The sequence below is a fragment of the Apodemus sylvaticus genome, chromosome 9, assembly GCF_947179515.1.
Source record: "Apodemus sylvaticus chromosome 9, mApoSyl1.1, whole genome shotgun sequence".
Classification (NCBI taxonomy): domain Eukaryota; kingdom Metazoa; phylum Chordata; class Mammalia; order Rodentia; family Muridae; genus Apodemus; species Apodemus sylvaticus.
In genome coordinates, this window is record NC_067480.1 from 2,370,851 (window position 1) to 2,659,208 (window position 288,358).

Genomic DNA, 288,358 nt, shown 5'->3' on the forward strand with positions numbered 1-288,358 from the left:
AAAGATGGATACATTGGGACTGCTACCTGCTGCTACCCAGGAAAGGCTTAAGACGGGTGCGTTATTAAAGCTGAGTAGCTTTCCAGAAGACTCTGAGGGGCTGGTGTGGGAGCCAGAGTGTAGGGAAATGATGTATGGATGAATCACGTCTTGACAGAACCTACAAAGTGGACACAGTTCCTGTGGTTGGAGCTTCACTTCTGGAACCAGGGTTTGCAAGTGAGTAACAGGAAGAGGTCCCAGGTCCCTCCTTTAGACAAGCATGTCAGCAAAGACCAAGCAATGCTTATGTATAACTGGTAATTGTAATTATCAATCTCTAGCACTGATTTGGTCAAATGTCCCTGAAGGAAGGAGCCCAATGCACTCAGTTTATGTTAGTTTATTATTGTAACATATTTTTTTTTGTGAACATCAAACACCGCACCAAAATATGAGCCATTCATCTGAAGACAACATCTTTACCATACTGAAGGTACTGCACTGATGTTTACAATTACTGACAACTTAAAGCTGCTTAGTGGCACTGCTCTCTAATAATCAAATACTTCATCAGCTAAATGTAATTATTAAAAGGGAACTCTTTCCTCTGCCTTTAAGTCAAAATAAGAAATTTTCACCTAAAAAGAGCATTTACTGGGGTTTTAAATAAACCCCAGCATGCTCTCAAACAAGGTTTCCCAGGGCTATGTGGCAAACTTGCTTATGTCGCCTTAACCGTTTCTTCTCTCAGATGATGGCTTTGAAGAGCACTACAGAAGGCTGGACCAGCCCTATGGACAAGGGGCTGCAGAGGACAGGAGCTCCCTGCAGCTCAGCTCTGGTCCTGGTCCACTCTAAGTTGTTTTTAGCAGCTTTTGTTTTACGTTACTACAACAGCACATTTCTTTTTTGAACTGACTATGCAGATGGGTTAGACCATAGGAAATGTAGTACTGGTCATGCGGTTACGTGTGCACGCTCCAGGTCCACATGTACACCCTACACAGCCTGACGGAGAGCAGCCATCAGTTCCACAGCAGTGCAAGCTTCAACACTCGACACCAAACACTAAAATTAGACTGATCTGGAAAGACATGGGGCCACATTCACTGATGTAACAACTGACAGGAGGACTGGGTGGCCAGTCTGCCGTAGTGTCTCTTCAGCATCACCTGTCACTGAAGACAAGGTGACACTGCAACAAGCCATCTAGGGGTTTGTGTGCAAACACACTTAAGGGCATCTCTCTTTCACAGAAAGAACAAATGTCATTTGTAACAAATGGCAATGGATTTTCAGCACAAACTTAATACTTCATAACACTACAGTAATAGTAATCATCTTCTTTCAGCAAGGAGACTCCTTTAAATAAGGAAAGAGTTACATTCATTATCCTAAATACCCACTGATCAATGTGCAGTGACAAGTGTTGGGCTAACGGACACGTGGACAGAAGACCAGCCATCCTCTCTGCACAGGCCAGGAGACACAGAGCCTATGCTAGACCTTCTGAAAAGGCCCACGTGTCCAAAGAAAAAGTTTGTCAGGAAAAGGAAACAGACTAGCTAGGCAAAGACTCCCTAAAGGACAAACAGAAGTGGTCTGAGAGAAAACATAAGATTTTCTGTACCACGGAGATCCTACCAAGCTCAGGTTAAGTGCACAATTCTCACTGTTCCCATAAAGCTAAGATGTGCTAAAATCACCAGGGTGCTGATGGCTTAGGCATCAAATCCCATGTGGCTGCTTTAGTAGAATCTTATTTCACTAACTGGCAAGAATTTCACATAAACGTAACCGAGTTTCCCTACTACCTAACACAAATAACTCATGAAGGAGAAGTGAACTGCTTCTAGGAAACGTCAGCACTGTGGAAGCCTGTGCTGCCCCTTCTCTGGGAGCATGTACCTCCAGGTTTGGCCATGGAGAATTATGTTTCAAATGGTCTTTTTTTTTTTCTCTTTAATTAAACATTGTCACCATGGTCTCTGCATTCAACTGCAATACTGAAATAGGTAGGGACACCCAGCTCTCCAATCTGGAAAATAACCACCCCTTTCTAAGCCAACTCTAGTGAGCATTATTTTGAGTGAAGCAAACTAAAGCATGGTCAGGCCAGCCATCCAACTGCAGGGGCATGCAGAGTGGGAACCATCTTTAACGGCAGCTCTCTCTCTGCTCAGAAGCCTCCACTGCCATCTTGCCAGTGGAGGGCTGTCACTGAACCACCAAGGTCTCTGGAACACCTTCCTTCAATAACTCCCTTGATGTTAGCAATGCAGTGACTGTGGTCTGAGGACATAACTCCCTGGTGCCATCTGTTCAATATTTGACAAAAGCACTTAAGGAGGCCAGTGTCTGAGGCTGCCAGGGAGGTCCAGGGGTAGCCCCACATCCCCACGAGGCCTCATCTACACTATCAACTGCATGAGGGTGAGTCAGAGTAGTGGGCTGGGGCTACTGCTGAGGTGCTGGCTCTCCACAGGCACTTAGTAACCTCTCTCTCCCATGCCTCCATGGACTGACTACATTGTATGGTTGGAATCCAAATGACTGGTCAATACCACTAGCCAAAGGCTTTTTCCCTAGCAATTTTGAAGCCCAGACTTTCAAAAATCTTGTCCTGAAATATGTGCCCCAAGGGCCACCTAAGGCAGGTGACAGTGTCAGAGAACAGGACTCCCAGGACCCAAGGCCACTGCCCTTCTACACTTCTGAGGAGAAGCCACTGCCTTTCCTGTGATTTAAACGGAGGTCTCACCATCACTCCAGACATGAAATTAAGCATCTGTTCTTCTGCTAGGTCATAACAACTTAAATGACTTCCTTCTCACTGCAGAAGGGGCAGGTGAGGAGATGGTGATAATAGGGTGCTTCCCCCAACACTATAGCCCCGCTGGTGCAGCCAGGCTCACGGTGCTGGCACACACAGCAGCTGTCCTAGCTCAATGAGAGAGAGAGAGATGTCCCAAGGAGGACATACACATAGCTGCAGCACTAGCTGGACCTCTGGAGAAAACCCTGGTTACAGAGAGAAACGATCCCAACTGACCAGTGGAGATTTTAACTCTTTACTTCGTGTAGTAATGTGCTGGTCTATTCTTTTTCAGTTTTTGATTTCTTCCTTCTTAAATTATGCACCTGAGTGGTGCACAGCACACAACTCCACAAGACGCACGGCAGAGCCCACAAGTAATGGAGCACGGGCTTCAGAGCACAGACTTCTAATGCAGGCTGAGTGCCCCTTATTACTCTGTCTAGGTGCTGAATGGTGGCTTAGGAAGCTGAAAGAAGGTGGCAGTGCCAGCTTCGGGGACCTTGTCCCTGTTCTGGAAAGCAGGTTCCTGACTGTCAGCTCCTGGGTCTTCATCTGTAAGAGGGCCAGTGACAGTGCCCCCCACTTTGCCATACAGGTCTTGTTCAAACTAGGTCATCCAGATCCACATCAGGGATTGGGTCTCGCCAGTAGCAGAAGGAACTGAACTCTGGGCATGGAAAGGCAGAATTCTGTTCCTTATTGAGAAGTGGGAACACGTGTTCAACAAGCTCACTCAGCCTGTGATACCTGGAAGGGATTGGGCAAGAGACACAGCTGTTACTTTACAGTTGATATAAAACAAGACCAAGGGCGTAAATCTGGCTCTTCAGATTAAAAGACGGCTGCCTAACACTGAGAGCTAGCACTGCCTCAGGGTCCAGATGCACACACACAAATACTCCTTAAGCAGCTTCCACAAGGAAAAAACACTCAACAGATGTGTAGCTTTGCTCCTCAGGCTGTGCCCTGCCTTGGTTCTGATCTGTGTTCAGCTATCACCTGGCTGTAGGGTGCTGGCTGCAGGGTGCTTGGCTGCAGCCTGAATGTACTTACGATGACTTGTTTCCTTTCGTCCTTTCTTGTATTAATTCACCCTTTGGATTCACAGTGAATATTCTACAGTCTGGAACTCCAACTTGTGTGTAAGCATAGACATCCTGCAGGAGAAATGGAAACTTATCAGGCTCCTCATAAGCCAGAGCCACAACATCCACTGAACAGTGGGAGTCTTTAGAGAAACCCAGAGTACAAAGGAGGCCAGACAATGGCACCAGCACCGTTGTTAGTGAACCTGCGATGTGGAGGCTGCCCCCAGAGGATGCAGTACAAAAGGCACAGAAGAGAACTCACACCACAGCTCAGATGTGGGTCCAAGGGTGTGGCACAGAACCAGTCAAAGAACAGTGGTTCTCAAGCTCTTTGGGGAGTCAAATGACTCTTTCACAGGAGTTGTATACAAGGTGTTCTGCATGCCAGATATTTACATTTTGATTTATAACAGTATAAAAATTATAGTTATGAAGTAGCAATGAAAATAATTTCATGGTTGGGGGTCACCACAAAATGAGGAACTGTATTTAAGGGTCACACAGCATTAGGAAGGTTGAGAACAACTGAGTTAGGACTTAAGGCAGAGAACCAGTTAGAATGTAGGCAGAATTGCCTGAGAAAATGTTCAAACTGGGGTGGAGAGTGGGGGATAACATCCTTCTGTATACAGTCCTGGGGTCAACAGGGAATGCTGGACTTCCCCAACTGCTAGAGAATTTGAATAACCCTTGCCTCTAGTGCAGACCAATAAATCTTAGCTATTCAAGTGGCTAAGACAAGAAGGCTGCCTATGCAGAATGAGTTCAAGGCCAGCCTGGGTAAGTTTCTGAGATCTTGTCTCAACAAAAAATTTAAAACGGGACTGTAGAGATGGCTCATTGTTAAGAGCACTTGATGCTCTTGCAGAAGGACCTGGGTCCGATTTCCAGCACCCATATGGTGACTCAAAACCATCTTTAACTCCAGTTTCAGGAGATTGTATGCCTTCTTCTGGCATGCACCTGGTGCACATGTGTACACACACACACACACACACACACAAAGCATTTATATATATAACTTTTAAAAAATTTAAGAAAGGATAAAAGGGTTCGGGATAAACACAGATCAGTGGCAGAGTCAATGCCTAGAAGGTGCAAAGCTCCAGGCTCAGTGGCCAGCCCGGGGGGGGGGGGGGGGGTGAGGCATAGCCCAGGGAGACCCCATGTGCCGATCAGCCACTGTCCTCTGCTTGTGGAGCCACGCCGCGGCTGGGCCCTAACATGTACCTCCTGAATTCCGCTCACACAGGGTCCACACACAATGCCACAGACACTTACGTTGGGACGGTTTCCAAAGGCAGCATAGAAGGGCTGCTTGGATGGGGCAAACAAGTTCTTAATATCATTCAGACACTCAATTTTGAACTTCTCTGGTTTCTTTTCTATCACTTCCCTAAAGACAAAAAGATACAATTACCAAATTCAAAATGGTAATTTTTACTAGAGTATGTTCTTGGAAAGATTTTCATGCTCACAGCTACCCATTTTCTTAATCCTTGGGCACTGTGGCCTTCTTCCTTTTCTCTAGTCAGTCTCCTGACAGAGTATCTGAGTGTTAACACTAGTGGAAAGAGACACCCTGTACTTCATCATCTGACTGAGCACTTAGAGAGCCAATGAAGGAAGACAAACACTCTATAGCCTAGGGGACCCTGTCAGAGCCTGTTCACATGCTTGCTGGGCCCTGAGTTCCAGCACCCGTCCCCCAGGAGGCGCCCAGCAGACCCACTAGAAAGCTACCTGTGGAAGGCAGAGAACAAGCTGCTGGGAGACAGCATCAGGGGGCCTCGAGGCAAGATCGTGCCCTTGTCGTTGACCCAGTGCAGATAACCACGAGTCATGTCGGCCATGCCGATGGCACGTGCAGAGCAGTACAGAAACTTGTAACCGTTCCTAAGACAACAGACACACGCATACATGCAACCTGGTTAGGTTTATCTTTTGGATAAAGAAAAGACAATTTTCTTTTATCAGATCCAAATCAAGTTCTTTTCATTTACTTTGAAAATCAAATTACTGAACTTAGAAGGAAACCAGTTAGGATTACACACAAGAGGAAAACAGAGGAATGTGCAAAATGGATGTTAAACTGCAAAGCATTGACAGAGTGCAATGCTACACTTAGCTCAGAAAAAAGATCCAGAATGGACAAAACTGGACTATCTTTATGGTATTTGCTGTAAAATAATGATAGTTATTTTAGGGGTCTTATTTTAAGGACATTTTGTTGGACACACACCATTCTCTGGGACAGGGAGTAAAGTTACAGCCAAGGAACTGACTCATTCTGGTTTCCTATCATGGTATTATAAGATGGGTACTATATATCTCCAGATTCATGGACCGTGAACCTGCTAGGATCCCAAAAAGGACAGCTAGTGTTTCCTTAAGGAACTGTCTTCTACACGTCTGCTATCTGCCCAGTAAATAAACCAAGGTAAGAACCAGCCTTCCTGATAAATTCTAGCTAAAAATAATTAACATTCTGACTACACAGGTAAGTCAGCAGAGCCTAAGACTGAGCTGAGCTAATGCTCATAAAACCCATTAATAGGATACCAAGTACACGCTTGAAAACAAAGCTAAACTACGCAGGCCATAAATACACAATGCATACAAGGCTGATGATTTATTTTTCTCCAGTCCTTAAGTCAAAGCTGAGGCAGAAGGACACTAGAGAATGGGTACTTACTCATTGATGGAATGGTAGAGCCTAGCTATGCCCTGATGAGTCCAGTCTTTACCCAGCTGTGGGAGAATCTGTCCCAAAGCATCAGACCTGGCAAAAGGGTAGACATAGAAGCAGATAACAGAAATCCAACGCTTATATGCCAATCAGTTTCCACACTGGCTGCTAATAAGCACTAAGTGGGGGGAAAGCTGGGGACAATGTACCAGGATGGGTTTACTCTGATCTTGTCCAGGCACAAGGCAGGCTTTAGCCCTGTAATGATATACACTGAGGCACTCCGAAAAGAAGTGTTACAGGAGAGCCCAGTACTTATCTTCAGAGATAATTTACTAACACATCTCTTCCCTCTCATCCCTAAAATTTTAACAGCTTGTCTTCTCTGAACATTAGAATTTGCATACTGTATGGTTCCATACCCCTCCTCGTCAGCCATCAAATAACTTCACTTGGGCTGCTTTCAGGACATCTTAGGGCGTATGGTTTAAGGGACATTCTCCCTAGTGAGGACTGATGCCTCCCCAACTCATATCCTTCCCCTACCCTCAGGAGGCTTGAGCTTACTTGGTTATTGTCCCATCGATGTCAGAAATGATAATTTTGTCATTCCAGTTCCATAGGTAGATGGTGCCCGCACACCGACAGGTGCCCTGGTACTGGGTTGTAATGCTGAACACGACGTCGTTGGGGCCATCGTGGAGCTTCAATTTTGCCTTTTATGAAAAGCACTACATGAAAGACAGCTAAAAATATGCACTTTGGAACAGAGTTTAAAGCTTTACAACAGAACTCAGGGCATGTGGTTTCTTTGGTGTTAGCATGTAGTCTAGTCCAAACTCAAGCATGATCACATGGTTGAAGAAGCCACACTGCTTGACTACTGTTTTCTAATTTCAAGGATTTCCTGATGCCCCACCCAAAACAAAACCTTCCTATCCTCCATCGCACCTGAAATCACTGCCTGGCCATATCCTCATGCTCAGCCCAGTAAAGCCATTTCCTAGTGAAAATGTGTAGAAGTATGATGTAGGCATTGTATTGTAAATGTCACTGCTCTGCTGTTATGAGTCCTAAGAGGTAGCCCATGGTCCTGGGCTGAGTGTGAAATAAGATTCACCAAAGAAGCCAGCTACAAACAACATTCCTTGGTTCATTTCCAGACACAAGGCACAAGGTCTAGGTGGGGAGGAACCCATGTCACAAGCTCACCAGGTGTGGGGCGCTGCTCTCCTAGTGAGGAGCATTTATATAAACACAACTCTAGTGCTTACTACTTACTATCTGGTCCGAGGAGAGTCGGAGAGACTTCTTATATGAGGCTGTTCCACAGTGACTCAATGTCTCCACTGATATAGGGTCAACTTTGATGGTTTCTTCCAACTCCTGTGACCCCTCGTCACTGGAAGTGTCATTCTCTGCAGGTCTATCCAACATCAAACTAATTACAAGTAGGCAGTGTATCTGATTGATGAGCTTTTATAATTTAGGACAAGAAAATAAAGGGGTGCCACACGTCCATAATCCTAGTCCTGAGAGGGCTAAGGCAGAAGCAGAAGGAGCTGCTCAAGGCTGGGCTATATAGGAAGACTTGGTCTCAAAACAAAACCCTCAGGCCTTTCTAGGTTGGCAAGGACTGTTTCTACCACTACTTGTCCACATCCATTACTTATGCTATAACCACTGGGTCACAAACGTAAAGGCCCACCATCCTCCTCCCTGTAAGAAGCAGGCAGTTACTTCTCTGTTTTTTAAAACATTATTAGCAGGGCTGGAGAGGTGGCTCAGTGGTTAAGAACACTGACTGCTCTTCCAGAGGTCCTGAGTTCAATTCCCAGCAACCACATGGTGGTTCACAACCATCTGTAATGGGATCCAATGCACTCTTCTAGTGTGTGTCTGAAGACAGCTGCAGTGTACTCATATAAATAAAAAATAAATAAATCTTAAAAAAAAACATTATTAGCAAAGTGAGCAAGTAGACCCATGGCATTCTCTGGACACAGCAGCGAGTATTCTAAAGTTAGTAAATTCACTTAAGAAGACCAAGGAGATAAATTAACGCAGGGGTTGGGAATGCAAGCCCAGGAGTATACAACGTGCTCAACTTTCCTCAGGCTCAGCCAACTCTAATGCACCCAACCCGCCCTTCAGAAGCCTTTTCATGTCCCCCCTGACACCTGAAAAGCAGGGGAGCAGAGAGAGGACCAGAGCTCTGATTATGTCCAGGATGATCCCTTCCCCAAGCTCTGACTTTCCTAGCATCCTGGCCCTGTGACACGCAGAATAGTTATAGAATGGCAGAATAGAGTGCTGATGTGTGTATTTAGTCCTGTAAACTAGGAAAGGCAGCTCTGAACTACCAAGAGACATCATCAAGCCACTTAGTGTCATGTCTCTCTATAGAAAAAAGGTATTTCTGGCTACATATTCAGCAGACTTGCTTTAACAGTCAAGCAGGAATTGACCAAGTGTTGTGAGTTAGGAGAAAGGACAGGGTACTCACCTGGCACTGGTTGGCTCCTCAGCACTGGAAGGCAGGTCATTTGCTGGAGGGACCTCAGATTTTCCCTCCTTGGTCTCTGGCAACTGCAAAGAAAGATACTGTCGATGTAGAGTGTTTCTTCAGACTTTAGCTGCAGTCCTTACTAGGAAAACAAAATCTCAATATATGACTGGAAATGAGAATTTTTCTACTTGAAGCTTAAAGGGTAGAAATCATATTCTGCTTATAAAAAGCTGTCCTGGGGAGCTAGCAGGGAACTTAAAGAGTACTATGTAAACCACAACATATAACTGGCCCAATGGTCAAGTCACTAGTAAGACGACCTGGACTGCCCCGCAGAAGTGACTAGTCCTGCCTCCACCTGCCTGGTACCTGCAGGAGGGAGAACGGCAGCCAGGGACCACACTAATATATAGAGATGAATTTGGTAAAGCAGGACCAACCTTCTGCTATCTGAAAAGCAACAGGCAAAACTTCTAGAATCCTCTCCCTTTGAAGGCTTTGGAAAATGAAGACTCATTGAGTGTGGGTCTCTGAACAAGTCTTCTCTTCTGCTGCTCTGCTAAAGGGATATCCCTCATGTTTGCATGCAGGTTTGTATAGGATTATAACTGCTTACTCATGCCACAGATGTGACATAGGAAGTAGAAGGAGCAGAGCACTGGAGTCACATTCAAAGTTAGCCCCAGGTCCACCCAACTCTATCCCAAAAATGGCAGGTGAAACATCTCCATCGATCGCATCACTGTAGAAAGCACCAGCATAGTGCAGTGACCCCTCACAGACACTGAACGCTGTTATTGCAAACAGTGCCTCTGGTCTGCTTTCTTATGAGTGGCAGAAAGAGTTGCTTTAAAATAATCAGATTCATTACCTGTTTGGTCATGCTTTCTTTCTTTCGCCAAAACCACCATCGACCAGATTTCTTTGGCATCTTGTCTTTAACCCAGGACTCGACTGTGGCCTGTCAATAGTGAAGGTCAATCCATGAGATAGATCTAGGGTTGTAAATCACAGCATCCTCACTACATTACCCTGTAGACAGTGCCTTTCTATAGAATGGGACAAGGACCAGCCTCATCTAGGCCTGGTTCCTGAGACAGGTGTTTGGGAGTGGTGAAAAGAATCGTCTAGAAGCCAAATCATGGATCCATGCTGGTTCTCCTGAGATGGCTTTCTATTTCTAGACTGCTCGCTCTCTCGCTCGCGCACTCACTCTCCCCCCTCCCTCCCTTTCTCCCTCTCTCTCCCTCTGTCTCTGTGTTCTGCTCTAGACAGCCTTTCTTTGGGGGAGGGGGCTATTCTTAAAACTCTCTAGTTGAGACAGCCAGTTTTCTGCTTGAGACAGCTCTCTATGCTAGTAAAAATTCTAAAAGCTATCTGGATAGCTCCTGGGTTTTCTGACTAGAGTCAGAAAAATTGCTATAAAAGATTCTTGATCTTCTGACAAAGTCAGAAATCCTGATAGAAAAAAATTCTAAAAGTAATCTTTGGGTTTTCCAATCAAAATCAGAAGGCAGAAAACTTCTAAAAGAGCTATGTTTGTTTTCCATGGATTTTCTAACTAAAGTCAGAAATCCTGTTAAAAAAAATTCTTAAAAGAGCTGTTTTCACTCTCCAGATATCTTCAGATAGTTCAGCTTTCTAGAGAAAATTCTAAAAAAAATAAAAATAAAAATAAAATTCTATTGCTTTCTGCTAGCTCATCTCAAGCAGACCAAAAGTCCCATTTTTCTTATTTATGTATTAATTCAGTTATCTATTCCAGGTTCCCTTTTGATTATTCTATGGACAAGCCATACTGTGACCCTAGTCCCTTAATTCTTAGGAGACAGCAAGCACACATTTCCTTTTAATAGTGCAAAAGAATTCAGAAATCTGCCTGGTTCTGTTACTCACACATGCTAAGCTAGCTAGGTGGGACCCTGTCCTGAAATTACCATTTCTACTACACCTCAGCTTGGACTCCTTGTATTCCCAGACTGACCCTGAGCTCAGGAATCTGCCTGCCTTTGTATTTTTCTGACAACCTGGCTCATTAATGCAGCTGCCTCTGTTCCTTTAGATTCGTGAAGTCCCTCATACAGTTCATATCACATCCTTGGTTTCTGCATAGTTGAGAAATTATTTATTTGTGAACTCATGTTTTTAGAGTTCTTTTCCACAGCCTTAAGAGCTCTCCTGAAGGACCCAGTGTTTACCATTTTGCTGAAACATTAGACACACCTTCACCTCCCAGATTCATGCTGTTACAAATTAACATGGAGTCATTAATGTTAACAAAGAGCACATTCCTTGAAGGATGGGTGCAGAATATGTACATTATTATAACAAGCCTTTTGCTCATGGCAGCCACTGACACTCTTGGAGACCCACATCCACTGGCCTTGTTCCCATGCCAAGGCCCCACAGCACCCAACGGCCCTGGAGCTTTGTCATTTCCAAAGGAGCATATTGCCTTTCCTTCTGAGCTACTAAGAGCACCAGGTGGGTTAGGGGGTATGTACAGCATCACTCACTCTTGTTGGGTCTGGGATGGCCTTAGGGGGCAAATACAGCAATTTGGATCTCTGATATAAAATACTAAACTCAAAACCTTGAATAGAACCCCAAATCACAGAATATAAACTTTTTGACTGTTGTATGTTACAGATACTTTGAAGAAGGTTTCAAGTGCACATCACTCACCTTAGGCAAACTCTTCTGAAATACCTGTAAGCTAAGGATCATGGGAGCAGCCAACGCCCAGTTGTAGTAACTATAAGAAACAAATTGTGCAAAACCATTATACAGATGGTGTCAGAAGCAAAGCAGGGTTGGGACAGATGGTCAGAGGCAGAGGGAAGGTTGGAAGACAAGAGAAAAAAATAACTTATCAGATTGTTTATTCTTTCCAATAACAAGCATCTAAATTTTGAAGACTTGCTTTAAACCGAACTTCTCTGAGAAACCCATAGAAAAAATAAGTGTCTCAAGAACTTAGGCAGCAATAACCTGAAGCTCTGGCCTCACAAACCATTGTCTGTTGGCTCATTTACGGGATCACAAACTTTAAGGAAAACTTTGACAGTAAATACTGTAGAGTACTTAACAATGATCAAAGCATCAGTATTTACCGGTTATATATCCGTATTACGAGGTTTGGGTTGTCAATAAGGCCAGGGTTTTCTGCAAACTCATGGTAAGTGATGATATGCTCCATGAACTTCTCTGTAAAGCAAACAATGTTCAGGTCAGCGTGGCGGGAGTGTAAGAGTCCCTGTAGGATGCTTACAGTGCTCTGTGCTAATGGACCTAGGGGCCTAAAAAAGGCTTCTAAAAAAAAGCTATGTTTTCCATATTGGTCAAGACACTTTCATATTTTTAGGACTCAAACTAACTAACCCCCAAACCCATCTAAAATATGAAACCCCAACACTGGTGCTGACACCATTCTGTAACATGCACCCCTGGCCCCACTTTGAGGCAGGGCTAGGGCTGCACTCGCCCACTCTCTCTTCACATTTTTAGTTTTCTGAAGGGGAGGAGACAGAGGATAGCACTAAAGTGATGGTGTTAGTCATGGGAAAGAAATCTTGTTTCTTAGAAACAGCCATTATAGGCCAGTGGAAAACTGTGAAAAAATTAATTTAAAATGAATATAAAATTGCCAGAGGCAGGAAAACTGAGGGAACTATGTAGGGTCAACCTAAGCAACTTGGTTCAGGGTTATTTAAACTAAAATCAAGAGGGATCTGGCACAGCTAAAGTACATCGCTTAGTAGCTAATTGCTCTATATTTAATCTTTAGGACAGGGGGTGGGAGACCAAGAGGTATAAGAACGTGGGCCAGACATCTTTCAAGCAGGAGACAGGTAATCCCATTCTTTTGCTACTATCTACTTAGTAGACAGCCACTGTCCCACAGCTTTTGAGTCCTGGCGCTTCTTAGGAAGGCAACTGGGAATGTTTACACACAAGCAGGATCAATGCAATGTGAGCACACCTCGCTGCTCTGCAGAGAGCATAGCCTGTGAGTTAACAAATTCTGAATTTGAAATCAGAATCTTCAAAGTCGAGATCCTCACAAAACTTCTCCACTCAAAGGTACTCTAAGGCTAAGGTTGTGTCTTCATGGGAAAGTACCTATACTGATAAGGGCCAGTCAAGAATTTAGACAACGTTCAATGTTTCCAAGTACATTTCTCATTATAATTCTTTCTCTTGCCAGTAACTTATTGAATTGAATCTGTGCAGAAGGACAGACTTTAAATCAATAGATGACCAGGCATGGCTGTCCAGCATACCTTTAGAAATCTCTCCATTCTCACTGAGGCCTCCACAGAGGGAAAGAGTTACATCAGGCAAGTCCATGGCAGAGTCTGAGAGGCACTCGGTTCCACTGTCTGCAGCTGCACTTCCCACAGACTGTGGGGACTGAGAACCAGAGAATGTGTCAGACTCAGGCCACTGCCTGGAACCTGGATCCGTGTCACTGTGGCAAAGGGAAGGGAAGGAGAAAGAAGTGTTTATTCTATCATGACTTCTTATACTTTTGGCTTAGTGTATGGTCCTCTAGGATTTCAAATCAAACAGCTTATCCTAAGATGAATAGACAGAAAATCGAATATAACTTCTGAGATGTATGAGGGCATGATGCATGCATGTAAGTGTGGCATGGCATAACACACACACACCACCCACCACCACACGCACCCACACTCACACCCACACAGGGAGGTGCAGAGCATGATGTCAGGCAGGTGTCTTCCTCCATCTCTCAGGCTCACTGGCCCGCAAACACGTGCCTTCCTGAGTTGCAGGCTCGCCCTCTCGGCCAGGCTGGTCAACAAGAGAGCACCAGATCTCTCTACCTGTCTCCATCACCTTATGCTGGAGTTACAGGCAAATGAAGCAGCCACACCTTTCTTTGTGTGTGTACTGACAATTTGAACTCAGGGCTTATGTTATCACAGGTAAGCACTCTAACCTACACCAAGCTATATTCCCAGTAACCCCGTTTTACACATTTATAAAGTAGTGTCTAAAAATCGCATCATAAATGACATTAATACGAATCTGAATACAAAAAAATTAACTGTGAATGTAGAAAGCACTTCACAATGGTGCTGGACTTTCAACTGGGGCCTTCCTGACTGTAATTATAGGAGAAGTTTAAAGTACTAACTTAAATTGCCATTATGAAATAACAGGACAGTTAAGAAAAATCTGACATTTGGAAGTGCTTTGATCTTGCATTCCAGGAAAAAGTCATGGTAATATGCAGTCTGGAGAAAATTACTAGGTCAAGGCTGTATTCTTAAATCAAGCTGCTCCCCTCAACAACTTAATACACTCTAAAACTAAGCTAATTTAAAAGCAGGAATTACTCAAGAAAAAGTACACAGAAGGCTTGGCTATCAGGAAAATGCAGACTGTCATTGCAGCACTGACCTCACTATTATTTTCTAGACAAGGCACATAAAGTTTAGTGCTAGAGGGCCAGTGCATTAGAAACATTTTGGTTTGAACATAAATAAGGAAATGGAATATTGTAGCTCTTACTCACAGCCATTAACTATTTTAAACTTCAGTCAATATTTAGTATAATATTTGATATGTTCAGATTTTTCCTAGAAGTCAGGGGAAAATTTTTAATACTGGGAATTGAACTCAGGACTCTAAGCAGGCATTTGGCTACTAAATCATATCCCTAACACAAGAAGGCAGGATTCTTAAAAGTTTTATTAAAGCAAGACAAAGCATGACACATCTGGGTGAGAGCCATATGAACTTTGGAAAGAAACAAAAAAACAAACCTAATAGTGGAGTTGTAGGTGGCAGCAGTGCAGATATGCAGACAAGTTCAGACTAGGGAGGAGTTTTAGGTTTGGGGAAATTGTCTCTTAACTGTAATGTACACCTCCAAATGGACATGAAACGAATGGACAAATTGTCTCTTCATTAAAAAGGGTTGTTAGAGAGGCGTGCTCAGTGAGAGGGCAGAGCAGAAAACCCATGCAGGGAGGGGCAGAGAGGCAACACCACACTTAGAAGAGAACAGAAGATGGCTGTGCACTGTCTTTCCTGGGCTCCTGAGATAGAAGAACTCCTGTGTGGGGTGGGGACCCCACCAACTCCAGTGCTGGAACGCTCTCCCCAAGCTTTATCAGTTGCAGCAGCTGGAGTCATCCAACGGTAACATGTCAACACGGGGATGCCATCTGACTCAGCAAGCTACCAAACCCACAGGGATGATGGGACACGTGTAAGAGTTTGGCCGTATAAACTATGACAATTTAGTAACACAGAGGGTGACAAGCAAGACACAGCACAATTATGACATGCCTCAGTAGTCAGTCCTCAAGCTAAGTGTGGCTAGTGAACAGACAGTAACCTTAATCAGTAAAATTATTACCAAGTACAGTGATATTCCACTGTCTTAGTGATTATTCCCATCCTGCCCCATTTCTTTTTGAGACCAGGTTTCTCTCTCATATAGTTTTGTACGGCAATTCTGAAACTGGATTTGTAGACCAGGCTGGCCTCTAACTCAGTTACAGAGAGCTATCAATTTTTGCTTCCCAAGCACTGAATTAAAGGTATGTGCCACCATGCATGTCTGGCCTTAGTCATGGTCTATTCCTTATTGTGAAAGTAAAGTAAAAGGGTCAGGAAATATGAGACAAAGTCACAAATCTTTCTCTCTCCCCCTCTCCCCCTCCTGCCTTTCTGTTTTGTTTTTGAGACAGGGTTTCTATGTGTAGCCTTGGCTGTCCTGAGTTTGCTCTGTAGACCAGTCTGGCCTCAAACCCAGATATCCACCTGCCTCCACCTCCCAAGTGTCAGAATTAAAGCTGTGTGTCACTACTGGCAGGCTTGAGAAAGTCATAATTCTAATAGATTACATTTGATTTTTTTCCAACCTTAAAAAACTGGAGCAATTTTGATTCTTCCATCTTTTAAAAGCCATTTTTCAAATGAAGTATGTATTTTAAAATAAGGTATTAAGTTAGGAAGGAACTTTAAGAACCTCCCAAAAATACATGTTAAAAAATATATTTATGTATTCTGAGTAAAAATGAAGTATGTCTTCCCAATAACTTATTTAAAAAAATATAGTTGTGTATAAGGCTCAGTAGATTCTTCCTGAGAATAGTTTTATAACCAGTGTATGACAAAGTAATTCCTCTAAGGTTAAAAGAACCTGGGAAGACAATCAATGTATACTGCTTGAGGGTCATGGTCATGCTGCTTTAAAATAGTGAGGGATGGGTACAATGGTGCTGTGCCTGGGCAGAACTGTGTGCAACATGAGGGCGAGGACACAGGGTCCCCGGAATGAAGCCTTATATGACTAGGTTCACAAATGGCTTCACACTCTTCAAAAGAGTGGAGAAAGCCTTTGTATAATGCTTGCAAACAGAGATGTGCTATTTTAAAATACACAATTACATAAAACAAATGCCAAAAACTTCCCTCAAGCATAGTCAGTTTGTTATTAACAACTGCAAAGAGCACACTAAACTAGGGCTACAAGATGGCTGTCTGTGAGAGCCTAACAGCCTAAGTTTGATCCCTGGAACCCAAATGGTATAAAGAATCAACTGAGTTCTCTGTCCTCTGCACAGGGGCACAGGGATACACACACACACACACACACACACAGATGATGTGGGGGATTAAATTCTAAAGTCAAATATTTTTATATGTTTTCATAAAAAAGTAATACTTTGAAGTCACTATAGCTAAAACAGCACACACTATTTATGAACTTCTCCAAACCAGAAGCAATAAGCAGATTTGGCTAAAAGAAAATCACTCTGTTCCTCTTGCTCAGAGTATCTCAAGCTGTTCACTCCTCAACACACTAGGATACACCACCTTTTAGGGAAATAGAGAGCTGCCACTTCAGGCTCAAGAGCCTTTAAGTCATCAAGGTAAATGTCATCAGGCCCCTGGTGCTGGCTTCTTTTGTGAACACCTGTTAATTTAAAATAAAAAAAACAAAAAGAAAAACATACAGAGGTAAGAATTTATTCTCTACTTACAATTCTGTAAAATAAAGTTTTCTAAGCAAGATGGACCACTATTTGCCTAACACAAGGCCCCAGGATCAGACCCTATCCTGTTTTCTACCTTGTCCTGGACTGTGCTCACTGTGTGTGTGTGTGTGTATGTGTGTGTGTGTGTGTGTAACAGTACTGTAGCTATATGGAGAACATTCTTAGGTGGCATATCCTAGGGTACTTAAGAGTAAATGTCACAATGTCTAGAACTTGCTTTCTGTTTTTAAGTCAAGAGATGGCAGAGATACAGCTGTGCACTGTACCACATAATGACACTTTAGTGGATAAAAAGACAATGGTGGTCCCAAAATACTATAATGCACCTGGAAATGTCTGCCACCTAGTGACACTTGGCAACTATAGCATCTTAGGACGACATGTTTGTGATGGTGGTGGTGTAATAACAGCTATGGTACTGTTACTCCTATGTTAGTATGTATACCTAATTATGTACAGAATATCTTGATGATAACAGTGACTTATTTATATATTTATCACTTATAACTATTTTAGGGCATACTCCCATCTGCCTACCGATATAATGGTGTGCCATTCTATACTGGCAACAGCATCATTTCATGTTCCCTGTGTCTCCCAATTGCAACAAGAAGCCAGGTCAATTGATTTATATGGTATAAAAACACTATAATGTTCACACAATACTTAACTGCCCAAGGACATACTTCTTAGACAATATCCCTGCCATTAAGTGAACCACAGAATGTATAAAACTTCCATAATCACGTTTGGGGGGAAGTGGAAAAAATAAAACCAGAAATGGTAGGAACCGTTCTGAGCTTCCATGTCTATAAATTGCTACACTATGTCCTATATCAAAACCAAGCATCTACCAAACAAGAATTGGTTACACCCCTTAACAGTTCTTAGAACAGAACAAACACTATGTAGATTTTGGTGAAAGCCACTGTCAGCTATGTGTCAGATTTGGCCACAAAAACCCTGAACAGCCAACACTCTTAGTTTGAACAACTTATTACTGAATAAGCCTGTATTGGTTTGTGATAATGGAATGTTTGATTTTTTTTTCTTCCTTCAAAGTGAAGCAGTTATTCAGCTAAATATGACAGGGGGAGATCATATACATATATATAGACTCCAAGCTAGCATTCAGAGTGTGTAGTTTCTGGATCTCATTGGGTAACTGTATCTTTTAGCAACAAGTCTGATCTAACACAACTGATATAGAGTAAGTGGTTGTGACAAGAGCTGGACTGCTCAGTCTGCATACCAGTTTAGGAGGAAAATTACTGAAAGAAAGCACTAATAATTAGTGGACACTTAAATAGTATTTTTATTTTAGGTGTATGCATGTTTTGCTTGATATATGGCTGTGTGCCTGGTGCCCACAGAGGCCAGAAGAGGGCACTGGATCCCCCTGGAACTGGAATCATAGTCATGAGCTGTCAAGTGAATACTGGGAATCAAGCCTGGGTCCTCTAGAAACAAAGCCATTGCTCTTAACCATTAGATTCATCTCTCTATCCCCTAGTAGACATTTGTTCTTAAACCATACAAAACCTACAAAAGATTTAATTTTGCTTCAGTTAAGCAGATGTCTGAGAAAACAACTTTTCCTCTGTTCTATTTGTATTTCTATTTAAGCAAAAGGTCATTTAAGATTTCATTCACTACCATTCTTAGTTAATAATTCAAGACAGCACATGACTCTTGGTAGGACCTTAATGTAAAAGCACAGCACAAATACTTAGTATGCTTGGGGAAGACATGTATGGTTTCTTCATGTCGACAATGGTAGTCACTGTGCTCATCAATGGGTTGGAACTCATTCATTTACTTCTTACTAAATACTTCTTAAAAGTCTCCTGGGTGTTGATTTGGAAGACCAAAACAAAAGCATGGTAGTCTTTTTTTGGTGGAAATTTAGAGAGCAAGAGAAGCCACAATGGATAAGTCATGAAATTTGGGACAGGTTCTGACTGGAGAGCAAAACCACAAAGGGCTATCACATGGTACTTAAAACACTGAGACAAATACCATCTACACTGATGGGTTATCGCATAGTACTTAAAACATTGAAACAACATGCCATCTACACTGATGGTATGTGATGTCAGGCAATTACCTTTCTTCTTTGTTGGTGAGTCTATTTTAGCAGCTGGTTTGGGTTCTGAGGGAACCTCTGCTGATGGGCTGGGAGCAGGGTCTGCATCTAATAGAGATGAAATCTGAGGTGCTTCAAGAGGTGGATTGGGAAGTTCAGTAGAAGCTGCATCACTCAGTTGCTTACACAGGGCTCTAGGTTTGGGTTTCACTATGGTACAGCTAGTATCTTCAACAGTAGCATCCTTCTCAACTTCTCTTATGAGGCTGTCTTCACTGGGAATTACCCTAAAATGAGTGTTCTCTGATGGCATAATTGTAGCTGTCCTTGGATGATAGTCATATCGTTCTCTTTTGGTGACCTGCAAAGGTAAATTGTTTAAAAAAACTAACTTCAAATATATTTGTTATGGTTAATTTTATATATGGTAATAGATTCATTAGATTTCTGTGTGTGAAACAGGACACAATTTGGCAAAATAACTATATTTTGTTCAATGTCATAATGTTTATAAGAGTTACATTCAAAACTATAATCATCAGAGTCACACACTGGGGAAAACTGTATAGACGGTTTTCAGAGTCTAAGACAGAGAATGCTCATCTTGAGAGAAACAGCTCACAGTATGTGTACATGGGAACCTCGTCATACTACATGATCCCAGTGCTCCTTAAAGCAGTCAATCAAAACCAAGTACATTTATGTTTTAGCAAAACTGAATTCAACAGAAGATCTAAATCATTCCACAAAACGGATCCTTCAGTTGATTATTCTTTCAGTGTGAACAGCTGAAAAGTTTTATGAACTGTCTCCTGCTGGGGACAGAACCAATGTCTTGAGTACGGAAGGCAAACCTTTACCAACTAAGCTATGTCACACCACCCTACCTTTAGTTATTAAGATTTCAGTGTGGAAACTCTAATTTCCTTTAGGTATCTTTAAATTTTTTCTATGTTTATTTGTAATCAACATTATTTGTTAGGCAGAAACACAAAAGATACTGGATTACTTGAGTTACAAGTAAATGTACAGTGGGAATGTTATGAAAATATTAATTTTTATTTACTTTTTAAAATACTTTTTCAACCACAAGAGGGCAATGCCATCATAATCCTGAGTTCAGTAAGAACTGTCTTCCTTCATTTAATGGAGGAAAATACTCTTTACTAATATTTAGTCAGTCTTTCCCATGAGCCCCATACCTTGGTGGACTCTGGAAACCCACCCCACGTCCACTCCATGTGCGACTCAGATCTAAGGAGGCTCTCGGATGGCTTCACCTCTAGCTCCGAGTCACTCTTGGGGCACACCGCCTGTGGATAAGTACTGCAAACACAAGAACAATGGGAAGCCAGGCTTCAGTCTAGGTGAGCCTCACAGAGCACAGAAAAGCATGGTCGGCTTGAGTATGTCAGCTGCTAGCACGCACATTCCCCTGAGGGAAACATCAAGTACCAATTCCACTCGAGTTCTTTAATGAAATACAAATGCCAGTTAGGACTGTTAAGGGCTTCACAGGCCCTCTGTAGACTCTTCACGGTATGTATTATTAAATTCTCAGAGGAAACCAATGATACAGGCAATTTGGTAAGACAAAAAACACACAGGAAGGTGGTCTCAACAGTCAGTCAGTATGGGACCTTGTAAATGGCTCAGTGGTAAAGAGCTGGAGGACCCAGGTTCCCAGCAACCCCATGGCTGCTCACAGTTGTCTGCAACGTCTACAGTCACCTGCAATCACAATGTCCTAGGGGATCTGACTTTCTCTTCTATGGCTTCTGTGAGCACCAGGCATGCACATAGTATATAGACATATATGCAGACAAAATGTCCTTACACATAAAACACATAAATTAAAAAAATTTAAATCTAAAGGTTTGATCACAGATATAAAAGTATGGCCACACATTCTCTCACTGTGTTATGACACCAAAGGCCTAGAATTTAATGGTATGTATGCAAATTCTAGGTTGATTATTCAAATTTACAACTGGTAAGCGCCATTAGAATAAGATTAAATTTAGGAACAACATGGTTGTTGAAAATCAGTTTATATTCATGTTAAATTTTACCTAATGATTACTCTATTACACAAATAGAAAGTGGTATCACTATCAAACAACATAAAAGGTACTGATAAGCCTCCCCTTTCCCTTAAGGGAAATTTCAAGGGAAATTTTTTTTTAAGGGAAAACAGAAATTTCAAGGATACTCACGTTTCTAATGGGGACCAATCTCCATCAGATAAGGGGTAGTTATCCCCAGAATGGAATAGTGGAGGCTCCTTGTAGTCTTCTTCCTTTAAGGAAGCATTTGAAGATCCTCTACCAAAAAGGAAAACAAAGCAAAAACCAGTAAGGCAGGAATGATATGCACGCTTTAAATACTCTCCACTAAGTCGATGTAAAAAATATGGTTGTTCAGTCAGAATGGCTAAGGTCAAAAACTCAGAAGACAGCAGGTGTTGGCGAGGATGTGGAGAAAGAGGAACACTCCTCCACTGCTGGTGGGGCTGTAAGATGGTACAACCACTTTGGAAATCAGTCTGGCGGTTCCTCAGAAAACTGGACATGACACTTTCAGTGGACCCTGCTATACCTCTCCTGGACATATACACAAAGGATTCCCCGGCATGCAATAAAGACACATGCTCCATTATGTTCATAGCAGCCTTATTTATAATAGCTAGAAGCTGGAAAGAACCCAGATGTCCCTCAAAGGAGGAATAGATACAGAAAATGTGGTATATTTACACAATGGAATACTACTCAGCAATTAGAAACAATGAATTCACAAAATTTTTAGGCAAATGGTTTGATCTGGAAAATATCATCCTAAGTGAGGTAACCCATTCACAAAAGAATACACATGGAATGCAATCTCTGATAAGTGGATATTAATTAGCCCAGAAGCTCTGAATACCCAAGGCACAAATTGTATAACAAATGACTCCCATGAAAAAGTATGGAAAGGGTCCTGATCCTGGAAAGGATTGATCTAGCGTTGGAGGGGACAACATCAGGACAGAGAAAAAGGAGAGGGGTGATTGGAGAATGGGTGGAGAGAAGGTTTATGGGACATATGGGGAGGGGGGATCTGGGAAAGGGGAAATCATTTGGAATGTAAACAAAGAATATAGAAAATAAAAATATATTAAAAAAAATGGTTGTCACAACCTCAGCACAGTGTACTCAGTGGATGTCATTCATTCAGTTCTTCCAAATTTAAGGTAGCAAAATTTCACTGTAAATAGCAGGTAATCAAAGATCCAGAAGTTTAGTATAATAATTTGTTCAAGCTTTGGCTTCAGTTTTTATCTTTAGAGAATTAATTTAGCATGTGTCCGGTCTCCTTCAAAAGTCATGAGGAGGTTTACATGGAAGCATGTGGAAATTGCTGAAACCTCTGAACAGCACAAAGCACTGACTATACCGCAGGTTTAAGGGCTCTTCTAGGACGCTCAGCTCAATAGTGCATCGAATGTAAATCTTATAGAACACTAGTGTTCCGATAGTGTACTGAATATAATCAGAATCACATCACTTACTCTGTAGGGCTGAGAGCAGAGAGAGAAAACTGCTGCTTCTTTTTCAGCATTACTTCCCTTGTTGTAATATACTTTTTATTACTTTAACCATACAGATAAAATCATGTAAGATAAATATAAATGTATGTATCTTTTAAGATCTTCCTGTTACAAGTTCTTCCCTCAATGGAAACTTACATACAATCTCACTCAAGGGGGGGTGGGGGAGTGGGAAACATACCTAAGCAGACATTAGGAACCAATCATTATCTAATAAAAATGAATCAAACTAAACTTTCCCTAAAGAAAGGGAAAATTACATCTGGGGACACAACTTAGTACGTGGGTTCAATTCCCACTGCTCATATAAAGGACAGCTTACAACCACGTACAACTACAGCTTCAGGGACTCTGATGTCTTCTTCTGACCTCCATAGGCACCAGGCATGCATGTGGTGCAGAGACATACACAGAGGCAAAACACCCATACATATATACTAAAGAAGTAAAATTTAAAAAACAAAAGGGGTTAAATAAATCAAGTCAAATTTGGTGGCATATACCTTTAATCCCAGCACTTGGGAGATAGAAGGCAGATCTCTGTGAGTTCTAGGTCAGCATAGTCTTTATAGTGAATTCCAGACCAGATAGGGTTACATAATGAGGCCTTATCTCAAAATAAAATAAATCTGTGAACACAAATGCCTATAGATTGTATTTCAATTTAAAAAACAACTCAGCCCAAATTATAGGCACTTAAAGTTACTCCAAGCAAAACAAGGCTTCTCTGCTGTGTGAGAAGGAAGGAGAGCAAGGCAGGGACACTGTGACTCAGTGGTTCTTTGAATACTTACACTCGCCACAGAAACAAGCCCCAGGTAGTCTCCAGAGGTCTCTTACTGATGGGGCCTGACCCACGCAGCTTTCAGTTACAGCTATTCTTAGGGACAAGTCCTAGGCTCCCTGAACTCAGCTCCTACATTCCACTTCCAAAGGAAGACTGCTGTAGTGAATTAAATGTTCAGTTCTTTCTGGTGGCCTGTTCCTGGTTCTTTAGTTTTGCTGTTGGTTGGTGGGGTGCTAAAATACTTCCAGTAGTGGCATGGAAATGTGCTATGTATTTGGGGTATGTGGTAGTTAGAATAAAAATGGCCCTATAGGCCCATAGGGAGTCACACTATTAGGAGGTGTGACCTTGTCAGAAGTGTGTCACAGGGGGTAGGCTTGCTCAGTGGGTAACTCTTTTCCTGCTGTCTACTGATCTGGATACACAACTCTCAGCTACCTCTCCAGCACCATGTCTGGCTGCAGGCCACCATGCTTCCCACTATGACAAAAATGGACTAAACCTCTGAACTGTGAGACAGCCCCAATTAAATGTTTTTCTTTATAAGACTTGCCATGGCTGCAATGTCTCTTCACAGCAACAGAAACCCTAAGACAGGGTAAGTTTTGGAAATCTTTTATATGTACATATTCAAAACTGTACTAGAATATCATCCAATTTGAAAAGCTTCTTCCCTTAAAGGTTTGTACTAAATTCAATGTTCCAAATTTTTTTTAAAAAAGCACAATTATATATATTACAAAAGACTCCATAATGGTAGTAATTATGTTATTGGTTAATATATTTACTATACTCTTATTTATGTTTAAAGCACCCATACTTGTAAAAAGTATACTGTTTTATACACAGTATGCCATCTACCAGCAGCTACCTCATGTATCTTATATTTCTATGTCTCTTGACTCAAGAGACCATAGTGAAATATCAGACTCTATACTCAGTCTGTTCGGCTGGGTTGCCCAAAGGGCCTCTGGAGATGGTATTCTGGAAGATATTCATGTCTCTGATATCATGCTAACCTAGTCTAGACTACAAACAAGTATTTGGGGTACCTTTAGGAAGCCTCAAAAACACAGCTGCCCAGACTTCACACTGGCCAGGCCGTGATGTCCAGCCACATCAAGCTACAAGAACATGTGACTGAGGCTCTGTGCAGGGCCAGGAGTTCACACTCCCTGGCCACTGGAAGGTTCCCATTTAAATGAAGTCAAGCTTCAGCAGTTGAATTCGGAGGCTGTGGAGGGCATGGCCAGTGGCTGTGGACTGAGTACATCCCAACCGTGGTACTCTGAGCCTCCACTGTGGTCATCACCACTCACCATGTTCATGATGAAGGGCAGTTCTATAGCATTCAAGGCTGTGTCAGCCTCTCTGTTACTGCATTTCTCAGAACACATCCCATGGCCAAGCAGCATGTGGCTGCAGCTCAGTCTTTCTGGAGCTTCAGAAGAAGACTGTACAACACAACTCTCACAGACCAGGCACCACTGAGGTTATAATACTTCCTGAATTCACTCCGGCAGCTATCTAATTCTTACTGTCTGATTTCTGTTAGATGCATAATTAAACAGATTTTTGTTCTAAGGAAATTTCAGGGGGAAATCCTCCAAAGGGTGACATTCACAGCTCACTAGCAACCCAAATGAATGAGCAGACCACTTAGCCCTGACTGCTACCAGAGGCCCAAGCTTACATATTCCATGATGCCTTCTTATCAAGCCAGTAGGTGCTGGCAACTATAGTAGCTATCACCCCATCAGGACCCAACAGATCTATCTGGTCATATGACATGGACCGACTGACACCATCTGTTTACCGAATTCCCTTAGAGTTGCAGCTCTTGTGTGTTTAGTAGAGGCTTTGTGTATGTCTTAGAAATATTGTCACTTCCTAAGCTAAAGCTGCTCACTTTTAGGGAATTCTAAAATTTGCTAATTTTAGGCTCTGGGGGCAAAAGCATCACATCAGACCGGTTTTAGAGGATCAAAAATTTTAGCTGCGAAAACATTTTCAGGACAAGCATAGAACAAGAATTAAAACACACATGTGGGTAACTGACGCGTGTATTTCACAGTTTTATAAAAACACATTTCTTGTCCACTGAAACACTTGACTATATATAGAACTTTAAAAGAGCTGTTCCCAGCAGTGAGATCTGGAAGCCTCACAGGTTTTTATGCTGGATGTAAATGGTCTTTCAGAGACTAGAAGCAGGAAAGAGACAAATCTTGAATAAGCAATGCCACATTTCTAAGCAGGTTAAATTCTTTGGGAATCAGCCTGGTCAGTGTTTTAATACTAACTGAAAGAATTCTATTCAGGACTTAGAGTTGTTATCAGTATAATTTACCCTGCTCTGTGCCTGACATATTCTCATATTCATTCTCATTCTCTCATTCTCTCTCTCTCATTCTCTCTCTCTCTCTCTAATACAACAAAATGTTTAATGAGCAAATTTGTATTAGCAAATATGAAACTGCCACAGAGAGAAGGAGCAGGACAGAGACCACAGGAGGACCAGAAGCCAGAGGATGGGAGCTGTGGTCCTGCAAAGGGAGAGGGCAGGGTGCTGAGGGCCAGACAACAAAATTTAAAACAGTTTGACCATAAAATATAAACATGCTATGTTCCTACCATGTGGGAAGATAGGAGGAAACAGTGTGAGGGATAAGAAGAGGCTGTTTGGGGAAGGGCTGTGGGGTGCTGACCGCCCTGCTGCACATACAGTCCCCATCCCAGCCTGCTCCCTGGGTCTGTGTGCACCTGTGTGCACTTGTCCAGTCCCCTTCCTGCCCTAACCCCCCAATCCCCTCCCCATAACTGCTACCATTCTAGCTGCTGCTGGCTGTCAGGCTGTCACTCCTCTACCCATCTTCTTCAGAGAGGAAAAAGGCAGGGGGATGGTCCCCAGCCAGCCCTGGCCCCACCCTCCCCCAGCCACCTCTACCAGAGGTGCTGATGGTGGTGAGAGTCCAGGTCACAGTATTTTGTGACCACCACACTCTGTTGGCGAACTTGCAGCTGGTTAGACCCTGCATGGCTTTTTGGCAGTCAAACAGAGAGATGAACTCCACAAATCTTTCTGCAGCCAGGCTCCTTGACACCGCCCATGGGGTGGGAGATTTCAATGGATTTGACCAGCCCACACTTGCTATACTCGTCTTATATGTTCTCCACAATCTCCTCACACTCCTCATCATCCAGGAGCTCCTTGGGCAGCACCATGTTCACGAGGCACAGGACCCGAGTTGGGTGACCGTCCATCTGCTTCTGAGAGCTCATTGGGCCGGCGCTTGAAAGGTCACAGGTGTCTGATGGTGCTCAGGAGGGAGGTCGCCAGCATGGCATTCTTGGCTCCTACACTCACCCTCTGGACAAGCAGCCTCTTGTCCCCTAGCTGCATCCCATTCAACCCCTCAATGGCCTGATCTGTGACACTGATGTCCACGTATTCACAGAAGGCATAGCCCTAAGAGAGCCCTGTAGCTCTATCCTTGACCAAATTGAAGGCCCTGAGAGGCCCAAAGGAGGTCAGCAGCTCTTTTACCTGGTCATCATTCAGGCAATTGTGCAGACCCCAGATGAACAGCTTGTGGGCAGTCTGGGACTACAGTGGATACAACTCCAGGCACAAACAGAGGGCTCTCTGACAGGCCAGGCAGTGGCTGGTAGTCATGAGGCCTTCGAATCTTCAATGACTGGCCCTGGAAGATGATCTATCAAAGGCTACGGCTTGGGTCATCTCATCTACTGACCTGAACTCCAAAAACAGCAAAATTCTTGTCCTGATTTATCTGCACAGCCAAGATTGGGTTGCCAGGGGCCTGAGTCAATTCCCCCTCTCCCCAAGCGCATCTGGGCATTGAAGAAGTCCATCATTGCCTCCACAGTGATGCCGGAAGGGATGTTGCCCATGTAGAGAAACCTGGCCTGTCTAGTCATCTGGCTCCCAACCATAGGCACCGGCATGGTCATGGTTGAGAGAAGGGCAGTGGCTGGAATCTGATCCGCAGCTTGCATGGCCTTGTACTGTATTAGGGTGATATGCTCAAAGCCAGGCATGTATCAGTATTTACCCATCTTCTTCTTCTCACAGCAGGGGGAGGGGGCATGAATCAATCCACTGTGCTCCCCTTTAGCATCTGGTCAAAGGTTTGCTTCGTTGACTCCTATCCTGAGAAGCACTGCGTTGGTTCTGGTTATGCTGATCTCGGCTACGGCTCCTGCACTTTCATCCTGGCTTCAAGAGTGACTGTGACTATGCTTCCCATGCAGGTGCTCCTTGTCCCGTTCTTGTTTATTCTCCTTGAGCTGCCGCTGGAGCTCATCTACGTCCAACATGCTCAGGCGGCTGTGCAGTTCTCTCCTCGCTGCTTGCCCACTCCTGCCTGACATATTCTCACCATTTCCCTTTTTTCTTCCTTCCAAGACAGAGTTTCTCTGCATAGTCCTGGCTATCCTGGGACTCACTCTATAGACTATGCTGGACTTGACCTCAGAGATCTGAGTGCCTGTGCCTCTCAAGTGTTGGGATTAAGGGTGTTCTCCACCCCACCTGGCCCACTATTTCCACCTTTAACTGCCTATGTTTTACAAATGTGTATGAGTGTTTGGCCTGCATACATGCCACTGTACCATCTGTGTGCCTGGTATCTATAGAAGTCAAGAGAAGTCATAGGATCTCCTGGAACTAAGTTGCAGATGGTTGTGTACTACCATGTGGGTGTTAACCAGACCTAGGTCCTCTGTAAGAGCAGTCGGTGAGTGCTCTTAACACCCTCCCCAAGTCAGCTCTCTAGCATTTTAACTGCTTATTTCTAACAGGTATTCTGAATTCTATCTCAGGTGAAATAACAACCTAACATATCCAACAGTATGAAAAGTAACTGTTACAACAGTGAATGATGTAAGAGGGATAGAAACAAATTCTGTTTAAAAGTTAAGAGTACTACCATATGTAAACTTCCAGGATTTATAATCAAGATCTCAAAATCATTGAGTTAAAAAGTTTACTAAAAAAGGGTTACCATTCAGAAAATAGTATAATACACTAATCATTTATTAATAACAGGTTTTTCATGATTTGACAATTAAAAAAAACCCTAATAAGTAAAACACATCAAGGCAAAAGTTATTATGTATAGTTTCTGTAGCAACTTTCTCTTCTGACAGGAAGAACTTCACTTTTCTGTGAAAGCACGTTTCCAGATACAAGTGTACCATTTCCTTCCAGCAACTCAGCTGAAATATTCAAATGGGTCAACGTCCCTCTCATGAGTCTTCCCCAATTCCATAAAGGATACTACATGCAGGCCACCTATGGGCTGCAGCCTCTAAGAGCTGCCAGTGAGAGAACCAACCACTGATAATACTTGTAGTTGTCCTTCCAGTATTTGGGTAACAGGTGGAAGAAAAGTCTAAGTGAGAAAAACTGTACACTCCGCCTTTATCTATTAATTTTGGACAGTGCTGGCTTGAAAAGTGGTATAGGTTTTGAGATTTCTATTAACTGGTATTAAGTGGTGATCAAACGTCCCTACTCAAAAAGCCAAAAGTCTTCTTTAACTTAACAGGGTATTTGGCTCATAAATTCAAGACAAAATGAGAGGGAGAAAGAAGTAGGGAGAGAAGAAAGGGAAAGGGAAGGGTGAGGAACTAGGAGGGGAAAGACCTGTGGGTTGGAAAGCTCCCTGTTCACTCCAAGCCAATCCGAGCTGACAGTGGAAACCACCAGACTGTTCCAAGAAACATTTAGTAGCATAGCCAAAGGTCTAACAGTGAGGGTAGTGGGCTGCTGCTCCTACTTGGCCCCACAATAGTGCTGGGGGCCCTCTACTGGGTGCAAAGGGCATGGCAAGCACCTGCAGAAGCCCTTACCTTGCTGCCTGGGCTCTCTTCTCATCCTCAGAGCTCACACCCACATCACCCACATCTTCTGCAACAGGGGAAGCTGCTTGCTCCTCCTTCCTATTGTCCTGTTTGCACTTCTTTCTCCTTCTTTTTTTCTTTTTCACAGAACTCTGAGTGAAAACTGCCTCTGATTCCAAGGTGTGAGAAACGTCTGAACTCTGAGTTGGCCTTTCATTTTCACTTGATTTCACCAAAGGGGTTTCAATATGTTTAAAGAACTGGTCTTCAGTCGGAATTGGTGAGGTGGCAAGATAAGCAGGTAATTTTTCCTTAAAGAACAAAAGAAAAAATATCTATGACAAACTGGACGTTCCTCGAGTACACAACTTTTTACAGGGGTAGGGAGGCATATTCCTAAGGGCAGAATGTCACCTGTTAGACTCCAGTACTTGCTCATTTCAGCATGTGATTGAGTACAGGTGCAGGACCTACTTTTCCAACTCAGCATACAACAAGCAAAAGTTGTGGTTAAAACAAAGCCATTAAACTGTCCCAGAGGCAGCAGCTGAGTATTACTGACTGACACAATGTGATGAGCAGAGGCCAGGACTAAGGCTGCATCCTACAAGGGCAGCAGGCAGGCGAGTAAAAACAGGAAGCAGGCAGATTTAGAGCCATGTCAACAAATAAATGACAGATGAAGAAGGTGACTGTGACTTAGGGACACCTACAGTGAATGAGGTCAGTGAATGCCACTCCAAATATCCTCTGTCGAATTCAAAACAAACGTGATGCAATATTTAGAATAATTAAACTTTCAACTTAATACTGAATAAACTAATCTAGTGAACTTCTTGGCCATGTGTTTCAATCTTTTATATATTCAAAAGAAAGGAAATACACATAAGAAATTAAATCCATAACTTAAATCTATAACTTAAAATGGTCAAAATTTTACATAATAGTTCAAAAAAATGTGAGTTTTCATAACTGGTACCTACTAAAATTTTTAACTTGGATGTGGTAAATACCCTGAAGCTGAAAGGTTTGTTCACCAGGCTCACCACCAATATACAACTATCTACAGGAATTCCCTCAGTAGCTGAGGGAATCTCAGCTGAGGAACTGCCTGCATCAGCCTGGCCTTTGGGCAAGTCTGTGGGGCCTTTTCTTCATTAACAACTGGCGAGGGAGAGCCCAGCCCACTGTGGGCTGTATAAGGGAGCAAGCCATGAGGAAAAAGCTAGTGAGCAGTGATTCTCCATGGCCTCTGCTTTAGTTTCTGCCTCCAGGTTCCTGCCCCAACTTCCTTTCATATAGAAGCTGTAAGGTGAAATAAATTTATGATGTTGATCACAGCATTAGAAACCTAGCTAAGACATCTACCAACCAATAAGACAACGGTTAGATAAGCCAGTGGAACCTCAGCACGGTAACTATGCAGCTATGAAAGAGGTTGTTTCAGAATTGCTGACTAAAAAGGAATGTTGATGTGGACAGTTATGTGAGAAAAAGTCAGAGAAACAAGGACTAAACGAATAGTAGCTGATGGGGTTTTGTTACCTTCTAACTCATTTTAAAAGCAGGTCTTTATTTCATTATTATTTTATTCATAGCATATGTCATAGTATAGTATTTCTAATGTTTGTTAATTAACTTGGATATTTTTATTTGTATTGTATTTTTTTTGTTGTTGTTTTGCTTTTTCAAACAGCCTCAATATGTAGCTTGAGTTGAGGTCCCCCCCCCCCCCCAAACAGAGCTTCACTATTTAGCTCTGGCTGTCCTAGAACTTACTACAGTGCAGTGAAATCTGCTCAACTTAGTCATATGTGGAACAGCAGATTTTACATAGAAATGTTGGCAGTACCTGCAACCAGGCAAAGGACTCTCAAGAACCCAGACCCACTGGGCGATGCGATGATAACCAGCTAATATTTACTATGCTTCAGTCTGCTCTTTGCCTCCTCTTCTGAGGAGGTGACATGTTGTTTAGGTCATGTAAAGGCAGATGAGGTAGGAACACACCAGCAAGAGGTCCAGGAGGACAGCAGCCAGAGGAGGCTCCTTTCTAAGCTGCAGGACACACAGATCAGCACCTCATGCTCTCAAGCCAAACACCAACCAAAATAAAATAATGCTGTTTTGCTGTTGGTTATTCTTGGTGTCATCAGGTTAGAAGCTCACCTGCAAAAGCCTCAGTGTCTTAATAACTTGAAGCTTATTTTTGCTGTAAGATAATTTCTAATGGAAAATGATATAATGACGTTCTTATAGTTTTAGAAAAGAGTCACAATGACTGTGTCAAGAATAGTTTGTTCTTGTTTCAAGTGGATTACATGTACCTGGGAGTGCACAAGGACAGAATTTGTATAGATTTTTCCACCTTGTAGAAGAGGCCAAATAAATACTAATATATAAAAAGCCATAGCCAATCAATTTATATCTTTTGATATCACAGTTCAGTGGTTCTAAGTCATGGGTATAATGTTCCTGACCAAACAAAAGAATCATTCCTGAAAGCTTTATTATATGTGTATACGTGTGTGTGTGTGTGTGTGTGTGTGTGTTACAGCATCAGCCTGGCAACAGAGAACAACTTTGTGGAGGTCTCGCTATCTTTATGTGGCTCTAGAGACAAAACTCAGGTTTGTTAGGCCTATGTGGAATGTACCTTTAACACTGAGCTATCTCTGTGGCCCCATAAACTTATCTTATAAATGTAAAGGTCATATATATATACACATGCACACTTGGTCTAAAGAGATATGCCTCAAGGCAGAGCTGAATAACTTAAGTCAAACCATAAGCTAAGCAGGAAAGCCCTTTGATATTACAACAAGCCGTGTTCTGCTTGTTCTCTGTACACTGAAAGCTAGTATGAGCTCTTTTGAGAAGTTGACTTCACATATAACAAAAGCCTGTTTAGCCAAAAATAATTATTCACACAATCATGGCAATACGGACCAGGTGTTTTGTGACCTGCTGTAGACGTCTGACTCAACATGCAAGGGCTTTGAGAACTCACATATTCTTCTTCAGTTTCCTCTACAAAGAAGGCTTCTCCATTGTCACCCAGCTTCATGTGAAGATCCACAGCGCTGCCATTGATTTCTATGTCAATCTGAGGAGGGAACAAATGTGGCTTAGCAGAAAGCGTCATTTCCTTCAGTCGAGTCCAAATTCTGGACTCTCCAACCAAACTTGGCACTGTGTTTCTAGAGCTACAGCCCTGGAGAAACACTGTTACCAACCCCACAGGATCATCCCCCAATAAACTTGGGGAACACAGGTTGCCACAGGCTAAAAGAAGATGTTTTCACATTTATTTTCGCAGCATTTAAAAAGTTTATTTCTTATTCTCTCAGTTTTCTTTTCTTTTTTGGAGGACAAGGACTGGCTATGTAGCCTACCCTGATCTTGAACTCACAGTATTCTGCCTCAGTTTTCAAGTGTGGAGGTGACAGGTTGAGCCACCACACCCAGTGGAGAAACATTCTGTACTTGCCAGTTATAGCATAAGCAGGGTTCCTATTGCAGAACTCGAGACACTCACATGTTTCAGTGACTCTAGTGTTGAGTTGTGAGCATATTCCCTCCAAGTATTTTTATCCCAGGTCACTATGCAATGGCAGACACTGTCAAGACCAGTGAGTAGTCACTAGCCTGTGCTGGTAACTGGCCACAGAGTTTTGCTACTTAGTTCAGCCACAGAATGAAATGTGGTGGGCATATGTGTATGTGTGTATATGTATGTACATCATTGTGTATGCATGGGTACACAAGTATGTGTGTGATTGGGGTTCAGAGATCAACCTCGGATTCTAAGTCCTTAGGCATTATTCACCTTTACTAAGACAAGGCCTCTCACTAGGACTGGGGCTTGTCTGATCAGGGTAGGCTGGCTGGGCAGAAAGCCCTAGGATCCGCTTATCTATCTCCCCAGAGTGGATGCAACAGCACATGCTACCATGCCTAGCATTTACATGAGTTCGGAAAATCAAAGCTAGGTCCGCATACTTGTATAGCAAGCACATTACTGACTGAGCTCTCTCTCTAGACCTCATGTAACATTTTGTAAAATTAAACAACTCAAGGAGGCAATTATTGACCAAGATATGAAAATACAGAGAAAAGGAAAGAACTGATAGTGTTGTAAGGAAAATCCAGCTTTTCCAAGGTCATGTCCAGTAAGTCAGTGTACATTCTCATCAAGGATGTTGTTAACATCCTTGTAACAGATGGAGACCACTACAGAAAACCACAATCAGCCCAAATGCAGAGCTGTGGAGCTCAGTCCCAATGGATACACAAAATTCCTGCACATTGCTGGGACATTGCTGAAGAGGGGGGGCAGAAATACTGTAAGAGCCAGAGAGGTTCAGGAGTTTGCTATTGGATTGTGTTTCTTAGGAATGTTAGAGGTGTCACTTGTAAAGCCACATACATGGCCACCCAAACATGCGTGTCACAAGGACAACAAAAGCTTGCTAAAGTGGCCAAGGCCTCAGTTCTATAAAGACAACTACAGGTGACTATGGCATGCCGAGTGTGGGAGCATCCTCTGTAAGGAAAGCACACCTGCTACTTACCATGATCTGCCCTGAAAACGTATGTACAGGTGACTTTATACAGACCAAGTGGATCGTACTTATGTGTTTCAGAACACACACACACACAAACATATAGAACAACAATTAATGAAAATAGTCATGAATTTGAAGGAGAGCCAGGTGAGGTATCGGGAGGCTTTGGAGGAAGGAAAGGGAAGTAGAAAATGATATTATTTATATTATAATCTCAAAGATTAAAAACAAAAGAAAAATTAAAATCAAATTTGAGAGTTATATAAGCAGCAGCTCACCATAGGAACCATGAGCTTGGCGCTTTTGGACAGACCTAGACATACAACCAGAAGAATTATATATAGAAAAACTATTCTTGAAATGTCTTTTATATATGTATATGTATGTATTATTTATTTAATATATTTAAATACATATTTATATAAACATATTTAATATGTGTGTGCGTATGTATATGTGTGTGTGTATATATAAAACATATATATATATATATATATATATATATATATATATATATATATATATATATATATGCTTCCTGATCTGCCCAGCTGAGACAGCCTAGAATTAATGACACCACAGTAGTAATGAGAAAAACCTATGGCTAGATCTTTGCTTCTAAATAGAAGTCTTAAAAACAACTTGAGGGGCTGGAGAGATGGCTCAGTGGTTAAGAGCACTCACTGACTGCTCTTCCGAAGCTCCTGAGTTCTAATCCCAGCAACCACATGGTGGCTCATGACCATCTGTAATGAGAACTGCTGCCCTCTTCTGGGGTGTCCAAAGACAGCTACAGTGTGTTTACACATAATAAATAAATCTTTAAAAACAAACAAATGACTTAAGCTCTTTGGATAAGTAAAATGAGTGTTTCTAAAGTTGAAGCAGGCTCTTCGCCTTTCCTCCGCCATCGTGTGCGCTACCCCTGGTTCGGCTTCTCGCCATGTCTTCTCACAAGACTTTCAGAATCAAGCGATTCCTGGCCAAGAAACAAAAGCAAAACCATCCTATTCCTCAATGGATCCGGATGAAAACTGGTAACAAAATCAGGTTCAACTCTAAGAGAAGACACTGGAGGAGAACGAAGCTGGGTCTGTAAGGAGTCACGCCAGGGCAAGACTGAGCGTTTATACTGAATTGTGGCCATCGATCAGTCCTACCAGATGGAGTTCCACATTTTTAACCTAAAGATTTGCTTGTGTCTTAAATTAGTGTTTGTCCAGTAATAAAACTTAGAACCTTCAAAAAAAAAGTTGAAGCAGGTAAGGGGAAAACTCTATTGTAAAACTAATACCTATGAGTTCACATACAGAAACTGAATAACTGAAGAATTAGAGAGATGATAGAGCAAAGATAGCCTTTAGTATAGAATTTAAGAACAGGAATAAAAATGAAGATAAATTAGAGTAACACACATTAATAATTCTACAGATAAGCTTTATTAATGTATATTAAAATTTATGGGCAACAATATGGGAAACAGGATTCTTTCTATTTGCATAAACCTAATGAAGAGAAAAATTTATTTGCATAAACCTAACAAAGAGAAAAATCAAACATTGTCCTCCAAGTGTATCCTAGCAGACGCCATGAATCGAGGGACTCGGTATCAAGAGTCTGAAGGCACGCAGTGCAGATAACAGTACCAGGATGGGATGCCCTAAGGCAACAGTGACCATCACTCAAAGGACCAAGGGCAAACCTAACCTGATGGACCAGCTACACAGTAACTTCTGTGTTCCTTACCAGACAGGCACAGGGAAAGTACACTCAACATTAGGAAGGACCCTGGAACAGAAGAGCAGACGGTCCTAGAAACACTGATGACATCTGAGTAATGTCTCTAGTGGGCAGTGTGTGCCACTATAAATTCCTGGGTTTTGGCAACTCTACAATGGCAATCCAAAATGCTAATATTAAGGAGAAGAAACTGGGCAGCAGAATCTCTTAAAACTTATTTATGAACACTGGGAACTTGGAAGAGGGTAGAGGGCAGAGGCCACTGTGGCCATGTGAAGATTTAGAAATAATTTTCTGGAGTTGATTTTTTTTTCTGCCACCAAATTCTAGAGATTAAATTTAGGTTGTCACATATGAGTGACAAGCACTGTTACTGACTATTCTCACCTAAAAGCAGCTTTTCTGAATTACATCTGTGATTTGCCTGAAGGTAAAAAAATGAATATATTCCCCTTACTATTTAGAGGAAATGGCAACATATGCCCCCCCCCCTCTCTCTGTGTATGTGTGTATGTGTGTGTGTGTGTGTCTGTGTGAGAGAACTTGCTGGGAAGACCCTCAAAAGAAATTTTACAATGAGATCCTTGAACTCTATCGAGAAAGAGCTCTAATATGAAAGTACTAATAGTGTCACTACAAAAAACCACAAAGAAAACAAACACAAAAAGCACTGACTGCCAGGTCAGGGAGTAAAACTGTAGCTGCTGCTGCTGCTTTCTCATGAGATCAAGCAAAGGCTAGTCTGAAAAACCCAGTGGAAAATGATTTTATAACACCCAAAAAGATGTTTTTTTTTTTTTTTTTTTTTTTTTTAAGAACCCATTTTCTTTTACTTTCAAAAACCTAAAGGCTAAGCAGAGGGGGCGTATATCCAAAAAACACCAGCAAATCCTCTTCAACGCATGCATGCTGGTCCTTGAGCACACACGCTTCCACCTGTGATAGCTACCCAGTGGGAAAGTGCTCCCTCCGACAGCGCTCTAATGTCAGTTGCTGACATTATCTGGGTAGACAGATAATGTGGGAGGGAAAAGTTGCCAAATACGTGCTCTACAAAGTTTTATCATTAACTCGGTTTTAAAACTTACCACATACACAATTCAAAAACCTTTTTATTGCCCAATACTTGAGGGAGATGATAATTTAAAAACATCCAAGCACCGCCCCCCCATTAAAGCAAAAGAGGAAAAATACAAATATTCAATTGGGGCTTTTATCTTTTAAATAAATATATTCTAGACTTGATTACATGAGCTTAGTCTACCTACTCATAATTAGTACAACAATATTATCATATATGTGTATGAATATATCAATCAATCAACCAATCAATCAATAAAATAATAGGTTCTCATTATTATCAGGCTGGCCTCACATCTGCTATGTAGCTGAGCTGAGAATGACCTTATCCTTCTGTTTCTACCTCCTCAGTGCCTAGGTAGGCTTTGTACATGTTATGCAAATATTTTACTGACCAAGCTGTATCTCCAGACCTCATTATTTTATTTTTAGAGAACCTTTTCTTTTTTAAATTGAGGGTTTAAAGCGTGCACATGAGCCACAGGGTACATGTGACGGGTCACTGAATGACTTCTGAGTATGTTCTCTTGTTTCACCATGTGGGTCTCAGGGGTTAAAGTAGGGTCATCGGGATTGATGGCTAGAGCCTTTACTGACTGAATCATTTTGGTGGCCCTATACTATTTTAGAGTGCTGTATTAAGTAAAATCTCTTTTTAAAATAAGCCCAACTTCCTTGTTTGTAACTATCTTCAGTTTTCTGAGTTTCTTCATAATTTCAGTTTCTTTTTCATTTGGAGAAACTTTCTATAAGAGAGTCTTTTGAATTTAGAAGTCACTTCAAAAGCAGTACCTAAAAAGTTGGTTTCTTACCATGCTCTTCAATAGCATGCAAGTTTAAAAAAAAAAAAAAGTAAGAGGATGGGCCAGATCGCCATGGTGACCTGTGCACTCACCACTTTCTCCTTGGACCTCAGGACACCCAGCTTCCCGAAGCGCACATGAAAAGGTGAGCACTGATAGGAACCATCCTGCTGCCTCACCACGACCACATCGATGCACCCAGACAACGTGGCTTGGTTAATGCCCTTGTAGAGTTCCTTCACAGTGACGAGCACCTGCCCAGCCAGCTGGCCCACATAATTCATGGTTTGAGACTGTAAGAAAATAAATGATGTCAGCACTCAATTTGACAACTAATAGCAGTGACATAAAGAGTTTGACTAAACATACGCTCTCATCTGCTCCTGCTGCCCCAGCTACAATCTCTAAAAGAGGATAGAGGTCTCAGACTGGAAGTGCCTCTATGGGGCTTGAGGCTGCGGAAGTTCCATTTCCTTTCACACCCCAGGGTGGGGCCAACTGTCTTCAAGGACTCCACTGACTCCATCTCCCCCTCCACCACTAGCTCAGGACCTGCAGTACTATGTCCACTCTGACCACAGCAGCCAAGCCCAAAAGGCCCTGGGGACCATCAACTCCAGGAGAAACTTGAGATTCATCTTCCCAGAGAAACAAGGGATACAAGCAATAGTTGAGATGTTATGGTTCATATACATGCTGTGTCAAGCAAACTGTGGTGAGCTGCCCCAGGACTAAAACACGCTAATATTACTTCAGAACCTCAACAAAACACAATGAATGGGACATAATGCTTGTGTCCCACAATGTTCAGAGCACAAAAGAGGTTTTTGTTTCTCAACTTCAACTCACTATTCAAGATCACCAGAGCTTTTCAATTCAAAGGAGAGGAGGTACATCTAAACCTGGCTTCACCCCTTATCCCAACCAACTCTTCCACTGAAAAACCCAAAACACCAAAACAAACCCTTTGGTCCTCGGGCTGTCAGATCTCATGCCAGCGGTTGAACACATAATCAGCAGACACCTTAATGTTATGTTAAAGCCAAATCTACAGAGAGTCCTTCCCCTTGATGTAGGATCAGAGAAACCCTCCAGTTTTAGGCTAATCCAGAAGTCAATTTTTATTGGACTCTAGGAGTAATGAGTCCAAACTATTAACTGCGCCGAGTGGCCTCTAAACCAGCTCTGGTTGCCCTAAGCTCAAAGTTCCATCTCTGCAAAGTTCTAGAGAGACATTCTGTGTTGTCAGGTAAGTCCTAGGTGGAACAGGGACAAAGTGCTGATCCCCTAGAAAAATGAAGGGGACCTGCCATGTCCCTTCTGCACATACCTCAGCTTACCATCAGAGATGGGCAGTGTAAGGCAGGACAGGTTACACTCAACAGTCTATACAGTGATGACTGTAACCCGGGTCTATGTTTGGCAGCCTAAAGCAAATAACCCTGATTATTCCCTTGGGTATCACAAGGTCTCCAATTGCACTCACCAAAGAGCTTGCTTTAAGTAATTTACACAAGCAGCCAAATTTACTATGACCTCCTAAGCTGGAGAGATGTCATAATTATAAAGAAAATATGCTATAATTATGAAACAGGTAGCTTTGGTTTAGAATAAGATGGCTGCTTTAGCTTTGATAGCAAGGTCAGATTAAGCACACATCAAATACTTAATTTTTAAAATTTTTGGGTTTTTTTGAGACAGAGTCTCACTGTACAATCCTAGCTGGCCTGAAATTCAAGATGTAGACTAGGCTGCTTCTGAGCTCAGTGGGATCTGCCCGCCTCTACTTCCTAGATGCTGGGATTAAGGGTGCCACCACACCAACCAATCTTTCTCTCCAGGGTTTCTTTGTGGCCAAGATGGCCTAGAACTCAAGATAATTTTAGTCTCTCAAATGTTGGAATTACAGGTGTGTGCTACTATATTTGACAATAATTATTTCTTGAATAAAGAAAGAATTATCAAATGTACTACCAATAAACAAGCTAAAACCAATAAACAGCTAAGAATCATTATTATACTGTGTGCAGTAGAAATACTATTCCATCAGAATATTCATGGATTATCTCATTGTATTTTTTCTCTTTGAGTGGTCTTACTATGTAGCCTTGGCTGGCCTGGAATTCCCTATGAGGACCCAATTGGCTTTGACTCACAGAGATCCACTTGCCTCTGCCTCCTGACCTGAGTGTCATTATACCTGGCTCATTGTGTTTTTAAAAATTAACATTTCTGGATCACAAGTTCAGAGACAGCCTGGGCTGCATGAGATCCCACCTCTAAAACACCAAATAAAAGTAAACTACTGTGAAATCAGTGTAGACCTTCAGAGCTCTAAGAAAGAATATGACTGCCCCCAAATCCTCTAGTGATTGTCCTCTCAACTGAGTGTCCTGCATTTGGTGTTAATTGGAATACACCAGCAAAATATCACAACCAGGATGTCAACAATCTCAGATAAGGACCAGAACATGCCAGGCACTATTAATGCACACCTTTAATCCCAGCACTTGGGAAGCAGAGGCAGGTGGATCTGAGTTTGAAGCCAGCATGGCCTACAAAGTGAGTTCCAGGACAGCCAGGGCTACACAGAGAAACCCTGTCTAGGATGGGGTTGGGTTGTAAAGAACCAAAATACCACCATCAGCACAAGGCTCCTGTTGCCTCATACAGTCTCACACACTTTTCTCTTGCCTTCTCCTCCCCAGTCCCTGGGAACATTAATATGTTCTCTATTTCTGAAATGCCTGCCATTTAGAAAGGAAGTCACAAAAACAGCACCATGAAGTATGTAGCCTTTTAGGACTGCCTTCTTTCCCTCATATTTTTCTAGAGACTTATCCAGCTGGCTTTATCAATGAATTCATTCTATTCTATTGCTGCACAGTATCTCATGGTATATTTTTCTGGCTATTACAGATAAAGCCACAGTTGTAAGTATCCGCACACCATATGTGTACAACTGAGTGCAGCTTGTCAGTTGCAAACAACTACAGGTATGGCTGTTTTAGAACAGTCATACTACTTTCCAGAATTGCTCTACCATTTTATCTTCCCACCAGCAATGTCTACAAGGTGAAATTATCTGGCATCCCCACACAGTAAGACAGGCATTACTGTTTAGCCATGGCATCTCACAAAGATTTGCATTTCTTTAATACCTAACAATCCTGACCATCTCTTCATGCACTGCTCTGCCCCACAAGTGTCTGTCTATGGCACTGAAGAGTCCTCATCTCACAAGAATGACCTAGTTCTGTGGTCATTGTATACAGCCATTTTATGTTACAGACAGATTATCTCCAAAACCAGAACTGAGGTGAAATTCATTTAGAAGTACTTCAACTCATCACCTCTTTTACCAGAAATGTTTCTTTGCCACCTACCACACCTGAATATTCCTGTTCTTTTAAGGTACACACACTTACAATATGCTGTTTTATTTGTTGCACCACACTAAGCACACAAAGTCAGTATTACGTGACTGACCAATGGTGGTAATGATAAAATGAATACTGTTATGAATTTGTAAAAAAATCATAATAGTAGAGACCTTAAAAAAGAAACAGAAAAATGGCTACTTTTAAAGATCTATATTCAGCCATAAACAACCACGTTCTAAATGTGTAACAAGCTTACAGAAACTAGAGCATACAATCCATAATTAAGTATAACAACATCTATTCCGGAAGATTTTAATTACTGTGGTTAAGAGATATGCTGTTATATATGAAAATCTATTGTGTAAAGTTAGTTGCTAAATGTAGAAAAATACAGACTGTTAAACTTGTTTACTCTTGGGAGGTATGAAGCCCTTTGGGTTTGAATTTTGTAGAATACAAAAACAAAAGTATATGGAGGCCTGGACCAAAACAGGTTCTAACCCCAGAAACAGCCAGAACAACCTGCTGACTACACAAGAAACCTAGTAGCAGTAACTCGCAGAAAGCCCACTCTTATTTTGAGAAGGGATTTCACAATATGATCTTGGTTGTCTAGGATGGAAGTTACTTTGTACACAAAACTAGTCTCAAACTCACAGATACACTTCAAAGGTGTGCATCACCATGTCTGGCCTCCAAGTATTTTAAGAAATTAAGAAATTGAAACTTCAGATACATTGAGTGATGTTATAGGGTGGATGTTTCTATTTGCCTCCTACCTCCACTCCATGCACTGAAGCCCTAATGCTAAAGTGAAGGTATTTGGAGATGGGCCTTTAGACGTAATCAAGTTAATATGAGGCCATGAGAGTGAACAGAAGCGCCCATCCTCACTGGTATTCTATAGAAAGCCAAAGTTAAAAGCCAACAGCATCCTTTTACCTTGCCATGCAAGGACATAGCAAGACAGCTGCAAGCCTGTGAAAGTGCTCGTGTGTGTGTGTGTGTGTGTGTGTGTGTGTGTGTGTGAGCAGGTGCGCGTGCGCGCGCGCGCGCACACACACACACACACACACACACACACACTTTTTAGATACCAGTACAGTCAACTCAAAGTCCTAAAAGGGATGCATCCACAATAAAAACCAAACACTTTTCTCCAAACACTAGCAACAGCCTCCCTGGGGAAAACCTGCATAGATCTAACTTAAGTATCAAGACACTCACCTCATAATGTTAAGTCTCAAAATATACCCGTGAGAGCAAATAACATCCATAAAGATCATTCTGAAGAACCTTTAAGTGGCCCAGCAGAAAACTGCAGACAAGACAGCCTGCTGGTCTGAAAGCAGTTTCCTGTGGAAGTCATTGTGGGTAGTTAGGTGACAAGTGATCATCCCAGACTACAGACAGCTACACAATGAAAGGTGGGCCAGGTTTATCTCAACACACAACATTGCTTCTGGAATCTTAAAGCTATAAACAGTCAACAACGTACCAGGGTATTTTCTTCAGTAGCCATATTTAGAATAAAGTAGGAAAAGCTACATGCTTATTCTTGTATACATCTTCAGATTTCAAAATAACGAGCAGATTCTAACATGGCAAGCAGCATATAGGAGAGGGAGTATCAATTTCTTTCCTCAATCCCCCACCACAACACTGACATGTCCTATCCTTATTGAGGCTTCCATAGCACCATATAATGAAATCATGTCCCTACCTATATTTTCACCTCATTTCTTTCATTTCTAGCTGCAGGATAATGACTTATAATGAAGTTTCCCAATAATTTAGTTCTTATCTCAAATAAAATATGCCTAGTCTTCACGTATAATAAATGAGTTGACTTGTGCACAGAGAATACCTAACTTGGCTAACAAATAAGGAGAAATATAAAAAGCAAAATTACTAGGAAATTTAATGAATTTTAAGATTTTGAAAGCTATCAAACTATTATTATATCAACCTATAGAATGTTTATCTATATAGGAAAAGTTTTAGCTAAATGTTTATATTTCTTCTAAAATACAATTTTAAGATTTCAAATAGCTATACTTTCGACTATTCAAAATAGACTTTACTAACAATAAAATTCATTCTTTCATTGTGTGTGTATGTATGTATGTGTATATATATGCATATATATATATATACATACATACATATATATGTACATGTCTGCATGGAGGTGGCACAGAGGCCAGGAGAGTGTGTCAAGTGTTATGCGGGTGTTAGGATCGTGTGTATTTTAAGTAAGCATGTATATAATCATAGTAATCAAGATACAGAACAATCAGATCAACCCTCTTCCAGTCCCCTAATTCCCCTAATTTCTCTGTCCTTAGTCTCCTGAGTTTATATAAACAGAATCATACAATATGCAAGGATTTCTTGTATTTATCACAACTCATCTAAGATTTTTTTTTTAAAAAAGTATTGTATGTATTAGTGCATTTTTTGTTTGTTTTCTGTTGTGGTGGTGGGATTTTGTTTGGTTTTTAGAGATAAGATCACTCACTATATCATCTTAGCCTCAAATTTACTATGTAGAAGAGATATATCTGCCTGCCTCTGCCTCTTGCATGCTGGGATTAAAGGTAAGCACTACCATACCCAGCTAGTAGTTGGTCTGTGATATAAATGTACTCTAGTTTACCCTTTCACCCTGGGTGTTCCTAGTTCTTGACAATTATAAGGCAAAGCTTTAGGATTTTATTTGGTTAAATACTTAGGAGTAGGAACTGCACTGTTATTTAGATAGAGTTGTAAAATTTGTTTTTGCAACTACTGTTTCCAAGATATCTTCAGTGTGCTCAGGGGAATTTCCTGTTAAAAAGAAATCACTTCTCAGATTATTTTCAATATGACAGTTTTACAGTACTTATGTACTGTGAGAGATATGCATTGATGGTCAAAGCACACTTCTTTATTTCCTTAGACATCCTTAACAAAGCACATGTGACCCATAGCACTTTAATCTCACCTTTCTAGGTGAGTATTTAACCCTCAGCATTAGACAGGGCATATAGTATGGACTGTGCTAGGAAGGAGTCTACAGGCCTCCCTGAAGCTCAAGCAGCTTCACAGAAAAAGGCCCAGTCACATCTCCTAATATGCCATTGTCTTTTAGGAACTTTCAGAGACACGTGTACAAAAAAATCTCAAGGGCTGAGGAGAGATGGCTCAGCAGTTAAGAGCACTAACTACTCTTCTAGAGGACCTGAGTTCAATTCCCAGCAACCGCATAGTGGCTCACAACTATCTGTAATGGTATCTGGTGCCCTCTTCTGGTGTGTCTGAAGAAAGCAACTGTGTACTCATATAAATAAAATAAATCAAGAAAAAGGAGAAGAGGAAGAAGAGGAGGAGGAAGAAGAGGAGGAAGAAGAGGAGGAAGAGGAGGAAGAAGAGGAGGAGGAAGAAGAAATTTCAAAGGGTTTTAGAAGGCCATGATGGGTCATGGCAGCATACACCTTTAGCCCCAGCATTTGGGAGGCAGAGGCAAAAGGATCTCTCTGTATTTGAGGCTAGCCTAGTCTACAAAATGAGTTCCAGGATAGCCAGGGCTACACAGAGAAACCCTGTCTTAAACCCCACTCCCCACCCCCAAATAAAACAAAACCCACAAAAGGCCACAACGAGCCTCCACATGCTAGCATACATTAAAGACAGGCCTTTTATTACCAGTAAATTTAGATACAATGTTATGATCAGATATATATGTTTAAAGGGTCAAGTTCTCAACATTTTCTCCTCCACACTCCCAGTCTTAAACTTTCTACTTACAATGTGATAATTATACAACTAGTCTACTTTGGTAGCGATCATTAATAACTTCAAGGTCTCTAAAATAAACATGGAAGTCTGGTCCTTTGGCTTCCACATAAAGTCATCCAGATTCAGTAAGTTGCTATGGAAAACATACTTTCTACTCCAGGGATGACTATTAAATCTACTGGTAGTACAATATACAATTTCCTTTGAAGCATCCCTCTTTACTGGAGGTTCTTTTTATTTACACACTGACCACTAAGTCAAGAATTAATACGACTCCTCTAGAATCAACACTTCCCCTGGGCTTACAACCTACATGAACATAGACTGTACCCAGGCTGGAGCTGTACTTTGACTATCAAAGAGTCTAATATGCATATAGTTGTAGCCCCAGGGAAAGATATGTTAAACCTCATTTATCTTTTCCTCTTCCATTTTCTTGCCCTCTCTCACCCCTGTTAAAACAGTCTTAGTTAAATCCTACAGCCAAGTGACGCTGGTGCTGAGAAACTATTCAACTGTGTGAATTCTCTAGGCTGAAGGTCTTTTCCCTGCATCTGATGGCAACCTGGTAAAGCACAGGTAGCAATGAGTCATATGAATTACCACTGAGGTTTACAGAGTATTATAGCACATCCATTAACAAAGCATCTATTAACACTTGCAGGCCCAAAGTTCAGTGACATTCTGAACAACTCAAGGCTAAGAACTTTGTTATCAATAATAAGTCTGATATAACAATATCTTCTTTAGAAAGAAAGCTATACTTAAGAGTTAAAATAGAATTAGTTTTAGTAAAATTCTGAGTTTTTTATTTGTTTATCTGGCACAGTTGTATTTAAAAGCACAGTTCAAGGGAAACAGAACCATCTAAATATTCTCTGGTGACTACAAATTAGCCAAGTCACACTTTTATACAAAAGGGAAAACAGTTTTACAGTGTGGGACCTTCAGACACTACCATAATCAAGAGGTGACTCATTAAATCAGATTCATTGCTTCTGTGGTATTTTGTCAGAAACACAAAACCCCAATCTAATTGTGAGATATGAGACAATCCAAAATTAAGAACACAGCCTGTCTGGATCAGTATTCACTAAAATGTGAAGACCATGAAAACAGGGAAGAATAAGAAGTCTGGGAGGGACTGACTGAGGACACAGGGCAACCAGAGAGGGAGATTCTGAAATAAAATGTGTGTGTGTGTGTGTGTGTGTGTGTGTGTGTGTGTGTGTATGTATGTGTGGGCTCCCTACTGCTTCAGTCTGGTACTATACAAATATGTGAGGGAAAAGTACAGCAGGGCTTAGCAGGGATTATATCTCCTGTGTTCTCTCTCTGGCTCACATCAGAGGCCCTCCAGGCATCCCTAGGCCCAGCATACAACCTCACAACAGGTACAATATTTCCAAAGTCCTCAAGTGACTGACTCCAAAATGTCACTTTATTTCAAATTGACGACCAGAGGCAAGCTTTCAGTTCCTTTTTTTCTTTTCTGCTTCATTGTCCTCGAAGGAATTGTTTTTTTTTTCCAGTATAGATTCAATATAGCTCATGAGTGGATGTCAGCCTATATGAGCCATGGTACTGCCCTTTGTGCTTTGTTAGCAAGTAAAGAATATAAAGTGACAGATGACTGCTTCAATCCCAGCTCTTGTATCCCTTGACCCAGATGGAGATCCAATTGTTTGCTGGTCAATCTGTGCATGTAATAACATTTCTGAGATTACACAACTCTCTTCAGGTTTGCCCCACCCAGGGTTCACTTTAAGTGGATTCATTTTTTTCTTTCCCTCTATTTTGTTTTTCATTTTAAGACAGTTTTAACATATAGCCCAGGCTGGCCTCAAACTCACCAGTCTTCTGCTTCTGCCTCTTGAGCCTAGGAGCCACCATACTTAACATAAGCACGCTCCCTTCCAGATGGACAGCAGCTAATGCTAAGATGGTCTACTAAAGGCACCCAGTAACAAATAGGATTTCATCACAGCTAAGATGCTACTCTTACAAAATACCATCAAGCAGGACTGATGGCTAACATAAGACATTTAGATAAGTTCTCTGGAGCATAAATAGGATTTGAGAAGAGGGGAAAATGTTCTACAATAAGGCATGAAACCAATGAAAACTAACAAATTTTGCCCTATTCTCAATTAGTCAAAAAACATCATCACACGCAAAAACTACTTATTTTAGAATGTGAGCCTATCTATAGTTTTCTTTTCTTACTGTGTGAATTTTGTAACCCAGTAGTAGAATTGGGTTAGAAAATATAAATGCTATAAAATACTTTCCCAAGAAGGGTGAGATTTTAGACATTTTAGAGAGTTGAGTCCAATTCCTTTAAGACCAAGTCAGCAGTCTGAGGTTCTATCAGAGCACACTTCGTCCAAGTACTTTAGAACACTCTCTCAGATGCAAGAGTCTCTGCAGGGCTAGCAAACACCAGTGCTACTCCTTCCTCAATACAAAGAGTGAGTTAGAGGAGGAAACCCATGGAGGAAACTCATCATGGGCACTGGCAGGGGAGAGGACGGGGGAGTGAAGACATTAAACAGGACTCCAAACATACTTTCCTCAACAAGTTTGGTAGTCAGGAAAACTGGGAACTTCTTGCCTTATTATCCTTCTGTCTGCCTGCTTGAGTCAACACTTAGTTTAAAAGCCAGGACTCTTTACTGCACACACCCATGTTTGTTCGAAAGTCAAACTCCTAGATAATTATTATAGCTTATTAAGACAGATATCAAATCTAGTATGCTAGTCACTAGCCATTCAGAAAATTCTCTTGGGGTGGGGTGGTGACTCACGGCACATCAATGACTAAGAGGGAACTGTTAACAAAATGCAGTCTAAGCAAGCGTCTCTGACTTCCTTGAAAAACATCAGTAGCAAGACATCAAAGAAATTCTCTTGCAATGGGCAGTCTGGTCTGTATGTGGTACCATTAAGTAGACTTTAGAAATATTCCATAGAGAAATAAGCATGTCCATCTCCTTTCCTCTGACCTTCAAGACAAATGTGCATAAGTGCTTATGGACATACCCTTTAGATTACAATAGACCTGGAAATAAAACTGCCTCCCACAGAAGCTTAGGACTTGTATTCATATTCGACTAATGCTGCCACTAGTAAGTGAAAAGTCTGGATGTAGACACTGGTGACATCAGACCTAGAAGCAAATATCAGACAGAATATGGCAAAACTTCTAAGGCAGCATAAGCACACTCATACCTTTAAAACCAAAATGATCTAGGTTAATAGATTTCAGAAATTACTTATTTTTTATTTTGTTGACTACATGCTGGTTTTCAAAAAATATTCAACCTATTTTGCTTTAAAAGAAAAAAAGTAACCAAGGCAATTTAATGAGAAGATAACAACATCAGTACTTTCATTTGGGGTTCCAGATTATCTGAATGTAGTTATTTAGCCTCTGCCTTTAAAAATGAGCATTTAAACCAACCCTCGTAGCACAGGACTGTTAACCCAACAGTCAGGAGTGCTGAGGCAGTGGGATATAGTAAGTTCAAGGCCAACCTATAGAAACAGTCATCATGAACAACACACCAAGTCCCTCATGCAAAACAAAACCAACGTAATTAAAGTAAGAAGTACTCGAACACATTATTTTTTAAGGTTCCACCAGCTGAGTTAAATGATATTATCTTTACATCATCTGACTTTGTTTCCCTAACAGACTTCTAGAACTCAAACTTAGAAGCCATGTTTGACTTTGTACCTTATAGCAAGAGAAAACTAGACTAAAAAGTTCAAACTCCACCCCATACATATTTCAGGCATATTTTCGTTTGTTTGTAGTCATAAAAGGGACAGCCTACAGTCATTCTTTTGTATCACATATCCAAACAAACTGCCAGTTTCAAAATATTTGCTTAGCCTTACAGGAGATTTGGCCAGGACAATAAAAACCATAAAACTTAAGCGGAACCTCAACTACCACGCTGAGATGCAAGAACAGAGCTCAAGACAAGTTGTAGACAAGTTCTCAGGTTAGAGCAAACACATTTTTTTCTAGGCATAAAGTTATTAAATAATAACAAACAGAATAAGGATACCATAAAGGCAAGGAGGGAGAGCAGGCAGCCAAAAATTTTTGGTCTATGTAACATTTTAAAAATTAGAACTTACCACAACAATACATCTTCCAAACAAGGGGCATTCACCACTTTCACTTAGCAGCTGCTGTCCCTTGTCAGTGCTACCCAGACTGAGCCTCAAGCAAAGAGTGAGAAACATGGGTGGATGAAACTCACCAGAATACCAGGAGGGGCCTTGCCATGGTAAACACCTGCAGTTTTACTCAATGAGCTTTCCTGAACCTTCTTCTCATCTTCACTGTTATCTTCTAGGTAAAACATCTTAAAACTGAAGAAACTTATCAAGCATGACTCTACAGAGGTGAAGACACCAACCAACCGAAAGTTATTCTGTGGACAACTAAGTGCTAACTGCCGCTGAAAGGGACATAGTTAAAACTGAAAGCAAACAGGTCTTTAAAAAAAAAAAAAAGCAACGCACACGCCACTTTACCAATGAGATTTGCTCAAAATGCCTCAGCCCCATCTCTCCACCGATGATAAGCAGGGGCATGGGGCAGGCTGCACCATGTGTTTACACTGATAGGTACCAAGTCCTGCCCAATCACAAGACGGTCAACTACAGTTTCCATCACACTGAACAGGGATTGAGTTAATGATTCCTTAAGCCAATCACATCTTCATATGTAGAAATAAAAACAGCTATACACAGGGGGTAAAAAAAAAACCTCCTGTAGTCAAGTGAGGGAAAAGCTTTTCATATGCTTAGAGCGCATCTTTGTGTTCCTATAGTCTAACCACTAAATATTTTTACTTCATTATACTGGCATAGCCTAGCATTTCTCACAAACCTGGGAGATACCCTGGCTCAGCACTCTATAAATGACAAAACTAGACTAGTTCACGAGTATGACAAGGCAACATTTAGTTCCTGGTGTTTACTTGCCAGCTCTCAGAATGCCTACATAGTAACCTCAAACTTTTCTAGAACCCTAAAGCACATAATACACATAGGTAAGACACACATATATATATATACTTGATTTTTTTTTAAAGATTTATTTATTATTATATGTAAGTACACTGTAGCTGTCTTCAGACACTCCAGAAGAGGGCATCAGATCTCATTACGGATGGTTGTGAGCCATCATGTGGTTGCTGAGATTTGAACTCAGGACCTTGGGAAGAGCAGTCAATGCTCTCAACCACTGAGCCATTTCTCTAGCCCTATATACTTGATTTTTAAGTTAAAACATTTTATTGAAGTCATTTTCTAAGACTCTGGAGTTTATTACAAATAGCCTCCAGTATACATGCCTATTGAATTTGCAAGCAGGCTAGTACTAAATGCTATTTAATAAGATGAGTGAAGATAGCACTTGATTTGGAAGGCTTAGTATGAAAAAAGAAAGTGAAGAAATCGTTATGTATATGTTTGTTGAAATGATATTCTATATTCTGAATTAAATACATTAATTGATATTTGTGGAATTCTCTACATCTTGTGTGTTAATGGTACAGGTGCACATGCTGAGACAGATATGCACATGTTCAAAGGACAGACTAAGTCAGGTCTCCTGCTGTACTGCTCTGCTCTTCCTTATTTCAGACAGGGTCTCTCACTGAACCTAGAGCTTGTGTGACAGACAAACCCCAGTGAGCCTATCGCTTCAGTCCTCGGCAGTGCCAAAGATGTGCACATAAGCTTTCCTGTGTGTGCTGGGATCCAAGTCAGATCCTTGTGCTTGCAAAACAGGCACCTCTTACCCACAGAGCTCCTTTTTATGTGACAGGTAGGGAATCTGAAGTCACACATACAGCTCACATTCAATTTCTGCTGTATGCCACTGTTTTAACACCAAAGACAATCTGGAGAGGCAAAATGTTCTCCTAACGAGGAATGGAAGATAACAGGGTTTTAATCGTTCTATACAAGTATTTAATTCATCAACCCTCTGATCCACTTACATTCAATGAGCCACACACTATCAAACCTTTCCTTTTACCTTCAGACTTCACAAGGGCAAATATTTTGGCCAAGAGGGAATGGAAATGCTAACTGCAGCAACACTCCATCAGGACTCAAACAATCAAACTGAGGGGAGATAGAGGTATCTCAGCGGGTAAAGCATTTCCCAGGCCCAACAACGTGAGTGCTGTCCCCAAAATTGTTATGGTGGAAGAAATGACCTCTGACCTTCACACGAATGCTGTGGCACTCTACCCACAAAAGAAAATGTAGAAAATAAGGGGGACGGTTGCAAAATCAATCTCCCCAACATTAAAAATAGTAAACTCATTATACTCAAGTCATTTTCTGAGCTGCTGTCAGAGACTAACAAAGCATCCACACTCACTTGCCACTTAATTACATCACATACACAACTCTCCCTTTCACAGGGGAACTGAAGAGTTCTGACAGCTGAAATGTTATGCCATGAACAAAAATTCCAGTCTCTTCCTCCATGACCTGCAGTAGCTGCAGGCCCCGGCATTAGACAGGAGTAATGAAACTTCACTCTGTGGTGAGGGCAACATGAAAGGTCAGGAGAGAAGAATGGGAGAAAAGTGAACAGGAGATTAAGGAGAAATGACCTAAGATGAAAAGTCAGAGGCAGAGGAAACAAAATGTAGGTAAGAAAATAGAGAACTCACAGAAGGCAGAACTGAACAGGAGGGTATATGGAGATGGGAAATAGAAAAAAAATCATTTATTTTAAATGTGAGGAAGCTAAGGCCCACAAAGAGGTAAAGCAACTGACTAGAGGTCACTTGCTAAAGAAGGCACAAGTACAGGACAAGACTCCCTCCAGCTTCTCTAGTTCTTTCTGTGGTTTGTTTGTTTCACTTGCCAAGCTGAGACCCAGAGAGAATGTCCTAGTGGAGGGGAAGCAATGGACAGACTCAGAGGTGAAGGCTCAACAAGTGAAGAGTGTGGAACTCATCAGGGCAGTGATTGCTGTAACAAACTCCGTGGGCAAGGTTCACTCCAAAGGCCTCTTACATAACACACTAGCCACTGGCTTTCCTGCTACCTCAGTATTATGTCACTGTTTTGAGGAATAAACTCACAAAATGTCCTGCCTGCAAAGGAGCATGCACCTTGGACCCATCAGAAATGAGCTCATCTTCACACCCAGGTCACCCGCCACCTATTGGTTCCTGAAGGCCGATCAGGTGGCACTTCTCATCACGTCCAACACACAGTAAAATCACAAGCAACTATTTTCAGTCAGCCCCATAAATTTTCAAAGAAAAGCATCAATCTCTTCTGTCCAGGTTAAGGGTAAAAGTAAAACCCAAGAGCTTTGGAAGTAGCACAGTTTAGAAGGAGCACACACCTAACCTTCAGGAAGCCCTGGGTCCAGTTCCTAGCGAGCAGTCAAGTAAAGCAGGTTCGATGGTGCACAACTGTAGTCTCAACACTCAGAAGGAAAGGTGACCAGGAAGTCCAGCATCATCCTCAAGTATATGGGGAGTTAACAAAGCCAGCCCGGGCTGAATGAGGTTTTTTGTTTTGATTTGTTTTATTTTTTATACAAATAGCTGAATCCTGAGAAAAATCTCTTTACTTTTGCATGGCATTTTTTTTTTAAATATTTATCTGCCCACTGTGACACAGACAAGACCCTCAGAGGCAGCACAGGCTTCATCATGGCCTTAAGTGGCAATGTAAGCTACTCACATCAGGCTGTTCCCTACCTCCCCAGAGTCTCCAGTTCTGCCTGTCTTTCTGTTTCTCTGTCTCTCCCATCTCCCTACCACATACTTGTACATTATAGTGACACCTGTTGTGGGTGGCCTATGAGTGTCTTCATCATGCCAGCTCTCCAGGGAAGCAGGCAAATTTCTCCAGGATGTATTTTTAATAGCTAATACTGTATAGTTTTGTGCTCAATATACAAATTTAGCAAATAATAAGTACACTGGGAATGCATCAATTACTCAGTATTTCAAGACTTCCAGAACATCAATGGATTTTCAATTATTTGGATTATTGGTTGAAAGCCTTGGGTGTAGATTTTCCATTAAAAGCAACAGAACATGGGGCCCTGTGATCCCCAAATGTGATGATGCTCCTTTAAGGCAGAGTTGATGGTAAACTGTGGACTCTCAGGTGGAAAAGTCAAAAAAAGTCTTAGTCCTTTGTAAGTGCTCATCTCTGATCCTTAGAATTTGGCTGAAAGATACATTTGCTTATTCCTTTCCCTCACAGATTACAGACAAGAGATTCAATGAGATGTTAGAGGAGCTGGACTAATGGTTCAATGGTTAAGAGCACTGACTGCTCTTCCAGAGAGCCAGATTTGGTTTCTAATACCCACATGGCAGCTCACAAATGCAGTAGCTTCAGTTCTGGGAAGATCCGATGCCCTCTTCTGGCCTCTCCTGCCAAATCATCTTTGCAATGACATGAATAAAATAAGCAGATAGTCCTTTTTTTTTTTTTTAATTGAAAGCATATTTTATATCAAGGGGCATTATGAAAAGACAACCTAAGAATATAACAAAACATTTATAAATCATCTTTGATGAGAGTTTAATATCCAGAATATATAAAGAATTACAAGTGATCAGAAGAACAATTTATTTATGCCTGGGGAGATAGTTTAGCAAGTTAGCGAGCTTGTGCTGCAAACCTGACAACTAGAGTTAGAGTCCCAGAACCCATGAAAAGTAAAAACTAACTCCTCAAAGCTGTCTGATCTGCATTCATGAATGTCTTCCCCTGAAAAAAATAATTAAAGAAAATTTAAAGTACAGGTAAAGGATTTGAATAAATCTTTAAAGAAGGTATACCAACAGCCAGTAAGGAGATCAGAAGACTCATCAGTGAAATACAAGTCAAACCACAGTGACCTATTATGTCACTGCTCACTACAACTACCAAAGTTTTTGAATGACAAGTACCAGCAAAATAGAAAAACTTTGTGCACTCTTAATGGGAATGCAAAATGGTAAAGCCACTGCGGAAATAGTCTGACAGTTCTTCAGAAAGCTAAATAGTGAATAATTATAAAATCCTGTCATTCTATATTCAGGTATATACATAAAAATTTGAAGAGAGACTCCCAACAGATCCTTGTGTAAGTAAAATTGTTAATGGAAGCATTTAATACTGAATAAGTTAGTTGGAAAACCATTTGTTCCATTAATAGATGGAGAAAAAAATTAGAATACATAAAAAGATGTATACTCTTTAGCTATAAAAACAAATGAGGTTCTGATACATGCTAGTCAGTCCCTGAAGCATGCTAAAAGAAACAAGGAAGACATAAAAGGCCATCATATGATTTCAGTAAAAACAAAAACAAAAACACCTAGAAAAGGCACATTAGTAAGTCAGACTAAACCTGGGTGTGGACACATGTCTGCAGTCCCGGCCACTCAATGGTAAGGCAGGACGAGGAGTCAGGGGCCGAGGAATTACCTGGGTAGCACGGGGGAAGTGACAGAGCAGTACCGACTGCATCAGGATAGGGGAGCTGCTGCTTCTCTGAGCTTCTGTTGGGGTCACAGAAATGTTTACAAACAGGAGCAAAGGCTGCAAAAGCATTTTCAACGTAATTACTACTACTAAATGGCGCACTTGAAGGCAGGTGGGAAGGCAGCAAGTGCAATGAAGTTAACTGAAACTTCAAACAACATCACAGAGCTTTGATGGCTCATCCTGACCTAAAAGTGAGACCCTGGAAGGAGAGGCCCAGTAATTAGTTAATACGACCCGGAATTAAAATCAATCACAGGCAAGGCATAGTGGAGCACACCTATAATCCCAGCTCCAGCTGAGGTAGGATACAAGTTGAGGCCACAAGGAGACTTTGTTTCAAAACAAAAAGAATATCTTAGTTCTTGATTATATTCTCTCTTAGTTACTTCTATTTCTGTTAAAAGATATCATGACCAAGATAACTTATTTTTTAAAAAAGCATTTAATTGGAAGCTTGCTTGCAGTTTCAGAAGGTGAGTCCATACCATCACAATGGGAAGGGTGGAGGCAGGCAGGCAGGCAGGCAGGCAGGGTGCTGGAGCAGAAGCTGAGAGCTTACATCTGATCCACAAGGACAAAGTAAATCAAGAGAAACTGGGAATGGCATGAGCTTTTGAAATCCCAAAGCCCACCCCAAGTGTCACATCTCCTCAAAAAAGGTTACCACCTTTCCTAATCCTTTCCAAACAGTTCCAGGAACTAAGGACCAAACATTCATATACACAAGCCTGTGGGAGGCCACTGTCATTCAAACCATCACACACAATGAGACCCTGTCTCCAAACAACAAAAAGAAAATATTAGTTCTTGACTGGAAGTATCATCCTCAGGGGTTTGCATAGTGACATACCCCAGTAATCCCAGCACTCAGGAGGCTGTTCAAGGCCAACCTGAGTCTCAAACAAAGTATCACCTATTCCTACATAACTGCCATTTTATTAGGTCGTTTGAGCCAGTCATTGAACCTTCAGGTTCCTTGCTTAGAAAATGAACTTCTGGGTAATTGCTATGACCCTTTCAAGCTTAAAAATATAAAAAAAATGACACTGTAAAGAATGTTTCCTAAGCATTAAACCTCACTGAGCAGAAAATGTTTGAGCACTTCCTACAACATTTACTAGCATCATGGTGAGTCTACAGTACAACCTCTGTTTTGTACTTAAACACAATTTCTTCCTCCAGTCAAAACACACTGGCCAGATGTGGTAGCCCAGTGCCAGGGAGGCAGCAGCAGGCAGAACTCTGTGAGTTTGAGGTCAGCCTGGTCTACAGAGTGAGTTCCAGGACAGCCAGAGAGCTACTTAGCAAAACCCTGTCTCAAAAAACAACACACAAAAAGTTACACTATACCATACAAATCCACTTTGGATATCAAATTTGTAAACTAGGCTTTAAAAAAAGTGTGTGTGTGTGTGTGTGTGTGTGTGTCTGCCTTCCACAGATATGGGTGCCTGTGAAGGCCAGAAAAGGTCATTAGATCCATGTGGAGCTAGAGTTACAGGTAGCTGTGAACCCTCACCCCCATCCCACTATGGAAATCAAACTTCTGTCCTCTGGAAGAACAATAAAGTGCTCTTAGCCATCTTTCCAGCCTTAGATGAGGCTTCTAAGCCTGGGAGAATAGAGTTAAATGGTAGTTTATGCCAATCACATTTTTCAAAGCCTAATCAAGTGCTGGAATGTGGTTCTATCCAGTGTGCTTGCTGACAGACAGCATAATATGTATACTCACACAACTACAATGTTTTGTGGCCAAAGCTTTCCTAGCCCCTCTTTAACTTATATAAAGATTCTAAGAAAGAATATGGATATGTGTGCTACATGTGCACTTGCATAGTCATGTGTGTAAATATGGAGGTCAGAGGACAATCTTTGGTCCTTGCCTTCCACCTTGTGTGTCACAGTTTCTGCTGTTAGCTGCTGCATGGACCAGCTAATGTGGACAGGAACAATTCTGTCTCAGCCTCCCATGTTGCCATTGAAGCACTGGATTCAGACAATTGCTAATTTGTCTAGCTGTATGGTTCTAGAGATTCAAACTCAGGTGCTGTGCTTGCAGAATAAATATTTTTCTCACTGAGTCACTGCCCCCAGCCCAAAAACCTCTGATTCTAAGTTAACTACTATTTGTGAAACAAGAACATTCAGGTGTAGAAAAATTTTCAATTATTCCTCAAAGTAGTTAAAATATGCTTTATCAGTCAGGGTTTTCTAAAGGAACAAAATTTATAGAATAAATCTATGTATGTATAGAAAGGGGATTTATTACAATGGTTTACAGGTAATACAACAAAGACTATTTACCAAAAAAAGGTCTAAGAATCCAGTAGCTGTTCAGCACACAAGGCTGGATGTCTCAGCTGGTCTTCAGTATAAGCCAGAACTCCAGAGAAGTAGACTCTAATGCCATTGAAGGAGTGGGGAGAGGGAGAGGGAGAGGCAGGTAGAAAGAACAAGCTTCCTTCTTCCAAGTCCTTTATATAGACTGCCAGCAGAAGGTGTGGCCCAGATTAAAAGTGGATGTTCTCACCTCCAAAGGTCTGGATTGTAGGTGGGTCTTCCCTATCACAGATTAAAGATCCAGATTAAAAGTGGGTCTGACTACTTCCGGTGACTTCAATAAGAAAAAACATCCCTCACTGCTACACCCAGCTGCTTGGGTTTTAGTCAATTCCAGATGTAATCAAGGTTGACAACCAAGAATAGCCACCACATGTGTTCAGTCTGGCTTTACTATATATATATGACAACAGCTCTTAAAGTAGCACAGGATGTACACACATGCAAACCAATCCCTCAAAGATGTGAATATGGAAATACAATATTCACTAACCAAATATTTCCTCTTACAGGCCAGGAACCATGCCATTGCCTCTAACTCTGTTCCCTGTACTCTAGAAAGACTAACATTAGAACACTCCAAACATAAAGCTGACTTTTTCTCTTTGCAGACTTCTAAGTTTTTAAACATAGAATCAATTTGCCCAAGAGAATTGGTGGTTAGCATCAGTCAGATTGCCTCACACCATGTCCTGCAGGTCCCCAGCTGCACAAAGAAACACCTGGAGAAAGGCAGTGCAGTGAGGTGGGGGTGGAGTTAATGAGGGTCAGCATCCAGGCCACAGGAATGCTGGTTGGCTTTCTAACTTTTAATATATTTCTAAGTCTGGGTTTTCCAGTCTTAGCATACTTCATTTGGGGTCAGATAATTCTTTGGGAATGAACTGGACATGAGACTTCCAGAGGACCCTGCTATACCTCTCCTGGGCATATACCCAAAGCATTCCCCAGCATGCAATAAAGACACATGCTCCATTATGTTCATAGCAGCCTTATTTATAATAGCCAGAAGCTGGAAAGAACCCAGATGCCCCTCAAAGGAGGAATGGATACAGAAAATGTGGTATATTTACACAATGGAATACTACTCAGCAATTAGAAACAATGAATTCACAAAATTTTTAGGCAAATGGTTTGATCTGGAAAATATCATTCTAAGTGAGGTAACCCAATCACAAAAGAATACACATGGAATGCAATCTCTGATAAGTGGATATTAATTAGCCCAGAAGCCCTGAATACCCAAGGCACAAATTGCATAACAAATGACCCCCATGTAGAAGTATGGAGAGGGTCCTGATACTGGAAAGGATTGATCTAGCATGGGAAGGGAATATAAGGACAGAGAAAAAAAGGAGGGAGGTGATTGGAGAAGGGATGGAGAGAAGAAGGTTTAAGGGACATATGGGGAGGGGGGATCCGGGAAAGGGGAAATCATTTGGAATGTAAACAAAGAATATAGAAAATAAAAATATTAAAAAAAAGAAAGAAAGAAAAAGCAAAAGCAAAAGCAAAAGCAAAAGCAAAAGCAAAAGCAAAAGGAAAAGGAAAAGGAAAAGGAAAAGGAAAAGGAAAAGGAAAAGGAAAAAGAAAAAGAAAAAGAAAAAGAAAAAGAAAAAGAAAAAGAAAAAGACATTCAGTGTCCCTGGCCTCCAACCACTAGATGTCAGCAGCACCCTCTCCTAAGTTGTTACAATTTAAAAAAAAAAAAAAAAAAACCTGGTTACTTTTGAAAGTCTTCTAGCAGCAAAGCTACCTCTAGGTGGGAATCACCATTATCTTCATTTGTGCATTTAGTTAGTCCTGTTTGTTCTGATTGTTAGTTAGGTCTAAGGCAGGCTTTCATGTTCCAGCCTTGGCTGAATTCACTACCTAGGCTGGCCTCAAACTCATGATGTTTCATCCAGTGTACTCAGTGCTGGGTTTATGCCCTCATGAGCAACACAAGAAGCACCAAGTTACACAAGTGGTATTTACCTTATTTATGACTGTTCTGTTAGGTGCTTAGAAATGTTGGCAGTGGGCCAGCAGGTACGTAAGATGGGTCTTACAGCATAGCTCTCTCACTTGTATGGACCTGGAGCACGTAATCATTCTTAGTCTCAGCTTGACCTGAGCTTCATTAGGGCTCCTCTGTAGAACCATGGGCAGGAGCACCTATCAGGTAGGACTGTGGTCAGGACACCATGAAGTGGTATCCAGAAACTACTAGAAGACAAAAACTAACCCGTGCATAGTCCATGCTCAATCAGTAACTATGGGGTAGGGTCCCTGCCAGGAAGGAGGTCACTATTTAGAGAGAGGCATAGGAAAACACAAATGACTTCATCTAAATTTTCACCGCTATCACCAGTTGAGTCTTTTTAGCTTTGCAAATAATTTTCCCTTCCTAACGAGCTCAACCAACTGAACCCCAGTCTTCAGTTCACTGTTCGACAAGATAGGTCTAATTCACAGTCCAGCCTCAAACTGGCAGAACAAGACTGAAATGGGTCAGAAGAGTCTACAGCTATATGAAATGGCGGCTGTAAAGGGGAAGCTAACAGCCTGATCTCTCCCAGGCCTGTGCTCAGGCAGGTGGGAGCACCTCCCCACAGTGTTCCTTTATTCCAACTTGTCACGCAACACTTTCTAACTACACTCACATCTTTGCAAAATCTATTTAACATGAAGGCTATGTGTGAGTCACCTCTTAAGGCCCTGAAAATCAACATATCATCACCTAGCACATTATCTGTTCCTCTTTCCTATTTATTTCCTATTTATTTTTATTATTTTTAACAGGTACTTGTTGGAGGCTAGAGGCATTAGATTCCTCTACAGCTGGAGATATAGGTACTTGTAAGCCATCTGTCTTACTGGGAATACTGGGAACCCAATGTGGCTCTAAAAAGGCAGGTGAGCACTCTAAACTTCGAGCCATCTAGCTCCTAAGAGGCTCTTTCAATAGCCATAATACTCATAAGCCAAAAAAAAAAATCAGTTCATTTCTCTTATATGCATAATTCATCATCAGATACTGCAGTGAGTAACTTTTTAGGCTATTTGTAAAACCTTAATCTACCTTGAAGGGTGAAAAATACTTTACCTCTAATGGTGTTTTCCAGTATGACAGAATAATTGAAATGTATATATTGCTGATAACATGGGCAAAGGAGGGGCTAAATGTGTCACTCTGTAGAGTGCTTGCCTGGCATCCCCAAGGCACTAGGTTACACACACACACAAACCACAACAGTCTTTGTACCTTTGGTTGTGTTCTTAATCATCCTCCTTCATAGCTACATTATCATTAGTAGAACCAACAGTTTCCTTACACTACACATATAATAAAGGGTAATACTAAAAACTACTAAAACTATAAGTAATTTGGTATATAGGTGAGGCTTACATTAATAGTGTTACATGTCATCTGTAATGGGCTATCAATACTCCATTTTCTTTCTTTTTTTCTTGGATTTGGTTTTTCGAAACAGGGTTTTCTCTGTATAGCCCTGGCTGTCCTGGAACTCACTCTGTAGACCAGGCTGGCCTCAAACTCAAAATCCTCCTGCTTCTGCCTCCCTGAGTGCTGGGATTACAGGTGTGTGCCACCACTGCCCAGCTAATACTCCATTTTCAATAGGCAGAGAAGATGCAGAAAGAACTGATACTTCCTTACACCCTAAGACAGCATTTCCCCACATACATATTTACATATATATCCCCAAACAGAACAATGTCCCTACACCAAGTATGACTTGGTTCCTCCAAAGACCTTCTTTCAGCCACCCAAGTCTCTGTACTTGCTGTTAACCACAAAGATAATTGCCAACCTTTGCATAGCAGGTGTCAGTGGCAACACTGCATGCCTATGCACATTTCACTTTTGGAGGCTTGTATTTCTTTAAACCTAATGAAAATGCAGAGGAACACTAGTGAGGTCAAGACTCCAGCAGACCCCTCTGAGACAATATCATAATGCCCACCCACTGAGCCAGTCATCTTGCAGTGTGCATCATAAAATCTAGATGTTTGGAGCTCTAGTTAAACGGTGGCCAGACATGGAATCAGTCATCATTTAATGATCACCACAGGTGGGAGAGGCTCTTCCATGATGGTTGGAGGCACTGTAATTTTTTTAAAGCACAAATAAGCATCAAGTCACCCCTTTGCTTTGTTGATAGCAACCGCTAATATATATTCTTTTTCCAAATATCTCCAACTTCTTCTGTCTTTTGGTCCAAAACATATCCTCCAGCTTCCAAGAGAAAGTCTGCTACCCCTACTCAGATGGAGCTGCAAGAGCAAGTTGTCAAAGGTGGGTTCACAATCAAGCGACTTCAACAGGGAGCAGCAGGGCCAAGAGCAACCAAGTCACTGAAGCACCAGGGACGGAGGGATGGAAAGCTTTACTCCCTGATTGGTTCCACACGCTCTGCTCTGCTTAGGGTCAAGCAGTAATCTTGGCTAAGAAGTCACCTGAACTCACTGAGCTTTTATGCTAATAGAAGGGAAGCCAACCAGATCTTATACTAGGATAGCTAGAAAAGGGAAATGAGGGAGGGAGGGAGGTGTGGAGAGAGGAAAGTAAGAGGGGGGGGATGGGGAGGAGCAGAGGCTATTTTACCTGTTAAGTACCTTAACAGTGAAAGACCAGAATAAGAAAACTAAGGAGAATTCCAGGAAGGTTGCAACTGAAAATGGAGTATGAAGACCCTAGAAAGCACCAAAATGGGCAGCCTATGATCACATGACTATCCTATAAGAGACCAGACTAATTTTGTTGCACCCAGGCCCCACTGTTGGGTTCTTCATTCTTGCCAACCTCTGAATTACTTTAGAAAGCAAGAATGAAGCACGCTAAACTATTAAACATCTGAGAATCAGCAGAAATTTTAGCGGTTACACAAAACTGAACAAAAACTTCCTGTTATAATCTGAGAATTATTTCCTAAGAACTTTCTGATCTTCTGTGAAAATAGCAGACAGTACCTAAAGGCATCTTTTAAAATATTACTGTACCTAGACATCCTGCTAAGCCCACACAATGACATATCTATTGATGCTACTGGGGATGGAGTGTGTCCTCCCAAACAGGAAATCTAAGTTCTGGTTCTAGTTCTTCAGAACGTGACCTTAACTCAGTAATAATAATAATATTACCTTTTACTTTTTTCTTTTGTAAAAGAAAAACCTTTTACAAAATATTCAAAATAAATTTATGTTGCCAGGTATGGTGGCACATGGCCTGTAACCCCAGTACTCAATAAGCAGAGGCAGGCAGATCTTGAGTTTTAGGATGGCAAGGGCTACAGAGAGAGGCCATGCCCCACCTCCAAAAACAAGTGGGCCCTGATCCAATGTAAAACAGGCCCTAGTAAGTGGGAGATTTGGAATGGATCATACCCCACAGTATCAGAGACTATGAGTCTATTCCAACACAAGCAAATAATCTGAACTATCAACTGGAATGAGATACTTATTTTGCATATAAAATTCCAAATGCACAGTGATTATACTCTTAAAAATGACATGATAATTCCCACCCTTTAGATGTCAGCTGGGAGAGTAATTCTAGAAGACATACAGTAGGGCTGGCTGGATGATTGAGGAGATAGAAGGTAGGGAGCAGAGAACTAGGATGGGGTGTAAGGCTTTCATACCCAGCACAGCAGCAAAAACAAGGGAGACAGACCCTGCCTTAACAATGTGTAAACAAAGAACCAATTCCTGGAGAGTTGTCTTCTGACCTCCACACACTGAGCTGGATCCTCCCCAGTAAGTAAATAAATAAATGATAAATAGGGGCCAGAGAGCTGGCTCAGCAGTTAGGAGAATTTGTTGCTCTTGCAAAGGACCTAGGTTCAGTTCCCAGCACCACACGGTATCTTACATCATTCATAACTCCAGTTCCAGGGAATCCAGCACTCTCTTCTGACTTCCACAGGTACCAGGCACACATATGATGCACACATATACATACAGACAAAACATATATACACATAAACATTTTTTATTAAATGTATTTATTCACTTTACAACCTAATATATCAGCCCTTCCTTTCATCCCAGTACCCACTTCATGTAAGTCTTCCCCCATTCCCCTTAGAAAGGTAAGTCCCCCCCACCAGCTGCCAACCCCCCACCGGCTGCCAACCCCCCACACCACCATCTACCCCCTACCTCCCCCCTACAAACTTCTTATACATAAAAAAATATACAGATTAGCTTCTCTGTGGAGAAAAATCTCAAACACACAACCTTACCCTGTTGATCAAAGCCATGGCCACCATTAAGTCATATGGTACTTTACCCTCTGTGGTCTTCCTTAGTCATAACCCAGTCTTATCATGAGAAAACAATAAGGAAAACTTACAGTGAGGCATCCCACAGAACACTAATTCTCCAAAAGCTGGTGAGGTCTTGAACACAGTGGTGTCCCCCTGTCCTCATCTCAACAGAAGTGACAATAAACTGAAACTGTGGAAGTCCTTGAAAATGGACTCAAAGGATGAAGCCCATACCTGCACCACCGAGGGTTCCACCAACGGCAATCCTAATAATAGACAAAATGCCAAGAGTCTCTGGACCCATGCAGACAGAGCCACACCAAGAAAGACAGAAACATTCCCACTCAGAGGAACAGAACGCAGGGCCAGCCAGCCAGCCACCTCCTCAACTTCACAAGGACAGAGGTGCAGATGACTCTTCTTGTAGGGAGCCACTCCCTCGGAGCATTCCAGGCACCAGGGTTCTCTGGTGCTCTCACGCCCTCTGCCTGCAGAATCTGGTAACATATCCGCTTCCTACTCAGGTGTGAGGAACAAGACAAGGTCAGGAGTGAGGCTGGTATTTCCCAGGTGAGGATACAGAAACACAGTCATAAACCAAAGTAAGATGAAAGAGAGATGGAGGAGGAGAAAGAACCACAAATAATAATAATAATAATAATAATAAAAAAGAGTAAATGCTTCAAAGGTAACAAGTCCAAATAAGTGGGAAAATGAGTAAAGAATCAGGACAAGGGACCCAACAGAGGTGAGATGACTGATATTCAAGACAGGACACAGACCTCACTGACAGGTAATGTGAGCCTGGAGTCATGACTGGTGTTCAGAAATGAAAGTCAGCACACCATTTCTCACCACAAAGAAAGAAATGTGTAGGGAAAAGTAAAATCACTGCACATGCTTAATTCTGAACACTATTTAGCGATGCAAACATAAGCAGTGAAAATTGCTTATACTAGTTAAGTATTAAATATGAGGTAAACATTAGTTACACTGAGAAGTTATCCCAGGCAACTTCGAAGTCCACTTTAGGTTGTGTCTTCCTACATTAGTTAAAGTAATCTAGACAATCCCCACAGCTGTGCCCACAGGCTAAACTAATGCACACAACCCTTCACGGAGGTGTTCTTCCCAGGCTAAGTCCTGAGCTGTATCAACTTGACAATTAAAACTATCACAGAGGATGACTAGTATTTTCCAATACAAAGAATAAAATATTTCAAATGCTTCACAATTTTTATTAACATGAACTAGAATTTATACAAAAATATTCATTCCTAACATTCTCAACAATCAACAACAAAACTGCTCATATTGTCACTAGAAAGGTAAGAGTCAAGGAAGAAAATCTATGCAAGCACACAAAATGGTTTCTTTGAAATATAAAAAACAATCCTTCAACTAAACATTTGCATACTAAAAATATAAACACAGAAGCTCTCTCCAAGATACTTCTTTGCCTCTCATTTTCCTTATCTAAGCTAAATTCCATTCCTAACCCTCAGTGCCTCGGTTTAGAAAACCCCATTCTATATGTAAGATGGCTAGTTAACTTCCCCAGTTACTTCCAAGTTTCCCTTCACCCTGCGACTCGCCCTCAGCTGGCTCTTGACTTCCAAGTAGGTAAGCTTTAACACACGCCCTCATCTAATATCGGACATAGCCAAGCGGGCAGGCATGCAGGTCTCCAACAAAAGACAACTGAGTCAACCATGTACCAAAAGTATCATGAGAAAATGCAGCCATAAAAATCAGTTATCATGCACAATTAACATATTCTAATACATTTTAAGTGTATTCATGGTTCTAAATATATTTCTTTTAATGAAAGCTTCTTAGCTACTTATTTACTCTATTTCATAAAGTAAAAGATCCCATCACAGGGGCCTTATCTGCACATGTAGGTACTGAGTGAGTCAAGTGACATGTGAGGAAAGCCTTGAAGGACAAACATGATCCATCCACTGTACTGAGGTCTCAGCCGGTACCGATGTGATAGAACCCAGACTCTGGACACAGAAAGGGATAGGCACTCCTGCTTCCACTGCTGGCAGGTTAATGATCCTGCTGCTCAGTACTATACTGAGGGGATCTGGTGTATACTCTCAAGTCAGGAACAGTCAAAATTACTGAAGGAAATCCTTCAAGGCAGCAGCACAGTGGCTACTGACAGAGTGTGTATCAATCAGTCCAACAACTATGTTTCCTCCTTCCCAAGAGTGACACAGAACCAACTTCCATATTTGAAAAACAATTTTTAAACATTTCCTCTGACCTAGTCTCAGCCTAATGATAGGTACCCAGGGAACAAAAGCTGGATGATGCCCAATTCATCCTTGAACTGGTACCTAACAGGTAATGGTGGGACCTCCTCAATGCCATTATTTTCCCAGATGTTTTTCTCTCCCTGGCTCAATTGGCCTTGTACACATAAATGCTTCAAGTGAACTCTATGGCCGGTTTATACATGCTGACATTAAAAGTAGTTTCTTTATTCTATCAAATGCAAGTAAAAATAGATTCCTATAGTTGATTTAGGGATATCAAGTAAAAACATATAAATTGTAAATCCTTGGACAGAAAGGCTCAAGGGGCAATGGAGGGTGGCTATTTGCTAGAGGGAATTGTCTGGCTTTCCCTACATCTCTTAGCTTCAAATTCCCACAAAGAAAACATGGCCACTATCTCTACCTACATAGCAGTATTATGGTCACTCTTAAGACATAGTGTGAAGCTCTCAGCACATGCTTGCCCAAGGAAGGTGTCAAGCAAGTGACGATGGCAGCAACAAGCTTTTAAAAAGCTGAGACACATCCTTAATGAGTCTATAGGCATCACACCATGTGATAGACTAAGCTTAGTACATAGACTGTATTGAAGCCTCAGATTCTGAAGTTCGACCTTTCACATCACACTGGTTAGGTAGGCTACTTTGAGCTAGGTAAGCCATTAGAAAATCTTATGACTGAAAAACAACCCTTTCTATTAGGCATTTGTCCAATACAGGTTGCAAATCACAGTTTCTCTTTTTTTAAAGTCATCCTTCATATTTAATTGGATGCTATGGCTGTCAGATTGTTGCCTCTTACTCACCAAAAACAAGGGCAAGGAAACAGTATGTGGATAGATGTTTTGGCATGTTTAAAAAGGAAAACAAGGATGAGTACCTAATTTTAATGAGGGTTTTTTCCCCATAGATGCTTCATGGAAGTCCAGACATTCCTGACTTAGTCTCTTCTACGAGAAGCACCTCCTTTCCTAAAGACAGACTCATACCCTGGGGAAAATTACCACACAATCCAAGCAACACCAATCCAGGCTTCGAACTCATATTCACTACTGACATAGGGGTAACAGTTCAAAACCAAATCATCAGATACCACTCTTCCATTTCAGTCCTAACCAATGAGGTTTTTGTTTAAAATTTGGTAACTTTTTATTTAAATTTTTTTTTTAGTCAGGCATGGTAGACCTTAGGGGGTGAAGTAGGAAGACCAGGGATCCAAGGCCTGTCTGTTGCATAAGAAAGTTTTCGAAAAAGAAACCATTGTATTATATAGATTTACAAATAGGTGTTTAAATATTCTTGTGTCCACTATCCCTTCCATTACATTTCAAGAATTAACATTTCAGAATATAAAAGCAAAAGTTGAACCAGCAACTAAAGAAACTACTTGATACAGCATACCTATCTTCTCTTCCTGGTCCAATCTTGGCACTTCTGAAGGATGCTTTTCCTGACTGTAGTTCCTCCTCTTTACCTGATAAAAAGAGTGATGTAACCATGAAGATCAAATCTAGAATTTTCTCATTGAAATACTTGTCTCTAATCATGTTTCCTAAACTTTACAACTCTGGTTTCTTTAAGCTACTTAAATTTCAACTATTACTCCAAAAATAATGAGAGAACACTCCAAACCTTAAAACACACCCCAATGCACTGAGCTCACAGGTCTCTGCATTGCCTCTGCCCCCACTCCCAATCTGGTGCACGTCTGCTCCTAGGTCTCCTCTTCTCCCTACAGAAGCACGTGCAGTTGACAGATCCTACCTCGCTGCACCTACTCCACGGTGTCAGACCAACTTGCCACCAATCCTCAAGGCCGACTTTCTCACTAGACTTTGCTGTACCCCAAGCACTAACTTCCCAAGGACTCAAGGTTACCTCTCCCTTTAGTTCAGCACCTACACTAAAGAAATATCAAAGGAGCTCTGCCTACATAGAATGTCAGAAAGTTTAAGAAGACCAAGTTATTCACCCTGATAATGACCACTTCAAGGACTCCACCCTGATTCCAGAGAAATCCCCAAGCAGCACAGAGCACAAAGCGGCAGCATGCTGCCACATGTAAGGGTCTGATGTCTAAAGCAGAAGTTAATCACGATGCAGGGAGGTGGGGGTACAACACCTGTCTGAGGAGAAAAAAGCCAAAAACTCTGAGAACGAAGATGAAAATGAAGAATGGATCACCGCATATTCTAGAGCAGGAGAAACAAGAATTGAAGACAACTTAGAATTTATAAACCACCACTTAACATTTTATGTTTCTGGCTGATAAAAATGAAGAGTTGAGACAATGCACACACTACTCAGCAATATATGGAGGGAATACAAGAAGCAAATGAAGATACGAAATGGGATAGTCAAGTGACATTTAATTTAGTGTTCAGTTACAGCTAATAAAGTTAATTCCATTACAGCTAATAAAGTTAATAGAGAAGTGAGAGCCCTCTGAGAAACTGGATAAAGGCTGGGTGAGGAGAGTAATCCAAGGCTGACAACCGCCACTAGGTCTGCTCTTTGGAAACCAGTGTCTACATATCAAAGTTACAAAACTTACACTGGCCAGCAGTTCAAATTCAAAGTGTGTGCCACCACACATAAGAAAAAGCACCAAATTACAAATTCTAAGCCCAAAGAGTAAGAAAAAGCCCATGTTCCCATAATGGTTTTCCCACCAGACCACCTTTCTCTAATAATCTGAAAAAATTCTAAAATTATTAGCAGTGACACTGCCTTGGCTTTGCACAAAGGTGAAGTGGAGGTGACTGCTTTTGACATGATATACAAGTTAGGGTTTTACCTTCTTTTCCTATTTCTTAGTAATAACATCACTAACAGCTATCTAAATCCACCAGTTTAAAAACAATCACTGAATGTTAATATTCAAAGGCTTTCGAGGCAAAGGAGTCTAAAGTCCATGAGATGGTTCAACAGGCACTTGTCAGGAAGCCTGACCACCTGAGATTGATTCCTGGAACCCACATGGTAGAAGAACACTGGCTCTAGAATTACACATGTACAGGTTCACAAATCAGTAAATGTGAAAAAAATGTTTTAAAAAGACTCAACTGCAGTCAAGGAATCAAATTAGAAGTGTTCATGTTGTTCTAAGTCACATCGCACAGTATAGATCTCACAATGTAACAAAGTCTCCTCACACATGCTTGGGTTTTGTTTTGGAGTTTTGTGGGGGTTTTTTGTTTGTTTTGCTTTTTCTTTTTGCTTGGTTTTGAGATAAGGTCTCACTCTGTACCCCAGGCTAGCTAATGGTGAAACTGGTGATCTCCTTCTGCCTCTGGATCCTGAAGTGCTAGGATTACAACTGGGGCAACCTCTCTCTTCTTTTTCTTCCTCTTATCTCTTTCCAGAAGGGAACAACAGTAGGAGATGATCAACTCAAGCTTCCTGCCAAAAACAACAGGGGTGGAAGTGAGGAAGACAGACTAGAATGACGTACTAGGGTAGAAGTACTCTGGCCATCCTTCCACCACATATGGGTTGCTACCGATAGTTAGGGTCCCTACTTACTTCATTTGGTCCCCAAGAGTGAGTGATTTTCCCTCGTATGTTCATCTTGAAAAATATAGGACTAAAACATGTGAAGTGTTTAATTCTTAAATACACTGCTGTGGCTGGAGAGATCAATCACTGGCTAAAAAACGTTTGCTGTACAACCATGAAGACCACCTGGGTTCGGATTCCAGCACCACTACCCTAGGTTTGGACAACTGGAGGCAGACTTGCTGGCTTAGTAGCAGAGTAACCAAATATACGACCTCTAGGTTCAGGGAGAGACCCTGTCCCAAAAGAATATGCTATAAGGGAAAAAAGGAGGAAACCTGATTCCCTTCTTTGTTTACATGAACACAAGCACATACATTCACCTATGACATGGTAGGGGAAGTAGATCCCCACATTGGATAACTGTTAGCAAAGTAAGTAAGAAAATTTATTCAAATACTTTATTACAGAGGGCTTAAGATATATCTCAGTTGGCAGAGTACTTGTCTAGCATGCACAAATCCCTGAGTTCAAGTTTCAGAACCTCCTAAATCAATTATGGTGGCACACAATGCACAGTTAAGTTCAAGACCTGAACTATCTGTATGAGACTGTCTCAAAAACATATAAACTTTATTATCAAGACATTACCAGAGTGTTACCACCCTCTAGTGTATCTTCCAGCTATTCCAATGTTTTGATTTTTTTAAGAATTATTTATTTTATGTATTTGAGTACACTGTAGCTGTCTTCAGACACACCAGAAGAGGACGTCAGATTCCATTACTGATGGTTGTGAGCCACCATGTGGTTGCTGGGAATTGAACTCAGGACCTCCGGAAGAATAGTCAGTGCTCTTAACCACTGAGCCATCTCTCTAGACCCTATTTAATGAGACATAATTTACACAGAATTCTCAGCCAACTGAAGCCCCGACCTCAAAGCTATGAGCTATTTTGCCATGAAGGTGCTTAGGGCCTTGCACCTAAGCCAAAAGTATTAACCTACTTAGCAATGAAGGGAATCAGACACAGCTAAAGCAGTTCCAAATAAACTCCTGAAACAGCCTACCAACTGACAGAGCAGATACGTATCCTCCAGCCCCACCTCTAAACAAAGTGACAGGCCCTCGAGTCAGACAGAGGGTTTCAATGAAAAGTCACAAAGACTTAGACTCAAAAACTTGCTCACAGGCTACTAGGCACCTAAGGGAGGCAGCCCAGTGTACCTCCCAGCAAAAATGATTCCAACTCCATGTTCCATTTCTGAAGTATATTATGCATGCCATCAGAGAGAATAGCTGCAGTGACCCATACTATATTTAAATTGAATATTAATATTTAAACACAACAAAATGTCCACCAGCCTAACCTTTGACCACTTCTGACCTGTGGTAGCACCAAGATTATCCATCCATGGCATACAAGAAAATGTGATGATTTAATTTCAGGAAGATCCACTGGCTCCCAGTGACCTACAAGGACAAACTGCTTGCAGCTTCTTCCGTTCATTCAAGAAGCCCTAACCAAAGCTCTTCTAAAAGCCAGCCTCTGTCTCAGTAATGAACAGCTACTGGAGTCTTGCCTGCGGGGATTCTGTGCCCAGTGCAGAGGTTAGTTCAGTCAGTAAACCAAGATGCACACTGCTAAGTGCTGACAACAAGCATACAGCAATTCAAGAAACAAAGCCCCAACCTTTATCCTTTTAACAGCTTAACCGCACTTGGCGGTCAAGGGTTTTCAGATGCTCGCTCCCATTTCCAGAGCCTCTTAAATATAGAGCTTCTCTGTTGAGCCTCAATTTTGCCAAATATGAAAGTAGAACCAGCCGTTTCCATTTCTAGCATTCTACAGTTATTCTGCTACTTCTTCAAACGTGAAGATCCTTAGGTTCGATAAAACACAATCAAGAACACATTTAACTAGGAGGAAGCCTGTAGGTGGCTAACCACAGGCAATGTGAGAGGGCACACAGGGCAGGGCAGCTCAAAACACCTGTTTCCTCCTACACCTGGTCGCTGGACGTGTTGCTAACCCAGTCAGTCTAGCATCACCTGCCATGGTTCTTAGTCTGAAGCAGTGAAAACAACCAACGTTCAGATCAACACATAAACTAACTGGCAAATGATTCCAAAATAGATTTCAAAATTGAACTTGTGTTATCATAACGTTTTAAATCAGCGAGGCGAGGTCCAGTAACAACTTAACCGGCATCCCTACTGCTGGGCAAATGAGCTTCAGCGTCAAGCAAGAGACTGAGTTTCCATTTTCATTTTTTTAAGACTCAAAGATGCATTAAAAATAAGTGTGGCCGCTTGTTCAGCAGTCCCTCAGAGCCTCTCCAAGTATCCAGCGTTCCAGTACTTTCTGAAAGCGAGGGCGATCTTCCTAGTCTTGTTTTGCATAATTATGTCTCCGAAACGCCATCCTAAATTTGAATGAAAATAATTTTCTTATGCTGGGGTGGATCCGCGGCGCTCAAAACTGGGCCGTAGAGCTCCGGCTCCCACAGCAACCAGGACCTTCTAGGGCCCCGGGGGTCGCCGGCAGCAGGCTACTCACATCTGAACCCGGTCCACGGCCTGCAGGAGGCGGCGGCGGGGAAGCCAACGGCCTGAGGGAATAACTGCACCTCGCCAGCCCCGGCCGGGGGATGACCGCAACCGCGCGCCGGCGCCCCCTCCCCCAGGCCCGAGGCTGCGGTCCCTGGCCGCAGTCGGAGGACCGCTGTCGACGTGGGGGTCTCCAAAGACGCCCGCGCGTCCTCAGGCTGCGCGACCGCGGCTACGTGGCCCACGCGAGGCGAGGCCGCGAGCGGGGACGCGTCCCCCGGGAACCCCCGGAGCTATCTCCCGCCCGCTTACCTGCGGTACCGCGCGCGGCTCTCACTCGGTGGACAGTCGTGCGGCCCGGGCAGGCTGCGGCGAGAAGCGGACGAGCAGGGGGCGGGGCCGCCGCCTCCGGAGCCGCGGGCCACAGCCAAGCCCGCCAGGCCTCATGAATGGGACGCAGTGGCGGCAGCGGCGGCGGCGGCCGAGCTGGCGGTAGACTGCGCGCACGCCCCGCCCCTGCCACGTGACGCAAGCTCCGCCCCCCCCCCCCCCCCCCCCCGCCGCCGGCCGCGCGCTGCGAGCCCTACTCCCCGCAGGGAGAGAGCGGCTCGACGCCGGCGCGGGTCTCCAGAGAGCGCTGTAAAAAGTTTCCTCCGGTCCCCATGGCAACCTTGTGGCACTGCGCGGGGCTTCAGAGCCCAGCTGCTAAAACGAATGCAAACGGTCTGCTGTATAGTGGTGTGAAAACGTTATCCCCGCATAATGCGAGTGCACCATCATGGGATCACTGCAAAACCCGTATCTTTCCTTATTTACCCTTGGAGCTCAATGATAACACCGCCTACTTAAAAATGCATTTTTTAACGGCTGCAGCTGCGAGTATTAGTGGCGTCTGCTGCTTTTTTGTCTTGTTTTTTTGCAACCGGTCCTTTCAATGGAAGTAGAGGTGGAAGCCCGTGGCATCACTTTTAAATGCTTGTTAATTTCTTCGTGTGCACGCGAGCATGAACATACAGTCTCAGGGCCGCTGAGCGGTGCATTTACACAAACTCTCTCCGGGATGGGGCTGGGCACAGCGTTTCTTTGCAACAATGAAGCTCAGTGGGCAAAGGCCATGCTGGGACCGAGAAAACCTTTCATTTCTCTGTCCAAGTACCGTCGTGTAGAATTCAACCAGGTTGTCTCAGTAGTAACTAAGACCCCACAGAGACACCCAAGCCTACTGGGGTTTTTCACTTCAGTGTGGCTTTTCATTTGATTTACCACTGAAAGAAAAATTTTCAAGGTTGAAACTTTCCCGTAAATGTTCGAGGAATATTACTCTGCTGTGGGGAAGTGCAATTAAACCCAAGGAACCCAGTCCTCAATCCCCAAGTCGATGCACTGGAAACAGCAACACCTTCCTGATAGGGCGCTTTGAGTATTACACGTGATTTTCACAGAGAGCCCAATGTAGCCTGGACTGTAGAACACGATGTTACTGTTTGTTTTCTAGCTTTTCATTCTCCATCTTGACTTTTCCTGTTTCTCTCGAGATAGTTTCATTACCTCCTACCTTGGGAGGGAAGTATTCTCAAGCTTCCTTCCTTTCATCATGCAGGAAGCACCAGACAACCCGCCCTTCCTCTGTCACCGCCCCCTCTGGGGTTTGACACCTTACTCAGAAGGATTGGTTCATGTTTCTAGTATTTTCCTCATTCTCTGGTGGCTGCCTCATGTATACTACTACTGAGGCAGAGTGAGAACTAATTAAATATTTGCTTACTGTCCCTCGACTTCCCCTACCTGATAAAGTAAAGTTGTAGCACACCCAACTCCCATCTGCTTCGCTGCCAAATCTCTCCTCACCTTCTGACCCTACCACCTTCCAGTTTCATGGCCAGGAATCTTCCCTCACCAATCATCTGCCTTCTAGTCTAGATGTATCTTGTACTGCAGCCTCCTGTTACAAGCCATGGAATGGCATATTCTTATTTATTGACAAAGCTGTCTCTGTTTATCTGGTATCTGTTTCTTATTTGCCCTAGTAACATTCTTCACAGTTAAGGAGTGAAATAGGCATGCTTTTCTGAACTATTATTAAAATGTTTTTAGGTAGTACCTGAACTCATCTTGTTGAGTAATGTAAAAAAATAAAATAAAAGTCAGTATATCAAGAAAACCAAAATTCCAGTTGCTAAGGTTTTACATGATATCTTATTACAGTGGTTCCCGATTTAAATCTTGAAAAATGGGTGTTTTGAATATTAATATGATACAATTTTCAATATAAGCATGAACGTTATTTCAGCTAGTATTTAATAAGGTGTTTTCTGTGTCAAAGCCTGGTTCCTGACAAAGTTTAAAAAAACAATGGTTGGCATCTTCTCTAATCTGATCTTCAACGAGCTGAGCTCTCTCTTACCCATAACTGTACTCCTAAACTGCTCTGTGTCCCATATGTGAGTTTGTAATCTCAAATAGTGGACTTCAAAATACATGTAAACCACTCATAAAGAGCACCTCAAACTTTTAATTAAGTTTAATTTCCACAAAGGTGTGTTTCATCCTAACCAAACACCTGGAGCTCACTAATGTGTGTCCTCCATGTGAGGTTAATTTGTCTTTATTCTTTCCCTGTTTAAGTTCAGTAAATCTTAGAAGGATTTAATGAGCTGTGAGATCTGTAAAGATGGACCTCCACCACCTTGCTTCTGTCTAACTTAGGCAATACTCCCATTCAAGCTATCTGCTTTCCCCACTGAGGCTGCATTACCAGGCCCAGCTTCCTGGAACAGCATGAAGCTTCTCCCCTGAAAGCCTTCCCTCCTCTACCCATGATACTGCCCAGGCTAGAGTCACCAAGAGCCCTCTCCAAGCCAAACATGGCAGACTCCTTTTGGGAGCTGCATCTCCAGAGATGCTCGACCACCATTTCCTTGAAGCTCCTTCCTACTGTCGTCTGCTGAAAACCTCGGAAACCTTTGTGCATGTGCTAGGTGGCTTTCACAATGATGTCAGATTCTAGTCCACCCTTTTTGCCCTCCCCTTTGATCCTGGTCCAGAATCTCATATCCCAGTCAATGGCACTACCAAACATTTAGTCATCCTTGTCAGAAGCCTAGGGAAGTGTCCCAGTTCCAGCACTGTCATCACACACCCATCCCACCTCAGCATCTCTACAGTCTAAAGTTCTCTGCAGAATAGCCACAACCTCCACATGTCACATCCTCTTCAGTTGACCAATATGTGACCTCTCCCTGATTGCAGTAAATCTCTCCATTCCTCTGAAAGTTCAGAAGGACAAGAGAGCTTTCTTTCCATTCCTCCAGCCAGTAATACTAACCACCTACCCTGGTTTGGGCAGATCTGTCCTTGCCAGTACTTTGCCTTCAATTACAAAAAGATTCAATGTGAAGTGCCACAGCCTCCACTCCAAATGGCTGCTGTAACTATGTACCAGTTCATTGAGCCTTACAGTTTTTGGGTCTGTATCATTATGTGATTTCTTTCTTTCTTTTTTTACTTGTAACATGTTTTTATAATAAAATTTGAATTTTGTTTTAAAAGTTAAAAAAAAAAAAGTCTGACATCCCTAGGAGCACATCTGGAGTGCTCCAGTTTGCTCCAGTTTTCTCTCCTGTTCTATGTGCTTCAGCCGGTCCTTCTGTAGTGAGATAACTTTTTAAATATTAACTTCCCTATTTCTCCCTGCACTCTCCTTTTTAGAAGAATTCATCAGGCACGCCTTGTGGAGTCTTGGGGAAGTCTGCTGGGGAGATGAAAAGCAGAAGTTGTCTGCAAGTTGTTTCCTTACTGCCTTTTATTTCCCAAACTCTAAAATCACCAAAGAACCCAAGTTAAGAGGGAGAAAAATGTGTCTTTCAATCCTGAAAGAGAGCTTTCTCTGGGGTTAGGAGGAAAGCCCCTCCACCCTCCTGCCTGGAAGCTCCCAGGACAGGGTGAGGTAGGGATTGAAACTTTAGAAAAGCAGCTTTTCTGTTCCTGGCTTTGACATTCCCTGGGTCAAATGACAGCCCGGATTTCCTGTGCTGCCACGGTAAGCCCAGCTCTTTTTGTAATTATATTCAACTGAGACAGAGACAGGAGTGACTCAAGTCAGTTACCACAGCTTGTAATGAGTGGTACTGAAAATTGTCCTCAGGACTCCATGACTCTAAAAGCTGTTTTTGGAAAGATAAACATGTAAATTTTTAGGTGACGTGGCATGACATTTCCATACATCTCTAAGAAGTGTAATGATAATTAAGAAAACTGGCTAATGTTAAGTTTCTTTGTCTTAGGAACATTCATAATCTTGTCTACAAGTAATTCTAAGTATGCAATTAATTGATATCAACCATAGCCGGAACTCTAGAAGTTCTTTCTCCTATCTACCTACACTCCTGTCTGTTAGCCTCCTTTCTCCATTCCCACCTCCCACACACCCTTTATGGGTTCTATAAACACTGTGTCCACTTACTCTCCATCCTAGAGAGATTGGCTGATCTCTCTCTCTCTCTCTCTCTTTTTTTTTTTTTCTGAGACAGGGTTTCTCTGTATAGCCCTGGTTGTCCTGGAACTCACTTTGTAGACCAGGCTGGCCTCGAACTCAGAAATACGCCTGCCTCTGCCTCCCAGAGTGCTGGGATTACAGGCATGCGCCACCACCGCCCGTCTCTCTCTCTCTTTTTTTTTTTTAGTCTTGTAGTTGACCACATAGAGGTAACAATCTTAGCTCTTCTTCTGGGCATACTTTATTGTTCAATAAAGTTGGGCTTATCTTTCTAGGAATATGCTTGTCTAGATATCCAGACCACCTCTCCTTCTAAAAGCAAAAACATACAAGGTCACACTACATGGCTCTAGGGGCAGACCTTCTTCTGGTGGCAAGAAAATGAAAGAAACAAACACAGATAGAAATCTAGTACTGAGTGATCTGGACTCTCAGTAAGAGAAACTATAGCACCCAGGAAATGAAGCATGTTTTCATTCTCTGAGTTTGGCAGAGCTTGCCCATGTCTTTCATTTTTACCCCTGGTACCTATAACCTCTGTAATACAGACACAGAAATATAAACTGCACATACACATTATCATGTCCTTTGGTCTTTCTCATAATCATAAGTTTTAGAATGATCATTATAAAGGTCAGACATGTTCTGTCAGATTTGTCCCTAAGTATCTTGGTTATTTTGATATCTTTCTAAGAAGATCTGTTGCTAAAGTTTCTTTCCCTGGGGAAGATGCAAAAATGTCTGCCCCCTTGTCCTAAGCTCCCAACTACAAGCTAAGGTACGGTCCCACCTGTACTCAGGAGGCACCAAGGACATTCTTAGGATGATTTACAGAGCTATGAGTGAGGGAGTCTAGACAGGAATGTGGGTGGTTTTTAAGCAGCCATACCAGAAGGTCTCCATACCATTGAAGATGATTTCCCAATGGCTTCTAAGATAGAGACCCTCCTCTAGTCCTTCCTATTTATTCCAGCCCCTTACTAAGGCCATGTTTACTTAGAGTAGAATATCAAAACAACTGGTTGACAGGCATGGCTGGATCCTTGGGTCAGGGTCCTGTGACCTCCTCTGCCTTTCCTCCTGATATTTTTGGGGGAATGTCATAGTCAACAAAAATGACAATGATGGCCTTGTTACAAGCAGGCACAGCTGATCTGATAAAGATGGTAGCAGTTTGTCTCAGAGATCATGACACACAACAGGATCTTTAAAATAAACAAACAAACAAACGAAAACTATACCCAAGCTGGTCTCAGTCCTTTCCTTCCCAAGAGAACCCAAGAGATTACAACCACACAACCCCAGTGTAGTCACGTGTGTCAGTTGTTTTAATGGTCAAAGACTCCTGTTGGTGTGATCCAAATTTTTCAAAATGCTTATAGGCTTGCTTTATGGCATACAAGTGTCAACTTTAGTGAGGTTTTGGAGTGGGCTTGTGAAAAACTGATATTTTTTTCTCATTCTTTTATTTTGTTTCTGGGTCTGTTTTTAGTGGTCATCTGTTAAGAATGGGGTGTTTTCAATAGCGTATGCTCTAAGAGCAAGAATTGACAAATGGGACCTCATAAGGTTACAGAGTTTCTGTAAGGCAAAGGACACCATCAAGAGGACAGATCGACAACCAACAAATTGGGAAAAGATCTTCACCAATCCTACATCAGATAGAGGGCTAATATCCAATATATATAAAGAACTCAAGAAGTTAGACTCCAGAAAACTGAACAACCCTATTAAAAAATGGGGTACAGAGTTAAACAAAGAATTCTCACCTGAAGAACTTCGGATGGCGGAGAAGCATCTTAAAAAATGCTCGACTTCATTAGTCATTAGGGAAATGCAAATCAAAACAACCCTAAGATTTCATCTTACACCAGTCAGAATGGCTAAGATTAAAAATTCAGGAGACAGCAGGTGTTGGAGAGGATGTGGAGAAAGAGGAACACTCCTCCACTGCTGGTGGGGTTGCAAATTGGTACAACCACTCTGGAAATCAGTCTGGCAGTTCCTCCGAAAACTGGGCACCTCACTTCCAGAAGATCCTGCTATACTACTCCTGGGCATATACCCAGAGGATTCCCCACCATGTAATAAGGATACATGCTCTACTATGTTCATAGCAGCCCTATTTATAATTGCCAGATGCTGGAAAGAACCCAGGTATCCCTCAACAGAAGAGTGGATGCAAAAAATGTGGTATATCTACACAATGGAGTACTATTCAGCCATTAGAAACAATGAATTCATGAAATTCTTAGGCAAATGGATGGAGCTAGAGAACATCATACTAAGTGAGGTAACCCAGACTCAAAAGGTGAATCATGGTATGCCCTCACTAATAAGTGGTTATTAACCTAGAAAACTGGAATACCCAAAACATAATCCACACATCAAATGAGATACAAGAAGAAAGGAGGAGTGGTCCCTGGTTCTGGAAAGACTCAGTGAAACAGTATTCGGCAAAACCAGAACAGGGAACTGGGAAGGGGTGGGAGGGAGGACAGGGGAAGAGAAGGGGGCTTATGGGACTTTCGGGGAGTGGGGGGGGGCTAGAAAAGGGGAAATCATTTGAAATGTAAATAAATTATATCGAATAAAAAAAATTAAAAAAAAAAAGAATGGGGTGTTTTTTTCCTTTTGCCATTTAAGACACTGGGGCTGCAGGAAGCAGTGTTCAAATTCAGGTTTAGTAAATGCCATTTAGGCCAATGCTGACTTTTTGCCTTCTGGCTTCTGGCTTCCATCCTGTCTTGCTGTCTTAGTTTCTTGCCAACTTGTAGACTTTTCTGGAATATATTTTATACATTTCACCTTGTGTAAGGAATGGGGGAAGCCTTGAACATGTGGGGTCCTGAGTGAATGTGTGCTATTGTTATGGGATCGGACATATAAAGGACCCTAGCTGTAGGGAAATAGCAAAGTGTCCCCTTTTGGTCTGTGTGTGGATGTTAACAGTTTGTGCAGAACACGTCTGCTGCGATTTTCTCTGCTGGGATGCACAGGGCCCTGAAGACTGCTCCTCTATAGAAGCTGCTTCTACCAAGGCTAGAACCTTTCTCCTTTATCTAGTTACAAACCATAGCCCCTGCCTCCTTGTTTATCTGTATGTAATAGCCTCACTTGTTTGTTTGGTTGTATGCAATAACCCTGTCTCTGTGTTCAGCTGTATACACTCTGCTGCTGAGCTAACACTCCCTGCCCTTGATTTTATGAAACAGAGTTTTTCTTTGTATCTCAGGCTGACCTTGAAGCATTATTTTTCTGCTTCTGCCTCTCGAGTGCTTGGGGTTATAGGTGTGTAGCATTAGACCCAGCTAGAAATAAAAGGCTGAAAGATCTCAATAATTACCCTATGGAGTCAACGCAATTACACAGAGGCCCATTTTTTTTTCCAAGAAAGCCCTAAAGAACATAAAAGTAAGAATTACCTTTTAGCTATCAAAACTTTAATAAGGAGGCAGGATGGTGTTGGTCCAGGATAGACAAAAAGACTAATTAAACACTTTAGAGTCAGGGAAGGGGAGTGAGAAAGGGTAATGGAGACTGAATTTGATCAACATATATGGAATGTCCTAATGAAATCTATACTTTTGTACAATGATTATACACTAATAAACACAATAGAAATTCTCATTGCAAGCATATAAGCAGGCATTAGGAATACAGCTTAGCTGGTAGAGTGTTTGACTTGTATGCATGAAACTTTGGATTCCATTGCCAGAATTTCAATAGTAGATGGGGGACTGGAACATGCCTGTAATCCTTTCACTTGCAAACTAGAAGTTAGAGGATCAGAAATTTAAGGTCATCCTCAGCTACTTAGTGAGTTTGAGGTCAGTAAGTTACTTGAGACAGTGAGACAGTGAGACTGTGTGTGTGTGTGTGTGTGTGTGTGTGTGTGTGCGCGCGCTCGTGAGGGAGGTCATAGGTTGGAGGGTGGGGGTTGGACAGAGACATAGAAACAGACAAAGGCTGCATTTTTAAGAAGACATGTGCATGGCTGTGTTAATTAGCTTGATTTGGTACGGGGAACAGAAAAAAATCCTGAGTCAATGTGTATTGCTTGATATCACACGGCCATGTCAAGAAACTCAGCATTAGACCTATGGGAAAATGGCAAAGCCTTCCTTTTAGGTGAGGCTCAGAGGGGGCAGCAAGGCCTTCTATGTGTGGATGTTGATAGTGTATGTAGAAAAGGTCCACTCTAGCTTTCTTCCTACTTGCTGCCATATTTATGGCCCGAAAACTGTTCATACCAAGATTAGCTAAACTTGCCTCCTTGGTCCAGCTGTATACAGTTGTATACCACAAACACTGCCTCCTTCCTTATTTATATGCAATAACCCTGTTCAACTGTATATAAAACACACTCTGAGCTTCTCAGGGCTTCTTCATCAGCCCAGTGTGCCCAACTGCAGCTTTCTGTGTGCCTTTTTTTCCTTCCCTCACTGCCTGAGGAGGTGAATAAGAATGGCCTCCGTAGGCCCTTTTGTTTGAATACTTGGTTGCCGGTTGATGGAACAATTTGGGAAGGATTAGCAGGTGTGGATTAGCCTTGTTCAAGGAGAGGCACTAGAGGCAGGATATGAGGTCTCAGAAGACTGGTCTGGTTCTCAGTTGATTCTCTGCCTTGTGCTTGCCTATCCAGATATGAACTCTAAGCTGTTCCTACCACCATGCCTTTACTTAGCTATCATGGAAAAACATAAGTTGAAAATATAATATAACACTACCAGATGTCCATTAGCGGGGTAAAATGTCAACTATCCAATGCCAAGATAATGATGTGGCCAATCAAATCTCAGATAACACTACTGGCTCCCACTCACATTGTAATGATTTCAGAAAACAGTTTGGTATTTCCTAGAGGGCATGAGAGCCGCTGGAACTGGAGTTACAGAGGATTGTAAGCTACTATGTGTATGCTGGGAATTGAACCCAGGTCCTCTGGAAGAGGAACAAATGCTCTTTACAATTGCATTGAGTTATCACTCTCATCCTACTAATTTATTTTCAAGATAGGGTTTCCTATGTATCCCAGGCTAGCCATGAAGTCACTATACTCAAGACCTAGAACTCATGATCCTCCTGCCTCAGTTGTCAACTGATGGGATTAGCCTTTGCCTTATCTGCTTTTTATCAGATGATGGTTATAATTCTTTGTCCCCAGAACATCTACCCTTCTAGCTATTCTGTGAGCTTTCTTATTTTTGCTGCCATCTTCCTCTAGCTCATAAAATTGGAGCCCTCAGAGACCAGTGCATTGGAATCATTGCTGAGGTTGAAATCCCTGTAGACTGTCTGGCAGAATTCCTTGGGGCATGTCTGGGGGAACTTATGCCATAGCCAGCACTTAGGACTATTGCTCTGCCCAGCAGACAGATTTATCTGTGGAAGGCTGGGTGGAATCTCTCAAAAAACTATTAGCTATTTGGAGTGCCTGCTACCTCCAGTTTTCAACTAGCCAGTTTAGAGAAAAATGTGTGCTGCCAATTCTGCAAAAGAAGGAGCATCAGAGCTGTAGTGACCTGTTTGGCCCCTGTTCTGAATTATTTCATACCACATAGAACCATGTCTTTCAAGCTGTCCCCTGCCCTGGGTGACTCCATTTTGGGTGTAAATGCTGAGGCAGAATGATTCTGCAAGTAACCAGCCACTATCTGTCCAGAACAGACTGTTAAGTTCAGACTGATAACTTATTTATGTAAATAAACTATTATTGACAATGAACTTATGAAACTAAGTTAGGAAGACATGGGTACACGGACTTATCAAAATCATATCATGGAATCCAGGCCCATGAGCTTATCAAGGATACCAGATGTAACTCCTTTGTTTAGGACTATAAAAGAAGGAGTACCCCAAAGCTGAATCATGGCAGCATCCTGACCCATCACCCAGTTTCCCATCATAAACCTTGCCCAGGGGAATTGCTGCAACTAAGGACCTCTGCCTTAGTTCCTGGGCTCCAGCTTAAGTTCAGTTTTTCCTGCACAAGATATTTAGCCCACTTCACACTGCCTGCTATCCAAACTTCCCAACCTGTGCCCTGAACACTATATCTCTGTCTGTGGTTCTTCAAGCTTCCTATCTGGTCCTATTTAGAGGCTTTTCCTGGTTGGTGTTAGCTCATCCTCTCTCTCTCTCTCTCTCTCTCTCTCTCTCTCTCTCTGTGTGTGTGTGTGTGTGTGTGTGTATGTATGTGTGTAAATGTGTGTGTAATTGTGTGTGTACGTATGTGTGTATATGTCTGTGTGTAAGTGTATAAGTGTGTAAGTGTATGTGCACATGCTCCCCTCCAAGATACAACTCATGATTCCCAGACTTAACTGAGAATAGATAAGATAAAAGAAAAGGTACAAACAGAAAGGAACAAGGAGAAACAAGCTTAAAAAGCCACTCAGAGCAACCGCCATGTAAATTAGAAAAACAAAACAAAACATTGTGGTCATTCTGCAACTAACTATGTATGCATGTGCATATTCCTGATACATTATTAGCAATTAAGAGTGAACTAAAGAACCCCTGTTTGCCAATAGCCTTGAATACCTTGGTGAATGTGCTGGCTGGTTTTTGTCAGATTGAAACAAACCTAGACATACACAGAAGAAGGAATCTTAGTTAAGAAAATGCCTCCATAAGAAGGCCATTTTCTTAATTAGTGATTAATGTGGGAAGGCCCAGCCTGAGGTGGTGCTCTACCTTATGCAGGTGGTCTTGGCATCTCTAAGAAAGCAGGGTGAGCAAGCCATGGAAAGCAACTCAGTAAGCAGTATCCCTCCATGGCCTCTGCTTCACTTCTTACCTGCAGGTTTCTTCCTTGAGTTCCTGTCTGGATTTCCTTCGTGATAAACTGTAAAATGAGAGTTACAGGCTGTAATAAAACATTTCATTCTCAAGTTACTTTTGGTCATAGTGTTTTAGCAAGTCAATAGAAACCTGGATTAAGATAGTGATTTAGGTCAGGCTGTGGTGGCACGCATCTTTAATCCTAGCACTTGGGAGGCAGGGGCAGGGGGATTTCTGAGTTCGAGACCAGCCTGGTCTACAGAGTGAGTCCCAGGACAGCCGGGGCTACAAAGAGGAACCTTGTCTCTAAAAACAAAAACAAAACAAAACAAAACAAAAAGGTAGTGAATTAGGCAAAACATAAAATTAAAATGAAAATGACCCCAGCTTGTGAAGCTATTGTTACTCAATAAATTACGCCAATGTGGAAAGATACAAATGTGTTTCTTTCGTAGCTTACTTCAATCAACAGCCTCAAAAAGGTCCCACCCATTCAAAAATGTATCCAGGGCCACAGAGGTATAGCACAAAGCACATTATGTCCAAAACACAGCGGGAATGGGAGAAAATGATTATACTAAGATGAATATACTGATCACAGGAAAAATAATTAGAAATCTGTATTTTTTCAGATAGATTAACCACATGGAGCTATAGATGATATTTAGTCCTTGTTAAAAGAAACTAAAGGTTTTTCATGAGAAGCACTGTGTGATTTTTCTTCTCCTTGGCAGTAAACGTTTGTGTTTATATAATCCAACAACTAATGATAAAATCATTCTATCCACTAAGAGGGATAGGAACTCTGAGTGTCACTCACCTCAGAAGGAATGTGCCCACAGCAAGTGTGGAGGCTTTCAGGGAGCCAGCTGTAATGCAGCCACAATTCTTAGCTTGTCCTAGAAACCTCTGACACGTGGGTCTTAACTGTCCCTCTCTTCCAGACTGCTTGTGTCAGTGGCTAATATCTAAATTTCTTTTCAAAACAGTTCTTAATTTGAACGGAATGCCTGGACTGTTGCAAATTGTTTTAAAGAATGTGCTGTGGGAAGATGGGCATCTGGTCTCTGAAATTCTTCGTAAGAAGCTTCCAGACCCTCCCTTTCTTCCTCGGCAGAGCTGAGGTGCACTCTCATCAGGACAGGGCCGTGTTTTAGGTGATTTGTCTTTGGCAGCTGCGTGGTTTCCTCATCTTCCTCCTGTCTTACCCTTCCCATCTCTCTCATGAAAGGTCTTCTCGCCCATGTTTCTCCTGTCTCCTTATATTTCTCTAAATAGCTTATTCATGTTAGGCAGATGACACAGACAGAGGAGGGGCAGACAGCTTTGAAGACCGTTCTCTACTCTGCCAACTTTATCCTTTCTTACTAAGAGATTCTTTGGTCAATATTCCCCAGACTTTGCAAGATAAATACACAGCCACTTTATAGTGTACATACATCTCAACTGGTTGGTTAGTTAATTGTTTACCACCCACAAACTTTGATAAGAAAAGAGAGTACTCCTCAGCCCAGGGATGGCCCACCTTGTTAATTAGCATCAATGTCTAGGCAGAGAATTAGTCAAGACTTGTCTCAAAGAGCATGTAAAGAAGGAACAGGGACAGCTGGGTGGGGATAGTGCAAGTGTGTCCTTGTTGAACAGCTGCTGTCTCCAGCTCTTTGCTGGCAAACAACATATCCTGCTCCCACGGCATCCTCCCCTCCAAGACACAGCCCACAAGATACTCAGGCTTTGTACTCATCTAGAAAGGAAATGTACAAACAGGGGAGGAACAAGGAGGACCAGGATAAGAAAGCCCAGTGTGGATGCCTCCAATCAAGAAAAACAGTTTTATATTTGGAGAGAGGGAGAGAGATGGGAGGAGGAGGAGGAATAGGAGAAGGAGGGGGAGGAGGAGGAGAAAGAGGAAGGATAGGAGAAAGAGGAGGAGGAGGAGGAGGAGGAGGAAGAGGACCTTCCTGAAGGCTGAAAGTATTGATACCCAGTAACCACCTTCTTTCCCAAACTTTATGTGTCTTCAATTTTTGAAGAAGTCTGGAATTTTTGTATGATCTGGTGCCAGAGAACACAGCTCTGTATAATCAACAACAGTTAAGAAACAGAGGAAGCCTGGGAAGAAAGACTCAGGAATAACTGTACACAAGACTCCAAGGGGATGTGGAATTTGCAGAAAAGGGGCTCCTCATTTGTTCTCAAATTGGAGTCTAAATGTAGGTCCCATATAAACAAGTGTGCACATGACTGAAAAGCTGTTCATGCTGGGCCAGCATCTTTTCCCTCACCCATTTTTAGTCTCCTGGAGGACATTTTATGTTGCTTCTGTTAGAGGTTTGGAGATAAGAGAGCTCCTGAGAAGACAGGCTTCAGAGTGGCTTGTCAACTGATCTCTGTGCTATACGCAGTGAAAACTACTAACAATGTCTGCTAAAATGCTTCCATTCCATGTTATGAAATGGAACTTGAAAGCATTTAGGATAACAGTGTTAGGAGCCAAGCATTCAAACCAAAACTTAAAATCTCAATTGCTATTAATCTGTCCTACTTTACAACTTCTAGAACATAGAATGTTAGCATCATCAATTTGGTACCAAACCTATGCAAATTTTCAGTTTCATTTATTTTTCCATATACATGGCTGCTTTATACAAGTTATTTGCAGCTTCCTCAAGGACCAAAATATGCCCTTCAATTATTTACAGTTCTGTTATTGGTTTAGGAAATAATGACAATGGTGATTATAAGTGTCTGTTCCTTTTCCTGCTACGGCATTTGTCACAAATACCCACTGTACTCCTGGAATGTTATCAGTCATGGAAGTGTTACTACTAACACACACACACACACACCCCTCACATGCACATACATGCGTGCCAGTCTCTACCCTCTTACCTGTGTGTACCTGACAAGCCCAGGACCAACAGAAGCCCTCCAAGGCCCTTACTCAGATCTGAACAATGTTCCCAGTTCTGCTCGTGCTGCTTCATGCTCAGCCTTCATGCTGCCTTTGCTCAAGAAGCTGCCCGTTCCCATCATTTCCTCCTGTGGCCACCACTCAAGCCCACATAGATCATTAAACAGCAGTTTGTCTCTGTTCCTCCCACTGTACCTCCAGTGTATAAGGCAATGTGTGACATCTACTCAATGAACACTTATTAGTCCAATAACTCAAAACCTAAAGTCTCAGTGTGCTTTTCACTTCTAGGCTAAAATCTATGTTGATTATATAGAATAAATCAGTAGATTGATGCTAAATGCTTCATGTATTACAAAGAGATTCAAGACAGATGTCAAAAAGAGGTTTCCCTTTCAAAAATTTCTTTTGTATCTCAAACGTTATTCAGGAGCATGGCAACAGTATCACCTGAGTTGAAGAGTATCTTCCTTACCAACACACACAGTATTTAATTTGCAGCAACTACTAATGATAGTACTGTGTCTTCTGAACTGCTGGCACTTCTAATTAAAGCTTTTCTTGTCTCATTTCATTGAAATTAGCCATAAAACAGCAAGGCAGATCAATAAACAACAGTGGTCCTTTTCTTAAGCCTAGATTTGTTGGGACTTTAGACTGCTGTGGTTAGTGACTGTGAGTTACTGTTTACAACAATCTGATAAAAGAGGCAGGGAATGAGCTGAGGCGCTCAGGAGCTCAGGTGCCTGTGTTGAATGGGTATGTGCTCACGTATGCAAGAGGAAAACTGACTTACTCAGCCTTACATCATTTAGGAGAGCTGGAAGGAAGCATTTAGAGGAGACAGAATTAGTACTCACAGGAGTAATTACTACTACAGAGGTAATGGGGGAATTCCAATCCACATTTCTCAAGGGGTAGACACACATCACACACATACACCACACACATATACATATACCACATACACATACATACCACATGCACACCACATACCACACATACACCATAAGGGTGCATGCGCACACATATATCACACACATACACATACACATACACATACACATACACATACACATACATATACATCACACACATATACTACACATATATCATATGAACACACACATACCACGCATACACACCACACTCATCTATTACAGAAACGAGAACTACAAAAACCAGCATGAAGGATTCTAAAAAACAAACAAAACCCAGCAAGAAACAAAGTTGCCCTATGACCCACCTGGGCATATATACCCAGTGGTTCCACATTCTAGCACAGAGATTCATACACATCCTTTGCCGCCCTACTCAGAATGGCCAGGGAATGAACTCAGCTTGGATGGTCATCAATACGTGAATGGGTAATGAATACGTGGTACATATACAAAACAGAATTTTACTAATCTGTAAGAAAAAAGGAATTTACAAAGCTTGAAAGATCAAAATCCTCCTATTCTCCCATGTATATAAATATATTTAGAGCCTAAAAAGCTAAAAGAGATAGTGAGACCAAGAGAAATGAAGAGAGAGGCAGGGGACCTGGAGAGATGGCTAGCTACCCTTCCAGGACTGCAGGGCTCTATTCCCAGCACCTATACGCCAGCTCAATTGTCAGTAACTCCACTTCCAGGGGATAGGGCTCTCTTTTAGCTTCATAGGGAACCAGGCATGCACGTGGTCCCTAGAACATCCATGCAGGCGTAACAGCAATATACATAAAATAAAATAATAAATTAAAATAAAGAGATGCTGAGGAAGAGGCAGTAGAATTTGGGGTAGGAGAGGGCAAAAGGACACAAAAATCAGGAAAAAGATGAGGGTAGAGGTGGGGGACATGGTGACAGGGAAGATGAAGGAGGAGAAGCAAGTGGAACAGAATATGTTTGAAAATGATGTAATGTTCCTTACAACGTTGTATACTAATACAACGGGAATGGATTTAGTAGAAGCTCCTAAAAGAAAAAAAAAAAAACGGTACCTAGCACAGAATGGTAGAATAGGAACTATGCAGTTTTTTAAAAAGATTTATATTTATTATTTTAAGTTGTATCTCTGTGTGGGTGTGTGCACATGAGGACAGTGCTAGGGAGGCCAGAGCATTGGATCCCAAAGCTTGAGTTACAGGGGCCAGTGAGCCATCTGCGGTGGGTCCTGGTGAGCTCAGGACTTCTGCAAAAGAAATATGTGCTCTTTACTCCCAAGCTTGGAACTACAGGGTATGATTAAATTAAAATAGTGGCAATTATTCCATAAATTCCAGTTAAATAAAAGATGTTTGAGGATGTTTACCTAATCCTTAAAAAAAAAACTGAAATTTTGAAATTTGGGCACATGGCAAAAATTTTATTTTACTTTATAATTATGCTAAGGATAAAATCAATTAATAGTTATAACAACATAGTATAGAAATTTCTAGGAATGCACCTAACCCAATCTAAAAGTACTTATTTGTAAGGTAAACATTTTTTTATTTCAGTCTGTAATGTAAATAACGTTTATTTCCTGTTATTTTTCACTCACTCATTAATCTTTATAGGGATCTCGTTAAGTCACCGAGTTTGTTTCCTTTTGATACATGCTGCTGCGGCAGACAACAGCAACTGAGCGTGTGCCATGACTTGTTCAAATTACCCAGCTAACCATGCATAGCCAGTTGGGGATGGAGCAGAAAGGCCTGACTCACTATACTGTCTTTTCAAGTTGTGAAATCTTCCTTCTTCCTATTGACAAATCTGGCTTACTCACAGATAAGACCTAGTAGAGTGCTAAATATGACGGAGACAGAAGTGCAGCATACGGTCCTATCAGCTTCCCCTACAAAACTCGTAGAGTATGGTCTTCCCTGAACACAAGGAAGCTGAGCCCTCACCAAAAGGCAGGCACTACTGTAGGACTGAAACTCTTAGTAGATGTTAAAAGGTGAAAAAAAAAACTTTCTTAAAAATGCTATTTATTAGTAATATATATGTGCAAATAACTTGCAAAAGAAATCCATTTTTCTTGTTTCTGGCATGTGTATGTGTATGCTGTGGTACATATATGTGCATGTTTGCTCACACATCTGTGCATGAATTCCTGTGCATGTAACTGATTTGCATTTCATATATTGAGGCAGGGCCTCTCACTCAAACCAAGAATTCACCCATCCAACTAGTCTGGCTGGCCGGGATCCTGGTCTCTGTGATTACAAGAAGACCACCACATCTACCTGGCACTATGTGGGCTCTGGGGATCCAAACTCTGTATTTAACATCTAACAATATACTTCAGTAAGAAACAAACTAGCTGGGTACGGCGGCTCATGCCGGTGACAGAAGCTCTTGGGAGGCTGAGGCAAGAGGCTGTACAAGTTCTAGGCCAAACTAGACCTTGTCTAAATAGCAAATAAATCAATAAACAAGAAAGAAGAAAAAGCTGACACATCAAAAAAGAATTCTCTTTGCATTGCCTTTCCAAACCTAAGTCAAAATAACAACAAAAGAGGGGGAGAAAGAAAAAAGAGAAAAAAACAAGAAAAGAAGCATAGATTTTTTTTTTCTCTCAAAGGTTAGACCCTAGTTAGATTAAACTTGAATATCTGTTTCTGCCTTGGTTAAATCAGAAAAGCCAAAGGGGCTGATCAGGCCAACTTATGCTGATCATCCCATAGAGAAACCCCCCGAATAATTAATTTGCTTCCTTTTTGCTTTTGACCATTACTGCCTGAAACCTGCCACTAGGTATATTAAATATGTTGTATATATGTACCATATATGTGTGCTATGTAAAAGTATATTATTCTATACAATATATAATACAGATAATATAATACATAGTGTTTTCTTTATGTTTTCTCATTTATATAATAGATAACATGTATTATATATACATAATTACATAACATATATTTGCATAGCCTCTCTTGCTACTTGATCTTGAATTTCATGTCTTTCTATCAATCTTTTACTGATTTTTTTTTTTGTGTGTGTGTGTGTGTGTGTGTGTGTGTGCTTGCCTGGCTGAATTCCATCCATTTGTCATGTGTGTCCCATTGGACCTGGAGGTTAAGATCCCAAGATCTAAAACAATGATCTTTTTTGAGAGCTGCCACCAAAGTGATGTTTATGTCATATTATTTGCAGATCAGAGTGACTGGAATTCTGAAATGTCCTGCTCCTCTAAGATGTGGTCCCTACTGGGGATTCTAGGTTTGAACGTAAGACCCTTTGCTAAATTTGTGTGTTTTCATGGTTTGGAGGGCAAATATGAAGACCTGAGCTTTATTCCTCACACCCTTATACAAGATTTGGTGTGGCAGTGCACATCTGTAATCCCAGTACTGGGGGTGGGGATGGGCAGTGCACACCTGTAATCCCACCACTGAGGAGGTAGGGACAGGCAACTTCTTGGCACTTGCTAACCAGCCAACCTAGCATAATCAGCAAGTTTCAGGTTCAGTGAGAGATTCTGTTTTAAAAAAAAAACTAACATGGAAGTGGCTCTGACCTCCACACATACCTATACATATGTGCACGTACATGCATAGACACAAACATATATACACACAAAATAAAGTGTGAATTTTCAAAGGATATTATTATTCAATTTTATTTTTGTTTTGTTTCTTTTTCTTGAGATAGAGCCTCACTATGATAGTCCTTGCTTGCCCGGAACTCTCCATGTAAACCAGGCTGGCCTCAAGCTTACAGAGATCCTTCTGCCTCTGGCTCCTGAATCCTGTGACTCACCTGCCACCACGCCTATTTGGAAGTATTATTTTACTCTAGTGACCCACAGCACAGTTTGTCTGGAGCCGGGCCTGGTTTTAGGTCAGGAGGACTGTTGTGACAGAGAAGCCCCAAGCGTGTCTGAAGGCAGTCAAAGCCACAGGACAGAGGTTTGGTCAGCTAGACTCTGCCTCAGGCTTGTGGGCCACAGGTAAACCAACCACACTCAAAGAAGGTATGTGATATAAAGTGGGAGAAGAGTAAAATAATTCCTCTGCTTCATGACCTGCTCTGGGCTCATTCTGGCTCTACCCTTAGAAGATGCTATGACTGTTACACACGGTATATAGAATATATAGTATAGTATATAGTATACAGTATAGTATATAGTATAGAGTGTATAGTATAAATATGCAGTATAGTATATAGTATATAGTATAGTATATAGCAGGCAATATATAGTATAAGTGTATGGTATATAATATACAGTGTAGTATATAGTATATAGTATACAGTATAGAATTTAGAATATAGTACATGGTGTACAGTATATAGTATACAGTGTAGTGTTTAGTGTACAGTATAGTATTTAGTGTATAGTATACACTGTACAGTATAAAGTATACAGTGTAGTATAGAGTATACAGTGTAGTATATACTATACAGTGTATCATATACAGCACACAGCATATGACATATATTATGTAGCGAGTTATTATACAATGTACAAATATTATGTTTCAATTTTAAAAAGCAGCCCAGAAAGCCAAGTAAACTTCATGTCACAGAGATGCTTCTTACATAAAATGAATGCAGAAACTCACTGCTTTAATTATCCCAATACTAAGGGTAAATTATGATCCACTATATTTATTTGCCTAAAACTCAACTCCACTTGTCAAAACAAGTCAAAATGAAGGAAAAAAATGGGCCTTGGAAACATCTTTTTGCAGACAGCTGCCATCTGTGTCCATGGGACCATGAAAAGCCTGCTCATGGAATCACTCATCCTGATTCTAGTCTTCAGCTTCATCCCCCCCACTTGTAATTTGTATTTTGGGGGGGCAAAACTTTCTCTTAGCAAGTGATAATACCTTTTGAAATTCAGGGAAGGGTCATGGGATCCTGAGGTTTTTCAAGGCAGTAAAATAGAGGAAGTTATGTGTTAATGAGAGTTGTCTAAGCCCTCTAAGCCATGTAATTAAAATGTGTGTTTGTGTGTGATGAGTGTGTGTGTATATGTGTGTGCACATGTGGTATGAGTGTATATATATGTATGTGTGTGTATGTGGTGTATGATGTGTATGGTATAGTTTTGTGTATGTGTGTATATTTATGGTATGTGTAGGTTGTGTATGGTGTGTGTGTATATGTGTGTGTGTTATGGTTTGTGTACACGTGTGCTTGTGTGTATGCCTGTTGTGCTCCAGCTCAGGATTTATGCATTTCAGGCAAGCATTCTACCACTGAGCTACGTCCACAGCCTACATCTGCTCCTTTACACTCACAGAGAAAGCCAGAAACCATCTAATACAGCCAGGTGCCCACCTTCCAGCCCAGGGCTTTAACAGGCCAGTATCTTAGCACTGTCAGGAGAGGAAACAGCTTGTGTGGGGGTACAGAGAGGCATCCCCTTCTTCCCTCATGACCACTGCCTCTACTTCCACAGTCCTCCTCTGTTCATCCACATTCTATCAATGCTTCATGTATAAGAAATTCTGGCCCCATTACAAAGCACTAAAAACGTGTTTGATTCAACAATAATAAAATGGTTGCCATAGAATTCTGGGGTGATGTAAGTAAAAATGTTGTATATAATTTTCTGATTTCACATGCTTAAAAGACTTTGGGGGGTGGGGTGGGGAACAGAAGCTCTCTCTAGGTCTTTAATATGTTTTGTTGTCTTTTGAAAAGGGACTGTCTTAGGACTTTATTGCTGTGAAGAGACACCATGACCACAACCAACTCATTTAAAACAAACAAAAACCTTTAATTGGACTAGCTTCCAGTTCAGAGGTTTAGTTCACTGTCATCAAGGAGTGTGGCACGCAGCCAGACACAGGGCTGGAGAGTTAGGTAGCTCAAAGTTCTACATCTGGATTGGCAGGCAGCAGGAACAAAGAGGGCAACTAGGTTTGAGTTTCTGAAACCTCAAAGCCCACCCCAGAGGCCAACTTCCTCCACCAAGGCCACACCCACTCTACCAAGGCCACACCCACTCCACCAAGGCCACACCTCCTAATGGTACCACTCCCTATGAGCCTATGGAGGCCATTTTCTTTCACACCACCACAGGGACCCTGGAGAAAATGAGACAGGAAGTTAAGGGCAGCAAAATGAGAAAAGAACCCCCTTACTATTCAACTAAGTTACATAACATTCTATCGGGCACATTTTCCTGCTTCTTCAACTTCATTCAATTCACTCACCATTTCTTACTATAAAAATCATGCTGGCCTGGAAATGGCAGCGACCCTCTTGTGTCTATTTCCTCAGGTGACAAGCACGAATCACCTTGCCTGCTGAGTAAACATTTTTTACCTGACCCACAACAGCATGAAAACCTTATATACATTTATGGGATATCATGTAATTTTAATACATATGCGTATTATATGCACAGGTCACAGTACATATGTGATGTCAGAAGACAACTTGCAGAAGTCAACTTTTCCCTTCCACTGTGTGCATTCCAGGAATCAAACTGAGGTTGTGAGCTGTTTTGTTTTTTGTTTTTTGATTTATTATTATTATTATTATTTAATGGATTAAGCTTGGAAATTTTATTAGTGTCACTGTATAGTTACATTTTACATTTTCCTCAGCTGAATAACAATATGAAAATACCAATTCAACCATGTACTTTCTTTTTCTGGGGGCACTGGGGAGGAAAGGGTTTATTCAGTTTACACTTTCCGCATTGCTGTTTATCACTAAAGGAAGTCAGGACTGGAACTCAAGCAGGTCAGGAAGCAGGAGTTGATGTAGAGACCATGGAGGGATGTTTCTTACTGGCTTGCTTCCCCTAGCTTGCTCAGTTTGCTTTCTTATAAAACACAAGACTACAAGCCCAGGGATGGCACCACCCACAAGGGGCCCTCCCCATTTGATCACCAATTGAGAAAATGCCTTACAGCTGGATCTCATGGAGGCATTTCCTTAGCTGAGACTCCTTTCTCTGTGATAACTCCAGCTTGTGTCAAGCTCACACACACACACACACACACAAAACAGCCAGTACAACTGACCCCTTGTCAACTTGACACACAAACACATTACTAATAAGCCCCAACCCTTACTTTCTTATTCATCCCCAAGATCTAAATAACTTTAAAAGTCCCACAGTCTTTGCAAATTCTTACACACTAAAATTTCAATCTTTTTAAAATATCCAATCTCCTTTAGAATTCAAATCTCTTTTTCTTTCTTTCTTTCTTTCATTCTTTCTTTCTTTCTTTCTTTCTTTCTTTCTTTCTTTCTTTCTTTCTTTCTTTTTCTTTTTTTTGGAGGTTGCGAGTTTTAATGGCAAATGGCTTTAATGGCTGAGCCATTCCAGCCCCAGAACTTCTTCTCTCCATTACTTAGCAGGTGGTAATTACCTATCTCTTCCTCTCTCTCCCCCGTAGATATTTGTAAAATGAATGGTCTCATTTGATCCTTGCTCAGTCTCCATGTGGGGAACAGAACAGTGTCCTTATTTCCATTTGCAGGTGGCTCAGGGTCAGACAGAAGTAGTGTACAGAGTCCATCTCCCTAGCTCTGTTATTTGCTATGGAACAGCGTCGAGCATGATCCTTGACAGGCAAAAGAAAATCAGTAACAGACTGATACTGAGCAAAGCTGACTCTCACCAAAGACTTGTGTTTGTCCCAAATGACTGTTAATCAGCCGTGCAGTTAGCACTAGATAGAGAGCTTTTGATGGTATGTAGCAAGACTCGTGCATGGGCTCAGTTCCTGGATGTGCATAAGTTTCTGCCTACATTGCAATGATCAATACGATAGGAACGGTCTAATGCAAGAGGTCGAGGGTCACCTCTTGTCACAGTTGGGAGCTCTGGGTCTGGTTCTTCCGTCCAGTCAAGTGACTACACTGCAAATTGTCCATTGTGCTAACTTCTTGTTTGAAAGCTGGGACCCCTGCATAGGAAACAAAGGGAATTGTGGCACTGTTTATTCTTGTTCAAGAGTTCTGCAATGTTCCTGTGGCATAGAGGCCAACATGTCTGTCCTTGCTGCTTTTGCTGCACTAACAGATTTGCCTGGAGTTGCTCAAGCCCCCAAACTAGCCCCTTAACAAGGCCTCTATTGTGGAAATGTAGTCGATAAATTCCAGAGCAACAGATTTCAAAGGTTTGAGGATTAGTAGCAGGTCTGGTCTGGTTTCTGCTTGCTGAATGGGCAAACTGTGCAGATGGGCCACCCACTGACTGCCTGAGGTTGGATTCGGCAGGGATAAGTTAAGTATTTATTCTAGGTTGTCTGAGCAAGGACCCTATCCTGTGGAATGCAGCCAAGATCTAAATGGGGCTACACTAAGCATCCTAGGAGAGTGTTTTAAGGAGAACAGTCTATGAATAGATAGGTAGGAAATGCCGACCCAGGTGGACCTGGGCTGCAAGCGTAGGCATGCCTTTAAAGGTGCTCATTACAAGGCCCAGCAAGAGTGGAAGGAACAGAGGCTAATAGGCAGTAAACGGCAGTAACTCAGGGAACTAGAAAATGACCAAAGCAGATTGTGTGATGAAGTTCAGCTGGGGGAGGGAGAGAACAGAAAGTGGAAGGCAATGTTTCTGTATTAGAAGACGTTACCCAATGCATGAAAGACGTTACCCAATGCATGAACAGTCGAACAAAAAGCCAGACTTCTACCAGTCATTCTATGGCTGAACTTAGGGATGGAATGTCTGCTTTTTGCAAAGAGGGGGGTCTCAAATAAATCTAATAAAATAAGCAAAAAAGGTACAGGAAAGCAGCACTCTTGCAGGAAATAAACCAAGAGGAAGTCTCTGCACAGTGTGTCTTCTCAGCTGACCCGACAGCCAAGCCTGAAGCAACCTCTCTGCACCCGTGATGGCTAGCTTTGCTTCTCAAGCAGACACAACCGAGAATCACCTGGGAACTGGTATGGGAAGACTCAGCCTACTGCCAGCAGTACCATTCCCCAGGCATGGGGTTCTGAACTATATAAGAGTGGAAAAATGAAGCAAGCTTACATGTTATTTCTTTGTTTTGACTGTGGGTGTAATGTGACTATCTGCTATAAGCTTCTGTCATTGTGATTTCCAGCAGGGATGGTCTAGGATGAACCAGTTCTAAAAGTTGCCTTTTGCCAGAATATTTTATCACAGCAACAGGAATGAAACTGGAACAGAACTCCAACTTTTTCTAACAAAAATTCAGTTTTACAATAACATCTCTTTTTTGTATTACATTTAAACATAAATATTATACTTGATAAGCAGTGTATGTATATATGGAGGTGTTTTCTCTGCTTCTGCCTCTCTGGACTTGCAGACATTAACAATCTGAGCAGGAGAGAGGTTTGTTAGCTGTGCAGACTGTCCCATCTGAAGACCATGAATGGCCTATTCCAGTAGATAGTTCTAATGCTCTGGCACAAAAAAAGCAGGGACAGAGTCTGTAGAAGAGGACAGAGGACAGAGATAGAATAATCAAGAAAGAAGAGACATGGGAGGGAGACTAGAAATTGAAGGAACTGATAGACATTGCGGTAAACCTCTGATTGCCATGGACTCCGGGCTGTGTGAGAACTTCAAAGTAGCTGACAGCAACTCAAAACTCACCTGTATATTCTCTAGACCAGGTGAGTTCAAGTTGAGATCCTGCTTACACCGTGCTCCCTCAGGCTGTGATATCTCTGAAGAGTTCCAGATACTCGCCTTCCTCTATTGCTCTCCACCTTATTTTTATTTTATTTTATTTTTTGAGGCATAGTCTCTTAACTGAATTGGGAACTTGCTGATTTAGCTAGCCAGGACGGCCAGCGAGCCCCCAGGGTCTCTGCTGCCACAGCACTTGGTTACAAGTGTGTGCCACTGTGCATTTTCTTATTGTTGCTTGCTTGTCTTTGTTGTTGTTATTGAATATTTATTGAACTCTAACAATGTGATAGGTACCACACAAAACATTAGACACAGTATCTGCCCAGTGGGCTTACAGTCTAATCTAAGGACACAGCCATTTTTTGGATGTTGCCATGAGCTTGCTTACTGTTCATGAGAATGAGGTAGTAACTACACTGTTCAGTGCAGGAAAGGGCTCTCAGAATCACTGGCCTTTCAGGCAGGTTTGCAGACACAAGTGCACCCAACTGCTCATGCTTCTTGTTCTTGGAAATTATAGATACTATTTTTCTCAGTCATTTTATGATAAGCACAATAATCTATAAGGATAGAATCACCAAACTCACAAATCTGACAGAACCAGGGTTCAAAACTGGCCTCTAGTTCAAAAGAAAATCATTATATATGTTCATAAAAACAGCTAAAATAGGACCCAGAGAAAAAGTGTGAGGAGCCAAGTTTTTGTTCAGAGTTCCCAGACTGTCCACAACAGTGTCTCCTCAAGGCAGCTTCCAAAGTGCCCTTTATTCTCAAGGTCTTTGTCTGTGTAGCTCTTCACAGACATTTGCTGGGCCTTTGGCTATCTGCCCTAGAGGTGTGTCTGAGGGCAGAACCTTCTCGGTGCCCACGGACCCATTTGTTGGTCCTTGTCAACATACCACAGGAATTTAATTTTCATTTCCAGAGTAGTAAAACATAGTAGAGGTATCCAGAATATATCAGTAATTTATAAATTGTAGCCCACTAAAATATCTGCCATTGATACAAATCCCTAAACATGCTGCTTATAAAAGCTTGCCCTTTTCTTGTCAAGGTCAAATCAAATGCTTAAGTAGCACTTTCATCTGTTTGTTAGCCACTTGGCACTATCAATTGATTTCAAGTGTAAGGTAACAAACACATTAAAAACAAATTCTCTAGTGATTCATTGTTACTTCTTCTGTCTCTTTAGATAGCGGATTTTTATCTTTTCACTTAGCATACCAATAGTTTACTATTTAACTACACTTAAATCCTTAGTCTTTTTTTTTTTTGTTTGTTTGTTTTGTTTTGTTTTTCTGATACAGGGTTTCTCTGTATAGCCCTGGTTGTCCTGGAACTCATTCCGTAGACCAGGCTGGCCTAGAACTCAGAAATGCACCTGCCTCTGCCTCCCAAATGCTGAAATTACAGGCATATGCCACCACTGCCTGGCTTAAATCCTTAGTCTTTATTCATGTGTATCTTGAATTTCAGCCAAGATAAAAATGCAGATTCGGGTTTGCATTTTATAATAACATAAGTTTCCTGAGTAAATACTCTCTCAGTTTTTTATCCTGCTATGGCCTGCGTTACTTTTCTAAAAGTTTTCCTCTGTGCTCATGAAAAGTAAGAAAAACAGATGAGCCAGGCAAAATTCAACCTGCACACCCTGAATAGCTTACGTCCATATAAACAGAGGGAGCCCTTGCTGTTCTGTTCTTTTTTTTTTTTTTTTTTTTTGCATTTTTTTTTATTCGATATAATTTATTTACATTTCAAATGATTTAACCTCAATTATGCTGGCCAGTCGCAGTTCTAAGTAGATTTCAGTCTGATTTGGAAAGGCTACTTGTGTGTATATTTGTCATTTTATAATCATATTGCTATCCACAGCCAAGCTATTAACAAGCTTATCTTATAAGCAAGCATAGTGTTATTAAGTTACATAAAACCAAATACACGAACGAATAAGCAGTACAGGCTGGCCGGCTCTGAGCTCTGGCTTCTAGTGGTTGGTGGGAGGCCCTCAATGCTTCTCTCTCAAGTAGCTCATTATACTAACTACAGCTTAAAGGTTAAAACTCAACTTCATTTGTAATTCAATCCCAACTTGTGAGACACCCCCCCCCCCACAAGTGTCTACCTAGTTAATGTTCCTAAAATTCAAATTAGAAAAAAAAGTGAGGGGGGATTTTTTTTAAAACTTTTTGTTGTTGAATTGAACCAGTAATGTTTGGCATTGGATAGGTTAAAAGACATAACTGGAATAATAAAACCACAATTTAGAACGGACACATTATTTGATTAGTTATAGCAAGAACGACCTTGAATTTAGCGACCGGAGGATTATCTAAAGATATTTTGCCTTTAAGACAAGTTTTGAGGGCACATGGTCTGAATGAGACACTCAGAATTCAGCATTAATCCAAATGAACAGGTCTCATCCTTTGTTTTTTGGTTTGTTTTATTTTAAACAGGCTCAGTTTTCTCACATGGTTGCATCCCTTCATGCTAGAACTGCTGATGTCTACAGAGTCCCCGAAGAACCAACCCCCCCCCCTTTTTTTTTGCATTAAACATAGCATATGGAGTTCTTCCTCAGCTCTTGGCCTACTGTTTGTACCTGCAATGCCAAATTCTTCATAGGAACAAAGGCAGATGAAAAGACATACCTCATGTATGGAATAAAGATACCTCATGTTCTTTCTGTGTGTCTGTGTTTACATGTAAATTGGGGAATCAGAACTCAGGTCCTCCTAAACCATCTTCCCAGTTTAGTGAAGAATTAAGGCAGAATTTTGAGACTGGTTGATGGATACATTTTGCACAGATAGGAAACAAAATGAAATTGGATATTTTCCTGATAGCTATGTATACTCAGGGTAGCAAACTCACGCTAGCCTTGGACTCTGTATGAACCCTAGATGGTCCTCAGGCATATAATCTTCCTGACTGTGCTTCTGGACTCCTGGGATTACAGGCATGAAACATGTTCATTTAAAAACAAAATCCCTAACACCGAAAAGCCCAAAATATCAAAGTAAACAAAAACAAAAACAAAAACAAAAACACCTCCCATAATTTCATTCTTCAACAGTTGACTATTACACAGCCCCTTCTTCTTTTGTCACCTACATTTATTTGTGTACTTCTGAGTTAAAAACAAAGCAAAGGGCGCGGATATGTGGCTCACCACTAAAATCTCAGCACTTAGAAGTCCAGGCAAGAGGTTCAGGAGTTCAAGGTCACCTTAACTTCACAGTAGATTAGAAACTTGGCTTTAGAAAACCAAACCAAACCAAACAGCATTAATAGTAGCAGCTGCAGAACCCACAACAGAAACAAGCAAAGCAAGGGCTTCACTTACCAGGTAAGATCTCAGACATATTAGCAGGACTGAATAGCATTTCCTTAGCAGGTTACTAAGGTTGTTTGTTTTTCTCAATAATCTCCTATTCTTTAATATCAAAATAGACTTTTGTGTGGTAGTAGTGTAAATAAAATTGTGAGGAACATAATTATTAAACCACCTTCTACTATATTAGGCTAAACTGTTTAATGTAAAATCTTCTGTGTCTGAGGGTACAGTCATATGATTTTATTTTTTTGATACAAATTTTTATTTCCCTTTTACAAAATTGTTTTATTCTACCAGTAGGCTTATTTATTTTTAAAAGGGTGACAATAAATATTTGAACCTGTTTCCTTAGGGGGAGAATCTAACATTCTATTTCAACAGGAAGCTCTGAAGAATTACATTTGCTTCAGTGGAGGGCTGTGTGCCACAGAAGTTGAGGCAAAAATGGGGCAAGTAAAAAAGTTAAAATTAGTGATGAACAGCTATCCACATGCATTTGGTTGAAACAAATCAATTTTTATTTTGGAAAACCAAAATTGTTTTTATCACATTCTCTTGTTTGAGTTTTAATTCCTTCTCTTTCTTCTTTTTTGAGACAGGTCCCACTGTGTAGTCTACCTGACCTAGAATTCCCTCTGTAGATTAGGCCAGCCTTGAACTCAGAGATCTGTCTGCCTGTCTCTCCAGTGCTGGATAACAGGCTTGCCACCCCACTAACTCCTGCAGAGATTTTAATAGAAAATAACTAGATGGTGGAACAGTGAGATTTCATCCAACCATGCAGAAGTGCAGGCCTATATTCTGGGTGTGATGATGCCCCACTCTTGACATTTCTTTTAAAGCATTTATTTGGGTTCTGAGGAAGAAGCTCAGGTTATCGAGGTTTTGCATCAAGCACCTGAGCCCGTAGAGATATTCTGCTGTCTTCTTTCTTGCCATTTCTGAATCTCATCCCATGAATTGCCGTTGTTTTCTACACAGAGTTACACTTTGTAACCCTGGCTGGTCTGGAGCTCACCATGTAGATCAGGCTGGTCTCAAACTTGCCTCCCAAGAGCTGGGATTACAGGTGGGTGCCACCATGTCCTGCTTCATCCTATAAATTATCGCCTATTCTGCAGATATGTACATAGAGGTGAGGGAGGAAGATGACTCTGAAATTTCAAATCCAGGTATTCCACACTCTGATCAGGATGCTACCCTCTGGCCTACTCACATACCTGCAAAAATTCAAATTGTTTCTATTTCCTCCAGACTTCAGGTTCACCCAACATAATTTTCTCTCTGTGCTACCCAGGGCCGTGGTTAAACACTGATTGTCAAATTGATGAGCATCAAATTCACAGTGGAAATAAATCTCTGGGCATGCCTGTGTTTGTGTGTGTGTTAGGGGACGGAGTATCATGACTAGGCAGAAGTGAGAAGATTCACTGTCTATGTGGGAGGTACCTACCGGTCTGTGTGCTAGAATCCTGAACTGAATAGAAAGCAAGTGAGCCGAGCATAGGCTTTCGGACTCTGCCTCTGACTGTGGACGCAGTGGCTGGCCCCTTCTTGTTCCTGCTGCCACGTCTTCCTGAATGATGGACTATCTTTCCTGGTGCTGTAAGCCAGACCGAATACTTCCTCCTTAAGTTGCTTTTGTTGGGCATTTGGTAGCAATACTCCCAATCTGAAATTGTGAGGCCCAGTACTATAATTATTTCTTTGCAGCTCTCCCCAGTTAAGTTTCCCCATTCTTTCTCTGTGTACTCACCTGCCAGAATCCGTCTTCGTCATAATAACACCTGTGCAGCTGGATATTTTGTAATTGCCCAGCTGTGCTGAGGATCCTCCTCTAAAACACAGGCCCTGGAGCTTCTCATGAGCCTTGCATGTCCTAGAAACCCTGCTATGTCTTCTTCTCTCCAAGGTCCTTACGCCAAACCCTTTTCTCTTTTTAATACCAAAAACTAAATCCTTGATCTCCCTTTGATCCCTCACTTTAGGCTGTTGGCTTAGCATCATGATTCCTAAGAAACCATCTAGTGGTATATGCCTATGATCTCAGCAGTCAGGCACTGGGACTGGAGGCCCTGGAGTTCAAGGCCAGTCTGCTTGAGTTTGAGGCCATGCTGGGCTACATAGTCAGATCCTATCTGAAACAAAAATACAGTTAAATTGAAACGTTCCACTTGTCTCAGTGTTAGCTCCCTGCCTTTCTGTCACATAGAGATAGAAGACCCTAGTCCCTGTCCAAGCACAGTATAATTGCCACCTGCTCCGTGACGGTTGCCTTTTCCTGTTTATGTTGCAAGATATTTCCTATCCTTTCACATAAGGCAGCGAGAGGCCAGTGATTGAAGGAGAGAGAGGAGGAGCTAAGGGGAGAGAGAGGCCCAGAGGACCACAGAGCAGAGTAAGGGCACTAGAGAAGCAGAGAGGGAGACAAGGATATACAGATGGCTTCAGATGTATTTCTGCTGTTTTGGAGAGGTTAGAAATATTGGGATAAGACTTTATCATTGTAAATTGGCATTATGAAATTGGGAGTTTCTTATACATAAATATATTTGGTTAACCTTTCAAGTTTAAGAGTCATGCTTTACTGGATACTTGGAAGGAGTGGGTGCTGGACAGAATCACAGTACTCCCACTGTTTACAGAGGGCATAGGTCTTATTAATACCTATGCCCCTAAAGAGATGCCTCCCCGCCCAGCCCCTGGCCCCTCAGCTCCCTCCTCATCTCTGCTCTCCATTCAGGCTATGAACTGACAATGGCCTTCAACTATGCATCTCTAGGGTTTCAACCTCCATGTTTGAAAACCTTCACCAAAGCTCCTGACAACTAAATTCAAGGACAGCGTCCTTCATTTGACCCAGCTGGCCACTCCATTTGGGGGTAAAGTGGGGACACAAACATTTTGCTCTTTTGCCTTTCTGAGACTTCCTTCCTCATCCTCTCTTTTAGCACCCTAAACACCAGTGTGTAATAAGGCTCTCTGTTTGCTTCCTTTTCTCTAAACATGGTCTTTTCTTAAAAGCCCGTAACTCTCAGGAGTATTTGTGCTGCAGTGTTTTGTTTTGTATTTTCTTTACGCTAGTTAATTAACCAGCTGTGTGTTGGGTGGAGGCATGTGTGTACCATGATACATATGTGGAGGTCAAAGGACAACTTGCAGAGTCTGTTCTCTTTCAAATGTGTGGGTTCCAGGACTTGAACTGAGGCTGTCGGGAATGTTGGCAAGCACCTCTCCATCTTACTGGCCCTCGATGACTTTGAGGAAAAATCTGAGACATGGTCTCTTTACGGCTAATGCTTGTGCTCCTCTTTGTCTCTGTCTCTAAAGCACTGGGATTACATGGTGCACCACACACAAGGACTATCTAACCATGTCTATCTAACGCCTCTTCTATCCTGTCCACATGTCCAATGAGCATCTCAAATTCAACACACTCAACAGAAGGTGTGAGTTCCTCCATCCCCAGATTATTTTCTCTTCCTTTTTTTTAACGCCTCAAGTCCTGGAGCCAACAGTAAGCAGATCAAATGACTTGAAGTCCACACAACACTTCCCTTTCCCTCATTCCTGTGTCCAGTTCATCATCAGATCTGTAAGTGTGTACACACTAGTGTGTGAGCGTGTGGAGGCCTGAGGATGACCTTGAGTGCTGTTCCTCAGGACTTGTCCGCCTTTTCTTTTTGATTCATGATCCCTCATTATCCTGAATTTCATTAAATACCTAGACTTGCTGGCCAAGCCTAGCTGGCTAGTCTCAGGCTTGCTAGTCTCAGGGATCCACCTGTCTCCACGTCCCCAAAGCTGTAGTACAAGTGTGTGCTACTACACATGCAATGTTAGCACTATCAGGACTGAGCTATCTCCCCAGCCCTGAACTAACAAATTTTTAACCTCAAATTCTATCTCAAATTCTTCTGTTTTTCTCTATCTCTACTGCTAACAATGGTCTAGATTGTCATCAAATCTCACCTGAATTTTTGATGCAAGACCAACCTTATGCCCTTTTTTCATTGGAATTACTTTCAATCCATTTTTCTCCACTAAGCACCCAGAATAGAGCTGTTATCTCTTGTTCTAACTGAAGCCGTGACTGGTAAAGAGTGAATCAAGAGGAAGATCTGGCCACACACCTGCTCCTCACATGAGCTTCAGTGTGCTCTCAAGGTTGCCTTATCCACACATGTAGTGCCAATACAGTGACTCACATCCTTCCTATCGCTGCGACCCTTTAATATACCTTCTCATGTTGTGATAACCCCCTCCCATAAAATTACTTTCATTGCTACTTCGTAGCTGAAATTTTGCTACTGTTATGAATTGTAATGTAAATATTTGGTATGCAGGATATATGATATGTGACCCCTGGGAAAGAGTCGTTCACCCCAAGGAGTTGCTACCCACAGGTTGAGAACCACTGAGCTGGTATTTTTTTCTCCTTTTTTATCCTGCTCATGAAACTGAATCATACTGTTGAATAAATAACTCCCTTCTCCCTGTTAATATGTGTGTGGTGCGTGCATGTGTGTGTGTGTGTGTGTCTGATGCTAATAAAGTCTAAAAGTCTAGAAAAGAGACCAAGCAAATCTAATATTAGGTGATAATGAAGAAAGAGGCTTTGAGAAGACGAGAGAGAATCAGAGACATACAAATTGACAGAATGTTGTAATGGGGCTGGAGAGATGGCTCAGCAATTAGGAGCATTCTCTGCTTTTCCAGAGGACTTCACTTTAGTTTCCAACACCCACGTCAGGTGGCCTACTTTGCTTTTGATTGCTGTGCAACTTGTGGAGGAAAAGGTCTACCTGACTCACAGGTAGACAGTCTGTCATCAAGAGAAGAAGCCAAGACTGCAGTTTGAGGCAGAACCAGAAGGCAGCTGAAAGCAGAGGCTCTGGAGGAATGCTGCTCCCTGGATTGCTGTCCACGACTTGCTTGGCCTACTTTCTTATCCATCTCAGGACCACTTTCTTAGTGGTGGCACCGCCCATGGTGGGCTGGGCTCTTTACATCAATCCTTAATTAAGAAAACGTCCCTCAGGCTTTCCTGCAAGATAATCTGATACAGGCATTTCCTCAATTGAAATTCTTTCTTCCCAGGTGGCAATGGCTTGTGACAAATTGACCAAAACCCAACAACACCCCCCCTCAACAAACTAAGCAGCATAGCCTGTGACTCCAACTCCAGAGAATCCAACACCCTCCTCAGACTTCCCCAGACACCTCTGTACACATGGCATTTACTCTCTCTCTCTCTCTCTCTCTCTCTCTCTCTTTAAAAGAAAGATATCAGAAACCAGAATATTCGCACGTGGAAAATATCATAAAAACATTCAACTATTACAATGGCACCTAACATGCGATTTAAAAAATTCAAAGATAAAATATTATATTGTATTCTTCTTATTCTCTTCTCTGAAATTCAGCTTGGGTTTATATTGATATGCTTTATCATTAATATTAAGGTATAAATAATATCAATTTTAATTATTTATATATTTATATATAGATATAACTATAATATTTAATTATTAAGGTATAAATACTATTAATAATTATTTTATCATAATTATTACTGGTGTTTTGGAGACAGGGTCCCACTATATGGCTTTGCCTGGCTTGGAACTTGCTGTATAGATCAAGCTGACTTCCAACTCATAGTAATCCACCTGCCTCTGCCTCCTGAGTGGTGGAATCAAAGGTGTGCACCACCATGCCCAGACTGATATGTCTCGTGTAAATGATTTATTACCTTTTGCTTTATATGTTTTGCCTGCATGCGTGTCTGTGCACTATGACTGTGCCTGGTACATGAGAAGCTCCCAAGAGAGCACCAGATCCCCCTGGAACTGGAGTTGCAGGAAATTGTGACTTGCCATGTAGGTGCGGAGAACTGATCCTTCTTCCTCTAGAAGAACAGCCAGTGCTGTTAACCCAGAGCCATCCCTCAAGACGTGATATGTCTCATTTTAGACTCCAGGTCTCTCAAATGATCTTCGATGGTTTTCTTTTTTTTTTATGTATCTAATCTGATTCATGAGCCATTTCCTTCCATTTACTTTCTAATTCACTAATTAGTTCTCTGGTCAACTCTGTATTAAGTTTTCTTCCATTTCAGTAAATATATTTCTGATGTTCCTTTCCAAATGCATTTGTTTGTTTCTATGGCAACTGGCTCCTGCTCACAGGCTCCATTTCTTTCTTCTTTCCATATTTAAACACAACTACCTTAAAAACGATTCTCTGTTATTCCATCAGTTCTTGTTCTTACCAGCAGAATCTCCTCTGATGTGCTTTTACATGAGACATCTTTTCCCAAGTGGTTTCTGAGTTTTTGCTCATGAAACTGTAGTATTTGGTTTTTGTCTCTATGACCCACAATTTTTGGATTGTGTAGACAGACTTCCAGGAGAGCAGGTAGTGGGTCTCAGAGCTAGCCGCTTGTCCAGTTAGAATGTTCAGATGAGGTGATTCCTTGGCTTTTACGGGGATCTCTTCTTACACAGTTTGCGTGTGTGTGCAGTGTGTGTGCATGGACATGTACGTGTGAATGCAGGAGCCCCAGGAGGCCAGTTATGTCAGATTGCACCCAAGCCACACTTGCAGGTGGTCGTGATCCACCTGACCTGGGTGCTAGGAATCAACCCGGAATCCTCTGCAACAGTAGTAACCACAGTGAACCCTTGTACATCTCCCAACCATCCAATGGTCCCTCTACTTTATTTCTTTAAAGAAATTAATCTGTAAACACTGTCGTGTTCTGAGGTGCTAGGGTTTGGGGCTTCAATATATGAATTTTTGAAGTAATTCATTCCATCATAATGACAGAATGACTTCTGTTGGACACCTTTTCTGGAAGTACCTATTAAACCACTTTTCTAGTACGCTTGCCTTCTCTGGGGTGCCCTCATGATGCTGATTGATTTCTGGTGGTAATACTTTTCCTTTTGGTTTCAAAATGAGCAAGACTCACTGGCTACGGAAGCCCAGAGAGAGCGCATCCAACCCCACAGAGCCTTTTCACAATCCTGGCTCCTACCTTTTTCTACATCCTCACCAACAGCAATGGCAGCGTCTCTGAGAGCACCCATCTGTCTTCCTGTACACATGTGGCTTCCGTTCACCGCACCGCTAAGTGTTTAAACCTCCTGAGGGCAAGTGTCCATGTGGCTCACCTTTCTATATCCTCACAGCTCCTGCTCAGCCAATATGTTCTGTAGGATAAGCGATTGGCATAGCAAACCTAGTGGCCTAGCCTGTGTATTAATATGTTCCAAAAGAATAAAAAATAAATCTTGGATCAACAATTGACTCATTTGAAGACACTGGGGCCTTTGTATAACTTTTTCTGGCTTCTTCAGGTAAAGGCTTGGGAAGCCTGCTCTGTGGCCAGAGGAAGCATGTAATAATTCTGTACCTTTCTACAGGTTAGATGGACACCCAGGAAGAGAGCGAGTGTCAAGATATTATTACAGCTCTCTGAGTCTCATGCATACATGGTCCACGGCACATGCAAAATGGGTCAGTGGTTTGCCCGATTACGTAAAGTATGTTTTAAAAGGTGTATTTATTGCTTCTCGGCCTTTTGGCTAAGATCAAGTGTAAAAGGTGTATTTATTGCTTATCTTATTTATGCTATGTGTGTTTATTTTCATGGGTTTATGTATATCGCATGCATGCAGGGGCCCTTGGGGGTCAGATCCCCTGGAACTAGAGTTACAGGCAGAGTAACAGAGTTACAGGCAGTTGTGAACTTTCGTCTGGGTGTGAGGAGACAAACTTGGGTCCTCTGTAAAAGCAGTAAGAGCTCTTAACCACTGCTACTTACCTATATAAAGTATTTAAAAACTCATTTATTATTGTGTGTGTATGCACCATGGGGTGAATGTGTGTGTGTGTGTGTGTGTGTGTGTGTGTGTGTGTACTATGGGGTGTATATGTGTGTGTATGTATGTATGTGTGTATACCATGGTGTGTGTGTGTATATATGTATGTATGTATGTATGTATGTATGTATGTACTATGGTGTGTGTGTGTGTGTGTGTATAAATGTATGTATGTGTGTGTGTGTATAAATGTATGTATGTGTGTGTGTACCATGTTGTGTATATGAGGGTGTATCATGGTGAGTGTGTGTGGGTAGGTGTGTGTGTGTGTGCACCATGGTGCATGTGTGTGTGTGTGTGTGTGTACCATGGTGTGTATATATGTATGCAAGTGTGTACCATGGTATGTTTATGGTTTGTGTGTGTGTGTATAACATGATGTATGTATGTCTGTATGTATGTGTGAATGTATGTGTGTGTACCATGGTACATGTGTACACCATGGTATGTATATGTATATGTGTGTGTATGTTTATGAGTGTACCATGGGGTGTGTGTGTGCACCATGGTGTATGTATGCACTATCGTGTATGTATATGTGTGTGAGGGTGTACCATGATGGATGTGTGTATGTGTACCATGGTGTGTATGTGTACACCATGGTGCATATGTGCATACCATGGAGTATGTGGTATGTATGTGTGTGTATGTGTGAGTGTGTACCATGGTGTGTGTGTGTGTGTGTGTGTGTAGACCATGGTAGGTATGTGAAAGTCAGAAGACAACTCTGTGGAATCAGGTCTCTCCTTCCACATTTACATGGGTTCTGGAAATGGAAGTCAGATTGTGGGGGATCAAAACTGGGTGATCAGGGTTACATGCTGTTGTGAACCAGCTTCCTCCTAAATTAAAACATCTCCTCTTTAAACTGGAAGGTAAATAACTCAAAGTATCTTCAGGAAGTCCCTGAAACTGATCAGATTCACTAGGCCCCTCCCTGCCAGAGTAACCTGCGAAGTAACTGAGCTTGGAAGAACACTCTGAGACAAGAGCAGCTTCCTGAAGAAGCAGAGACCAGCTGAGCTGCCTGGAAGAGGTCTAGAGCAACTGAGGCACCAGTTAAGGTCCCTCTCCATCCTGTCGTGTGTTGTGCTCCAGGTCCCCTGCATTGTGAGCTGTCACCCACACTGGGGTGTACTTTGCTGATACAGCTGTCTTTGAGTCATTTCTGCTCCTATAAGTAACTCTTCACTCATACTTTTATAAGTAATCAATAAAACTCATTGTTTCACCAAATTGGACTTAGGTGGTATCTACACTTTAATCTGTCCTGAGTTCCCTATCTAGGTCAGTAGATCAGTATGTTGCATCTCCCCCAGGAAATTTGGCACACAACACATGCCAAGTACTTTTATTTAACCAAACCATCTCAACAGTCCTTATATAGAGTATTTTAAAGCCAATGGAAGTAAATGCATTCTGGTCCACCCCTCCCCCACCCGTTTTACTTAAAGGGCGTTCCCAGAATTTGACTCTTGTTCTGAATGATGTCTTTATAACCAACTTCCTGTGTTGACAAGGGACACAGTGCATTTCTGCATCTGTGGCTACTGTAGAAGTGAAAAGCAGTTTCAAATGTTCTGTTTAAAGCATTTATGCAATATTTTTAAAATTCAAGGCCCCTAGTTTTATCTTACTTATAGCTCTATAGTAAACAACTATAATATAGTATTATAATAAAACAATATGCAATTATATCCCTATATTATCTCTATATAACAGAAAGCTCAGCTTTATATAATAAACAATACAGAAATAATAACAGATATACAGATATAATTGTATCTCTACAACATACCACTGTAGTAATTGTTTAACTAACACGTGGGATTTTGTTTACTTATTTTAACTTCTAGACTTTTGTCTTATTTTGCTTTAAGTGATCAGTTAACAAATGTCTGATCATTTACTGGATACTCTGGCCTTGGGGTGATGCATTTTCCTATTTTAGTTTTGAATTAACAAAGTGGAGTGGACAGACTGGCTGGCTCTGTGCCCCTGCTGAGCCCCTGCTGTGCTGGCAATCCAGCTAGTTCTGCTTAAATGTGGCATGTATGCTGCCCACCCAGTTCCTACCAGATGCCCCCAAAGTGTCCTCCAAAGGCTAAAATGACTCTTTGCATAATTGTATTTTCAAATGTTTTCATTATTTTTATTTTTAATGCGGTGGGTGTATGGGGCACATGTGTGTGCTGGTGCCTTCAGAGGTCAGAGAAGGTGTCCGATCCCCTGGAGCTGGAGTCCCAGGGTGCCAGGCAGTTGAAAGCCTCCTGACAGGGGTGCTGGGAACTTAAGATTAGTCCTCTGGCCAGGCGGTGGTGGCGGCGCATGCCTTTAATCCCAGCACTTGGGAGGCAGAGGCAGGCGGATTTCTGAGTTCAAGGCCAGCCTGGTCTACAGAATGAGTTCCAGGACAGCTGGAGCTACACAGAAAAACCCTGTCTCGAAAAACAAAACAAAACAAAACAAAACAAACAAACAAACAAAAAAAGATGAGTCCTCTGGAGAAGCAGTAAGCAAGGCTTCAACCAGTGAGCCATGGCTATAAAATGATTCCGTTCCTACAGACAAACGTGCTTATTATTACACCTTTGCTTACAGATTTTCTGACTTTGGACACTTATATTTAAAGACATAACCTTTATTAAAACATAGCTTTTAAAGTGCTCGGCAAGCCTTTAAAAATGCTAATGACCATAACATGGCCTTGACAAGAAACTATATTAAGTGTAATGAGCCTCAAGAAATATGAAATTAAGAAGTATTCTAATTGAATGATTAAATGCAGTAGACTAGATCTTCATAGGCATGATGCTCACGTGAGTAGGCCATGACTTTGTTCCGTCTTTTCTTTTATTTGTCACCACACAGTGCTGGACACTTGTGAGGAGCTCTGTCCGGATACACTAGAAGAAACAGTTCTGTACCCGGGGACACTTCCTTGGCTTTCAGCAGCATATGTACAGAGGTCAAAGCCATTAGTAACTTTCCACTTACATTGTACATAAGCCTTGCTGGGGTTTTCAGCTGCCATGCTGAGGGCTCAGTGAAGATAGCCAATATTAGCCAGGCAGTGGTGGTGCACGCCTTTAATCCCAGCACTTGGGAGGCAGAGGCAGGTGGATTTCTGAGTTCAAGACCAGCTTGGTCTACAGAGTGAGTTCCAGGACAGCCAGGGCTACACAGAGAAACCCTGTCTTGAAAAACAAAAAACCAAAACAAACAAAGATAGCCAATATTTGCTGTGAACTCTGTAAATACGAAATGAGAAAATAATGAAGACATATCTGACCTAGTAACATCGTGTAGAGCTAATTGCTTTTCTCTTCAGCTCTGAGGAAATCAGGAGTTGGATTTCATTTGCACCATTGTCTTCTCTTTATTTCATGGCTCACAACACTGGCAGCCTCTGAAGAGAAGGATTTCAGCTCTGCTGGTTCAGGTATAGCCAGGAGCCACTTTTCTCCCTCTGCAGATTTCTCTTCCATGAAGTAAAATAATGAGCCCTCCCCTTGGTATCCTGGTCTTTGGTTTGGATTGCGTAGAGGGACACTTCTTGTGTGACTTTCAGGTGAATGGAACTGTACTGTTCAGGAAGTAAAGGAACGGGGCCTGCCTGTGTTGGCAGATGGTCGTGATCGTGGATGCTTTCCAGGCCTGGTGAGCCAGCAAGGAATGCTAAGTTGTGGAGAACAGTGGCGAGTGGAAGGGCTACACGGATGGGCTACATGCATGGGCTGCATGCATGGGCTGGATGCATGGGCTGCATGCATGGCCTGCATGCACGGGCTGCATGGATGGGCTGCATGCATGGGTTGCAAGCATGGGCTGCATGCATGGGTTACACGGATGGGCAGCATGCATGGACTACATACATGAGCTACATACATAAGCTATAGCTGGCATGGAGAGCTGCTTGGGGAGGGCTTTCAATGGGCAGGACCCGAACGTTGTTTAGATAGCCAATATTAGCCCAGAGTCATCAGATAAAGGACACAAAACAATACAAGGGACACAGCTGGCTTCTGGAAGGAAATCCTTGAGTTCTGTTTGTCCCAGTGACATGGAACCTTTATTCTTGGCTTAGACACAGCAAGGCCTTTTAGATCCAGAGCTGGTTGATTTTGTTTTTCTGGGACTCAAATCTAGGGTCTGATACCTACGAAATAAATATATTACTATGTAGTGACACCCCAGGTCTTTTGAAACCTTTAAAAACCAATCCTTTTCTTCAAAATGCAAATATCTGCCCTCAGAGGCGGAGTCTGGGGACTGGAGAAATGCTCAGTGGGTAAGAACAATGGTTGCAAAAGCATGAGGGCCTGAGTTTGGATCCCTAGCATCAGGTAAATGGCCAAGCATGGTTGTGTGCACGAGTAACCCATCATGGGGTGAAGGATAGTGCAGTGTTATTAGCTATCAGCCTGATGTGCAAATGTCACATAGTACCTGAAGCATTATGATAACCAACAAAGCATCATAGAAAAATTCCACAGTCATGGTTGGGGGAACTGACCTTCAACCCAGCAACTACTGTAAAACCAAACAAAACAAAATTCTGCTTGCAGTTGCTGTGCAGAGCACAGCACAGGATGAGGGGCTTTGATTTGGGGGTGCACAGTAACAGAATTCAAGTTCCTGGTGTCTTCTCTTATTTGTTCTTAGACATCAACCTCTGCAGCCACAACACACTGTCCCCCATTGCCTTTGACTCACACATCACACATCACCTAGGTTAGCTTCTAAAACTTCTTTTTTCTGTTTTCATATGTGTGTATGCATGCATGTTTTCATATGTGTAGGCACATATGTATCATTGCACGTGTACATGCTTTAGCCAGCTGGTTTGGGGACTCCGTCGACTCTACCCTCTGAGGACAGATTTACAATCAGGCAGCTATGGCTACATGGCACTTATGTGAGTTCTGGAGATTTACGCTCTGGAGATTCATACCCCAGTCCTCAGGCACTGAGCTGTCTCTCCATGTTGCAGGAAATATTAAAAAAGAATCCCCGCCAACTCTCCATGGTGGCTCCACACTGCTGCGGACTCTCTGCATCTGGCTTGGCCACTCTCGCCAACTCTCCTGCCCCGCAAACCACAGTTGCTCTGGTATCGGCGTTGGTGGTACGTTGGTGGCTTGGAGAAACAGCAAGTTCTATGGGAACTCATTGATGGGAATAGAGTAGTGTAGTGGGAGATCTGCCCAATCTAGGCGTGTATTCCTATTAGTTGAGTTGTGATTTCTTTAACCGGGTCTTTTGGGTTGGAGATTTACCACAACATCTCCAGGCCCTACAAGCACAGTTTTTAGTAAATGTAACACTTTTTGCCATTATGCTGCCCTTCACACTCCCTCCAGAGATTCAAGTAGAGGGGTAGAGAAGCTGCCGGGGGCAGGCTGATACATTTCTCCATGCAACATCCTTGAAGGGACTGTCACTGAGGCTGGAGAAGCCTGGCGCCGCTATAGGTTGATGTGCTTGTGTGCTGGTCCTCGACACTGGGCCAGATGAGGTGCACCAGGAGCCGGAGAAGGGACATAGGAAGAACTGCTCTGTGGTTAGCCAGGTATTTACACTTCTGTAATGTCCACTCGGTGGGTCTGAACTCCCGCCTGGCACCGTCATCTGTCTCTGTTGAAGGACCGTTCTTTACCATTTACTGCAGCACAGATCTGTGGGTGGTAGATCTCTCAGCTTTCATTTGCCAGAGAAAGTCCATTTTACCCATGCTTGTGGCACCTGAAAATGTTGTGTGTTCTTTTCACAATACGATCTCTGTCCCCCACAGACATCAGGGACCACCCTCAACTAAGATTTTCATGACCATGTTTCAGCAGTGCTCTCTTTTATCAGCAACTTTCATTTTTTCTAGACTTTTCTTTTACATTTTAAGAGAATAACGTTTGCCTGTGAGATATTTAATTTTAAAAATATGCTTTATAATGTGTTAACTATTGCCTGTGTAAGTCTCTTTCTGAATGTATAATAAATACATGGTTGAAAACCAAAGTCCATTTTACTCTAATTTTTGTATAACATCTACAGCAAATGTGTGTGTGTGAGTGTGTGTGTGGTGTGTGTGTGTGTGTGTGTGTGTGTGTGGTGTGAATGAAAATGGCCCCCACAGACTCATAGGAAGTGGCACCATTAGGAGGTGTAGCCTTGTTGGAGTGGGAGTGGCCTTGTCTGATGAAGTATGTCACTGGGGGGTGGGCTGTGGGATTTCAGAAGCCCAAGTGCTGATGTAGAACTCTCAGTTTCTCCAGTACCATGTCTGGCTGTGTACAGCCATGCTTCCCTCCGTGATGATAGAGGACTAAGCCTCTGAAGCTGTAAGCCAGCCTCAATTAAATGTTTTCCTTTATAAGAGTTACAGTAGTCATGGTTTCACTTCACAGCAATAGAAACCCTAAATAAGACTGTGTGTGTGAGTGTGTGTGTGTGTGTGTGTGTGTGAGTGTGTGTGTGTATGTGTGTGTGTGAGAGAGTGTGTGTGTGTATGTGTTTGTCTGTGTGTGTGTGTGTGTGTGTGTGTGCATGCTGCAGCATGTGTGAGAAGGTCAGTGGACAATCCATGAAAGTTGGTCCTCTCCTTCACCATGTGAGCCCTGGGGACTGAACTCAGGTGTCAGGCTTGGTGGCAAGTGCCTTTACCCACTGAGCCATCTCTCCAGCTCGGCTCTTTGGCACTTCTTGAACCCCTGACCCCTGGTTTCTACAGCCTATCAGGGAGAATCTCATAATAGTTTTCTTTTGTTTCTCTACACTGTAACTTCTGCTCTTCCGACTGCTTTAAAGAGTTTTCTTTATGAGTATTTTTCTTTTGCAAATTCACTATGTTTTGGTAGACTTCCATTTCCTGCTAACCGTATTCATGCTCCCCTCTGGCTCCCTGGAGACATGGAAGATATTAAATCGTTTTGCAGTCAGTACTTGGGACTGAATTTAGCTCGCACATGCTCTGCACAAGTAATATACGAATGAGATACATTCACAGCTCTCTCATTTTTCATTTTGAGAAAAGGCCTCACAAGATTGCCCAGGCAGGCCTTGAACTAACGATCTGCCTGACAAAGCCTCCCTACTTGCTGGTATGACAGGCCTGTGCTACCAGGCTGTATTATAATTATAATGACTGCTTTGAATTACTTATTCACCTAACATGTGCTCTGTCATGAGCTCCATACTCTCATCATTTCTGGGGTTACTTTTATGACTATTTTCTTCTACACATCAGCTATAACCATCTTATGTCTTTGCAGGTATACTATTTATATTACTTGTCTGTCTGTATGTATATATATGTATGGATTATGTATGATGTGTGTATACATGTATGTATAGATGCATGTATGTATGTGTTATGCATACATGTATGTATTTGGGGTGCTGGAAACCGAATAAGGCCTTGTCCATGTAAGGCTAGTGCTCTCCCAGAAGCAACACACCCAGTGTAAAAGCCTGCTAAATTTGGATTGTGTACTTGCTATTGTAACTGTTACACCATTCAATACCACATTCCTTTGAAGTGCTTTGCACATGATTCTGACACAGTTTCCACTCTTACAGAAACTTCATCCTTTTTAGGCTTGTTTACATGTGTTTGTGTCAGTGTGTGTGTGTGTGTGTGTGTGTGTATACATTTGTCTGTGTGTGTGGTGCCTCTGTGCATGTGTGTGTCTGTACATACACATATACCTGTATGTACACATAGAGGGCAGAAATCAATGTGGACTTGTCTCTGACTTATTACATTGAGACAAGTCTCTCAAGGAACCAGAAGCTCACCATTTGGAATAGGATGGCTGGCTAGTGAGCTCTCCTGTCTCTACCCCCATGCTTGAATTATAGACACCAGGAGCCATACCTGGTTTTTATTTGGATGCTGAGGATTTGAACTCATTTCCGCATGCTTTCAGAGCAGGCACGCGAGCCATTGAGCCACCTCTCCATCTGCACACAGCTTCCTTTTCAAACTAGGACTACTGGCCTCCAGGGTGAAAGTGAGAAACTTCTGAGACCTCTGCCCAACACCAGTGTGTATCACACTTTTCATCTGCACTGGTGGCAATGAGAATTACTTCCAGCCCACGTGCGCTTTCAAGAGTCGTTTGACTGTTCCAGTGGCTCCTTCCAGAGCTCATCCAGGCCCCTGCAGCCCTCCAGGCCCCTGGCCTGTGCAGTTCTTCTCACTAATAAGCTTCCTAGATGCCGCCTCCTCTTCAGTTCAGCGAGGCTAACTGTAGCCTGAGCCCTTCATCCAAGCAAGCAGTGGGAGAAGTCACAGCTGTCGCTATAACCCATTCCCAGTCCCCTTAGGAATCGCAGTCCTGTGTGTGTGGGCTACTCCAGGCCCCAGACATTTTCTGCTTTATTTTTAGCCAGGTTTTCTAGCTGTTCCTGTGAGAACAAACCTCCTAACAGTAATCCTTTGTGGCTAGACACAAAAGTCCCCTGTAGTGAAATTTTACACTTGTTTCTCTGGACTCCAGACATCTTTTCCATTTTTATGGGTGTTCTTGTGGGACACCTATCACGCCATGCAGTAAATGTGGACCCCACATGCAGTCATTACTGACTTGAAGAGTCAGTTAATTTTTTTCTCCCCAGAACCACCTCCTAGCAGATGGCAAGATTGTACAGCTTTTCCGTGTCAGTTGGTGATATTCTTTACCATGACCACATTTGTTTTGTCTAAGCTGCCTTTGCACAGCCTACTTGGAACAACTGAGTCACATCTCTTATTCTGATGTTAGCATTAACTTCCACTCCTTGCTGTGAGGGCCTCTATCTATATGAAATCAGTATTATGGCTTTATAGAGTCTGTGTGTTTTGTGTGTGTGTGTGTGTGTGCATGTGTGTGTATGAGTATTATGTGAATGTATGTGCATGTGTGTGAGTGTGCATAGGGGTGTGTGTGAGTGTGTTCATATGTGAGTATGTTCTTGTATGTAAGGGTGTGTGAATGTGTATATAAGAGTATTGTGTGAGTGTATGTGTATGTGTGTGCATATGTGTGTAAGGGTGTATGAATTTGTGTGTGAGTGTTTGTGTAAGGGTGTGTTTGTATTTGTGTAAGGGTGTGTGTGTTCACATTGTGTGAGTATGTAATCAGCCTCAGGCAACATTCCTGAGGAGCCATCTACCTTGCTTTGTCGAGATTGGTTGGCCATAGGGCCCTGGGAATGCTTTGGCCTCTGTCTCCTCAGCACTGGGATCTTAAGTGCACACTGTGCCTGGCTTTTTATGGGTTAGCAGGGATCCAACTCTGGTCCTCACGCTTGTGTGAGAAGTGCCTTACTGACTGAGCCACCTTTCCAGTCCCTTTATTTTTATGTGCTTGGAATGTTTCAGATAATTTAGCCTAATTCTGATTCTAACTTAGAATGTTTGGCTATCATTTTATATCTAGGTTTATATATAATGAGAAATTTAAGAGAACTTGAATTTTCTGTTTTTTTCTGGTTTTATATACTTAAATAGGCAGTAAAGGTTAATTTCTTGGAAATATTGTTTAAGCCATGTTAAAAAGGAAAAAATCAATTGATAAATATAATTTAATCAAAGAGAATTTTTAACATTATAAACAGTAGTCCTAAAACTAATATTTTTCAGTGACTAAACTTTTAAATAGAGAAAATGTAAGGTTGTACTTTCAAGGACTTAGAAATGTTCAGAATTTGTCACTTGCCCATATATATTAATTTTATAAAAACAGACTTTTACTATATTCCAGTATGACCATATCAACAGCCTGCCTGCAGCAGGCCACAGATTCATGAATTATGGGTTACAAGGGAACTTCAGAATTGTTTTATCAGCATGTCTGTGGTTTTAGTTGTGGTCTTCTATTTAGAAATAGCTTCAAAAGCTACTGGATTATGATGTGGGTAATACAGTTTGGTCATTACAGTGGCTGGAATAGTTGTTAGAATCAGTTTGTTGAGGAATCTAGCATATATTTCCCTGAATATAAACCTTTCTTTCTCCCTCCTTGATACCCTGTCCCACCAGGTCCTTCTACCACATGGTGGGGTTCCCTGTGGGAGTACACATTGGTTTCATGTTCTCATACAATTTCAGAAATCAGAATGTGCTATCTCAGTGTGTGCTTTTGTGTGTGTGTGTGTGTGATATTTAGCATGCCTTCTTCTCCAGCCTGGGTGGGTCTAAGTGCACGGCAGTAAGGTCTATCCTCACACACCTCTGGTCCCCCAACACTGGGACCTGCTTGCTGGCTCTTAGGCGTGCTGTATTGTGGGTTCTGTGGAGGGCTCAGGAGCCTGTGTCTCAGCATGAGAGGCTGCCTCTGCAGGACTCTTCTCAGGCTTCCTGGCAGGTGTGTGTCTAGTGGCCCTTTCCTTCTGGATCTACTTGCCCACAAGTATCCTTTTGCTGAAGCAGGGAGAATTTGGACTGTGTCTGGACAGCGACCTTTAACTGGGGTTCACTTGGTTTCCAGGAAATCCATTTATTAACTATGCTAGAGTGTATATTTTTCTATACTAAAGGACTGGATGCCTGCTAGCTTTGCAAAGAAATGAAGTTAACTTAGTTTAGAAGCAGAGCAGCCAAGACCAGGCAATCTCACTGGCTTGGCTTTGGCGAGAGCCTCCTGACGGGGATCCATGTGGAAGTGAGGCCTGCCATTATCACCTGAGAGGAAGCTAAGATCCAAGAACAACCCTGCCTCATGATCTGAGCTCTGGGTTACAAGAACTCAGTGCCCTGCTCTTGCCTGGGTTCAGTGCTGTGGCAGCAGACACTCAGCTGCACAGTGAGGGAGCAGCAGGTAGATGAGAGCCAACTTCAGCCCTGACCTTTTAAAAGTTCTATATGCATAGGAGTCATTTCTGCAGCACAGGGAAGACTCTGCTTCGTTCTTGGTGTCACGGTTTGAATGTGCTCCAGTGTTCACAACCAGGACTCATCTCTGACGGTGTGGAGGAGGAGGAGGAGGAGGAGGAGGAGGAGGAGGAGGAGGAGGAGCAGGATCTTCAACAGGTATTTAACCAGTAAAGCGGGGATGAATGTTGTTAGTGTGCACAATAGACTGGTTTCATTGCCTCCAGAGAGGGCTCCCAGCAAAATTCTAAGTCTGGATGCAACCTCCTCTCCTCTGAGAGTTCACTCACTAGCTCACCTTCCTGGCATCACACAGGGCATCTAAAAAGTCCTTAAGATTCTGGCTCCTTCCTTTGCCAGATGCCAGGACAATCTTGGATTTTGGTGCCTCCAGAACATAAAAAAAAAAATATAATCTCTTTTCATTAGTTTTGGGTGTTCTGTCATAATAGTTGACACACTTTAATCTAAGACTATTCATTCCATCTTAGTGATGGAGTATTGGGTTAGTGGTCAGATGTGCAATGCCAGTGTGACTTTGAACTCTGAGCTCTGGTTGACTACAGATGACTTATCTGACCACATCTAGAAGGAACTGCTTTTGCCCTAAGGGTATAAGGATGAGCTACAGAAACGACTAGAAAGAGGTGGAAAGGCCCCAACATGGTGAGGATCAGAGAGACACAGGGGGAAGAGGAAAGGCAGGAGACTTTATTCATACTGCGGAGGCCAGTTCACAAGGCTGCCGTCAGAAAAGCACCACCACTACTAACAGTGACACACCACACTCAATCCCATAGCCACGTTCCTCTATATTGATAGAACACTGGGCGTGGACACCATCCCGAAGAACTTATAAGTAAAGCTTCATCTGCTTCAAACCCTGCCTCATCGCTGTTCATGTTCAGCTCCTCTCCAACATTCTCTGCCCTTCTTCTTGAAATCATTTCCTATGTTTTTTGTATAAGTTGTAGATTAAACCCCTTAATGTGTCCTTCATTGGTGCCTTATCTATAGGAATACGAGATTTGATGACTTCCTCCTAAGCCAGTGAAAAACAGGGAGACACCAGGAGGATTTCCTCATCTGTAAGCCAATCACTTCACAACAGCAGCATGGTGATCGACCAGCTGGTCCTGGCTCTCCTCAGAAACTCCCCAGTCTCTGCTCACTTGGACTTTTGGTTGCCCTTGGCGGGCTCCGACGCTCCCTTCCTTGCCTCCTCCTCCGGGATGAACACACTAACGGTGAAGTCACTGGTCTCAGAGCCATATTTGTTCTTCACCACCAGTCCGTACTTGCCGGAGTCTGCCGTGCTCACCCCCGAGATGGTGAAGAAGGCCGTCTTCCCGGCCTCAAACCTGAGGCTGCAGTGATCGTCGGAGGTCAGCGGCTTCTCGTTTTTCAGCCAGGACACCTCAGGGGCCGGGTCACCCCACACATTGCAAGTGAGATTAAGCGCCTGCAGAAAGGGTTATGGGAAAGAAGGTGATAAATCAGCTAATTCTGATCCAACTCCACATCACTGATAACTACGTTAGGCATGCATGGTTACGCTCTGCATAAGGTGCAAGGAGCATCTTTGGGGCCAGGCTTTGGGACTCTAGAATGCTTGTCTGGGTCAGCACACTGCGCTTTCTCTCCATTCTCCATCTCCACTTTCTCCTCCATAAACACCCAGACGCCTTTCGCTCCCTCTGATGTGGGCCTCTGGGCTGCATCAGCAGAAAAATCTCATTCCCTTCTCACCACCCGCTCAGTTATGCATTACATTTGCGTCACAGGGCCCAGCCTTGGAATGGCAGCAGCTGCTCTACATAATTTAAGTAATTTCCCCATTCCATCTTCCTCACTTTCTTCAGCTTCCTGGACCCCATCCAACCTGTGTTGTTGTAGAGGTGCTTGGCCCAAATGCATCCTAAGTAAAATATTTCCCATCGTGTTGAAACTTTTTTGAGATACTGGCATTTGTGGCTGCAGTTTTACTTTGCCTTATTAAGAAAATGTAAGACTCGGGCAACTCGAAGGAGTACCGTAGAGACTTGTGTTTAAGATTGTTCTATTCAATGGGTAGTATTTTGTACCCATCACTATGGCCGATATATTTTTGTCACCACAAGCTCCCTGTGTTGTGCTTTCAAAGATCTATGAGCCACCACAATCTCTCAACCCTTTTCCTTTATAAATATATGTCTTTTGTTTTTAAGATTATAATAATTGCTGAGCCGGGCAGTGGTGGGGCACACCTTTAATCCCAGCACTTAGGAGGTAGAGGCAGGTGGATTTCTGAGTTCAAGGCCAGCCTGGTCTACAGAGTGAGTTCCAGGACAGCCAGGGCTACATAGAAAAACCCTGTCTCCAAAAAAATACCCATTAATAATAATAATAATAATAAATAATAATAACTATTGAGATTATAACTTCATCCCCCCCTTTCCCTCCTCTGAACCCTCCCACATCCCCCTCCTTGCTCTATCAAATTCATGGTCTCTTTTTCTTCATTAATTGTTGTTATATACATATATTTACATATATATGTTTGTGTGTATGTATGTATACACACACACATTCCTACATACAACAAATACAATGTTACTTGTATGTGTGATTTCAGGACTGACCATTTGGCATTGGATAACCAATTGGTTTTATCTTCTCTGGGGAAGACTGTTTCTCTGGTTCTCAGCATTTCTAGCTGGGCCTCCTGGGCCTCTCCCTGTTTACTTTGGCAAGCCCATTGCTATCTTTCTTCAGCCCACATTGTGGCGGGGTCGTGTTGCTGAGACTCTCTAGATGCAGCTCCTGATGTTAGTAGAAGACGCAGTTGCACATAAACTGGCTCTTACTACCCATCCTTCTGCCCCTCTTCTGCAGTGATCCCTGGGCCTTGGGCGTGGGGTGGTTATAGATGTTTCCTTTGGGACTGGGATCCACAGCTTTACATTTTGATCATCAATCCTGCTCTCAACCTCCAGCAGCCGGTCCTCAGTTTTCCATTTATAAGACATTGTCATTTCAAAATGTTATATAAACCTGATCAACTGGATGTAAGCTCCCCAGACTGCTTCTTTGTCCACACACAATTCCCTGAAGATCCGCCTACGCTGCTGAATCAGACTCTTGGCCCTCTGTGGCTGACAAGTGCACCAGTGCATGCACATGTCCCTTAGGATCATAGGTACCATTTCCAGTTTGGGGCCATCATGAATGGAGTTGCTATAAATAGAGTACAGGCTTTTCCATTTCTCTGGGATAAATGCCCAGGGTTCAGTTGCTGGGCTGTATGATAAATATATGATTCATTTTCCTCTCTAGAATTTGCCAGGCTTTTTTGCTAAGAGCTGATGTAATTTCGGCTTACACCCCACCAACAATGCATAAATAATCCAGTCTCCCCATACCCTTCCTGAATTTACCACTGTGCATTTCTGTTGTATGTCGCTTATCAGTGCAGTTCAGGTAGGTGCATTATAGTTCACGGTGTCTTTACCCATACTCCATGGCTAGTGCTAAATGACATATTCTTGACTAGGAACGAAGTCGACATTACTCAGAAAGGAGTGTCCTTTTCAATCTCTTCCCAATAGATCCTAAGTGACCACTTATTACCTCTTCTGTTCTAATAAAGCTGGGTAGATTACAGAACCTCCTTACATCTCATCATTAGTTAGCAAATTTTTGAGACAGGCTGTGTAGCTCAGGCCTGACCTGTGATTCTCTTGCTTATGCCTCCCAAGTGCTGGGCTTATAAGCATGTGCTGCCACGCTAGTTTGAATTAGCATTTTTACTGAATTACTCCATGGGTACATTTAAGAAAGAAAAGTACAAGCTAGAGAAATGGCTCTGTGGGTAAAGACGCTTGGTGCCAAAGTGGGTGACGGGAGTTCAATTTCTGAGCAACACACTGTAGAAGGAGCAAACTGATCCCCGCAAGTGGTGCTCTGCCTTCCACACACGTCCTACAGCATATCCTCCAGTGAAGAAATACACACATATAATAATCTTTAAATCAGTCAAACCTTCATCATTAAATGTACCTGAACAGACCAGGTTCGGGCTTTGGAATCTGGTGATATAACTAAGTCAAACTAAAATCGCAAACATTGTAGGTAGGCATTGTGGAAGACTAGAGTTCGTACTTGAGATCTGAGTTGTGGATTCAAGTACTTTCACATACATTCTCTTGTAATTGTCACAACTGCCCAGTGAGTTCAACCTCATAAAGTGAGGAAAGTGGAGAAGACAGTTTAAGAACAGAAACTGCTCTCAAAAGTTGAGCTGAAAAGTTGACTATGGTATTTTCCACCTACAAAGAAATGTATGGCATGGAATTTACAGCCTTGCTTTGGTTCTACAAGTTCTGCATGGTCATCCTTCCCACTCCCACCGTTGCTGTCTCTGCTCATTTGGGTAGGAAAAGGTTTTATTTCACTACAGGTCTTTATGGACTTGCAAGATATATATAAACCTATTTTGATTGATATGGGGTCTGGCTATGTAGCCAAAGGTGGCCTTGAGCTCTAGATTTTCCCCACTGAGTTCTTAGATTATAGGCATATACCACTCTGCCTGGTTTACAGGTTAGAGATCACATTCATTGTCTCTCTTTACAGGTTAGAGATCACATTCGCTGCCCCTCGGATGGAAGAAGCCAGAAAATACCAGTTTAACATCAAACGGAGAGGTTGGATTTCATAGCAGATGGAGCTAATAAAAACTCACGGGGCAGCATGTTTTCCCGCAACCACAAAATAGCATGGCACCTTCCAGTGTGCTGGAATAATTTCTTTCTTCTATGGTTACAAGGTTAAGAGCTAATGCTTTCAGGTTCATTTTCATATAGCCTAATGGCTCCTGATAATTTAAAAACATGACTCTGGAGAAATGGCCTAAATCCAGGCTCACAAGACAAACTTTCGTCCTGATGCTGGCCTGACAAAATGCCTGGAATGCTGAACTTTTAACCCTCATTTGGTGACTGTGGTCATGCACACGTACCCAAGGAAATAAGACAGAGATGATGGTGTGCAAAAGGAAGGGCCACAGTGTAGGCTGTTGGGACCTTTCCCCATGTGGAGGCTGGGACAACAGTACTCACCTTGCCCTCTTGAATGGTGACAACATCGGGGAGACCGCCCAGCACCCGGGCCCGATCTGCAAGCACAGGAATTTCTGGTTACTCTCTGCCATGAGGAGAGCCAATGATCATGGCCTCAAAACGCTGAATTACACAAACCTCCCACGCTGTTCTTCCCTGTCCTGGTGGTTATTTCATACTGCTTTCCACATTTCAATGAGAAATGACTCAGTGGCTCTGATTTTAATTCTTCTTTACGTACACACACAGGTGCCCGAAGCTGTACCTACAGCACCAGCTTGGAATTATCTTGTCCTGTAAAGACCTGCTATATGATTTTAATGGCTATACCCAGCTCTAGCCCTTGTGTAGCACAGCAGGTGTAAGCTCAGGAAAGCACAACACATCTTAATGTAGAGGCTCTGAGCAGGCCATGGCCTTGTTATGGTTTCCCTATGATGAACACCAGCTGCATCGTAGGAGGGGTGTAGTCTGGGAGCTCTGGTGGCTTGTGCAGTTGTATGCCTCCTTTGAGGCTTTCCTTAAATAGCTCCCTTTTCTTGGTTCTTGGTAGTGCAGGGCCAGTCTATCTTGGTTGAGTATTTCAATAAACATATAAGAGAGGTGCTGAAATCTAGGGGTGCACATATGCATGCCCTGGGTATGTCCATCTCAGCAATGGAAGATGAACCCATTCTGTAACACACCTTGAGGCCTCCTTTCTGGCATAAACCCTACGGCTCCCAGCTCATTTCACTCAGTTGGTGACTCTTGAACCATGTTTGCCCAATGTAAAATAGACAGTGTTTCAGACTCTTACATTGTTCTTTGGGCCTAATTTTCTTCTGATACATTGTATCTACAAGTGACTAATACCTATCATATGGTTTGTAACCAAGGCATATTTTTTTATAGTGTCTGCAGGGGACAAGAGCCAGATGCCACAATTGAGGCCTTCCTACAGACAAAGACTAAAGTGAAAAACTTATGTAGACCATCTATAATTTATAAAAGAAAGAAGAAGAAGCACATTTCTTTTTTGAGATGGGATCTCGCTACACAACCTTGACTGTCCTGGATCTCCCTATACAAACTAAGTTGGTTAGAATTCACAGAGATCTGCCTGCCTCTGCCTCTCAAGCACTGGGATTAAAGGCTTACATATGAAGACCAGTAAGAAAAGAATCCATTATCATCTGAAGATATGCCAGGAAATAAATTTTGATGTGGCGTTTGCCCCCGTGCTAAGTGTAGAGGTAGTTACTCACTTTTTTCGGCAATGGCGGCTTGTCTGTGTTTGAGAGAGATAAAGAAGAGTTGTGTTAGTATCATTTCAAATAGTCTCTGTCTTTGTGTCTGTCTCTCTCCCTCCCTCCCTCGTTGCCTCCCTCTCTCCCTCTCCCTTTCCCTCTTCCCCTTCTGTGTCTGTCTGTCTGTCTGTCTGTCTGTCTGTCTCTCTCTCTCTCTCTCTCTCTCTCTCACACACACACACACACACAGAGGCATGCATCAGTGCAGGCTTGGAAAGCTGCCCTCCCAATTAGAAATCTGCTCTGAGTTCCACGAGGAGCTGCAACAAAGCCAGACTGCGTTTAATACACGAAGGGGAGGAGCGGCGCCTCTGCTTCAGAGATGCTTGGCAGCTCCACTAACAGTGTCAAGTGGGCTTTTCCTATGCTTGCTGAAACAAAAGACTTTCTGATACTCAGAAAGGCCAGTGGAACACAGGGTTCCAGGAATGTAACTTGAGTAGAAGTGGCCCTTGCCAGGAAGGGGAACTTACTTTAACCTCTGGAATTCAGCAAAGGCTTCATCAAATGCTTTAAAAGGAAAAAAGAAAGAAAGTTACAACTTTATCAGTCAGAACTGCTGACACACAGGGCTGGTTAAAGTCACAAGGTTAGGTTAGGTCGCTGATCACCTTTCCACGAGACTGCCTATGGCTTCACATTACAATGTAATGCTCTCAACAAGACAAATAAGTACTTTCTGTGTACAAACTATGAAGAAGTAGGTTTTAGATGCTTTCATCTTAGCCAGGAGCCTTCAACCTTAAACAAAAAAGTTAGCTAACAGTCCCAGTAAAAGTCTTTCAAATAAAGGTGTGTTATCTAAACACCCTTGAAAGAATTTTTTTTAAAAAAAGTTTTTTGTTAAATTGGCCCTCATAGGCTCACGGTTAGATGGTTCAAGTGTCTTCGTGTTAGGTTTTCTGCTCTATTTAGGCAGGAGAGCACACTGAGTCACCGTATGCCAAGACTGGCCTGAAGTCCAGCGCTCTATCCATTACAGAACAGAGACTGATTTTTATTTTATTTTTAAAATACAATTTTGTTAGCATAGAAAACAACAGGTGTCACTAAGGCACTGCTCACATGGGTATTGGTGGGCTTTGTATGGTCCTCCCTATCCTCTATCCCTCCTCCCTCCTCTCACTGAAGCAGTATTTCTCAAGCCACAATGGAGCAGAGATGGAGGCAACTGAGATAAGAAAAAGAGAGTCGAGGGCTGGAGAGATGGCTCAGCGGTTAAGAGCACTGACTGCTCTTCCAAAGGTCATGGGTTCAAATCCCAGCAACCACATGGTAGCTCACAACCATCCATAATGAGATCTGATGTCCTCTTCTGGGGTTTCTGAAGACAGCTACAGTGTACTTACATATAAATACAGAAAGAAAGAAAGGAAGGAAGGAAGGAAGGAAGGAAGGAAGGAAGGAAGGAAAGAAAGAAAGAAGGAAGGAAGGAAGGAAGGAAAGAAAGAAGGAAGGAAGGAAGGAAAGAAAGAAAGAAAGAAAGAAAGAAAGAAAGAAAGAAAGAAAGAAAGAAAGAAAGAAAGAAAGAAAGAAAGAAAGAAAGAAACCTTTGAAAGAAAAAGAAAGTCACAGGGTTCTAAAATAATCTTATCCCTGTGACCTCAGGATGAGACAGTTGACTGAAGTTCATGCAAAAAGGCAAGCTTGTTTAGAAATCCTTCTATTTTATCTCCCATTCCCTTTATGGCCCAAGATACATACACACACACACACATACACACACACACACACACACACACACACATATTGATACACATGCTCACACACATGCTCATGCACACACACACACATTCATGCACACAAACATGCACATGTTTACACATATTCATGTACACACATGCACATATACACATGCACACATGCACAAAAACATACACACATTCACACACACTCATGTATACACATGCACACATATACACTTATGCACACAAACACACACATGCACACACATGCTCATATACACACATAGATATGATTTATTTTCGTATGGATTGAGGGTATGCCTTGACTTGTGTGGTAGGATCAGAACACAACTCTCAGGAGCCAGTTCTCACCAGCTGCTTAGTGAGGCAGGGTCTCTTTTCTGCTGCTGCTCTGTTTACTCAGGATTTTCTTGATAATTCTCCTGTCTCCACCCCCATCCCTATCTCAGGGTAGAAATAGAGATTGCATATGTGTACCACCACATCCAGCTTTTCATATGGGTCCGAGGACCAGCCTCAGGTCATCAGACCCACGGTACCATCTCCCCAGCCAAGAATCTTATTCAAATCTAGACAGTATGGATCTTACACTGATCCACCCCCCCCACACATACACACACACATACACACTTTACCTATGGAAGAGAAAGGATAAAGTTAGGCCTTGTTTTTTCTCCTCTGAAAACTGACTGAGCTTCGGGTTGAACACAGGATAATAGCACAGAACATTTCCTGGTCCCCACACCACACTGAGAAAAAGAGGCGTGTGGTCAAGCTAATGTGTTTGGTGGCTATGGCAACCTGGTGAGGGGATCCACAGCCTTTGTATTATGAGGGGTTAAAGTGGGGTAGTTGCATAAGCTTTGTTGTTAAAAATAATCTTTGAAATGTTTTAAATCGACCCACCCACTTGCAGCTTCCCCTTTCTATTGTATTTCCCACAGTCAGAGGAACGGTGGGAGAGATCCAGAGCGCTGCTGGTGCAGTGTGGGTCAGAAGACCTCTGCCTGTTCGCTGCAGTCTCCTGTGACTGCAGATCCTTCAGCGAGTCTTTGTAGGCATATGGGTAGGGATTGGGTGAGAGTAGGGGTGTCAGAGAACACACACACATGCACACACGTGTGCACACACATGCACACACACAAACACACACATGCATATACACACGTGCACGCACATCCTCAAGGCATGCTTAGAAAGCTGTTGTCTAAATTGAGAATCTATTTTGAGGTTGAAAAACACAAAGAGTATGGTATACCAAGACTGCATCTTAGTACACCAAGGAGTGAGTCAGATCTAGCCTGCCTTCCTGTGGGGACTTTTATCTCTATAGTTTCATTCTTTCAGAAAGAATAGAGGGGAGGATGTTGCCAGTGGGTGGGGAGAAACTAGCTGTGCACTTCACTCTCTTTTGTGCTCCACCTTGGTCTCTGCTTGTTGCAAGTCATTTACTTGTTCTTCTTTTTACCCTCAATATCTCCAGAACCACACCCTCCCCCCCCCATCTCTCAGCGGGTAACTAAGACATCTGGGACCCTCAGCTCTCCAGCTTCCTCCTGTCCTGCTCAGCATTTCCTCATTTCCTGTGCTTCTTCTCCTTTGTTCCCCTCTAGTTTTGGACAGAGAAGCCCCTTTGTTCCCTTCCAGAGTTAACCCTTTCCCTTCTGTCCTTGCTCTCTCATTGTCCACTTTCAGGAACTATGGTAGGTCATTGATTCCCTTCACAGTCAGTATTATGGTCAAAGCAACTGCTTCAGGGACTGGATGAATATCCTCAGATCCCAGCCCCACATACAGCTGCCTTCCACTCTCTGCTTTTAAGGAGGTGATCATGAGTCAGGTGACCTCTTCTAAGATGGTCAGAAGACTGTCACGTCTTCCCATGAGAGTCGTCCTTTCTCTCCACGTTTGCTGTCTCCATCTGCTTTTTACGGTTCTCTGCCCACTAAATTCTCCACAATTAAGACTACCCTGCCAAAAATCACTATTAATAAAATGCACCAGAGGCCATTATTTTAGCCTAGCCCACACTAGTCCTCAGCTGACCAGATCTAAGTAGAATGGTATCACTCACATAAGGTGACATGTAATCAAATTGAACTTAAAAACAAGGCAGGCTTCCAAAAAGATTGGGACTCAAAGTAACCAATCAGAACAGGTCCATTCAATCCCAAGCATCACAAACACCAATTCCTTTGACATCCCCAGTATAGCAACCTCATTTCACTTCGGTTTGTTCTATAGTGAATTTGAGTGAGTACGTTTACCTTGTCCAGAGAGATCCACAGTCTTCTGGTGTCCAGTCTTTCCATCAAAGAGCTCCATTACATATTTCCCTTTATCATTCGGAGTGGGCTCATTGATCTGCAGCCAGATCTGCTCCCCAGTGACTCCACTCTTGACTCTGTCTGTGTACTTAATCCCGGCCCCACTGTGAAGGTGAAGGGAGTGTCATCAGCGCTTCCTTCTGTGACAGCTGATTTTTCCTCTGCTTTCATTAGGAGACATACCATAAACTTTCACAGGTTTTCAGAAAGCATGAGACCCACCTACACCATTCTGCTTCAGGGTCATTATAGGCCCAGAAGCCCAGTATTAGGATTTCAGGGACCAGGAACTGATAGCCGGAACATCTATTAACTCACTGCAGTAGGCTGAGTGTTGATGTCAAGACCAATCCTTCTCAGGGGTGCTAACTATCTTTGGGTTTACTTGGATTTGATTCCAGGATTAAGAGACTCTTTAAAGGTGAAAGACTAAACTAAATACTATCTTACTGCATGTTTAACACAAATGTTCTATGGCCAAACTGGATACATAAAAAAGCACACTGACAGGGACTATCCGTGGCTGACAGCTATTGACTCCAGAGCTATCACAGGGCACATAAATATGCACGTGGGCATAGAGTCAGACATGAATGAAAAGCACAGTGGCGCTCAACAAAGCGAGGCATGTGCCATGGCCCTGTGTGAAAACAGAAGGAAACACAGAAGGAAATACTGCGAGCCGGCTGTGACAAGACGTAAAAACGTTATAGAGAGAACAGGGCACAGAGAACAGTATCCTCACACTGTCCAAAGACGCTTCATGAAGATTTTGTGAGACTGTGAGGAAACTTAAAAAAGCAAGGCAAAGGACACCATCAAAAGGACAAATTGGCAGCCAGCAAATTGGGAAAAGATCTTCACCAACCCTACATCAGATAGAGGGCTAATATCCAATATATACAAAGAACTCAAGAAGTTAGACCCCAGAAAACCAAATAACCCCTATTTAAAAAAATAGGGTACAGAGTTATACAAAGAATTTTCACCTGAAGGACTTTGGATGGCTGAGAAGCATCTTAAAAAATGCTCAACTTCATTAGTCATTAGGGAAATGCAAATCAAAACAACCCTGAGATTTCACCTTACACCAGTCAGAATGGGTAAGATTAAAAATTCAGGAGACAGCAGGTATTGGCGAGGATGTGGAGAAAGAGGAACACTCCTCCACTGCTGGTGGGGTTGCAAATTGGTACAACCACTCTGGAAATCAGTCTGGCAGTTCCTCAGAAACCTGGGTACGTCACTTCCGGAAGATCCTGCTATACCACTCCTGGGCATATACCCAGAGGATTCCCCAGCATGTAATAAGGATATATGCTCCACTGTGTTCATAGCAGCCCTATTTATAATAGCCAGAAGCTGGAAAGAACCCAGGTACCCCTCAACAGAAGAATGGATGCAAAAAATGTGGTATATCTACACAATGGAGTACTATTCAGCCATTAGAAACAATGAATTCATGAAATTCTTAGGCAAATGGATGGAGCTGGAGAACATCATACTAAGTGAGGTAACCCAGTCTCAAAAGATCAATCATGGTATACACTCACTAATAAGTGGATATTAACCTAGAAAACTGGAATACCTAAAACATAATCCACACAACAAATGAGGTACAAGAAGAACGGAGGAGTGGCCCCTTGTTCTGGAAATACTCAGTGAAGCAGTATAGGACAAAACCAGAACAGGGAAGTGGGAAGGGGTGGATGGGAGGACAGGAAGAAGGAGGGGGCTTATGGGACTTTCGGGGAGTGAGGGGCTAGAAAAGGGAAAATCATTTGAAATGTAAATAAAAAATTTATCGAATAAAAAATAAAATAAAATAAAATAAAATAATAATTTTAAAAAACAGTATAGGGCCAGTGCATGGTGCAGGGGATAAAGGTGTTTGTTGCCAAGCCTGGCAACTGGAGTGAATCCCCAAAGCTCACGTGGAAGAAGGAAAGAACTGACACCTACCAACTGTCCTCTGACCTCCACGTGTGCTGTAGTGTGTGCTCATGCACACACATACATAAAGTAAATGTAATACATATTTAAAAGCAGTATACAAAATTGACATAGATATACACACACATATAAAGTAATAGTTATATAGAGAGAAAATTAAAAGAAAGTACTTTAAATGCACATAACGGGGCTAACTCAACTATTGATGATATCATATTATAAATGCTTCTAGTCACACGCCTTTAAACCCAATATTCAAAAGAGCGAGGCAGGCAGATTTCTGTGTTCAACGCCAGCCTTGTCCACAGAGTGAGTTTCAGGACAGCCAAGGAGTCAGAGCAACCCTGTTTTCAAACTCCCCACCAAAAAATTCTTTCCATTTCATAATATCTACATATGTATTTTCCAAAAAAGCATATAAAAAGTTTATAGCTTAAGTACAATTTCAAACTGAACTTTAGAAAACAAAACATTTTCATCTAAAAAAATTAGCTTCCAATTAATATTTAGTGTTTTCTTATAACACTACATGCTATGAGGTATTGCATATTTATTGACATATCTTTAAATATATTAGCAATTGAAATGCCATAAAACTAGGGTAAAGAAACACATCTGTATCCTGCAGTTTTTAGCTTGAATAATAGCTTTTTCTTTGGGACAGGAAGACAGATCTCCGCTTTGCTTGAATTATTTAGTCTCTGGCTGGCTCGCACAGTGGTGTCTTCTGTATGTTAAGTGCTTCTGACAGAATGGGTCATATTGCTCTTATCTCTATCCCTGGAATAAATGATTCTTTTATAATGGACATACTTAAAATATTACATTTCTGTAACTTAATTATTACTCTGTGTATGCATACACATGTGTGTACATGAGCATGTGCATGTGTGCAAACACATGTGTGCCTGCGTGGTATGCCACAGTGCACATGTGGAGGCCAGAGAACAATTTGTTATTCAGTTCTTTCCTTCCACTTCTATCCAGGGATAGAACTCAGGTCCGAGTGCCTTTACCCACTGAGCCATCTCACTGCTCTAAGGCACAGCACTGTGATGGATGATGCAGCTAATTCTGCTACCCTCATTCTTCAGACTGATGTATTATAGTGTCCTAGGTGACACCAAGGAATAGCCTAGGATTTGGACCGTTTTAAATTTTAATTACTTCTCGACAACATTTTCTGAAAAAGAAAAAAGAAGGAGGAGGAGGAGCAGGAGGAGGAGGAGGAGAAGAAGAACATGAAGAAGATGAAGAAGAAGAAGAAGAAGAAGAAGAAGAAGAAGAAGAAGAAGAAGAAGAAGAAGAAGAAGAAGAAGAAGAAGAAGAAGAAGAAGAAGAAGAAGAGAACAAAGGGCCGAAGCCACAGCAGTCCACACTGGCATTTTTATTTTGCTACTTCTTACTTCTAGAACCTAGCAGATGCCCAAGACCTCAGTCAAATGTCCAAGAGCTCAGTCAGATGCCAGTCTTCGTGTTAACAAACCCTAGCGAATGCTCTGTGGGACCTGGCTCTGGCTAACTGTTCAACTTACTTTGTTCTTCTTCTTTTTTTGTTTTTTCCTTTCTTCTTTGTGGTGCTGGGGATTGAACTCAGCCTTGCATATGCTAGGCAAGTGCTCAACCACTGAACTACACTGGCACACGTTTTAGTGGGGTAGTGTTGGGTTTGCTGTTTCAGTTTTGAGATGGGTCTTGCTCTGTAGTATGAGTTGTCATCAAATTTTCTTCTTCATCTTTTTTTTTTTTTTGTATAGAATAGAGTTTATTCAGGGCAGAGAATAGGAAAGAGGCAGAGAGTAGAGAAGTGGAGGCTGGCCATGGCCACAACCACGTGGAGAGAGGGGGAGGGGAGGAGAGCCCAAGGGGCAGAGAGGTGAGAGTGGGATGAAAGAGAGCGAAGAGAGAGTGTCATCAAACTTTCAATCCTCTTGTGGCCTTAGTACCAGAATTACATATGCACACCTGTAATCCACCATTTTTGGCATCACATGACTTCTGACATTGTTTTTTGAGGCAAGAGCTTGCTATGTAGCCTAGCTGGCAGGAAGTTCCCTATGTAGCCCATATCAGTCTTGAACTTGTAAATCTTCTGTGTCACCGTGCCTTATGTTATCATTAGATTCTCAAACTCAGGACAAATGGCAAACTGAAGTGTCCGATCAACATATCAAAGCAGTCACTGGCTACCAATCTCTCTCAGCATCACTAATACATGCTACAGTGTCCTGGATCCTCTTAGCCCTTCTCACCCTGCCCTGCACCCTAAACCCTGCAGTCTAAGGGCTTCCCTGCCCTGGCCTCCAACCCCTATATAATCCAGCCACCTGGCTATGTGGCCCCATCTTGCTCTCTTGGTCTCCTAGCTTGCTCCTGGCCTCTTGGCTCTTGCTTCCTCTCTGTTCCTGTCTAGCTCTGCCTTTGTCTCTCTCCTCTCCTGGCCTGGTTCAGTCTGGACACTTCCAATGCCTCTGGTTGCTTCCTCTCTCATATCTACAATAAACTTTCTCCTCCACCATACCTGGGAGCTGTCATGTCCTCATTTTTTCATTCAATCATAACATTTTATCATATATATATATATATATGTATGTATATATGTATATATGCATAACAAATATACATATATATGCATGCATTAATAATATATGCACAACAATCGTCAGTATGTGTTTATATCATAAAAAGACAGTATTCTATTTAAATCAGGTTAAAAATATCTTCCCAAACTTTCTTTTCTATGTGACCCTTGCTGGCCTAGAACTTACTATGTACACCAGGTCGGCCTCAGACTCAAAAAGAACTGTCTGCCTCTGTCTTCCAAGTACTGGGATCAAAGGTGAGCACCACCACACATGGCCTGCTTATAATTTCTTTACAGTGGAAACTTTCCAAATCTTTTTCTATAGCTTTTTTAAATATACGATGTGTTATAGCTAGTCACAGTCACAAGCAGAAAAATTGCTTTGTTACATTCTGTACATTAGTACCCAATGGTCAGCCTCTTCTCTCCCTCGCCACTGCATTTGAAACTTTCCATGCAATATGGAAGTGTGTGTGTGTGTGTGTGTGTGTGTGTGTGTGTGTGTGTGTGTGACAGAATGAGCTAGATTAGCTCTGGAGCCAGACTAACGAGGCACAGCCATCAGCTCACTTAGTTATGTGCCCACTCCGGAGTCACCTCCCAGAGCTAGAGCTTTCTCTCCCCTGAAGAGAAGAATGCCTACTTCACAGAGCTATGGCTATGAAAGAACCCACATTTTAACTGGTTGGCATCAATAGCCAGTGGACTGCTAGTGCCCATGGAAGGAATAATATAAACAGCCATTGTTGTCTGTTTCCTCAAAGGATGCTACAGGACTCTGTTAATGGTTTAGAATGAATGTCTAAACTAGATTGGACTAGAGGTAGCTGCATCCCTACGGATTATCTAGACCACTTTTGTTCTCTTTTTGCCAAGGATGTCTCAAGGAACCCAGAGGGTGAGTATACTGTCAGGATTAAGTTGGAAAGTCTGGTTTGATTCAGATATCTATGGAATTCAAGGTAAATATGAATGCTCACGAAGGAAGCCTAGGATGAGAGTAGACTTCCAGATTAATCCAGTTCAAGCACAGGTCCCCAAAGCCTTCTGGAGCTGGACAAGCAAGATACAAGATGCTAATGCCTAATTACACCAACTGTCTTAAGGGACAGTGACAAGCCAGGACTCTTCTAAGGATGAGACTTCCATGGTAAATGGCTCTGAGTGCAGATTATAGGAAAATCAGAGTCCTCCTAGTGCTCATTGCTTCAGTTTATTTTGGAGCACATGAGTTGACTGAACACAGAGAGGCTGCAAACACAGCTCTGGGTGCTTGGCAGCACAGAGGTAGCCTGTGTTTGGCTGGCCTAAGAGCATTACAGAGATATTGATGAATGACGATGGGGCCGTCACAAGCAAAGACATAATACTACCTGTCACTAGGATTTCACTGTGTGTGTGTTGAGAGAAACGGCTAAAAACATAAGGGTGGGGCCTCAATGTTCTGTCCTGTGCACTTCAGCATGATGCCTCTTTCTTGAAAGGGGTTGGATTTTGGTTTTCATTCCTCCTACTTGCCTGTTGGGGGAAATGTCTACCTGGCAAGTCAGTTCACATGTACTTACTTATGGGACCAGTTAACTTTCAAGTCATCCAGGTAATAACAGACAAAGGAGTACAGCCGGATGCCCTCCGCTGTGCTCTGGATTTTCAGGTCTGTGGCAGACAAAGCTGTGCAAGAAAGCAACACAGTTAATGTTGCAGGTTCCTCCTGGAAGGGGTGTACTGAAGCATTCGCTGTGGCAAGGAGATGGTAACTTACCTATCTTCCTGCATACTTCAGTCATCAAGTCTTGGAAGGCTGTAGACAGAGGGCCGTAGCCAAAACTTTAGCATAAGCATATTCCATATAAGGTCAAATTTCAAGCTGTTAGCTCTCAAAAAGTCCCTGTCTAGTAAAAGCCATTTGACAGAAGGTAAATTTGGTGACCCACAGTTAGTAAAATAGCTCAGTTTTTTAAGGCTTTAAAAAGATTTTTGCTTATTTTGTTCTATGCTTTCCCTGACTACTTTGTAACTAATACCATGCATACATTCTAGAACAGGCACAACGGCATTTCTAGAAAGCCTGATGGCTTGGGAATGCTCTTTCTTCTTAAGTCCCAGGAAGCCTTAATTTGAATTATGTGAGTCTTCTTTTCTGTGTCATCAATTCATAATAAATTAATTGTCTCTGTTAACTGTAGTCCCACCTCTACTGGTCTCTGCGGCTAACTGCAACCCTGCTGTATTGAAGAAAAAACTGGACATTTGGGGGGTATAGGTAGCTTTGTGTTATCATGATATATTTGCCCTTAGTAAAAGTCTGAAAAATGGAAATGGCTGCTTTGATCTGCTATTAATTGCAAGATCTCAGACTTCACACATAAATCTTTGTTACCACCCTAACAATGGTCTGTTTTTTGGCATTCTACAGAAGGTTTTGATCCTAGAACATTCTTGTAGAGTTGAAACAAAAATGATGATTTAAATTGAAAACAGACTTCTAGTGGCCTGCGGGCTATAAATTCTCTAAGGATCAAAAGTATATTTTTGATTTCTAGGAAGTCGAAAAGGGAAAATGTTTTTGAAAAAGAACAGTACTTTGCTCAGCTGGAATTTCAATTAAATTAAAATCAGTGGACACAAATCAGCATGACGCTCATGGCCAGCCCAGCCTCGGTCATAATTCTGGTAGCTGTAGAACCCATGAGACAGACCGCAGTAGTTGATAGATTCACCTTCATCCACGAGTTTCAATCTGCTCTTATCTTTTCCTCGGTCATCTTTCAGGATAACTTCATAAAATCCAGCATCTTTCTTGGAAAACTGGGGAGACAATAAAGATAAGAGTTTATCATAGTTCAGATTTGGTTGTTACATTTGTGTGTGTGTGTCTGTGTGTTTGTGTGTGCATGTGTGTGTGAGTATATGTTCATGTGCGACTGTATGTGTATTGTGTGGCTGTGTATGGATATGCATACAAGACGGGAGTGGAAGAAGAGATCAACCTTGGGCATCACTCTCCAGGGACTGTCTATCTTGTTTGTTTTTAACCTTTTACTTTTATTATATGTGTGTGAGTGTCTGCACATCTGTCTCTACACCACATTCATGCAGTAACTGTGTACAGTGACACAGGTTTCTAAAGAAATCAGTCCCAAACTATTTTAGTTGAAAAAGGGCTATAAAAGAATGAACAGAAGAAGGACATTGTGTTCTCTAAACTGGAGTTACAGACAGTTGTGAGCCACCATGTGGGTGCTGGAAATCAAATCTTGGTCCTCTGGAAGAGCAACTAGTGCTCTTAACCGCTGAGCCATCTCTCCAGCTATGACCTTGTGTTTTGAGGTAGGGTCTCTTACTAGGACCTGGAGCTCTCTGATTCAACTACACTAGCTGACTACAAGGCCCCAGGGATCCATCTACCTGTTTTTCTGTCTCCACCACTGGTTGTATAAGTGTGTTCCTGGAGCAGTTAGATGTAATCTGCTGTAACTCCTTTGGGCATGAAATGAATGATGAATCTGGTTTCTATTGAGCAAACCGTGATACAGAGCCGGCAGCTCCCATGTCTGGGGCCACTCACCTCTGTGATGAGCAGGGTACAAATACCATCCTTAAAGTCATGTTTCTCATCCACGGAGATCTCCCGTTCATCTTTGTACCATACAATGTGAGTCTCTTTTTTAATATTTGCCACCTGTAAGAATTTTTATGAAGGTAAGCAGTTCTTATGTATCTGAGTATTAAATTAAAAATACTGAATTTGGAGTCAGAGCACACAGGGTTGTAAAGAAATTGGTCCAAAATGATTTTAGAGTAGAAAGGGTACAATAAGGTACACACCAGACAATAAGCTTAAATCAATAGCATCTCTATTTCCAGTGGTAAAAATTGTCTTAACATCTGCTTTCCATGACAAATACAGAAATTCTGCATTGGGTGTAGAACTGCTTTCTGCATGGATATACTGGAACAATTGGAATGGATTGGACATTGTTCCCATTGCCAGGCTCACTTAGAAAGGAGCAGAGGGTTCGGTAGTCAGGCCAGCGTGTGTAATGCTACATTGTTTCAAAACCAGCTTAAAATTGATGCCAAGGAAAAGCACTATGTGCCCATTTAATCAAGGCATATCAAAGAAGTACTTTCCAACTTTAAAATTAAAAAATCACTGTATCCATGTGTTTTTCTCTCAAAAATCACTGTATCTGTGGGGTTTTCTCTCAGGTGTCTCAGCATGTAAGCATAATTATTTGAAAATCCAAAACAAAACAAAATCCACCCTAAACCCCACGCATTTTGGGGAAGGAACCTTCACACTGCCCTTCTGTCTATGCTCTTCTGGAGCTCAGGGGTGACTGCAGGAGCCATCACCTTTCCTCGTGTGGTTTTACTTTGTCTCTCACAAACCAAAGGGTCCATAATATTGAACAGAAAGGCTGTGCCTGCTGCTCGGGGAGTGGGAGGGTTGATCTTTGTTCCACGTTCAGTTTTATCTTTATTTCTCCTGAATCAAATATTAAAGATGTACCCATCTCTTACCTTGCATTTCAACAGCACATTACATTCACCAGTCACCTCCCAGCTCAAATACTCAGCGAAATGTGGGCCTGTGAAAATTTAATGACATAAACCACTGATTAACTAGTGACAAATGCAAGATCAAAGCTCATCTTCAAATCCTGAGGCAATTTATACTTAAAGTCAGATTTTCTTAAAATTAGGGATTTAGTTTTAAAACATGTCAATGCCTACATATTTAATATTTACTATTTTAAATTATTTCTCAGCAATCATGAAATGCTGCTCATTTAAATTTTCTATAGAAATAACTTTGGAATATTTTATTTTTTAAAAAAAATGTATCTATTTTTACCTTGTTTCCTGATCCATTCTTGTCGCTGGAATTCAGCTTCTTTCTGTAGCTTCTTATAAACTTGAAATTGAAAAACAAGGTAGTATGAAACTGAGTTGAACAGCACAGGCCTACATGACAGCCATGGTGCTGGTGACCCACTGACCTTTTTTCATTATAATGATATCATAGATTGTGATGACACTACTTGCTTTGATTTTTATAAAGAGATAGCTTTTGAAAACTATGTAACTTTGTCTGTGAGTGTATGTGTGTGAGTGTGTGTGTGAGTGTATGTGTATATTTTTGTATGTATGGGGAGTAGATGTGAGTATATGTGTGAGTGTATGTGTCTGTGTGAATGTCTATAATAAGTATGAGAATATGTGTGTGATTTTGAGTATGTATATGTGTGAGTGTCTGCGTGTGAGTGCATGTGTGTGTATGTGAATGTGTGTGAGTATGAAAGTGTATGTGTGTGTGAACATGAATGTATGTAGCAGAGTATGTGTATGTGTGCATGTGTGTCTATGTACATGTGAGTGTGTGTGTTTTTCTGTGTATATGAGTGTATATGTATAAGCTAGAAGTAGACATCGGATATCTTTGCTAATTGTTGGCTACCTACCACCCAAGACAGGGTCTCACTATATAGCTTGATTGTGCTGAAACTTATGTGTAGATAGGGCTGTCCTTGAACTCAGAGTCTGACTGCCTCTACTTCTCAAGTTCTGGGATTAAAATTTTATGCCACCACACCCAACTGTCTCATTTTTTGAGACTGAGTTTTGGGACTGGAAAGAGGGCTCAGTGATAAGAACATGAATTGCTTTTACTCAGGACTTGAGTTCAAGTCTTAGTACCCATACTGGGCACTTGGCAACCATCTGTAACTCCAATCTATAACTCCAGCTCAAAAACACTTCTGCAGATACCCACTCAGAAACATATATAATCATGCTTAAGAATAAAAAAAAAAAAAAATCTCTCTCTCTCTCTTTTAAAGATAGGATTTTAAACTAGACCTCGAGCTCACTGATTTAGCTAGCCTGGCTGCCAGCAAGCCCCGGGGAGTCTTCTGTCTCAGTATTCCCAGTACCAGGATGAGTTAGTGTCGCTTTGCTGGGCTTTTTATGTGGGTACTGGTGATCCAAACTCAGGTCTTATTGTTTGTACTGCCCACACGTTATTAACTAAGCCATCTCCCAAACCCCAAGACTAAATAACTTTTCCAAGTTCATAAAGCTAGGAAATGGTAAAAACCACACCAGCGATTACAAACATAGACATCTGGCAGACTTCGAAGCTTGTGAAGTGCCACATTTTAAACCATGATATTTCCCACAGATGTTTATTACAGCTGACCTCTACAGTCTAGTTACTACATATGACTGACAGGTTTGGCACACATACAGACAGTACTTTCACATTTTTTTCTCCAAAGTTTAATAACTTAGAGTAACCATCACATGTTTTTAAAATAGTGTCATAGTTTGTTACTGAGACATATATATAGTTCTGGATGCCCTGAAACTTCCTAGGTTGGAGAACTTAGTAATACACCCTTGTTTACATATGAAACTATTAAGTCCAGCCATGCCTCAAAGTTGGGGATGATTTTTGAGTTCCTTTAAAGCAATGTTCATTTCTAAGCAATGGAATACTACAGGAACTACTAGGTTTTTCATTTGATGCAGGAATCCGATAAACAGTTCCAGCCCAGCAGTCAAGGACCTTTCTTAAGCTATGAGGAATTTGTACTGGCATAAGTCGCCAGGTGTCCCACTGACTGTCCTTCAGGGCTCTTACCGTCTCCAATGAGAACAAGAGTAGAATGGCCGGTTGCTTTGCCATCTTGGATCTGGAATGTGTACGTCCCTTCATCCTCATCCTGTAACTTCTCCATGAACATTTCAATGATGCCCGTGTTTCGGTCGATGTGCATCTTGTATTTCTTCGATGTGAAAAGGCAAAGCCAGAGAAATCAGCAAGGAAAATATCTTGCTTTGAAGACAATAACCCCAATAAAAAAAAAAAAAACAAGGCCCCAAAGAATCAAAATTTTAATATTTCTAGACAACTGAGCATGTTGCTTCAATATCTTGTTCCTGGAACAAGAAACATATTATGTGGGTAGATGCTTACACAGAAATTGAATAGTTTGAAATCTTAACAACATGGCTACCTAAACAAGCCTTTCACAGTTGACATGCCATTGTAGACAGCAGAAATCTCATAATTCCTCATCCTAAATGAGAATTGCAGGCAGGCAATGACTACCAAGGGAGGGAGAATCAGTCTTTTCCTAGGATAAGTCCCCTAATAGAGTCTTCCCTAAATGCATACATACAAGCCACATTTTATATCTATATATCTATATCTATATGAAATTCTTTAAAATTAAATAAAAATAAAATATCAAAAATAAATATTTTTAACTGAAAACAACAACAAATGTAAAACCTACCGGTCCCTCAAAAATTTCCTTCTCGTTAAATATGTAGTTGACTTTGGCATTGCCAGACAGCTTCTCAGCTTGCATCCAAAACCGGACCTGACCTTTCTCCAAAATTTCAACCGCCAACTCTGACTTAGTTGGGACAGCTAGGGAAAATAAAAATAGACATAGGAAGTCAATGGGTAACAACAATACTGATACAGACATTATAACAAGTGAAAAAGATGGTCAGTGCCAATAGCAATTGTAGACCCTTGTTCTATGTGATATAGAGATGGTGGGTATATTATAGGGGACCTCAGACTAAAGGACATTATGGGAGACCTTAGACTAAGGGATATCATTATAGGGGGACCTCAGACTAGGGGACAGGGCCCTTGAGTCTCATACATGGGCTCTCACCCCTTTTGAAGCACAGTTACCTAACGTGGTAAAAACAAGGAAGATGGAGTTATCTATGGGGAACTTCCAGTTAACCTCTGTGACTCTCTGAAGCTTTAGTCAAGGTTATTCAAGGGCAGTCACAAGGTAAAGTGAGAGAAGTCTCTGATGACCCAGGATGGCAAGTATATAGCTCCCAAATCTACTAGTAAAAAAAATATTTAACAGCCAAATGTCAGAGATGTCTTTCTTTGTGTTTTCCCCTATCCATTCCATAAAATCATTGAAGGGACTCTTGGGTATTCTGTACTGAGAGGATGTACTTTGGGGCAGAGAAGATAGGCTTTGAGGTTGAAAGGTGATCTTGAACTGGAGCTCCTCACCTATCAACATGGATATTGTGTGCCTCCCTTAGCTATCAGACCGTTAATTGTGGCACAACAGGATACAATAGTGATCGGTAAACAGAGGTCACAGGATACATTAGTGATCAGTAAATGGAGGTAAGTTCTCAGTCCCCCACCACATTTACTGATGAGAAAGCTGAAGGCTAAGAGTCATGACCCTGGAGACACAGAGCTAAGCCTGTGACTGTCCCTGCTATTCTGTTCTGTTCTTTGTCCCAGTTCCATTCCTATTTAGAAGGCCAAGGTTTTATATTGTGAATAAATGTCTGAGTGGAGTGGATAAAAGACAGTTCCCAAGACTAGAGGTTAACCCTTGCTACAAACAAGTCTTGAGAATAGAAAGCATCCTCCAGAAAAGTCTGGGGAGCCCACCATGTAGGTCCTAATGTGTGTACTATGACTAGGAGTAGCAATGCCAAGGAAGGGCTAGCCTTCTTGAGAGTTCTCTGTCTGCCCCTCCCCCCAGTCCCAAGAACACTGTCTAGAGGAACACAGATCACCATGAATTGCCACTGAGAGAACAAGCAAACATGACAAGTGCATTCAGAGGAACAGGCTGTGGCATGGTTGTGGGGACAGCACGAGTCAGCCCCATGGGCTTCACCAGCTACATGCAGCTGGTTTAATTATTGGCTCTGCCAGCCTCATGTTCTTAACCTCTAAAATCAAACTACCGAGCTACTTTCTGGATCAGTGGATGCTTAAACGACACATTCCAACTAAATGCCCCAGGAAGGGTCTGGCATATCATAAATGTGCTACAACATTAGCTCTTCATATACTGATATCTGCTTTTTCCTCCAGTTGCTTCAACAATATTCTATAATTATAAAATATAATGTGTTGAAAACTAGGAGCACCTAGCAGTGTATTTATATTTATGGATATACACTTATGTGTATGCACACAATACTTTATCTATGTAGGTAGGATGATAGCAAGTATCTATGAATGAAGAGCCTTGATGCAGGATGTTGACGATACTGCATCTTTTATGCTCAGACAAGCTGACTTGCCACACGGCAGCTTAGCATTAATAATGGCAGAGCAGGCCATGTTATTTTCAGTTTTCACATCTATGCTTTTTAATCTTTTCTTTTTTTCAGATCCAAATCACCTTCTCTGACTATTTGTTCTAGCAAAACATATTATTTGTAACATAATTTGAAACATATCAAAGGCATATGCTTACAAAAACAGAAAAGCTTCTCTGGGTTGGGGTATGATATTCACACTCAGAGTTTAAAACATGTCCCTGGGCTCTCCCTGTGTGCCAGCTACCATGTCACATCTGGTCTGTAATAAAGAAGCCTTGAGTTTGCTCTCGCCCTCTCTCCAAGCACCGACAATTAAATCCTTAGGCGTAAGCAAGATAAAACATCTCAGTGTGGATGCCAACAATATGAATTGGCTACGAAGCCCTTAATTATACTGTCTCCACATCAGCGTGATCCTCAACTGGGGAAGGCCCAGGCAATGTGAACTTAACAGTGACACCCTGCCTTGACTTCTCTTGACACCATCTTTTAACCTAAATATAAATGTTGTTGGGGAGGCTGTTGCCTGGATACATGATCAGTGTTTACTAACTAGATTAGTGTTCCTTTCCACTTCGATCAGGCTTGAGTGGAGGATATAAACATGTACCTTAGAAACAGCTTCTGATTGGAGCCTAAGAACTGTCACAATTGCCTGTCCTAGAAAATGAAACCGAAGCCCAGGGAAGTGGAAATGGTTCATGCAGGGTCACAGAGCCAAGGTTGTCCAGGGAGGTCTCCACCTTCCACATAGCTTTCAGAATTAACGCTATCATCCACAATCATACTTTCCAGTTTTATGGTGACTAAGCACACAGAGGAAGTTAATGCTATGGGCTGAGACCTCCTGAAATGCCATAGTCATAAGAAATATAAGCAAGCATTGAGGAATCTTTTAGATTCTTAATTTAAAAGAGGGAGAGCATGTAACACTCTTTAATCCGCTTTCTCAGAGATGACAGTGTGTTTCTCTGGCCAGTGGGTAAGGGATCCTCTCAGTGGGCAGCAGAACCTTTGAGGTGTCATTTCAAGCCTTCCTTCTTTTAGGTGTCGGCTGTAGAGTTTAATCTTTTATACGGAAGGTACTTTGTCTAAGGGTGTGTAAATAGTTCAGAAGGGCTCTTTCTAAGAATGAGGCCCTTTACCCAGTTTCCCAGGAGTATAAAACATTGTGTTTAGATTGGCTTTGTTTAGAGCTTTGAGTATATCACATGCCAACATTATGGATTTGCCTAAAACATATAAATGAATATGTTTAGAACATACGAGTGTGATCCCAAAATGCGTGGGTTAAAAACTGAAGAACATATTTACACATATTACATCTTTGGATCCTCACACCATCATGCAGAACGAAGCATTGGGTGGGTTCTCTTTCTAGTCCCTTCCCTTTCTCTTTCCTCCTGGTCCCCTTCTCGTTTTTTCTTATTTGTTTCTCTCTTTTTAGACAGGGTCTCTGGTAGCCCAGGCTGGCTGCCTCTAAAGTTCTATTTTGCTGTATAGCCCAGGATGACCTTGAACTTGTAAACTGGGATAAAAGGTATGTGCCATCACATCTGGTTTTATGTGATGATGGGGGTCAAATCCAGGGATCTATGCCTGCCAGAAAAGCACACACAGCCTCATGGAGTCCTTTTTCTATGTTAGTATCTTGGCACTTCTGGGGGGAAATGGCAAAGAAGAGTGTCATTTCTAGAAAGCGTTTTTGTGGCTGCTGGCTGTGATGTATATATCCTAACGCCTCTCCCAGCTCTCTTTCTCTTTCCTCTCTCCCTCTGTATTCCATCCTTTCTGTCCTTTGCCAGCTTTCATGGTGTACCCCAGAGCAGACCATGAACTCTGGACTCCCTTGCCTCTGACCCCCAACTGGTTTGGTCTTGGACTTGAACCCTGTGGCCCAGGTGGGCTTTGAGCTTGCCTTTTTCCTGTCTCTGCTAAGTAACCAAGATTGCAGCACTGTGCCATCCGGTGAGGCTTTAAACTTTTCTTAACTCCATCTGAGCTGGCCTTTGTTCTGTTGAGGAAGCTGAACTCTGGCAAAACCACTAAAGTCTTCAAGTGTACCAGGATACTTACTTGGGAACTTGTGCTCCTGGCTGAGGGCGAGCAGACGTTTCATCTCTGTACGGAAAAAAATAGAAGACCTTTACCTACTAAAACTAATGCTACTTGATAACAACTGGGAAATGAAAGCAACATTAGACTCAGAGAGAACTGTTTCAAACTCACCTTCTTCATCTATCAGGTAGCTTGACGCTATCCCATCAGTTTCTGTCACATCACAAGAATAGGTGCCCAAGTCATCTGTCCCAAGGTCTTTAAAGGTCATTTTTGTCCTTCAAAACAAAATATGTTTCCTAGAAATGAGACTGTGCATGGTCTGTGGGCCTGTCACTCTCATTTCTGACCCCCTACACATGATAGTCCTGTCAGGTAGGACACTTGTCATGTCCCTGCCTACCTCTACCCCACTGAGCTAAAGCTTGCTAGCTCTTGGTGTCTTGGGTTAAACATCCTTTCCACTAGGAAGTCTTTCTTGACTTCTTGTAGGATGATGAGGACAAAGGTATGAATGTCTCATCTCCAAGCTCTGCTGCATATATAATACACATGCTTCAAACAGTCTCCTGATTAGCCCTTTCTGAGGAGCCTAAGGTAGAACAAGCTGCAGGTGACTCTGGTGTTTCTATGCCAACCCTATACTGCTCTTGTCAGACTGATGGTAAACTGGGATCATGCTCCAGTATAGTGCCCATGCCTTCAGAGACAGGCTTCTGCTTGGCTTTCTGTTGCTTCTCTGGCACCCAGCACCTTGTCTGGAACACACAAGTTAATGAATAAACAGATCTATATTCTAGTTCCCCATGTTTCCTCATTTTCTCAAGCTCCATTACCAGCTGTGCTACTATCTAAGATCAACTGAACATTTTAATGTTACCAAAAGAGACGTTTATAGCTTGATAGTTTTTTTCTTTAACCAAATGTGTTCTACTCCAAGAACTGTGCATTTGAAGGATTATTTTAAGACTTATACTGGTTATGGATTTTTATAATACCAGATGAAGAATAGAAATCACTTCATCTTCTTATGCCATTGAGGCTAAGTAGGGGCAGGAGCTTATCTTATATTCTTGCGGTGAAGAGGTAATGTGTTTCTGGGATAGAGGTATTCCTTACTTATTGCCTTTGCTCTCAACTTCTGATCGTGTAGAGTCTTCAGTAGGTACATAATCTTTGGACCAGACGAATTCTGACTTGGGAGTCATCTGATCACATTCAAAGTTCAAGGAAATGACTCCGTCATCATCCACATTCACAACAATCTCTTTGGTACCTAGAAGATCATAAAGAAGCCAGTTGGGACTTGTGATAAAAACAGCTAAGAATTCTTGTGTTCAGATGCCTTCCTAAATTTATTTAGCCTTAGAGCAAGGCTGACTGGGCCAGGGATTCTCTGAAGTTCAACTTCCATCCTGTGACATGAAATTAAATGAGTCTGTCATGTTTCTTATGTATAGGCAGCACCAGAGCTAGATTAGTCTGCCTGGAGCTGAGGGAAAATTGATTGAAATGGATACCACAGTTGGGAACAGACTTGATTATCAGTGTAGACAAAGAAGCCCTGGGCAAAGGGAAAGTGGATTCATGACTTTTGCTTCAACAAATCCTATATCTACTAGGTCACCAGAAAAGAACAGAAAGATATTATTAAACTAAAGAGAAAATTCCAAGAAAAACTACAAAGAACAAGCACAGCCTACATTCTCTCACTCAAAGTCATAAGTCATTTCCAAAGGAAGAGTGTATGGGAACTTTCTCTACTCACCCTATAACCTTATCAATTTGAAGATGTCTCTCTAGATTGGAAACGACAGCTAGAGAAGATTATTTTGAGCCAAATGAAAATTTAAATGGCGATAAATTTCAAGAGATTCAAAGTGTTTCAAGAAGATTGATTTCTGAGTTTTAAAAAAAATAATTTAGAGTTATTTTATTGGGGGAGGGCTTATAATGAATTACACTGGCTTCCAATATAGCAATTTAAAGTTTGTACAACAGCACATCTACTGCCAAATCCAGTTTGAAAGAAGCAAAATGTGCTCAATGCATGCAAATTTATGTAAATTCAATCATTAGCCTAAACTTGGTTTGTTTCAGTATATTAGGAAAATTACATTTAGTTTCAGAATGATATAGTTTTATTCTTTTATAAAGTGTTATATAGATGTTTCCCAGAAATATGTTATTTTTGTCTCTAGATAGCACCATTAAAGTCCATCATTCTGGGTATTGTCCAATATAACCATCAGTGGGGCTGGGGAAGAGCCAAAGTCTTGCTAGGGGATATTCGAGAGGAAACTAAGGTCAGACAGTGAGTGTCCTGGATCCTGATCCTGAGAGTTGATACACTTTGTGTTCTTCCCAATGACAATGCAAGCTTTCACCGCTCTGTGTCTATGTGTACATCCAAACAGTAATTGTTAACACATGTAAAGAGAGAGAAGAACAGAGACAGCAGTAGGTCTAGCAGACCTTCTCAGTCTTAGTCTTAACAAATGGTTATTATCATATTTGACTCATTGGTAATCTAAAATAACAATTCATTAAAAGTCTAATTGTTCCTTGAGTGAAGCATCTGCCACATGGTCCTTGTAAATTTGTAGGCCCTCTTTTGTTGTTGTTGTTGTTGTTGTTGTTGTTCCTGACAACATGTGACTAATCTGGATACTCCATTGTTATAAAGTACTGAAGCAATGTGCTTCTAATTCTAATTCTAATTCAAATAATAGAATTTAGGTAAAGGCTGGTGCTGGAGAATGTTTAGGCCCAGCTATTATTACAACACAGGGTTTGCAAAAGTCACTGTGAGACTATACATTCAGCATATTTGTATATCTGAATTACTATGAGGAGGACAGAAGTGATGTCCTTCTTATATGGGTGTTGACTGAATCTTCTTCATTTTTGCATAGTGTTGACTTTGGAAGCATGACCAAGTTATTCTTATCTTACCTATAATCCTTTCCAAGAGAAAATAAATCACCATTTTCTATTTATTATAGTAAAGACATGACAAGTTTATAAAAGATATTTAGTCTAAAAACTTAATTTCCCCCACTAAAGCTAAAGACAAGACTTCAGTGCAAAGAAGCCACGGGACTGAAAGCACATGGGTAGGTAGGCCCGCTGGCTCCACCTCTCTCGGTTCAGTAGATACCTTTGTACTGGAAAGCCTCACCCACCTGGAGCCCGGCTCCAAACCAACAAATCAAAGAACACAGTTCTCTAAGCTCTAGGGCTCATGTGCCAAAGTCCACTTTAGGGTCCTGCTCACCAGGAATTACAGACTGTCACGCTAAATCTATTTATACTCCACCAGTGGCTGTGCTGACAAATCTAACTGGCTACTTCCTTAGTCGATTAAGCTTAACAGAGATGAAACTACTACTGGTAAACAGGTTAAGAACAGAAAACAACAAGAAAGGAGATAGAAAACAAAAACAAAAACAAATAACTTATGTCCAGTAAAGGTATCACTACACTGTAATCCTGTGCTACAAATAAGCTTGGTAGCTATGGCTCTGAGCCATATACAGAAAGTACACACACACACACACACACACACACAAGCACATAGATGGTTCAGTACACTGCATCAAAAAGTATTTATTGAAACACACAATCTTTTCAGACAACTTCAGAGTCTTAAAATGAAACTGATGGTTTGGCAATGAGTTCTCAGATAAATAGAACAGTTAGATACTTAACACTGAACTTTAATTATTTATTCATACATTCATATTTTGATAAACAGGCAAGTGAAATAAAAGCACTGTGCTAATGGCAGTAGCTTTTCTACACCATTTTACATTAAAAGCCAAAACAAGATCGCAGTCTGTTGCTCTGCTGTCAAAAGAAAGGACTCCCTGGGAACAGTCTTATCTAGGTGAAAGGTCAACCCACTTTCTTTAACGTTGGGTTGGAAAAGGGAATCAAAGTCTGCAATGACTCAGAATTTTTCAGGAACTACTTCTGAATATGTTTAAGATCATGAGAATTCACTTCCTACACCAGGAGATTTGAGTAGAGAAAAAAAAAAGAGAATATTTTGACCTGACAAGGTGTTAAAAGTTGTCCTGGGGTTACAGAGACAGTTCAGTTACTATGAGTGTATGTTCTAGTTTTACAGAGGATCTGAGTTTGGTTCCTAATACCCCACAAAAGGCAGTTCACAACTGACTGTAGCTCCAAGGTCTAGGAGATCCAACACCTTCTCAAGACTTCACAGATAACTGCACTGCACTTACATACACATAGCCTCATCCTCCCTCCCTCCCTCCCTCCCTCCCTCTCTCTCCCTTCCTCTCTCCCTCTCTTCCTCACCCCTCATGCATACATACAAACAAACACAAAATTAAAAATAAATCTTTTTTAAATAAATAAATCTTTAAGAAAAAGAAAAGTTGTTCCTAGTCAGCTCTTCAATCTCAAATATCCTCAAATATTGAGGATAAAAATCCTTAATGTAGACATGGGAAGTGTGATCTCACAGATGGTATTGCAATGGTCCCCCCAGACATCAGGAACTCTTGGTATGAGAATGGGCTAAGAAATGATCAGAGATAACATAAACTGCTTGAAAATGAACTAATGCTATCCAATTTTTCTCTCTTAAAAAAAAAGTAAATAGATGAACAACTTAAAAGATTAGATCTCAGTGATCTTTTTACTTTCCTGCCCATCTCCATAACAAGATATAATTTCAAAGTCTTGTACATGAGCAGTATCGTAAGCTTTGTTGTCCTGCTCCGCGTATGTATGTGCACATGTATGATATACACATGGTTTGTAAACCCTCAAAAGAGGAGCAGATAACTAAACAATGGTGAGCAACTGCCCTCACCAGGGGCTCGGATCTCTGAGCTGTCTTGTATCCATCACACTCACCAGCCTACCACCTTGGCGCCTACCCTGTGGCCTCCACTGGACCTGGATTTCCCAGCTCATCCCTCACAACCACATGAATGGCAAGATGCCTAGGATGAAGGGTACATTATGATGCTCCCATGAGAGTCATGCTGCTCAAGACATGGTAGCTGTTATTGTTGAAATATGAAATGTCCCCCATAGGCCATGTGGTGATGCCTGGGTGTAGCAGTGTTGGTTATGATGATTCTTGTGGTAGTACTTTGGGAAGTCCAGAGCCCTTAGGAGACTGGGCTGAGGATGTAAGTCACTGATGATGGTCTCCAGTCCCTCTTTCTTACTCTTTGCTTCCTGTCTGCTATGATATTAGCTGCTCCACCATGTCTTACTTGCATGGTGGTCTAAAACCTCTCAGACCATGAGGTAAATAAATTTTTCCTTCTTTGAAGTTTATGTCAGATAGTTGCCACCACTGAGAAGTATATGCTGGGTTCAAAGGGACAGTTAGGAAGCAGGTACAAGAGCAGTCTTCTTTATTAGCCACTATTCCTCATCTTGTAGAGGCAGCTAGCCTCCTGCCTCAGAATCCCTTACGTGTCCACCAGGAGACTGCTTGCCTGCCTTTGTCTTCTCAGGGACTTACCAGGTGCTGGGTCAACCAAATTGTAGACACTTGGCTGTTAACTAAATCCCAACTCATTTTTCTTAGGGAGAATGTATTCTCCTAACCTGCTCTGCTGCTCATTCCCAGCTCCTACTTGAGGCCCTTCTTGGTGTCTGGGCTCTTCTGCCCATCATGTGATTATCCAGCCTGCTGCTCTGTTTCTCTGACAAGAATAACTACAAGCTGTACCATCAGCCAGTTACCCTCCAAATCACCTGCCAGGCCAGGTCTCTCTTAACCCCTATCTGATCTGGCTTGGCCTGGCCTTTATCTCCATTGTGGCTATGATACAATCAACCACAGATACTGTTTAAAAGTATCAAGCATCAAGAAAAAAAAATGTCTTTTTAGGTGCCACCAAATTTACACTAAATAGTTCTAAGCTCTTCTGTCTTAGGGTTTCTTTAGCTAACAGCTGTCTTGGGAAATCATCACAGGCATACTTGGTCTGTTGTCTGGCTTCTCATTACCAACACAATTGGACTTTGTGGCAGGGCTGGGCAATATCTCCTTGGAGCTTCTTTGACTTCAAAGGAGGCCAGTGATCTTACTGACTCCAGTGGATTAAGTGAACTTTCAACTGAAATCCAATTACATCTGAAGTATCTTGTTAAGTGTATTTTTGGTGTGCTGTTACTTGATAAGCTTTATTTTCTACCTGAGAATTTAATAATGTATCGCAAATGAAGGTGTTCTTCTCAAATAAAGACAAAGGGTTTCAATGATCTAAAGAGAAACCAGAGTATTTTCTCACTAAGGGTACAAGTTACACACCCAGAGTCTTGAAATTACTAACATTTCTCTCCTTCTTCCTTCTATTCGTCCCAGCATAAAGTGGGCAAGATAATATACTGAATACTTAGAACATGCCTGCTGACTAGAAACCAATTCCAAACATCACAGGGAAGTGTTGTGACTTTGTGTACCCAAGGATTCTTTCCTAAGCTGTGAGCAGCTAAGCATATTCATATCTGCAGCTGTTGGCTAGAGTTGAATTCCAAGAATGGGATGGCCATAGATGTGACTTTTGGTGCCTTTTTCAAATCAGTAACACAGAGCTTGCGTTCAGGAGGTCCACAGCCAGCCCCCAATGACAGTCATGCTAACACCACATCTGGCTAGCAGCCTGCCATTATAAAGGTACTGATTTATGAAAAGGGGCGATTTAAGTTTTCTTTAATCCAGTTGGGAACCTATAGCTTAACAGGTGCTTTGTTCTAGATGGAGAGTTCCCTTATACAGTAATCTAAATGTTCTCTGAAGGGTAGATACTGCACGTGAACCCATATAAATGTCTATTTGACACCACTGATATTCACACAGTTGACAACTGAGGGGTCTTATCCCAAGACACATATATGTGTATATACTTATATATGTCCTGGTGTCTTTGTGTGTCTGTTCTTAGCATTTTTCTTCTTTCTTTGGAATTTTGTAAAGGTGACTATGAAGTGTAGAATTATCTGCCTCGTTCTGTAAAGATCTCAAACACATACCTACCAACAGGTTCAAAAGGAGACAAAAACAATCATGAAGAAACAGGAAGCAGTATGCAGACTTGGAGAGAACGCTGTTGATATTTTTCAAGGAACAGGAGTTTCAAGGAGTAGATTTTTCCTATGTTTACATTTTTCCTCATCAGGAAAATAAATATAATTTTCTCTACTTGTCCTGTGTTTGTTTCATTTCTGAAAATGGGCACACAGAAGCAAAGGCCATTTATGCTAGAATGGTTTTTTAAAAAAGTAACTGGATAGTAATTTTTGCCCCTTACTATTACTGGTGCTTTCTTTTATGAAATTTCAGTGAACAGAAATAAATCTTTTAAAACAGAACAAATTCAACAGGAAAGGAATCATTGTTGCCATCATCATGTTATTGGATGATGGAACACACGGTAGAAAAAAATCAAAGAAGATTAATATTTCAAGATATGAGAGCATAATGTGGAATTCAAATTTTATAGTGGGCAGAATATGCTATTATTTATATAATATGCAGAATGCATGATGTTATATGATGCATTTATGTGATGCACATGGAAAGGCCCTATTGGAGCACAGCCACACTTGCTCAGGTACTTGTCTATGGTCTCCTTCATGCCCTGGCAGGCCAAGGAGCTGTAATAAGGCCCATGTGGCTGAAAAGCTGAAAATACTACCTTGCCCTTGACAGAAAGTATGCTGACTCTGCTTTAACTTCAGATCTGAATTTCTATACATCCTAATCTGTTTAAGGGTTGCGGCCACTCCCTGGGATATTCCAGATCCCTCTGTGATTGTAAGTATCAGGGCTAACGGCTAGGTTATAATAGAAGCAGCCTGGTATGGGCACACGCTTAAGTTGGTTCAGAATATGAAGAGATTGGTTATTAACCACAGTAGCTCTACTTCAAACCTGGTTAATCCCAGATCTGAGGATGCTCTGAAGGAATACATGACTTTCCCATGCTAAGGGTATAATTATTGACTACTCAGACGACAACTACAGAGAATGAAGAAAGGTAGGCTAAATGTAACTTCAGTATCTTACTTACACAGGTAACATCTCCCGCCCCCCCCCCTTTGGTACTTAGTAAACCCTGGCTCTTGTGCACAATAGTTAAATGCTCCATTGCTGAGTGGTACCCCAAGCCAGAGATGACTATTAATGAAGAAGTAAGGACCCACCTGGACGTGTTTCAGCCACAACAGGTCCAGCGAGGTCGGAAGGCTTTCCAACACCTGCCTGGTTGATGGCACGCACGCGGAACACATAGCTGACACCCTCTTTGAGGCCTTGCACCTGGAATAAGCAGGTTTAGAAATAATGAGCATCTTATGTCACATAGGCATGTACATTCTTTTTCTGTAGGTACCTTTAATCACACAAGCCCAAGGAAACAGGGTTTGTGCTCTAGAGCTGACTCTGCGACAGCTCGGTGACTTTGACTTTGGTATCTTCTCTGTGGACCAGCTGTCACTGGATGAGTTGCTGAAGTCCCTTCCAAGCCTGTCATATTCATTCTCTCTCTCTCTCTCTCTCTCTCTCTCTCTCTCTCTCTCTCTCTCTTTCAGATAATTTAATCACCTCCCAAATCAGAAACATGTTGTATGTTTCTGAAGTACACACACACACACACACACACACACACACACTTTGAGTGACTTAGCTGTTTCACTCTTTGTAGAAAAAGTAAAATACAAAGTATTCAAAAATAGCATCTGTGTTACACACCTCTCAGTGATTCCCTTGGTAAGAAGACATTTTGTATTTATTCAAAAGTACATTGCAGATGCTGGAGAGATGGCTCAGCACTCTCTGCTCTTCCAAAGGACCCAGGTTCAATTCCAACCACCACATAGCAGCTCTCAACTGTCTGTAACTCCAGTTCCAGGGGATCTGACACACTCTTCTGGCCTCCATGGGCACTGGGTACACACACACGGTACACCAACATACATGCAATCAAAACACTCATTCACATATAATAAAATAAAAATAGAATTTAAAATATATTCCAGCACTAAAACATAAACACCATCCTTGTACATTTATTTCCTATTTCTCACTAAATAGACAGGATACTAATATAATTATGAAATTATATTTACATGTAATTTCTCCTCTAATGCTAGGGACCAATATTCAAAATGTTGCTTAAACCACAGTGCTGGTGAACGTTTGTGACTATGAATTTGGACTATTCATGCTTAGATTACTAGGTTTTAAGCCTAATATTAGATTATATTCTGATGACATCTGACTATTATTATAGAGTGATAGCTCTCACTGGAACTAATGAATTTGGCTGTTTTGTTTTGATTTGATTTGTTCTATGAAACAAGGGTCTTGTATATGTAGATCAGGCTAGCCTGGAACTTACTACACCGTGAACAATGACTTTGAACTGCTGATATTCTTGCTTGTCTCTCAAGTGCTAGAATTGCAGGCTTGCCACTACCCAGATGAACTAATGGATTTTCAAAAATAATTTCAAAATTGAAATAAGTTCAATCTGCAAATGAACCTGAATTAGGGCACAGGCTAACTTAATATGTTTCAGGTTCTACATTGAGAAATAATGCTAAGAGAGGAACAGAAACATTTCCTTGAGATAAAAATAGACCAATCACCAGGTGTCTGACACATCTGTGGTGACACGTAATGGGTGAGTGGCTGTGAGCTGGGTTTCTTAACACACAAGGAAGAGATCCACATTCCAGAGTCCAGTCCTGTTGTGACAGGAAGACATCTACACTCTCCCATCACACAGGCTCAAGGAAAACATCATGACAAATTCATAATCTATGTGTATGTATTCTTGGGTTTCTTTTCTTTTCCTATAATCCTTTTTTAAAATTAGTTATTTTATTTATTTACATTTCAAATGTTATCCCCCTTCCTGGTTTCCCCTCTGCAAACTCCCCATCTCAACCCCCTCCCCCTGCCTCTAGGAGGTAGCTCACCCACCCACCCACCTACCCACCCACTCTTGCCTCACTGCCCTAGCATCCCCCTACACTGGAGCATCGAGCCTTCACGGGACCAAGGGCCTCTCCTCCCACTGAAGCCAGATAAGGCCATCCTCTGCTGCCTATGCAGCTGGAGCCATGGGTACTCTCTGGCTGGTGGTTTGGTCCCTGGGAGCTCTGGGGGGCTTGGTTGGTTGATACTGTTGTTCTTCCTGTGGGGCTGTCCTTCCATCCACTCCTCATTTCACATGTTCTCATTACCAGCACAGGCGTGAACCGTTTGGTGTGAATGCCATATGCAAATCTGGATGGTTATGGTAAAGTCACACTGATGATGCAGTGGAGTCCTATTTCTTGTCCTGCTATGTCTTCAGGCACTCTGTCTGACCCCATCCCAGGCAGGAGAACATCCTTTTTTTGGCTCACAAAACACAGCCCACACAAGTGAGAGAACCTGCTCCTTACAAGCAGCACCTGTGTGTGAGTTAGCACATGTTCAGTAAGCACACTCAGGGGGCATGGAGTAAGGGTGAGGTGAAGGTCAAGAGTTGAGTGGACCCACTCCAGTAAGCTCTTCATGTCCATGCAAGCACAGACACGTCCTACTAAGCAAAGTAAGGCAGGGCAAGACCCCCAAAGAACCTCCAGTTACAAGTGGACCAGTGTGAACCCTGTAAGGACGGCACCCTCCAGGAAAAAGCCACTGTCACAAACAATTAAAGGAGAGCCACCTTAGAGACATGGATAGCAATAAGCAGCAGAGAGGGGTAAGTCATAGCAAAGGAGGAACAAGGAGGGAGCTAGCACCTTTCAAAGCCAGATTAAAGAATTTAGGTGAAAGGTCACCCAAGTTTCAAAAAAAAAAATCCCCATCTCTAATTACTGCCAAGTGGATGGAATCTTACCAGGAGCTCAAAATATGAAACTGAGTCTAAGTTAGCTTAGTGTTAGTAGTTTTCCTGCTTAGGGAGAGAAAGCATGCTCTAAGTCACAGGGCAGCCTCTCACCCTCAGGTATTTGTTCGCAATAGCTGCCTCATTAAGTCCTCGCCATTGGTCATCCTTGGCACTGGCTTCCTTCAGGTCCACAAAGTAACCCGTGACTGGAGTCCGGCCTGAGTAGACTGGGGGCTTCCACTGCAGAACCAGGGAGTTCTTCCTTACTTCACTGAGTTTCAGGCTGTGTGGTGGTCCTGAGTCAGGGAGAGAGAGCAGCAGAAGTCAGTGTGTGAGAGGAGACTCGCTCCGAGTATACTCACAGTCACCCTTGGGGGCTCTGAGCTGACGCTCAGGATGGTATTCTCTTTAGAGACCTATCAGTCTCCTGAAAGTAGGCATATTGTAGCCACTGCACTTGTCCATGGCTGCTATACAACCGCATATAGCTTACTGAGCACAGGCTGTTTCAGGGTGGACACAGCCACCACTTATTTCAGTCACTCCGAGGGTAACTAGCGCACAATCCACAGAAGCCTTGACAACCTTTTGGAGAAAAGACCCTACATGTGTGCCGTGAGTGTATGTGGATGCATTTTTCGAGTCTGAACTATGATGTCACCCTGTGTATCTTTGTGTGGCCACTGGATGCTATCCAAGCTCATCTCTCTCTTTTTTCTCTCAAATAAACAACTTCTGTCTAACCCAATGTTACCTGTAGTGACTCACAGTGACTCGACATCAGCTGCAAACACTACCTTGCTGTACTTCAGCATTGCGCAACTGTTCATTCAATATTTGCCTTCTTATTTACTTTGGTTTAGTAATTTCAAATATGTACCGTTCTTGTTTTCCAACATCTTCTATGGAAATGCATTTAAATATTAGCATCAAATAGTATGGCATGTTCTGCTCAGCAAAGGACTTTGGTGACCATGAACTTGGGTCATCCTTGAAGTCAGTGGGGCAGCCAGCCTTCTCTACAGGTGGGACTAGGTGCTGCTGTATCACCTCAGGGAAGAGGAAGGCCACAGTTCAAGTCCTGACCCTGCCACTTACTCGTTCCCCTTGTGACTCTCCATGTGTCATTTAACTGGTACCTCAGGTTAGTCACCTTCACAACGGAAGGAAGACAAAGTACTTACACTGTGTTCTCAAACACCTTCTGACACCTGCTTGCCCAATGCTCCTAAGTCAAGGGTGCATCAGGGTGGTTGGTGAGGTGTTTCTTTACTGAGCCCACCCTGCAACTGTTTCATCGACATGGTTACTTTGTGGATGCTAAGTCTGTAGACAGTCACATTTAACTTTAGGAACTGTAAGAATTTGGAAACATATCCATCTGTGTTGACAGTGGCAGAAAGAACTTTTCAACACCTGCCTCAAAGGCAGGTGTTGGTCTCTGCATAGCTGCTGATGTTGAACAAGACTTGAACCTCTTGTTTCTTTTTACTAACTTTTTATTTACATTTGGAAGAAGTAAAGCAGAGGGGTAGAGTTATTTTCTGAGTAGGGCAACGTGGTAGTTCTTCAGGGGAACAGGGTTTCAAACAGAGGAATTTGCAGTAGAATGGGTGGAGTGGGCAGGGTAGCTGCCCACACAGATTGCCTTCATGTGATCTGAAGTATTCATACTACTTATGATGCTAACATGACAGCTGTTAGATATATTGATTATCAAACCCAGGAGTTCTGTGTGTTTAGGTCAGAAATCAATAGCAAAATTAAATCATCTACCATGTGCCTGTTACTAGTTGGGACCTTAATGATTTAATAAGTCTGCTAATATTCAACGTTTATATGTGTTTGGTCTTAGGGTACCATATGAGGCATACGCATGGGTAAGTTTTTCTGCTTACTTCTTTCTTCTCTTCCTCTTGTATCCAGCCACTGCCATGACAACCTCCAAAGCAGACTATTTGCTAGTCAGATTCCATGACTATTGAGGGAAGGGTGTGGTATGTGGACATACAGATACGAGGGCTTAGTAGAGAGAAGCCAGGCTCACAGCCCATTCAGGCATGATAAGCCCATGTAGGCAACTTAGTGAAGAGCTAGGGAGAGGGAGGGAGGCAGATAACAGGGAGAAGCCACCATCTCTGCCTGGTCTCTAGGGGACAATTTGGGTGTTGGTAGGTATGTGCTTCAGAGCAGGGGAGGAGTAGCATCGAAGGATGCAGAAAATGGTTCTGGAAGTAAATTTGCAATGCTCTTAACTGGTCTCTAAGAGACAAATGGAAAGTTCCCAAGTGCTCAAGGTGTGTATTTCTGTCAGTCCCCCAAACAAAGACTGAGCGACGGCAGATGTAGGTTTTAGTTGAAATGGAAGCATGAGGAATTTATTTTCAAGTTTCACTGCTATCTACCATTTCATGTTATCTTAAAACATTTTAGTTAGCACGGCAAGTGGATTCCTGTCTCCTAAGTGCTGTCTAGATAGTGCCTCCCATCATTCCAACTAGCTGGAGGAAAGTCATAGTCCCCAGCTTACCCGGAACAGCAATGGTCCACTCTTCACACTTGAAGCACTCACTCACGGCGGAGGGCGCTCCCAGCCCTGCGATGTTCATTGCTGACACTTGGAACTGGTACACTGTGTTTTCCTTCAAGTTGCTAATCTATAACATGGATAACATCGCAAGCAGTTGTTAGCTATTTTTACCTCTTGAATTTGATGTGACGAAGCATCCTATGGTGATCTAGTGTTTTACATGTAAATTATTTACTTCTTATTTTGGATATATCCTAGGCTATAGCCTACAAGTCACACCCTTTCATAATCACATCCCTCCTGTAATCACATCCACCTGTAAATTCAGCTCCAGGGAATCTGGTGCCCTCTTTTGGCCTCTAAGGTGTATATACCTGCATGCCCATAGTGCAAATGCAGACAAGCAGGTAAATACACATACACATAAATGAAAATAAAATTCAAGAAACAGTAACTGTGCCTGGTGTGGTATTGTGCATCGTTCATCAGCACTTGGGGTAGATGAGTCTCTGTGAGTCTGAGGCCTGCTCACAGGACTACTCTCAGGTCTGTGGGACTACAAAGTGTAGCCAAAAAACAACAATAAAGCAACAAGACAACACAGGAATAAATAAAAGACCCAAGCAATTCGTAATATTAAACACACAAGTTAATAATAAACAGAAGCACATGAGCTAGAAAGGGGGTAAATGGACTAAAATATTATAAGGTTTTATGTTTCGGAGATGAGAGCAAAACAAACAGAATAATACCAGATTCAAAACTTGTTCAGCCACCCATGAAAAATCAACCCCAAACCACAGGACATATCTCTCAAGGTAAAGTAGGAGGAGATGAAATATGGTGAAATATATTCAGGGCCAGTGTGATAACTCAGTGCATAAAGGCACTGCTGAGCCTGATGCCCATCAGTCCCCAGCACCCACAGGATGGGAAGAGACCTGACTCCTGCAACTTGTCCACTGACCTCCATGTAGGTGGGGACACACAAAACTAATAAATGTGTACAAATATTTTAAATATTCAAGATCAGTCAATAGATAACAGAAAATACATGGCACAGAAAGACAAAGTGAAAAGAACATAATATGGTGATTAGCTTTGAAAACAATCGGTAATAAGGTTAAATATTCATAAATGATATAAAATATAAGCTGTCATGCCAAGGGAACTAATGTAATTCTATAATTCTATATTGTTGGGTTTTTATTTTGGGTTTTTTTTTGTTTTTGTTTTTGTTTTGTTTGTTTGTTTTTGTTTGAAGCAGAGTCTCAGATAGCCCAGGCTGGCCTTGAATTTCTGGCCCTCCTGCCTTCACCTCTACAGAACTAAAATTGTACACATATACCACATGACTTAATTCTGTGCTATTTCTAAAACACATGAAAAGCATAAAGACACAGAAAGACTGAAAAGTAAACTATAAAAATGTTACACGCATGTGAACATCAACTTAAAAAAAACCTGTTCATTATCATGAATAATTGAAAACACTGCCTTACCATTTGCACAAAAGACTCACTTTGTCTTCCTGTAATCATGCCATCGAGAAATATATAAAGCATTTTATATATTTTAAATGGGCAGGTTTTCTGGTGAGGTGATCCCACAGGTCTCTCTTCCTGTACTGTTCATACCACTCATTGGTATAGAATTCTAGCTATTCTCAGGACCGTCTTACTCATCGTCTCTGCAGCAAGATGCTTAGGTGACAATCAGCAACAAAATCATATATATAATATACGTATATATATATATATTCCAAAGGACTACAAGTTGTTTTTATTCAATTAGTTGACTGTTAAGGAGAAATAGTGTGTGACCACTCTGACTCATTTTAAAAAATATATATAATTCAAATTCACATTTAACAAAGAAGGACTAAGATGAAACTCTCTTTTATCTGGTGATACTGCCTACAAAGTAACTATAACAAATGTAATCCTGATGTTGGAATGTTTTTATTATAAGATAAAGACCAAGGACCGGTGCTGTGGTCCAGTGGTCCAGTGCTTATCAGTCATGCATGAGGCCCTGGCTTCCAGCCTTAGCAGTTGAAAACCAAAAAAACAAGATTGTGTGGCAACATGTGCCTATAACCCCATTATTCAAATGTGAGGCAGGAGGATTGCTGCAAGTTCTAGGCCAGCGTGGGTTACATACTAAGACCTCGTATCAAAAAATAAAACAAACAAGCAAATGAGCAAACAAACAAACAAAACACACCAAAGGATCGTGTCTATAATGACAACATTGTCATTCCTGTTCAAGGTCGTAGGTAGAAAGTAATGCAAGAAAATGAAGCATAAAAGTATAAGATTTGGATGTGGAGAAGTAAGTGTATTATTTGCAATTTTGGTTTTTTTTTGGTTTTTTGGATTTGGTTTTTTTGAGACAGGGTTTCTCTTGTATAACCCTGGCTGTCCTGGAACTCACTCTATAGACCAGGCTGGCTTTGAACTCAGAAATCCACCTGTCTCTGCCTCCCAGAGTGCTGGGATTAAAGGTGTGTGCCATCACCACTTGGCTATTATTTGTGTTTAATAGAACTATTTCTAGCAGATTCCCAAAGAACCTACAAATTCATTTCTAAATTAACAAAAACTAAAACAGCCGTATGTAAAAATCAGTATGTTATTTGTATTTTTTTATTTCTGTGAATTGTCTTTTGACCTCCACAAGTATGCCCCCCACACACACTGTAATTTATACCAAAGGGCGAAGAAGAGCTAAGAGTGACCCTGAAAGCACACGGAAATGGGAGAATGGGTCACTTGCTATGAAACTGTGATGACTGGACTAGTGGATTGTTGATGCAGAGGTGACCGAACTGACCAATGTGGAGGACACAGAGCACAGGACAGACATGAGTAAGAGGAATCATGGGAAAGAGAGGAGTCTCAGGAGGTGGTTTCTGGAACTGCTGTGCCTCCATTAGGGGAAATCGATTTTGACTGTCAGTTCACAACACATACAAACTTCAAAGGTGAATTAGCGACTGAAATATGAGCGTCTGCAAGGCTTCTAGAACATAACCAAGTGCAGAATCTCTGTGACCCTGGCATAAGGGAGACCTTTCTGCTAAGAGCCACATGTTCACTGTGTTTACAACACTAGATGTTGCTGCAAGTCGGGAGGAAAACCATGAGGAAATGAGCAAGACTTCGAATGGACATACTGGAGAAGAGTATATAAAAATGGAGCCTATTTCAGGAAAAGACCTTGGAACTCATTTGACACTCAAATGATCAAAACTGAGAATGTTTGAATAGCCAAATGTGGGCAAGGATGCAGATTCCACACACTTCAGGAAGCAGTAGAGAGCTGTGCAATGGAGGGAAGACAACAGCTCTAACTCAACAAGTCTAGTTGCCTAGAAACTGGTGCCTATGTGTATTAGCATACATGTGTAACACCATTGCTATATTGCTTGATGTAGCTAAAAAACTGCCACCATTACTTTTATTCTGTTTAGTTGTCATCTGAGGGCTCACTGCCTCAGTCTGTTGACCTAGGCTTAGTCCTGGAATCTTCTAGGCTCTGTACAATCTAACACAGGCCTAGAAGTTTTTGAGCTTTTGAGACTTACTGTTGTGTGTGCTCTCCCTTCCTGGTTCTTTCTGATCTCTGGCTGGATGTCTCAGCTGTTCTGGCTCAAATTCCTCTCAAAGCTGACGGATCAATCAAGTTTGCTCTGCTTAGTCTCAAACTACTCTGGCAATCGGTCTTATCTTTTGGTTCCTTCTCATTCTGTGGCTCCTTCTGTCTTCACCTGTGTCTAGTTTGTTCTCTCTGCAACCTGTTCTCTATCAGTGTCCCAGTGAAGCCCCCCCTTCCTCTCTGTGCTTTCTTCAATGGCTTCTCTTTCCTGTCTGCTCTGTAAGAATTGGGCATACCCTATCCTGTCACATCTTTCTCTGATTTGTCACCTTTTCTGTCTCTCAATTAGACATCATTTTCAAACATGGGTGCTTCCTTCTACAAACTAACTTTAGTTTCATGTTTGGGATTAAAGGCATGTACTAAGGATATGTTTGTATTCCTGCCAGAAGGATTAACAGTGTGTGCTAAGGACTGAACCACACCACAGTTAGAAATAGGTTTTTCCAGTCTAGAACACAATCTCAGGGTAAACAGTGTGATCAAAAGCAACAACAAAGCCATAAAATGGCCTGCACACCAGTCAGTAAATGAAGGGAAGGTATATTATGGTATAGTCGTTTGGTGGAATATCATATACAACAACATGGAGAATCTTACAGGTACAATTGTGTAGCTGGGTGTGGTGGCGCATGTGCTTTGGAGGATGAGGCAGTAAGATTACAAGTTTGAGGTCAACCTGGGCCAACTAATAACAACCTGTGACAGAAAGCAAAAACAAGGGTTTTGCGTTAGCATTTCTAGTTAGTGTTGTTATGTCATAGATTTCAAATGTTAAGTAGAAGTAGCGTAGTACAGATTTCAACGTAGTGTATTTCCTGGCCTGGCCTGACCTTGTTCTGGACTCTGCATATGTGCTTGTGAGTGCTGGGACTTGGCAACTGGACCTAACAGATGACACTCGAAGAATGCTCAACAGCTGAGCCAGCATAAAGAGTCTGAGGCACCTGTGATAGGCAGAGCAGTGATGTCCCACCCACCCCCACTCCCAGAAAGGAGTTCTCCCCCACTCCCTGACACATGTTCTTCTTTCTGGGCATAAGAGCCACTATTATAGGGAACACCCCATTAGGAGGAAGGTCAAGTAAGCTGGTCATGACATCATGATTTTAACAGTGAAAATTAAAAACAAACATATAGCATACAAACCAGAGATATTGGATCTAGCAACGCTTGAAGCTAGTGACAGATAGTTACAGATATTTCACATGTTTTAAAAGAAAACGCTAGTTTTCACAATAAATGCACATTTTGTGGTAAATATTCTTAAAAAAATTCTGCATACATGTATGAATCAGAAAATATAAGCCCTGCTTGGCTAGCTGTACTAATCTTATCTATCAAGGAATATCTTTTACAGAGTCATGCCAGTGTTGACAATGAACACCTACAAAATGACACAAATCCTTTAACAGGTCCTGGGTGTGCACACGCAAGCATTTCACCATTCACGAGATGTGTCATGGCACAGTGAGACGTGTTTGCTCACCTTGTACGCTGCATCGCTGACGGCCTTGATGTTGGCTTCCCTCCATTTTCCTGGTACCCCACCAACCACCTCACGATAGTTCACATAATAGCCTGTAATCTCTGCCCCTCCAGTCGTATCTGGCTGCTTCCATCCAAGAACCATTGAATCCCGAAAACTTTCAAGACAAGTGATGTCATAGGGCGGAGAAGGCACAGCTGTGGCGAGATGAATAGCTCGTGAGTAAGAGAGATGTGATTCTGAGTCTGAATACATTCACCATCCCTGCCTGGAATCATGTAAGAGGACGCTAGACATAGGATTTAATGAAAATATCAGGTGGATCTGAAACTTGGCACCTGGCTTGGCATATGAGAAAAACAAAACAAAACACTGAGAAAGTGTACTAAAATAATCAAACAAAGATTTTTAAAAACCTGTCTCGCAAAATAGTATGTCCTTAACAAAGTGATTTTCTCCCCATAAGACAAAATATTCCCCTCAGGAATCTATACTTTTGTTGTTTTGAGGTTTGTTTTTATTTGGCCTCTGATGACATCAGAATTTGTACATGTCTTGGTTTCTATCTCAGTTTGCTTATTTATCATCTCCATATAGTTCCAAATGATTTGTGTTAAAAGACACTCATCCTAATAGATTTTGTGTATACTCCAGACAAGAAAATATCCTGGAGCTCTTGTCAAATACACCTTTAAAAAAATTAACAGTCCCCAATAGAGGAGTTAGACAAAGGACTGAAGGAGCTGAAGGGGTTTGCAACCCCATAGGAAAAACAATAATATCAACCAACCAGACCTCTCCAGAGCTCCCAGGGACTAAGCCACCAACCAAGGTGTACACATGGCCCCAGCTGCATATGTAGCAGAGGATTGCCTTGTCAGGCATCAATGAGAGGAGAGGTCCTTGGACCTATGAAGGTTCAATAGTTGCCCCAGTGTAGGGGAACTGAGGTTGGGGAAGTGGGAGTGAGTGGGTGGGTGGAGGAACACTCTCATAGAAGCAAGAGGAGGGAGGATGGAATAGGGAGTTTGGGGGGGGGGGAACCAGGAAAGGGGATAACATTTGAAATATAAATAAAGAAAATATCCAATAAAAAATCAAAACATCTAAAAATTATTTTACAGCACAAGGTACCATTTGCCATATGTCTTTCTCTTGGTAGATGCATGTTTCTCACAGTATTTTTAACTCCTGTGCTTTTAAGCTCCTGGTACATAGCACACAAAGCTAGGTAGCCATCGCTGCATTTGCTAGTGCCTGCCTAGAAAATACATCTGAAGGATATTTCAAAACTCCTTGTATGTTTACATGGCTTTGCTGGTCCTCTTTATATCTGGCCACTGAAATGGTAGTTTTCAATGAAGAAAGAGGGTGCGGTGACGGCAAGAAGTCCTTCTAGATGCGCAGCACAGCAGAATGCTTTCAGGTATTTGAATTATAAGAATTACATAAATTATCTCATTCCTATTCAAAGCAACTTTTGGGAACAAAGAAGACCTTTGGAATAAAGTAATTTCGTGTGTGTGTGTGTGTGTGTGTGTGTGTGTCCTATTTTAGAGCACTTATGAAGATTATCCCACTTATTCTTATTTAATGACAAAAATGAGGGTTAATATCAAGAAAGTAGAGGAATTATGAAAGCTGAGGTGAGGTAGAGATTGGGAATAGACGGGAGACACTTAAAATTTATCAGTGCTTTCATATGATCTACTGTCTCCTAGAACACACTAACCCAAAGCACCCACCCAGCTCATAATTAGCTTTTTAACAATCTCCATGAGTACCTTCTGGGAAGGAGTATTATGGGATGTAGCTCTCTGTGACTATAATACCATACCAAGCTTTTCACATCTGCCGAGAACTAGTGATTTAAATGAACATCTTGTCATTGATAAGCCTAAGAAATGACACATAAACGCCAACCCCACAAGCTGACTCTGATAACACATCAGATCAAAGCGTGTTGAATGACTGATAGAAACAAAATTCAGAAGAAGCATGAGGCATGAACACAGAGGAAGCGTGTGATCAGACAATGAGAGGCGAGGGCAGTGATGAAGACGGATGGATGAAGAGCTGAACGTGGCAGTTCTCACCTACTGGGTCCTTCTTCTTTTTCGGGGGCTCAGATTTACCTTGCTCCTCTTCGGGAGCTGCCTCCTGGGGTGGCCGGGGTGTCGGGCTGAGCTCCTCCTGAACTGATTCACTTACTTTACTTACTTCTTTTTGGCCCCGGCTGGAAGGGCTACTGGGTGGTGGAGGTTTATTAGGTTTGCTACTGAGCATAGCATCTTTCTGAGAGGTTGGTGGGGAGGCTCCATTCATGGCCCCCCTGGAGTCTGTTAGTCCACCAGGCGTATCACTCAGTTGAGGCCACACATCTGGAGACACTCCTCCCCCTACAGTCACCAGACAACAACAGAAACGACATGAGCCAGGCCCTGTACATGTTACTCTTGGAGCAAAACAAACATTGACATTTAGGACTGCAAGCAGAGTGAAAACCAATCTTGGTTTAACAATTTGCACCAGAGAACATTTCAACTTCCCTGTAGTTAAGAAGGAGGAGGGGGAGGGAGAGGGAGGGAGGAGGAGGAGGGAGGAGGAAGAAGAAGAAGAAGAAGAAGAAGAAGAAGAAGAAGAAGAAGAAGAAGAAGAAGAAGAAGAAGAAGAAGAAGAAGAAGAAGAAGAAGAAGAACAGAAACAAATGGCAGACAGACAGAACGGGAACTATTTCTATTTGCAGAACCCAGACGGTTTTAGCTTGTACATGAAAAAGCAAATCTCAGACATCTCTTGAGAGATAGATGTTCTAATATTCAATAGAACAGAGAAAGAACCACAAAGTGCACAGACACAAAATTAAAGACACTAACTGTATAACAGTTATATAAATAATGACAGTGCAACAGTAATGTTGTACCTCCCAACCCATAAAACAATATGTCTGCTGCTGTACACCTTATAGTGAGGCTTTCCAAAGAAGAAAGCTAACATTAAATCTGGTTGTTGTTGTCATTCTGTGGCTCTAGCTTTTGAGACAGTATTTTGCTATGTAGTCTGGGACCTTGAGTTCATAATTCTCCTGCTTCAGCTTCCCCAATTGTTGGGATTATAGGTGTGCACCATCATACCCACCCAATCTTTTTTTCAGTGATATTGGGGCTTCACACATCATAACTATGTGCTCTAATACTGAGATCCATACCCAATCAAATATTTCTACTAATATGTTAATATATTGCACATTTTATTTCTGTTTTTCTGAACTAGCGTTATCCAAGATTGGGAGGTACAACACACATATACATATAACTACCTTATGATGTTATGCTGTTGGTTAGTTTGCAAACAAAGATGAGATACATGCTTAAGCAACCACATGGGTCTTGCATGAATTTCAGCGACATGGTAATATGTTAGGAAGAAGCCAGGCTCTGTTGCAGATGAAATGGCTTTTAGATACAGTATGATACAAGTTATGGTGATATACCACTTCATGGAAGCAGGGTGGCCTGCCAGGTCCCAGGATGAGCATGAAGTTAGCATGGAGTTTCATACACTGGGGAATGTCTGAGGAGACTGGGATGTGGAGATGGAAACACTATGGATGTAGACGCTGGTAAGTGATGGAGACCTGTAAAAATGTCAGCCTCGGAAGGTTAGTGTCAGCTGGAGTAAGAGAAAAATGACCGTTTAATGATGGGATTGTGGAGTGAAATTAGAAACTTTAAACCACTATGGAAATGATGGAAAATTAGAAAACTTCAGTATTTTCCTTGACCAAATTGCTTAAGAGGAACTTACCGATAGCAGCTTTGACTTCAATAGCTTCTGAATCCTGGGAATATTCACTAAGTCCAGCTGCATTCACTGCTCTGACCCGGAAAATATAGCTCTGACCAGTCGTCAGTCCGTGGCAGGTAAATCTAAAGATGAAAGAAAGCTTTCAGAGCCTTTCCTAGGAGGAACATTAAGGGAGGTGACTGACAACTTGACTGAATGATCTGAACAGCCTGGATCGTTCTGAAAAAGATTCATTTTTCAAAAAAGAGGGGGAAAAGGCACTGAGAGCTTCCAGTAATATATATATACACGTCAGACAAGAAGGCCATGTGGGCAATTTATAAAACTCACTCTGAGAGAGAGAGAGAGGCTTCCCCTGATGTTCATCTGAAAATGTTCAACAGAGAACAAGAAGACTACCACATATTAATTCTACATAAAGATAAACTAGATAGAATTTAAAATATTGCTAGCGGGTCTGGCACAAATAAGGCACTTAATAAATAATAGGTCTGTTGACAACCTTATGGGTAGCTAGTTCAGGTATATATTTAAAATGTAAAGTACTGATAAATCCTGTCACAGAAACCTAAGTGCTACCTCCTTTATGCCAGAGAAGGAATCATTACTTGGAGAAATCGCACTAGAATCTGGTTCCAGAACTACTATTTAGATACAAAGCTCCAACAATAAGGTATGAATCCATGGTAGTTTCACATTTAAAACCACCCTACACCTCAACAGCTGCGATAGCTATAAGTAGCATTCCATGAATCACTGTAACATGAAAATCAACCCTGAAGATTGTAACCCAAAGGAAATAACAGTTCTGCCAATGATACTATTACCACTCGCTGTTCAAATATTTAATAAAGGAAGCGGCATCTTTCAGGCTGGTTTGGTGACTATTTATTGAGCATTTCAGGGGTCATGGCATTGGACTAGTTATGGATATGAAGATGAATAACACAGTGTCTGCCCTTCACTGGCTCCTGATTTTGTTGCTAAAGCTAGCTGGGCTGGGCTTCTAAATGCCCCAGGATAGAAATGGATGTTTCAGTCTAAGAAATAAATATCATGGGAAACATCCTGCCCTCTCCCTTTAACCTGTGGCCTCCCACCTCTCAGGCTCTGCTTCCTCTCAGGCTCTGGGAGTTCATGGCCTTGGGAAAGGGCCAAATAGAAGCTGCCCCACAAGCGCATCAGATACTTTCTAGGGACTCTTCTCAGACTGGTCCTAAACTAAAGCAGGCTTGGCTGGTTGAGAAAATAATTAAAAGCAGGAAAAAAAATACTTTTCCCACATTGAAAACAAATACAAAGAGATAGCAGACTATATGAAAGTCCTTGTTTCTCTGGGATTCTCTGTCTGCTTGGTCCTGGGTTTAATCATGTTGATGTTCAGAATTTGTAAAGTGTTGATAGTCTGTTCTCTGTTCTTTTGAAATACCAAGGTATACACATTTAGCAGAGCATATTAGGTCCTTAGAGTCTAATATTACTTTGTAAATGAAAAACTATGGAGTATCAATGGGAAAAAATAATTGAAAGAATCGGGGAAGAACCAGAAAATAAACTTTTAGGTGATATTTTATGTTTAAATATCTGATATGACAAGTCCTTTTTACCCAAATATATATTTTTTCCAAATATATTACACTAGCCATACTCACCTTTAAATTCATTTGACTAGTTAAACTAAATGTGTACATATCTTCTTGTTTTTAAATTATATCTATGCCGGGCGGTGGTGGCACACGCCTTTAATCCCAGTACCTGGGAGGCAGAAGCAGGCAGATTTCTGAGTTCGAGGCCAGCCTGGTCTACAGAGTGAGTTCCAGAATAGCCAGGCAGGGCTACACAGAGAAACTCTGTCTTGAAAACAACAGCAACAAAAAAGATTAAATTATATCTATATGTTTGGGGGTATGCCTGTATATGGAGATTCCCATAAAGGTCAGAAGAAACTGTCAGATTCCCCGGGAGCTGGAGTTACAGGGGATTGTGAATCTCCCCATGTGGATTCTAGGAACTGAACTGAAGGCCTCTGCAAGAGCAGGATATGCTTTGACTGCTTAGTCATCTCTCTAACCGTGTGTGTGTGTGTGTGTGTGTGTGTGTGTGTGTGTGTGTGGTGTGTGTGTGTTTATTCTTCCACTGGATGAGTATACTACATGTAGTTACAGTGATCCTGGAACACACATATACACATACAAATGAACAAGTACATGAACACACACATGTGCAAGTGCACACATGCACACAAACACAAATTACCGTGAGCCCTTCACCGGGTTGTTGTTGCAGGGTTCCCACTTGCCAGAGCCAACTACACTGGACTCGATATAGTACCCAACTAGTTCTTTAGCATCTTTGGACTCCTCCCAAGAAACCACCACTGAGGTATCTGTATTTCTACTTGGGATGATTTTGCCAGGGGCTTTGGGGATATCTGTGTAAAGAAGAAAATGGTGATCAAACTCAAGGTCATTTAATATATTTCATTTCCATCACATATATGGAAACACACATGCATAAATATTTTACACAAATCATATAATACATATGGCTGCTCTGTTTTATAATGAATTGTGCTAAAGAGATGTTATTTAGGAAGCATATTAGTAAATGAAGTGTCTGTGGATGCTGAAAATTATATCTGCTGTTGAAAGCTGTGATGTTTGCTTTGCATGAGCAAAGCCACACTATTTTATTCTTGCTTTGGAATTTTCTCTTGATACACAAGGTCACAGTTGCCTGGTCTGACCCTACACTTACCAAGTTTGTCCCCTACAATGGTCACTTCAGTTGCCTCTGAGGGTTCACCAACTCCTGCTGAATTTGAGCAGCGGACCCGGAAGCGGTAAGATTTCCCCTCCACCAGGTCAAACAGAGCAAAGCGAGGAGACTTCACTGGGAGTTCTGTGTTGACACGCTGCCAGTTTTCCGCTCCCACATCACACTGCAACAGGAACACTGACATCACTGGAAGCCCCCGGAGCACACAGGGGCCCATGCTTATTTACCTGCTGACAAACCACCCTGTTTTCTAGAGCTGGCCTGGAGAAGAGTTGTGGAAGAAGGGATATCTGAAGACCACAGGATGCTTCACCAAATGCAGGTTTTAAGTGTTTTAATGAACACTTTGCTTCATTTATATATAAGCAAGCTATCCATTTACTTATAGAAGTCTTTATTTCAAGGATAGGGTTAGTGGTCAATAAACTGCCTTCCATACTTAAATTTCTAGAGCACTGCTTCTGTCCTGCATCAGCTGCCACCTCCTCAGAAGCGCCTATTTAGATCACCTCCCTTCACCAATTTGGAAGAATTCAGGGCCTTATCGTGATACCTTGCCCTTCTGTATTTAGATGTGTCACTAGTAGGAATGTATTTATTTATTGTCCCCTCTACAGAGGGTGCATTCCACGAGCTCAGGGGGCCCCCTTGCTCACTGTCCTGCCTCGGCCTAGAAAGGCACTCAAGAGTTTCTTCTCTGAATGAATGAACAAATGTGTATGGTTATAGAAATACAAAGGTGTTCCTTTATGAAATTGTGACAGAATTTTAGAATAAATCATAAAATGCTTTTTAAAAACACAAACATATTTAAAGAGATTCAAAGGTATAGTAGCACATGTATGTTACCTCAGCCCTCAAGAGGCTGAAGCAGGAGGCAAGTCATGAGTTTGAAGACACTCGGGGCTACAGTGACTTCCAGGCCAGCTGGAATGCAGAGCAGACTCTGTCTCAAAAAAACAAAAAACAAAAAACAGACAAACAAAAAAAAAAACCCAAAAAACAAAACAAAAGGAAAAGGAAGCAATAAAGGAATGAATAAATTCAATTCCTATCGTGACTTGGAAACCCTTGAATGAAGATGTGAGTTGATAGGCTATAGCACAGTCAGACAACAAGTCTAATAGGACAGGGCACAGTCTGAAGACAAGTCAAAGACCTTCCCCAGCCCTATGCCCAAATCTGCTCATGGTCAGCAAAAGCACAAATTCTGTTGCTCTTGCCTGAGTTTGTTGTAGGTTAAAAATCATTTTCAATATAATCTTCCAGAAATCTGTATTTTGCATCAGTCAGACTAGCTGTCAAAGATGACACAGAAGTTTCCAATACACTATTCAGTATGATCTCTGTTGACCTGACATGATTCAGGAGCATGGCAGCAGGGACCCAAAGGGTCTGGTCCCAGCTAATAATGAGCTGGATGACGCTGGAATGTGAAATGGGTGCTGTTAGCCTCAACATTATCATCTACATAACATTTAACAAGGTGAGACTCTGGTGTTTCTCCAATATAGTTCATGGTAAAGTGTCATTTGCATGTGTGATCTGCTCCTGTGAGTGATGAAATTCTCCTGCATCTTTATATTATTGGTGTGCCCCCTCAGGGAAATACAGAAGCAATTATTATTTTTATTTTTATAATAAAAAAACAATATCTGCTTTCTGCTGTGCTATGGATAATATAAGTGATCATAACTTTAACCCTCCCTGCTACACTACCACCATTGTTGAGAGGAGCAGATTTAAGCTTTGGAAGCAGCCCAGCATAGTGCAAGTAGTATGTACAATTTTAGAATTGTGCATGCATACATATGTGAGTGTGTGTGTGTGTGTATGTATGCATAGACTTTACTATTTAAGTATCCCCAACCCAAAATCCAAAACATTTTGAGTGTGTTGGATTGGATCGTGAATTTGGATTTTTGCATTAGAGATGTTTATCCTATACTTGGATTTATGGGTCTGTGCCAAGATTACTCATGTTTAAATCCTATTTTTGCCTGTACCTACTATGTGATCTGGGGAAATTTATAAAACCTATCAATTGTAAGGCAAAGGACACTGTAAATAGGATAAAATAGCAACCAACAGATTGGGAAAAGATCTTTACCAATCCTACATCTGATAGAGGGCTAATATCCAACATATACAAAGAACTCAAGAAGTTAGACTCCAGAGAACCAAATAACCCTATTAAAAATGGGGAACAGAGCTAAACAAAGAATTGTCAACTGAGGAAACTCTAATGCCTGAGAAGCACCTAAGGAAATGTTCAACATCCTTAGTCATCAGGGAAATGCAAATCAAAATGACCCTGAGATTCTACCTTACACAAGTCAGAATCAAAAACTAAGGTGACAGCAGATGCTGGTGAGGATGTGGAGAAAGACGAACACTCCTCCATTGCTGGTGTGGTTGCAAGCTGGTACAACCACTCTGGAAATCAGTCTGGCAGTTCCTCAGATAACTGGGCATGATACTACCGGAGGACCCTGCTATACCACTCCTGGACATGTACTCAGAAGATGTTCTAACATATAATAAGGACACATGCTCCACTATGTTCATAGCAGTGTTATTTATAATAGCCAGAAGCTGGAAAGAACCCAGATATCCCTCAATGGAGGAATGGATAGAAAATGTGGTATATTTACACAATGGAATACTACTTAGCAATTAAAAACAATGAATTCGATGGGCGATGGTGGCACACGCCTTTAATCCCAGCACTTGGGAGGCAGAGGTGGATTTCTGAGTTCGAGGCCAGTCTGGTCCACAGAGTGAATTCAAGTAACAAGTTAACTAACAAATGCTGCTCATTATGCTGCCTCTGTAAACACCACTTACTTTCATTCCTAAGATAGAAGCAGTGTGAATGAGTGACATTGTTCTGTGCCTTACACAACCAGATTTTTGAAAGGGAAATGAGAAAAAATACCTAAAACATGAGGTATCTAAGGGAAAGTTCAAGGCTGGAGAACACAGTGGGATAGGGGGTTTAAAGGAAGACCCTGATTCACCCAGTTCTCTTGCTACTGAGGCCCCCAGTTCCAACCGTCTTAGGAAACATAGGCACGACTTCAATGTTTATTTACTATGAGCCTGTAACACAACAGACCAGCACAATGGTCATGTGTATACAAATCCTCCGGTGCAAGCAGAGGATAGCTCAGGAGGCAGCCTAGGCTGTATGAACATTCTAGGTTGGTTAAAACATGTCAGGGGACCAGTAAGTAAATCTGTACAAAGGCCAATGCCTCATAAGTGGCTCACCATAAATAATTAGACTCATAGCACAGTGGCTTGACATTTAGAAAATTCTGTAAATGCATCCTAGGTCTCTGAACATCCCAGGTCTGCATCCTAACTCTGCCAGCATCCCAGAGGCTGTGAGAGTGGGATACCCTCTGTGTAGCTTCTCCATGCGACGTACTCTTAAATATTATCTTCTATTCCATCCAATTGAGCATGCTGGTAAAAAAAAAAAATATCTAATTGTTTAATAACAGATGATATGCATTTTGATCTGGGAAAGTTACAGACTTTCATGGAAAAATTCAGATTGACGTGACCAGAGGAAAAGTCAACAGAAGCCAGCGCTGACTCATGTGAAGACCATGTCTCAGGGTGGGTTGTTATGCGTCACTGTTTCAGAAAAATGTTAATTACAGTCCCAGGGTTAACTCAGAGCCTCTTCCTGTGGAGCATGTCAAAGAAACACAGCGTGCATGGGTGTGTGTGAAATATACCAGGAAGTATACGTTTAGCTCTTACCCTATCATTGCTTCTATTAAAGTAGCAAAATGCCCAGGATAGTACCCAAGTTATATTTTACTTGGGGATAACATTTACAAAATGTGAAACTGTAAGTATACTTTTAGGTGTTGTAAAGCTGGACTCTTGGGAGATGCCTATGTCGCACAGGAAAGCATCACAAGTTTATTGTTAGCAATTTGCTGGAGATAAGAAGGGAGACACCCCATCTCAGGGACCTCAGAAAAGCTCACTGCAAGAAAAGTAAAAAATAAGAAAGAAAAGCCATGGGCCTTGACATGGGATATTCTGGTGTAACCAGTAAGAGCCGCCAATTTGAGGTAAATAAAAGGCTGTTAAGATGTTTTACATATTTTGCTAGTGAGATGGCTCAGTGTGGATAAAAAGGACACTGCCCTCAAACCTACCTGTCTAAATGCAATCCTGAGACCCACATGGGGGAAGGGGGAAACCAACTTCTATAGTTTGATATCCTGCACATGGGCATACACACACATAAATATATATGTATGTGTGTGTATATATAATATACACATATTAAAACATATATTTAAAATTTGTGTAATTAGGCTGGTTAACACCCTACCACGGAGTAGCCAGGATCTAATGGATACTTATTAGTTAGTGGTTGGTAGTGAAGAGGTGACATTTTCTTCAGTATAATAGCCACTCGTAAGGCACCTATGATTTTATAAACAATCCCTGAACCATGCTCCTGTAAGCAACCCTAGTGAAACCCACTGGTTAACCAAAAACCCAAACAACAACAACAACAAAAGCAAGACAATAGGACAATTTTTTTTAAGTTTGTATGCTATCCAGGCCTCGTGGCACAAGCCTGTAATCACAGTACTCAGAAGGCAGTGACAAGACCACGAGGGGGAAGTGAGGCAGAGGAGTAGCCTGGTATGTGCGAGCCTGAGCTTCAATCCCAGCTATAAAACACACGGTGTCTGTACACTGCTTTTAGATTGCCACCTAATTTGCAGACACTTCCATGTAGCGATACTCCTGAAACATGGATCCTCTCACGGTAATTGCAGGGAAATAACAGTTGTTCTGAAATTGAATAATCAGACTCGCAATCCAGATAAAACAGGAAAATTGAGTTCCTGGGAGTGGGGGTGGGTTGGGGGGGGGGGAAGGGAGGAGGAGAGGGTAAGGAGGGGTAGGGAGCAGAGGGGCAGAGGAGGGTTCCTTTTTATGTAATTTTACAAAGATGAAATTTTAAATCAAACACTAACCTTATGTTTTTGGTTCACAACAGTTCATTACTCTAAATAGATACATAGATGTGTTTACATGTCAGACAAAAAATAAAAAAAAACAAAAACAAAAACAAAAAACCCTTCTCAATTAGATACTAACCTCATTTTGGTTTGTTTTTGTTGTTGTTGTTGTTGTTGTTTGTCTGTTTGTTTTTTGGTTTTGCTGTTTTTGCTGCAGAGGGAACTGAACCAGCAGCATCTCACAAATGCTAGGCAAGTGCCCTATAGCCCTTATGCACCAATGAAAACTTCATTAATGGACTTGGAACTTCGTGTTAAATTCTTCTTAAATATCCTTTCTGAGAGCCAAGCTTAGTGCTGGCTGCTGCCGTCCTCAATAATGCCCTGGCCCGCCCCGGCCCACCCCGGGCCCTGAATCACGTGCTCATCAGAGCTCCTTGGTTACAGCATGAGATCGATCCGATCGATCAGATCAGCTCTCACATCCTCCTCACCCATCTGCTCCATTGTGTGCTGCCTCCAATATTCTGATCCCCAACGTGACTGTAAAATGTTTGGGGTAAAAGAACTGATTTCTCAAATTATTTTGTTACTCAGTCAGTGGTGCATGAAGGGACGGCTTCACATAGCGGTGGGCGAAGGCTTGCTGTCCTCACCGCTCCCCACTGTTTAAAGTAGAACAGCAGGGTCTCCGTTTTCTTACCATCTACCCGCATCATGTCTTGTCACCACGGCACAAGAACCAGAAGACAAACAGCCAACACCAGAGTGAGGAGCCTGCTCGAGAGAGCACTGCCATGTAGGCAATCTGTAGTTTCCGGACCACGAGCGAATCTCGGGGTGCCGGGATAAAGATCCGTGTGGCATATACATTTTCAGCTGAGACCGTTCATAATTTGTAAGGGTTTAAGCAACTTAGCGTATTCCTAGTGCTGCCCTCCTTCACTTCTCTGTCGTTAGAAATGAGCACGGCTTAAGAAGACCGCTAGGAAGTGGCATGGCTAATAGTGCTGGGGTCTTACCTTTTCTACAAAGTACATAATGCCCTCATGGCCTCGCTGCCCAGGGGGTTTCCAGCTCAGCACTACATAGCTCCGGGTGGCCTCAGTGACAGAGAGGTCTGTGGGGGGCCCAGGAATGACTCCCTCTGAAAAACAACAAGGGAAAATGAGTCGCACATATTCAGGGGAGTCGGGGACCCATGGAGACCCACAGATGCTTCTCTCTGGCACGCCGCTGGCGGTGTGAAGAAACCTTGTCTCCAAGCTCTTCTCTAGAAATCAAAGTCATTCTTTCATTTGGTCATCCAGACAATACTGTGTGTTTAGCACCCTGACAGACCGATCAGGCCTGGGACTGGACTTGTCTCTAAAGGATTTATAGTTGAATTGGTGAAAAGCGAAGTTGAGTCATACAAGGAAGTGTGTGCTTGACTTCCAAAGCACATACGGTGCAAACTCAAGTCTAGAGTGGCCATGAGATGGTGGCGTTGGTTAAAGTCAAGGTCGGAAGTGAGGGAGTCACATGGTGTTCTCTGGATTTACCTCACAATTAAGGCAGCTTCTTTGGAAAATGTCTTTCCTCCCTTCCTCTTGTTCCCTTCTCCCCTCCTCCCCTCCACAACAGCTGAACCACTGTGAAAAAATTTGTTTCCTCAAAACAGTGCTCAAAGGCATTTCTAGAAACATAAAGACATCCAGCATCAAGCATCATAGACTCAAAATATCTGGTATCTAATTGAAAAAAAAAAAAACATGTATGAAAGCAAGAAAATAACAGTATACAGAGAGGGGAGGATTAATATTAATAACAAGCCTAGAGATGCCACAGGTCACAGAATGGGCATCATCTCTGAGCATCTAAGCAAAGATTAGTAGACATGGACATGAAGTGTTACAAATGTAGGCCATGGTTACAAACATTCCACTTGCTCAAGAGAATGAAGGCTGGGGGGACATAGCACCAATGAGATGAGAAACAATTTCAAATGATTTCAAGTGGCCCATAATTGAAGTTCCTATAGAAGAGGAGAGAGAAGGATATACATTAAAAAACATTTAAAGAACCAATAGTGAACTCACAGGTCTGTGTGTGTGTGCGTGCGTGTGTGTGTGTGTGTGTGTGTGTGTGTGTGTGTGTGTGTCGGGTATTAAACGTTCCAGTAGATAGATGGTAGGATTCTAAGCCCCTCTATGATACTGCAAATTCTGGGGGGCGGGGATGGGAGATGCAGAAGAATTTATTGAAGTTTTATTGATAAAAATTAGTCGAATATAGCCATCTATGTCATTTCCAAAAGTATAAATAAAGGTAACTATGAAAACCATGTATAGTCTCATGCAGGGTGGTGATTTCCTTAAGAGGCTAGGATTTCTTTATTTGATAGTGACCCCCAAGCCATTTTGATATTTGGTTCATCTATCTCAGAAGACTGATTTACGGTATCTTGATAAGAACATAGAGAGATACCCTGTCACTAAAAAGAAACTACATGGTTATTTGTTCACTACAGAAATAACTACAGAGTCTTGAGAACATAGGCTATCTTCTGTGGAGGGCTGTCAAAAACTGTTTCTTTCTGACCAATTTAATATTTGAATGCCTAAACATCCACTTAATCCAGTAATTTGTATCAAGTTCTTGTGTTTCCTGTGGGATGAAAACTCACCGACTTGTCCAGACAAAGCCTGTTTCAAATGGCTTTGTTATGACCAAATATGCACCACTAGGAGAGAAGAGGGAATTTGTTACACCTCCCTAAGTAAGCATCTGCGCCATTGAACAAGGGTTGATTTTCAGTGAGAATGGCCCGTCACCCCCAAGGTCTTACTCTGCAGCTCTCAGCAACACTTTCTTCATGGGAAATTAAATTATGAAGCTGCTCCTGGATTCATCCATTTTCAACAAACCAACTCAAGGAAAAGTATCATTTCTAGGACGTTTGCCAGAGTTTAAAGTTAAAATGTGCAATGACTTGTTTCTTCCTACAAGATTTGTTGCTTCTGGGTTGGAGCAGCACAATATGGCATATGTTCTAGAAACTTCTTCTGAGGACTGGTTTCAGTGCGTTGTGCTCAGAGTGATTCTTACCGTGTAGGACACGCTCTGAGCAACAGTTTGACACCAGCTGTTCTCACCAGCTCTTCTGCTTTCTTAGGCTAACCATCACTTTCATTACTTTTTAGTTTTCATTCAACTTTACTCTGGCTCCTTCCAGTGCTCTGGGATCAGTCTTTAAAGCTTGTCATCTGGTGTATGCGATTTTTTAAAGAGCTGTAAAAACCTTCATACGCTCCAGGGACACAAGAGCTCCCCGTGACACTTGGCAACTGATGTGCAGCTCCCCACGCCACTGTCGCTGCCTCTCAACCAAACCAAAATCTTCAAGTTCTGCATGGAAACTGTCAAACTGGAACTCTTTATTCATCAAAGATATATTAAAGAATGAATGCTAAACAAAGACTTTTTCAGACATTCAAAGGTAAGTTGATTGATAACCAGAAAATCTGCACGAAGAGAAAGTTCAGGGATGTGCTTCCACCAAAAGAAAATCTGGCCAGCTAGAGCTCTGGAATCTACACAATGAAAAGAAAGAAAAAAGTGAAGGGTGTGGTCGCACATGCATGTGAGAGATCTTGTTCGAAGTGAAGGAGAGAAGGATGAAGGAAAAGATTAAAGTGTGAGTAAATATAGAAATGATCTTCAGGGGCTGGAGAAACGGCTCCTCCATGGTTCTGGGGCTGGAGAGATGGCTTCACGGTTAAGAACACTGGCTGCTCTTTTAAAGGATCAGAGTTTGGTTCTCAGCACCCACAGAGTGACTCTCAACTGTGTCTAACTCCAGTTCCAGAGCATCCAATGCCCTCTCTGTCTGGGGGAACCAGGCACACACAGCGTGCATTTACATGCAGCAGGCAAAACACTCACACATAAAACAAACACAAAAAGATCTTCAAAATAATGTTTTTTTAAAAAAACCTCTTTTCTAACTTTTAAAATCTCTCTGAAGCATAGATGACCATTGACATCAGCATAGTATGATATTAACGTTTATGATCTATACGCAAATACACTGTGAGAATAATGGCAGCAGGAATGGGAAAGGTGGACTGAGAAAACAAGCACGTCAAATATTAGAGCCTAAAGTAGTGACATAATGTAGATGAGAGAGAGTAATGCAAGCGTGTCCAAGTCCAAAGAAAAGAGAAAATGGGAAAAAGAAAACTGGTGTAGTCAATAAACATATGGTGACAGACTGAAAGCCAACCAGGTCAGATAACTGCACAAGGGCCAGGGAGATGGCTCAGAAGACACTGCCTGCCAATCCCTGAGCCCATAGAGGAGCCAGGCAGGCACACAGAATGCCCATGGCAACCTTGCTAGATATACTAGCTCTCGCTCCATGAGACCCTGACTCATTAAGTAGAGAACATCCAAGAAAAACACTCGATGTCAGCCCTCCACATGCCTGTGCATGTATGTGTACCTATGCACGTGCAAACATGAACGAACCACACACAAACATAGGCATATGCAGGTAAGAGAGTAAAGTGGAACCAGCATTTTGGTAAACAGCAATTTCTTTGAAAACAAAACATGCACCTGTCACACGGCCCACTGACCCCTCTCCTAAGTATTTACCCTAGAGAAGTGACAACCACACATCTACACAAACACATATGGCTCACAGAAACCTTTAGCAGCTACGTTGGAACTGACTGATGGCTACATCTACATGATAAATCACTAAGTAACTTTGCTAGTGAGAGAAAACAAGATGAGTATTACCTTATTTATGCAAAATAAATACAAACTATGGTGTCAGGAAGCAGGCCTGTGGTGAAAGGGAGAAGAAGCCACGAAAGAACATGACAGGGTAGAAGTGCCGGGCATGTTTGCTGTCTTGACAACAGCGATGACCTCACATGTGCACACACATAATGCTTATCAAATTGAACTCTGACATGTGCACAGTTCATCATAAGACAACTGCTTCACAATATGTCTTTTAAAATGAAATGCAATCCCTTGGGGCCTGGAAGTATAGCTCAGATGGTGAAGTATGTCCTTGACCTGTCCAGGACCCTGGGTTCGATCCTCAGCCTCGCCATGCCACACCTCACCTACCATCCTTCTCAGGACATTCTTTCAAAATCTTCATGGACAATAATATGTTCTTATGAGCAAAACTAAATCATACAGCAAAACAGTGGCATCTAGAGAGGTCAGAGACTTTACCTGTAGGTTCCTCTTCAGTGACAATGATCTGTCCGGTCCAGGGTGCTGACGGACGACCTAGACAGGACAAGCGTAAAAGACACATGTTCACAGATGTGCTGTTGACTCTTTGATAAACCAATAAACCAGCTGGATTAGTCAAATGGGTTCTAGTTATCTTGTATGAATTCCTAACACACCTTTGTCAACATGTGTAAAATACTGTGTGAAGCATGCCCCTGACAGAACCTGGAGTCTCTCTGGACTGTGCTGGATTTTCTGCAGTTCTACTTAGACAAGAGCTAAGTGAGTGAATTGCACTCCCATAACTGCTCAGTACACAGCCCCTGAAGCAAACAGCCGTCCCCCTGCCGTCTTCAGAGACAGCGCATTTGGAAGAAACACCACTAGGACAGTCACAAGCTGGTCTTATTACAGCTTGATATGCCATGGTCCTTTGACATCCCTGGGAAGCCTGCCCTTTTCTGAAGGGAAACTGAGGCTCTGGGAGAGAGGGGAGGAAGGGGTAGACAGGGTTATTGGGAGGAGAGGAGGGAAGGGATACTGGTCAGGATGAAGTATACTGGAGAAGAATAAAATTTAAAAAAAAAAAAAAAGATGGGGAATCCATCTTGTGACCTTGAAAACATGAAAAAGAGAATGGTAGGTGGCAGAGAGGGCTAAGCAGGTAAAGGGGCTTGCTGCCAAGCCTGGCAACATGAGTTCAGCCCCAGGGACCCACAGGGAAGAAGGAGAGAACTGGCTCCTGGCAATTGTTTGTCCTCTGACTTCCACATGAACACTGTTGGCACGCATGCCCACATATATAAACACATATATACCACACAGATAGGTAGATGACAGATAGATAGGCACATGAGTAGATAGAGATAAATAGATGATAGATGGATAGATAGATGATAGATGATAGATGAGCAGATGGATAGGCAGATAAATGATAGAAGATAGATGGTATATAGATGATAGATGGATAGACAAATAGAAGATAGATAAATGATAGAAGATAGATAATGGATAGGTGAATATATGGATGGATAGGTGATAGGTAGGTAGAAGTTAGAAGATACACACATAGAAAATAGAAGATATATGCATGCATACACACACACACACACATACACACACATACTTTAGGAAAAAAAGAATGGCTCAATCTTGCCTTACTAGGGGAAATTTCCACCCTCGTCTGCACAGGAAACAGGAAGGCAGCAGACACAATAGTGTTCTTATTCACCAACATCTTATTTTACTGGAACTCATAAAGGAGTAGAGGAAAGTGTGAGGTGGAATTGCCTAACTTAACAGAGAGGGAGTCTAAAGGTGATGGTATCGTCCTTGGAGTTTGTGATATCACCAGAAGTAACTGAATAGTAAATAGTAAAGAATAGAACTTCAAGTGCGGCTCTGACCTGTAATCCCCCATGAGGGTTATCCCCTAGCTACTGGCATATTTGGTAGTGCCTGGAAACTTCCTGGATTACAACAGGCAAATAAAACCATCGCTGTGTAGTAGGCAAAGACAAAGGCTGTCCACAAGCATTCCACATGCACCTTTCTTCACAACTGCTGGCGTCAGAACTCGCCTTCCACCATGGAGGTACTGGGCATTGAACTCAGATAGTCAGGCTTGGCAGCAGGCACCTTTGCTGGCTGAGCCATATTGACAGCCCAAGATTATTTTATAGTATCTAATGGAAACTCAAATTTGTTTTTTTAATCAGCACAAAAGAGCTCACAGGGGATCAATATTAGTGCTTTGATGAAGACTTCAGGTCAAGAAATTCACTTTGAACTGTAAATGCAGTTATATTCAGAATATATTAATAATGTGGATAAAAATGATCTTGGAGCTATTTGCTCTGATATTTCATTCCACACCTCATGCTTAGAATACATATTGGCAAGGTACACTTTTCTTTTATTTTTTTTTTTTTGAGAGAGAGAGAAATTAATTTTTAATGTTCTTCTTTGGTTTTTTATTTATTTTTATTGATATATTTTTTATTTACATTTCAAATGATTTCCCCTTTTCTGGGTCCCCACTCCCCGCAAGTCCCATAAGCCCTCTTCCCTCCCCCTGTTCCTCCATCTACCCCTTCCCACTTCCCTGTTCTGGAATTCCCCTATACTCTTGCACTGAGTCTTTCCAGAACCAGGGGCCACTCCTCCATTCTTTTTGGACATCATTTAATTTGTGGATTATGTCTTGGGTATTCAAAGTTTCTAGGCTAATATCCACTTATCAGTGAGTGCATACCATGATTCACCTTTTGAGACTGGGTTACCTCACTTAGTATGATGTTCTCCAGCTCCATCCATTTGTCTAAGAATTTCATGAATTCATTGTTTCTAATGGCTGAATAGTACTCCATTGTGTAAATATACCACATTTTTTGTATCCATTCCTCTGTTGAAGGACACTTGGGTTCTTTCCAGCTTCTGGCTACTACAAATAGGGCTGCTATGAACATAGTGGAGCATGTGTCCTTATTACATGCTGAAGAATCCTCTGGGTATATGCCCAGGAGTGGTATAACAGGGTCCTCAGGAAGTGTCATGCCCAGTTTTCTGAGGAACCGCCAGACTGATTTCCAAAGTGGTTGCACCATCTTGCAATCCCACCAGCAGTGGAGGAGTGTTCCTCTTTCTCCACATCCTCGCCAACACCTGCTGTCTCCTGAGTTTTTGACCTTAGCCATTCTGACTGGCGTGAGGTGAAATCTCAGGGTTGTTATGTACAGGTGAGTAATGTTTTTAAAAAGATAGAATAAAATGAGGGCTTTTAAAATGCTCAAAAGAAAAAAATTCATCAAAAACAAATTATTTTTTATCTTCTTGGGCTCACCCCAAAACCAAAAATGGGGGGAGGGGAATCATTTAAGTTTTTTTTTTCTTAAAAAGAAATGAAAGAAGGAAGGAAGGAAGGAAGAGGAGAAGAAGGGGAAGGGAAGGAGGAAGAGAGAGGGAGAGAGAGACAGATAGAGACAACAAAGAATGAGAGAGAGAGGGAGAAAGAGAGAGAGAGAGAACAAAAAATAGGAAAGAAACTGAGAAACTGCTTTAAATTGTCTGGGCTTATCAGAATAAATGGAAATCTGCAACTAACAGAGGTGGGGCGGTAGGAGCATCCATGGAAAGAGACCGAGACCTGGAATAAGGGAGGCACCCAAGACTCAATGGTGGTGATCTTACCTGAATCTCAAAACATTGGGAATATGGAACCTGAAGAGGCTACTTCCTAGGCAGGCAGGAACCCCAGTGGAGTGACTGGGATACCAACCCACCCACACAACTTTCTACCTTAAATTTATCCTGTCTATAAGAAATGCAGGGGTGGGGATGGAGGGTGGAGCAGAGACTTTGGGAACAGCCAACCAATAACTGGCCCAACTTGAGACCCATTCCATGGGCAAGCACGAAATCCCTGACACTATTAATGATAGTCTCCTATGTTTGCAAACATGGCTGTCCTCTGAGAGGCTCCACCCAGCAGCTGACTCAGATGCAGTTACCCAAAGAGTGGATGGAGCTTGGGGACTCCCATGGAAGAACAGGAGGAAGGATAGTGAGCCTCTGAGGGGATAGGAACCCCACAGGAAGACTAACAGAATCAACTAACTTGGGTCATAAGGCTCTCAGAGACTGAACCACCAACCAAAGAACACACAGGCTGAACCTAAGCCTCCTGCACACATTTAACAGAACTGGGCCTTGATCTTCACATGGATCCTGAACAACTGGAGGGGGAGGAGTTATCCCAAAAGCTGTTGCCTCTATGTGGGATATGTTCTTCTAGCTGGGCTGCCTTGTCTGGCCTCAGTGGGAGAGAATGAACCTAGCCTCAGACTTGATGTGCCAGGGTGGTGGGAAGATGCCCAGGGGGGATCTTAGAGGAGAAGGGGAGGAGAGATTGGGGTTAAGAATTGTGGGAGGGGTGACCAGGAGGAGGGCAGTGAGTGGTATGTAAAGTGAATAATTAAAAATTTAAAAAATTCAAAAAAAAAATTTTCTTATTCTTGTCTCCCTCTAGTGGGAAGGAGAGGAATTACTTGTAGTGACACCACAGGTTTCTTGGTTTTGTTTTGGATTTTGTTGTTGTTCATGGTGGGGTGGTTGTTCATTTTGTTTTGTTTTTCAAGAAAGATACAGAGAAATGAAAAGAACTTACTTTTAAGTCTAGCTTTCTCAGCCGGATCCAGAGCAGCCACAGGCTCAGAAACTCGAGATGGCAGGCCTATCCCAGTGTTATTCACTGCTCGGACTCGGAATATGTAGGAACGGCCTTCTATCAAACCAGTGACCGGAAACCGAGCAAACTTCACAGGTGTGTCATTGCACTGAGACCAGGTGTCTGTGCCCACCTCACACCTGAGGGAAAGAGGAATTAGCAGAATGGTAGGCGCTCTATGGCTAAGGCACAAATTCACCCTCTCTTCAGATCTTCCCTGTGTCAGAACGTGGAACTCTTGCGTGGCTTCTTAGTCCTAGACTTCACTCAGCTGCTCTCAAGTTTAATATGTCTTTTTAAATTTTTCTTTTAAAAATTTCAAGTATGTGTGTGTGTGTGTGTGTATGTGTGTGTGTGTGTGTGTGTGTGTGTGTGTGTGTGTGAGTATGATGTGTGGCTCTGTGAGCATTTGTGTGTGTGTACAAGTGCCACAAGTCGGGTGTGGAAGTCAGAGGACAACTTGAAGGAGTTCTTTCTTCCTCTGTCAGGTGGGTCTGGGCATCCACTCCCTTTACCCACTACATCTTTTCAGCCAGCAACTGGTCATCTTTTAACCTGAAGAACGAAGCCTCAGACCTTTCTAAACAAGCAGCTGACTTCTCTTGTGTGTCAAGAAGAGGACTGAGCAAATCATGCGGGTATCCAGAATCCTTCTTATTTCGTTTGTAATGTGTATGGGTGTTTGCCTCTATGTCTGCCTGTGAACCACTTGTGCGTGGTGCCTGCCAAGCACAGATGGCGTTGGATCCCTTGGCTCTGGAGTTGCAGACAGCTGTGAGCGCCATGTGGGTGGTAGGACTTGAACCCAGACTCTTTGAAGAACAGCCAGTGCTTTAACCACTGAGCTGACTCCAGAATCTTTGTGCAGGAGAGGTTTCGGGAAAGGATCCCTCTTCCCTGCGCCACTGGCATCTTTGACTCCACTGTTAGTAATCTGTCTTCTTTAGGAACTTTCTTTTAAAAGCAGAAGTAGGGTCAGCTGGGGCCTAAGATAACTGCACAGCTGGGCATGGCTGGGAAGCTGAGGTAGAAGGATCATGACCCTGAGGCTAGCCTAGGCTCTACAGAGAGACTCTCCAAAAGGTGAACCAACCCACAAAAACAGAATGAAAAGCTATTTGTCCTGCAGTTTGGAAAGCCGCTCAATGTTTTCCTGCTGATCGCTATGTTCTGTGTGAGTTCAAGGGTCAGGAGGTTATTGTAAGATTTTGGTTTTTTTTTTCTTTCCTCATCCTCTACTCTGTTTGCTCTCTCTCAAGCTGATTTTGAACTCACGACCCTTGTACCTCTATCTCGAAAGTACTGGGACTGCATACCATGCCCAGCCTGCATACCATGCCCAGCCGTGCTTGTTTATTTAACAATGAGGTTAATGATTTCCACAGGGAAATGGAGGGCTTGGAAACTGATTTCCAGCTGCCTGCTAATGTAGCAGCTGGGACCCAAGAACGGAGTCAAAGAACTGCTCAGAAGATCACCACAGTTCATATGACGGTATTGAGCCAGTCAACACAGCTTTAAAGACAACATTGGAGTGAATTGTGCAGCATTATAATACAGCAATTCCTTGTCTTTCACAAATAGTATACAATGATTTTAGTTTGAAATACATCCCCAATATGGCACTATATTTAAAATGTATAATTCCCAACTAGTTCCCATGGGAGGGCAGTCCCAAAAAATTGGGAGATGGTTGGGGGTGGGGGATCTTCCCTTCTTCACTATCATTTACATTCTTTGATGCAGATAATGATTGTTTTCTTTAACATTATGTAAATTCCTATAAAATTTATTTGCAATTCATGTCTTCCATTCACTCTTCCTAAATGTCTGCTTTGTAGAGTTTCAGGAGTTGCTATGTGTGGAGAATGGCAGGGAGCTGGGGAGACTACAGCAGTCTGCTAGATGTGTCTCCCAAGGTCTGTCTGTCTGTCTGTCCAGACACTGCCACTGTGACTCAGTGACACTGGAATACACTTCTTAACTTTCATTTGTCCAAGGGGAAAAAAAGAATCTTCTATAGCGTGTTGGAGCAGAAAGAGCGCTGGCCTACAGCTGAGCCATGTTTGAATCCTAGCTCTGGGCTTCCCACCCATGTAACCTTAGGCAAGGTAACGTATCTTTGCTGGCATGTGGCTTGCGCCAGATCTTTCTTTCCTACCTGTAACAACAAGGCCTGTCCAGGATGGTTACAGGTTAGTAACAAATACATGAAGTGTTTAGAACAGTGTTTAGCAAACGGTAGATATTAGCCATGCTGTGCTCATTTCTAAGAGCCAAGGCAAGAGAAGGACGGCATGCACTGATTGGTTTGCAGATCCCTTGGCTATTTGTCAAAGACAACAAAGCAGAAACTGACCGGATAAAGGAGTTTATGTAACCCTTCACATTCGTCAGAAGTAAGTGACGCTTCCATCCTATTTTACATCTGTGGCTAAATAGAAAGAACTGACTGCAAACATTCCTCTGTCGGGTACTGAGCACTTATTGTTTACTTATTGCTACGAATATAAGGTTTGATGCATTGACATAGAGCTGTCTCTAATTGTTTCCACAGCCCAAAGCAAAAAAGAACTGGAGTCACCACTCTAAGAAAAACTAAGTAGTGGATCACATACTTGGGCCAATAGTTTGAATCCATTGCTTGTATTGCCCAAGCCCAGTAGATGTGTAAATGTGCAAATCCTGAGCAAAAATCTCAGGACCCATAAGTTCGGAAGACAATAATCAACAAAGACTCCTGCGTGAGACTGTGGCCCAACACTGTGAACTTTTGTTACTATTTCTTTTTATGTAATATGGATAACTTGAAACCACATCCTACAGTATAAGGAATTAATTAGTGCTCCCAAAGTCAGTACTTTTAAATGACTTCCATCCTAGGAATGCAGATGTTCAGCATATTGAATATCAGTTATTTCAGTTTTACAGTGGCCTCTGCTATTAGGTTTACAAATTAATTATATTCTTGCCAAGTTAGTGACTTGAGTTGGTTGTCAAATTCAAAGGATAAATGTAAATAAGTAGATACTAATATGTATGTAGTTATGTGTAATATATATTGTGTGCATTGTATATATTACACACACATCACATATACACACAGACACATAGAAAGAGAGGGGGAGAGTGGCAAAAACAGAGAAAGCATTTCACTTAGAAATAATGTGAGAAATCAAGTACACATCTGTACACCCACAGAACTATGACTGGGGTTAGGCTGAGCACTAACTTATCAATAAAGTATCCCAGGATAGGGCTCCCTCCATCCACAGCTGGCTGCTTCCAAGAGATGATGATGTAATCCTTGTTAGCATCCAAAGACACCACATCCAGGGGTGCAGCAGGGGCTCCTTCGATCTCTGCATCAGCATCTGTGGAGACAGAGGGATCCTGTTACCTGCTCAGCCAGGTTCTGCCAGCTTGGAAGACTGAGGTCATGGCACACACATTTCCCACACATCACAGTAGCCACATATTCAGTTGTCTCCACAGAGCAAGCTCCAAATCTTATAATTTGTTTAGCATTATAACAAGGTGTGCTTTTCACTTTTGGAGGAAGAACATTATGTGAGAGAATAAAAGGGACTCTGAAAAAAATCCATGAACTTTTCCTCCTTTGTTCTCAAAATTTATCCCCAGAATTAATAAGGAGATGTCAGCTAGGTGACCCACGCCAGAGAGTCCATCAATGATACTTTATCTCTGACAGGCTCCCAAAGGGACGAACAGCCCCTCGTGTTACCTGAATATAAATAGGAAAATAAAAACCATGGAACTTTGCCCACCATTAAATGAGTGTTTCCCTTTTAAAGAAAAAAAGAATCTGCTTTAACCAAATGTGATGGTTATTGGTGTCTATTTGATTGGATTAAGAGGCATAAAGCACACACCTCCGAGTGTGTTGTGAATGTGTTTCTCTGGCCTGGTCAAGGGTTTAACCCAGTGATGGTTTGGCAATCGAATACATTATTGGTAAGTGGTGGGACTCTGGAAAGTGGGGCTTGGCTGGATGAGGCAGGTCAGTGGGACATGTGTTTAAAGGGTATGTCCTGCCTGTTCCTTCTTGCTACCTCCCTCTTCTTCTGATCTGACATGAGTTCAATGGATCTGTTCCACCTCCGGTAGGTCTGATACACATATGTCTCACTACAGGCCCTGAAATATGGGACCAGCCTACAATGGGCTGAAATATCTGGTCCTGTCAAGTAAACTAAATTCTGCGAAAGATCCTGGCAGATAGAAGACCATTTTTAAAAAGATCAGCACACATGATGACTGTTCCCTAACTGAAGATACTTAGGAAAAAGAACTCTGACCCCAAATCCACACCTAAGTATAGTAAAGTCTATGATACTACAGAAAATAGAGAACATTGATTGTTTGTAAATTAAGATCCCCAGACTGTGAGTCCTGCAGACTAAATGAGAACACCAACAAACCACAGCCAAGGCTGAATGTAGAATCCCGCGTGCCAAGCAACAGGAAACAGGTGCTTTACTGGGTATTTCTCTCTCTTCCCAAGCTTTGCAAGCAGGGCAGAGATAGAAGAAAGAGCAGAGTAAGACTGCAGTGGTGATGCGGATGCTGGTAAGCCAGAGGATGCACTCCTCTAAGGGAACAGCTAGCAAGAACACAGACACATCCTTGTCGTAAAGGCCTATGACTCCACACACTGATGGAGCAATTCCCATGGTGACAGCAGAGTCTACTTAGCTGAGCAACCACTGAATCTGGTGTGTAATCGAAAGCAGGGACACAACGTAACAGGAAGGCAGAGAGCCACAAACCAGCATTCTTGTAACACAGTTTGCAAGACGCCATTCAGGGGTGGGTGTGGTGATCTATTAAGTTACTTAGGCATTCATCCACTTACGGCCATTTCAGAGCGTCCATGTGCTGACCCTGAGGAACCACTTCCCAGAAAAGGCTGCCTCAAGGATGCTGGCCTCTTCTTAATCAGCTCCAGCCCCTGCTGACCAGAATTTTTTTCCCAGAAAACCAAAGGTTTCGCTTTAGTGGTTCTTAATTCAAAATACCACAAGACTAACCACACTTTAGCTGTGTCTGGAGAATGGCAGTCCCACTGTCTGGTGATTATATTATTTCATGAACAATCATGTCTTCTGTTTTCTGTATTATCTTACACGTCTACTAAACCTGGGGAATGGGTATTTGTCAGAGTCGCTTTTCTAAATTCATTTAACACTCTTCTAGGTGCTTGTCCTGGCTAGTTATATATTTGCTTGATACAAACTGGAGTCTTTTGGGAAGAAGGACTCTGAATTAAGAAAATGCCTCTACAAGATTTGCCTATAAGCAAGTCTGTCATGCATTTTCTTAATTAGAGATTGGTGGGGGGGCCCAGCCCATTGGGTGGCACCATCCTTGGGCTGGTGGCCCTGGGTTCTATAAGAAAGCAGTCTGAGCAAGCCACGAGAAACAAGCCAGTAACCAGCATTCTTCTGTGGCCTCCACATCAGCTTCTCCCTTTGTGTTCCTGACTCAGCTTCCTCAGTGGTGGAGGCTGGAGGCTTGTCTACCGAGTGAGTTCCAGGACAGCCATGGCTACACAAAGAAACCCTGTCTCAGAGAGAGAGAGAGAAGAGAGAGAGAGAGAGAGAGAGAGAGAGAGAGAGAGAGAGAGACGACACAGAGACACAGAGACACAGAGACACAGAGAGACAGAGAGAGAGGAACCAAACTCTATGAAACCCTAACTAAGACAGTGGTAAACACAATAGTTAAAAGTATTGTTCCTGTTCTCAAGATGGGGCAGCACAGTGTGAGGAGCCAAGCATGCTGGGAATGTCAGGAACACCGCACAGCTGTGGAGTGCCATCAGCGTCCAGTTTCCAGCAGCTGCTGCTGTACCACTGGCCACAGTGCCCTCTCAGCCAACATTTATCCTCTTCAAAGCTTTCTCTCTCCCAACCTCCAAATAGCCTACCTTTCTGTGGGCTGATTCATTTCGTCAAAACCTGTTACTCATTACAGTTTGGCCTCAGACATAGGTTAAAAAAAATAACTTCTTTTCAAAATGTAATCTTATTGTTTATATTTTTATAAAGGTAGTACATGATTATGAAATAGATGTTAATGAAGAAGGTTAAAGTATCCTTTAAATCTGTAACTCAGAATAATGACTAATGACATGTTGGCCTAAGCTTCTCTAGATTATTTTTATATTTATAAACTAAAAGATGAAAATGGTTTTTGAGATGGGTCTTGCTCTATAGTTCAGGCTGACCTTGAATTGGAGATCATCCTGCCTTGGTCTGCTGAGTGCTAGGATTATTGGTGTGTGCCAACACATCTAGCAAAACTGATAATGATTATTACTATTTGTAGCTCAGACTAACCACAAACTTATCATGATCTTCCTGTGTCCCTTCTTATGTTTAAGGATTATGGCTATATGCAACCATACCTGGCTAAATATGATTTTTATATTATTTATTTATTTTATGTATGTGAGTACACTGTAGCTGTCTTCAGACACACACCAGAAGAGAGCATCAGATCCCATTACAGATGGTTGTGAGCCACCATGTGGTTGCTGGGAATTGAACTCAGTCCCTACAGTCAGTGCTCTTAACTGCTGAGCCATTTCTCAAGCCCAATATGACTACTTTTTAAATAACTTGGATCATGGTCTTCATGAGAACTGCTTTTTCTTGATACATTTCAGTAAGTATAGATGTACATCATTAGTTTTCATTGCTGCATACATAGTATTTCTTTTGTGGAACATGAAATTTTAATATTTATTCATATATATTTACACGTCTTAATTAAAATATATGTATAGATAAAGATTTTATTTTACAACTCTCAGATATAGGTAAATATCTGGATTTCTCTGGTTTTATGGAATATTTGTCTTCATCTTTGTCCACTTTGTCCTGGAACTGGAGAAGTTAGACTATGTGCTTTAAATACATAGTTGCAAAACACCCTCAGACTTTGAACCAATTCACAACCACAGCTCTGTACAGGAGGGCCTGCTTCTGCACTCCTCTACCCTGATAGAGTTGTTTTTTATTATGTGTATTGCATGTGTATGTGCACATGTGTATATGGGTAGGGATGCATATGTGCACACATGTATGAAGACTGGGGTTTGAGGAGTGATGTCCTCCTCAGTTGCTCTCCACCTTGCTTTCTGAGACAGTCTCTCAATAAACAAGGAGTTTGAGGAGTCAGTTAAACTGCTGGGGTCTGCCTGTCTCTGAAGCTAGAGTTTCATTTGTCCCCTGCCTCTGCCCAGCCCTACACCCTCCAGTGCTGAGGTTACAGATGTGTAAAAGCTGCTGCACCTAGCTTTCACACGAGTGCTGTGGGCTTAATGTATATGCAGCAGGCACTGACCTGTCCCTCCAGTCCCCACAAGGGAGTTGTAAATCATGTCATCTTTTCAGTATGGCAGGGAAGGCATCACCTGTCTACAATTTAGAATGCTACGTTGCTAAGGACACTTCCCATGTATTTGCTTCCTCTCTCTTTCTCTACCCCTTTGTGTATGTGTGTGTGCATGTGTGTGCATGGGCACACTTGTGCTCCTGTGGGGGAGGGATTAAGGTGGAAGGCAGTATGTAACAAATGTTGACATTAAGTCTCTCTGATGGCAACCTATAAGTGGCTCTAATCTTTTTATTGTTTGTTTATAGTATTTTCACGAGACAAATTATCTATATCATAAAAGCCTGCCCAAATGTACTCAGCTCTGAAACTACACTGTGTTCTACAGAACTCGGTGCTTTACGTACTGACAGTACTGACATAGAAGCTACTTTGTAAGCAGCAAAAACACCAGGACCCCCAAAAAGAATGCCCTTGATAGCCTCACAGTCCACCATGGAAAAAGTATGAAAACACATAAAATATCATTTGAAATGCTTTATAGTTCTGAAAAAGGTGGATATGAATGTATCATATAATCCAGCAATTCAACACTTGGGTATATATTGAAAGGAGATGAAAAACCTGTCCCATAAATATGAATATCGATAGTGCTAGCATGTTTAACAACACGAAACAGTAGGGACAATCTTGCTGCCTATCAGCAGACAGCATGAGGCAATCTAGACATTGAAATACTAATCTAGCCACTGGAAGGGAAAAGCTACCTTATGGGTTATGACATAAGTGAATTTCAAAATGCAGAGGGAAGTCAGACTCAGAAGAACACTGATGGTCAAAGGTTTCCTGAAAGAAAATGTGGATCTGAAAAGGAAGCCCTGGCTAAAAAAGCGTGACTGGACACGGGAGAGCTCCAGGGAACCGAGGTTGACAGAAATGCTAAAGGAGGAAGTTAGGGGTGATGATCTGCTAACTCTGCATGTGCATTTAGAATCACTCCGTGTGCAGCTAATGCGGGGGAGCTTCGTGTGTGCTTACACATAAATAAAGATGTTTTTAAGGCTCTAAAAATGCATCCTTTCAAATGAATAAATGAAAAGATGAAGCTGAACGACAGTGTTTGCTCCACACTTATGGGTCCCTTAGATTCACAACACTGCAGTAGTTACAGTCATAGTCCTAGCAATAATATAAAAAATAAGCGTTTCTAAAAGTTGTTAAATTCACATACAATTGCTGAAATTTTCCCACTTTTTTTCTTTCATATTAACATCTGGTAAATTTTAGCATGTTTCCGTTTTCTTGACTTGAGGATTATAAAGACTGATATGTGTGAAACTGAACCATCGGCCCCTTCTCTGCATCTGGAGTGAAGTCTGGCAGAGGCACAGTTCTAGGTGGGGCCTGAGAAATACAGAGCCACGCAGCCAGGCCAGAGTTCCCAGAACAAGGCCATCAGGGCTTTTGTTTCTGCTTTTGTTGTTTTGAATAACTAGAGGCATTCTCCAGACAGTGAGGGAAAGGGAAGGCTTTGCATATTCAGTCAGAATCTAGTCACATTTATGCAGGTGGTGTGGCTAACCTAACTTCCTGATGAGTCCCAGGGAGCCTGTCTCCATAGCAACCTTTATGAAGGCTGCCTCTTCCATAGCCTCAGCAATACCCGGGCTCTGCCCAGGATGCTTCCATAGAGGAGACACCCTGCCACGCTTCCCCGAGTTATAGATGTTCACATATCTCTTATCGGTGACTATGACCTGTACGTGTTGGCAGGGAACCCTCGGCCATCCTTGGTGAGTGTTGCATGTGGAATATGCAAGATATTTGTTCACCAGACAGAAGTGATGTAAGCAGCCCCAGCAGCCACGGTGCTAGCGAACTGAACTGGGTTCTCCTGCTTACTTGGCAACCAGTTTATCCACTGAGCTCTCTCTCAAACCCACAAAAAATAGTGCCTTAGAATTATTGAACTTTTAAAATTATTGAAACTTTAAATTATTGAAACTTTAAAATTATGAAATGCCATAAAAGGCATTTCAGAAGTAATCAATTATATTGATAAAAGGCTCTAATTGCAGAGCTATTGGTAGTCTTTGGTCTTATTTTAAAGGCATCTGGTCGGCATCTATAGTTCCATCTTGATCGAAATGCCTGTGAGTTGATTTTTCTATTTAGCACATGAGAGATAAAAATAAATTTGCAGAGACCCATTGGACAGAGCTCAGGGAGTCTAGTGGAAGAGTTGGGGGAAAGATTGAGGGACCTGGAGGAGATAAAACTCCACAGGAAGAGCAACAGAGTCAACTAACCTGGACCCCTGGGAGCTCTCAGAGACTGAGCCACCTACCAAAGAGCATACACAGCCTGACCAAGGCTCCCAGCACATAAGTAGCAGATGTGCAGCTTGGTCTTCCTGTGGGGCCTGAACAACTGGAATGTGGGCTATCCTTAAAGCTTTTGCCTGTCTGAAATCTGTACCTCTAACTGGGCTGCCTTGTCTGGCCTCAGTGGGAGAGAATATACTTTGCCCTTCAGAGACCTGATGTGCCCAGGAGGGTCCACCCTCTCGGAGGAGAAGGGGAGGAGGGAATGTGGGGAAGAACTGTGTGAGGGGGAACTGGGATGAGGGGGGCAGTGATCGAGGTGTAAACTGAATAAACAAACAATAAATAAATGGAAAACTTAGTAAATCATCTCTATTGTTTGTACTTATAATTGTGTGTATTTTGATGTCCTCTCTTCTTTCTGGCTGAAAGAGTAGAAGCTTAGAGATGTCAACCTTTCTCCACAGCAGGGCTTGGACATTCAGGCCAAGCACCCTGCAAGTACATCTCCTCCACAGGGTCCACCCCACCCAGGAGACAACACTTCTTAATCAGCCTTCCACCTCCGTACCTGCCCTCTACCCATGACCAGGCACTTATAGGGGCCTCCACATACCAGAGCCCCCCAGAGTCAATCTAACCAAGCCTACACCTTGCCCTTTCTGGGCGACTCCAATGAAGGTCACAGTCCAAGTCCTCCCTTTGCTTCTGGCCTTTGGGCTCTGGAGCCACTGAGCCCTGGTGCTTTCCCCCATGGCCTCCAGGAGCCTCCTGTTTCTGAGACCTGTGAGCAGAATACACTTTGTTTTCTTGAGACTGTCCATGTCTCCTCTGTGGCTACCCCTGAGTGACTGTTACATGAAAGAGCACAGAGAACGGGATAAAGGTGCTAGGATCCCTTGGAAAGCAACTCGCCACTGCACATATGAAGAGTGACATGCCATTGCACATAGGGGAGCACATGCCACTACATATATGAAGAGTGATAGGCTACTGCACATATGGACAGTAACATGCCACTGCACATATCCAGCCCATTCAAGACACCAGTGGGAAAAGAAAGACTAAAACCAATGATTGTAATTTGCCCCAAGAATTGAGTTCCACCACCTGTTTCCTTCTTCATCAAGCCAAAGCCATGAAAAAGAAGAGTCTGGAATGAAGTAATACATTTGCACTCCAAGATGCTTGTTAAAGATGAAACCTCCAGATAGAGCAGTCTTTTCTGTGGCAACATCCAAGAACTAAGACAACTTTCCAAATCACAAGAATCTGGAAGCTCCACTCTGCACTAGACACAAATCCTATTGTTAGTGACAGGCAGGGGTTGCAAACCAATTACCTTTGTTTTGGTGCCTCTGGGGTTATCTAACATTCTTCTCCTGGGTGTTTTGGGAGGATTTCTAACTGACTCTTAGCATTACTAAAACATGCTTGTGCTGACTGGTTTGGTCTCAGTGTTTTAAATGCAGTCATGTGTGGTCATGTGCTGTTGTGGTGAGGTTGTGTGTGACTTTCTGCAGTTATGTGTGGTTGTGTTCATTTGTGTGCAGTTGTGTGTGGTTATGTGAGGTTGTGTATGGTTGTGTTCGGTTGTGTGCAGTTATGTGCTTTTTCCCAGGTCCTACCTCGAACAAAGACGTATGCACTGTACTGTTCATAATACTCTCCCATTCGCACGCGGATTGTGTAGAGACCTTCATCTTCTTTGTTGAGGTGAGAGAAGGTAAGCGTTGCCCGGTCTCCACTCCAGTGCGGCTGCACCCATTTTGATAGAGAAACAGGTGCTCCTAGAAATGTAAAAAGACAAGTGGATTCATTGATTGTTCCCCTCCCTCTCTCCTGTCTTCATTGGAAGTTATTTAACTCTTAGAACTCTCTAGATCTTTAAGCCATTCTGGTGTGTTTAATATTAGGGAGATTATTAAGCAGAAGTGAGGGGCTCCAGGACAGACATGTAGTTTGTAACATCTGACAAGATTAAAATGTAAAGATCTCTTTTCAAAGAGCAGAGAAGTTCAAAGTGTTGAGTTTTGCCTCTGGCTGGTCGATTTATGTCACCCTGACCGACCGGGCTATGCTTTTCTGAAAGGAGGGAGGCTCACTTGAGAAAATGCCTCCACAAGATCTGGCTGTAAGGCATTTTCTTAATTAGTGATTGGTGTGAGAGGGCCTAGCCCATTGTGGGCAGTGCCACCCCAGGCAGGTGGTCCTGGGTTCTCTAAGAAAGTAGGGAGAGCGAGCAAGCCAGGAGAACAAGCCCTAAGCAGCACCCTCCATGGCCTCTGCTTCAGCACCTGCCTCCAGGTTCCTGACCTGCTTGAGCTGCTGGTCTGATTTCCCTCAATGATAGACTGTGATGTGGAAATACAAGCCAAATAAATCCCTCTTACCATGGTGTTTGATCACAGCAAGAGTAACCCTAACCCAACCTCTTTTTATCTTAAAATATCTTGTTACTTATAACAAGGGTTATACAGACTACAAAAAAAATTTTGGTACCATAACTTATGTGCAACAGATAAATATAAATTTTAATATTTTAGAATTGGTGAGTGTTAAGGAAGAATTTTTCTAAAAGACTCAGCTGTATAAATCATTTTTCATATTGTGTGAATTTAATTTTAAATGTAAATTTATAAAATCGTGTTTTAATGTTTATTCTGATATGCCCTTTAACTTTTAGAAGTCACGGTTCATATACAATCCAAAACGCCTGCTTATCCATCTCATCACCATGTTTTCTTTCAGCTGTAAGAGAAAATTAATTCCTTTTGTTAATAATTGGCCCACTCAGAATCTTATATGAAAAGCATGTTCTTTCCACTGAATGCTAAAATCTCTAAACTTCGTTTTTAAGACTCAGAGTCAGAGGTTCCAACCGCTCAAGGAGACTAATGTCCTCAGTTGCTTCGTTTGGAAGGTCCACAGCTCACTGTGATCAGTGATCTCTCACTGACAAGCTCGCTGCAATAAGTGGTCTCTGATGGCAAGCTTGCTGCCTGCCTGTCAGCCCTGCCCCTGTGCTGGGACAATCTCTGCCCCAAACCCAGAGACATGGTCTCTGTGGTAGGTGGATGCCAATGACAGACTTTGTCATCCATGAGGTGGGTACACTGAGGCAGGCAGTTGTTGAGAGTCAGTGCTTAGAGCAGCTGACGAGTGGACCCAGATACCTACAGGGGTTGATGCCAAAGGCAGCCAGTGATTAGAGACATTACTCAGCAGACTTTTCTTTGAGAGAACAAGCTTAGCTTACTGGGGCTGGCACTACCTGTGGCCATCGGAAAAACTATGAACTCTTTTAACTCCTGGGGTGGGCAAGAAAGAAAAAGAAAGAGAAAATTGACACACACACACACACACACAGAGTGGATGAAACAAAAGGCAGAGTCTAATAACTTCATACATACAAATATATATACATACATGTATTACATACATACATGCATTACATACATAACTACAGACTGACTAGAGCAAAGTGCCAGCAAGTTTCACACATAAATACATACATGCATACATACATACATACATACATATAACTGGTGGATGGGGAAAGCTCCAACACATAACCAAACAAACCTTACATACATACATACATACATGCATACATACATACATTCATACATACATGCATACACACACATAGTTAATGGGTGGAAGAAACAATGTGTCAATCCCCATTCACACAAACCTTACACATATAGATTCATACACATATACATTCATATACACATACAGTTGATGAATGGAAGGATACAATGTTCCAGCTCTCCATACTTTATTCTTTCTGCCATAGCTTATATATCTCAGAAAAATCTTTCAAGCAGTATACAGTTACAATGTGATTACAATTTAGTTTTCTTCTAGAAAATGATTATGAAAAAAGTGTGTTCCCCAATAACTTTACAAGAAATAACATTACGTAGTACAGGTAAAGAAAATAAATTATTCCCCCAAAACCACATACATTCATAGCTAAGCAACCTGTTATAGAATAACAAAGTGTAAGCAAGCAAGGTAGTTTCCTCAGACAGCTTCTCTTATTGGCAGGTGGCAATTTGCATTTACAATGGATGAATTATTAGTTATCTTTAAAAGTAATCCTGTAAGAATCTTTAAAAGTAATCCTGTAAGAATCTTAAAAGAATCATAAATATAAACTTTTATATTAAAACAGTCATAAATCCTCAGAATGCCTATCTATTCATCAGCAATTTATTTTCTTTGGTTTTCCGAGACAGGGTTTCTCTGTGTAGCCCTGGCTGTCCTGGAACTCACTCTAGACCAGGCTGGCCTCGAACTCAGAAATCCTCCTGCCTCTGCCTCCCAAGTGCTGGGATTAAAGGTGTGCACCACCACCTCCCAGCTCATCACCAATTCTTATTCAATCATATCAGGAAGCTGAGGGCAAAGATGGACATAAGAAATCAGTCATCACAAGTGCAGCCTCAGTGAGAGTTACGTCAGCCAGGGCTGCCGATGCTCTTGTTCCCTGACCATGAAGATCCCTCGCTTAACTAATAAGAGTGTGCCTCTCTGAACTTCAAACTGTTTCCTGAGATTTTCTACATCAGAGACAGGAGTAAAACCATCTTAACCTAGCTTCACTGACAACTTTATTTTTCCATGTGTTTTCTAAGGGCGGTGGTCATTGCTGACAATCTACCCATCTAAGTTCTTCTCTAGGGCGGTGATAGAATCATAATCTACTCCAGCAGCAATGCCTAGAAGAGGTCAAGCATTATTATTGTGAGTGCCAGAGATTCTGTCCAGTGAGGGCTAGAGGTTCCCTCAGAGTCCTCATACAATTCTTATATTAAGAGGGATGTGAGGGCAGTAAGCAGAACAGAACTCCATAACAACATGAAGTGCTCAGGACATGTGGTCCTTGGGGCCATCCCACACCAAGGGTCACTCTTGTGGCTGTGTTAACAGGTGGGCCACATTCCATGAGTTCTAAAGCAATTTCTTGTTCCTCCTGCATGGCTCTGGGCAAGTGGGGAAGGTTCCTCCTACTGTGGGTCCCCATACTGTTTCCCTATAGAATCTGTCCTGTCCTCTGGGGTCCAGTCAGAGTCACCACTTCAATGCTGCTGCTGCTGGGACCACTATCTTGCTAATTCCAATCTGGGCCAAGTCATGGTCCAAACCACCATGTTCGAACCTTAGGGGCCCCAGACTGTCTCAGATGTTCACATGTATACCTGACTGCCAGGTTCTTAGCTCAGTGGGCATTTGCCCACAGCCCATCCTGAGCCTGTATTGCCTGGTTGACCAGTTGGCCTGTCTTCTCTGCTATGTTCATGCTCTCTAGTCCCATGGAATTTCATGCATAAAATGGAAGTTCTTAGGGGAACCACATATATGCCAAAGTCTGTCATTGGCACCCACCTACCACAGAGACCATGTCTCTGGGTTTGGGGCAGAGATTGTCCCAGCACAGGGGCTGGGCCAACAGGCAGGCAGCAAGCTTGCCAGTGAGAGACCACTTATTGCAGCGAGCTTGTCAGTGAGAGATCACTGATCACAGTGAGCTGTGGACCTTCCAAACGAAGCAACTGAGGACATTAGTCTCCTTGAGCGTTTGAACCTCTGACTCTGAGTCTTAAAAACAAAGTTTAGAGAATTTTAGCATTCAGTGGAAAGAACATGCTTTTCATATAAGATTCTGAGTGGGCCAATTATTAACAAAAGGAATTAATTTTCCTTTATAGCAAGAAAACACGGTGATGAGATGGATAAGCAGGTGTTTTGGATTGTATATGAACTGTGACTTCTAAAAGTTAAAGGGGCTTGAGAGATGGCTCAGTGATTGAGAACACTAGCTGCTTTGCCTGAGGACTTGAGTTCAATTACAAGCACCCACACGGTGGCTCACAACCATCTGTAACTCCAGTCCCTGGAGGAACTTAATGGCCTCCTCTGTCAGGGCATACATTGTATGCACAGATACACATCCAGGCAAAACATCCATACACATAATTAAATCTTTTAAAAAGGATAAAACTATATGAATGTCAAGCCGGTGGCTACACAGTATGAAACCCAGTTCACCTGGCCTTCCAGAGCAGTCCCGTGTGCTGACACTGTTTACAGTCCCCAAGAGTCAGTCCCAGCAAAAACAAAACAAACAAACATTGTAACTTTTATCTATTTTGTATCCATTTTTGTACTGGCTTACGTATCTCACATGAAGAACATATTTACTATAAACTTTTAAAATATAAATACACTATCACATTAAAGTAAAATTACTAATGTCTGAATTGCTTCTAAAATTTTACTCTGCTGATTAATAATATTAGTACTTGATTATTTCATGATATTATACGTTTTTAAGGTTTTATACAACTCTTATAAATAATACCTATAAGTAAAAATACTTTATCTAATAAGCTAACTTATAAAGTAAATATATAGTTTTTTGGTAATTTATTACACATATTACTTGGTAACAAGGAAATCATACCTTCAAAATTATATTTTAACTGGGTATGGTGGCACACATCTTTAATCTCAGCACAGGGGAGGCAGAGTCTGTCAAATCTCTGTGAATTTGAAGCCAGCCTCGGCTATATAGTGAGTTCCAGGACAGCCAGGGCTACATAGTGAGACCCTATCTCAGGGATTAAACAGAACAACAATTGTGTGTATGTGTATGTTACATATATATGTATATATATGGTACATATGTATATATGTATGGTACACACATATATACACGATGTCTTCATTTTAAAATGTATGTTAAAAACTTAGTGCAGCAGTGTGTTGTCTTTAGCATATAAGTTCTGTTAGTCCTGAGAAGTGGATCTGCAAGAGGCCCACATGCATCTTTAATTAAGAAGCAAAGTCAGAAGCAGATGGATTTCTGAGTTCGAGGCCAGCCTGATCTACAGAGTGAGTTCCAGGACTGCCAGGGCTACACAGAGTAACCCTGTCTCGAAGAAGGAGGAGGAGGAGGAGGAGGAAGAGGAGGAGGAGGAGGAGGAGGAGGAGGAGGAGGAGGAGGAGGAGGAGGAGGAGGAGGAGGAGGAAAAAGAAGAAGCAAAGTAAAAACTCAGTCTGAAGACTCACCATTTCTATACCACTGGACCTCTGGCTGGAAGTGTTTAATTTCAGGAGTGATGACCACACGACAGCCCAGACTCATGGTCTCTCCTTCTCTCCCAAAAGACACATCAAACTTGTCATCGAAGTGGATCTCAAACTTGGATGCATAACCATAAGGGGTCACAGCAACTGAATACAACAGAAATAAACACCAGTCGTGTAATCTTTCTCTTTGAAGAAATACAGTATTATAATAAATTTAGGCAGAAAGCAGCTGAGATAAAAAAAATAGACCAAATTATTTATGTGGGCAAAAATCAAGTTCTATTTAGGAAATACATAGAACATATGCCTATCTCGTTTGCATAAAATTTCTAACTCATTGACCATATAAGATAAATGTCTATTTTTATTATTATAAGGAACACAATTTAAAGGGTCACATGTAATATCTTAAATGTAAATTAAAACCACATTTAGCCTAGACTTTCTTACTTATAGTATAGGAGCTTTTTAATCTTAGATTTTGAAGTGAATTATACTGCTTAAGTAGAGGTAACAGAGGGATGCTTTGTCCCCAGGTTTTTAGAGCTGACTTCCCACTGAACACCAATGCAGTGTTTGATGGTCAAGCTCAATCTAGATACAGAGAAGTTAGAGATTGCATGCACTTCCACTTGGGTCTGGGACCTTAGGACTCATAACTCTCCTCTCTCCCCCAAGGCAGCTCTGGAGCCAGCCTAGCCTCTGCAGCCTGTGCAGGATAGGATCCAGTCAAATCTCTCAGATTTCATTAGAATATTATCACATAGAAATTAGGCAGATGGGAGATGTTCTTCAAAGAGAAGCTATTTTCCCGTTGACTAGTGGTTGCCTGGTAACACACAAGTTGAAGGTAGTACAATGTGTTGGTTGAAAATCAAAGTTCTGGAAAGTTCTGTGGGTGAATGTGGGCAGACATTTAGCCGTACTCCAAGTCCCACACAAAAGCTTCTCTGTGGAGAACATCATGGTACTTAGCTGATAGGATTATTGTGGGCTTAAGTGAACTGATAGCTATTAAATACTTAGAATACCTGACAAAATTGAACTTAATGAAGGACAGGTTGTATTTTCAATATAATATTTCAAGGCCTTGGGAAACGAGACAAGACCTAACAAGAAAAGACTCAAGAACTACTAGACTTTGGCAGGTAGGGGCTACAAAGTCATGGTATTGGCTGCCTACTACCATGAGTTCCAGAACCCCCATCTGAAAAGAGAAAGACTAATTACTCTGTTACCAGGTTGTTGCAAAAAATACACTATGCACCCATGTAAAGTGCCTAGCACATTTAGTAACCTGTCTCTATGTAGCAATTTCTTTCCTAATCCAGGAGAGTTGATGATGATTTTTAGACATTTGCTCAACCTATAAATATTTCTAAGAATAATCTTCTAGAAGTTTTACTATTTTGAACGTTTAGTATTTTTCCTATTGAGGTTTCTTATAATATTTTACATAGGTCATCAAAAAATGAAGTAACTTTCTGAAAAGCATATGACAAATTAATAGGATTGTTTTGTTTTCAACCAACACCTGGTACTGCCTCCAACTTGTGTGTTACCAGGCAACTACTAGTCAACAGGAAATAGCTCCTCTTTGAAGAACATCTCCCATCTGCCTAATTTCTATGTGATAATATTCCAGTGATATCTAAGATATTTGACTGGATCCTATCCTGCACAGGCTGCAGAGGCTAGGCTGGCTATGAAGCTGCCTTGGGGGAGAGAGAAGAGTTATAGGAAAGTTCTATATCAGTCCTAAGGTCTCAAACTCAAGTGGAAGTGCATGCAATCTCTAACTTCTCTGTATCTGGGATTGCGCTTGACCATCAACGACTGCGTTGGTATTCAGTGGAAAGTCAGCTCTAACAACCCGGGGACAAAGCATCCCACAGTCACTCCCATAGGCCTGTGTCACATGTGCTTTCCCACATGACATACTGCAAATAAAAATTTACCAACTTTATGAGGTTTCCAGGACTTTACAATGAATTGATGCAAATAGAAAACACCTGCCCACATTAGAAAACAAAAATGCATGTCAACCATTTAAACAAAACCAAGAGCAGAAAGCTTTGTCTGTGATGCTTACAAACATATTCTAAGAACCCAGCACATACGTAGGTACTAAACACACATTAATCCAATTTATGACCTTAGCCCCTCTTGTTTCTGGTAGGAACAGATGTACTAAGGCAATCAGATGCACAAGAGGCGATCAGCGGGGGCTCTGGAAAGAAGAGTCAACCTGGTCTTTTAGAATATAGCTTGACAGTGAAGAAAAAGGAAGAAATCTGGCCACCGGAATGAGCACAGTAGGCTCCGAGGATTGAGGAAAGATAAATCACACCAATCACGGGACTTTGGGGGCTTTGTCATGGTTTCAGAGTGATGTGTTGGGGAAAGATCACTTCTCTCCTTTATTCTGCCACAAGATTGACACCAGGGGTTATAACTTTGGAGTTAGGAACCACTCATGAAGTCAGTCAACAACAGGCTGTCTACTGACAGCAAACCAAACCAAGGAAGTGGAAAGCCAAGGAGAAGGTAGTAGTATTAAGTATTTTCAGGACTGCCTATAGTGAGAATTTTGGTTTCTTGGAAAACACAGTTATGTGAATATGTTTGTTTTCATCCCGGGTGTGGGATATCAGGCTGCTCTGGATGGTCTACAGCTGCTTTGTCTCGTGCTCTGGCAGGGGCATGATTCTGCTGGCTGAAAATGGTTTATGTTTGGAATTCTGGGGACATTTTAGAGGGTATAAAGACACTCTGAAGCTAATAGAAAAGAAACTGGGGAAGACCCTTGAGGACATCTGTACAGGGTGAAAGTTCCTGAACAGAACACCAATAGCGTATGCTCTAAGATCAAGAATTGACAAATGGGACCTCAAAATACTACAAAGTTTCTGTAAGGCAAAGGACACCATCAAAAGGACAAATCAGCAACCAACAAATTGGGAAAAGATCTTCACCAACCCTACATCAGATAGAGGGCTAATATCCAATATATATAAAGAACTCAAGAAGTTAGACCCCAGAAAGCCAAAAACCCTATTAAAAATGGGGTACAGAACTAAACAAAGAATTTTTACCTGAAGAACTTTGGATGGCTGAGAAGCATCTTAAAAAATGCTCAACTTCATTAGTCATTAGGGAAATGCAAATCAAAACAACCCTGAGATTTCACCTTATACCAGTCAGAATGGCTAAAATTAAAAATTCAGGAGACAGCAGGTGTTGGTGAGGATGTGGAGAAAGAGGAACACCCCTCCACTGCTGGTGGGGTTGCAAATTAGTACAACCACTCTGAAAATCAGTCTGGAAGTCCCTCAGAAAACTAGGCACATCACTTCTGGAGGACCCTGCTATACCACTCCTGGGCATATACCCAGAGGATTCCCCACCATGTAATAAGGATACATGTTCCACTATGTTCATAGCAGCCCTATTTATAATAGCCAGAAGCTGGAAAGAACCCAGGTATCCCTCAACAAAAGAGTGGATGCAAAAAAATGTGGTATATATACACAATGGAGTACTACTATTCAGCCATTAGAAACAATAAATTCATGAAATTCTTAGACAAATGGATGGAGCTGGAGAACATCATACTAAGTGAGGTAACCCAGTCTCAAAAGATTAATCATGGTATGCACTCACTAATAAGTGGATATTAGCATAGAAAATTGGAATACCCAAGACATAATCCATACATCAAATGATGTACAAGAAGAATGGAGGAGTGGCCTGGTTCTGGAAAGACTCAGTATAGCAGTATAGGGCAAAACCAGAACAGGGAAGTGGAAGGGGTGGATGGGAGAACAGGGGGAGAGAAGAGGGCTTATGGGACTTTCGGGGAGTGGGGGGGGGGGCCAGAAAAGGGGAAATCATTTGAAATGTAAATAAAAAATAAATGGGGGGGGGGGGCGGAGAGCCAAAGCCTGGAGCGACTGCTGTGGCTGCTGCTCCCCCTGCTGCTGCCTTCCTCCCCTCTCCTCTTCCCCTGCTGCTGTCGCTGGCTGGAAATGTCCTGACAAGGAAGACCGAACTTGCCCTAAGGAACTTGATGCCTCCAATCAGCAGGAAATAGTCTAAAAAGATCCATGTCCCCCTTTCCCCTCTAACCTTTCTTTGCTACCTAGTGTTGGGCGGTTGGGGGGGATTAGGGTGGAGAAGGGTGCTAGATAGGAGAACCCAATAAAGTAGCAAAAAGTATAGTTACCCACACTCACTGTTTATTACTTAACAGAAATAGTAGAAAATAAGTGTAGGCTTGACTGTCTGAGCATATGATCATTTTAACAAATACAAACAGGCTACTTTTAAAATATAAAGAACAAATCAATTAACCTTGGATTTACAGAACAGTAACCAAAGAACTTAAAAACAGCAAACTAACCATGGGTAGGTAGTAGGTATTATATCCATCCTGGTATGTACTAATACATAAGTATTGTGAATTTATTTCATTATTTTAAAAATCAGGTTGCTTCCTTAAACTCAAGGATTCAGAACATTGTTTGGAATTTGAACATTACTGTGGTACACTTTGCATAAAGATGGCCCTTAGCGAAAATGATAGTAAACTTACAGCTGAGAGGAGTGGAAACCCCACCACGGAGGAGAGACTCGTCCAATTCTCCTTTATATCCTAGAGAAGACACGAGGAGACATGTGAGCTACTTTGTGTTGCGTGAACTTTAAGCATGTGCAGCAGTTTTAAATCCACTTTGAATAAAGCAAAAGCAAGCCTACTCTTGACCACAACTGAGGCATATGCTGAGAGCTCTCCTTGGACATTCATCGCCGAGGCCCGGTACTGAGCAGTGTCTTCAAAGTCACACCTGCGAAAACACACGAAGATGAATGACCATGATGGTGACTCCTTGTAACAGTTGACTTGTTTCTCAAGGAGTGAAGACTGTTAGATAAACCTGCATGGGGACCAGAAAGAAGGTAAACTTTGTCTGTGCCCTGAGTGATAAGATGCTTTCCTGAGTGTCTGGTGATGTTGCACATACACACTGGTCAGCTCCTGGAATGTCTGGTTGTCTCACACACACACACACACACACACAGAGGTGTGCTCTTACTTGGTGATCTCAAGAGTATGCATTCCATATCGGCTTTCAATGATGTACTTTCCTGGGTTTGCATGGACATTTATAGGCACCTGGTTCTTATACCTGAAAGATAACAAACAAGATGAACAGATTAAAGAATAATTAACTACCTGATCTCTCTGTGTGTGTGTCTGTGTGTGTGTGTCTGTGTGTGTGTGTGTCTTTCTCCTCTCCAAACACACAGGAGGAGAAGGAGACTCAGTGGCAATGAATGGGAGGCGCAAGGGGGAAAGAAGAGGGAGGAGGGCTGAAATTAGGATGTAAAGTGAATAAAAGAGTGAACGAATGGATAGATAGATAGATAGATAGATAGATAGATAGACAGTAGGAAAACAGGATGGCTCATTGACGTTGTTCAAAGTCAAGATGGTTATTTCCTGAGGCGGGCACATGGCTTGAAGAAAGTGTCTTTGGTGCTAAATAGACTTGGGCTCCATGTGGGTGCTGGTATACACGTGGGTATATACAGTCCAAAATACACTCACCCAAACTCTTCCTTTATATATAACATACATTTCTTTGTATAAAAATTATATTCAACAACAACAACAGAAATTGACTATAGTAAAATACAATGAAAGCTTGTGTTGGGATTTTTGTTATGGGCTCCCTCTGTGGGAGGAAAGCACAATATTCCTCCTACTGGCATTCTCAAATGTTATTCTTCAGAACAATGTCGCTGTACAGACAGGCCATTATACTGAAGTGACTTGGTTTTTATCATAGTAAAAATGACTTTTGCCTGAGGATAACTTCAGACCGTGACAGGAGACTTCCGACTGACTGTCCCAGTCCTGTTTGTAGCTTGCTGGTCTCACAGAAGGTAGGCCATGCAGAAGGAGGCCTTCTCTGTGAGACAATGACTTCCAGTCTGTAAGTGGTACGTGACCTTCTCAAGTCCCCAAGTTCTCAATAGCCAGTGCTACGGTGCCACATAAGGTTTATCTACTCAAACTTTTTTTTAACTCTTAAAAAGAAGAGAGGAGGGGCTGGAGTGATGGCTCAGAGTTTAAGGGCACTGTTTTTCTAGAAGTCCTGAGTTCAATTCCCAGCCACCACATGGTGTTGGCTCATAACCATCTATAATGAAATCTGGTGCCCTCTTCTGGCCTGCAGGTGTACATGCAGGCAGAAAGCTGTATGCTGTATACATAATAAATCTTTTAAAAGAGAGAGAAGGGGGAGGAGAAGCAGTAGCAAGGGATTCCTTGCTTCCCTTTCAGATAAACTACCACATGTGCTCAGGTAAAAACTAATAATATAACTAGGAAACACAGGTGGCAAAGAAGTCCCTGCTCTGTGTATATACAGCATCAGGAAATCCAGCCCTTACAACCATCAAATGAGAGGACAGTATTTAACCTCACTCCCCAATGACTAGGACATGGAGAGATCAGGGAACTCACCCCCGTCACAAAGGCAGGCACAGCAGAGCTAGGATTTGAACCAGGACTGCTGGCTCCTGATCCATGTGGCATGTTCATGTTTAATTGGTCTCTATGTGGCTGCCTTTCATTTATCTAGATTTTTTGAAATGGATGTCCAGAAGGTTGGGAGGAGTAAAGCGGCACAAAGGAAGAGAAAAATATTGGCTTCAGTTGACTCTTTCATCCTAACTTTGTCCTCCAAAGATTCACATTGGAAGGTTGGTCTCCAATGTTGTAGCATCCTGAGGAAGTGAAATCTTTACTGGAGAGGGTCTTGGATCATTGAGTGCCTTGTGTCTCATTAATTCCAAGGTACTGGGTTGCTATAAAAGAGCAAGTCCTCTCTGTTTTCTGTATCAATGTGTTATTTTTTCCTCTGGCAGTGCTCGCTTACTGTGATTGCTTTTGCCATGGTGTGGCACTGCCAAGCAGTACCTCATAAGAGTTGGCATGCTGTTCAAAACCGTCAAATAAATCTACCTTTGTGTAGATAGCCTTAGGTATTCTGATATAAAAGTAAAAATCTAATATAATTTCTAATATAATAAGTCACATGGTTTGTTTTTCTTCTTTTTATGTTTACGTGTGCATGATATATGTGCATGTCTCTATGTGATCACACATATATGTGTTCTGGTACACGTTGAAACCTGAAGTTGAAATCAGCAATTTTCCTCAATTGTTTTTCCATCTTTTTCCTTGGAGCAGGGCCTCTCAATCAAACCCAGAGCTCAATGATATAGCTAGTCTAAAAACCAGCTTGCTCTGAGGAGCCCCTGTTTCTGCTTCCCAAGGCTGAAATTTCACGTGAGCCACCATGGTAACCAGGCATCTATATGGGTTCTGGAGAATCTGAGCCTTGGTCCTCTTGCTTGCATGGTACGAACTGTTTCCCAAGCCCCTACACATTTCTGTTGCTCTGTCATTCTCATTTCCCACGTAGCTAAACTGCAACCCAGCTGTCAAGACTTGTGAGATGCCAAGTCTTCAACACTCCTTTTTATAAGTCTTACAAGTTATGAACTGTTTTCATCTCTTTGAATCTTGGTTAATCCCTAAATATAACATTTGTCCACATTATTGTTGAAGGGCAGTGAGACAGTTCTTAGGTAAGGCACTCAGAACAAGCCTGAAAATGACTAGAATTTGATCCCTAGGCCTTCACATTAGAAAGAGAGGAACCGGCTCCCCCAAGTTGTTCTCTGACTTCCCCACACATGCCACAGCATGTACATGCACAGACATGCATACACATGCATACATATACACACACTAAATGAATGCAATTTTAAAAGTTATGGTTGGGTCTGCATCTCTCCTACTGAGTTGCTAGTCCTTTGATGATGGGAAACTGTGTGTGATATACATTCCCTTCTGTTCCCACTCCTGAGGGAGCCATGGGTGTATCAAAGATGCTCGGTGTTGGTTAAACTGAATTGAATAGAATTGTTGTATGATAAAATAGTTAAATTATAGCTTTTTTTCACTAAAGAAATCAAGTTCTGGAAAATACACACCTTGCGCTATGGATGATTTCGAATGAGTGTGCGCATGAAGAGAGCAAGTTTCCCTCGGATCTGAAATGAAGAGAATTGTTCTAGCCCAAGCCTCACAGCTGGGTGGCAGGCGTGCTGTATGATTCACTCCCGACTCAGAACACATTTCTGCTTCTTGGAAGCCTGGAAGTGGCTTCAGACAGTGGTCTCAATACAGAGCTCTCAGCAGTCGGGACATATGGTCAGAGACAGCTGTCAGCAGCTCTTAATCTCAAATGCTCCCGTTTTCATGAGCAAAGGGGTGTGCTTTCTGATATGGTAGCTTTGGGTCAACTGAGGCTCAGCTGAGCACCTCCTGTTTGCTTGGGTGTTGATATGGTGGTGGTGGTGGCTGTGGCTGTGATGGTTGGGTGTTCGGTTGGGTTTCCACATGCTGAAGGTTTTCAGTACCTCTTCCCGGCGCAAGGGGATCAATGTGACACTAAACATTGTGTCATGTGCTGCCTGACCAAATGACTGAGCGACACTCAGCTTGGCTTCGCGTCAACAATGCTGTTCATATCTCTATAAAGTTTGAGTTAAAGCGCTACTTTGCAGCTCCCACATTCGCGCCAACGTTCCCACCCTTCGGCACTACTCGGCTTAGCACCTTTATGTTTTTCCAGCTAAACATTCACAGCTCTTTCCATGTGACCACCTGCCAAAGGAAACTGGTTTAAAATACACGGCACTTGCCCATGGAATGCCGTAGTCCTCAGTGCGTCCCAGAAAGAAACTCCTGGTTAAAGTAGTACAGAAGGACTAAGCCAGAAAGTGCTTTTGTTTTTCTCTGCAGCGAGGTACTCAGGGTTTGGGTCACTTGAGACTGTCTGCCCTCCCCCAACCCCCACACTTCACAGCTTGTTGTTTCTGGAAAGTGGAATTCCAGATTAGCCAGTCATCAGCCGATTACTCTGGGGAAGTAAGCTGCACCCTGGGATTGCTTCCCAGAGGCTTAACTGCCTTAATAAGCAGCAGTCCCCTAACCTTCTCATGCAGTTTCTGAAACGCTAACTAATGAGGCTTCACATGCTTCTGGAATAACACTCTACTGTCCCGTGACTTTGTCCGTTTAATGTGTTACGCACATTTCATCCTTACATACAAATGTCGGCCGTACTGCAAAGCTTATGTCGATGGTGAGGAATGGTGGGGAGAGCGCTTTGGTGGAGCGAAATTCAGTGAAACAAACATGCCCTGTGATCTTCTTCCTGTCATGATGCCATGCAAGTTGAGGTGACCTTATACGCACTAAATCTCATGGCAAAGGGGAATGCTGGTAAGAATCCAACTTAAAGGGGCAGCTATCATCCACTGGAAAAACCAAATATCTGGGACTACAGAGTTGGCTCAATGGTTAAGAGAGGAAATATAGTAAAATCTGGCTTTTTTTTTTTAAAGCCCAGGACCAAAATAATGCTGTTTTGTTTTGTTTTATTTTGTCTTTCGAGACAGGGTTTCTCTGTGGAGTCCTGGCTGTCCTGGAACTTACTCTGTAGACCAGGCTGGCCTGGAACTCAGAAATCTGCCTGCCTCTGCCTCCCAAGTGCTGAGATTACAGGCATGCGCCGCTAAGCCCGGCTACAATGCTCTCTTTTTACAAATAACATTTTTTTTGAGGCAGGGTCTCGTGGATGCCAGCCTGACCTTGAACTCCTCATATAACTGAGGTTGACTTTAAACTTCCTGTCCTCCTGTTTCCATCTGAGTGGTGGGGTGGGATCACAGGCATTTGCCCCCTTGCTCAGTTTATGCAGAAGTGGGGATAGAACCCAGGGTCTCATGCTCAGTGAGCATTCTGCCGATGGAGAGGCACTCCCATGCATAAAAGTCATGTGTTTTCTTCATTCTCCATGTCTTATTTCATGGGAGGCAAGATGGAGATGCAGTCGTCCACTCTAAGCACCGAGGATGTAAGGTTGCTCAGCACATAGTCCTTTCATCCCACACCACCGAGGCAATCACTCTCCTCAGGTTCTAATATAACCTTCCAGAACAAATGCAAATAAGACAACACAAATTCTGTCTCCCACCTTTAAATCAATAGGGATTAGATAGGCTATTGTATAAAATGGACTATTAAACATTAAAGTTTCATTTTTTACCCACAATAGAAATATCTCCTCCATGTTGACAATAGAAATATCTCCCCCTAGAATGGCTTACTTCACCACCCTGGTGTCTTGGTGTTCTCAGCAAATGACTTTTCTACTGGACAAGAACACCCAAGTAGGACACTTTCTACTTTCAGTGTGATCTGGGGATGCCAACACGTTCTGTACCTGGCCTTGCTGAGTGCTGTGTTCCTGTTGTGCAGCGTTCTCTGGGTAACCTCTAGGTTCCACTTAAATAGATGTGGCTGGTAATATGAGATTGGCCAGAACAGCTGTGGCCTGCTCACATTTGTTAGACCTCAGACTCCCATGACCTAAGAGCAGCCAGCGGAAACTTGGAGCCAAACTGTCTTTGAAAAATGCTCCAAGGGAATCAGACCCCTGGTGCACATGCTTCTGAGAGCCACGGCCCAGGACTTAGCTGCTATCCATGAGGCAGCATACCTGTGCCAAGCACCCTCACAAATGTATTCCCTTAATCCCCCATCTCAGGCCCCAGATTTCTCTCACATTTGTACTTGGTGTCAGTGTCAGGAAACCTCAGTCAGGCACCAAAGAATCCTGAATGCCAAAGATGTGTTTACCAACTACTCTAACTCTCACCTGGTAATGAGTTCCCTGCTCTGTGAGGAAGAGGATGCCTGTGAAAAATACACAGCTTGCACCCATGCTGTGACATAAATGAGAATTCTAGCAGATGTTTCTTAGAAAAGGTGCCATGTCCAAGAAGAGACGCAAAGCCCATAAAGAACCTGTTCCCTGAGATGGGTTTACCTGGGAATAAACCAGGCTTAAGTTCCAGGGATCCTCTCTGGGAGGACTTAAAACCACTTCAGACTACTAGTCTTGTGTTTCTTTTGGTAACGTGGCACCCAAACTGTAGCACTTCTTACTCCACACCCCTCCCGGGTTTGGCCCTGTTATCGCCAAAGCCAACAGTCAGTGTGTGAACACTGATTCTCAACATTTCTATTCGCCCAGAGACAACTCTTGCTCTCAGAATCATGGACAGCACCTTCCCCACCACGCCTTCTTGCCAGCCCACTCAAAAGCAGAAGAACCCTTTTCTTAGTTGTTCCCTGTTCTTTCGTTTTGGTGCCATTTTCCCCGAGAATGAAAGAGGAGACTTCCACTGGAGCATCTGGCTTTTTCCTCCCGGGAGAACTGGTGTAAAGAGTGCGTCTCAGTGAATGGTGCCCTCTGTCAAGGGAAGGGAAGGATTTTTCAACGGTTGGATGGTGTGGCTTTACAGTCCTAAGGAAGGGCGGGGCAAATGCAACCAAGTTCTAGTTTACTTTTATATTTCAAAATTTATAAGGAAAAAAATTTTAATGTATTTTAGTTGGAATGTTAGAAACATTTTGTGGCACTTCTCATCTTTGTTGCTGTCATAATTCATAGTCATCTTTGGCATTTGTTCTTGTTGCTTTTGTTTTTGATTTTGAGGCAAGAACAAAAGAGATGGACATACTCTGAGTTATAGTTTTTTATGTATGAATACATACTCATGTTGCATGCATATATATACAAGTGTGTAAAAGTGCATGTGTGTGTGTGTGTGTGTGTGAGAGAGAGAGAGAGAGAGAGAGAGATGGAGAATATGTGTGCATGTGAAGGCCAGATCAATATTAAGTGTCTTCTTCAATTGCTATTGACCATTCTTTTGAGAAAATGTCTTTCACTGAACCCGGAGCTTCATGATTTGTCTAAACTAGGATGGGTTCTTCCTGTCTCCACCTCTTCAGCTCTGGGATTACAGGAGCACCCAGCTTCCTGTGTGGGTGCAGGAACCCAAACCCAGGTTGTCATGTTAGCACGGCAAGCACTTAGCCAACTCTCCCACCATTACAATTATAAAGTATTAAGATGTATAATCTGTATGCAAGGACCATTTGTTCTCCCCATGAGTAAAACTGTCTCTACAATTTAACTTTTTTGAAAACATGTACAGACTTAGAGCTGCCTTTGCTGATTCTTGCATACTGCTAATCTAGTGTGCTTTCTCTAGGTGTAAACTTAAGTTGGCAATCAATTCTACTAGCTTCCACAAAGAAAACATACCACGTGAGACGAGGTTCTGGCCAGCCTGCGACGGAGCAGTGCAATTTCACATTCTCCTTCTCCCAAACTGTGTGAGAACGAGGCTTAATGATAAACTCGGGAGCATGAAGGAGATGGTCTTCATTGAGCTTTCCGTGATATGCTTGGGTCTCTTCTAACTGAAAAATCAAGCAAGTAAACAACCAAACATTTTCAAAATACTACCAAGATAAAGTTCCTTCTAGTGCTAATGTAATGAAGAGAAGCCAAAATTTTACTTTTGCGTTGTTCTGTTTTTGAGATAGATTCTTATGTAGTCTAGGCTGGCTTCACTTTACAGTCAAGCATGACTTAAATTTCTGATCTTCATGATTCTATATCTTAGGTTCAAGAATTACAGGCACCCACTATCATATCCTAGTTCACGGCTTGGTAGGGATTCAACCTGTGACTTTATGCATTATGCTAGCAGTATCAACTTATTACATTCTCAGAGATAATTTTTACATTTTGATCCTTACTTTTACACAGCCAGGTAAGATAATTTCTGATTTTAAAAGTGGGTTTAGTTATTTAAAACCCTAAGATTGAGCAGCCTCCCTAGGGTGGATTTCTAAAGGGGCTTCAGAAATTTATTTAAATCTTTCAGAACTAAAATTCCGTGAAGTTTGAGGTTCCACAGCTTGCTTTTATTTGACCTACATATTCTAATGTCTTTTCTCCTTGTTTCCCCTAGCTTTGTTTCCTGATGCTGCACAGTTCTGCCCTTGAAGCAAACTAGTCTATTTATATACATGTGCTCACACACAGCCTGTGAAACACATTTCCACTCTTATAAGTAGCCTGAAATTAACTTCTTACAGTTTTCCTCAGTGACAACTCTTCCGCCTTTTCTCGAATAGAAGTGTTCCTCGACTTCTTTTCAAACATTTCCTCTCGTTGAAGGGTAGATGTGGCCTGCTTGGAGGTTGTGGACTGTTTGGAAACTGTGGAGTGTTTGGAGGCTGTGGTCTGCTTGGAGGCTGCGATTGCTTCCTCACTGGCAAGAAGAGTCCTCTGAGCTATGTAGGCAGCAGCCTCTTTAATTCTTTCTTCTTCTGAGTCTCTGATTCCACCAATGTGCACTTGCCTGAACATCGAAGCAGAATGTAGAAACAGGGTGATAAAGACAAGCTTACCCAGTCTCAATGAACTCAGGCAGGAGCTCCCATGCCCAGAGATAACCCTGGCATGATGGCTCAGCAGCTACGAGCACTCACAGAGGACCCTGGTTCAGTTCCCAGCTCCTGTATGTTGACTCACACCCTTCTGTAGCTCCAATCCCCTAGGGTTCCACTGCCCTCTCCTCACCTCCAAGAGCACAACATGCAAGCAAGCAAAATATTCATACACATAAAAAAAAATCTTTAATAACGCCCTGGTAAATCAGAGTATCTTTATTATAGAAAAAAAGTGTCTTCCTTTAACATTAAGAATGACAAGAGTAACGGTTCCTATTGTGGTTCTTGTGCCTTTCATATATATACTTCATTCCACCCAAACAAAAGCCCAGAAGGTAAACACTATCAGATACATGATATATGGTATTACTATCAGATACATGGATGGTATCGAGGCTTAAAGAAGCCAACTAAACTGCCTAAGGAATTTTACGGGTCAACTCATGAGTTTACAATAAAAGATGAAGTTATGAATCTTTTTCCAGAAAAGATGACAATGTACAAAAAAATAGAGACCAGATGTCTGAAACCTGATATGTAACTATGTGAACTCTGCTGCATTGCACAGCCCAGAGCTGCCTTGTATGTAAATATGTCCTAGTGCCACACAAGACTCTGGTGTGTAGTAGGTCACTGAAGTACCCCAACATTGTATAGTTTGGGATTTTAACATGCATAACTTTAAAAATTATTATCAGGGTATACTAGTTCTACAAAGCAATTTTGTTGACATTGTATACATATATTATACATTGTATACATTTTGATCATATTGGTGCCTCTACGGCCCTTTCCTTACTCTCCTCCCTTTGCCCTTCCACATCCTTACCTTCTTTACACTTTATAGCTTTGAATCTCTTTTACTTTATATGAATTGGTTTTAAATAGTATTTAATCACTTATACCTAAGGCTCTACTTCCCATGTCAACTGACCAGATAAATATGATATGTCTTAACTGCTCTCTTTTGACATGTATCCTATGTATATGATAAAAACATCTGAAAACGGAATGCCTTGATTTCAATGAGCCCATCTTTCTCAGTGTGGGCTCCAGGCTTCCTACATCCTTTGTAAATAAATATATATAATGAGTCATCAATAAATATTAGCTACTACTGACTCCTTGATTATAATAATTGCATGAGGGAAGAGAAAGTACACACACCGTCCAGAGTAAATAGGCACCATGTAGTTGCCTGGCAGGTTTCCAGTCTCCTCTCCAGACAGAAGGCTCCGCTTGGCTCTCTTGGTCTGGGGGCTCAACTTGGATGAATAATCTTCTAATAGCAGACTGGAATCTGTAAGTCTGAAATAAGATACCTAACATTAGATAACATAAACTGCATTTAAAATAGTCCAAGGGTTGACAAAGCAGGGGGCGAGTCCTAACCTAGGGGAATTACCCCAGAACCTTGGGCTTCTTACCTTATTATCTTTCCTCTTGAATGAAAGTAGGAAGGATTACAGATATGTAAATGTATTCTAGACAGACACTAAGTATTGGGAATCAAACCCAGGGCCTTGAGCATATAAATGGTTTTGATACATTCTGGGTTCAAGTCCTCTTAGAATATAAGGGGAAATAGACAATTCTCCATATAGGAGTCCTGAGCTAATCTAACACAGACCCCCAAGCTTTTGCTCTGAGAACTTTGCAGACTTAACTTCAGACAGATTCCAGCAGGTGAGGAGACCCTGAACTCATCAGCTGAGTCTCATTACATGACACTGGTGTCAGTGGTACAGTGTGACAAAGAGCCCTGGGCTCAGTTCTATTCGCCTGTGCACACGGAGGCAAATGTGTATAAGGAGGTAGTTCATGTTTGAATAAATGGAAAACTTCACTAGGGAAATGAGAAACAATAGAAAGTTAAAAAACTAACAAAATCAAAAGATAGCCTTAACTTATGCAGTTGTGGGATTAAATAAAATATATTTTTCATACAAACAATTTGATGAACTCAAGTATATAGCTCCCAGGAGCCAATGTGTAAATTGAAGACTGAAAACTCCCTGTTGACTGTGGTATTGAAGGATGTCAACGATAGGGGGTTGTGTGGGAATTCTCTGTACTTAGTTTTCTCCTGTGGACTTCAAATCTAAAAGAAAATAAGATTTTTTAAAGCTCCTGGTCTGGAAGCTTGAAAAGAATGTGAAGCCTGTGAGTGGTTATCTCTCGGAGAAATATCAAACTGCCTGGTAGAAATTATTCAAGCCTTGGCCATTGCCAAATGTTTAAAAACCCCTTGGAGATGCTGTAGAGAAGGCTATGCCATTAGGAGCACCTACTGCAAGCTAGGTGGTGGCAGTGCACATCTCTAATCTCAGCACTCAGAAGGCAGAGGCAGGACAATCTCTGAATTTGAGACCAGTCTGTTCTACTTGAAAAATGAAAGAGAGAGAGAGAGAGAGAGAGAGAGAGAGAGAGAGAGAGAGAGAGAACTTACTGGTCTTGTAGAGGACTAGAGTTAATCTATTAGCACTCAGATGGTGGCTCAATACCATCTGTACCTCTAGTTCAAGAGATCTAATGCCCTCTGGCCTTTGAGAGCAGTTGTGTACACATGATGCACATAGACTTATGCAGACACATACACACACACACACACACACACACACACACACACACATGCATGTGCATGCACAGGAATAAATAATTGTTCTTTTATAAAAGCAAAAAGAATAACCTATATCAAAATCAGAACACAGGCCAAACATGCACACAGTATAAAACAGGTAACACAGAAAGCACAAAGCACCATACAGAATGACAAGGGTCATGGGTTTACAGGGTGCACAGAGGCCCAGTTTCTGAGTAGACGTTAAGCACAAAGCCATGAATGAGTGTTTGTGCACCTTGTCTATTAACTGTGCTGTGTGTGCAGGGTAGACTACTGCACACTGATCCTTTGGTCCTCTGGTGACATCACGTGGAAGTGTCACACAGGTTGTTCCCCCTCCCCCACTCTGCGACTCAGGGTGATAGCGAGCTCTTTTCTATGGAGCAGTTCTAAAGCTAAAGGTTAGAACCTTGAAGCTGAGCTTGTGGATTGCTTACTAACTGGAAGCCAGAGTGAAATTTGTTCCTGGCTGACTGTTCCAGCAATAGTAGTGCATTTTACACCCCAGGTCACAAAGTACGGCCTGTGCTTATACTGGCCTAAGTTTAAAGTGGGATTGCTTCTACCTCTTTACTCCACTGCTATACGAAACAAACCATGATATCAAGTGTATTGCTGCTTTCCTTGAGAACAGTAGAATTTTCTCATTGCTTTTCTATTTTTACTCTATTTTTCATTGTTGTTTCTATGAGCAAATATTTGCAAACTCATTTTTCAATGTTTGGTTGCAATAGAAGTTAGGATACCCCATTATGTTTATTTGTTCCCTTTTCCTGGAAGACAATATGAACTTATTATACAGGATATACCCCAAATAAGATTATCCTGTTCTCACAGAATCATAGTAGCTGAGTTTTAATAGTTACATTAGATGCTAAAGACTTGTGGCAATAGCATTAGTTCCAGTTTAATATTTTATCTTGAAAAAAACTTAATAAAAAGCATATAATATATGTTGTTATATATTATACAGCATTATTAGGAAATGAAAGATTGCTACATTTTTATCCTTTTTAAATCTTATTCAACTCATTGTTTCTTTCTTTTTAAAATCTGAGACAAGGTCTCACTATGTATCCCTGGCTGTCCTGGAACACACTATGTAAACAAACCAGGCTAACCCAGAACTCAGAGATCTGTCTGCCTTTGCATTCTGAGTACTGTGGTAAAAGGCATGCTACAACAACTAGCTAAGTTATTGTTTCTTACAAAGTGTATGAAGTAGATACTAAATAACCATTTGAATAGATGGCATAGAAATGTCAAGTTATTTACTGATCAATTGACCGAGATAGGGTCCTGATAGATAGCTCAGGCTGGCCCAGTCTCATGGTGGCCCTCTATTTCTTCCTCCCAAATATTTGAGACTACAGGTGCATGCAACTATGTCCAACTTCCAAATTATCTACTGAAATTAAAAATCGAAACTAAATTAGGAACATGTTTTTAAAGAACCATGTAATAACCAGTGCAATTATTTGAAAAGAATAGCAGTGTATTTCATTGTGATCCATAAAACCAAAGTCTAATATTTTATACATCAAATCTTAAATTGGAAAGTAATTCCAGAAAGAGTAAAGTGTGTAGATTTTAAACTTCTTTGACTCTAAAAACCTAGGTATGGGTTTATTAATTTCTTGGGATTTTAGTCATATATAAATTTTCGTAAGGATCCCTGTCTAATCTCTCAGTTTCTGAGTAGATGGTAAATCTGACACACATAAGGCTGTGGTATTTTACCTATTAAAATTGTGTTGATTATTCATAACTCAGATCATGACGTTTTCTGGGTTCCTGAAAGTTAATTGATCAAATCAATCACACAGTGTGTTTCCGTGTATCTCTCCATGGCTATGTCTAGGTTTATCCTTTTTGCAAATGGATATTAGTATATCATATGCTCTGTTAATAAGTCTATAATTAGTATATTTTAAACAAATATCCTGACATATATACCATCACATATATAGCCAGTAGGACCATGGAGAAGGGATAGAGTCAAAGACCAGAAATCACTCTGGAAATATTCTAGGAAACCAGAAATAAGCTGACATATGCATCCAATAAAGATCCCCCCCTTCATTGTGCTGGTACAGATCTGTAATGCTAGCAGTTGGGAGGCAGAGGCAAACCACAGGTTTGAGGTCAGTGTGGTCTACATAGCATGCTCTGAGATAGTGGAGGCTGCAGAGTGAGACTCACAAAAAGTATTCTCTCTTTTTTGGACCATGCCCAAATAATACTTAACAGGGAAAGCAAAATGAAAAGCATTTATAGAATCCCAGAGCTAGACAGCAACTTCTCAACAATGCTTATTTAATGGGCTATTCTTTTTATGGGTGCAGAGACCAAAGCCTTTCTTACATGTTCAGATATCAAGCTGCTTGTTGAACTGGGATTTGTACCCAAGCCTTCTTGATATTCAGGTTCATGTTATTTCTACGACACTGTTGGTCTCCAACTTCTGTGACAGTACACTTAAAAGATTTTAATTCCCACATACTTATTTATTTATAAATTCTCTGAATACACAACTATACAGTCTCACTTGATGGAACACTGAATTATTAAAGAAATTTTAAAGACAAAATTCAACTTAAAGGGAAAAAAGAGAGCTGTTAACTTTCCCTATACCTTCCTAATTTGTGGAATTAACTCCAACTTTGGGGGCCCTGATACCATTCCACATTGCTTAGAATGACTCTGATGATGTCGTTATTGAATCAGAACTTGGGATTATAAAATCAACACAGGACAGATAAAGATAAGGTAATTATTAAACAATGTAAATTAAGATGTAGTCACTTAAAATTATGTTGGTAATTATCATACAACTTGTGGAAATTGTTCTGGCTTCCTGAAATAGATAGGTAAGGGAATGCTAAATGATCATGTACTTTCTGAAAATACTCTGTCAAGAAAAACAGTACAGTGTGGGCTGCTTTTGCTGCCTTTGCTTCGGACTCAGGGCCATTCACCCTTACGTGCTCAAGATGGTACTGCATTGCTGGCTTTTCTGCTGGCTTACCCACTGAAGATTGAGCTTAGCAACTTTTGGATCCTCAGCACTGATTCTGTTCTCGATGTTCAGTAAATGCTTACTGACTGATGTGAAGTCAAATTGCTACTCCCGTGATCAGACCCTGACTGTGAGTCCTAATAGCTGAAGAGCTATTTTAAGAGAGCAGTGCAGGCACTGGGAGATGGCTCAGTTGATAAAGTACTTGCCATGCCAGCATGAGGACCTGCATTCAATCCCCAAAACCCATGTTAAAAAGCTAAGTGCAATGATGTATAATTCTAATCCCGGTCCTTGAGGAGCAGAAACAGGAGGACCCTAAGGCTCACAGGCCAGTCAACCAAAACTACTTGACAAGCTTCAAGCCAAAGAGATAGTCTGTCTCAAGAGAAGGTGGATAGCACTTGAGAGAAACACTAGAAACAGACATCTGCTCTCAACTCACACACACATATAGCACTTGTGCTGCCCCTGACACATACTATATATATACATCCATGGACACACACACACTCTCTCCCTCTCTCTCTCTCTCTCTCTTTCTCTCTCTCTCTCTCTCCACACACGTGACCAATGCAGAGGCAGGATTCCCAGTACTAAGGTTAGTTGTTCATCCTCCCCTCTGTTTAAAAGGTAAGGATAAAAAACAACATATCTTCAAGACTCAGCTCTGAAGCTAGTCTAAGGAATATATTACATGGAGAACTGGTTCTTCATAAAGATAAATAAATGGCAGCTAAAAGCACTGACTGGTCTTCCTGTCTTGAGTTCAATTCCTAGCCACCACATGATGGCTCACAATCATCTGTAATGAGATGTGATGCCCTCTTCTGGTGGGTCTGAAGACAGCGACAGTGTACTTACATAAATGAAATCTTAAAAAAAATAAATTTCTTTTAGAAACTTGTATACAGTTACATATTGGGTTGTGTGAAGGTAAGAATATAATTTGTGGGAAGGCTGAAGCAAGAGGATCACAGGTTTAAGGCCTGCCTAGACCACTTAATGTCCCCTGCCTCAAAACAAAAGGTAAAATTAACTTTCTCTGTTCAACTCTGTTCAACAATTAGGTATGTGTAATACCTAAACACATACATATTTGCATAAGTTGATTAAAATAAGCACAAAAGAAAGGGTGACATAATAAAGTTGTAGAAGAAACAATGAAATAGGAAATAGAATAGAAATATATATCATATATTTAATATATATTATATATTTATATAAACATTATATTTATGATCACATCAATGAAGACATGCCCCAAAGAAAACTCTGAAAAAATTTTAGTAGATTAATCATGAAAAGAAGAAAATAAGCAATTAAAACCAAGAATGAAAGCAGAAACATCCTAACCAGTCCTACAAAACTAAGGAAACTCATAGGGAAGTATGTGGATGCTTCTGTGTTCACACACTAGACAACTAAGATGCAATAGAACAATTCCTATAAAGACCAAAATGACCGAAACCATCTCACAAAGAAATGTAAAACTCTGAATGACCAAAGTCAAGAAATTGAATTAATAATCTAAGATGTTCTTACAAGAAAATGCAGATACCTCAGTGGTTTTTTTACTGATAAATTGTATCAAACATGTAAAGAAGAAGTGATAATAATTATTTTCATATTTTTAAGAATATATTAAAATAAAACTGTCCAATTCATCCTATAAAATCTGTGTTTTCCAATCAAGACACCCAGACAGAGCTACAGCCCAGTGTTCTTTTTATGAATATAGACATATAAATAAACTCACGAAGCATTAAAAAACTGAATCTAGGGCTGAAAAATAGTGCAGTGGTTAAGGGCTCAGGATACTCTGGTAGAGGACCCAGGTTCAATTCCCAGCCTTAACATGGTGGACTTACAATCATCTGTAAATCTAGGTCTAGGGTATTCAACATGCTCTTCTGGCTTCCCTGGGTACCAGGCATGCACATGAAAAGAAGCAGTCTCTCGCACACATAACCATAAATAAAAATAAAAAAGAAATAAAAACTCAAAGTCTAATAGGTACCAGGCATGGTGGCATATGCCTGTAATCACCATACCCAAGAGGTAGAGGCAGAATTCTATGACTTCAAAGCCTGGTCTAGTGAGTGCCAGGTTAGCCAAGGCAAAGTGACACCCTGTCTCAACAAACAAACAAACAAACAAACAGGACCCAGTCCTTAAAAAAATAAGTATAATAGGATATAATACCACATGAAGGTTATTCCCTGTCAGTCCAAGTTATTTACTTCAATAGAATAAAAATAAAACTCACATGATCATCTAAAATAGGTGTAAAAAAGATTTGACAAAATTCTCTTATCCAGGACTGGAGAGATGGTTCAGTGGTTAAGAGCACGTTTGTTCATGCAGGGGACCAAGGTTCAGTTTCCTGAACCCACATGGAAGTTAACAAATGTCTTAGCTCTCTTTTAGCTCCCTTCCCAGAGGATCCTTTGTCCTCTGCAGGCTCCCACATGCATGGGGAACACATACGTATGCTTAAGCACACAGAATAGAAAAGGGGGGATATTTTAAAACATCTCTCAACAAAATGGGACAAGAAAGGAACTTTCTCAACCTATAGAAAGTCTAAGACTCTATCTATATGAAGAGTCTATAGATGACATCATACCCAGCACCTCACTCTTTTTACTTTACCTTGGTCTCCAGGGGTCAAACTCGGGTTCACAGCCTGCTGTGCAGCAGTAAGCACCTGTAATTACCAAGCATGTAGTCTCAAGTGGTCCTCTATGAGACAGGGTTTCTTTGCATAGTCCTGGTTGTACTAGAACTCACTAGGTAGAACAGGCTGGCCTCAAACTCAGATGTCCACCTGCCTCTGCTTCCTGAGTGCTAGGGTCAAAGATCTGTGCCACCACACCCAGCATGACCCATTTTATGCCAGCAATGGGTAGATGACACGTAACAATAGAATAAAGATGCCTTGTGTGTCTAAGGATGCCTCTTTCAAACTGAACTGTTCTATCCTGTACAAGGCACTTTGACACATCCTACTCACAGTGTAGATGGTGCTGTAGTTGACTAGAGATGACCTCAAATTTACTTCCTCGTTCCCAGAGAGTGCTGGGAAAGGTCAAGCCATCTGAAACAGTTCCCCCAGGCTTTCCCACTGTCTGATCAGCAGGAAGATGCTGACAGTCCTGACATTTCACCCCAAGCACAGGGACTGAACTCAGGACAACAGGTTTGGCAAAAGCATCTTTACCCAAAGAGCCTTATCGCCAGCCCTCTTCCACTATTTAAGTACCAACATAATGACATCATATTTCTTCCTGTATAGTTGAGGGTCAGAGGAAAATGAAACAAAAGTAGAACATGGGCTGGAATATGCCTCAGAGGTAAAGCTCGCTATAACAGCATGGGGATCCCAACACCCGTGGAAAAAGCTGAAGGTGATAATATACATATGTAACTTCAGCACTGGGAGGTGGGCATGAGAGTATCCCAGGGTCTTGCTATCCAGCTAATCCAGCTAAATTCTAAAGATCCTGAGTCAGTGAGATTGCTTGATTCAAAAATGTGGAGAGTGACAGAGAAAGGCACCTGACATTGACCTATGGCCTCCATACATACATGCACACACATGTGCACACACAGAGCCCTTGTGTTCCTCATTGATGACACTTATTGTTGATACCATTGTTATATAAAACATCAATCTTGCCATTTTGACGAGGTTTGTGCTGTTTGGGGCGTCTTTTATCCTCAATGTAATCATGAATTAAAGGCATTTAATGTGTTTTATAACATAGTAACCACTTGGTGGTACAACCTCACTGACTCCAAATAAGATTCACTAAGGTCAGCCAAACCCTGAGCACATCTAAATCTCCATACTTTCCACATTAGCATTGGACATCTAACCACAAACTAGAGGCTAAAAATAGACCTAGCCTAGTGCTCACATCCACTGCAGAGGGACGCCTCTCCAATGCAAAGAGCCTTCATTAGCAACACTGCTCACAATCCAGAGATATCTCATTTAGCAGGAAGAATTCTTCCACTCATGATAAACTTAAAAAGCAACCTAGAGAAATGATACAAATACTAAGCCTGCATCCTAGTTCTAAAGAAGGGAGACTGAGCTGCCTCCAGGTTAGGTCAGCTTTCTTTCTTTTTGACACTGAAAAATATGAAGAAAAAGACAGCATTAGCATTTTCTCTCCCAACATGCACTGTTTCTAGCTCATCCTGTTCCCACCAGGAATCTTGAACTCAGTCATGTTTGAACATAGCAAGTTGTTAATGAACACTAACCTACGTACACAGTGGAGCAAGGCGTGGGGTAGAATGTGGGGGAGCACTTATAGTTTGGTTTTTTTTAATAAAGTTTGTCTAAGGCTACATGGCAAGATCCCCAATCTCTCCAAAAAGTCAGTCCCTCTACTAATACTAGAGATGAAACATCAGATTATAGATAAATAGGGATACTGTACAGAGTCTAAATGAAGCATATCAGAGTAAATTGGTTTGAACATAAAAGTTTGCAGTGGAGCTAAAGAAATCAAAATTACTTATATAAAACATTTAAAAATATTTAATCATTTAAAAATATAAACATAGAACATTCTATCAATTCTTTCATGTTGGGAAAATGAAATAAATAGCAAGAAATAAATAACAAGAAATTAGCTACCAACTTCATGATAATAAAAATACCATCTTCTGTAGACCTAGTGTAGACAGTCCAAGAAAATGGATATTTAACATCTAATCCTCCTCACTACAAGACAGCTGCTTCCCTAAATGAAGTTCTTGACTATAGCTATGGAACATTCTCAAGAGAACAAACAGATGCAGTGTTAATTCCTCCTGACTTTCCTTTAGAAGGTGATTCATTTGAAGTAAGTGCTAAAAGAAATAGATTCTCCTCAGCGACAATATTTCCATTTTTACAGCCAACACGAGGTCCTTGTGAATATCCCATGGAGGAATATGACCTATGAAAGCGATATGCAGAGTGATCCTGTTCCAGTCTGCATGGAAACCAGAGTGTCGCCATCGTACATTCCAGGTAAACCCCAGTGGACTTGGCTCTGTTACTGAATCTGTCAGAAGCTCTCATGAAGTCACTGTCCCTGACAAGACAGCTGTAGGTCAGGGATTTAAGAGTTTCTGTCTTCTCCATATTGATTCACACAGGCCTCTGCATTATTTCCCCAGGAACCTTCTGTATGCTAGAGAGATACTTTTTCCATTTGCTTTGACATATATTTTATACTTAAATTTTAGAAGACTTAAGCTACTACGTTTATTATAAAAAATGCCACCTAAGGCCAGTACATTGGAGAAGAGGATTAGAGGAAGCAGGTGATCATAAGCCGTACGGCCCAGAAATGTTTACGTTTTAAAGATCAGCAATTTTTTTCTGTAGACTATAGACTTAATTTAAAATAATTAATTAAATAATTAATAAATAATTAAAATTGCATATATCTTACCTGTGTCTTTTTAAGCTTCCATAAAATGTTTTATTCTTAAGAGTGGTAAAAAAAAATTAGCCTCAGGATGAGGAAACAAACTATCTACCCAACACACTGGGCTAAACAAGCAAACACAGCTAAGGTAACTGCAGAATTATGGGACTTCTCCCTTCTCCCAGGAAAGCTTTCATTGTATAATGTCACAGCAACCTCCTCCTTTGAGTGACTGAAGACTCAGTCTAACGTTTCTTTTTTGATCTCTAAAATCATCAATGAGTTTGCTGTTTGGAACAGTGTTGAAACCTGCTGAAGTTCTTGCTGAGGGTGGAGGAAACACAGGGTGGATAGTAGAGGAAGGTTATAAATACCAGCTAAGGCCATGTGACAGTTATAGAAACAAAGATTATAATTGACAGGAGTATTTCTGTCATATTTGTTAAGAAAGTGTTTGTACAGTTATTTGTATTTTCTTTCCTCAAGTTTCTTATCATATAATGATAAATGTTTAAGTACATCAATTAAGAGAAAATTAGTGGTTATCATATTTAGGTTTGAGATACTAAAAGAATGTCCCTCAAGGTATATTTTCACCTATTCTAAAATTTTTAATGCATTTCAATTGTTTGGTGGATAGTTATATCATGTTAGACATAATATGAATAAATATATAATGCATTTGAAATTGTATGTGGAATAGTTATATTAGTTATAATTACAACAGTTATTATTATTTTTCATTTGGAAATTAAGCATGTTTTAAGCATGACATAAGATACAATTGTGTGTCAAGGTGACAGAGGATGGACTTGTGGTAGCTTTTCTTGGTTGTCAACTTTAATACATCCGGAATTCACCAAAATCCAAGTGGTTGGATTTCCTGTGAGGGATTTTCTTTTTATTAGTGAAATCATTTGAAATAGTAAAACCCACTTTTAATATGGGTCTTCTGAAGTGGTGAGACCTCAGACATGAGTGGATCCACCTTTAATCTGGGCCACACCTTCTGCTGGCAGACTGTGGAAAGGATGTGGAAGAAGGAAGCTTCCGATCCTTGCCTGCTTGCCCTCACTCTCACTGGCAAGTCCATTCTTGCACTGGCATTAGAGCCTGCTTCTTCAGGATTTGGACATGTACCGAAGACCAGATCAAACATCCAGCCTCGACTGAACAAACTACTGAACTCTTGGACCTTCTGTTGATAGACAGCTTTGTTAGACCGGCTGGACCACAGCCTATAAACTACTGTTATAAGTCCCGTGTGTGTGTGTGTGTGTGTGTGTGTGTGTGTGTGGTGTTCATTCTATCAGTTCTGTTCCTCAAGGGAACTTTGGTAATGATGAGACTGGAATGTCCTGGAGCTGCAGAGTTGGCCAAGCAGTCAAGAACACTTCTCCCCTTCACAAGATTCAGGTTCATTCCCAATACTCATACTGTGTGGCTCACAACCACCACCTAAAAGTCCAGTTCCAGGGACTCTGGAGCCCTCTTCTGAGCTCTGTGGAAACCTGCACACAAATGGTACACACAAACTCAGCAGGCATACATACATACACATACATACATACATACATACATACATACGCTTAAATTAAAACTCTTAAAAGAAGGAAACTACCCACTCTCACACAGAAGACCTCAGTCAGAAAACTCCCACTCCAGCAAAGAGATCTAAATAGGAAATTTCTAGATATAATAGTTCACATTTATGTTAACTTTATTATTCCTGAGGAAAGGAAAGTCTGGGTTTGCTTTGCAGAACAAACCTTCATGCACGCTTTCCCTTTCCTACCGTCCGAACACAGCATTCTTGTTTGGGAGTACGGTCTCCCTCATTGTGTTTGGCCAGTGATCTAATTTGGCACACTGTTTCCTATTATTCTTAGACTCACAGAGAGAAGGCCACGTTTGTTGCTTGAGTAATGGCTGAGAATTTTGAGCCTTGGTTTTCAGATCTTGACATTTTCCTATGCATCTCTGCTGTAGTTTAATTCCCTGGGCCCTGTGAATTTTAAATTCTGTATTGGCTTTTAATCTAAGCAGAAACACTATGAGAGCCAGGAAACCTGCTAAGTGTCAAAATGTTTTCTTCCTCTGTTGCTGCCAGAGTAGAAACCAAAATTTCCTGCTTCTAGAAATATCACCATAGCAGATGACTCAAGCAAGACCTTCCAGTGAGACTCTCAAACTCTGTGGATGTCAAACATCGTAGAAGGGGAGGGTAAAACAAAGTGCTCAGGCCTCCCGCCCCACTCCAACACACACACCTGTTATAACAGGGTTGTACTATTTAAGAAGACAGGAAACCTGATTATTTAGAGTATGTGCCCAAGGTTGGAAGGCTGCTCCTGACATACCCGTGTGAATAGCCATAATCATACGCAGAGGCTGTCTTCCGGCTGACTTCAGACCCTTGAGAATGCTGGGATGATGATGTTCCAAGACTATAGGCCTGTGAGGTCTGCTGCTGGTAGGAGGCGGCTGATTGTTGACTAAAGGCCTCTGACTCCTGGCGGTGTGCTGCCAAGGAACGGCTGCTGTAAGCAGTGGAACCATGGGTGTAGACCGCAGAGCGCTTCTTCTCCTGTTGGTAGTGGCTCATGGTGGTGCGAAGGTCCTTGTTACGGTAACTGAGATCATAGTGCTGATGGGACCGCTGATAAAAAGGCAAAGACATCGCGTGCCCTTGAGGGGAGGAGGCAACCTGCAAGAAATCAGTTCTTTATTGAATATTCCCAAAGAACAATTCACTTCAACCAATGTAGAAAAATGTAACCTGCAATCGTTCTGAGAAGTAAACGGGAAAGGAAGTAGGTTCTGCTTAACCGGGTACCCACAATCCCTCTCTTCAGAGACCCACACACACACCCCCATCATAAGGCATTCCTTTGTTTCTTGTCCTGGGCGGATAAACAGAATTTACTCTCTGGCGATTGTGCTTTTCTCCCAAACACTCTCGTGACGCCTATTTCTAATTTTCTGACGATCTGTTTTGATGTGTGCTTCATCTAGGAGAATGTGGAATGATGGGAAGTAATGTGGTATTCATTTAAGAAAAATGAACACCTACTGGGAGCCTGAAGTTCCAGCACAGGTACAGGGGTTAAACAACAACAACAACAACAACAAAAAAATCCTACTCCAGTGGTCTAAGGCAGGACTCAGGAGATGACAGCAGTGAGAGGTAATCGTTGTGAAACATATTAGAATGCACTAAGGGCCACGAAATAAAGGGAGAGGCGGACATAACAGAAAGCACCCTCTTTAGAGACTGCTTCACAGGAAAAAGACATCTGAACAGGAGGCTGTCTGGAGCGCCCAGATGGAGTACCCATGCAAAAGCCCTGCAAGAGCGAATGCATCAAGTCTCCATATATCACTGAGGACCGTGGGGCTGAAAGACTTGGAGGGGCCAGAAAAGGAACAAATGATGTCAGAGAGGTGAAGGGCGGACAGTATGGGGTCGTAGAATAGATACTAAAGGCTTGACTTTCGCAGAGAGATGAAAAGCCACTGGAAGACTCTGAGCTGTCAATCCCTGTTGAAAGAAAGCTAAGAGGTCAATTAGAGAGCTATCCTGGGCTGAATGGCAGATATGCTAAAACATCTCCAATCCTTCAGAATGGGACTCCACTTGAAAACTGGGACCTTAAAGGGAAAATTAAACTGAAATGAGTTTATTCAAGTGGGCCTTAGCCCAACAGGGTTGCTATCCCCAGAATAAATGGAAATGAGGACCGTGTCAGAATACAAAACAGAGTGACTACCACATGGAGACATTGGAGAAGTGGGCCATGTACAAGCCATCGGAAGCTCTATTATGGTTTTGCCTACATGTTATATGTGTGTACTAGATGTGTGCCTGGTGCCTGTGGTGGACAAAAGACCGCTGGGACTGAAGTTATAAATGGCACTGAGCTGCCATGTGAGTGCTGGGAATTGAACCTGGGTCCTCTAGATGAGAAGCCTTATATTAAAAAAATCCAAATCTGACAATACTTGACCTCGGAATTCAAGGAACTGAAAGGGAATACATTTCTGTGGGGTAAACTATCTAGTCATTGGGCTAAACTATCTGTTTTCACAGTCTAGTAGAGAAAAACAAAGGTCGCTTCCCTAGTTCCCTCTAATGATAACAATGGCAGCCTAGGAGCATCAGGAGTGCTCAGACTCTGTGCACAGGGACAGCCAATGGTATTCACCAGACGTCCGATTGGAGCATGGAGGGAAAAGAAATGCTGCCAAAGCTTTTCGCCTGGCTAGCTAGAAGACTTGAGGCTGCTATCTTCTGAGATGAGGAAGAGAAGAAAGCATCATCTTGGGATGGGGAAACACAGGAAACCAGGTTGATGTGTTCTCCATGGGAGGAATCTGCTACACAGTCCAGCTGAGGTTTTAAGTAGGAAGCCAGATGTGTGACTTTAAAGTTCTAGGTCGTGGTACAGGATGAATATCTAAATCTTGGAGTCAACTGCACACAGGTGAAACTGAGAACCAAGATCTCTGGGCGGTGGTGCACACCCTCAGTCCCAGCATTCTGGAGGCGGAGACAGGTGGGTCTTATGAATTTGAGGCCAGCCTGGTTTATGCAAGTCTCCGATCAGCTAAGACTGCATGGTGCCACCCTTTCCCAGGTGGAGGAAGGCGGATGTGAGTGACTGAACACAAAAAAGCCCTAAAGCTAAACCTCACGGTCTGATATTTCTTATAAACATGAGTTCTTTCAAATTATGCCACATTACAAAAAGGCAAAACAGTATTTATTCCATATAGAAATGTGGGAGAATCCACATAGGAATATAAAGAATCTGGCCTCAGTGTGGCTCGGGCATTTCATATCTGTCTCTCAGGTATTGATTCTGTGTGTCTGGGGGCGCACTGTGTCACAGCATTGGGGGAGCACTGAGGTCAACTTGTTCGCATCTGTGCTCTCCCTCCATGTGCATCTCCTCTGGGGATGGAACTCAGGCCCTCGCTCATGCTTAGCAGGAAGTGTCTTTCCTCACAGGGCCCTCACATTTACTTCATGTGTAAATCATGTGTTCATGGAAAGAAAGACATGGCAAATTAGGGAAAGTTGTAATTTTATAGATACCTCCCCCTTGGTTTAAAAAAATATTCCCATGCATAATAATATTATTTTCAAAACGATATAAGAAATTTGTTTTCAAGGTTTTTTTTTTTTTTTTCAACCTTGTTTTCCTTAAAATTCCTGTGAGGAGTGAATGCTTTTAATTTTTTGTAATATTTAAAACTAAATTTTATTTAAGCTATTTAAAAAGTCAATGTGTGCTCTCTAGAGAAGAAAACCCAGCAAACTTCACTCCTGAAATATATCTGAGGTCCCATGGGAAATACCAGTCTACATGATGTTTTCTTTCTTTCTTTCTTTCTTTCTTTTTTTTTTTTTTTTTTTGGTTTTTTGGATTTGGTTTTTTCGAGGCAGGGTTTCTCTATATAACCCTGGCTGTCCTGGAACTCACTCTGTAGATCAGGCTGGCATCAAACTCAGAAATCCGCCTGCCTCTGCCTCCCAGAGTGCTGGGATTACAGGTGTGTGCCACCACTGCCCGGCTGCATGATATTTTCTAAGACGGGGAAAAAATAGCTACTAGCAAGCAACTGTGCTTCAGTCCTTAAATAGGTTGCTTTTTCTGTTACTAAATATGCAGAATTATACTTAATGAATAACTTTTAGATGGTGTTATAAGTATAAAAGGGTTAGAATGAATATATTGTATTATTGTCATGAAGTGTTAGGTAAGTCTCTGTAATGATATCTTCAATGCCTTACAAATAATAAAAGCTCTTTCACTGTATTATAGTATAAACTAACATTGCTACCCAGATGGTTCAAAATGCTGTCATTCTCCCAAAACAAAGGATTTAAATATCTTGTACCAATTCCATTTTCCATTCTTCATTATCAGCCCCAAGTATACTCATGTATTTATATCTACTATTTAGTACATAGGGGTCATGTATTAAAAGTAAACACGGTTTGACTTTAAGTCACCAGTGCTGCCGGACTCTTGGAACCGAAGTATAGTCAGCCTCCTTTTCTTAAGTGAGCCAGGCTTAGCCCAATACACAACAGCTAGAATTTGTTAGAAATAAAGGCTTTCTTTTGTCTTCTGTGCTTCTGAAAACTAATTTTTATTTCTAAAAATAATTTGGAAGGCTAGGAAGAAATACTAACTCCATAATTGTAACCGTGCTGTACTACTCTGATACTGGCAGCAGAGGCCAAAAGCTGATGGAAATTAATTACAGAAGGCAATCGCTTCAGGGTCACAGTGCCAGGTCTGCCACCTCTGTGTTACCCAGTCATTTTCAAGTCAGAAATATCACAATGCTCTCGAGAGTTCGTCCACACTGCTCTCTCACGGCAGAGTTCATCCCCACCCCCACCCCTCTCCCCTTGGAGCTAAGTCACTGGATCATGAAGTAGTGGCTTTAGAGAGAATTTGTATCCTTCTAGCCTAATTTGCACTCAGGGACATCTGTAAATACTTCACTACGCCTCTCCCTGAGAGAGTACTTGCATCGAATCTGGGACAAAGAGTTTACAGTTCCAGAAACAGCAGCTTGATTTCAAAAGAATATGGCAAAACAGCCACCAGCCCAGGCAGGCAGATACCTTGCTGCCCCTGCTTTCTCTTCAAGGATCGCCTCTGTTAACTCCCCTGCTGAGGCGAGAAGGCAGACAGAAACTGAGTACATTTGGCACCTCTTGCCACTTACCGGTTTCTGGTGTGGGGGCGGGGGACGTCCCACTGCGGCAGTGGAGGAGCAGGAAAGAATGAGGACCCACCTAGGCTGAATCCAAGAAAAAGTTAGGAGGCAGGGCTAGAGGCTGGATTCTGGGGGCCAGTTCAAAAATAATGCATGTGGTCAGGCAGCAGAATGTCAGGGCCCCACAGCCAGCCTTTTATGGCCAAGAAGGCGGATAAATATAGCAGCGCATGGGGAGGGTAGTCCCAAACCCAGAGAAGAGCAGGGCAGGAACCTGCGCGAGCCCTGGGATTAGGTTAATGACTCAATGAGTGCGACTGATTAAACCAAATAGAGGACTTACTTAAACAGAGGGTTCTACCGTCTGTTTGCAATATATCTTTACTGCTTTGTATTTAAGCGTGCAGGGCAACCAGCGGCTTGTGTTCAGAGCTAAAAACAGGTGCAGGAATCCGATCCTCAAAATGGACCTCATGGAATCTTAACGCCAAGATGCGACTTTGTGTGCGCTGTTGGTAACACATGTAGCGCAGCGTTGAAAGACAACATCGGAGAAAGAGCTGGAGGCTAACTCAAGGTTAGTGCGGAGGTGGTCCGCTTAGCAAGGAACACTCGCTGTTCCTCTCCATTTAGGGGAAAGTTACAAAGTGAATCACAACTTCAGGTGCAGTTGTTCAGTTCCTCATTCAGTAGCAAATATAAATAAATAAATGAATGAATGAATAAATAAATAAATAAATAAATAAATAAATAAATAAATAAATAAGGAAAAATAATTTAGCCGTAGCCTTTAATCCCAGCACTTGGGAGGCAGAGGCAGGACAGGCAGGGCTACACAGAGAAACCCTATCTCGAAAAAAAAGAAAGAAAAAGAAAAAGAATTTGTTATTGTGGGCTGGAGAGGTGGCTCAATGGTTAAGAGCACTGACTGCTCTTCCGAAGGTCCTGAGTTCAATTCCCAGCAACCACATGGTGGCTCACGACCATCTGTAATGAGATCTGATTCCCTCTTCTGGGGCATCTGAAGACAGCTACACTGTACTTGCATATAATAAATAAATCTTTTTTAAAAAAAGAATTTGTTATTGTATCCTTTCATACTCAAGAGCAGGCTCAGCCTAACTGTCTGATTCTTTGTTTCCAACCAGTGGTGTAGTGGAGGAGAAGTGGCCCGGCCTGACACATGGGCTGTATCCCGGAATCCTTGTGAAAAGAACCTGGAGCAATGATACACGTGAGTAAGTCAAGAAGTCCAAAGAGACAATAATCCCAGGCGAACCTGCAGCAATGGTGCACTTCTGGTGGGCAGGCTGGCTTGGAGCACTTAGCACAGTAAACAAGACAAACCGCACTGCAGCTAAGTGAGAGGGAGAACGGATGCCAGCAAGCTGTTTTCTCTCTCTCTCTCTCTCTCTCTCTCTCTCTCTCTCTCTCTCTCTCTCTCTCTGTGTGTGTGTGTGTGTGTGTGTGTGTCTTTCTCTCTCTGTGTGTGTCTCTCTCTCCCTCCCTCCCTCTTTTTTTAAAGATTTATTTATTTATTACACATAACTACACTGTAGCTGTCTTCAGACACTTTTTTCTTCTCTCTCTGGCCCCACTCACTCTGGCCCAAAGATTTCTTTATTTATTATATATAAGTACACTGTAGCTGTCTTCAGACACCCCAGAAGAGGACATCAGATCTCATTACAAATGGTTATGAGCCACCATGTGGTTGCTGGGATTTGAACTCAGAACTTTTGGAAGAGCAGTCAGTGCTCTTAACCACTGAGCCATCTCTCCAGCCCCCCATCCCCCTCTTTTACACCCACACCCACACACACACACACACACACAGAATACACACACTAACAATAAACGGAAAGTAATCAACTATAATCTATAAACTTCAAAAACTATTTGCTTTAAGAATTCTACTTAGTAGTACTTGAAGTTCTAGCTAGAGCAATTAGACAACATAAGGAGGTCAAGGGGATACAAATTGGAAAGAAAGAAGTCAAATTAACGCTATTTGCAGATGACATGATAGTCTACTTAAGTGACCCGAAAACCTCCACCAGAGAACTCCTACAGCTGATAAACAACTTCAGCAAAGTGGCTGGTTATAAAATCAACTCAAGCAAATCAGTAGCCTTCCTATACTCAAAGGATAAGCAGGCTGAGAAAGAAGTTAGGGAAACGACACCATTCAAAATAGCCACAAACAATATAAAGTATCTTGGTGTGACTCTAACCAAACAAGTGAAAGATCTATATGACAAGAACTTCAGGTCTCTGAAGAAGGAAATTGAAGAAGACCTCAGAAAATGGAAAAATCTGCCATGCTCGTGGATTGGCAGGATTAATATAGTTAAAATGGCCATCTTGCCAAAAGTGATCTACAGATTCAATGCAATCCCCATCAAAATTCCAACTCAGTTCTTCACAGAGTTAGAAAAAGCAATTCTCAAATTCATCTGGAATAACAAGAAACCCAGGATAGCTAAAACTATTCTCAACAACAAAAGAAATTCTGGGGGAATCAGTATCCCTGACTTCAAGCAATAATACAGAGCAATAGTGTTAAAAACTGCATGGTATTGGCACAGTGACAGACAAGTGGACCAGTGGAATAGAATTGAAGATCCAGAAATGAATCCACACACCTATGGTCACTTGATCTTCGACAAAGGAGCCAAAAACATCCAGTGGAAAAAAAGATAGCCTTTTCAACAAATGGTGCTGGATCAATTGGAGGTCAGCATGCAGAAGAATGCAAATTGATCCATTCTTATCTCCATGTACTAAACTTCACTCCAAGTGGATCAAGGACCTCCATGTAAAACCAGACACACTGAAACTAATAGAAAAGAAACTGGGGAAGATCCTTGAGGACATGGGCACAGGAGAAAAGTTCCTGAACAGATCACCAATAGCTTATGCTTTAAGATCAAGAATTGACAAATGGGACCTCATAAAATTACAAAGTTTCTGTAAGGCAAAGGACACTGTTAAAAGAACAAAACGGCAACCATCAAATTGGGAAAGGATATTCACCAACCCCACATCTGATAGAGGGCTAATATCCAATATATACAAAGAACTCAAGAAGTTAGACCCCAGGGAACCAAATAACCCTATTAAAAAATGGGGTACAGAGCTTAACAAAGAATTTTCACCTGAAGAAATTTGGAATGCCGAGAGGCACCTTAAGAAGTGCTCAACATCATTAGTCATTAGGGAAATGCAGATCAAAACAACCCTGAGATTTCACCTTACACCAGTCAGAATGGCTAAGGTCAAAAACTCAGGAGACAGCAGGTGTTGGCAAGGATGTGGAGAAAGAGGAACACTCCTCCACTGCTGGTGGGGCTGTAAGATGGTACAACCACTGTGGAAATCAGTCTGGCGGTTCCTCAGAAAACTGGACATGAGACTTCCAGAGGACCCTGCTATACCTCTTCTGGGCATATACCCAAAGGATTCCCCGGCATGCAATAAAGACACATGCTCCATTATGTTCATAGCAGCCTTATTTATAATAGCCAGAAGCTGGAAAGAACCCAGATGCCCCTCAAAGGAGGAATGGATACAGAAAATGTGGTATATTTACACAATGGAATACAACTCAGCAATTAGAAACAATGAATTCACAAAATTTTTAGGCAAATGGTTTGATCTGGAAAATATCATCCTAAGTGAGGTAACCCAATCACAAAAGAATACACATGGAATGCAATCTCTGATAAGTGGATGTTAATTAGCCCAGAAGCCCTGAATACCCAAGGCACAAATTGTATAACAAATGACTCCCATGTAGAAGTATGGAGAGGGTCCTGATCCTGGAAAGGATTGATCTAGCATGGGAAGGGAATATAAGGACAGAGAAAAAGGAGGGAGGTGATTGGAGAAGGGATGGAAAGAAGAAGGTTTATGGGACATATGGGGAGGGGGGATCCGGGAAAGGGGAAATCATTTGGAATGTAAACAAAGAATATAGAAAATAAAAATATTGAAAAAAAAAAGAATTCTACTTAGACCCCCCTGGCAATGGACAAAGAGACACCTTGTTGGTGGTGGTGTTCTTATGTAAGTCAGGGACGGAGCAGTTGGCAGTCCTTTGTTCATCCTAGCTTGATACCTGGCTTGGTGGCCAAAGATGACACATGCCTAGGATTCATAAAAATCAAGTCAAATCAAATTCAAGCAGCAGAGCACAAGAGAAGGAAGACAGACCTGTCCTCCAACACATGGCACAGGCAGGCCGTAGACACCCCGCTTACTGCCATGCCTTGTAGCACAGATAGAGGATGTCACCCAGGGTCCTGCCAGCTGCATGAGGATCCTGCAGTGGCAGCCACCACAGTGCGGTGGTCAGATGGGAGAGAGAGATAAGTGGAGCAGCTGGAGCATTACGAAGAGATGGGACTGGAGACTAGAGGGTGGAGAGGGGAGCCCCCCACCCCCACCCCCTGAGGCCATGGTGAGGTCCCAGCCTGAGCTGCCACTGATGATCACATCTGAGTTCATGGCTATGCAGCCGCAGGGGGTTGGTGTCAAAGCCTATGACTCGTATTACCACTAGCGAACATGGGGATATCCCTGGTCTGGTCGGGGCAGCAACCTAAGACCATGTGGATGAATGTCCAGGAGCTGTGCATAGCTAGCCCTGCCCCTCACTGGTTTCAGTGCTCTGGAGAGCTGGCCCCATCTCTCACCAGCAACAGCACTTGGGACAGCAATCTGTGTGTCTGGCCCAGGTAGCACAGTGGAGCTGGTCCTGGTGGCAGAGGTGTGAGTGAGCCAGCCCCAAGGGTCTAAGTGTGGGAGAGCTGACCCTGCCACTTACAGGCTGTGGCATGTGGGAGAGTGGGCCCTGAACCATGATTGGGTATCACAGTGGAGCTGGCTCTGGAGGTGTGGGTGCGGGTTAGCCAGCCCCAGGAGCAGGAGAGCAGGAAAGCAGGAGAGTTGATCCTGCTACCTGCCAATGGTGGCACTGGGTGGCTCGACTGGAACAGTGTGGACAAGGAAGACCAGCTCAGCTAACACTCAGGCCCAGATCCGGGGCTCTGAATTGACTTTCCCCAAAATCTGTATCATCTGCAAGCAGTTGGGTCCTGTGAAAAGGCCAGTCCTGCTGTTCCAAAGCTGCAGACCTCCATAACACAGGACAATAACAGGATAACCAGGAGGAGTCCTGATGAGCATCCAGTATTGATGGTGTCACAGAAGCCGGAGATCTAGAATCAAACCAGTGACTCATTGCAATGAACATTTGCAAGTGAAGGTGAGTGGGCAGAGGGACTTACTGTGGGACACACTGTGACACACTGCAGCTCCCATGATGAGATGTTTTCTATGCTTTGTTTTGGTGGTGGTGGTGGTGGTGATGGTGGTGGTGGTAGTGGTGGTGGTGGTGGTGGTGGTGGTGGTGGTGGTGGTGTGTGTGTGTTTGGGGGAGAAGGTGGCAAAGGAAAGGGGCAGATATGAGGGGGTAGGGAGATGAGTGGGACTGGGGTGCATGATGTGAAACTCACAAATAATTAATAAAAAATTTAAAAAACAATTTTCTAGTTAATAGATTTGCCTCACACAGTTCCAAGACAAAGTTTTTAGTTTATTTTCTGCCATTTATTGTGATCACATTGTTTATAAAAATACTTAATTCTATAATTCCTGTCCTCTGTATCCCAAAAGAGAGGGGAAAAAAAGAATTCTAGATAGTTTCTTTCTTTGAAGTAATGATTGGTTTTTAAGGCAGATATACATTTTTCCTCTTTAAACTGATTAGAAAAATATTAGTGTTTTCTGAGTATAAAATAATGATGAACTAAAAGACAAAATAAATGTACAAGTTGCATCTAGCCCCTAGAACTCTGCCAGCTCATTTTCATTTTAGAGTAGGACACAGAGTAATTAGTAGCAGATCATTACTCTATGTATAGGGTTTGGGGGTGAGAGAAGCATCATTCTGGGACGAAATGTAAAGAAAACAAATCAGGATTAAGTTCCACCAAAAATTATGAACACCTTTTCATAGGCTGTCAGCTTTAATTCACAACTAAAACTCACATAACAACATGAAGAAAGAAAGATCTGCATCTGTTCAGTTTGGTTCACAAAGCATTTCTAGTCAGCCTATTGACTGTCTAGTGCAGCACTAGACAGTCTCACTAGATAGCACTCTGTGGTATACCCAGAGTGCTGAGGCACAGCACAGCGGAATGTGAAGTCCCTAGGCATCGTTTCATTATGATAGAATAGGAACAGACTAAGGGATCCTGGTTAGAGCTTCATAAAACAAAACCTGGAAGAATCCCTCAGAGGGAAATCTAATGTTATGCTAAGAAAGGGGAAGAAATGTGAGTGATGCCAGCCCTGTGGTTAAAAATTTCCTTCTCTCTCCATTGAAGATCCTTTAAGCATAAGAAAATCTTAGCTGACTAGTTCCATGAGTTCTTTTGAAGGCTGCAGCTGGAGTTATCTATAATCTGTACAGTAACTAGCTTGTATCCTCTCTAGCTTAATGTTGCTATGTGTGTGTATGTGTGTGTGTGTGTATGTGTGTGTGTAGTATGTGTATGTGATGAGTGTGTGTATGTGTATGTGTGTGAACGTGTGTGTATTTCTGTATATATGTATGTGTGTGAACATGTGTGTGTATTTGTATGTGTATTATGTGTGTGAATGTGTGTGGTGTATGTGTATATGTGAATGTTTGTGTATATATATATGTGTGTGAACATGTGTGTATGTGTGTGGTATGTTTGTATTTGTATGTGTATTATGAGTGTGTATATGTGTGTGTGAACATGTGTATGTGGTGTGTATGTGTATAAGTATGTATGATGTATTAGTGAATGTGTATATATACATGTGTGTATATGTGTGTGAATGTGTGTATGTATGTATATGTATGTGTATGAATGTATGTATGTGTGTGGTATGTGTGTATGTGTGTATATATGTATGTGTATGAACATGTGGGTATGTGCATGTATGATATGTATGTATGTGTGTGTGTGCGTGCGTGTGTGTGTGTGTGTGTGTGTGTGTGTGTGTGTGTGTGTGTTGAGTCTGTGTGTGTTTTCAGAGGTAGAGTCTCGGGTATCTGAGGTATCTGGTGTCAAATCTACTGTTTATTGAATGACTTCAAGAACCATTTCACCTCTAAAGCTCTGAACCTACATTTGTTCTCTAGTTGTCTCTAGTTTATTTATTTATTTTTTTGTGCTTTCAATTTAAAGCATAACTTCTACTCTGTCCTCACTCATAAACTGATCTGGAACACTTTGTTCTAAAAACGGAAACTGCCTAGAGTTGATAACTCACCTCTGAAATGTCCCTTCATTGGTATGGTTTTTTTTTTTTTTAATGTTTTTAATCTTTACTGTCCCTGAAAATAATCCAGATATGTTTGTGTTACCATTAAAGGCTGCGGTTTGCAATTAGGAGAGGGGGGAGTGAGGAAGAGAGGAGGGAGGGAAGGACGGGAAGGCAGGGCCTCAAATTCTTATGAGAAGCCAAGTTTCACCTAGTTATTAAACGAACCAGTTCTGAACTAGATCTAGAGCTAAAATTAGAGCGAGTTATCTGAGCACTGGCAAAATGAAGCCAACGCAGCCTTCCATCAGGCCCTGCAAATTGCTCAGGCGGCCTCCCTCCACACTGGGCAGAAGGGAAGGATTTCTGGGTCAGTGGTCCTGAAAAAGGGCAAGCCTGTGATGGTACAGCCCTAGTAGATGTGATAAGACAGGATCCCAACATCCACTCAGATCCTGTCCACTCCCATGTTCCCACCATAGGCTCTCTGCCACCAGTAAGCTCAAACAGTTTCACAGAGGCAGGCCTTGGTTTTCCGTGGCATGCTGCACTCATGTATTTAAATATTAATATCTTTCTATTCTTTTCTGTTGCCTATATTTCCTTCTCTCAGTTCTTTCCTACATCACAAGAACCCTAATTTTGCCAGAACCTCTCTATTAATTATGTTTCTCACTGTTATGACAAAACATCTGAAACAAGCAACTTAAGGAAGGAAGGGTTTGGTCCACAGGTTGAAGGTATGGTTCATGTCAGCAGGGAAAGCTTGGCTTCAGGATTGTGAAGCCTCAGGTGGTGCTGTGTTCACAGTCAGGGAGCAGAGAGAGAGATGCATGGGACTTAGCTGGCTATCTCCTTCTCACTCAGTCTGGTCCCAGATCATGGGATGGTGCTATCCAAATTCAAGCTAAGTCTTTCCTGCTCAGTTAAAATTTTTTGGAAACACCCCTAAAGACACATTTCTATAGTGATTCTAATTCCTATCAAGTTGACAACCAAGATTAACTATCACGCTCTCCGTGTTTGCTTGAGGAGAGAAGCCCTTGGCTGCTAAGGTGTAATTGGCATAGGATTGTTGGTTAGATCTGAAGAGGCTGATCAAACACTTCTGTACAAGCAGAAGTAGCCAGTGGCAGTAGTAGAAACTTTTGTGCAGAGGTGAAGGGGTACCCATGGCTTCTGCCACCACCCTAGATCTAAACCCCAGCCTGACACCTCTCTTCCTAGACAACAACTTCTGCAGGAAGGAGGGCAGAGTTTAGTATGAATCGGACAGCATCTTAAATGACAAGCAGGTCCCAAGTTGTAGCTGAGCCTTAACTACCTTTACTCTATCCCAAGATACCCTGCTGTGTCCACGATGATAACAGGGTAACTGTACTGTTTTAACCTTGACCCATACCCTGTTCTCAGCATGCCCCTTTGCCCTCTACTGGTAAATAAAAGGCTCTGTGAATGCTGACTTCTCTTGTCACTAAACACTAAGAACAGTGAGGCAGCTGTCTGCTCTGTTGCTTTCCTTTTCTCTTTCTCCTCACCTGACTCTCCTTCCTGTAGTTCTGACAGTCACTTTGCTTGGTTTGGGCCGTAATGTTTCCCTCATTGTTAACTAATGTCTCAGCAAACAATGTTTAAATTTGTTTAACAGAGACAGAAACTTTGAAATGCTGCATTTTGAGAAGACTGATATGATAGCTTCAGCCTTGTTTCACACATAGGCAGTGTAGAGCTAGAGCAATCACTCACGAATCCATTTATTTTCCATATCAACAGACAACTTGTATATAATTTGTCAAAGTTGTTGGGAGCTGTGAAGCCCTCATGCATCAGCACTAAGATACACTGTCACAAAGCCTGGGCAGAATGATGAATCACAGCAAACCAGGTCTAATGACCAGGCAGATGGGGGCTGCAGCTGGGCACCGAGGATGTGCACAGGCAGATTCATTCATCTTCTGTCCTTTAGAACCTTCCTGGGTTCTCCTTGCTTTCCCAGTTACCCTCCCTAAGTTCAGGGGATCTTAGCCATCAGACCCCCATACTCCTCCAGCCCCATTCAGCAATAGTCATGCTTTGTTGCCTAGCCCTCTCAGTTTCTCTGTTTGGTTCCTTACTTCCAACCACAGCAATTCCCCAAGCTCTGGGACTTGAAAGCTTCAGTTCCTCCACATGTGCACGACTCCTTTGTTTGCCTAGCACATGCACACCTGTCTCCTGTACTGTGAGTTACTTGCAGACAAGAAGCCAGTCTTCTTGTGTGTAAGACTCCCACATCTAGCACAGCTCTTGACATATAATGAGCATTTGACAAGGAAGCAGAGACTAATTAAGAGATGGAAAAACAAGAACTATGGGGCAGCCAGGCACAAGATCAAGAGATCAGAACAGGTTTCAGTACCATCTATCTACCCTGTGTTCGTCTTTAGTGCTTGTGATGCAGCCAGCTAAACCACCATGCCCTGAGCCTACAAGAGACAGAAAGCAGAATGGCAGATGCCAGGGGCTGGGGTGGTGTGTTTAATGGCTATGAAATGTTGGGTGAGAGAGATGAAGAGTTCTAGAGGTCAGCGGGAGTGGCGTATTCTATGAATGGTTAATGTGGTAAAAAGGGAGGGGAGGAGGTGGCGGGATCTCTTGCTGACTCATAACTGCTCTGCATGAACAATTCACCACCTATCAGTCCTGGATGTGAAAGCCCTCACCTTTCCAACAGATAGACTTGCCTCTAGTGGATCAGAGAGAGGCAAGAAAGGACTGTGCTCTCCCAAAGGAGGTCATAGCTACAGAAGGAGCAACTGCTGCTCTGCGTGAGCGGCAGGGATGGACCCCGGTTCCTGTGGTTCTCGTCAACCTGCATGCATTACTTCCTACTTTGTCTGTAGTCATCCATTCAGCAATAGGATTGTACTCACTGTATGTAATACTCGCATGCTTTGTTGCCTAGTCTAAGTGCTGAGCACGGGCATAGTTCCAGGACTTGTGGGGGAGGGGCAGCAGGTACATCATTATTTCCATCACCCCATGTGTGTTCTGAGAGGCCTTTTAGCCTCTCTGGGTCTTGTGTTTTCATAGGTCCCTGGATAAGGAGGGGCAAGAGTAACTCCTTCCTAGGTCCTTGTCAGGATCACCTGAGGAGCTATAACGAGCATGCTCAGTATCAGGCTGTATTCTAGAACAATTACCTCAGAATCTCTGGCATGGGACATAGATGCTTTTTCTTTTCTTTTTTTCTTTCTTTTTTTTTTTTTTTGTAAAGTCCAAGATGATTACAACACACAAGAGAAGATGGAAAATCAACTTACCTTTTTTAGTTATAAAGTCACAAAACCCTCTGAACTAGAAAGAAAGCTATAAATATCTGCACATACAAAAGTGTTCCTCTTCAATTATTTGCTTAGGAAGTATTTTTCCAGATGGTACTATAAATTCCAGGGTATGATTTATGTGACTGCCATTTGCAAAATTCAGGTTGATCTATAGTGCCAGAAACCAAATGTATTACATTATTCCTCACACCCCATTAATACCACAATGGCACTGGCGAGTATAGCCAGCCTGTTCTCATGTCATGTGGACTCTGACTCAGTGCTCTGAAATCTCTCCACCCAGCTCGCTAATTTTCCACTGGAGGGTCGCTACCACGCCAGCCCCATGCTTCAAAACTGCCACAGCCTTTTGTCACGCACTTCTGACAAACCCACACTTTGCTGCTGTATCTTTCTCTTTGGAACCCAGTCAAGCCTCCATGTGAAGGAAAACACCACACAAACTTAGTTCAGAATCAAGGTTAACTCAATTGGGTGCATCAACTAGAATCCTAATCTTGTAAGCCATATTAAATCTAAACCCTCCAGTGGCGAATCCTAGCGGATTCACTACCTAAACTGGGAGACACTAGTAGTTACGTCTTGTCCTCTCGCTGTCTCTGTCCAAAAAGCCCCACTCTCTCTCCCACCTCCTCTCTTCCTCTGCCCAACCCAGAAGTCCCGCCTACTCTCCTAGTGATTGGTTCCCTTATTTATTAGGGGAAGGTTTACAAGAAGTCACCTGAGTTTGTGACTCATTCCTGGTTCCAGACAACCCCTCCTGGGAAAGGAGAATTAACATCAATTAACAAACAGCACCAAAGTCATCCACAACACCAGTTGGTGTGTGTATTGAATACCATGCCAGTTCTTTACAGATATTGTTTTAACTTTTTATTTTTATCAAGTCTCTGAAAAATATTATTATCCCCAAGTATGAATGAAAAAAAATTAAAGTTCAGACAGGTTAGGCAGGGCTACTTCTCTGACTCACTAAAGTTACTGACAATCACAAAACTAGTAAATAAGTTAAGGTAGCACTCTGTATCTTCTTCTTCTTCTTCTTCTTCTTCTTCTTCTTCTTCTTCTTCTTCTTCTTCTTCTTCTTCTTCTTCTTCTTCCCCCCCCCCACACACACACACACCTTCCTGGGCATAGCTACTTAGCTTACAGTTCCTGCTGGGGCTCTTGCTCTCCAATCACAGATGGTGGTTGGCTCCAGATCCAAAAAGTACCTCATGTATATCCCGACCAGCAAACAACCTACAGAATGTGGACTGGCTCAAAAAGGCAAATGAAGCTAAAGTACATGGTTCTCTTTGAGAAACTGAATTGGAAATATTGTTACAACACTTAGTAGCAGGAACAAAAGTCAAAAGGGATAAACCAGGAGATGACATGAGTATCTTTAGAATGAGGTAAACTATGGTGTGGTGGTTTGTATAAGCTTAGCCAAGGAGTGTCACTATTAGGAGGTGTGGCCTTGTTGGAGGAGGTATGGCCTTGTTGGAGGAGGTGTGGCCTTGTTGGAGGAAGTGTGGCCTTGGAGGAGGTGGGTGTGGCCTTGTTGGAAGAGATGTAGCTTTGTGGGAGGAAGTGTGTCACTGTGGGAGTGGGCTTTGAGACCCTCCTTCTTAGCCACATGGAAGCCAGTCTTCTAACTGTGTTTGGATCAAGATGTAGAACTCTCAGCTCCTCCAGCCTCACATTTGCCTGGATGCTGCCATGCTTCCCACCTTGATAATGGACCAATAAACCTGTAAGCCAGCCCCAATTAAATGCTTTCCTTTGTAAGAGTTGCCTTGGACCTGGTGTCTCTTCACAGCAATGAAAACCCTAACTAAGACACATGGCAAACTGAAGTTCTGAGGGGCCACAAGCTAAGGGTGGTTGAGAAAGCAATTGGGAGAGGACAAGCAAAGTCAGCTGCAGAGCAATCAGAGAATGACCATCTGGCCCATGAGGCAGAAAGCAAGAGGCCAGACCCTGAACTCCTGGGTTTGTGTGGGTCCCTAAAGTTTTTCTCTTGAATTCTTTGAACTGTGTGTCTATTCCTTGCCATTAAACAAATGAAAATGTATTAAATGTTTTGGATATTATGTTTGTATTTGTCCTATTTGTCACAAAACATTTCCATTTCAATTTTCTCCTTTTTATATTCTTTTATGAAAGCAGAACCGTAGGTTGTTTAATAGTAACACTTCCACTAATTAAAAAAAAAAAACCCTTCTATTCATGTAAACTCTACTAACATAAAGGGACTGGTGGTTGCCTGGGTTTGGGGAATGGGAGGTCAGAGAAATAGGAAGACCCTCTGCAAAGCTCTGAGGGGTGATCTGAGCATTCATGGTGTGGTGACAGCTTTTACAAGAATATGTATGTATCAAAACATCTCAGTGTATTGTACAGTCTAATGTGTTGTTAATCGTGTGTTAAAAAATACCTTAAAGCCATTTTAATTTTTTATACTCTCCCCAAGATACAGGATTCCATTTCTCAAGTTACTATGCATATGTTTACGAATACCACAGCTGCAGTTGGTGGACGAACATTTTATAAGAGCTAGGACCTTGATCTGCCAGGCAGGAGTTGCATTTGCCATTCTCTATGTTCAGTCTCCTGAGTATTGGGGTTCCGGACTTGCACCATTAGATATGGATCTCAGTTTCTGTATTTTGTTTTCCAGCTGAATTTCATTTGAGAAAAGATGTCTTTCATTACTTATGACACTTAGGAAAACAGGTATTGACCTTCATAGTTTCAAATTTTTACCATATCTTTTCTTTTTCTTCTTAATCCTTTGGTTAATTTTCTGCTTTTAAACTTAGCAGCATCTGGTTTGGAGGAATTTTGTTTATTTATAGTGCCTTAAGGTTGTGCTGAAATGTGGTCTTTCAGTAATATTATATGAGATGATATGAGATGTGGTCTTTCAGTAATATCATATGAGATGATAATAATGTGGAATTACAGCCCTTGAGCAGACCTGAGGGTGACCTGATCCTCCTGCCTTGACCTCGACTGCTCGGGTTGCAGGCTGCACTGCCTCTCTGAGCTTATGGAGTCAGTGGAGCAAACTCAGGGCTTTTGAGCTCCCAAGCGCTCTGCCAGCAGTGCCATGTCCCCAGCCTCATCTCACGTGCTTTCACCTCAACTGTAATTCCTCGACTTAAAAATAATTTTGATTAAGTCCATAGTGTGAATGTATGAAAATTCCAAAGAATTAATAATAATATTACATTGAAATAATAAGTTTGGGGACTGGAAAGAAGGCTCAGCAGTTAAGACCAATGGTTGCTCTTGCAGAGGACCCAGGTTCAGTTCCCAGCACCTACCTGTTGGCTTACAGACATCCATAACTCAGTTTCAGCAGACCCAACACTCTACACGTACATACATGCAAGCAAACACACACAAAATAAAGTAAGTAAATATGAAAATTTTTTTAAGATAAAAATAATATTTACTAAACTTTAAAAACCAGAAATCATTCGTGTTGACTTCCCTATACACCTTTAATATACTCTTTGTAGTCTATTTGTAGCTCTGGTGCTCCAAGTTTACTTATCAGCCGACAGATTTAATTAAACATTCTCTCCATTTAAAAGACAAGAGCTCCTCCTACTGTTTTCCTAGACTAATAGATTAAAGCTCATCGTTACATCACACACACACACACACACAGAGAGAGAGAGAGAGAGAGAGAGAGAGAGAGAGTCAGTCATACCTCACCTACAAGGAATTAAAATGTATGTTGTTAAGACCAAAATGACAGAGCTGGAGTGTGTCTCAGTCAGTAGTGCGTGCCTGTTATGCATGATGAAGTCATCTCAACTCCCACAGTGGCATAAAAGCAGGCACATGGCACACGCTGTAATCCCAGCACTTGAGAGGGAGAGGCAGGGGGATGAGGAGTTCAAGGTCATCTGAGCTATTCATGGAGTGTGAACCCAGCCTGGGACTACAAGAGGCCATATTTCAAAAGACAAACAAATAATCAAGAAGGTGAGCTCATATTTCTCAACATTCAGCGGTTTCTTACATGCAACAAAAATTAAAAGTGATCAAGCCAGTGGGGTAGCTAAGTGGGTAGAAGTGCTTCCTACTAAGCCTGCGGGATGAAACTTCAGCCCTGGGACATGGTAAAAAAAAGAGAACTGATTCCCACAGCTTATTCTTCTCACACACAGACACACACACACACACACACACACACACATTCAGAGAGACATATATACACAGATACATACAGAGAGTGACAGAGTCATACATACACACACACACACATACACAGACATACAGATACACATATATACACACACAGAAACACACACCTGATTCTTTAAAAAATAAAACATAAGTTTTTCAATAGTGCTAACTAGCTATACGCACCCAAGTAAGTAATTACCAAATATTTGTTGGTATTGATAAATAATTAGAGGAGCAGGGGTTGGATTTTTCTCCTATCCCTGGAAAATCAAAGACATACTTTTACTTTTGGCTTTTTGTATGACTATTTAGATAACCTGTGCAAACAACTAAAGTATCTTGAATCTCAGCTTGTGTAAGAAAAGCAAACGATAATGCCTTCAGGCTCTGCCAGGCTGTGGTAAGAATTAAATGTCACTCCGGGCATGGTGGCCCATGCCTGTAATATCAGCATTTGGGAGGCAGAGGCAGGCGGATTTCTGAGTTTGAGGCCAGCCTGGTCTACAGAGTGAGTTCCAGGACAGCCAGGGCTACACAGAGAAACCCTGTCTCGAAAAACAAACAAACAAACAAACAAACAAACAAAAGAATTAAATGTCACATAAACACCTAGCATATGCTGGGCACATGGTAACTTTAGCTCCTTTTCTCTCTTTAAACCTGACCTCAGAAAACAAATGTCTTACTATGAGGAAGGAACAGTGAATTCTGTCATTTGGTACTCATAGTACCCCCAAATAATCACTTAATACCGAGCCCCAAATCAGTAGTATGGTGTTTTCTCAATCTTAGCCCTTCGGGCAGCATCTCTGACTTCTATTCTCTATGTGTCAGAAGCAGCCCTCTGGTTATGAAGATGCAAAATGTCTCCTGACAAATGTTCCTTAAGAAGCAAAGTCTGTACTCCTTACTCCCTGGCTCCTGAGAACCCCAGCACCGGTGGAACATGAATTCACATTTTAGCAGTACTTGGGAGTGATTTGGAGAGAGGTCCTTAGGAGATAAAAAATGTAGACAGATCATAGGGTGAGGCCGTCATCAGTTAGGACACATAGGAAGAAGAAAGGAAGGCCTCTCTCAGCCATGTAGGACAGGGCAAGGAGGAGGCTGTCTGTAACCATAAAGATGGTTTCAGCAAGAAGTGAACCAGCCAGTTCCTTCATCTTGGACCTCTCAGCCTCCACAGAGTGGAAAACAAATTCTCATTATTTGAGCCACCTAGCCTGTGATTTTTTTTTCAAATATGGCAGCCATGTGAATTAATAGAGATTTTAAATAGAATAGGAACACTTGCAAAGTATCACAGATAGATAATTGCTTAGTGATACCCATCTTTTTATTTTAATTGTTACTGCTTTATTTTTGTGGGTGTGTATCAGTGGACTGTCAAAAGTCCAGCCTTGACTTTCAGCTATCAAGGTGGAACACAGGATGATACTGAAGATAGTGACTTCTGACAATTAACTCTCCCTTGCTATTCTGATGCCAAAAGTTGATAACTTCTGGCAAATGATTCCTGCTGAAAGCAGTAGGGGATTAGGAAAAGAAATTTAGTTACTTGTGCTCTTTAACTCTGGAGCCACTTGCTAGCTTGGAGAGGCTGGGAGCTCATTAGCTCCTTGTGAGACAGGGAGAAAGAAAAGAATAGAGAAAAAGTCACACACACACGCATACACACACACACACACACACACACACACACACTTGGCCAGGCCCAGACCACCAGTTCCATTTATTTCATATGTGCATGTGCACACTTATACACATACACATATACCTACATACATATGTATGTGCATATCTTTAGACAGATAGACATATATACATAGAGACATACTGTACATACATACAGAGAGACATATATACACATTTGGTGAATGGAGCAGAGCCCCAAAAGCCACACTTTGCTGTTTCTCTCAGCCCTTTTATAGCTTCTTAGACAAAAAATCTTTATAAAATTACCTTACAAATAAAAGGGAGTTACAGAAAGATGTTGATAGTAAGTTCAAAGCAGTGTTTATTCTATAAGCTCATTGTAAATTCAAAGCAACAGTTTCATATAGCCTTGCTTTATCATAGTGCACACCTGTGGCTTCATTCTTGGACTTGACCTCGAATTAATGTTTTCTCTTGATCACAAATTTGCCCCAAGCCTATTTTCCTTCCTGGTGCAATTTACATGGTTGTGACACCAAGCTCTATTTGCAGCTTTTTATTCTACAGGAGGCTTTAAAATACTCAAATCAGTTCAGGAGTTCTATAAAATCATTATCAGGAATTATGAAATCACCAATTTGACTAAACAGTATTGTTACATGAAAATACATCTTCATATTGATCTTCAGGAAATCTGCCCAATAGGGTGGGCTGATGCTCAGGAATCATTAGTCTATGTAATAGTGGCAGGAAAGGCACATCAGCAGTAAGAAGCAATCCTGGGACAAAGTCTCTGGGTCCATGCCTCTCCAGAGTGCACCCATCACAGCCATGCAAAATGATGGGTCATCTCAAGATCACTCACTTGTTCTGCCACAGCCTTTCCTACGTGGCTTGTCCCAGTGGGCAGCTTGTGAACGTTGGTTCTCTCCTGCCATGTGGATCCCAGGGATTTAACTTAGGTCATTAGATCTGGTGGTAGGCTGAGCCATCTTGCCAGCCCTGGTATAAACTTCCTACTGTAAGTTTCAGCTAAAAATTTGAAAGCCACTAGAAGTTGGGGAAATGGCTGATATGCCTATAACTCTAACAGTGATGGGCAGACACGGGCATGGAGAGGAGAGGCAGGGGACTGGGAGGGGGATTGCGGGGAGGATTCCAAAGGCTTGCGGGCCAGCCAACCTAGTAGAAACAGGGAGCTTCTGATTTAGAGAGAGACAGAGTGATAAAGGAAGACATTGGACATCTTGTTCCAGCTTCTGCATGCTCATGCACAGTGTGTGCACCTACCTACACAATGAGCTACATACACCATTTACACCATTCCCCACCACCCACACCCACCACCCCCCCCACACACACACACAATCCCACAAAGTTTAAAAGCCATTCTTCTGTACTTTGAAAAATCTTCTTTTAAAGTTATAAGCATCTTAGTTTGAGGTTTATTGCTGTGAACAGATGCCATGACCAAAGCAACTCTTATAAAGGACAACATTTAATTGGGGCTGGCTTATAGTTTCAGAGGTTCAGTCCATTATCAGCATCCATGGCAGCATCAAGAGTCTGGATCTGAAGGCAACCAGGAGAAACAGTCCTCTGCAGGTAGCCAAGAGGAGACTTCCATTCCACTTAGGTGGAGCTGAGCATAGGAGACTCATAGCCTACCCCCACAGTGACACACTTCCTCCAACTAGGACACGACTGCTAATAGTGCCACTCTCTGTGCCAAGCACATTCAAATCACCACAAAAAGTGAGGGACTAGAGAGGTGGCTCAGCAATTAAGAGTACTAGTTGCTCTTTCAGAGGTTCTGGGTTCAATTCCCAGCAACAACATATATATATATATATATATATATATATATATATATATATATATATTGGATCTGATGCCCTCTTCTGGTGTGTAGATGTACATGCAGGTGAATATCCATATACACAAAGGAAATAAGTGAAGTTGTAAAAGATCTCATTTAATCAGAAAGCCTTGTAAGGCAGGCTTGAGGGATATCAGAAAATTGGGCTTCAGGTCAACTGAAGGATTTGTTCTCCAAGTTACTAAAGGAAAGACATGGGGCAGAACCCAGATTGTCAAACTTGAACTAAATAGGACTCACCTGCTGTTTCATGAAGATTTCCTGTAGGTTACAAAAGAACAGGTACATCAGTGTCAGAGGCCTTAGTGGGTCTAATCATTAGAATTTCGTATCAGAAATGTGGTGCATTTACACAATGGAGTACTACTCAGCTATTAAAAACAATGAATTCATGAAATTCTTAGGCAAATGGATGGAACTAGAAAATATCCTGAGTGAGGTAACCCAATCACAAAAGAACACACAAGGTATGCACTTGTTGATAAGTAGATATTAGCCCAAAAGCTCACAATACCCAAGATACAATCCACAGATTACACGAAGCTCAAGAAGAAGAAAGACCAAAGTGTGGATACTTTGATCCTTCTTAGAAGGGGGATCAAAATACCCATGGCTCACAGCCAACCAATAGACTGAGCACAAGGTCCCCAATGGAGGAGCTAGAGAAAGGATCCAAGGAGTTAAAGGGATTTGCAGCCCCATAGGAGGAACAATAATATGTACCAACCAGTACCCCCAGAGCTCCCAGGGACTAAACCACCAACCAAAGAGTACACATGGAGGGACCCATGGCTCCAGTTACATATGTACTAGAGGATGGCCTTTTTAGACATCAATGAGAGGAGAGGCCATTGGTCCTCTGAAGGCTCAATACCCCAGTATAGGGGAATGCCAGGTCAGGAAAGTGGGAGGGAGGGGGATGTTGGTAAGCAGGAGGAGGAGGAGGGAGGGGATAGCAGGAAAGGGGACACCATTTGAAATGTAAATAAAGCAAATATCTAATAAAAAAATGAAAAAAAAAAGAATTTCATATCAGAACATTAGAATATTAAGACTTCCTTTTCTACATTACCTTGGTGTATCCATAGATACCTGTGGGAATGAATATAGAGTGAACAGAAACCAATTTAATATGAGCTGGGGTCTTTGCCCCTCCAGAGGACCTGACACACTTCTCTCTCCCCTTTCCTCTATTAACCCTAGAATCAGCCTGAATGTCCTCTGGGGACATCTCCCGCTGGTCCCCAGGTTTATTTGCTCCTCTGTAACCTACTCATTTTTGTTCCCTGTAATTCTCTGCCCTTTCTCTTCCATCCCATAACCCAGTTCCTAGGTGGCAACTGTTCATTTTTAAACGGGAAAACCACAGCCCCCTCCACAGCACTTAACAGTTTAATAACTATTGATTAATTTGGCAAGGACACATCGGCAATTCCTTGTGAAGCAACAAAGGCGCTGTTTTCCAGCTGAAGCGGACCGGAAGCTGCCCGTTTCCTCTTCCCAGAAAGGCGTTTTGGTGTTCCCCTTCCAGGCAGGGAGCTCCAGAAGGCCTAAGCTTTCCAGTGTGACAGGCCACCTCCTCTTTGAGGTGTTAGTGCACTGCAGGACTCCGAAGCCACCACTGTCTCTGACTGCTCAGACCTCGCAGTTTGTACTGATCACAGCCAGGCACCAGCTGTGGCCCCAGTCTTCCCTAAAAGTCATGTTGGTCCCCTTAAGTCCTTGACAACCCAGAACCCACTCTTAAAGACCTTGGTTCTGAGTTCTGGAGATGAAGTACCCAGTTATTTGTATTTTTAGTTAGCACTCCAAGTGAATATCTATCATCTATAGGATTAGGGCATTTTTTTTCCTCAGTGGCCTTACTTCTGAGTTAACTTCAAACCATATCACTAATTAATGGGAGGAATGTTTCTTGAAGAAAACTGGCCTTGGGGATATTTAACACATATCAGTGGTAACCTCTCTTCCTTTAAATAAGAACTATTGTTAGCAGCTGACCCACACAATAAGACCAGGTGAGGTAAACCGGTCCAGCACTTTATTCCAATGACATCATTCGCCCTCGAGCGAGACGTGGAGCAAGCAGGAATCACCATCAGGGTAAAGGGGGACTCTGGTTGAAAGTTCCAAGAGAACGTTTGGGAAGAGGGAGCGGAGCAATCGATATTGAACTCATGAACTCTATGTGGACCAAAAAGACAACGCAACCCTGAAACTCCAGTGTTTCCTCCCGCGAGGGAAGCGTGAGGAACTCCATAAAAACAAAACCTTCATACATCCCAAAGTAGCTCGCACATTCCCTCCCGCGCTGCCCAGACCCAGAGGCGGGACCTAGACAGTGAGTCACACTAGCTCTCTGCGCAGGCGCACTCCAGACGAGTGGAGGCACCGGGCTCTGGGGGCGGGGCCAATGCCGGTCACGTGAGACCAGTGGCACTTCTCAATTTCCCTAAATGGACTTAGACGGGGGTCCCGCCTCTGGCCGTGCTCTGGAATGCGGGCAGAGGAGAACTACGGGACAGGCGCAACCATCTGCTGAAAAGGGGGGAGAGCAGAATCACAATTCAAAGAGAGACGCGAGAAAGACGAAGAGTCAGTAATTAGACCTAGAGATCCTCCACATAGCTCTTTTAGCTCCAAGCTCCGCGTTCCGTACTTCCCATCAGCGCCCTGAGCCCGCCATCGGCTCTGACACCTTCCCTGAGACCCCCTCCCGTCAGGGCTGGCCCACAGAGGCGGCAGAGAATGGCCGCTACGCTTCCTTCCGGTTCGCGAGCAGAGGCCGGAAGTGGACGTTCTCCGGCGACTGGAAATTTAGAAAGTCTGTGAGGGCGGCGGCAGAACTTCGCAGAGACGCTGGTTCTCGCTCCTGGTTATCGCGGCTGAGCAGGGTGAGTGGTACTGGCCGCGGAGCGGCGGCGGCCCGGCCCAGCCCGGGAAGGTGTCCCGCGGGGCGGCGGTGTGCGCCGGGGCAGCTGAGGAGCGCACCTGGGCAGGTGTGCTGCGCGAGCCGGGGCGCGGCCGCAGCAAGGCCGGGAGACCGGGGAAGAGCCGGGGCGGCTGGGGCGGCTGGGGCGGCCGGAGCGCAGACCTCGCTCTGCTTCCCAGACTTGGAGCTTGGGAAATGTTGCTTAGCTCGCCGGCGCCGCGCATCTTGGACCACTGCCTACCCGCGAAACCAGAGCCCCACAGAGTTGACTCCGGAGCTCTGTTAGGTTGCTAACGTAAACTTGCCGGAATCGAGGGAGTGTGCGGATAAAACCATACATAGCACAGCCACCCTCGGCAACTGTTGTCGCAGCTGCACGGCTACGGTTAGTAGCAAGAACCGGCTCAAATTCGCAGCTCAAGTGTGCGCCCCTCTAAGTATAACTTTTTAAAACGATATTTGAACAGGAGATTGGAGTTTCGTTTGCCTCTCTAGGGGCTAAGTCAACTCTACAGAGGAGTGTTATTAAGAGTCTTTCAGTAGGCATATAAGATATATTATTAGATCTTTAGAGATCTTTTAAGATTTTTAACTTAAGTGCAAAAGTTGTATCAAAAAGGTGACGAAAGCGAATCTCCACTAAAATTGCTGATACTTTTTTTTTTCTGGATGGCCTTTGATGATGAGCATTAATTAGAAAAGCATTTTGTCTTCAAAAGTGAGGTATAGTTGGTTGACAAGTCTATCCTGGCAACTAGTGACCTTTTTTAAAAGGTGCTCAGAACTTTTGGGTGTGGCTGTCTAGGAAGATCCAAGCTAACTCTCAACAGGAAGTGTGCCTAAAAAGTAAAAACTTGGTTTTACTTGAGACTGAAATACCATCTTGAAAAGTATACTTTAAAAAAACTGAGTCTATCTTCTTCCTACCATCTCATCTTGTAAAAAATGCACTGATTAAATAACACAGATTTGATCTGGATTTCAAAGCAGACCAAATACCCTAGGTGCTAGCACGCTATGAGGTTTTGAGATGGGAGTTTCCCAAAGGATATATGTACCAGTTTTAAGAAGAGGGCTTATGGGACTTTCGGGCAGTGGGGAGCCAGAAAAGGGGAAATCATTTGAAATGTAAATAAAGAATATATCGAATAAAAAAAAAAGAGTTTTTTATTAAAAGGTATTAACTAAGTATACTTAGTTAGATGTTCTATTAAGAATTTCTATCTTTTACATCTGTTACCAGTTTAGGCACGTGAGATTCTACTATTTAATTTAGGCAGTCTTGTGTATGTCTTAGAATGGATTAGTCCTACTTAAAAGGTTTCATAGGCCGGGCAGTGGTGGCGCATACCTGTAATCCCAGCACTCTGGGGGGCAGAGGCAGGTGGATTTCTGAGTTTGAGGCCAGCCTGGTTGGTCTCTGTATAGCCTGGACAGCCAGAGCTATACAGAGAAACCCTGTCTCAAAAAAAACCAAATCCAAAAATACAAACAAACAAATAAAAGGTTTCATAGGCTGCTTTTTTTGTTATTATTGTTGTTGTTTGTTTGTTATTTTGGATAGGGTCTCCTTTTAGCCCAAGCTGGCCTGGAACTTGAGATGGTCTTCCTACTTCAGGGGCTAGATTATAAACCCAGTTATGAGCCATCACACCAACTTTAGCTCTTTCAGAACCTAGGTACCATAGTTTCTATAAAGTCTACATTTCCAAAGAGTCTGTGAAATCTGGTTGCCCTTGACATGTGTAGGAGACCCCTGGGGCCGTCTTCAGTAGTCGGGCATCTTCCTTAAGCATGAGGCCCCCATTTAGTAAACTGCTAACTAGGCGGGGAGGTAGCTTATTGTCAGCTCACCTAGCATGCATGAGGCCAAACTGCAAGGCAAACAACCCACACCACACAAAGTGCATTGCTGCAACACTGTCTCAGTTTAAACCAAGGTTAGACTCCATTCCATCTGTAAACAGAACCCATCTTGAAGGCCATGCCCTTCTGTTTTGATGCTCTGAAACTTTCTGATGCTCTCTAGAGGGCCAGCCAGCAAATCTTCCTGCATCTTAAAAGTTTCATACCAAAGATCTTTCACAAAGTCTTCAAAGAGGGGATCTCAGGTGATCCTGCCATAAACCCTAATTTTTGCACTTTTATTTTGCTCAAAATTTTTAACCTAACTTGATTATTTTACAGCTTCACTTTTTTAGAACCACAGCAAAGAGGATACTGCCATGCTGAAAGATTCTCTCTGATGTCACCGTGTTCCTTCACCTGAGCTTATTCTGCTTGTAAATTGGTGGTGTTTTGTGTAGATGGGTATTTGGCCATGTCATGACTGTGAAGTTACAAGTTTCTGTGTGGGAGACCTGAGAATCAATGTCATCTTGAAAGACTTGAGGCCTAGGGAGTAACTTGCTCAACATCACATTTTCAGAGTTGGACAGAATTCACTTCTTGAAGTAAGATGAACATCTGATCTTAATTCTAAAGATAGTGATAATGTCACTTCCAAGTGATAATGCATTGGGTTTTTGTTTGTTTTTTGTTTTTTTGGATTTGATTTTTTTCAAGACAGGGTTTCTCTGTATAGTCCTGGCTGTCCTGGAGCTCACTCTGTAGACCAGTCTGGCCTTGAACTCAGAAATCTGCCTGCCTCTGCCTCCCAAAGTGCTGGGATTACAGGCATGCGCCACCACTGCCTGGCTGATGCATTGGGTTTTTAGCTTCCTCTCTGATCCTGTAGAAATAAGGGGACCACTCTAAACTCTCAGTTTTTAATGATAGGGTCTCACCATGTATCCTTGGCTGCTTTCCCAGTGTTAGGATTAAAACATTCACCACCACCCACTTCACTTTTTCATTACCCTTATTGTTTTAACTTGAGAGTCATTCCTCTGGAATGGGAAATATGTAGCTCATTGCCTAAGTTGGACCAATTCTTGCACTTCATTCCTCTCCTGCTGTGTGCTTTACACTTTTAAACTTTTGCCTAGTGTTCAATACTAATGACATTTGATATACATTAATATAATTAGCTGGTCCTAAGACAATTGAATTAAGTATGGAATGAGTAATAGATTAAAAAAATTCACCTTCCACAACTATTTGACCTGTGATTCTCATCAGTTTTTTTAAATAACTGACATTCCAGGGTCATTGGGAAAAGAAAGACAATATTGTCATATAAAACGGGCCATTTTTGAAGATGATTTTTGACTTGCAAAGGCATGCTGTGCTTAAAATATTGAAGATTTGAGGGGCAGTGGTGGTGCACGCCTGTAATCCCAGCACTCTGGGAGGCAGAGGCTGGCGGATTTCTGAGTTCTAGGCCAGCCTGGTCTACAGAGTGCGTTCCAGGACAGCCAGGGCGTTACAGAGAAACCCTGTCTCGGAAAAAACAAATCCAAAAAAAACCAAAAAAGAAAAAAAAATAGTGAAGAGATGTGAACTAATACATACGTGTACTGTCCGCACATTCTTGAGCACATTAAGAGACAGTAATGTTGTTCTCCATGTGGCCTGGTGGTTAAACCATTTAGCTCAGAAGGGAAGAATATGTACAGCCTCCAGAGGACATAAGATTGAAAATACGCACTCATGAATGGTTACAATAGGTTATAAAAGACAGTCTCAAAGGATAAATATAGGAATTTGAGACTACATAATCGCCTTGCGTGGCATCTTTCCAGAGTCATTTCCACTGTACCTCCTAACTCTGTGGTAGGTAACGGGTTGTGACTGACTATCCATTTTAGATATCCTATTAGATCTGAAATCCGATTTAAATAAAAAACAATGTGTAGAGCTTTTCTAATTATCACCATAATTTTAGTCTATTGGTGTGTTGTAATCAAGGAAAGAATGTAAGAAATTGTTTTGTTTTGTTTAGGAAACACTCTAAGGGTCACTTTGGGTGCTGGAATCTAGGTAGCGGTTCATTCTTCGCAGTCCACAGTGTTATTTTTAGAGCAAGGGCATGGTTCTTTGCCGAATCATGGCTGAATGTTGTTTTCAGAACGTAAGCTTTAAAACAGTTATCTTGGTCAGAGAGTGAAGTCAGTAGTGCCTGTTTTAGCCCTGCCTGGAGAATATAACTCCGGAGCGACTTAGTCCTGCTGACCAGGACTCCGTACTCTTGCACCTCCACTTCACCTCTGAAGAATGGTATGCCAGGATTTTATTATCTGATAACTATGGGATTCTCCACTTCAAACATTTTATATTGTTTTAAAGTTGAGTGTTCACAGGAAAAACCATATTTTTATGTTTAAGCTTTACAGGGATTAAATTTATTAGAGAGCAAAGATAGTATCTGTGATTTAAGGTGTTCTTTAAATGAAATTGCTTTACAGCTTGTGCTCTGATTTCAAAAGAGAAGCTTTAGTTATATGTAGTGGATGAGTGTAGCTACAGCTCATAGAACAGGTCTGTATATACTGTTGTCTCTAAGTACTATAAAACCGGTAAGACTTAGCTCTTGGTGAATGACTTTACATTCTGTGCTTTTACGTTAGCCTTTCATCGAGATGTTCTCGAATAACATTGGCCCCTGAAGTGGGGGTGCAATCCGAAGTGTTACCTGAATGTGGAAGAATAACATTTGTCTTAGAGAGTAGGAGGGGGAGGGTGACCTGTTCAGTCAGCCTTGCTACTTCCATTCTCTGACAGTGGATCAGCTAATTTAGGGGTGAGCTACAGAAGGATAAGGTTCTGAGGACGAATTGGTGTTTCCTAGCAGCCCCTTGTATGAGAACTGCTGTTTCCCATGTATCTAACCCCACCCCACCCCAACCTGAGCACACCATCTCCTTGGCTTTTATTTCTCTTTTGTTGTTAAGCTCTATGGTGGTAGTGGGGATTTGTAATTTTGATGTGCTGTTTGCTTTGACTTGATGTTGACTGAAATTTTTATTTAAAAAAAAATAAAAACAACTTTGAACTTTTAAGAGTGAGTGAACTCAAAACTCCAAGCCTGGTTTTTCGCTTTTAGTTTGGTCGTTGGGATGAAGTTTTTCCCCAGCTATTTCACACTGAAACATGGCACTGAGTAGTGTCAAGCACATCTAAAGACAACTCCACTTTATTATTTCATTAATCACTATTGTGATTCATACTTAGTAACCTTAGGTACTGATTTTATTGCCCTTGAGTAAAATTCTTATTCTTGCTTAATTAGGATTTAACTGCCACCATGTCGAGCAAAAGGGCAAAGACCAAGACCACCAAGAAGCGCCCTCAGCGCGCAACGTCCAATGTCTTCGCCATGTTTGACCAGTCCCAGATCCAAGAGTTCAAAGAGGCCTTCAACATGATCGACCAGAACCGGGACGGCTTTATTGACAAGGAGGACCTGCACGACATGCTGGCTTCAATGGGTAATGTCCACTGGCAGTACTAATGTGTTGCATAGAATTCCCTTCATATTTTTCATGAAGCAGTGTTTCACACTGGGCACATGAATACTCCTATACCTATCTCTGGATTGGACTAGAGAAGTGTGTGTCTGCCTTCCTACATGTATGTGGGTTGGTGTCAAAGAAAGTGCGGGCTGAAGAGATTGCTGAGAGATAAGTGTGCATACTGCTTGCTGAAGATCTGGGCTGGGTGCCCAGCACACACACTCAGCTCACAGACACCTGTAACTCCAGCTGCAGGGAGACACCGGCTCCCTGGGTTCTGTGGGCCCTGCTCAACGTGCAGGTGCCCCCCTCCCTATGAACCCAAATGACTTTATTTCCTGCTAGAATGTTTGCTGTGATTAATGATGGGTATATTTCTCAATGTGATTACAAGTGTGGCTCCTTTTATTCAGGAAAAAATCCAACTGATGAGTACCTGGACGCCATGATGAACGAGGCCCCAGGCCCCATCAATTTCACCATGTTCCTCACTATGTTTGGAGAGAAGCTGAACGGCACCGACCCCGAGGACGTCATCAGAAACGCCTTCGCTTGCTTCGATGAGGAAGCGATCGGTAAGCCTGGTAGCTGTTAATCCCAAAGTTGGTTTTTAGTGATGTAGCAGGATGTAGGTGGCTCCCGTGTCGTGAGTCAGCACTGTGTGCAGGGGCCTGTGCTCCTCACTCCCTTACTGGTCCTCCCTTGAGTACCACTGGCTTTCAGCAGTTCATTGGTTTGGGCTATCTGATAAGAAAACAGTATCTCAAAAAACAAGCCATTAAACAAACTGTTAGCTACAGGAATGCGCAGTCCTTTGGCAGAAGTAGAAGAGAAAGCACATGGGCAAAATTCCAAGATTTCTGCCTTGTGGCTCAGCAAGTGTGTGTCGAGAGGGAAGACGAACCTGTTTATTACCCAGGCTAGTCTTAAATGCCAGGGGTTGTCATGGGCAGCTGACACAGGAAGGTCTCTTAGCTCTAGCTCCCTGGACTCTCCACAGTATGGCTGTCTTCTGATTCTCACACTCTCTCACATATGTGGCCTTCACCCACAAAAGAGGCTCTCATGAGCACATGTGAGTGTGATTTTATTTTAGGTTTGTTTGTTTGTTTGTTTGTTTGTTTATTTATTTGGTAGAAATTTCTCTTGGCTCCTAAAAACAATAAGCCTTTCCTTTCTTTCCATTCACCAAGCCTTTGTGTCTCTCTCTTGACACATGCTTGATTGATATATTTTAGTTGTATGCTTATTCCCAATTCCCAGTCACTTAAGTGCCAATCAAGTGAGTTGGCTGGAGTTAATGATTTATTTCTGCAAAGCTACACTTCTAAGATTTTAGGAATGTTTTTATTATGTAGAACTGAAGTTTCTTTCTAATCTTATTTTGCTTGTTGAGTTCACTTTGTGAGAAATGTATTCTCTTAGTATATTAATTTCGCACACCAGGAAGTTCTCAGAATCTTTTCTTTCTTGCTTCATTATTAAACCCCCGTGTTTCATTTATTTTCGACTTCTATTATATTAAGAGTTCTTAATCATTGTTCATGCAAGTTACTGGAGAACCCTTTAAAATGCCCAGTGCTAGCAAAGAAATGAGGTCTGACACAGGATTCTTTCTGCTTCTGTCCCACAAGTAAGGGCCTTATTTTCGGCATGTGGGTTTTATGAAAGTAATGTCAGGTGGCAGACTACAGGTACCTGTTATAGTGGCTTATATGACAGGTACAGCCATGTGCTGATCACAGCCACAACACGGATGTGGGGCAGACAGACAGGCAGGCAGAGTAACCACACTAGATTGTCTGATTGTCTCCCCTGGGCTTCCAGGGCTGGCAGAAGTACAGAGGCTTGACGTTGAGTATGGGTGCTCTGACCCTCCATTCTTCACCCTCCAGGCACCATCCAGGAGGATTACCTGAGGGAGCTGCTGACCACCATGGGCGACCGCTTCACAGACGAGGAAGTGGATGAGCTGTACAGGGAGGCCCCCATTGACAAAAAGGGGAATTTCAACTACATCGAGTTCACACGCATCCTCAAGCACGGCGCGAAAGACAAAGATGACTGAAGTGCCGCGGCTTCCAGCCAAATGTGCCCTGTTGCCATTGGGGTATTTCTGAGATTTTTCTCCCAGAGCCTGTTGCACACCCTAACTTTACTGCCTTTTGCCTTTCTTGTTTTGTATTTATTCTCAGCCACTTTGGGCCACATGTACCTTTATAATCAGACTGGAAATGGGACTTTCTGTCATTATCCAATGAGAAAGTAAGGTAATTTAACCTACAGGCAGTCTTGTCCCTTGTAATAACTGAAGCCCACAGAGTCAATATATTTTTTCAGAGAAAGTTATCCACTCAATTTTTTCTGAATGATAATTAAACTTTCTGATAAAATACTTAGTTGTTTAGCGTTATTTGCCACTTGAGTTTTAGTTTTCCTTGCGTCTTTCTAAGCACTGAAGATGAGGTGAATGACAGACAGTCCTATCAGGGTTTGCTCCGCCTCCTTCCAGTGTTCCTTGGTGTGTTTTTAAAGCAATCCTGGTTTCCTCTGCTCCTGTTTATTCTCCCTCCAAGGAAATCAGATACAGCCCTCATTGGGTGCCCTAGACTTGTCTTGCAGAATTGTGACGCCGACGTAGTTCAGACACTAGAGTTTGACAGTCCTGCTTTACCTCTTCCCATTTAAACTTCTGTGTGTTGCTTCTTGCCACTAAAGAGCGAGCTGACAGCTGAACACACTGATGTTTGTTCTGTTTAAAAACTGTTTCAGCTCTAAAGGTTCTTTGGAATGCTTTTAACAAAAAGGACACATTTCTCTGTGTTTCCAGCTGTTGGAAATACAGTATTTTTTTGTTGTTATATAGTTTTTACTTATTATAACAACCCCTATTAAAAGACCATGTTTGTTTATGCAGCGATTCCTCATAAGTCCATATGTGAATTTTAGACATTCCTGACCTACCCACAGTCAGAACAGCTGTGGCTGCATGCCTGGGAAAGTGAGGTCATTGTTTCAACCCTAAAAATAATTTGCGTTATTTTTGATAATTGAGAACTGTTGCCAGGTTAATTAGGGATTGGAAAACACTTTTGTTCTGTCTAGTTTCTAATGTTTCAAATAGTCCGAAGTGTAAAAAGGTCTGAAACAAGGGTGTGTGTGTTTCAAACTTTTATGCTATTGAAAGACTGTCCTTGAGGGAAACCATTACCTCATTTGATAAACAGTTACGGAATGCCTTTGAGCTGCAGGTTAGAGAGCCAGAGGCTTTAACCCAATAATGCCAGTCCTGTGGAGTGTGGGTGGGGGATGGGGGACTAGTGACACCTGCTTCCCTTCCTTCAAGATTAGAATCACAGAATCCTGCCCTAATTTCCTGCTTGCATTTCATTCAGATTTTTAAGCAAAATGCCTTTTATCTACTCAGTGTTAGAGTCTTCCCCAAGCATATCATTTCTGTTTTGCTAACAAATCTTAAATGAGGAATAAAGTTATTTCTACTGTAGGGGGGAAAGGTACTACAAAAATTCTCTTTTGCAACATCCATTTCCATCCGGGCAACCCTTAAATAGCTGTTAGGAACAGTAGGTGATGGATCCTGTATGAATTAAGTTTATTAATTTGCTTAAGCAAGAATGTCTGCCAATAAATAGCTCTTACGGATCTCCTCTAGCAGTGGGCTTGAAAGCAGAACCGATCTCTGAAGTTTACGTGATGAAAAGGACCTCAGGGTTAACCCACCAGCTTCAAAGCCCCAGCAAAACATTCCAGTTACGCAGCAGCCCACACACTTGCTTTACGGCAGCCTGCCCACCTGCTTTACGGCTATGCTGCCACTGGACTCCAGTGCCCAAACTTGAATCTGATCAAGGAACCTGAGACTTAAAAGCCAGGAAGTGAATGTTATTACCATAAAAGACAGGCGGAAGCTTAGGTTCTGAGAAGGGAACTGCTTTCTACCTAATGTAAGGAGACTGAGGATCAACAGGAAGTTTAGGATTGGGTAGACACTGACTAAAGAGCTTCGACGGGGTACAGGCCACAGAAAGTTATAGAAAGCTAGTTTTAGGAGGGAGGAGGGTAGGTAGTATCGGGTCACAGAGGTGTAGGGAAGTGTAAAGGAGCCCACTGAATTTGGCATGCCTGGGGCTCGGGCGAGTGTTTTTCCCACTTCCTTCCACTACCTCCCCTCCCCCAGGGTTTCTTCGTGCAGCCCTGCGGGTCCTGGAACTCCAGGCTGACCCCTGCCAGCGTCTGTCTCTCTAGTGCTGGGATTAAAGGCCCGAGGTGCTGCCACCACCCAGAGAGAACTTTTTCAGCATCTCAAGTCCCAATTTTGCTACCTCACGGCTTTATGACCTTAGTCAAGCCACTTATTCATTGTTGACCTATTTATTCATTTATAAAATGAATTGATGCTGTTCATAATGGGATCTTTATGATTAAAAGCAGCATCTATCTGGAGCTGGCCATGGTTGAATAAACCGCACCTGGTACCCAAGTAGATCTGCGCCCTCTCGTGGCCCGTTTGGTTTTTTTTTGTTTTTTTTTAAAAAGATGTTTTAATTATTTTATTTATATGAGTACACTGTAGCTGTCTTCAGACACAGCCAGAAGAGGGCATTAGATCCCATTACAGAGGTTTGTGAGCCACCTTGTGGTTGCTGGGAATTGAACTCAGGACCTCTGGAAGAGCAGTCAGTGCTCTTAACCACTGAGCCATCTCTCCAGCCCTCCGTTTGTTTTTAAAATCATCTTCATCTGCTGAGATAGGACCGCTTCCTTCTACAGGTTGCTACAGAATTAGAAATGTGGGGAAAGGGGTGTATGTGAATGCAGCTGATATTCAAATTGTAGTTTATTCTTGTTTTGCTCATTAGCTGGTTTCTGGATAGAATCCTGAAGCGAAGACAAGGTGCAAGAGCCTATCCTTAGAGATGAAGTCTCGTATGCATGGAGGGGAAGCCGGGGCCCCTCAGGCAGTGCTGGGACTTCAAACTTGAGCATAGCAAGTACTGTAGTCACTTAACCTCCCTGGCAACACTCTCTGGCTGAGAGGGACTTTTGCTATGTTAAGTTTGCTCCCCACCTGCCACTGGGTGGCATGAGTCACCACATCCTGCTTATTAACTGATCTTACATTGCCTAGAGTGAGGATTTAGGAAGTGGTGGTAGGCTTCTATCAAACTCTAAAGGTGCTATAATTTTATAAGAAACATAATTATTTAAGCAATGACTTTTGAGGACAGATGGGATCGAAGAGAAAGAATACTCATGACCAGATACAGCATCAGCATCCCCTGGCGCCTATTAAAAACAAATTATTCTCCACCTCTAACCTACGTAATACCAGTCCCTGATTTTCAAGCGAAGATTTAAAGCCACCCTTAATTTATTTGGAGGATTATTTTATTTTACATTGTATCTACTCCTTTGCAGGCACTACTCCCTGGTGCCTGCATACGGAGCTCAGAGAACAAACTGCAGGAGTTGGTTGTTCTCTGTGTGCCCTGAGAACCTAACTCAAGCCATGCGTGCTGACAGGCACCTTTCTTTACTTGCTGAGCCATCTTGCTGGCCCCAAAGTTGTATTTGTTTTGTACGGACTGCTGTGCAACACTACACGGATACTCAGTGTTGGAGACGCAGGGTGTTCCTACCTTGCAGGAATTTCTTTTGGGGTGGCGTGGGTAGGAAGGGAACTGGTTTTCTCTGTATAGCTTGGCTGGCCTGGAACTAGCTCTGTAGACCAGGCTGGCCTTCAACTCACAGAGATCCTGCCTCTGCCTTCTAAGTGCTGGAATCAAAGGTGTCGCCACCACCGTCTGACATGGAATTTCTGATCAGACTTCTAGAATATGAACTCCGGCGGGAGAAAGTAAAGGACGCTGGCAGGAATGCAATTTCAAATAAGCGAGGGTGTTTCTGGAGCTCTCTGGAGAGTGCTCAGCCGCCGCCCTCTTCCGGATTACATTCCTTCTCTTGAACAATGTTTATCTAAAACTCAGTTTAACCAGGCCAACTGTCCTCAGCTAAATCAGGCAACCTCGGACTGCCGGCTGCCGGCGCCAGGGGACCCCCAAACCAGGGCGGCTCCCAGCCCACCCGGGTCAAATTCCAACGCTGGCGCTCCGCCCTCGGCCTGGGAATGCGGAAGGGCCGCAGGACCAGGACGGGGAGCGGGGAGGCCGGCGGGGCTGGGACGGCTTCGGCGGGGGTGTGCCATGCCGGTGAGCTGAGGAATCCATACTCGGGGCTATCCGAGCTGAGCTCGTCGGGCCGCGCAGCCAGGCTAGTTTCCGCCGCTGGCTGCCGTGCCCCGGGGTCTTAAAACGCTCGCAGCATCCCCCTGCCGCGGTTGGTTGGTCGCGCCGGGCTCGCCGGTGCTCCTTCCGCCCCGCCCCCGGGCCGGAAGTGCGGCGCCGCCACCGTCCCGCCGCAGCCTCAGCTAGTCGCCGTCGCCTGTCGGGTACTCTCGAGCGTGCAGCATCAGGTTAGGTGAGTGGCTCTCCGCCCCGAAGGGCATCCCCCGGCCGCATCTGTCCCTCGTGCTCCGCAACCGCGCCTGGAGCCGCGCCTGGAGCCTGCGGTCGGCGGGACCGTCGGCTGGCGGAGCGGAGGCGGCTCGGTTCCAGGCCCTGCGCGGTTCCTGTGCTGGCGAACCCCTGACCGAGCGAGGCCCCCGGCCGTGTGCACAGGGCCTGCGACTTCAGATGAGTGACACTTGGTGCACAGCTGCCCGCACCTGCTGCGGCTGTAGGCTGCAGGTCCAAGCTGTGTGTTAGCGCAAGTGCGCGCATCCGCTCTAGACGCTTTGGGGGGGGAGGAGAAGCCTGCTGGTGCACGGTTCCTGCCAGAGGAAACCAGGAACCGGTACTAGAGTTCGTGGTTAGCAAATACTAAAATGGGCCTATTTGCGTAAATTCTTCCTATGTCTCAGGTTTTGCAAAGATTTAGCTCATTGTTAGAGAAGGACAATTCACAGAAAGCTGAGAAGAATGGAGAACTTATTGAATCAGGGATCCAAGATGAACTGGTGTATCTTTGCTAGGAGGTACCGAGCAAAAGCTCAAAAGAGGAGCATCGTAATATGTGTACAGGAAGCACGGGAGGTCAACCCGAAGAGAACAGAACAATAACGAATACTAGCTGGGAATGAGGAAGGTAGTTAGGGTAGGGTATACACACGGCCCTGGGCTAGACCCTATAAAATAAAATACTGTAGTTAGCCAAGTTAGGCCTCTTTATAGGTGTATTAAAAACTCGATGAGAAATAAAAAAAATTATGTAAGAGGACTTGGAGAGTCACTTGGATCCCTCAACAAGGAAGTAACGCGATGAAAGGATGTTTAGGGTATCGGGTTGACAGCTTTTGTTAAAGATGGCTTGACTGTAGTCCTGTTTGTTAGAGAAATATCACAGCATTTTCTGAGTCAATAAACTCTTACAGAGTATCTCCTAAAAACACTTTTAGGAGTTTATGATTATAGAAAGTGATACCCAGAGAGGTGATGTCATGTCATTTTCCTGGGATCACTTGAGGAATTCATATGATGCCACCAACTTTTTTCTGTGAGCTTGCTCTCTCTGTCTCTCTCTCTGTTTCTCTCTCTCTCTCTCTCTCTCTCTCTCTCTCTCTCACACACACACACACACACACACACACAGAGGCACCTGATCACTCTTCCTGTCTGGATGCTAGGTTAAGTAAATTCTGTGATGGCTGTTTCCGTATTCATTTATGCTTCAGTGAGGCTGAGTTTACTGAGCTGAAGAACGGATCCTCAGGTGATGGTTGGCCAAAGTTAGGAAAGCCAGGAATGGGGCCAATATCCCCATCCCCCAAGGTTGAAAGATACAGCTGTGTAGGGATGGACGGCTTTCATAGACCCTGGTTACCAGCATCTTTGACTGTTCTCCGACAAATTCCACATGGCCGGCAAAACAGATTTCCCTTTCTCCCCTGAAGGATGCTCACTGAGTCCCCCTTACCTGGCAGAAGCCAGATAACAGGAGAAAAGGGTGTCAGAACTCACTATGTACACAGGAGGGAGACAGATAAACAGATGAGCCTTAGCAGGCTTGTTCCCCTCTTGATTGGGGCATGCGGGGGTGCATGTCGACAGTTTTAGAGGAAGATTATGATTTTTAGAGGAGTAAACTGGACTGAAAACATGATATCTAGGACAGTCCCTTGGGTCTGGGTGTGGTGTCACCTCTGGACTTGTTTCCAGACAGTAGAGGGAGGTACTCCATTATTGACGGGCATGCTTCCCGTGGTCAGGTCCTTGGACTTTGGAAGAGAAAGGGGAACCAGAGAGACCTTAAAGGCGTCTCTAAGGTTCTGCGTCCTTAGCATGGCAAGCACCATACTTCATGTTCACCAATGGCTTCAACTGATGGGCACTTGCAGCTGCTGATACAAAAGACACAGGGCTGGTGGGACATGTTGTGTGGCTGGGTTCCTTCTGCCTCTTCCTAGCTTTTATCTGAGAAGTTGGTAGAAGAGCTTATAAGCAGCTGTGAGGATTAATTATTAATGCATGTGGTGTGCTTACCCCATGTCTGGTACACTTGTAGCCTGTTCCTGTGTTAATAATGTTCCATCCAGGTACTGAGCAAGGGGTAACTAGCTGATGGTTTGAGTGTGTGCTGACTCATAGTAGAGTCTCGAGAAAAAGCCTTATTTTAGGGGTGCTCAGATCCAACACCTTACCATGAACATTTGTGTGTGTAGTATTGTTTGTGATGGGAAGAAATTAATTATATGTGTGTGGCTGCTTGCTGCTTGTTTATTTGGCACCTGCCGTGTGCGGGCAGTCTTCTTAAGACTCTCATCCAAGTAGAAAGGGAAGAGGCTGTAAAAGGGCATCTGTGAAGTAATCGTCCTCGTCAGTAGAGAAGAATAAAGGGCTGAGTGTGGCATTGGCCGGCATGTTGGAGGGCCTGGGTTTGATCCCCACACACTCAAAAACGTTTTCCAAAAGAGGAGGAGGACCCTCGCCAACTCAACACATTGGGCCAGTCCCAAAAAAATTTCATTTAAAAAAAGCCAGGCCTCCCAAGCATACATCTGTCATCTGACTTAAAAGAAACTCAGACAAGAGCTGCTCGAGGTCGTTGGACACTTCCAATCCTAGCACTCTAGAAGCTGAGGCAGGAAGCCCCTGAGTTTGAAGTCAGCCTGGGCTATGTAGTAAGGCTTTGCTTCAAAAAAAAAAAAAGGAAGGAAAATGAAAAGAAATACAAACAAGATTTGTCAGGGAGCCTGAGGTACACAGTTGACTTCTGGGACTTTCTGGAATGAGGTTAGCATTTATGACTTAATTGGGTTATTGCATAGGTGTACACATTTACACAAGTGATGGGGTACCGGAGGTAGGAGCCGACTGGGTCACCCAGAACACCTGTAAGGGAGAACAGTGAGTCTGTGGTAAAAGTGAAAATACATCTATTCAGCAAGTTTGCCCAATGCAAAGGAAAGTCGTAAAAAATGTGTTTAGCTCTTTAAAAGAAAGATAATTATGGAACTTTGAGGGGGGGAACTACTTGCATAACATAAAAACCAATTATATGTCATTCATTAAGCATATGAGGTTAATTTTGTGAGGCATTTTAATTTGATCATGTAGGAATTCCCTTTCTGATTGCTGTCTTCAAACTGGTCTTGCATCCGGTCATTCAAACATAAGTAATCTTGTCCACGGTGATTACGGGAGAACCCGTGTGAAATTTCTAGATTCTGACAGACATTGGAAAAGACAAAATTGAATTTAAAGGAACTTTGAATGTAAAAAAAAACTGAGTCCAGAGCCAGTCTGTGCTTTCCGCCTTCAATGGCTCCTCCTGTGAATCTGCTCACCAATGGAAACTCCCTCACTGCACAGCCACCCCACCCTGGCGAGTCAGCTGCCATTGTAGTGTAGCTGGGCCAAAGCAAGAATTCTTTCTGTAAATATTTTGTTTTTAATTATGTGTGTATGGGGCCGGGCTTGTGCATGTGAGAGCGATTGGATCCCAAGGAGCTGGAGTTACAGGTGGCTGTGATTTCCTCACTACCCCGAGCCGCCATCTTGGTCCTCCTCTAGATCCGTGCGCACTCTTGACTTACCTTCCCTCCAGCCACTGCACTTTGATTGCTTTATGACTCCTTTGTCCACAGAACCAGTTCCACCCTTTTCTCCTTAATCTACCAACAATCACTGGTGAGTTTTGTTTTTAGATTTTTATGGCTTGTACCGTTTGGTTCAATTTTTGAGACAAAACCTCACTCTGTAACCAGGCTGGCCTGGGACCTACCCATGTAGCCCAGGCTAGCCTCAAACTTCCAGCCTTGCCCTTGCCTCGGCCTGGAGAGACCCACCTGAATGGTGCTTTTGAGATACAAATTTTTCAACCAGCAATTAAGCCAGTCCAAGGATAGAACTTTGAAGAAAGCAGTCATTAGAAAGCAAGAAAAACCTGCAGAGCAGTAAAGGAATGTGAGCTAGGGTGGTGGGAAGGAGTGGGAGAAGACGCAGCTGGCAGCTTCCCGGGCCAGGGTGGAGTTCCATCACAGTCACTTTTTTTTTCTTTTACCAGAAATTCCCCAGTCACCTGACTGGTGGTCCTTTCTAGGCTTCTGTGGCTCTAAGCCTGAAACAAAGATGTTTCCTCCTGTCACTCTGAAAGAATTCACAGAACAAGGGCCTTGCTGCTTTCCTATGGATAAAGTGCTCTTAACTTTGTTATCAACACCTATAAGGCGATAGATACCTGGGGGCTTGCTGTTGTTGCTGTTGGTTTGGTTTGGAGACGGGGTCTTTATCCCCCTGGCTGTCCTGGAACTTAACTCTGTAGCCCAGGTTGGCCTTGAACTTAGCTCTTCCCCTCTCTGCCTCCAGAGTGCAAGGATCAGAGGTGTGTGCCACCACACCTGGTCAATAAATTCCCAGGAATCCCCAAGCGGTTTAGCCTTGCATGCTTGTCCTCTTCTGAAGGGATCGTGTCCAGTGTGGCTGACTCACACGGATGGCGGGTTGCCGCTGGGTTTTGCAGCGGGCCTCAGTTCCCTGCTATCTCGTGCTAGCATCTGCGGATTGACTCACAACAGAGCAAGCAGGGGATGCAGTGTCTGTTGTAACAGTCAACCGACATCATTGCACAATGCATTCTGCCTGCACTGGTCCACTCTCCAGTCTTCACTTCTTAGTGGCCGCACAATGACAGCTGTTGAGTGTCGTCTTGGAGCCCAACAAGCACCTTGGCAAGTGGAAGAAGGAATTTCAGTGCCACAAGGAACCATGAAGTAGCAAATTGCTTGGGCGGGGGGGGGGGGGGGGGGGGGGGGGGCAGTGTTGTAGGGGACAGATTTCTCATTGAGTACTCAACACCCCAAAAATCTGGGAGTGCTAATCTGGTGATTCCTTCTGCACTTGTTCAAGAAGTGCAGACAAGATTTTTGTCTGAAAATCGGGGATTTTAGTAAAATGTCGCATTAAAAAATTGGAGAGATGATTCAGTGGTTAAGAGCACTGACTGCTCTTCCAGAGGTTCTGAGTTCAATTCCCAACAACCACATGATAGCTCACAACCATCTGTAATGGGATCCAATGCCCTCTACCAGTTTGTCTGAAGAAAGAGACAGTGTACTCATACACTAAAGGTCATCTTAGGGCCTACTAAACAAACCTTCCTGAAGACTGCCAAAATTTGCTAGCTGCCAACCATTGGCCATGCGTTGGCTCCACACGTATGTATATAAGTGTGCACATACGTGTGGAGGCCAGAGGACTATCCCCGGTGTCATCCTTAGGAGGGTTCGCCTTTTTGAGACCTAAGCTCTGCTGGCCTGTGTGTGTCTCTCGACATGGACTCTCAGCTCCAACTCAGGTCCTCGTCCTTTTAGTTGTAACAGCAACTAATCCGTCTTCCTAGCCCATGATTCACCTCTTATGTGGATGAAGAGAATGAGGTAGCTAAAGTAGCCAAAAGTCAGAGAACTGGAATTAGAATCTAGGCCTCCATTTACGGACAGTGACTAACTTTGAAAAGCCACAGGACATGCTCACAGCCAGGGTGGACCAAGTGGTGCACATTGGAAATGCCTAGCACATTTACGAAAACTTGATTGTTTCATGCTTATGAGGGTTTTTTTTGCCTTGTGTATGTCTATGCATCATGTGCATGCCTGGAACCTGTGGAGACCAAGAGGGTGTCAGATCCCCGGGGACTAGAGTTACAGTTGTGAGCCTCCGTGTGAGTGCTAGGAGTCAAACCCAGGTCTTCCACAAGAGCAGCAAGTGTTCTTATCAGTGAACCAACCTCCAGCTCCCACCGAGTGCACCTTTAAACTAAATTGGTCTCCAGTCTCAGCACTGCCCTTCTGTTAGGCTAGACTGAGATTCTGGCAGCTTTCTTTTTTTTCTTTTCTTTTTTTTTTTTTTTAAATAAACTTCAGAGATGGCTGGTGCACAAGACTGAGAGAGCAGTGTTTATTGCCAGTGGTGGCGACAGATGCTTGGGGAAGCATCAAAGGGACGTTGGAATGAATCCTTGGGTGACAGACAGCAGCACGTGCTCTGAGCATCTTTCTGGGCCTGAGGAAGCCAGGCAGGCAGGATAAAACTCACAGATTTCTGCTGGTTTATGGCTTGGACATCAGACACTTACATCACGCATAAAGCCAGCTTCCTGCATCCCTGTCGACGATGTGAGCTGGCGGCACAGGAATCCCTTGGTTCACTATGTTAGGGATACAGAGGAAAACTGAAGAGTTTGAGGAGGAAATGCCTTTTGATTTTAGTTAAAGGTAATCTACATTCTGGGCTATGATTTATTGGGAATACTTTCATCAGTGACTGTAATGACTGTAGTCTAAGAGTAGAGGGTTGGGTAAGGCGCTCCCCCCTTGGAAGGCACTTTCATTAATAATTGAGCATAAAGGTTTCTCTGTTAATTCACGGCTAATAGAAGGTGCTGCCGCCGGTTAGCCCCGTCTGACCTGCTACACTGCATAGTCAATCCAGGCTTTGGCCTCTCCCATCGGTCGCTCCCAGTACAGTCTGTCTGTGTAGTTTCTCAGGTGTAGTTTGGACTTACATGAAAACTCTACCTGTCTGTGATCTAAATGCAGAGGAGAGTCACCGCGTGGAAACCCATGCTTACTTACCTCTGTTGGGAACTTTGAAAGGTTTTAAGTGAGCTACAATAGCTAGAAGAGAGGTTACTGGGAAAGAGGTGGTGGGTGTATAGAGATTACCTCTAATAGGGTTTGAGTATGCCCGACTTGGGAAGTTGTTCAATGTCTGGACTTCAGCTGCTTCATTTCAAAGGCAGGCAGCATCATTTAATGCTAGGCTGTTTAAACTTTCTCCACTCGATGTGATCCATTTTCTCCTGAAAGTGAGTGGGTGGGTGGGTGGGTAGGTAGGTAGGTGTGTATATGTAATTGGTGTACATGAGGCTGAGGAAAAGACTCTGTATAAAGGCCGTTTCTGCCAAGTCTGACAGTCAGCCTGTGTTTGAACCCATGTGGTGGGAGGAAACCAATCCTCAAACACTGAAACACTGCCCTCTAATATACATATGCATGTGTGGGCACACACAAATTTTTAAAAATGCTTTTTTTTTTTTTTTTAAATAAAACCAAGTGTGGTAGTACATGTTTGTGATACTGGAGAGCTAGGATCTGAGGAAGCTGACTCAAGTCTGTGTGAATGATGAAGGTGAGGTGTCCTGTGGTGACAGGAAAGAGGCAGAGGGACACATCTGAGAACTGGTATACCAGGGAGAGATTTAGAGAGGCTGACTGACTCCTAGCTTCCCGCTGGGAGAGCTGGGGGACTGAAAGCTGGGGGAGTTAATAGAGGGGATAATGGATTCCCTTCCTAGCACATTGATTTTGCCGTCTGTGGGATGTCCAAAATGGGCCTGTTATCTGGACATCTGGAGACGAATCTGCAGCTCAATGTGAAGTGCAACCCCACAAGTGGAGGTGGAGGGCCCCAAGCCACAACACTGCAGAGGAAGGATTCTATAGCAGCCTGGGATTCATCGTGAAACCCTGTCAGAAATGCCAGGATGTGAGAAGCCAGGGTGTTTGAGGGGAGGTGGAGTGGAAGAAAAAACCCAGGTGGGCCAATCCTGGAAGTAGGAGACTGAGGCTGCAGTGGTGGGCAGCCAGCCCACAGCCCAGCCCACACAGTGTTAAGTACAGTGCTGGCTCCGAAGAAAGACTTTGACTTTCTGTCAGCCTGAGGCAGTTGCTGTGGACTGAGGAGTGAATGGGGGGTGAGTAGGCATACGTTTTTTCTCAACCTACTTTAATAAGGGTTCGACCCTCCTCTAGCCCACCACCCACCAGAGGAAGAGAAAAGTTATTTAGGGCGTGGAGGATGTGGCCTGTTTAGAAATTGTTCTTTGGAGCAAATCCAATCTGTTTTGTCAGGAGGTCAGTTCAGGTACAGGATTCAGCAGAGGCAGCTCCATCCACTGGCAAATGCTTCACAAATTTATCAGCAGTCCAGTTCAGTAGTGTGGGGATAGCAAACAGGAGTGGGCAGAGGTGGCACAACCTGGCAGAAACAGCCAGGCCTCAGCTGAAGGAATCAGCAGGAGCAATTAGGACCAGCGGGGACTCAAGAAGCTTTTTGCAAAGCCTGTCTCAGTGAAGCGAAGATCAGCAAAGATGTGAGATCACCGAAGCATTGTAAAGCTAGCTATGCAAGCAAGCCTCCGTCACTGTCCATTGAGTCCCATTTCTACTCCCTCCAAACATCACATGGGGGTCTTACCTCAGCACATGAGTCCGTATTGACTGCCATTGCTCTGCTAATCGACCTGAAGCAGCAAGAAGCCACCAGAACACCATCAGAAGTTTTGGGGGCCTTTCTCTTTATGCAGTCATGACAAATGGAGCCCAGCTGTGCAATGTAAGGTGAACCAAAACACGTGTGTTGTTATCAAGAATCTCTCATTATGAGTCCTTTCACGTGCGTGCTTAAGCAAAACATTCTTTCACCGGTGTCTGCTTCAGGAAAACACTCCTTCAAGTGTCTGCCCCAGCAAAACACCATCCGACACAACTGATTTTCCAAAGAAAAATTTCCGCATCAGTGGTGAGAAAGGAGAGGAAGCCAAGCAAGATAAGAGTTCTCCCAGAAGGCAATCGGGAGGGGATGTTTTCCTCTAGACCAGACTTCTCATTAGATTGGTGGTTTTGATATAGCTTTACTCAATTTTCAATGTGTACGTTATGAGTACTGTATGGTTGTGTGTGTGTGTGTGTGTGTGTGAAGTGTATTTTGTTTTTGTGATTCTGGACAAGTACTCTACCACTGAGAATATCCCCAACCCTAAAAATCTTAAACTCCCAGCACTTAGGAGACAGAGGCAAGAGGATTGTAAATCCAAAACCAGCTGGGCTACAGATATAGTAAGACCCTAGACAACGTGTGTGTGTGTGTGTGTGTGTGTGTGTGTGTGTGTGTGTGTGTGTGTGAAAGAGAGAGAGAGAGAGAGAGAAAGAGAGAGAGAGAAAGAGAGAGAACAAGTATGTATGTATGTATGTATGTATGCTTAACAAAGATGGGTTTCCTTTTTTGTTGTTTGGCATGATCTTGATATGTTCTCCAGCTGTCCTAGAACTCACACTGTAGACCATGCTTGGGTAGGTACCCCACCATGCTCAGCCCAAAGTTGGGTTTCTTTTTCCTTTTTTTTTTCATATTTTTATTGGTTATTTATTTATTTACATTTCAAATATTATCCCCCTTCCCAGCTTCCCCTCTACAAACTCCTATCCCCTCACTCCACCCTTGCCTCTATGAGGGTGCCCCCCACCTGCTTACCCCCCACACACATACACACACCGCCTCAGCACCCTAGTGTTCCCCTATCCTGAGTCATCAGGCTTTCACAGGACCAAGGGGCTCCTCTCCCATTGATTCCAAACAAGGCCATCCTCTGCTACATATATGGCTGGAGCCATGGGTTCCTCCATGTGTACTCTTCGGTGGTTTGGTCCCTGGGAGCTCTGAGAGGTCTGGTTGGTTGATATTGATGTTCTTCCTATGATGCTGCAAACCCCTTCAGCTCCTTCAGTCTTTGCTCCAGCTCTTCCATTGGGGTCCCTGTGCTCAGTCTGATGGTTGGCTGCATTCATCCGCATCTGTATTTGTCAGGCTCTGGCAGGGCCTCTCAGGAGACAGCTATATCAGGCTCCTGTCAGCAAGCACTTCTTGGCATCAGCAATAGTGTCTGTGTTTGATGGATCCCTAGGTGGAGCAGTCTCTAGATGACCTTTCCTTCAGACTTTGCTCCACTATTTGTCCCTGCGTTTCCTTTTGTCAGGAATTCTGGATTGTTTTTGAGGTGGGTGGGTTGGGTTTCTAAAGAAACAGTTTTAGGGCTGGGTAAGTGATCCAGTCAATGAAGTGCTTAACCATGCAAGTGTGAGTCTCTGTGTCCAGATCCTAGGACCCCCATAGAAAGCTGGCTCATGAGTGCACCTAAAATCCCAGTGCTGGGGTGGCTGTGGGGCAGGAGCTCATTGGTCCGCCAGCCAGTTGGTGAGCCTCCAGGTGCAGCAAGAGAGCCTGCCTCACAAATTAGAGTGGAAGGGACTGGAGAGGTGGCTGAGAGGTTAAGAGCTGCGCTCTTCCAGATGTCCTGAGCTCAATTCCCGGCAACCACATGGTGGCTCACATCTATGAGAGATCTGGTGCCCTCTTCTGGCCTGCAGACATACATACAGGCAGAATGCTATATACATAATAAATACATAAATAAATCCTAAGAAAAATTAGAGTGGAAAGTGTCTGAGGACGACACCCAGTGTCCTCCACATACATGCGTATACGTATACACAGACACCTTTAACAAGCATTAAGGGAGGTGTGCTTAGGAAGCCGTCCGCACACACTTGGGAAGTAGGCGTGGGTTTCTCCAGAGAGAGTTGTGCCAAAACCACTTAAGGTAGAGTGCTATTCCAATCAGCAGCTAGCTCTGCGGCATGTTTTGATAAAGGCCGGTGAGTGATTGTGTTCTCACCTGTCAGGGATCAGGCAGCTGCACCAGCCAAGGCTTTGTGACAGATGCCTCCCCACCCCCATCCGCATCCCCACTCCCACTCCCAGTTATTTTTAACTAGCCACGCTCCCTAACCAAATCTTTGCATTTGGCATTATCTCATCATTGACTCCTTGGAGAACTCTTAATTAAACCTCAAAAATGTTTAATGTAGGAGTTTTTGATTTAACACTCAGCATGATACAGTTGACAAGTTATTTTGTTAAGTAAAATGTTACTCTTAAGTAAGTTTGAGAAATGGTCGGCTGATAGAACTTATCTGTGACTTTAGACTACTGATATCCATCAAATCTTGAACTAAAATGAGTACCTCTCACATGAGAAAACCTTTCATCTGACAGTTCCAGGATGTAAAGTGTTTAGAAAGTCAGTTGACACTGGGGGCGTAGCTCATTGGGAGAGCCTACTATAACATGCATGAAAACCTGGGGTTAAACCTATTTTGGTGAGTTTTATGAAATGTGGCATAAGTTATAGTCATGAGAGAGGACGGAACCTCAGTTGAGAAATGCCTCCCTAAGATCAGGTTGTGGGCAAGCCTATAGGACATTTTCTTAATTAGTGATGTGGGAGAACACAGCCTGTGGTGGGTAGGACCATCCCTAGGCTGGTGGTCCCCAGTTCTATAAGAAAGCAGAAAGCAGGACAAGCAAACCACGAGGAACAAGCCAGTAAGCAGCACCCCTCCCAACAGTACCTGGAGACACATCCACCTGTAACTCCAGTCCCAAACTTTGGAGTTAGATTCTAACTCCAAAGCTGACAGTATTGTGTTCTATTTGCATTGGTGCATTGTCTAGTAAAGGGAATAGATTCTGAGAATGTCATTGTTAGGTGGTCTCATTGCTCTGCAGACGGCATGCAGTTAGTCACACAAAACCAGTCAGAATAGCTTGCTGCAGACCAAGACCATGTGGTATACACCATTGTATATGTTATCTGTCATCAACCAAAACATTACCATGCATGTACTGGTATTATCTAAATGCAGCCAGGGCATGTACCATGCCTATAATCACAGCACTCAAAAGACAGGTAAGAGGACCGAGAGTTTCAGGTCATGTGTGATGACCTACCTTATGATGAATTCAAGACCAGCCTGAATTACATGAGACCCTATTGTTTTTATAGGGCTGGGGGGTAAAAAATAATAAAGTGCATTCTGTTTGCCAGTTAAATTGCTGATGGCTGTCAGCGTGGTGGAGGGTAACACCCAACCCATTTACAGAATCTCTAGGAATGATTGGGAAGATGATGAAATTCAGAAGTAATCAAATGGGGGAAATGCAGGGACAGCTCAGAAGTCTAAGGGGAAATTGGGTCCAGATGATGTATTTTCAAGGTGAGACTGACTACCCTAGTCCTGTCTACAGTATTCACTCGGTTCTCACCATGCATTATGTTTCTGTAAATTCCCAATGGATAACAGTTAGTCTTGGGAGCTTTTACAATTGCCTATAACTGTAACTCCAGGGTTCCAGCACCCTCCTCTGGCCTCCGTGGGCACCTGTACTCATGCACACATACCCACATACAGACATAAACACATACACAATTAAAAATAAAGTCGAAATCTTAGTCTTTTTAGGAGGTGGTGGCCCACACCTTTAACCCCAGTACTCATAGGCAGAGTGAGTTCCAGGACAGGCAGAGCTACATAGAGAAAACCTTGTCTCAAAAACAAAACAAAACAAAAAAAATTAGTTTTGTGACACGTGATGGAAAGTTCATTGGTAAATTCTGTTATTTAAAATCTACTTTAACTGTCACGATGAAAATAAAGCTTGGACATACTTACTCTTACTGTCTCGAAGCAAATTTCCTTATTAAGATATTTTTACCCTAGCTTGGCACACAGCTTTAATCCCAGCACTTGGGAATCAGAGACAGGAAGATCTTTGTGACTTCCAGGCCAGCTGGGGTTACACAGTAAGAACCTTGCTTTAAAAAAGAAAGATTTCATTTATTAACTTTAGGTGTGTGCATACCCTTCTTGCTTTATGTATCATGCTTTAGTTCTTGTTTGTTTGTTTTCAGATTTGAACCGCCACCATGTCAAGCAAAAAAGCGAAGACCAAGACCACCAAGAAGCGCCCTCAGCGCGCAACATCCAATGTCTTCGCCATGTTTGACCAGTCCCAGATCCAAGAGTTCAAAGAGGCCTTCAACATGATCGACCAGAACCGGGACGGCTTTATTGACAAGGAGGACCTGCACGACATGCTGGCGTCTCTGGGTAGCCTTTATGTGCTTTTTCCCTTCATGTGCATTCTTCTGGTGATAGTCCATCTCTGGACCTTTTGTCCTGTGGTTTAACCCAGTTCTGAAGGACCTATGAAAAGGTTTCAGGTGTGGGCGTGGCCCTGATAGGAGCTGGGATCAGCTGCAGGGTGGGGACTTGGCAGGTATGGTTCCTGTTAGCTAAGTAGATTGTGCCGAATGAGCCTGAAAGCCTTGTGTGTAGGGGGGGGATGGTGTGTGTGTGTGTGTGTGTGTGTGTGTGTGTGTGATTTTAGCTAAGTACAAGAGATCAGAAGTTGCAGTAACAATTGCAGTTAATAATATACAGTGGGTAATATCCTGTGGGTAGAGGACAGACAGGTCTTGAACAAATAAACAAAGAGGTACCATACCACTCATAACTAACAATGTTTGTCTGGGAAGGTAGGGAGGTGTTATTCAAAGTGGACCCCAGGAAGAGAGACTTCCATAATATCTTTATAAAAGAGAGTGGGAAAGAGAGAGAGGAAAAAAAACCATAAGTGGGGATGATGAGATGACTCAGCAGGTAAAGCTGCATGCTGCCAAGCCTGGTGACCTCAGTGTGAGCCCCAGGATGGAGAGGCCTGGCTCCTGGAACGTGTTCTCAGTCCTCAGTCCTCTATGTGTGCTCCATGGCACTGATGCACACACGTATGCACGCGCACATACCACTAACAACACACACACACACACACACACACACACACGATCCATTTTTAGATCCCTGTTTCACTCAGAACTCTCTTGACTCTCTGCGTTTCAGTCATCCCCGCCCCCTCTATCCCAGAATGTTGCAAGAGAGTCCGGGTTAGATCTGCACATGGGAAAGTGGTCTTTTTTTTTTTTTTTTAAACCTGTTTTCACTTGCTTGGTGGCTCCATCAGTACAAGTGAGCTAAGCAGGTGTAGTGAGTGGAATGGCTGTTACTGGGTCATTTAAATTTCACCCAGATTCTGGACGGGCCTGCCATTAAGTTTTAGTCTGGTATAATTCTTGAGATGTTTCCTTAGATCTGAAGATGCAGTCAACACATCCTTTTCTTGTGTGTTAACTCCATGTCTGAAGGGGCCTTTGAGACGCTGATGTCAGCTAGTCCTATTCCCAGGAAGCTGTTTAGGGCAGATGGCACTAAACTCAGTATCTGCAGTACTGGGTTTCAGTTCCAGGTCTTCTCCAGGCCTGTAGGTGAACTGATTTTCAAGCCCCTTCCCCAAGGCCTCTCCTGTGGAGAGCTCTGAAGATTTTGTCCCTACACACACACACACACACACACACACACACACACACACACACACACACACACACACACGCTGTCAGGGAATGCTCTGGCTGATGTCCCACGGTCTGTTTTCCATAGGAACTGAAATCAGGGTTTTTCTTTACTGTGAGTGCTCCAGTTCAAGTCTGGCCTGGTGGCTCATCATCAGCACACAGGAGGGCGAGTTGGGAGGATGAGGCAGGAGAGTAGCAGCACTTGGGCTGACAGTGCTTTCTGTAGTATCACTCAAAATAAGCCTCCAGTCCCAAGCTGACCTAATAGTTTTAACTCAGATGATCAGCTTTTAAGTAGTTTTGAAGCTTACCAACCCACGGGCAACTGTATCATAATTAGAAACATTAATGTTGATTTGTCTTTAAATTTTTTTAAAGGCTTATTTATTATATCTAGGTACAGTGTAGCTGTCTTCACACCCCAGAAGAGGAAATCAGATCTCTTTACAGATGGTTGTGAGCCACCATGTGGGTGCTTGGATTTGAACTCAGGAGCTTCGGAAGAGCAGTCGGTGCTCTTACCTACTGACCCACTGACCCATCTCTCCAGCCCCGATTTGTCTTTTAATTGCTGATGTTGAGACAACCCTTGATGAACCAATGTAGAATCAACATCAGCCTTTGATAGTGCGGTATTGCCTGTCAAAGTTTGAGGGTTTGGGTTTCTTTGTTGTTGATTTTTAATAAAAAGCAATGAAGAAGATAGCAAGATAGTTCAGCACAGAAAGGCGTTTTTGTCTTAAGCCTGGGGTTTGAACCCTTAAAACTCCTGAAAAGTTGTTTGTCCTCAGACCTCAGATACATGTGGTATCATGTATGTTACATGTAAATGTAGTAAAAAAAAAAAAATACTTGTAAAGATATGTGTGGGGTCTGGAGAGATGGCTCAGCACTTAAGAACACTGCTCTTCCAGAGGTCCTGAGTTCAATTCCCAGCAACCACGTGGTGGTAAAGGGATCTGATGCCCTCTTCTGGCATGTGTCTGAATACATTTGCAGTGTACTCATAAAAATAAAAAAAAAATCTTAAAAAAAAAAAAGAAAAGAAAAGAAAAGAAAGGTCATGGGAGGTATGGGACAAAAAAGAAAAAAAAGGATACATGTGGTAGTACAACAATAGCCAAATGATCCCAGCTTTGTTCCAATGTGCTCGCTCACAGGGAAGAACCCCACTGACGCCTACCTGGACGCCATGATGAACGAGGCCCCAGGCCCCATCAATTTCACCATGTTCCTCACCATGTTTGGAGAGAAGCTGAACGGCACCGACCCCGAGGACGTCATCAGAAACGCCTTCGCTTGCTTCGATGAGGAAGCCACAGGTAACGCTGCGTGCGTGCGTGCCTGCCTGCCTGCCTGCCTGCCTGCCTGCCTGTCCTCACTTTAGGGTACATGGAGCATATTTTAGGAATTTTTTTTTTAAGATTTATTTATTATTATGTAAGTACACTGTAGCTGTCTTCAGACACTCTAGAAGAGGGCATCAGATCTCATTACAGATGGTTGTGAGCCGCCATGTGGTTGCTGGGATTTGATCTCAGAACCTCTGGAAGAGCAGTCTTAACCGGCTGAGCCATCTCTCCAGCCCTAGGACATTTTCTAATGTGTAAATTTTTTTGTCTTTAGTTAAAACAAAAACAAGCTAACCAATCCTGTTGGCCTGGCCATAGATCTGTTGTAGGTCATAAAACGGCTTCGCCTGTCTCGTTCACCTTTGAATCTGGCTTCAAGCTTCCTAACTTCCAAATTGTCCAGGGTCCATTTGATAGTCCTGGACAATGAAAGCTATCCTTTCTGAGACCCCTGGCTTCTCTGGAAAGCATGGTTTTATAGCACGAGCCCTTGAAGTGTTCTGTGTCTCTGCGTTACCTGGGGTTTTGCTCTGTTTTTGTGTCCCATTTCCCTGCTCCTCTGGAGAGGCACATTTCAGTGTGAAAAGCCTTCCCGGTCTCACCGTCCTCTTCTCATCCTTCCTTCTTCAGTCGTTTCTCCTTTTCCGCACCATCCTCCTGCTGGGTCTCACACATCACCTTGGTATCTCCCTCCCTCAGTCCTGACACACATCTGTCCCTGCACTGGCTCTGGGTGGCACTCCCTCTTGTTCTGGGCAGCCACCTCTTAATTTTTACTTGACTCTGTGTTTTTATACTATGGTTTTTACAAAATTTTGTTTTTCTTTTCTGTGTATAAATATTACAGCTATGTGTATGTGTGTGTACCACATGCACACCTGGTGCCTTCAGGGGCCAGAGGGGGCATAAGATCCTTAGGTCTGAAGTTACTAATGGTTGTGCGACTCTGGGTGCTGAGAATCGAGCCCAGGTCCTTGAGGAGAGCAGCCTGTGTAACCACTAAGCTATATCTCCATTTTGACACTTTTAAAAATTAACTTAGTGTTAATAGAGTGCTCTGGAGTGGCCGGGAAGCAGCAGCATGTGGTAGCCCCGTGAGAGTGCTGAATCGCTGATGCTAACATGGCCGTGGTTCAGATTGTGCTGTGAGCCTTCCTTTGTTGCCCTCCAGGCACCATCCAGGAGGATTACCTGAGGGAGCTGCTGACCACCATGGGCGACCGCTTCACAGACGAGGAAGTGGATGAGCTGTACAGGGAGGCCCCCATTGACAAAAAGGGGAATTTCAACTACATCGAGTTCACACGCATCCTCAAGCACGGCGCGAAAGACAAAGATGACTGAAGCACCACCGCTGACACTCTGCTGTGTTTCCTTACTTTGTGTCTCAGACACACACACACATCCATCCCATAGGCCCTACTGTGTGCCACTTAGTTCCTCAGACACTCCCCACCCCCCATAGGCCCTACTGCGTGCCACTTAGTTTCACAGCTTTTCCTCTTTTTTAATGTATTTATTCCAGACCCTTTCTGTCACTTAGCACATGTATAATCAGACTGGAATGGGGACAATGTTGTAAATTGTACTGAAAATGAGATGCAAATAAAAATCAACCAATGTGAAAGCCCAGGAAAATATATCCGTATTTCTGGTTTTGCTGGATTTTTTTTTACATCTTTATATAATAAAAATGTTATTTTGAAATAAAGACTATGCTGACTCAAGTGGAGTATAAAACAAACGAATGATAGTTGGGGTACTCCTTTCTTCAGGTTTCCAAATGTAAAATTCAGACTTTCTAACATTCACATCTTCAGGACTTTTAAATACACTTTTGCATCTTCTAAGAGCTAGTTACACCATTGGTCTTTATCTTGCTTCTTCTAGGGAAATGCCTGTTGAATGCTAAGTATAGAATGTCTAGGAAAACAGATACTTTGTTGATCTCAGGTTGTGAGAACATATGTAATTCTGAATAAGTGAAGATTTCCTGTGCAGCATCAAATCTTCATAGTTCTTAGAGTCTAAGGAGGTGGATCATCACCAACTGTGAACTGGAGGTGGACGTGGTTGTTAAGGATTGAACCCTGGGCCCTTAGCATGCTGTATCAGAGCCACACCCCCAGCCTGTTCTCTAAGTTGTCTGGGTGTGAGCCCAGAGATGAGTTTTGGTGAGAGTTGCCTTTCTGTCCCACTAATTCCAGAGCTCACAGTTGTGGAGCCAAAGTCTGCTGAAAGCTGAAAGCGCCAACGCGTTTCCATCACACCGGGGCAGAATTCAGTACGGAGTAAAACGACTAAAATTTTTTTTTCAGAAGCAAAGACAAAAATTATATACAGACTGGGGTATGTTCACAGCATATGCAAGGTCCAATGTTCAAACCTCACTGAAGAAATAGAGGGCAGACATTATCAGCAATTACAGATATGCTTGAAGACAGTCACACAGTGTAGACCTAGGGAAGGAGAGAAAGGCAGACTGTTACAAGGGGAGCCTGGTGACATGTGACGCCTATTTTCCCTTCTAAATGTGTTGCTTAAAGTCAGCCTGTGCCTTGCTTACTGCCTGTGCCTTGCAGCTCAGCGCAGCACCCCGGTCTGCTTTCACTAGGCTCTTCTGACTTCTAACGAGGCCCCGTTGAGCTCGGGGGAGACATGAAAATGAACATTGTTCTGCAGTCATAGGCATCCACACCCTGCCAAAGGAGCAGTTACTACTCACTGATGGAAGCTGAGAAAGGCTCTCATCTAGACCCACGAGTGCATTCGTGAGAGGCATTCCATTTTCACTTTTCACCACGTCACAAGTGACTTGTCATGTGAATAGGACTAGACACCAAGCCATTTATCTAATGCCCGTTACCCACACACTCTTTTAAGTGTTGCTGACTAAAGGACAGGGCAGACAGAGGCCAGGCCACATAAATACTGTCGTGACAAAGGACACTGCATGATGGAAAGTGGACAGAAACTCACTAGGAGGTACATAGAGCCCAGGTGAGATCTGCTTGACAAGAAGGGATCCCTGTGCAAAGGCCAACTCACAGGAGCCGACCACTCCCAAGGCACGATGGCAGTAATAAGAACATGAAGATTGCTCTCAAGTATGTCATCGATGTAGAATCCAGATAGGGAATCCCATGGCTGTAGGTAGGGGAAAAAAACAACAACAAAAACAAAAAAACCATGGTTTGTGCTTGAAAAACCCATTGTTGCTGTGCTGTATAGAACGGAGAGACAACAAAGAAGTAAAATCACCTAGGGAACCACAGCATCCAGAGATGCAGTCACTTGGCTTAGGCTAGTGCAGACACAGCTGTTCTTGGCCCACTGATCTCCAGTCTGGCTGTGCCTTGTTATGACCACATTGGAAAGGCTGGTGTAAGGTACCAGGAGGTACTTTCAGGGTTTAAGACAAAGCAAAATCAATGTCCAGTAAATAACCTTTAGTGTTGAAAAAAAAATCTAACACTGTCCTGAGGTCCTACAGCCATTTTGTGTGTGTGTGTGTGTATGTGTGTGTGTGTGTATGTCTGTCTGTCTGTCTAAACCTCTTAAACGGCATGGAGGGGCCTGAGGGTGTAGTTCATTGGTAGAGTTCTTGCCTAGTATTTACTCATGAAGCCTCAGGTTCCATCTCCAACATCTCAAAAATACAAGCATGGCAGCAAAGGCCTGTGATCGCAGCACTGGGGAGGTGACTGCAGGAGGATCTGAAGTTGAAGCTCATCTTAGGTATATAGTATTGGAGACTAGCCTGGGCTACACCCTGTCTCAGTAAATAAAATGTTCTGAGCATTTTCCTATTGTTGTAGGAAAAAATAGAATCTGCCTCTAAGTGGACATGTGCCCTTGTTTTCTGATGTTTTTTAATAATTTTAATTTTTTTATTTTATGTGCATTGGTGTTTTGCCTGCATGCATGTATGTGATGGCATTGAATCCTGGAGCTGGCGTTAGACATGGGTGCAAACTGCCATGTGGGTGCTGGGATTGCACCTGGTTCCTCTGAAAGAACAAACAGTGCTCTTAACCATTGAGCCATCTGTCCAGCTGCACCACCACCACCACTTTATGGGTAGATGGTTTTTCGAGACAATTTCTCTGTGTAGCCCTGGCTGTCCTAGAACATGCTCTGTAGACCAGACTGGCCTTGAACTCAGGGATCTGCCTCCCTGGTGCAAGGATTAAAGCTGATCACCACCACTTACTGGCTCCTTTCCTTAAGAGTTAATCCAGTGTGCTCGGGAGATGGTTTGAAATGCTTGCTGCTCTCATGGAGGACTGGGGTCTAGTTCACAGCACCAACATCAGGAGGTTCACAATCGTCTGTTTGTAATTCCAACTTCAAGTGACCTTATACCTACTTTTGGCCTCTGTAGGTATGTATATTCACACACAGACACATAGATAAAAAGGCTCAAGAGGAAAAGAGTTAATCTAGAGTCGGGGTGATGACAAACGCCTTGAATTCCAATACTCGGGAGGCAAAGGCAGTAGGATCACTTCAAGTTCTAGGCCAGGCTGGTCCACAGAGTCCAGGCAAGCCTGGGCTACATAGTGAGACCCTGTCGCAGACACAAACAAACAGAAGTTATGTAGTTGGGTAGACCCGTCCTTTGCCCTCAGGAAGGCAGGCCCATCCTAAGCCTTGCTAAAGAGGTAAATCCAGTAAGATATTGTACTTGTGTCCTGAATCTCCTTACTCTTTGTGTCTGCCTGCTTTTCCTCAGTCCTGGCTCTGAGAAAGGCACAGCCTTTCCTTTTTCTTCCCTTCTGTCTCCCTTTTGGATGCTGACCAGAACCCAAGTGTGCTTTTGCTGGGGCTTTGGACTTCCTTACCCTTTCTCTAAAGCTCCCATCTCTGCCCTGTGGCTGCTTGTCCTCCTCGGGCTTATCTCCCTGCAGTCTCAGCTCATGTGGCGTGGCTTTCTCACTTTCTCTTCTCTAGCTTCTTCCAGGCAGCTGTCGGGGGTGGGGGTGGGGGGGGTGGGGGGTACAGCTAGTTTCTCTTAGGTATTTATATTAAACTTTATTAAAGTTGACCTTAAGCTCTTCTCTGATTCTGCTTTTAAATCCATTTATTAATGAAACTGAGAGCCCTAAGGAGGGACTCCAGTTTCTCTGGTATCACTCTGTACTAAGCCTGGCACACTACTGCCCTCTAAGGCTGGTTTTATTTGTCCAGAAGAGGAATTGGGGTCTCGGGGTAACGCAGCTAGCTAGTAAACATTGAGGCTGTAATCTGAGCACAGCTGGTGTGACCCAGGAAAGTGATGACCAGAAAAGACACCAGCGGTTTGTTATCTTCATACAGAAATTATAAAAGCCTTTGCCATTACATTTTGTTCTCAGAACTCTAGGTCCTGGAAAATGTATGTGTTGCTATCTCATTTTCTAGGGAAGAACACAGAACTACAGAAGTTATCCTGCTCAACTTTACCTTATAGACAGAATCTAGCTTCTGAGCTTTCCGACAAAAATAAATAAATAAATAAATAAATAAATAAATAAATGCCTGATCAAGATGCTTTTCAGTTAGAGGAAAGTTGAAATATCCCTCCACTTTTTAAAAGCTCAATAATGTGATCACTGGGTGTCTTAATGTTTCTATTACTGTAATGAAACACTATGACATAAGAGCATCTTGGGAGGAAAGGGTTTATTTTGCTCACAGTTCCACGTAACAGTTCATTGTCAAAAGTGGTGAGGGCTGGAACTCAGGTAGTGCAGGAACCGGGAGGCAGGAGCCGTTGTAGGGACCATGGAGAGGTGCTGCTTACTGGCTTGCTCATCATGGCTTGCTCAGCCTGCTTATAAACTTAGGACAAAACCCAGCTATAGCACCACCCACAAATGGGCTGGGTTCGCTCCCATCAGATACTCATAAAGAAAAGGTCTTACAGCTGGGCAGTGGTGGCACGTGCCTTTAATCCCAGCACTAGGGAGGCAGAGACAGGTAGATTTCTGAGTTCAAGGCCATCCTGGTCTAGAGTGAGTTCTAGGACAACCAGGCAGCCAGGGCTATACAGAGAAAGCCTGTCTCGGAAAACAAAAACAAACAAACAAAAGGGCCCCTACAGACTTGCTACAGCCTGATTTTATGGAGGTATTTTCTTAATTGAGGGTCCCTCCTCCCTAATGACCACCTTGTATCAAGTTGGCATAAAACTAGCCAGAACCCTGGACTAGACTGACAATAGACAAACAGAAGGAACAATTGTACAAATCTATCTGCAGGCTCCACCCTGTAGCCTCACAAGAGACTTGAGGCCAGGAGGTTGTCATCTTAATCTGGACGGGGCTAAGAGTTGGGAGGGTTTTGGAAGGCTTCAGGGAGAAAAATCTATGACAGACAAAAATTTTCTGGTACTGATAAAATCTCCCAGGGAGGAATAGATGACAGCCTGGGGCAAAAGTAGCCCCCGCTCAGTAAGGACCCTTAGCCTCTTTTCCTGGTCTTCTATCTTTCCTAGAGTGCTCTCCCACATTCTTCAGAGCAAACCTCAGCTTGTTCCTGCCTTTCATGATCGGGCAGCATTCTCAAACACAACCCAGTGAGGTATTCATGACTTTTGGGAGTTCTGGCATGTACTGCTGTTTAGCCTGATAAGGAATTCTATCAATGTTATGCTTTACCGGGGCTGGAGAGATGGCCCCTGGTTAAGCGCACTCATTGCGCTTACAGAGGATGCTGATTTGATTCCCAGCACATGTGGAGGCTCAAAACTGCTATAACTCTGGTTCCAGGTGATCCAACTCCCTCTCCTGGCCTCCTTGGGCCCCAGGTACACAGATGGTGAACAGACATACATTCAGACAAAACACGCACACTGGTAAGTAAAATAATATGGAAACAATTTTAAATGTTATGCATTACAGTATGAACACAAGCCTTGAAATATGAACGTAGAAACTGCTGAAGAGGGCTGGAGAGATGGCTCAGGGTTTAAGAGCACACTGACTCCTCTGTCAGAGGTCCTGAGTCCAAGTCCCAGCAACCACGTGGTAGCTGACAACCATCTGTAATGGGATCTGATGCTCTCTTCTGGTGTGTCTGAAGACAGCTACAGTGTACTCACATACATAAAATAAATAAATCTAAGAAAGAAAGAAAGAAAGAAAGAAAGAAAGAAAGAAAGAAAGAAAGAAAGAAAGAAAGAAAGAAAGAAAGAAAGAAAGAAAAAAAGAAAGAAAGAAAGAAAGAAAGAAAGAAAGAAAGAAAGAAAGAAAGAAAGAAAGAAGGGAGAGAGAGAGAGAGAAAGAAAGAAAGAAAGAAAGAAAGAAAGAAAGAAAGAAAGAAAGAAAGAAAGAAGGGAGAGAGAGAGAAAGAAAGAAAGAAAGAAAGAAAGAAAGAAAAAAAGAAAGAAAGAAAGAAAGAAAGAAAGAAAGAAAGAAAGAAAGAAAGAAAGAAAGAAAGAAAGAAAGAAAGAAAGAAAGAAAGAAAGAAAGAAAAGAAAAGAAAAGAAAGAGAGAAACTGCTGAAGAACCTGGTGTGGAGAGATCCCATGAGAACGTCATTCAGAAACTGAATGAGGATGTGGAAGTTTATCACAGACTGAAGGTTTTTCTTTTGTTTTGTTGTTAATTTGTTTTGGGTTTGTTTGTTTTTGTCAAGACAGGGTTTCTCTGTATAGCCCTGGCTCTTGTGGAACTCACTCTGTAGCCAGGCTGGCCAACATACTACAGTTTTAAAGAAAGGGTTCTTGGGTTGAAAAATGGTGACAATCACAGATTACACTTGCCACCTTTGTACTTGGTCT

The 288,358-nt window shown here is 42.4% G+C and overlaps 5 protein-coding genes, 2 non-coding genes and 2 pseudogenes across 12 annotated transcripts; 6 read left to right on the plus strand and 3 right to left on the minus strand.

Annotated features, from left to right (window-relative positions):
* Positions 1-366: 366 nt before the first annotated feature.
* Positions 367-71,717, minus strand: Lpin2 (lipin 2). Of its 6 annotated transcripts, XM_052192582.1 has the most exons (21): positions 71,619-71,717; positions 66,659-66,731; positions 37,739-37,939; positions 32,466-32,561; positions 29,465-29,766; positions 21,431-21,538; positions 20,417-20,540; positions 19,236-19,575; positions 16,947-17,046; positions 13,370-13,557; positions 12,200-12,293; positions 11,772-11,841; positions 9,958-10,047; positions 9,084-9,166; positions 7,859-8,003; positions 7,145-7,293; positions 6,584-6,670; positions 5,632-5,784; positions 5,170-5,284; positions 3,854-3,957; positions 367-3,547 (listed from the first exon to the last, which is right to left on the minus strand). In XM_052192582.1, exons 3-21 carry the CDS (start codon positions 37,928-37,930, stop codon positions 3,403-3,405), a joined length of 2,685 nt encoding a protein of 894 aa, XP_052048542.1. In that variant the 5' UTR covers positions 37,931-37,939; positions 66,659-66,731; positions 71,619-71,717; the 3' UTR covers positions 367-3,402. The 6 variants fall into 6 exon arrangements, with proteins under 6 accessions (XP_052048542.1, XP_052048543.1, XP_052048541.1 ...); XM_052192583.1 differs by lacking the exon at positions 66,659-66,731 and having other exon boundaries at positions 71,619-71,711; XM_052192581.1 differs by lacking the exons at positions 66,659-66,731; positions 71,619-71,717 and adding an exon at positions 49,084-49,303.
* Positions 26,531-28,432, minus strand: LOC127692340 (splicing factor U2AF 65 kDa subunit-like; annotated as a pseudogene).
* On the plus strand, positions 34,917-35,150 carry LOC127692341 (60S ribosomal protein L39-like). The gene has a single exon (XM_052192586.1). It carries the CDS (start codon positions 34,967-34,969, stop codon positions 35,120-35,122), a length of 156 nt encoding a protein of 51 aa, XP_052048546.1. The 5' UTR covers positions 34,917-34,966; the 3' UTR covers positions 35,123-35,150.
* A 1,505-nt stretch (positions 71,718-73,222) lies between the features above and the next one.
* LOC127693126 (small nucleolar RNA SNORA24) lies at positions 73,223-73,341 on the plus strand. The gene has a single exon (XR_007979601.1). It is a non-coding gene; the product is annotated as a small nucleolar RNA SNORA24 (small nucleolar RNA).
* Positions 73,342-106,967: 33,626 nt separating this feature from the next.
* On the plus strand, positions 106,968-107,104 carry LOC127693183 (uncharacterized; annotated as a pseudogene).
* An 11,722-nt stretch (positions 107,105-118,826) lies between these two features.
* Positions 118,827-232,108, minus strand: Myom1 (myomesin 1). Its single transcript, XM_052193315.1, has 38 exons — positions 231,968-232,108; positions 227,581-227,927; positions 215,311-215,451; positions 213,785-214,052; positions 212,945-213,102; positions 205,778-205,870; positions 205,440-205,528; positions 205,276-205,335; positions 200,661-200,825; positions 195,206-195,367; positions 187,124-187,265; positions 183,832-184,031; positions 179,664-179,720; positions 175,448-175,572; positions 169,402-169,585; positions 168,901-169,075; positions 166,645-166,766; positions 164,934-165,236; positions 162,838-163,034; positions 157,689-157,815; positions 155,270-155,454; positions 152,478-152,592; positions 145,395-145,551; positions 144,447-144,553; positions 144,294-144,338; positions 140,402-140,538; positions 139,744-139,888; positions 137,956-138,015; positions 137,622-137,689; positions 136,663-136,776; positions 135,815-135,902; positions 134,857-134,895; positions 134,660-134,765; positions 128,498-128,661; positions 124,998-125,034; positions 124,483-124,505; positions 123,236-123,291; positions 118,827-119,598 (listed from the first exon to the last, which is right to left on the minus strand). Exons 2-38 carry the CDS (start codon positions 227,898-227,900, stop codon positions 119,305-119,307), a joined length of 5,028 nt encoding a protein of 1,675 aa, XP_052049275.1. The 5' UTR covers positions 227,901-227,927; positions 231,968-232,108; the 3' UTR covers positions 118,827-119,304.
* A 3,868-nt stretch (positions 232,109-235,976) lies between these two features.
* LOC127693131 (small nucleolar RNA SNORA48) lies at positions 235,977-236,120 on the plus strand. The gene has a single exon (XR_007979606.1). It is a non-coding gene; the product is annotated as a small nucleolar RNA SNORA48 (small nucleolar RNA).
* A 16,947-nt stretch (positions 236,121-253,067) lies between these two features.
* Positions 253,068-261,032, plus strand: LOC127692092 (myosin regulatory light chain RLC-A). The gene is made up of 4 exons (XM_052192051.1): positions 253,068-253,206; positions 258,415-258,613; positions 259,051-259,212; positions 260,533-261,032. Exons 2-4 carry the CDS (start codon positions 258,430-258,432, stop codon positions 260,703-260,705), a joined length of 519 nt encoding a protein of 172 aa, XP_052048011.1. The 5' UTR covers positions 253,068-253,206; positions 258,415-258,429; the 3' UTR covers positions 260,706-261,032.
* Positions 261,033-265,021: 3,989 nt separating this feature from the next.
* On the plus strand, positions 265,022-282,233 carry LOC127692091 (myosin regulatory light chain 12B). Its single transcript, XM_052192050.1, has 4 exons — positions 265,022-265,135; positions 277,745-277,943; positions 280,402-280,563; positions 281,765-282,233. Exons 2-4 carry the CDS (start codon positions 277,760-277,762, stop codon positions 281,935-281,937), a joined length of 519 nt encoding a protein of 172 aa, XP_052048010.1. The 5' UTR covers positions 265,022-265,135; positions 277,745-277,759; the 3' UTR covers positions 281,938-282,233.
* The last annotated feature ends 6,125 nt before the right edge of the window (positions 282,234-288,358 follow it).

Excerpts from the sequence above, each read along its gene's own strand:
- Myom1 (XM_052193315.1), bottom strand. The coding sequence starts at position 227,900 with ATGTCTTTGCCTTTTTATCAGCGGTCCCATCAGCACTATGATCTCAGT. Across the intron at positions 205,336-205,439 it reads TGCCTCAGTTGTGGTCAAGA|GATATAAAGGAGAATTGGAC; the intron begins GTAGGCTTGCTT and ends TGTCTTCTCTAG. Across the intron at positions 144,339-144,446 it reads CTACCTGATAGATGAAGAAG|AGATGAAACGTCTGCTCGCC; the intron begins GTGAGTTTGAAA and ends TTTTCCGTACAG.
- LOC127692092 (XM_052192051.1), top strand. The coding sequence starts at position 258,430 with ATGTCGAGCAAAAGGGCAAAGACCAAGACCACCAAGAAGCGCCCTCAG. Across the intron at positions 258,614-259,050 it reads CGACATGCTGGCTTCAATGG|GAAAAAATCCAACTGATGAG; the intron begins GTAATGTCCACT and ends CCTTTTATTCAG. Across the intron at positions 259,213-260,532 it reads CTTCGATGAGGAAGCGATCG|GCACCATCCAGGAGGATTAC; the intron begins GTAAGCCTGGTA and ends TTCACCCTCCAG.
- LOC127692341 (XM_052192586.1), top strand. The coding sequence starts at position 34,967 with ATGTCTTCTCACAAGACTTTCAGAATCAAGCGATTCCTGGCCAAGAAA.
- LOC127692091 (XM_052192050.1), top strand. The coding sequence starts at position 277,760 with ATGTCAAGCAAAAAAGCGAAGACCAAGACCACCAAGAAGCGCCCTCAG. Across the intron at positions 277,944-280,401 it reads CGACATGCTGGCGTCTCTGG|GGAAGAACCCCACTGACGCC; the intron begins GTAGCCTTTATG and ends GCTCGCTCACAG. Across the intron at positions 280,564-281,764 it reads CTTCGATGAGGAAGCCACAG|GCACCATCCAGGAGGATTAC; the intron begins GTAACGCTGCGT and ends GTTGCCCTCCAG.
- Lpin2 (XM_052192581.1), bottom strand. The coding sequence starts at position 49,188 with ATGTTTTACCTAGAAGATAACAGTGAAGATGAGAAGAAGGTTCAGGAA. Across the intron at positions 13,558-16,946 it reads GCTCTCTATTTCCCTAAAAG|TGACACGGATCCAGGTTCCA; the intron begins GTGGTGTATCCT and ends CCTTTGCCACAG. Across the intron at positions 5,285-5,631 it reads TTGTTCTCTGCCTTCCACAG|GGAAGTGATAGAAAAGAAAC; the intron begins GTAGCTTTCTAG and ends TTTTGTCTTTAG.